The sequence below is a fragment of the Bombyx mandarina genome, chromosome 28 (genome assembly GCF_030267445.1).
Source record: "Bombyx mandarina strain Sakado chromosome 28, ASM3026744v2".
Classification (NCBI taxonomy): Eukaryota; Metazoa; Arthropoda; class Insecta; order Lepidoptera; family Bombycidae; genus Bombyx; species Bombyx mandarina.
Window position 1 is genome coordinate 798,704 of NC_143233.1, and position 263,048 is coordinate 1,061,751.

The following is a 263,048-nucleotide window of genomic DNA, read 5'->3' on the forward strand; positions in this document are numbered from 1 at the left end:
TGGTTCCGGGACACGATGCGTCGCATCTGTGATGCGTCGATGCCCCGGATCGGCCCTCGACTTCCTAATCGCCAGGCGTACTGGTGGTCGCCCGAAATTGCGCAACTCCGCGTGGAGTGCGTTCGGGCGAGGCGCGAGTGCGCCAGGCATCGCCGCCGCCGCCTGCCGCGGCGCAACCGAACCTCTATTCAACAAACAGAGGCCGGCCGCGTTCGCCCACCTCGCATTCCGCGTCGCGCAGAGGGCATTGCAGCTGGCCATCAGAAGAGCCAAGAACCAACACATGGAGGGTCTCTTGGAGACGCTGGATGAGGATCCGTGGGGGCGGCCCTATCATATGGTGCGCAATAAAATGCGCCCATGGGCCCCCCCGATCACGGAGCGTCTCCAGCCTCAGCAGCTGCGGGACATCGTCTCGGTGCTTTTCCCGCAGGAGCGGGAGGGATTTGTCGCTCCCGCTATGGACGCGCCGCCGGACTACGACGGCGAAGTCCCTGCTGAGGTGCCCCATATAACGGGGGCGGAGCTCCGTGTGGCCGTTCGCAAAATGTGCGCGAAGGACACTGCACCCGGCCCGGATGGCGTCCATGGCCGGGTTTGGGCCTTGGCTCTTGGTGCCCTAGGGGACCGACTCTTGAGACTTTACAACTCCTGCCTCGAGTCGGGACGGTTTCCTTCATCGTGGAGGACGGGCAGACTCGTGCTGTTGAGAAAGGAGGGGCGCCCGGCGGATACTGCCGCCGGGTACCGTCCCATCGTGTTGCTGGATGAGGTGGGCAAGCTGCTGGAACGCATTCTGGCAGCCCGCATCATCCAGCATCTGGTCGGGGTGGGACCCGATCTGTCGGCGGAGCAGTATGGCTTCCGAGAGGGCCGCTCAACGGTAGACGCGATCCTTCGCGTGCGGGCCCTCTCGGAGGAGGCCGTCTCCAGGGGTGGGGTGGCTTTGGCGGTGTCGCTCGATATCGCCAATGCGTTTAACACCCTGCCCTGGTCCGTGATAGGGGGGGCGCTGGAATGACATAGAGTGCCCCCCTACCTTCGCCGGCTGGTGGGTTCCTACTTAGAGGACAGATCGGTCACGTGTACCGGACATGGTGGGATCCTGCACCGGTTCCCGGTCGTGCGCGGTGTTCCACAGGGGTCGGTGCTCGGCCCCCTTTTGTGGAATATCGGGTATGACTGGGTGCTGAGAGGTGCCCTCCTCCCGGGCCTGAGCGTAATATGTTACGCGGACGACACGTTGGTCGTGGCCCGGGGGGGGAGTTTTGCTGAGTCTGCCCGTCTTGCTACGGCTGGGGTGGCGCATGTCGTCGGCAAAATTAGGAGATTGGGCCTCGACGTGGCGCTCAGTAAATCCGAGGCCATGTGGTTCCACAGGCCCCGGAGAGTGCCACCTGTCGATGCCCATATCGTGGTTGGAGGCATCCGTATCGGGGTCGGGGTGCAGTTGAAGTACCTCGGCCTCATTCTGGACAGTCGTTGGACCTTCCGTGCTCACTTTCAGAACCTGGTCCCTCGTTTGTTGGGGGTGGCCGGCGCGCTAAGCCGGCATCTGCCCAACGTCGGGGGGCCTGACCAGGTGACGCGCCGTCTCTATACGGGGGTGGTGCGATCAATGGCCCTATACGGGGCGCCCGTGTGGGGCCAGTCCCTGGCCGTGGGGGTGGCGAAGCTGCTGCAACGGCCGCAACGCACCATCGCGGTCAGGGTCATCCGTGGTTATCGCACCATCTCCTTTGAGGCGGCGTGTGTACTGGCTGGGACGCCGCCTTGGGTTCTGGAAGCGGAGGCGCTCGCCGCTGACTATAGGTGGCGGGCTGAACTTCGTGCCCGGGGCGTGGCGCGTCCCAGCCCCAGTGTGGTCAGAGCACGGAGGGCCCAATCTCGGCGGTCCGTGCTGGAGTCGTGGTCCAGACGGCTGGCTGATCCTTCGGCTGGTCGTAGGACCGTCGAGGCGATTCGCCCGGTCCTTGTGGATTGGGTGAATCGTGACAGAGGACGCCTCACTTTCCGGCTTACGCAGGTGCTCACTGGGCATGGTTGTTTCGGTGAGTTCCTGCACCGGATCACAGCCGAGCCGACGGCAGAGTGCCACCATTGTGGTTGCGACTTGGACACGGCAGAGCATACGCTCGTCGCCTGCCCCGCATGGGAGGGGTGGCGCCGTGTCCTCGTCGCAAAAATAGGAACCGACTTGTCGTTGCCGAGTGTTGTGGCATCGATGCTCGGCGACGACGAGTCGTGGAAGGCGATGCTCGACTTCTGCGAGTGCACCATCTCGCAGAAGGAGGCGGCGGGGCGCGTGAGAGACGCACAATCCCGCCGCCGTCGAGCGGGGGCCAGGGAGGCGGATTTCGCCCAAGCCCTGGCCCTCTAAGTGTTTCGGGCCCCCCTCACATGTCGGTCTGGGGACCGGCGAGGGGGGCCTAAGAAGACGACGTGCAAGCTGCTCTGCACGCGTTTTACGCAAGAGCATCCGGGTGATGGAAGGCCGGCTATCCTCGACCCACGCTGGTTCTGGCCCAGCGGGGTATTCCGTAGGGTAACCCACTCTAACCGGCGCCATCTAGGCGGGCTTCGGACAGTCTGCCGACCGAGAGGGCTGGTGGTCGTGGCGCCGACGACCGCCAGTCCGGCGTCCCGAGGGGGAGGGTGATGGGAGAGATGTGCTTCGCACTAAACGCTTCACTTTCCCCCCTTTGCCTTGTCATGAGTTCTGTCTCATGCGAGGTTTGGACGTTGGTTGTTGAGCGACAGGAGGTTTTAGTCAGTTCGACTCTGACATACCCCGCCCAGTATCCCCAGAAAAGGGCGGAAGTCCGGCGATTTCCTCCTGACCAAAAAAAAAAAAAAAAAAAAGCCGCCGATATTGACATGGACCTCGTTCGTGCTGCGATAGACGAGTGTCCGCGCAGATTGAAGGCCTGTATTCAAAATCGCGGAGTTCATTTTGAATAAACTTTAGTGTCATAAGAATCTATGTTTTGTTAAGTTCATTTTGGTATATGAATAGTTACATAATGAATAAACTTGTTTCAATTATTTTACATTAAACATGTGACAGAATTTATGACCTGACTAAGTATATATACCGTGTATGTGTTTGTATATTGTATAATGTAGTTTGGTTGTTTCACATTAAGTTATGCACCTACCACAGGATTCTCTACACCACCCTCGGTTGACTGGTAGAGAATGCCTCAGGCATTAAGTCCGCCATTGTACTTATGTGCATTAAGTTGAATAAATAAATAAATAAATGTCGAGTATTAAGCGAAATTTACCCGATCCTGTAGACCGAATGGTAAACAGTCGACGTCGCCCAAAGCACGTCATTACTTATCCTCCCGATCCATTAACGGTGCTTTTAGGCACCACAAGCACCGGTCACCGTGTTTTTTTTCCCCTGGTGATATCCTCATGGACTACCTCCGCCTGGGGAAAGGCGGAGGAGTGTGTCGGATTCCTACCGGCTAAAACCACCCCGGTGTCTCCCCACACATGCGTGTGCGACGAGTAAATTAACCCGTAGACACAGCCCACTGACTTTCCCGTCGGATCTTCTCAGCTGGTCGCGTTTCCGATCTGGTGATAGATTCTGCGAAGCACTGCTCTTGCTAGGGCCAGTGTTAGCAACACTCCCGGTTTGAGCCCTGCGAGCTCACCTACACGTCAAGGCGAAGTTGATATAGCCTCTCAAGGCTATCAGCATAGGTAGGGGGTAAAAAAAGTGAAATGTCGCTAAAACTAAATAACTTTTCAACCCTCGATATGGTACAGTCGAGAATTGACGCGAGTAGTGGAAATGAAGATATAGGATCGAAATTCTGTGAAGGGTTGTCACTCATCACTAATGGTAGACGCTAAAATTACTGGTGGTAGGACCTCTTGTGAGTCCGCACCGGTGGGTACCACCACCCTGCCTATTTTTGCCGTGAAGCAGTAATGCGTTTCGGTTTGAAGGGTGGGGCAGCCGTTGTAACTATACTTGAGACCTTAGAACTTATGTCTCAAGGTGGGTGGCGCATTTACGTTGAACATGTCTATGGGCTCCAGTAACCACTTAACACCAGGTGGGCTGTGAGCTCGTATATCGTCAACGTTTAAAAAAAAATATTCGTATTACGTAACCACATACGGTTTTAATAATGAAAACTTACTATACGAGAAGTGAATTTCACATAGTCGTATTATTGTTTGGACAAAGCCAAAACGGTTTTAAATTGCTTATACGAGCCGGAATGTTTTCATTTTAAGCTCCAAACAATTTTAGGTATTTGTCGGTGTGATTTTAAAATAAAAATATGGGAATCGTTTTCATTTTTAGCGTGGATAGGCACACGACTAATACTGGTAAGAGCAGTGCTTCGCAGAATCTACCACCGGATCGGAAACGCGACCCACTGAAAAGATCCGGCGAGAAACTCAGTGGGTTCTGTCTGTGGGTTAATTTACTCGCCGAGCCCTTCGTCGCAAGCGACGGGTTCGACGAGAACGATGACCGGTGCTTGAGGTACCCTACTTACCCTACCCTACCTACGTTCGATTTGGAATGCCCTATCCCCATTGAACTGAAATGAAAATCCTGGTACACTTCGAATGTACCTACAACACAAAAAATTCCAAAGGTAATAGCATAATTAATTGAAACCAGTACAGTTTTATGCAATTTTCTGTCTCTTTCGATCGTGTTTGAAACGGAATATTAACGAAAAGGAGATAACGCGTTGTAATATAGTTAAAGGGGATCACAGCGACCCCAGCCGATGTTGTCTTCCACTATAAGCTTACATTAGACTATGTTGTTGTTTGCCATCCCGAATAAGGCCGATAAGGAAGACCTTGATAGCTGATGTCCATGGGCGACACTGACCACTGGGTGGCAGTAGGCCCTAGGGTCTAAAAGTCGGCTTACTGACGATAGTTGAACGTGACATAACGTCATAAGAAAATACTGATGGAATGGTTTCATTTTATCGCAATTATCTTTTTTTTTTTTTTTTTTTTTTTCCTACCTAAGCTGATAGCCTTGAGAGGCTATGTCCGCGTAACCCTAACTTTAGTAGGTGAGCTCACGGGGCTCAACCTGACGATGTTGCTAACACGAACCCTAGCAAGAGCCGTGCTTCGCAGAATCTACCACCGGATCGGAAACGCGACCCACTGAGAAGATCCGGCGAGAAACTCAGTGGGCTGTGTCTGAGAGTTAATTTACTCGTCGAGCCCTTCGTCGCAAGCGACGGGTTCGACGAGAACGGTGACCGGTGCTTGAAGTACCTAAAAGCACCGTTAGTGGATCGGGAGGATCCGAGATGACGTGTTTTGGGCGACGTCGACTGCTTTCCATTCTGTCCGCAGGATCGGGAATGTAGTTACCGGCGGCCACGATGAGAGGGTTCTCGTGTCGTGCCGCTTTATCGAAGTGGCGCATGGACGCCGACTGCAGATACTTACTGATGGACTCTAAGTCCAGGTCGTCATGGAGGTCGACGTTCCTGACGAACCACGGGGCTCCGACGGCTATCCTGCAAAAACGGGATTGAATGATTTGAAATGATTTTAAGTGTATGCGGGCCGCGTGAGCGAACACTACACTTGCATAGGTCATGACGGGGCGTATGCAAGTTTTGTAGAGTGTCACCTTATTTCTAAGGGACATTTTACTTCGCCTACATATCATCGGGTAGAGACGTCCTAGAATGAAGGCGGCACGGTCGCGTACCGTCTTAATGTGGGGGCGGAATGTCATCCTACTGTCGAGGGTGACGCCTAAATATTTGACCTTCGGGGCCCACGGTATGGGCTGGTCGAACATCGTGATCGGGCGAACGGCGGGGGTGGGGGTATTTACGCGCCTAGTCGGGAGGGGGATGCTCAGCGTGGTGTTCGGAGGGCGACCCCTTTTGAAGAGCACCGCTGTGCTTTTCGTGGGGTTGATGTCGATGCGCCACTTCCGGAACCACTGTCCCATGGTGGTAGCTGCGGTCTGAAGTCGTCGATGAAGCAACGCCTTCGTCCTACACGAGTAGTAGATGGCGGTGTCATCGGCGAAGAGCGCCAGATGGGTCTCCGGAGACCGGGGTATATCATTGATATACAAACTAAATAGTAACGGGGAGAGGGCGGAGCCTTGCGGGACTCTGGCTGTGACGTGACGGGGTCGGGAACGCGTTCCCTCGACTCGATATCGGAACGAACGGTTCGACAAGTAGTCTCGTATGATGAGCACGAGTCTGTCTGGCACTCCCATGTTATACAGTTTGTATATCAAACCGTTGTGCCAGACTTTGTCGAACGCCTTCGCTATATCGAAGAAGAGGGCTCCTGTCGGAATGGGTTCGCAATTATCGTTGCTATAAACAATTGACACCACATTAACTTTTCACTGAACTTCATACTTGACGAAAACATGTAAAAATATGTATTATTGTATAGCATCTGTCCACGCGGATGCATCGCTCACTCAAGTAGGAGAGAGACAGATGTCGAACGCTGGCGAACGCGGAGGCCGATTGTGCCTCTTTGTCGCTCGTTGCGCGCTCTCGCTTGCACTTCAAGCCTTAAATGGAACGCCTCATAGCGGGGTAGCGCCGCATGACTCATATTTTTTCGTGCGTGTAGCCGGCTCCATCGAATTATAAGACGTTGGCACGTCAAAATCTTAGGTTCGCTTATTAATACCCCATAGGTAGTTATATTTGTTATCATCATCGCGTGAAGTAGGTCGCTCAGAATATTTTTATCATTTGAGATCGTGTTTCGTTGATAAGTTTTTGATTTGAAGAGTATTTAGTGAATAACGTCTACAAGTAGGTATCAATGCCATATTTTAATTAAGGACAGTACCAAAAAAGAAAGATTGAGCATTCATATTATATTGTGCTTAGTGCAAGTTTTTTAACGTTTTCGATAGCGTAAAAGTTAACTCAATTTTGTACGGAGTTGTAACAGCACTCCTAGCGGCAAACTCAGGTAAACGTTCCAACTATAAACAAATTTGAATTAACTTTTACGCTATCGAGAACGTTAAAAAACTCGCGCTAAGCACACTGGTGTATTGAATACAGTTGTGATAAAGGATATTGAAAAACAGATGTGAAAATATTGTGCAAAGCGTTTATATCATCTTATATCATTGATTAATTGTTCGAGATGATACCAACGTCTCGCTTTTACCATCGCACCGCCCGCCACCGGAGTAGAGTTCATCCATACTACCTGGAGCCACTGCGGTCATCCACAGTGCGTTTCCAGAGATCTTTTTTGCCACGTACCATCCGGCTATGGAATGAGCTCCCCTCCACGGTGTTTCCTGAGCGCTATGACATGTCCTTCTTCAAACGAGGCTTGTGGAGAGTACTAAGCGGTAGGCAGCGGCCTGCCCTTGGCATTGCTGAAGTCCATGGGCAACGGTAACCACTCACCATCAGGTGGGCCGTATGCTCGTCTGCCCACAAAGGCAATAAATATATATATATATATATCATATTGTATAACGTGGGAGTATTTCTTATAAAATTTCTTATAAAAAAAACTTAATTTTGTTTTCTGTGATATAATAAGAAAACAACAATTAAAGCCCTTAATCGCCTTTAAAATTAATATTAAAAATTAAACAGCAAACAATTGGTCAACACACATACACAAGTAAAGATTAACCTGTATTAGTTGAAAGTCTTTACCTGCTTTTTAAAAAAGATTTTTCTCCAGTGTCATGCATTGAAGTCTGTCATTCAGTAAAAAAGATCAGTTTTGTAAAGTTTATTAAGATCAGTTTTGTAAAGTTTATTAATTAACAGTTTACTGTATTGATAAACTTTACAAAACAGTTAACTGTATTCCTCTTTAAAAAAAATTTTTTTTTTTTTTTTTAAGTAAATAGTTTTAACTAGTAAAGGTTTTTCTTTACATATTATGTTCCCGGCGACCGCAACAAAAGGGTTTTCATGTCGTGCCGCCTTTTGAAAGTGGCGCAACGATGTCGACTGTAGATACAAGTATATAGTAAGTTAAGTTAGTAGTAAGTAGTAAGTTTACTGACTGAGTCAAGCTCCAGGTCATCATGGAGATCCACGTTCCTTAGGAACCACGGTGCTCCGACGGCATCCTGCAACAACGGGATCGAATGACTTGTAGGGGCTTCAAGTTGGTGTGTTCAAGGTTATCAGCAAAGGTAGGAAAAAAAATCACTGCCTAATTATTGTCTTAAATATAAGCGTCTAATGATAAAGTGTAATAAAGATACAAATGAAGATTAATCCTATATGGTTTTATCCTAAAATAAATTCAAATGCTCTCCTAGTACGTACTGAATTTGGCCTAAACAATAGCGCAACGAGGTGAACATATAATTTTCAAGGAATTATTTGATTCATGCATCAATAAGGTTAACGACTGAGTTGGCTGAGCGGCTGAGTCAGTTGTTTGGTTGGCTGAAATAACAGATTGGCGTATACCGCCCTCTATTGTTGACTATTAAGTAACAGTACAAATTGAATTCACTGCCATCTAGCGGTGCTTCAGAAAACTAAGTAGTGTTTCTTTAATGTTTTGTGTTGATGCCAAGAAAGCAGCGCTTCTATATAAAATTGTAATTTGTATTTTCATTGCCATTCAATCCATAAAATGGGTAAAAGTAGCGACATCTATTGTTCATTTGTAACACCCGATTATATTCCCCAATTATCGAAGACCTCCGTGAGCTCTTCTTATTGGAAATATAATATATTTTTTTCTTGGATGGGTGGACGACCTCACGGCCCCTCTGGTGTTAAGTGGTTACCGGAGCCCATAGACATACAACGTAAATGCCGCCACCCACCTTGAAACAAGAGTTCCAAGGTCTCACTTTTAACCACTCATCAAACCGAAACGCATTACCGCTTCACAGCAGAAATTAGCAGAGTAGTGGTACCTACCCGTGCGCACTCACAAGACGTCCTACCACCAGTGAGTAGGTAAATACTTAGTTGCAAAACTACAGACAGTTTTATTTGGTGTATTTCTGCTCCTAAAATTCTCACTCATCAGTCTAAGCATGCAACCTTAAGCATGCAACAACCCTAAATTGCCGTAGTAGGATTTCTTGTGAGTCCGCACGTGTAAGTTCCACCACCCTGCCCATTACTGCCGTGAAGCAGTAATGCGTTTCAGTTTGAAGAGCGCGTCAGCCGATGTACTGTAAAAACTGAGAAATAAAACTCATATTATCCACTAGTTGAACCAATAAATGAAATGAGACATTTCTTCAAAACATTATCTATTTATTTACTTCAGGCGTTAATAATCGGCGTTACATGTTTTTTTGTTTTCTCTAGAATTCATTAATTATTATACATAGAATATTACTAAATAAAGAAATCGTTGACACGCATAGTTCATTTAAAAAAAAAAAAAGGTAAAAGTTTTGTGTTCATTAATTACTTGTACTAATAAGGACAAGGTAGAGGAAGAGGTGGACTTAAGAAGAAATGGATGGATTGCGTGAAAGACGATATGTATAAGAGGGGAGTGAGCGAAGAAATGGTATATGATAGAGGATTATGGATGCAGATAACATGTTGCGCCGACCCCAGGTGACTGGGAGAAGGGCAGGAGAATGATGATTTACTTGTGATGATGTACTCTTGGTCGCGGAATTCTATTTACTGACGTCTAAAGATCATTTTATGTAATGGATTTTCTTTTTGACATTTTGCATACATAAAAAAAAAAGTATTCCCAAAAAGAGAATCGAACACGCCAAGTACCTACAGCTCGTCAATATAGCTAATAAACAAAAAAAATCGCTTGATAAACAGATGAAAATTTGATATTTATGAAAAAAACTTAATAACCATTTTATGAAAAAAGCTTTATAAACAAATATTTTTATCGGCAAGAATGTGTGGAGAAGAGTGGTGAAGAAGATGGTGTGTACATGCCTATATTTATTTCAAATTAACAACTCAAATTCCCGACAAGAGATACGTGAAAAATAAATTAATAACATCATAAAATTCGGATAAATAGTTTCGAGAAACATTTCGTTGTAATTCAGTATAGTCAGAATAATGTCGTCTTTTATCATTAAAAGTGTACAATTTACAAAAATATTCGAACTTGAGTTAACATGCGGAATCATTTGGTATCACCAGTATTTTTCTCATTCACTGTCAAGAGAGCGTAGTTTAGTTTTAATTATTGCTTTTAGTTTACCTATGTTTTGACTACTATTAACAAAATTAATAAATAATTTTATCTTACTTTAAAAGACAGATAATGTAACTGGTAAAAAATAAAAAATAAATGTTGCAAAGATGATTGATATTAAAAATATCACATGTTAAACCTTTAAAACACTCTCCTGTAAAGTTTTTGAGATTATACAGTTTTAATGCGAGAAAACGATGTGAGATTTGATATATTAGTTTCTCTATTTCTAGAAATTACACTATATATTTGTACAATCTAGTCTTTTAAGTAGACACTAAGCTAATTAAAGCCTTCCACTATTTTAAATGCTATATATATAGTCAATTTTCTGAGGAACTATAATACAATAAAAAGTGAATATCACTAAATAAAATTCACATTAATTATGTTTAAAATTTTGAAAATATTGTCGTTGTCAAACCAAAATCTGCTATGTGCACTTTTTGAGTTTTATACTTTTTGACCTTTTCGTAAAGATCACAGCCCTATCTATCTACCGTATAAAAAAAAAACTGTTATGTGTCTCTTTAGCTTTAATATTTATCTATAGCTTTCATTTGATATAGTTCTTAAATAATTCACCTTCATATAAATGTTTATACGAATGTTAATTCAAAATCGAGTTTTTGCACATAGCAGATTTTGGTCTGACAGCGACGATATATAAATGGATTTTTTTTATTTATTTATTTATTGCTTAGATGGGTGGACGAGCTCACAGCCCACCTGGTGTTAAGTGGTTACTGGAGCCCATAGATATCTACAACGTAAATGCGCCACCCACCTTGAGATATAAGTTCTAAGGTCTCAGTGTAGTTACAACGGCTACCCCACCCTTCAAACCGAAACGCATTAGTGCTTCACGGCAGAAATAGGCGGGGCGGTGGTACCTACCCGTGCGGACTCACAAGAGGTCCTACCACCAGTGATTACGCAAATTATAATTTTGCGGGTTTGATTTCCTTCTTACGTAGCTATTATTCGTCCATCAAACCAATGATCGGGTTCTAGATGTAATTAAATATCGGTGCATAACAAAATTAATTTAACTTATCTAGTCTAGCATCTTGCGAACAACAACCTTGTAAATACCAAATGGAACATTACTTCTAGAAGCCTAAGAACATTCCATACATCAAAAAAGGGTAGTGAATTTGACGTCCGTGATTATTAGCGCTGGAAATATGATTATATTGAAAATTATCGTATTGAAACACGTAAACAATGTTTGATTTCAGTGCAAACTTAATTAAGATGTTTCAAAATAGCTCTTTACACAGCTCTCATTTAGTGCGTAAAGCATAAATATTTTTAACCCTCTCTTAATTTAATAGTTTCGTTGCCATTTTTTTTTTCTAGAGCTGTTTTAAAAGCGTTTTGAAATTAGCGTATTACCTAGTCAGGTCATAAGTATTGTCACACAGTAAAAACTTTTCTTTTAGAATGCTGGCCACAAAAAAGTTTATTGAATTCGAATTTCGAATTGTTCATGAAAATAAAAAAGGTATACTTTTAGAATTTTACTCATTTTTAAATATGGAGTGGACGCTTAAAGAAGACCGTGTTGCAGTTATTGCGTTGCATCGTTGCGGTTACGCGTCAATTCAAATTTTTAACATACTGAAAAATTTGAATACAACCAAAAGATTCGTTTATCGTACCATCAAACGATACAATGAAGACTCTTAGTGTAGATGAAAGGTCAAGAAGTGGTCGCCCTCGGTCTGTTAGGACTCCAGCAGTGATAAAAGCTGTGAAGGCGCGAATTCAAAGAAATCCCAAACGTAAGCAGAAACTGTTAGCCCTTCAGATGGGGTTAAGCAGAACCACGGTGAAAAGGGTGTTAAATCAAGACTTAGGGCTTCGGGCATATCGAAGAAAAACAGGACATAGTTTGAATGCTCGTCTAATGGACCTGAGATTGAAGAGATGCCGCGCTTTGTTGAAGCGGTACGCGGGAAAAAAATATCGGAAAATTCTTTTTTCGGATGAAATTTTTTTTACCGTAGAAGAGAGCTACAACAAACAAAATGATAAGGTCAACGCACACAGTAGTGAAGAAGCGAGCAACCGTATTTCGCGTATCCAACGAGGTCATTTTCCATCTTCGCTCATGGTATGGTTGGGAGTTTCTTATTGGGGCTTAACAGAGGTACATTTTTGTGAGAAAGGTGTAAAAACGAATGCAGTTGTGTATCAAAATACAGTCCTGACGAACCTTGTGGAACCTGTTTCTCATACCATGTTCAATAACAGGCACTGGGTATTCCAACAAGATTCGGCGCCAGCTCATAGAGCGAAGAGCACACAAGACTGGCTGGCGGCGCGTGAAATCGACTTCATCCGGCACGAAGACTGGCCCTCCTCCAGTCCAGATTTGAATCCGTTAGATTACAAGATATGGCAACACTTGGAGGAAAAGGCGTGCTCAACGCCTCATCCCAATTTGGAGTCACTCAAGACATCCTTGATTAAGGCAGCCGCCGATATTGACACGGACCTCGTTCGTGCTGCGATAGACGACTGGCCGCGCAGATTGAAGGCCTGTATTCAAAATCACGGAGGTCATTTTGAATAAACTTTAGTGTCATAAGAATCTATGTTTTGTTAAGTTCATTTTGGTATATGAATGGTTACATAATGAATAAACTTGTTTCAATTATTTTACATTAAACATGTGACAGAATTTATGACCTGACTAGGTATTTTCCACATACGCATTAATCATAGTGTTGTAACATCTCAAATTAAGAACATTTATAAATAGCCATCAAAGAATTAATCTTTGCTATGTGTCGCTTAGAACGAAATAAAATTAAATAAAACCAGATAAAATTTCGCGTCTATGACAATTTATCTTCTGTGAAATTATGTTTAGATTGTGGTTTCTCAAAACAAACGAAGAACATTCTAGAATGATAATAGATTGTTGGAGTCGTTCCCGAAGCGAAGAGTGGTTAAAATGTTTATATTAAGCTATTGCATAGCTTTTATCGTGGCTTTGAGCGCGGCGACCAAATCAAGAAATTCCATAACGAAAATAAAACCTAACACCTGGGGGTGTTAGGTCCGCCTACCATGTAGCTCGCATTCAATACATTCACACGTTGTGTAGTGCTTGTGAAGAAGCGCGTGGCGTGACGTCGCACTGCATGCGCATCATGAAAAGTCTGCCTATCTCTCTCTCGCGCGGTCTAGCTTATGAATGTGAAGGGGACAGTTAATGTTTTGCTTTTGTTAATGTTTATAAATATAGCGTGGTCTTATTTTGTTATTGTTTTAATATTAAATTATTATTGTCTAATTATAATTGCATAAGTTGATAAAAAATGCTGTGCAATAGCTTTACCGCGGCAGTCCCCGAGTGCCACATGACTTTTGTTTTAATTATCTTTATATTGCGCGTAATTTATTTTAATATGTATGTATATTATGTATAATAAGAACTCTTTGTCATTTTGGGCGTCGGGAACTTTCTTTTACAGCCAAATACGAGTTAACATAGTTGGTAGGTTGAACGTAGGTGCTCAGTATCCTTAGGCCGGTTACAGTGCTCCACCGACCGTCAGTGCGTACGCTCCGTCCTGACGGTACGCATTAACCGATCGTCAGTTTGCTTCATTCAGTGCTCTCCTGACCAACAATCTGACCGGATTGGTATAGTCGGTACGCAAAAGGGAAGCGTTTGCAAATAGTTTAATTGCTGCTTATTATTTTCGAAAACGTTTAAAGAACGTTCAAGTTTTTTTAATTATTTCAGAATGACGATCAAGTTTTGATGAATTATCAGCACATACTTCTTGCCAGGCCTTTAACTTGGCATCACGATCTTTATATAACACGTGGCCTTTGTCCCAGAGCGGTTCACGAAGACGAACTTCGGTAATTAGGCGCTCGGTATCGATATATTTGGCCACGTTCAATACGAAATCGCTTTTTTTGATGATGATACACACATCCGTACGGTCGGTACACCCATCGGTGCAGCACAGAACGCGTTCATTTGTTTCCATAGCGCGTCGGTTGACCGACGGCACGCATGCGGACGCGCTAGACCGACCGTCCTCGTACGCAATGCGTAGCAATATGCGCGTGCGTACGGTCAGTCCAGCACTGTAATGATTTATGAATTTTCATATAAACGACAAGCGCGACTGACGTACGCACAGGCGGTCGGTGGAGCACTGTAACCGGCCTTAGTGCGAGTTATTTAACGTTCTCGATAGCGTAAAAGTGAATTCAATTTTTTTTTGTTTACTTACGTTTCCCGCTAGGGGCGCTTTTCTAACTGCAAACATATTTGAGCTAATAGTAGGAGATCTGGCACTAATTTTTGGGTAGGTATTTGAGGCAAGCTGAAAACTTGTCACATACCTCTCCTATTATATTCCAACACGGAATTGCAGACCTGGCTGGTGAGTAGTGGGGCTAAATCAACCCCTACATTTTGAAAAATATTATTTTTTTTCCCCTAAAATATATTTGAGGCAATACGCAATTTATATGTAATACTTAATAAATACAAAAAAAATAAGCCAGACAATTTTGTTTGTTGAAAAAGAACCTACCTAAAAATTGGTACCAGCTCTCGGACTATAACTTTTACGCTATCGAGAACTTTAAAAAACTGACACTAAGCATACTGAACGCTCTAGAGCTGTCAGCATTAGAATTTACGTTCAAAATTCACGTGGTTTGTCTACAAGATGTAGCTAGACGATTTAGAGAAGAAATAAAATATAATTTAAATTTCAAAACTCCTCTCACGACAATATCTAGGTACTATACGGATAAAGAGGCACACTTCACTACCACAAATTCATCTAAAGCTAAGCTTAATATAAAGTCTGATTTACTCAAGAAGAGCATCGTGGAGTACGCTACAGATAAATACTGTGGCGGGTAGCCATCATACAACGCGTTTGACAGATGCCTGATTCTCGCTTGTGACATTTTCAAGATAAGCTTGCATATATCCAAGTTCCGAACAAGCAATATCACTCGCTTGGTGGAAGATCTTCTATGACGGATTCTTGAGCGCGTCACAAGGGCCCTCCTGCCCGGTCACCGTCCTCGTCGATACGACGAGCGAATTAACCCACAGACACAGCCCACTGAGTTTCTCGCCGGATCTTCTCAGTAGGTCGCGTTTCCGATCCGGTGGTAGATTCTGCGAAGCACTGCTCTTACTAGGGTCAGTGTTAGCATCACTCCGGTTTGAGCCCCGTGAGCTCACCTACTAGCTAAAGTTACGCTGAAATAGCCTCTCAAGGCTATCAGCTTAGGTAGAAAAACTGGGCCCTGAAGTGAAATTAGACTCAAAATCGTGGTAAGAACCCGTTAAACAATAGTGTGGGTAGTTGATAATATCAGTAGCACTCACAAGCTCTTCTCATGTAAACGGCGTTAACATTACCACGCTCAAACAAATTTACTACGTAAAGGCAGTTATTATTGAGTTAATTGACACAGAATAATATGAACAAAACCTACATTTCATATCAATTATAAATCAATGGATGAAAGATTATTTGGTTTAAGGGACATTTCGCTAAATCATTTATCATTGGAATTAAATGTGCGTTTTATTTGGTATTAGCTTTTTTTTTTGGAACGAAGTTCCTTATGGGACGATGCGGAGTGGTACCCTAACCGGGAAAAAACGTCCGTAACGTAAGATTTTTATTAGTAATGCACACGGTGTACGACTTAACTTTGTAATAACGTACAAAAAATAATATATTTTTTTATCATTCATTGACCACGATCTCAGAGCGTTCGTTTGCGCAATACACTAACTCTTATGCAAGCAACCGTGAATGAAGTGTACCACAATAAGTTCGCACGTTACCGAATGACCGTGGGTTGTTGCGAAACCTCTAGTTTTATTTTCTTTATACCTCGAATATAACTTAAAATTAATATTTTTATAATAAGGAACTTCGTTTCTATCCGGTGTCCCACGACACCACACATCTTTTTTTTATCCTACCTATGCTGATAGCCTTGAAAGGCTATTTCAGTTTTGCCTTGACGTGTAGGTGAGCTCAAAGGACTCAAACCGGGAGTGTTGCTAAAATTGGCCCTAGCAAGAGCAGTGCTTCGCCGGATCGCAAACGCGACCCACTGAGAAGACCCGGCCCACTGTTATTAGCATCAACAGTTCGATGTTTTTAATTGAACTTCAATTAAGTTTACCTCATTCAAATAACTGAAGAAGTTTTTTTTTTGTTATATTAATTCTTTCCAAATTTTAAACTTTAAATGGCTCTTCTGTAAAGTTGCAAAAATGTTGCTTAAACCAAATATCCTTTTTCACCCCTCGATATGTTTATCGTTAACTTATTCATAGAAATTGCATAGTGTTTATATATATACCAATTACATAGATAATATAAAGCGCTTTGCAACCATACTCAAAGCCGAAAACAGTTAATGGAATTATCAATCTAATTATCATTTCATGGGTTGTAGTTTTCGAGAACCCGCAATGTATCTCAAACGAATACCAAGCGACGAATCAAGATTAAGTAGCAGCCTCCGAAGCGATTAGTGATTTGCCGCGAAAATAAAAAAGTGAGCTAGTATATTTTAATACACGCTATACTCAGTAAACTAGTATTTTTATTATACAGCGGAAGTTAGATATAGGAAAGGAAGCTTAGCTATGCTGTGCTTTTTATTTTTATTGCTTAGATGGTGGACGAGCTCACAGCCCACCTGATGTTAAGTGGTTACTGAAGCCCATAGACATCTACAACCTACAACCTACAAAAATTTGCGAGTCTCATTACAATGAATCATTTAGGAGCCGATTCAAAATGAGCACGCCTCTAAATCCAATTAAAATCCAGAGAAACGAAGAACACAAACTGTTTTTTTTTTAATATAATTACCGAAGCGAGCGTATAAAATGGAAATCATTTCCCGCGCAGCTGGAATAGCCCCTTACGGTACTAGCGAAGGAAAAAAACTAAGCCATCAAAAGCCTTACTACATTTTTTGTTTAGAACATTACACTAATTTTTTTTTTTATATTTATAAAAAATCTAGAAAAATTTAAAAATTCACAACCTATTATTTTGTCTATTAATTTAATAAGAGTCCAATTCGAACGAATGCTTTTTTTCGTAGGCCTATCGGCAAAGGAATCTATACTAAATGCCGCAATATTCAATGCCTATTAATACAATAAATATTTAGATACCTATACCAACTATTTTCTATTCACACAATAAAATTTTCTTTGAACATGAAGGATGGTTTTGTATAATATATATTTTGGTCTTTCGCCCTTATGGCACGTTCAAAACAATCATAGGACAAAATTGACTATCTTTATCCTAATCCAAAGTTATTTCAATGAGAAATTTCATTTTTTTTCGAAACTCTAACCTTAATACTATTTTAATTATATTTTTGACAATTTTAAAATCCTTAAACGCCAAAAGCCAACAAAGCCAGGGAAGGAAAATATAATTAAAACAATTCAATTACAATATCTAATGTCACTTAAACATTATTAATTATTGTCATATTTTTAACTCTACCAATAGTCTTGAGGCTACTCAAAAAGTTATCTTTACAAAATGCTCTGGTACAGAGAAGACGTATCCGTTTGGTCACACAATGAGATTTGCCTGAGGAATTTTTTCACGAATAATAGAACATTCTCGAAGTGATCGGCAATACGTTGACTTAATATCATCAAACAAGTGCCGATCATTTGGATTCACGTATACTTTTAACATATTGCTTGAGGCCTCATTATTTAGAGACTTCAGACTTTTCGATGCAAGAATGGACTTCTTCAGCTTCCGTATGAGACATGTCGTCTTATCGCATTAAAAGTGTACAATTTCCAAAAATATTCGAAATTGAGTTAATATGCGGAATCATTTGGTATCACCAGTATTTTTCTCGTAAATACTCTCAAAAGAGCGTAGTTTAGTTTCATTTTTTATTTATTTAACTATATTTTGACTATTATTAAAACAAAATTAATACATAATTTTATCTTACTTTAAAATACAGATAATGTAACTGGTAAAAAATAAATGTTGCAAAGATGATTAATATTAAAAATGTCACATGTTAAACTTTTAAAACACTCTCCTGTAAAATTAGTAAGTTTTGAGATTTTACAGTTTTAATGCGAGAAGACGATGTGTGCTTAGTTGGAGCCTATGGAATTGGAACAGCGTCCCTATGTTTGTTGCTAGGGGCGCTTTTCCAAGTCCATACAAATTTGAAATAACTTTTACGCGATTGAGAATTTAAAAAGCTCGCACTAAGCACACTGATAGGTCTTACAAAGGACCATTTTTTTATATACCCATAGGAACGTGGACAACCTGAACAATTTGTAGGCAGCGGCTTGGCTCTGCCCCTGGCATTGCTGAAGTCCTTGGGCGACGGTAACCACTCACCATCAGGTGGGCCGTATCTCGTCTGCCAACAAGGGCAATAAAAAAAACATCTTTTGTAGGAGCGATCGAATAAGAGAAACATAATTCCTTATGCTCATAGCTGCCTCATTAATACTAAACATTCAATAGTACTGAGCAACAATTTACGGTCATCACTAAAACGAAGCATTTCTTTCTCTATCTAATAATAATTAGCTAATACACTCTAAAAATCTATTATAATTTATTAAACTAAATTAATTATCTTAATTTGAAAATTTAAAAACAGTATATAGTGATTTTCGCTTAAAGTATTATTATTGTCTTATTATTGTCGTTCATTAATTAGGAAAGCTCATACTTAATATTTATAATTACATCGAAGGAGAATAATGAATAAAATTTTGGAAAATACATTTTTTGAACTAATTCACTAGATTTAGTACAGGAAGAGGTAAAAAGTGGACCGCTGTATTTATCTATATATATTTATAATGTGATTGCCTGCTAAAATATGGAAAAATGATTTTATTTAAAAAAACATATACTATTTTATATACCTAATTCACATCTAAAATTACATATTTTCATGACAATATCGATGAAATAAAATTTTATGATATGAACTTTGATATGCGGGTAAGGTATGATTTATCTAACGTTTTAACTTATACCTAAATAAATATTTAAAATTAAAAAGTCGTAATAATCAGGAGAACGATACACTAAAACTAAAAGTAAATTCAATTAGAAACAGGTCGCTAATTCTTCATCTACGCCGTTGGTAATATCATTGTCAATAATTACAAAATTACATATACAACGTACATTACATAAAACAATCTGCTTATAACGTAAATTTAACTTTCAAAGAATTAAGTACCAACTTTTAAGGACATTGCAATTATTTTTCATTAGAACTATTAGCATAAACAGTAAAACCAAAACAAGAAATAATTTCATTAAAATCTGTACCACTATATAAGTTCAATTACCTATATAAATATCAATGTCTTCATTACTTATATCTATACATATATATTTCCACAAAACATGTGGCTCGAAATAAATATTTTCATTGGATAATAAAGCACAGCCAAAATTTGCGGTGGATTGGAACAAGGGTATGTCTACCGATTATCGTGTGATCGTGTTTCCTTAAAGATAAAATAGACCCTGCTTTCTTAAACCTTCAAAAAAACAATCTTCGTTATCTAAATCTAATCATATTCTTGTTAATTTTCCAATCAAAACTCCGTCTATTAAACCATCAAGAAAACACGACCGATCACCCCCACTCTACCTTTTAGGGGACAAACTTTGTACATAATTCGGGTCCATTTCATCGAGATCCTTCCCTTTAGTCTCCGGCACGCAACAGACCACAAAACACAATCCCCCCACACTAATTGATGCGTATAACCAGAACGCCCCATGGAGTCCTAGCGCCTGTTGGAAATCCACAAAGGTCTTGACTCCTACGAACGCGCACAGATAGCTAAAAGCTGTTGCCATTGCGCTTCCAAACGCCCGGTATTCGAGGGGAAATAATTCCCCGATTAATAACCATGATATAGGACTCATTCCTAGTGAGAAGGCAATTGTGAATACCAGAACGCATAAAAGCGGGATCCAATCGTTTTGACCATCGGTCTGATGGAACATAACGCTTTGTATTCTCTGGTTACGGTGGACCTCTTCATAGTAAGCGTAACTCCCGAAGCCGGCTAATGCCATTGACATCATCACAGAACTGAGTATTAACAGTGGCAGCCTACCCACAGTATCGATGAGCAACCCAGAGAGACAAGAGGCCAGTAATTGGACAAAGGACACAGCAATGGCCGCTCCGTGTGGGTTCATACCTCCAAATGTCTTCCTGAAAATCGGTACGGCGTAGAACGAAAATGCGTGGGCTCCAGACAGTCTTTGGAACATCATCAGACCGCAGGTCACAATGATGGGCCCAAGCAACCGATTCATGGTCCTAGCGTCAAGAGAACTAAACAATTGACCATTGGATATTTGGTGGCGTTGACTGAAATTCTTGCTAGCTAACACATTAGTTCGAATCGTGGCCAGTTCCTGTGCAACATCTGAATCAGGACCTCGTAGCCATAGAAGACTTTTGTAAGCTTCTTCGTCTTTACCGATCAGAACAAGATAGCTAGGGGTCTCCGGGATATATAGAACTGTACAGAAGAGTAGTAGCGGAGCAGCAGAAATGCACAGAGCTAATTGTTGCCAATCCAAATACGCTCCTATAGTGAAGCTAAAGAGTACTCCAAGATGGCCGACGATCTTCAAAACCGCGCTCAGACATCCTCTTATGTCAGGCACTGAGATTTCACTGATGTACACCTGTAATTAACGCAATACATAAATTTTAACAAAGAAGAAAACCAATTTGCACAAAATTAGTATAACTATCATCTATTTTTTTTTCCTAATTATGCTGATAGCTTTGAGAGACTATTTCAGCTTCGCCCTAACATGTAGGTGAGCTCACGGGGTTCAAGCCGGAGTGTTGCTAACACTGGCAAGAGCAGTATTTCGCAGAATCTACCATCGGATCGGAAACGCGACCCACTGAGAAGGTCCCGCGAGAAACTCAGTGAGCAAATCATCTATGCAGTCGTAGCTATTAAATATGCATACAAAGACTGGTGCGATGTTGATAAAGAAAAATGTGACCATATGAAAAGCACCAGTGTGGTTAGTGCGAGTTTTTTAATATTATTGGTAGCTTAAAAGCTAACTCAAATATATATGGAGTTAGAACGTTTGCCTACGTTTGAACCACACAACATCTCCGCTCCATAAAAACCATCATTATTTAAGTCTGTAATATTTTATTGTACAAATATTTTTTATTTTATTTAATTATTTATTTATGTACACACAAAAAAGAAGACATAGTACAGAGTAATAGGAAAATTATGTACAAAAGCACTGCTTATTTCTTTAAGAAATCTCTTCCAGCAGACTTGCGAGAGGATTATGAGATTAATAATTAAAAGTGATGAGTGTGTGTAGAACAGCTAAAATAACAAATACAACATGAGAATTATAGTAATGCATATACACATAGCAAATATTGTTAAACTTGAATTATTAATATCCATTGCACTATACAGTTTATCAATTTTTTATTATTATATGTATAGTTATGGCGTAATTGCTAAGTACGCTTATTGAAATGTGAAAGTTGGGAAAGTATTTCCCTGTCAAAACTGAATGGTCACCGTACAGATCGCTTCGGAAACATGCGGGCTCCGAAATTAGTTTTCAAAATTATTTGCCAAGGCAATTTCCCTTCTTCCGCCGAACAATAAGAAACAATTTCCGTTGTAGCGACTTCAGCGAAAATCCTGTCATATCAGCTAAGCTAACTTCGTATCTTGTTACAGAATTTAAGGTTTTGATTCGCTTGATTAATTTCTCGTAGAAAATTAGGGTAAGCCTGCTTAAGTTTAAATGAATGATTATCCTCGTGTATTATCTCGTCAGTGAATTGTTAAGTTGGATAAATTGGGACATCAGTGAGAGAATCGTGTGACAAAACTTCTGATGGGCTTTAGCGGCACTTTGTGGCAAGCCTACACGGATTGGTATCACCATCCTGCCTATATATGTCGCGAGACACTTAAGGCCTTCACTTTAAAATAAATATTAAAGATATGAGAAGAAGAAGTCGTCGTGGCCTAAAAGATCAGACGTCCAGTGCATTCGTATTTAGCACAATACACCGCGGTGTTCAAATCCCGCAGGAAAGTACCAATTTTTCACGTTCACTATGGACTTCCACGGTGAAGGAATAGCATCGCGTAGTAAAAATCAAAACCCGCAAAATTATAATTGCGCATTACTGTTGGTAGGACGTCTTGTGAGTCCGCACGGGCAGGTACCAACATGCTGCCTATTTCTGCCGTGAAGCAGTAATGCGTTTCGGTTTGAAGTGGGGGCAGCCGTTGTAACCATACTGATACCTTAGAACTCATATCTCAAGGTAGGTGGCGACGTTTATGTTGTAAATGTCTATGGGCACCGGTAGCTACTTAACACCAGGTGGGCCGTGAGCTCGTCCATCCACCTAAGCAATAAATAAAGAAAATAAGGAGAGTAACTATACTTTTTTTTGTTTGTAAAATATAGCTTGCTCTTGTAAAATATAGCTTACTATTAAAATCATTTTTTTTTATTCCTACCTTAGAGCTAGCCTTGAGAGGCTATTTCAGCGTAACCTTAACTAGTAGGTGAGCTCACGGGGCTCAAACCGGAGTGTTGCTAACACTGACCCTAACAAGAGCAGTGCTTCGCAGAATCTACCACCGGATTGGAAACGCGAACCACTGAGAAGATCCGGCGAGAAACTCAGTGGGCTGTGTCTATGGGTTAATTCGCTCGTCGAGCCCTTCGTCACAAGCGACGGATTCGACGAGGACGGTGACTGGAACTATCCTTAATGAGTTTAGATACCTGATTAAGACCAGACCAGGACGAATAATACTAGCGCACGTACCTGTGATAGCATGGTTAGTATGGAGCAGCAAAACCCTCCGAGGAAGGCAGTAATGCACATCATCCTGACTGACGTGGCCAGTACTGTCAGCAGCCAGGATAGACTGCATGGGGCTGCTGCTAAGGAGAGGACGCGGCGTCTCCCGTGCCTCATAGCTGCGCCACCGGCCATTCCACCGAAGAGCGCACCTTTAACCAGAGTAGATTTCATCCATACTAACCTGGAGCCACTGCGTTCATCCACAATGCGCAGAGATCTTTTTTGCCATGTACTATCCGGCTTTGGCATGAGCTCCCCTCCACGGTGTTTCCCGAGCGCTATGACATGTTCTTCTTCAAACGACGCTTGTGGAGAATACTTAACGGTACGGTACGGCATGGCTCTACCCCTGGCATTGCTGATGTCCATGGGCGACGGTAACCACTCAACATCAGGTGGGCCGTATGCTCGAGTGCCTGCCTACAAGGGCAATAAAAAAAGCGAGAAAATTGTTAAAGCCATTTTTGTTATAATATGTTTACTTATATTGCTCCTCCTGCTCTCTCCGTTTGAGCCTTCTACAATTGTGTATGTAAAAAAGTTTATCTAAGATTCCAAAGAAATTTATTTCAATCATATCGAGACGTGAAAAGCTCTTTGTTTTAAGCGACGTTTTTGCATCTTTACAGGAGGGCTATTTAAAGTTTAAAATTTGGAAAAAATATCTTTTTTTTTATTGCCTAGATGTGTGGACGAGCTCACAGCCCACCTGGTGTTAAGTTGTTACTGGAGCCCATAGACATCTACGACGTAAATGCGCCACACACCTTGAGATATAAGTTCTAAGGTCTCAGTATAGTTACATCATAACAAAAAAACTTTTTCAGCTATTTCAATGAGGTAAACTTAAGTGATGTTCAATTAAAATCATTGAACTGTTGATGCTAATACCAAATAAAACGCACCTTTAATTATAATGATAAATGTCGCGTGTTAAGCAAAATATCACTTAAACCAAATAGCCTCTCACTTTTCGATTATGACAATACATTTTTAATTGTAAGCATTTGTGTAAATGTCGACTTTAATTTTAAATGATTTGTCGATTGTTTGATTCGGTTCACTTGGACTGTGGCTCTTGTAACAGCGTTGGTGGTGTAATGGTCAGCATAGTTGCCTTCCAAGCAGTTGATCCGGGTTCGATTCCCGGCCAACGCATTTTTTTTTTTTTTTTTTTTCACGCTTTTCACATTTGCAATTCCATAGCTTACTATGCACCGCTTATTATGTGATTTAGGAACTATTCCTAACTTTAACGGTGTAGTGGTAAGTGACATGGTCACTACACAAGGGGGTCGCGGATTCGAATCCCGCCAAGGGAAAATATTTGTATGATAAATATAAATATCTTTTCCAGGGTTATGGATGTATATTAAGTATATGTATGTGTATAATAAAAATCTTACATTTATTTCCGTTATCTGGTACCTGTAACACAAGTTCTTTACGAACTTAGCACGGGACCAGTTAATGATTGTTAGTAAATATTTATTTATCTACTAGCTGACCCGGTAGATTTCGTAGTGCCTCAATCGATAAATAAAATACTTAAACTTTTGTATAAAATAAACTTAAAACAAACAAAAGGAATCTGTCCGACGGGGGACACATCAAAGAGAAAACAAAATTGTTATTTTTATTTAATTCCGAGCATTTTCATATTTATCTACCTTTTAAGCCTTCTCTGGACTAACACAAATAATTCAAAACCAAATTTAACCAAATCGGTCCAGCCGTTCTCGAGTTTTAGCGACACTAACGAACAGCAATTCATTTTTATATATAGAGATTTGTTTATTTATTTATTTATTTACTTACCAAGAAAGGACAGTGATGCTAGCCAGCTCGCCTGCTGGTCGGTCAACTGGAAATCCCTTCTGGTGGCATTGGCTCCAGGTCCTTGAAGAGATGCGATGGCCGGAGAACTGTAGCCCTTACCGAGACCAGCTGAGAATGGCGCCAGAGACACAGCCAGGGCTGCCAAGACCTGAAAACAGATAAAGAGGTGCTTGCCTTCATGATTATCATTTTAACATTTTTAACTCGAAGGAAACTGGTTTTTAAAAAACTATCTCTATATATAAAAATGAATTGATGTTCGTTGGTCTCGCTAAAACTCGAGAACGGCTGGACCGATTGGTCTAATTTTGGTCTTGAAGTATTCGTGGAAGTCCAGGGAAGGTTTCAAAGGTTTAAAAGGTAGATAAATATGAAAATGCTCGGAATTAAATAAAAATAACAATTTTGTTTTTCCTTTGATGTGTCCCCCGTCGGATGGATTCCTTTTGTTTTTTTTGAGTTTATTTTATACAAAAGTTAGGTCTTTTATTTATCGATTGAGGCACTACGTACTCTGCCGGGTCAGCTAGTATTACATAAAACTATAACCGTCAGTGAGCATCCGAACAGAGCAGTTTCAGAAAGCGGAGACAAATTCTGCTCCAGTGGTGGGTGGCGCGGTGGTAAAATGAGTCTACCATATCACGACAATTGGAATGGAGCCTCACATATTGTATGGAATCAAAGAGAATCGCAAGAAAATATTTTGCTACTCATGTTTTATTTACTTACAAGGATTTAAGAGTTAATAGGAAACACATCATCGAGATGAGAAGATTCTTTTCCAGGGCTCAAACTATTCTCATACCGATCTTCTTAAAAATCAATTCATTGGTCCTGGCACGATATCGCGACAGACAGACACAGTTACTTTAAAATTATTAATATTACTTGTATTAAGTGTTAGAAATCCCAAATATATTAAAATTTACAATACGATAAATATTGTGATATCCTATTCAATTATGCTTCAAATTAATTCCTGTATAGATAGACACTCGTTCGACACTCTGTAGTAGTCGTGGCCTAAAAGATAAGACGTCCGGTGCATTCGTGTTGAGCGATGCAACGGTGTTCGAATCCCGCCGGCGGGTACCAATTTTTGTAATGAAATACGTACTCAACAAATGTTCACGATTGACTTCCACGGTGAAGGAATAACATCGTGTAATAAAAATCAAACCCGCAAAATTATAATTTGCGTAATCACTGGTGGTAGGACCTCTTGGGAGTCCGCACGGGTAGGTACCACCACCCCGCCTATTTCCGCTGTGAAGCAGTAATGCGTTTCGGTTCGAAGGGTGGGGTAGCCGTTGTAACTATACTGAGACCTTAGAACTTATATCTCGAGGTTAGTGGCGCATTTCCGTTGTAGATTTCTATGGGCTCCAGTAACCAATTAACACCAGGCGGGCTGTGAGCTCGTCCATCCATCTAACCAATAAAAAAAAAAACACTAATAACAGAAGTTGCCAAGTAGTATCGCCAACAAACAAACAGAAAATAATTTTAGAAATCGTTGGCTTATTATCTGGTTTTCTTGAGTTACCCTCTTTTTTTATTACTTTTCATAATTGTACAGACATACCGGATTCTACTATTTTTTTTCTTTATTTAGGACATATTAATGTAGGCGAAAAACTATCTACCGGTCCGCGCGTAGTTGGAATGTCCGCTAAAGCTGCCCATGATTAGGTAGGGAATAGAAAAGAAGATCTATGAAAAGAAATGACGACATAACGAAGCTTAACACAAACAAATTAGATTAGATGATGATCCTCCCAAAATTGCTTTTTTATCCGACTTTCTAATGAATTTCTCTTCCACGGTGTTTCCCGAGCGCTATGACATATTTTCCCCTAAACGAGGTTCGCGGAAACTTGGCTTTACCCCAGGGATTACTAACGTCCAGGAGTTACGCTAACCACATATTACCAGAAGCGCCGTATGCAAAAATCGTGATAGAGATAGTAAATAAATTAATACAAAATAAAAAATATAAGATTTTTATTTCTTATTAAAAAATACCTAGTCAGGTCATAAATTCTGTCACATGTTTAATGTAAAATAATTGAAACAAGTTTATTCATTATGTCACCATTCATATACCAAAATGAACTTAACAAAACATAGATTCTTATGACACTAAAGTTTATTCAAAATGACTCCGTGACTTTGAATACAGGCCTTCAATCTGCGCGGCCAGTCGTCTATCGCAGCACGAACGAGGTCCATGTCAATATCGGCGGCTGCCTTAATCAAGGATGTCTTGAGTGACTCCAAATTGGGATGAGGCTTTGAGCACGCCTTTTCCTCCAAGTGTTGCCATATCTTGTAATCTAACGGATTCAAATCTGGACTGGAGGAGGGCCAGTCTTCATGCCGGATGAAGTCGATTTCACGCGCCGCCAGCCAGTCTTGTGTGCTCTTCGCTCTATGAGCTGGCGCCGAATCTTGTTGGAATACCCAGTGCCTGTTATTGAACATGGTATGAGAAATAGGTTCCACAAGGTTCATCAGGACTGTATTTTGATACACAACTGCATTCGTTTTTACACCTTTCTCACAAAAATGTACCTCTGTTAAGCCCCAATAAGAAACTCCCAACCATACCATGAGCGAGGATGGAAAATGACCTCGTTGGACACGCGGAATACGGTTGCTCGCTTCTTCACTACTGTGTGCGTACACCTTATCATTTTGTTTGTTGTAGCTCTCTTCTACGGTAAAAATTTTTTCATCCGAAAAAAGAATTTCCCGATATTTTTTTCCCGCGTACCGCTTCAACAAAGCGCGGCATCTCTTCAGTCTCAGGTCCATTAGACGAGCATTCAAACGATGTCTTGTTTTTCTTCGATATGCCCGAAGCCCTAAGTCTTCATTTAACACCCTTTTCACCGTGGTTCTGCTTAACCCCATCTGAAGGGCGAACAGTTTCTGCTTACGTTTGGGATTTCTTTGAATTCGCGCCTTCACAGCTTTTATCACTGCTGGAGTCCTAACAGACCGAGAGCGACCACTTCTTGACCTGTCATCTACACTAGAGTCTTCATTGTATCGTTTGATGGTACAATAAACGAATCTTTTGGTTATATTCAAAATTTTCAGTATGTTAAAAATTTGAATTGGCGCGTAACCGCAACGATGCAACGCAATAACTGCAACACGGTCTTCTTTAAGCGTCCACTCCATATTTAAAAATGAGTAAAATTCTAAAAGTATACATTTTTATTTTCATGAACAATTCGAAATTCGAATTCAATAAACTTTTTTGTGGCCAGCATTCTAAAAGAAAAGTTTTTACTGTGTGACAATACTTATGACCTGACTAGGTATATTTTTATTCCTTCTAACTACTGGTGGTAAGATCTCTTGTGAGACCGCACGGGTAGGTACCACCACCCCGCCTATTTCTGCCATGAAGCAGTAATGCGTTTCGGTTTGAAGGGTGGGGCAGCCGTTGTAACTATACTGAGACCTTAGAACTTATATCTCATGGTGGGTGACGCATTTACATTGTAGATGTATATGGGCTCCAGTAACCACTTAACATCAGGTGGGATGTGAGCTCGTCCACCCATCTAAGCAATAAAAAAAAACTAAACGGATTATGTACCGATTTTAAACTATTTATGTAGTTTATTAAAAATCCTCTGTAAATATGTCATGACATAATAAAATTACGAATTAATCGCGAAAATCCAATTACGCTTTTAATGTTATGATTTTGTAAAGGAATTCGGAATTTATTTTCGTTTGAGGTCATTTAGAGTCGCACACACACAGACACACACACTGTTCTCACGAAGCATCTTTAATGTCTAAGAAATGGGATAAACCAGATATCGTATCTCCTCGGCTTTGCAATCCTATCCTGGATGTCGCTTCGCAGATGTCTACAAAGATGAGACAAACGTTGTCACGCCTCATCGCGTTCCGTACGTGACGGCGAATACGTTTACGTGAAATGAAATCTCAAAGGTAAAATTTGGTAAACACTTTCACGTCGAATATACATTTTCGATACTTTGAAAGTTTATTGACATATCGGATAGGCTCGGCTGTTCGGTAAAAGTTTGATATTCGGAATCCAATCGACTTGTCTTTTAAGAATCACTAGACGATGACCGATTTCTTGATAACGCCATCTTGTTGTGTCTTTAAAGCGGTTAGTTGCAAAAATAGTATTCTTATTCGCCAATAGATGTCGGGAAGAGTTGATTATTGAAAACACGAATAAAACAACATTTAGGTACTGAAAATAAATCGTAGCTAGATCGATTTATCGCCCCCGAAATCCCCTGTATACTAAATTTGATGAAAATCGTTGAAGCCGTTTCCGAGATTCAGATTATATACATTATATTAATATACAAGAATTGCTCTTTTAAAGGTATGAGATAAGATAAGATAAGATTTCTGGAATTGGGTAATCGATTTGAAAATTAGCTTTGACCGCTAAGCGAAGTTATAGCTCATAAGGACGTAAAGAAGGTCTTTTAACACGAGACATAGTTCACGTCCCGCCTGCTGTGAAGTGGTTACTGCAGCCTAGAAACACTACAATATGATTAATGTCACTCATCTTTGGACGAAGCATCCATATCAGTCTTGTATAATAGATGGAAGATCAGCGCCGCAGTATCGATTGTTCGTTACTTTTATTGCTTAACCACTTAACACCCGGTGGGCTGTGAGCTCGTTTACGCCTCAAAGCAATAAAAAAAAATTAACTAGTCGGCGCCCTTTTTTTTTTTTGTTTAGATGGGTGGACGAGCTCACAGCCCACCTGGTGTTAAGTGGTTACTGGAGCCCATAGACATCTACAACGTAAATGCGCCACCCACCTTGAGACATGAGTTCTAAGGTCTCAAGTATAGTTACAACGGCTGCCCCGCCCTTCAAACCGAAACGCATTACTGCTTCACGGTAGAAATAGGCTTGTGAGGTTGTGTAGATCTTGTGAGGTTTAATACCTATCGGGTTATAGGCAAATCAAAGATCGCGGCCCGGGCTTGAATAGTAAGTCTATACTTATACTTATACTTATAATGTAATATTATAAAGAGGAAAGATTTGTTTGTTTGTTTGTTTGTTTCGAATAGGCTCCGAAACTACTGGACCGATTTGAAAAATTCTTTTTCCATTAGAAGCCGACATTGGCCCTGATGAACATAGGCTACTTTTAAAAATAAAAAAAATATTTTATTTTTTTGGTTTCATGTGTGTTTTAATGTTTCCGAAGCGAAGCGAGGGCGGGTCGCTAGTAATATTATAAAAGCGAAAGTTTTTGAGGTCGGTTGGAAGTTTGTTAGTCTTTTACACAAAAAATACTATACGAATCTGTATGATGTTCGAACATAGATTATTTATAATCTAGATTATACCACAGATTGGTTTTCATTAAGGTAATTAACTTGAATCGATTACTTTTGCTATAATCTGTCCGACGGTGGTTTCTTGTCCGTGATTCTACGTACCAATGGATTTACTAATCGACTAGTTGGTGTATCAACTGTGCAGCAACTTCACAGAAGGAGATTGCCACAAGCAACTTTGATTTCGGGAGGACGCATTGCTCCAAAATTTTTGAGTAAAAAATTTAACTCGATTCAATCTCAGGTCGCATCAAGTATTAGATGAGTATTTAGAATGTTGTATATTCGACAAAAAATAAGCTCTTAATTTTCTCATAAAAGCTCTGAAACAGAAACGAGGTTACGGCGCAAGGGTTAACTTTCAGGGCTCGCCGGCCAATAAGCTTCACTCGTTAGCTCGCCCTAATGAGATCTCGAACAGTGCCATGGATTAACGAAACATATTTGTGGATGTGTCGAGATAGGCAACGGTTCTGTTTTAATGCCTATGGGTACACCTGGTTAAGTTAAGGAGATATTTTTACTGTTGGTAGGTCCTCTTGTGAGTCCGCATGGGTAGGTACCAGTACCCTGCCTATTTCTGCTGTGAAGTAGTAATGCGTGTCGGTTTGAAGGGTGGGGCAGCCGTTGTAACTATACGGAGACTTTAGAACTCATATCTCTAGATGGGTGGCGGTATTTACGTTGTAGATGTCTATGGGCTCCGGTAACCACTTAAGACCAGGTGGCCTGTGAGCACGCCCACTCATGTATGCAATAAATAAAAAACTGAACAGATCTTTGGTCAGTGCTCAGTGCTTTATTCAATTTTTTTTTTATTGCCCTCGTAGGCAGACGAGTGTACGGCCCACCTGATGGTGAGTGGTTACCGTCGCCCATGGACTTCAGCAATGCCAGGGGCAGAGCCAAGCCGCTGCCTACCGCTAAACACCGCTACCGCCTCATACTCACTTTATATAGTTTGATAAATGTTACGTGCTACCCGTATTGGTAGAGAGGCAAGCCCTTTACCTAGTATTTCTTGCCGATTCTACTGTGAGAAAACTGCATTCCGAATCGTTAAAAAAGTTTTTACGATATTAAAGTGCTTTTAACAAACACTCAGGATTAAAACACTGATTTTTTTACGTTTTTATTCATTAAGCCAGATATATAACTAAGGCGTTATACAAAAACTTAATTATGAGTTCAAATTAAAAGACAGGGAGTATTGTCATGTATTTGAGTTTCCGAGCTCACGTTTTGCTGCGGGTCACAGCGTTCAATAAGCGTTGTCACTCGATATTTTTAAATCCATTGCATTCATTTAAGAAAGTTTTTCAAAAAATCGTTATGCCACATCCAAAACTTTGATGATCCAAGTGCAATGACGTAAGCTTACACGAGGAAGACACATTCCAGCGTATTATGTTTTTATTAGCACACAAGAAATGTTGTATTACTTTTTGTAATGTCCCGTAGTCTGGTACTTGGACATTTGGTTTAGCTTCATACCTCGTTACATTAACGTTAACATGTTCTCATGTTACAGATATAAACGCAACTCTGGTGCTAGCTCTCTTGTATAAGAAATTTTTAATACTATATACAGATTTTTTGGTCTACCTCTTAGATGGGTAGACGAGCTCACAGCCCACCTGGTGTTAACTGGTTTATCTACAACGTAATGCGCCACCCACCTTGAGATATAAGTTCTAAGATCTCAATATAGTTACAACGGCTGCCCCGCCCTTCAAACCAAAATGCTTTATTGCTTCACGGCAGTAATAGGCAGGGCGGTGGTAACTACCCGCGGGGACTCACAAGAGGTCCTACCACCAGTCTGTCTGTAGATATTTTGGCTTCGTCGTGACTGGTATGCGAACTCACGGAGCTTAGCCTGAAAGACTTTGCTAGCATCTGCCCTAGCAAGAGCAATACTTCGCAGAATCTACAACCGGACCGAAATCGCGACCCATTTAGAAGATCCGGCGAGAAACTCAGTGGGCTTATGTTGCAAGTCCAACCATTTGTCACTTTTGACGAGAGCGGTGATCGGTCCTTGGAATAGCTAAAACCATTTTTTTTTCTACTTAAGCTGATGGTCTAGAGAGACCATATCAGCGTGACTTTATCTAGTAGGTGAGCTCAAGGGGCTCAAACCTGACGATGTTGATAACACGAACCCTAGCAAGAGCCGTGCTTCGCAGAATCTACCACTGGATCGGAAACGCGACCCACTGATAAGGTCCGGCGAGAAACTAAGTGGGCTAAAACCTAAAAGGACCGAGAGTAGAGAGCGAGGATCCGAATAGCCATTAAAATTTAGAGCTCACATCTCAAAGGGTTAAAATATAAACTGTGAATTCAAACGTTTTGAAAATCCCTCCTGAGTTGATCACGTCAAGCTCGACCACAGTTCGGTTAATTCATAGCTTCCTTACGGCCCACCAAGTGTTATCTGCTCACCGGACTGAATGTCTTCTTCATCCACGTTGAAACATGATATTGTTACGCCGAAAGAGTATCGAAGGATCTAGGAACATCTAGAACGCTCGCGAAGTCAGATAGCCGAAACACACATCGAAGGTACTCGACTTGTGAGGAACGTTCTCGACGATTTAAGGGATGTCGTATCGACTATAAAAGCGTTGCAGGAATGGCACGCAGCTAGTTCGTAATCGGAACTACTCGAAGGGAAACAGCGAACGGATCACCTGAAGCGAAGCGGAAGAAGTGAATTGAGTATTTTAAAGTGTTTTAATTATTCTAAGTGCAAATACAGTTTTAAGTTTACACTTTGGTAGAATTTTATTCATCCTTAACCCCAGCGCGTAACAACATCATACTCAATTGTGTAGTAACGGCTTTGCCACTCATCAAACCAGGACATTCGACCACTTCGCGGGAGAAATAGGCGGACTAGTGGTTTGTGCGGACTCACACTGGGTCCTACAATCAGTAAAAAGACACAGGGGGTAGATTCCAATAACATAACACAGCGAAACCCCCGACTCCTCTCGTGAAACGATGCAGAATATACGCAATGATTAATAAAGTCCCGTCAATGGCAGATTATTAATGAAGTCGAATACGAACCGTGGTCAAATTTGAGGTGAATCAAACACGGAAGGATTTTCAAAACGTTTGGAACTTGAGGGTATTTTTGATACTTTAATAAAAGACGGGGTAGACTTGAAGTCGTATATAAGTCGTTGTATTGCCGGTGGGATTCGAACACCGATGCATCGCTACATACAAATGCACCGGGAGTTTTATCCTTTAGGCCACGACGACTTCATGAGTTCCGGTTACCATTTTTTTTTCTTTTCTTAAATGGGTGGATGAGCTCACGGCCCACCTGGTGTTAAGTGGTTACTGGAGCCCATAGACATCTACAACGTAAATGCGCCACCCACCTTGAGACATAAGTTTTAAGGCCTCAGTATAGTTACAACGGCTGCCCCATCCTTCAAATCGAAACGCATTACTGCTTCACGGCAGAAATAGGCGGGGTGGTAGTACTTACCCGCGCGGACTCACAAGAGGTCCTACCACCAGTAAAAAACCAAGGGTGAGATAGTTGGCATAGCTTAAATTGAAACTGAAACCTCACGCCTTAAGGTTGAGCATTCGTGTTCTGAGCTCGTTCTCCAGTCAACAGAATAAAAAACAGTTATTAAGGCCAATATTCACGGTACAGTTGTTTAGCATAACGCTAAAATATATTACATTATGTTTCTAGAGAGTGGCGTAGCATGGCTTCAGTTAGTGAATGCTGTTCAATCTTTCGCAATTTATAAGTAACGCGGTACCTTAAAAAGTAAAAAGAAATACTTTGATATGTTATGTTAATATTAATTTAGTGATCGGAATTTGTCAGGATATTACTGTTACGCGCTGGGGTTCGGGATAAATAAATGTTCTATCAAAGTACAACTAAAAACTGTATTCAACACTTAGAACACTTAAAACACTTCACAAACACTTTAAAATTCTCAATTCACTTCTTCCGCTTCGCTTCAGGCGATCCGTTCGCTGTTTCGCTTCGAGTAGTTCCGATTACTGACTGCGTGCCATCTCTGCAACGCTTTTATAGTCGAGACGAAATCCCTAGAATCGTCGAGAATATTCCACAAAAGTATAGTACTGTGTGTTTCCGCTATCTGACAATAGATGGCGTTGTGCTTCTCGAGCGTTCTAGATGCTACTAGATCCTTCGATATTCGTTCGACTATTCGGCGATAGATGACGTTACTCTTACCGGCGTAACATTACCAAAGTAGGTATGGGAAGGTTCTTGAAAGTTTAGACGGATTGAAATTATGCGCTCTCGTCATTTTCTATTTTAATTGGCTCATTGGAGATCAAGGTCGATGACAATGTTATCGGCTATTGATGCCGGAGCATGTGACTGGTTCGCGGCAGAAACGTACAGACGGCATCGAATATTTGGGCCGGTATTTCTAGACATATTATTGTACCAGCGACCCGCCCTCGCTTCTCTTCGGAAGCTGTAATTTATTATTGATTTCTCCACTATTTAATGGATGTTTTATACATATAGACCTTCCTCTTCAATCACTCTATCTATTGAAAAAACCGCATCAAAACCTGTTGCGTAATTTTAAAGATTTAAGCATACATAGGGATATAGGGACAGAGAAAGCGACTTTGTTTTATACTATGTAGTGATTATCAATTAACACGGTGCTATTTCGTCATTGTGGAAGTCGGACGTGATCATACTAGTACTATCATACCGGCCGTCTTACCTATTAGATTATTCGTCTTTCGATATATTAATATGCTTTGATTTTAGTATTTTTTTAGATCTTTATTGCCACGTACCATCCGGCTTTGGAATGAGCTCCCCTCCACGGTGTTTCCCGAGCGCTATGACATATCTTTCTTCAAATGAGGCTAGTGGAGAGTAGTACTTAATGGTAGTCAGCGACTTGGCTCTGCCCCTAGCATTGCTGAAGTCCATGGGCGACGGTAACCACTCACCATCAGGTGGGCCGTATGCCCGACTGCCAACAAAGGCAATAAAGAAAAAATAGTTTGATTCTAGTTAGCCTGCCTATTTCCAAGGCATAGCAGTACTGCGTGCAAGTTTCAAAGCTATATGTATTTACTATACTGATACCTTAGAACTCATATCTCAGGGTGGGTGGCGACATTTACGTTATATATGTCTATGGGCTCCAGTAACTATTTAACACCAGGTGGGCTGTAAACTCTGGGTGGACGAGCTGAAAGCAATTAAAATGAAATAAAAAGTTAAACATTGTGCATATCTTCTCTTCTATATACCTAGTCAGGTCATAAGTATTGTCACACAGTAAAAACTTTTCTTTTAGAATGCTGGCCACAAAAAAGTTTATTGAATTCGAATTTCGAATTGTTCATGTAAATAAAATTAGTATACATTTAGAATTTTACTCATTTTTAAATATGGAGTGGACGTTTAAAGAAGACCGTGTTGCAGTTATTGCGTTGCATCGTTGCGGTTACGCGCCAATTCAAATTTTTAACATACTGAAAATTTTGAATATAACCAAAAGATTCGTTTATCGTACCATCAAACGATACAATGAAGACTCTAGTGTAGATGACAGGTCAAGAAGTGGTCGCCCTCGGTCTGTTAGGACTCCAGCAGTGATAAAAGCTGTGAAGGCGCGAATTCAAAGAAATCCCAAACGTAAGCAGAAACTGTTGGCCCTTCAGATGGGGTTAAGCAGAACTACGGTGAAAAGGGTGTTAAATGAAGACTTAGGGCTTCGGGCATATCGAAAAAAAAACAGGACATCGTTTGAATGCTCGTCTAATGGACCTAAGACTGAAGAGATGCCGCGCTTTGTTGAAGCGGTACGCGGGAAAAAAATATCGGGAAATTCTTTTTTCGGATGAAAAATTTTTTACCGTAGAGGAGAGCTACAACAAACAAAATGATAAGGTGTACGCACACAGTAGTGAAGAAGCGAGCAACCGTATTCCGCGTGTCCAACGAGGTCATTTTCCATCCTCGCTCATGGTATGGTTGGGAGTTTCTTATTGGGGCTTAACTGAGGTACATTTTTGTGAGAAAGGTGTAAAAACGAGTGCAGTTGTGTATCAAAATACAGTTCTGACGAACCTTGTGGTACCTGTTTCTCATACCATGTTCAATAACAGGCACTGGGTATTCCAACAAGATTCGGCGCCAGCTCATAGAGCGAAGAGCACACAAGACTGGCTGGCGGCGCGTGAAATCGACTTCATCCGGCACGAAGACTGGCCCTCCTCCAGTCCAGATTTGAATCCGTTAGATTACAAGATATGGCAATACTTGGACGAAAAGGCGTGCTCAAAGCCTCATCCCAATTTGGAGTCACTCAAGACATCCTTGATTAAGGCAGCCGCCGATATTGACATGGACCTCGTTCGTGCTGCGATAGACGACTGGCCGCGCAGATTGAAGGCCTGTATTCAAAATCACGGAGGTCATTTTGAATAAACTTTAGTGTCATAAGAATCTATGTTTTGTTAAGTTCATTTTGGTATATGAATGATTACATAATGAATAAACTTGTTTCAATTATTTTACATTAAACATGTGACAGAATTTATGACCTGACTATGTATTATATAAAAATGAATTGCTGTTCGTTAGTCTCGCTAAAACTCGAGAACGGCTGGACCGATTTGACTAATTTTGGTCTTAAATTACTTGTGGAAGTCCAGGGAAGGTTTAAAAGGTTAGATAAATATGAAAATGCTCGGAATTAAATAAAAATAACAATTTTGTTTTTTCTTTGATGTGTCTCCCGTCGGACGGATTTGTTTTGTTTGTTTTCAGTTTATTTTATACAAAAGTTTAGGTATTTTATTTATAGATTGAGGCACTACGAAGTCTGCTGGGTCAGCTAGTAATAAATAAATATTTTAGAGCGACGTGAACAGACTTCGTAATAACGTTAATATACCGCGCGTTCATTATATCGATCATTGTCTGCCGAACAATGCCTCGGGATATGAAAGGTAAATATTATGAAGTCGAACGTGTGTGTGCTTTTGTTCAGCGCCTCAAAAATTTATTACCGAACGCATTTTATATCGAGGAAACAACATTTTTTTTTGTAGAATTTTCATTGGAGATTTGAAAACCGCTCTTCGTTTTGTATTGAACTTATCGCACCCTTGCATTAGACGCCTTCAGGTCTAATACTAGAAGCAGGCTTAGGGACCACTCGACAAAGAGTTCGACGTGCAACCTAACCTAAACATCAGCCAGTTGAGTTTCTCGCCGGATCTTCCTAGCGGGTCGCGGTTCGCGGTAGTAGATTAATTCCCGAAGCAGTTACTCTTGAGTTGTTAGGTCTCCTTCGGAGGGGCTCGGGCAGTTGTTAGCAAATCCCGGCCCTCCTGGCTGAGCCCTTGTTCGCCCACTTGTGCTGGTGAAGCTGGAAAGGCCTTTGGGTCCCCAGTAATCCTTCATTCATAAAAAAACTTTTAGAATTGAAGTGTCCTCATCAAGAGTCCCCGGATTCACACACACAGGCAGGTGCTTTTAGGACCCTCAGCACCGGTCACCGTCCTCGTCGAACTCGTCGACTACGACGAAGAGTTCGATGAGCGAACTAACCCATAGACACAGCCCAATCAGTTTCTCAACGGATCTCGGGGGTGACGATTGAGGGATGGCGACCAACCCGCGGGTCTGCGCAGTGTCATCGCTGCCAGGCCTTCGGGCACGCCTCCAATAATTGTCACCGAGCGGTCCGCTGCGTTCGATGTGCCGGGGAGCATGTCGTAGCGGACTGCCCGAGGCCGAGGGACGGCCCATTCTCCTGCGCCAATTGCGGGAAAGATCACGCTGCCGTCGACAGGCGGTGCGCGGTCTACCGCAAGAGGGCCAGGATGATGGGAGTAACCGTGCCTCCTCCTGCGCCGTTGGTGCCTCGATCCGGGAACACAGCTCTTCCTTCTGTAGCTCCCATTCCGAAGGGGAAGGGGAAAGGGAAAGGGAAATCTTCCCAACCCCAACCCCCTCCCCCGTCCTTATCCATCCCCCCTGCCGTGTCAGTGGAGGCCAATCCATCAGCGGCAACGCTGATGGCTGAAGCCAACGCTCCGCGGCGGGGTATGCCCATTCCTACCCCTCGTGGTCTAAACGCTGCAAGCAGACCGCCCCTCTCACAACGCAGCGCTCCAGCCCGTGCTGGAGTACAAACCCTCCAATTACCAGGTCCTAAAACAAAAAAAAACAGGCTTAAAAAACAAAAAAAAAAACTAAAGAAGAGAGCGCAACGGGACGCAGTAGCGAACGCTCGTACTGCATCGGCTCCCCCGTCAACAAATTTAATAATGGAGGTTGATATAAACCCCCCCATCGACCCTTCGCAAGCGGCTTCAATACCGGAAACGACCCCACTGCCTCAGGCCCAACCAGCCATCTCGGGCACATCTCAGCCCCCCCCCCCTCCCCCCCCGCCCTCAGCGCGAGCGCCGCAGCGGTCGACAGGCCTCCCAGCCTGCCGGCTTTGCTGCATGGCTGCTGGCGCTCTGGGAGAACTTGGCCGAGGTGATCTCCGGAGTGATCCGTGAGATCGCCTCGGGCGCCAGCCCTATCGGGGCTATCCTGTCGGGGTTCTACCGAATGATTGCGCAGTTCAATGGCTAGCCAGGAGCTGCGCATCATTTATTGGAACCCCGACGGGATAAAGTCCCGAAAGAACGACCTGCTTGTTCTCGCCCGGGAGTACAACCCAGAGGTTGTGCTCCTGGGCGAGACCAAGCTACGTCCTCAGGATGCGTTCAGGATTCCTAACTACTTCATGTACCGACGTGACGAGCTTACCCCTGCCGGGCGGCCGTTCAGGGGCACTGCGGCCCTCGTCAGGCGGGACGTGGTGCATGATCGGTTGGATTTGCTGTCCTTCACATCGACACGATCGGTCGGTGTGAGGGTACACACCTCGGGGGGGGATATGCGGATTTATGCCGCGTATAGACCCCCGGGGCCTGAATTTCACCCTGAGGACATAAGACGGGCCCTGAATCACGACAGCCGCCCAGCTCTGCTGGTCGGGGACCTCAACGCGAAGCACGTCGCGTGGGGCTCCCGACTTAACTCAGCAGTGGGCAGGCGGCTGTTAGAAGATGCCGATAGGGGCGACTACTCTGTGGTCGGCCCCGACGAACCCACACACATCCCGACCGCCGCGCGCTATCAGCCCGATGTGCTGGATGTGTGTGTGCTCAAGGGGCTACGGTGCCCCGTAACGATCGAGGCACTGTACGACCTGGGTACCCCACATCTCCCTGTCCTGGTGACACTGGGAATGGGGCTCACCCGGGTTGCGAACTCGCCCCTACGACCGAAGGTCGACTGGGAGCTCTTTAAGAGACGACTAGTCGACCTTTCCGTGATTCAGGACCCCAACACCCCTGATGGGGTCGACGATGCGGCAATCCGCCTTGTTGACTCCATCAGGGGAGCGATCGACCAGGCGACGACTCTTGTGCCCAGCGGCGGGCCCAGAGATATACTCCCGGCCCATCTGAAGGCGATTATTCGCCGGAAGAGGGGCTTGAGGAGGCTCTGGGCGACAACTCGTTGTCCCAGGATAAAGCGCGAGCTTAATGAGCTGGAAGCGGAGCTGGCGACAAAGATTAGCACCTTCCGGGGCTATGCCTGGCTATGGAGGATCGAGGAGGCCCGCGAGGACCCCTCCTCAGTATCCCTCTACCGGCTTTGTCGCCAGCTCTCAAATCGGCCTGCCCCGACTTGTCCACTCGTGGACGAGAGGGGCAACCGATGCTTCTCGGCTCAGGCCCGCGCCGATATCCTGGCCGAAATGCTGGAGCGGCAGTTCGCTCCAAATGACTCTGCACCCTCAGAGGCCGCATTCCACCAATCGGTGGAAGAGAGCGTAGCAAGCCTACTCTCCTCCCCGGTGCCACCGTTGGGAGATGGTGATCTCATCACTCCCAGCGAATTGCGCCTCATCATCAAGCGGATGAAGAGGCGCAAGGCGCCGGGCGAGGACGGTATTCCCTCCCTCGCTTTTTTCCACTTCCCTGAGACGGTCGTGTCATATATGACACGGCTGTTCAACTCCATTCTGTCCACAGGACACTTCCCGGGAATTTGGAAATTGGGCAAGGTTATCGCCTTGCCCAAACCCGGCAAGGACAGGAGAAATCCCTCCAGTTACCGTCCGATCACGCTGCTGTCGCACGTGGGCAAGTTGTTCGAGCGGCTGCTGCTGAGGAGGATGTCGCCGCACATCCTTCTCAGACCCGAGCAATTCGGGTTTCGTAGCGGTCACTCGACAACGCTGCAATTGGTCCGCGTCATGCATCACTTGGCGGATCGGTCCAACGCGCGCCAGTACACGGCCGCAGTCTTTCTCGACATCGAGAAGGCCTTCGACCGTGTCTGGCATGCGGGACTGATCCACAAGCTGTTGCAGAACACGGACCTCCAGCACGCCTACGTGCGACTGCTGGGGTCGTACCTGGAGGGAAGATCCTTCCTTGTCGCGGTCGAGGGCGCCAAGTCGTCGGTGCGCCCAGTCACGGCCGGAGTTCCGCAGGGGAGCGTCCTGGCACCATTCCTCTACGCTCTCTACACCAACGACATTCCCACGCTCGAGGGCAACCTCGAAGCGTGGGAAGCCGACGTGAAGTTGGCGCTGTTTGCCGACGACAGCGCCTACTTCGCGTCATCCAACTTCCCCTCTGCGGCCATTTCGAGGATGCAGAGGTTATTGGACTCACTGCCCCAGTGGCTGGACCGATGGAGGGTCGCGGTCAACGTGGGGAAGACCGCGGCTATCCTCTTCGGTCCGGTCCGCACAAGAGTCGTCCCGGGACAGCTCAGTCTCCGTGGCGCTAATGTCGAGTTTAGATCCAGCGTCCGGTACTTGGGGGTCGATATCGACCGGAGTTTGAGGATGACCGCCCACGCCATGTCGGCGTTGGCGGCGGCTCGCTACGCGAGATTCCTCCTCCGGCCGGTGTTGGCCTCCAGGTTGCCGGTCAGGACTAAGCTCGGCATTTATAAGACGTATGTCCGTTCCCGTATCACGTACGCAGCTGCGGCCTGGTATCACCTCATCCCGCAGGTCATGCGGGTGAAGTTACAGGCCCAGCAGAATCTGGCTCTTCGCACGATAGTCGGAGCAGGGCGTTACGTCAGTAATGCCGTAATCGCCCGGGATCTGGATGTGGAGTCGCTCGAGGAGTTCATCCGGAGGCTAGCTCGTAATCTTTACGAGCGGGCTGACGGTGGACCCCACGAGCATCTCCACAATTTAGCTCCCTTGCACGCTAGACCACCTGATGGTCTGGCGCTACCAAGGGAGCTACTGGAACCCCCGGCTATGGTAAGATAGTCGGCTTAATCGGAGTGATATGGGAGTGCTCATAATGAGTGCCCCCATGGGACTGAGCTGTCCACACTCGTCATTTCCCCCCACATGGTTGGGGTGCCCCCTTATGGGGACCCATTTCCCACCCCCGTTGGGTGGACCACTCCCCCTTATGGGGAGTGATTATATCGGTCCCTCCCCGCGACGGTCTTCCCCTTCTGGGGAGCCCTTAGCGGGTGAGCGCCAAACTAGTGTCGCCGCCCCTCCTCTAGTTTGTAGAGGTGGGGCCGCGGCATGGGGCCGGTGGCGGGCCCCACGGTTGCTGACTGTTGTCCTGGCTTATGTATATAGTAGAGTAGTTAGTTTTTAGTTAGTTTAGTTAATTGTGTAGTTAGAGGTAAGGAAGAAAAAAAAAAAAAAAAAATTACAATTAGGAAGCAGAGGACAGCGGCCGGCGCCGGGGTGACTTCGCCACGGCCATCGAGCCGCCATCAGACCAGCCCATCGTATTATGTTTATTTATATATCATTTTGTCGATGCTATGCAGCCGTGCACGCTGCGAACAGCGTACCTTCCCCAAAGTCCTCCCTGCATCTACGTCACCCCTGCCCTATGTGGTAGGGAGTCTCAGCCCGGGTAGTGGGGTTTGCCCCGAGGCCCGTTCCATGCCCCCGTGAGGGGGTATGACGACCCTTCTTGTCTTGTCAACGGATCTTCTCAGAGGATCGTGATTCCTGTTCGGTGGTAGATTCTGCGAAGCACTGCTCTTGCTAGGGCTAGTTAGCAAATTCTCTCAGGTTGAGTCCGTGAGCTCACCTACAGTAGCTGGAATAGCCTTGCTTCTAGATGCTAATCTTGCTGCTAAGTGCTTAGATAGGTGGATGAACTCAGGGCCTACCTGGTGTTAAGTTATTACCGGTGCCCATAGACATAAGCAACGTAAATGCCGTCACCCACCTTGAGACATGAGCTCAAGCCTCAATGTTTATAATCCAACAATGCCTCATACTTCAAACTGAAAAATTTTCTCACTCTCTCTCTCAAAAGGCTCACAGTCGGGATCTATAGATTTGAAAGAAAAAAATATATGGAACGTATTCTTTAATGTTACGCTGAAATATTCCAATTAAACGGTTCTCGTGTGTATTTCCAAAAGGCCATATCGAGGGGACCGACATTTCAAGTAAAAAATTTTGAGAAAATATCGTATACAAAAAAACTTCTTTAGCTATTCGAGTGGAGTAAGCTTCATTGAAGTTCAATTAAAAATATCGAACTATTAATGCTAATGCCAAATAAAACGCATCTTTAATTATAAAGATAAATGTCGCGTGTTCAACGAAATATCACTTAAACCAAATAGCCTCTCACTTTTCGATTATGACAATACATTTTTAATTGTAAACATTTTGTGTAAATGTCGACTTTAATTTAAATGATTTGTCGATTGTTTGATTCGGTTCACTTAAACTGTATATCTTGTAACAGCGTTGGTGGTGTAATGGTCAGCATAGTTGCCTTCCAAGCAGTTGATCCGGGTTCGATTCCCGGCCAACGCACATTTTTTTTTTTTTTTTTATTTAACCGAATTTCCTTTCACCCCTAGATATACTTATATACAACGTACGCTTAGTCTTGACAAGCTGTATTGGATACAGTTACGATTGACAGATTGACAGCACGCATTATTCAAATTCAATATAACGACGGCTAAACTTAATTTTCGCTTAAGCGAATTCCTTGTCAGTCGATATGCGATGGATACGGATGAGCATCGATTGAAAAATACCAGCGCGTGACGTCACTACTTTTGAAAGACTAACAACAGCAATCGATGTCAAAAGATTCCCATTCGTTGGCTGTAAGGGTAAACTCCCAACTCTTAAACGTTTTTTTTTATTGCTTAGATGGGTGGACGAGCTCACAGCCCGCCTGTTGTTAAGTGGTTATTGGAGCCCATAGACATCTACAACGTAGACGCGCCACCCACCTTGAGATACAAGTTCTAAAGTCTCAGTATAGATACAATGGCTGCCCCACCTTTCAAACCGAAACCCATTACTGCTTCACAGCAAAACAATCGTGTAATAAAAATCAAACCTGCAAAATTATAATTTGCGTAAATACTGGTGGTAGGACCACTTGTGAGTCCGCGCGGATAGGTACCACAGCCCTACCTATTTCTGCCGTGAAGCAGTAATGGGTTTCGGTTTGAAGGCTGGGGCAGCCGTTGTAACTATACTGAGACCTTAGAACTTATAGGGTCACTTATATAGGTCTTAGAAATTATATCTCAAGGTGGGTGGCGCGTTTACGTTGTAGATGTCTATGGGCTCCAGTAACCACTTAACATCAGGTGGGCTGTGAATTCGTCCACACATATAAGCAATAAAAAAAATGAATTAAATAATAAACGTATATAGATGAGATTTTGAATCATCTTGAGCTACAGACAGACAGTTGAACAAGTAGCTTATACTAAATGTTGCCGAAAATAATTGGCTACCCACATTAGAGCAATTTCTGTGGATAATAGGCTTTCAGCCGTTCCTAAGGATTCAAGTAGCAACTTGAGTGGCTATACGGAGTGTTACATGTTGTTCCACTAGTCTTTGATTGTTTTAGTTTGAATCTCGGTATAATGATAAAAATATTATTATGTGTAATGCGTATTTAATAATATTATATAGTAATATTATAAAGCTGAAGAGTTTGTTTGTTTGAACGCGCTAATCTCAGGAACCATTGATCCGATTTGAAAAATTATTTCAGTGTTAGATAGCCCATTTATTGAGGAAGGCTATAGGCTATATAACATCACGCTAAGATAAGAGCACCAATAAATAATGTTTCAAAATCAGGTTTTAAGCAGCTCCTTAGCATTCTACAATTCAAAAATATTCTCTTTCTACGTAAATGAAGTGGGGCGTAAAATTTAGCGTTATGCCAAAGTAACTATTCCACGCGGACGAAGTCGCGAGTAAAAGCTAGTAGCTGTATAAAACTCAAACTGGTAGAGTTTATTCATTTTCGTCAATACGTTATTAATTTAGGAGAATTATTGGCGTCTGTCATAGAAGCTGTGCTTTGGCAGAGTCACATGACTTAATTCAAGTAGACCGCTTATCATTGTCAAAAAAAAAACTTATCCAATAGATTCGAAATAATGACACTCATTCAAAGTTTTGCAAAGAACTATTTCTATGATAAGTGTTTTTTATTCTACCTTTATTGACATGAAATAGTATCTATCTGTATATATATATATGCCTGTGGTACTTTTTTTCCGTCTACGAACATTTTATGTCAAGACCATATAGTATTATGAATAACTAGCTGTACGCGTCCGCTTCGCTGGGCATTTAAAATTAACATTATTATTTCTCACCCCCACAAAGATTCTCATCATTAACGCCCCCGCAACTGGTGTAAGGAGTCCAATACTCATATAAATATTAGCCTATCCATTAAGTACATGTATTTTCTACATGGATACCAAGTTTCAAGTCAATCGGATGCACGGTTCAGTAATTATAACGGAACAACCGTAAAAACCACTGTAGATTTTTATATTAGTATAGATTGACCAGCATTTTCAGTTAAGTCGTTTCCTATCAAGCTGTGCTATTTAACTAGAATCAAATACAAACCTGCGGTAAATGCCTAGTCTTCCTGACTGCGACATTTTCGTTCCTGGGCTGGTCCGATAAACACTTCCCGTTTGGCACCACTCTCGTCGGCTCCAACGCGCTTATCTTTTCCTCTGCATCTTTCAACGGCCTAGATATAGGAATGTTATGCTTCTCGAAATATCCACTCTGAATCATTTGATCTAGAGACACTTCGAGTTCGCGTACTGGGACGATTTTCCGGCCGACGATCGGGTCGTCTACGATCATTTTACGATTACAGCCGGAAACTTCGGAGAACTTAACGTTCTTCTTTGGTTCGTCGGGTTTCTTCGGGCGCGCTCGGCCGCGCTCGGGCGGGTCCGTGGTCCAATACCGAGCGTTTTTTTCGAAACGTAACGGCTTGCAGACCGCCACGTTCTTGGGCTTCGAATTTCGTATTTCGCTCACGACCTCTCTCGGCCTTTTCCGGTAATACTCGGCATTCCTCCTCTCGTTCTGGATTCGAAAATCGTAGTTGTCTTTCCTGTTTCTTCTTCTTTCGTCGTAATCGAAGTAGTTTCGGGGTAGGGAATTGTATTTAACGTCGTACGAAGTCGGCAGGTTTAGGTACTCCGGTCTGATTGGCCTGAACAGGGACAGCCGGCCCTGCGCCTCGTCGAAGTCCGAGTATATGTCTTCGTAGACGTACCCGTTGGTACGTTTCGGTCTGTAGTAGCGCGGCGGCTTTTGTTCCTGCCGATTCCTGTTCGATTCCCGATCGTGTAGCTCGAATCTTTGACGATAGTAGTCGGAGTCGTAATCGGGCTTCCTCTCATAAAGGAGACGCTCCCTCGAGCCCGCCATTATCCATTTATTTGATGTTCTTTTTCGTGGTCTGCGAAAGAGGTATTGAGTATTAATGAACGGTGATTTGATCCTGTCAAAGGTCTCGATAGGGTTGAAGTTTTTTAAACAGAGATACGATAAGGTCTATTGTCAAAATGTGGTCAAAAGGTTTATTAATTGATCAATTTAATGTTTTGATAATGGTGTTACTTGTGCGAATATGTGTTTCTAAAGAATTCTTATATGAAGGGGATATTCTTTAGTAACCCTTTGCTTTAGATTTTCAAAATTCCTTCCATATTTTGTACGGGTTCTTCCATAAGCTTCAAATGTATTGCATAAGTACTATTTCCCCCTTCTATTGGAAATGCATGACTTTCGCGACAGAAATAGGCAGGTTCATGGTACCTCATCCGTGGGCTAATTGGTTCTACCGCGAATAAGGAAATTTTGGAAAATTGAAATGGCTTTATAAAGTTTGCATATTATAAACATTTGACAAAAACTATGATGATTCACGAGATCAGTGATCATTAAAATACACTGATTGTAATTATTGTTAGTATTGCCAAGATCACTAACAGTGTCTGTTGATGTTATTATAACAACTTTGCCGAGAGGCATTCATGAGCCCTCGTACTTGTAAACAAAGCGGCAGTAATTTAGAAAATTTCACTAATTATTAAAATATTTGTCCATTACAACAAAATGTAATCCCTTCGGGCTTCTACAATGTGACGTACAGCAGTCAAGACGAGAATAGGGCGGGGAAATGCACAAAAAATATTTATCGATAATTTTCTGGATTTCTTGATTAGTGATTTAAAAACTTTAATTGTGCACTTCAAGTTACGATTCGTATAATATTTTGTAAACAAGTATATTCTATAAAAAAAGTATTTTATACAAAAATTATAATCTGGAGGTCGAGACTGACAAAAGACACAAATAAAACAATATATATATATATAAAAATGAATTGCTGTTCGTTAGTCTCGCTAAAACTCGAGAACGGCTGGACCGATTTGGCTAATTTTGGTCTTAAATTATTCGTGGAAGTCCAGGAAAGGTTTAAAACGTGAGAAAATATAAAAAACCTCGGAATTATATAAAAACAAACAATTTTGTTTTTCCTTTGATGTGTCCCCTTGATGTGTCTTTTATTTATCGATTGAGGCACTACGAAGTCTGCCGGGTCGGCTAGTAAGCAATATGAAATGATTTTTGCGATAAGTTTACAGATTTCTCCGTCCGTGTTTGGTATATCTCAATGGAGCTTTGGTCTCCAAAGGTAGAGTAGCCGTTATTCCAAGGCTATTAAGGATAACACTTTATCTTAGCTGCCCTGTGGTGATCAAAGTACATAGGGTTTTCCGACCATCAGTCTGTTTATGTCAGAGGAAGAGGAAGATGTAGACCTAAGAAAAAATGGATGAACTGCGTGAAAGACGATATGTGTAAGAAAGAGTGAGCGGAGATATGGTATATGATAGAGGAGTATGGAAGGAGAAAACATGTTGCGCCGACCCCAGGTGACTGGGAGAAGGCCCGGAGAATGGTGAGTTTGTTTATGCCAATAGATTATGTTTAAGAGATGCCTATCAATCGGCTAAGGGTGATGTCATTAAAGCAGCAGCCATCAACTTTGATGCTCCGTACTATTAATCCCGAAAAACCTGTCCACTTGCAGAGTTTAAAGATTCCTTGACAGCTGCCATATCTTTTCGGCCTTTGGGATTTCGTTTCACATGGAGGACTTCGCCTTGACTCTTATAAGTATGAAGTACAAAAGAAGTCCGACGGTCGAACTTCTTTGACAAAAGCCTCTTTTTTTTTAAGGGATTTTATGACCTCAAGACATTTCTTATTTTAATTTATATTTTTATTTTCGAAAAATGATAATATGAAGTGAAATGAAATCGAGATGATTAATTTGAGACATTAATCAACTGGAATGAAATTAAATGAGATGAGATGCTATGGTATGAAATCTAATCTCAGTAAAATGGTAGTCATTTACTGAGATTTTTTCAGTGGACTTTTTGGAGGATACCGAGAAGCTACGTCCAGCGGCTTTGTTTCATTTTCCCACATTTGTGCACTTTCACAGATATTAAACAGTTAATAAGCCACCGTTATTACACATTTACACCTGAAGAAACACTAAATAGACAAAATAAAACAAATCACACAACTTGACTCCTCGCGTTCCCGTCAAAAAGTCCACAAAAGCCTCAGGATACTTCAAGAGTCTGTTTCTTATTACGATGTCGACCAGCTATTAACATTCACGTTCGCCTATTTTTATCGATAACTCGTAAAGGGACGTCACTATTGAACCGAGCTGACGCAGTGCGCAACTGAAACTTATACATCGATAAATCCCGAACCCGCTACCTAACTACGAATCATTTCATTACTCAAATCAGTATTAATTAATAAACGACTTCAGTCATTCGACGGCTTGGTACCGTCTAGTACAATTGTCCTAATCCATTCGATAAAAAAATACTGAAAAAGCTCTTTGAATGCTAAGTCAAGGTCTTTGTGGTTAACGACCGACATTATCATGGCCTTACTGATGAGAATTCCCACACCCTTAGGTATGACGGTGGGCCCGTCAGAAGTGGAAATGCTCTGAAGTATTGTTTGAAAGTATCTCGTCACCATTTTATCATTGCAACACTCGCCACCAAAGCAGAGTTTTTTTTAAATTTTATTTTTTATTGCTTATATGGCTGGACGAGCTCACAGCCCACCTGGTGTTAAGTGGTCACTGGAGCTCATAGACATCTACGACGTAAATGCGCCACCCACCTTGAGATATAAGTTCTAGTCTCAGTATAGTTACAACGGCTGCCCCACCCCACTTCGATAAAGCGGCACGACACGAGAACCCTCTCATCGTGACCGCCGGTAACTACATACCCGATCCTGCGGAAAGAATGGAAAGCAGTCGACGTCGCCCAAAACACGTCATTTCGGATCCTCCAGATCCACTAACGGTGCTTTTAGGTACTTCAAGCACCGGTGACCGTTCTCGTCGAACCCGTCGCTTGCGACGAAGGGCTCGACGAGTAAATTAACCCTTAATTTAGGAGCTAATTTAGGAGCTTAGTTAATTAAATTAGGGAGCCTACTGAGTTTCTCGCCGGATCTTCTCAGTGGGTCGCCTTTCCGATCCGGTGGTAGATTCTGCGAAGCACGGCTCTTGATAGGGTTCGTGTTAGCAACGTCCTCAGGTTTGAGCCCCGTGAGCTCACCTACTAGTTAAGGTTCCGCTGACATAGCCTTATCAGCTTGGGTACGAAAAAAAAAAAAAAACGTCTGCCCCACCCTTCAAACCGAAACGCATTACTGCTTCACGGCAGAAATAGACAGGGTGGTTGTACCTATCCGCGCAAACTCCCAGTCTACCACCAGTAAAAAATTAAACTCGATAAAATGGGACATGAGTTTAGTATCGAATAAAACTATTAGCAAAATGAAAACAGCATTCCAACTTAGAAACGATGTGACGCAGTGCGGACCCGCATGGTTTTGTTTGCCAAAACGTTTTCGACGGCCGTAACCAATAGTATTGTATTCTACGCCAATTTATTACTGTTTAAATTCAACGTAATGGAAATAAAGAGATTTTTATAATAAGAAACGACAAGAACGCATCTCTGAACGATTGTAGGACTATCCATATTACTCTATCTTACTCCAGCGTAAGTGAAAGAATATGATGGCTGCGTTAATTTTCTGGTTTTATTTATTTATTTATTGCTTAGATGGGTGGACGAGCTCACAGCCCACCTGGTGTTAAGTGGTTACTGGAGCCCATAAACATTTACAACATAAATGCGCCACCCACCTTGAGATATAAGTTGTAAGATCTCAGTATAGTTACAACGGCTGCCCCACCCTTCAAACCGAAACGCATTACTGCTTCACGGTAGAAATAGGCAGGGCGGTGGTACCTACCCGCGCGGACTCACAAGAGGTCCTACCACCAGTAAAAAATGCTAATTACTATACAAAATGTGCACGTAAAGATATATCATCATAATGATTAGACGTACAAAGAATGAAAGTAATTGATGTTCTAATAAATGTAGATAGAATTATACAAGTCGTCGTGGTCTAATGGATAAGACGCCCGGGGTACTAATACTGAGCGATGCAACTATGTCAGTGTTCGAATCCCGCAGGCGGGTACCAATTTTTCTAATGAAATACGTACTCAACAAATGTTCACGATTGACTTCCACGGTAAAGCAATAACATCGTGTAATAAAAATCAAACTCGCAAAATTATAATATGCGTAATTACTGGTGGTAGGACCTCTTCTGAGTCCGCATGGGTAGGTACCACCACTACCACCACCCCACCTATTTCTGCTCTGAAGCAGTAATGCGTTTCGGTTTGAAGGGTGGGGTAGCCGTTGTAACTATACTGTGACCTTAAAACTTATAACTCAAGGTGGTTGGCGCATTTACGTTGTAGATGTCAATGGGCTCCAGCAACCACTTAACACGAGGAGGGCTGTGAGCTAGTCCACCCATCTAAGCAATAACAAAAAATGCCGGTTGACAATCATAGTGTGCAAATTTCATTAGATTACTCCGTTAGATCCTTCAGTCGCCTTTACGATGCCCACGAAAAAAGACACGGGGCTGCTGTCCTTGGGCTTTTGTGAGATTTAAATAAATAATAGTTTAAAAAAACTAAAAAAATACGCTTTTATAGAAAATCCAACAAAAAAATAGAAAAAAAAATCAATTTGAATTAAAAATAGTGTAAGAAAAAATGATTTGATTGTAAAAAAAATATTAAGAAAAAACAGATGGATGGATTTTTAGATGGATTTTTTATAAAAGCGTATTTTGTTAGTTTTTTTTAAACTATTATTTATTTTTCATTTTTTAGTTGAATTACAATTTTTTCATATTTTTTTCCAAGTTTTTTTTCAATATTGAATTGTCATCGGTCCTTAATAAGTATACCAAATTTCGAGTTATTACGACGTTTTGAAGGGGGTCAAAATCAAGTTCAAAGATTCCGTTACATACGTCTGAAGCTAATAAAAGCGTTTTAATTTTTTGAATTCAAAAGGACTTTTATTTAGTGTTTATGAATATTAAATAGTTTAATTTCGTCACCAGAGATTTGTAACTGATTAAAGATATTGAAAAGATAATTACCTAAAGGTAAATACCTACCTAACAACTAAACAGTGCCAGCCCTGTCGAAAAACTCTATTATCCCCATACGTGACCGGATTCACCCCAAAAGCCAAGGTGAATCAGGTCAAGCTAGTTTTTTAAGTTTTTGTGTATATTTTTCAATGAACTATGTATAATAATGCATTCTATATGAAAATTTAAACTTCCGGAAGCATTTTAATCTCAATTTTATTGGTATTACCCTAAGAAAAACCGCTGAAAATTTGTGTTGGAATTGGACAACGTTCCGATTTCCCCCAATCTACTGCAATGCGTTTATATTTTAATTAAATAGATTAAGAAAGACGTAATAAAAATCATGTTTGTGTGAAGTCATCAACCGTTTCACTGGCCCAACCTGAATAGAAAACCCCACATAACTATTCTCGAAGGGTTTTTTTTTCAAACTCTTATCTTTATTACTACAATGCGAAGGTGTTATCGATTCAACTTGGGTTACACGATATCGATTATTACTCGATTATGTATTCGGTACACGCGTTAAACCTTACGGCGCACCTACAGGATAATACGAAAACAATATGAAAAGGAATTTTCCGATTAAAACGTTTTGCTGATTTTTCTCGGAAAAACATTCTCCTTTAAGATAGCAACAGAAGATCATAGACAGGGTAATTGAAATCCTGTCACACAATCGAATAATGCTGAAGTTCTTTAAACCAAAACGGAAAATTGCCATACAGTAAGCAATGGGCTACCTCCTCCTCCTTGCGTCGGTTTCCTCATAACTGAGGGTCGTGGTCATGGCCTTGAAACAGTTTGTTTTTTATAATGCACCGCCATCTGTTCCTATCTGCAGCTGAGTACAGAGCATCGTGCACTGTGGTATCAAGGGCTGCACGAATCTGGTCCGTCTAACGGGTCGGGTCCCTGCCTCTTGGTCGCTTGCCCTCGACCTTTCCAGTGACCACCAATTTCTCCAATGGGCTCCAGTAACCACTCAACACCAGGTGGGCCGTGAGCTCGTCTACCCATATAAGCAATAAAAAAAGTTACGAATCAGAACATACCAAAATGAGTACCACCTTCTTTCTTAAATTCAGTTAACAAATCTCTAGTACAATCAGGCAACATGCCACTCCACCCTACAGCGATTTCCAATCAAACGCAATCCGTTTCAGTACATTAACACTTTACCGGTTTAATCCGTTTATATCCGGCTCGAGCCGTATAATGAAATGACCGGACCGACGCGCGGCACCAGAAATGATCCGGTTATGTGCAATGCAGATCTTTTAATTAGTTTAAAGGTGCAGTTAAATTGAAATTTATTTGTGGTAGAGAGCTTTTGCCTGTCTAACGGTGTGAAGGCTATTGAGGACGCTTGCTGGCAGAGATCTTGGTAGCCTGAAAAAGCTCGTTGAAGCTGGTAAATTCGACGGGAAAAGATCAGCATATTGATTCCTCACACGCTCGTCAAGTTACATAAACTTTTTCTCAAGCCTGTCTATGATTGAGGCATTAAAGAATGCTGAAGGCGAGCTTTAAAAATTAGTTACATTAATCGTTCTTGGAAAATTCAGTCCGGGTACGGCCTTCGGCAATAAATACAAAGAAGAAGAAGAGAATAGTGAAAGAAGTGGTGAAATCTCGTGGAGCGGTCCTTTTTTTTTTTCCACAGGAGAAAATCGCCGGATCCCCACCCGCGCGGAAGCTGGGGTATGTGGGAGTTGAACCTCACTAAAAACTCCTGCCGCTCACAACCGGCGCCCTACCTCGGACCGGGCCGGAGCCCAGTCGGGGCTATTGAGACGGCGGGACAGGGTTGACGCAGAGCACATTACATTCATCCCACCGTCCCAAGGACGCCGGACCGGCGGCCGCCAGCGACACGACCACCGGTTCCCTCGTTCAGCGGGCCGAGAGCCCGCTTTGATGGTTACACCTTCCCCCAGAGCGGTCGGGGGAACGCGGTCTACCATCACCCGGCTTCCTACTGCGGGTGAGCGTGCAAAGCACGCCACCCCACGTCTGGGTCTCTCCCCAAAACGGGTGGGACCCCTAGCTCTTAGGGGGCCAGGTCACGGATACGACCCCGGTTCCGACCCCCTGCTCGGCGGCGGCGGGTTTCTGCGTAGTGAGGAGAGCTTTGCCTCACTCGCCCCGCCGCCTCCTTCTGCGAGATGGTGCACTCGCAGAAGTCGAGCATAGCTTTCCAGGACTCATCGCCGCCAACGACGCCAGGCAGCGACAAGTCAGGTCCTATCTTTGCGACCAGGACACGGCGCTGCACCTCCCAAGCGGGGCAGACAGCGAGCGTATGCTCCGCCGTGTCCAGGTCGTGTCCACAATGGTGATACCTCGTCGTCGGCTCAGCCCCTATCCGGCGCAGGTACTTCCCGAAGCATCCGTCCCTGCCAACACACACGCCGCCTCGAAGGAGACGGTGCGATATCCGCGGATGACCCTGATGGTAACGGTGCGCTGCGGCCGGCGCAGGAACCGAGCCATAGTGGCCCGGTTGCGCGGCTCAGCCCATACAGGTGCACCGTACAGGGCCATCGATCGCACCACCCCCGCGTAGAGGCGGTGCACAACCTGATCCGGTCCCCCAATATTTGGGAGCAGCCGGCTCAAAGAACCAGCCGTCCTCATCAATCGGGGGACCAGCTGAGCAAAGTGAGCACGAAAAGCCCACCGGCTGTCCAACACGAGGCCGAGGTACTTCAACTGCACCCCGACCACTATCCGGACGCCTCCAACCACGATGTGGGCGTCAACGGGTGGCGCCCTCCGCGGCCCGTGAAACCACAGAGCCTTGGATTTACTGAGCGCCACGTCGAGACCCAGCCTCTTTATCCTTCCGACGACGAGGGCCACTCCCGCTGTGGCGAGACGGGCAGACTCTCTATAATCATCCCCCCGGGCCACGACCAACGTGTCGTCCGCGTAACAAATAACGCGGAGGCCCGGGAGGAGGGTGCCCCTCAGCACCCAGTCGTACCCGATATTCCACAAGAGGGGGCCGAGAACCGACCCCTGCGGAACACCACGCACGACCGGAAAACGATGAAGGGTCCCACCGTACCCGGTACATACGACCGACCTGGCCCCCAAATAGGACCCAACCAGCCGGTGGAGGTAGAAGGGCACTCCATGCCTCTTCAGTGCCCCCCCTATCACGGTGTGGAGCGGTCCTGATGATTTTAGAATAAAGTGTATTCTCTCTCTCTCTCTCTAACACGTAACGGTCTTATAGCTAGACATATTATTATGTCTGAATACATTTATTTTGATCTAATTTTCGCCCGAAAACAAAATTCGTTCAAAATCGAACAAAACAAATTTGTTTTTAAATCTTGTATTCAGAATAAAATTGTTCATAAAAATCAAAATTTTATTATTCTTATAAAGATTTGAATGTAAGCTAGTTATTTAAATTTTTTTAACTCGAAATCTCTTTAATAGTTCTATTAAGTGAAAGAAAATATGTTGAAGAACAGAGATATGACGCTTAGCAATATTATTTAATTGATTTTGCCTTTGTCTATTTAAATATTATATCATTAACATCGCTTACAGATTGGAATATTGAAATGATGGCTGTCATCAATCACCCCACGTAAATGAATAAGTAGGCTTCTATTGGGCACAAAAAGTGTAGACTTCGTTCAGACTACCCATGCGCTTTGAGCCTTTAATATTCCAAACACCCCCGAGAAATTGTGCTTGCAATCTCGCTGTTTCTTTCATATTTGGTTCTTTCAACAAATTCATATTCTAATAATTGGAAAGCCGACTTAACCTAATAGGTGTATGGCTCTAATAAAGAATAAAAAAAAAAAATTAAAAAAAAAAAAAAAAATTGGGAAATAAGGTACAAGCAATTTTTTTTGTTATTGCTTAGATGGGTGGACGAGCTCACAGCCCACCTGGTGTTAAGTGGTTACTGGAGCCCATGGACATCTACAACGTAAATGTGTCACCCACCTTGAGATACAAGTTCTAAGGTATCAGTGTAGTTACAACGGCTGCCGCACCCTTCAAGCCGAAACGCATTACTGCTTCACGGCAGAAATAGACGGGGTGGTGGTATCTACAAGTGCGGACTCACAAGAGGTCCTACCACCAGTAGTTTCACAGAGCTGTCTGAAATAGCAAAATCATATGGTCGTTTTCAACCCAACACACAAGGTTTAGTTTTTGCGTTTGGACTTTAAACTAACAATACCATAGGGATGACACATAACCCGCCCTCACATAGTAACAAAGTTTAGTACAGCTTTTGTTCATCTAGATAAAAGCTTACACTGGAACGTTTTATCGGACTTTTAACCCACTTTGAAAATAAAGGGCCGCAGATATATCCAACTTTCGTGGCCTAGTAGTAGTATTGTTACTCGCTGGGGTTCGGGATAAATAAAAAAACAAACGTGTGGCACTCGGGAACTGCCGCGGTAAAGCTATTGCATAGCATTTTTTATCAACTTATGCAATTATAATTAGACAATGATAATTTAATATTAAAACAATAATAAAACAAGACCACGCTATATTAAACATTAATAAAAGCAAAACCTTAACTGTCCCCTTCACACTCATAAGCTAGACCGCGCGAGAGAGAGATGGGCAGAATTTTCATGATGCGCATGCAGTGTGACGTCACGCCACGCGCTTATTCACAAACACTACACAAGTGCAACGTGTGAATATGTTGAATGCGAGCTAGTATGCTAGCGAATGGTAGGCGGAGTGAGGGGTGTAAGGTTTTTTTCGTTACGGAATTTCATGATTCGGTCGCCGCGCTCAGGGCCCTCGATAAAAGCTATGCAATAGCTTAAAATTACGCCGAACTAAAAGTTAATACTGTATAAGCACTTAGAACACACACAGAACACTTTAAAATTCTCAATTCGCTTCTTCCGCTTCGCTTCAGGTGATCCGTTCGCTGTTTCGCTTCGAGTAGTTCCGATTACTAGCTGATTGCGTGCCATCTCTGCAATGCTTTTATAGCCGAGAAGAAATCCCTAAACCATCGAGAATATTCCACAAAAGTCGAGTACTGTGCTTTCCGCTATCTGACAATAGATGGCGTTGTACTTCTCGCGCGTTCTCGATGCTACTAGATCCTTCGATATTCGTTCGACTATTCGGCGATAGATGGCATTACTCTTACCGGTGCAACAGCATTATACAGCGCCGAGTCCACGCATATCACTAGGTTTTCAATGTTTTACGAAGCCCCTGTGATCACGAGCACTCACTGCTCATGATTGGCAGCCTATTCACGTTGTTAAAGACACAACGGGAGTTGAGCTTACCCTCGTAAACAACAAAAATTTATAGTCCGGATCAGTGATAAAGACGTAAATGATGCAGATGTGGCTATCTTTGATATCGAAGTCTCAAGAGGTGAAAAAAGGAACATAAAATTCTATTACGAAGTAGGAATATATGTATTTTATATTAGCTACATATCGTTATAATCGGCAGCATAAAAATAGACAAACATTCTGCACTAATGATCCTAATTTAACTATGCCTTTTAGATAACCTTTTAGATACGTCGTGGCCTAACGGATAAGACGTCCGGTGCATTCGTGTTGAGCGATGCACCGGTGTTCGAATCCCGCAGGCGGGTACCAATTTTTCTATTGAAATACGTACTCAACAAATGTTCACGATTGATTTCCACGGTGAAGGAATAACATCGTGTAATAAAAATGAAACCCGCAAAATTATAATTTGCGTAATTACTGGTGGTAGGACCTCTTGTGAGCCGGCGCGGGTGGGTACCACTACCTTGCCTATTTCTGCCGTGAAGCAGTAATGCGTTTCGGTTTGAAGGGCGGGGCAGCCGTTGTAACTATACTTGAGACCTTAGAACTTATATCTCAAGGTGGGTGGCGCATTTACGTTGTGGATGTCTATGGGCTCCAGTAACCACTTAACACCAGGTGGGCTGTGAGCTCGTCCACCCATCTAAGCAATAAAAAAAAAAAAAGAAGCTGACATTTCCTTATAATCGGCAGCATAAAAATAGACCTAATGATCGTAATATAACTGTCTTTTAGATAATTCCATTGTTGCCCGTTGTCCGCAGTTATACTCATCTACATAAACTGAAAGATTCTTAACACATTCGAACTACGATTTTCTTACAATGCAAGATATTGTTGTCAATTCTCGTTTCCCTAAATTCCCCAAGCGATTACTTGAGTTGCGTTATTCGTAAATATATTGGAATAGTTTTACGGAAGACGAGCTTTTGGGACCTCAATTTGCGTAAGGGAAATAGCTTTAACTCGCTCAAGAATAAAACGACTTTGTTGGCGGATTTTTTTATTTATTTCCACCATGAAACGAGAGAAGTTTTTGGGTAATGAAAATTAAACCCGTAAAATATGTAGAGCCAGTAGCTGACCTGGCAAACTTTGTTTCGCCACATACATTATTTCAGGGCAATTTGTTTTTTTGGGTAGACCATACTTAATATTTAGGGTTATGAAAAATAGATGTTGACTGATTCTCAGATATGCACACAAAATTTCACGAGAACCGCATATGCCATTTCGGAGGAGTTTGGCAACAAACACCGCGACACGAGAATTTTATATATTAGATTTTACAATATAATTAAGACTTCCTCAGATCTCAAGGGAATCCAACAGTCACGCTGTGATGTATAGGCCCCGATGGGCATCTAATACCAGATGCACACGAGGCTAGATAGCGGTAACCATAGTTGCACCATATCATACTTATTCAGATATTTTTTCACTATCCACACTGGCCATTGAAACTTCTATGAAGCCAGGTACCATAGCAGCGACCAGACGAACAGTCGGTGGACCTTATGTCCAGGAAAACTGGGGGAAAGGTGGTTTATCTTGGATTCAACTAAATCACGAAAATTGTAAATTTTCTCACTATATGTTCTCACTATCTCTACTAATCATACTAACTTCCACGCGCGAATATTACAAAAGTATGTAATAAAAAAATTGGATTGAAAAAAAATGAATTTTCCGCTACCGAAAACCTCAAAAGATACTTATTACATACAAAGTTGGTTACGTAATTACTTCTTTTCTGTAATCTGTCAAATAGCCATTCCAAGCATCCGCAGATATTAGTGTTTGGAGCGTATTAAGTTGAACAAAATACCTGGTATTTAAGAATTGAGCGGCTTAGTGACAAAATACTATGATATGACCTCGCTATGGTACGCGCCACCGGAGCAGTCCTTTACTAATTTGAACAAAATACCTGGTATTTAAGAATTGAGCGGTTTAGTGCTAAAGTACTATGATATGACCTCGGTATGGTATGCGCCACCGGAGCAGTCCTTAACTAATGGTAGGCCTCATAGGTAGGCACATTCTGGCGCGAATACGAAATTCGGAACCTCTGGGTCTGCGGAAGAACTTCAGTTCCCTCTGTATTTTGTACCGTATGTTCCATGGGGGTGCTCAGAGGAATTTCTTAAGATGATAACATCATTAGAGTTCATCCATGCTACCTAGAACCACTGTGTTCATCCACAGTGCGTTATCAGAGATCTTTTTTGACACGTCATCATTCATCATTCTTCCCCATTACCCTCTGCTGGGGTGTAGGGCTCGAATCAAATTTATCCATTTACATTGGTCTTGGGCAGTCTGTTTTAGCTTCTCCCACGTCATGCCCAAGACCCCTAGCTCTTGCTGCACCGAGCGACGCCAAGTTGTTCTGGGGCGGCCTCTCTTCCTTCCTTTTTGCCACGTACCGGCTTTGGAATGAGCTTCCCTCCACGGTGTTTCCCGAGTGCTATGACGTTTCCTTCTCCAAGCGAGGCTTGCGGAGAGTACTAAACGATGGGCAGCGGCTTGGCTCAGTCCCTGGCATTGCTGACGTTCACGGGCGACGGTAACACAACCCATCAGGTATACTCGTCTACGGGCAATAAAAAAATCATTAAAACTTCGGCCTTATATCTCACAGCGGCTGTTAGTATTCGCGTTGTATAATGTCTACGGATCAATTTAATACTAGCGGACATAGACCTTCTGCACATATACAGAATCACTCTGGTAGAAGTTACCAAACTGTCCTTTTCAGTAGGCAAACTATATTATCTTAGATCTTGGTGCTTTCATTTAGAGTCAGTTTAATAAAGTATTTAATCGTATTAACTGATATTGTTATTATCACAAAACCAGAGAACTGACAAGTCAAAGAGAATCATGAGCGATTTATATTCTAATAATTCAGTTATTAGTTAAATATTTCACGAAATCTAATAACGGTCTAATCGAACCCATTATATGTCTGCTATGCTTCTTGTCTACCGCATAAGAAATACTAGTACGATATCACAATAGAACATGGTTTTATCTACCGAATATCATAATACTAGTACGATATCATAATAGAACATGGTTTTATCTGACGAATATCAGATACTCATACTAGTAAGATATCATAATATAACGTAGTCTCTAACTAGTACAATAAAAACGGGTACTTCGTCGAGAGCCGCCGGAATGTAACCAAACTTTAGGACATTTTGTAAATTTCAGTTGAATTCTCGCGGACGGATGAAAGAATGTCGCCCGCAGACAAGGGACTTTCATTTGGTGTTCATTTTTTCCTGTAATTTTCTGTACAAAGGTATCAGATTAAATTTCCTTTAAATATTGTAATTTGAGGAAAGAATAATATAATGATATTTCTTTTTTTGTTGTTGGTTCGACTGTTTTGTAAAGTTCCCTGGTTTTTTTGGTTGAGGGAGTTTTTTTATTTATTAGCAAAAATGGTATTCTTGGCCTGGTGTTGAACAATTTCTATGGGCCACATAGAGGTTTTCTGCAAGCGAACTTCTGGAAAAAGTTAAAGTTCTCAATGAGACAGAGTTCTGCGTACTGGATTTATATATGCGTTCAATGACGCAAGTGGTAGAATACAGGGATATGAATAAAATAATTAAACTATCTATCTATATATATATATAAAAATGAACCGATTTGGCTAATTTTGGTCTTGAATTATTTGTGGAAGTCCAGAGAAGGTTTAAAAGGTAGATAAATATGAAAATGCTCGGAAATAAATAAAAATAACAATTTTGTTTTTCCTTTGATATGTCTCCCGTCGGAAGGATTCCTTTTGTTTGTTTTAAATTTATTTTATACAAAACTTTAGGTCTTTTATTTATCGATTGCGGCACTAAGAAGTATGCCGGGTCAGCTAGTAATAAAAATTTTTGGTTATTGTTTTCTTTTCAAAATTATCATGGGGGCTTTAATATGAAAGATGCTAAAAAGAAGCGATTTCGTTTTTTTCTGTTCTTAGTCATGGGATAATATCAACTTACACAAAAATATTTTAGGATAATAATTAAAAAAGTTCCCCGACCGCTGGTCTAGAGTTATAATAATTGATTTACACACAAAACATATAGACGCGACTCAGACCGTTTTTTTTTTAAATAAACAACACAGACTCAGGTGCGTGCCGTGGCCTTATTAAAACGGCACCCATCTGCTCGGGAATATTACTCGTTGCGTATAAATTGGCTACAAGAACCGTATTAGATTGCAAAGTTTGAGGCCAAGGCGTTGCCGCGTTGCTACAAAAATGGTTTTTAAATGTAACCACATTTACAGCTGTGTCTAAATACGAAAGTCAATATATATGTTTTGGTTTTAGACAATAATTTACGACACCCCATTATTTGTTTTACTGTGTGACAAGGCAATAGAAAGGCTTTAGGCAAGAGGTAGACCTAAGAAAAAATTGGTGGATTGCGTGATGGATATATGTAAGAGGGGAATGAGCGAAGTAATGGTATATGATAGAGGAATATGGAAGGAGAAATGTTGCGCCAACCCCAGGTGAGTGTGTGGATGGAGAAAACATGTTGCGCCGACCCCAGATGACTGGGAGAAGAGCAGGAGAATGATGACGATGATGATGATGACTATCTATAAGTGGTTTTACTGGATTTTTGTATGAAGATGAATGAAAAAAAACGATAATTATAATAAAACAATGATATAGGAAATAGCGAGGTGTTAATTATAAAATTAGTTAAATTAATGTTTTGGGCTCACTTCATTACAAATTAACTCCCAACTGGTGGGGTATTCCACCATTAAAAGCGCTAGCAAAGCTTGACGCGTCGCGGCAGATATATGCACGATGAGTAGTAGAACAAATATATAAAATGATCATAGGTGAATTGGAGCGTAAAAGCTTTCATTCAATATCTATATATTAATACGTGAAGCAAAAACTTTGTATCCCTTTTTACGAAAATTGCGCGTACGGAGGAGTATGAAATTTTCCACACTTATAGAGAATATAGAGAAGAAATGCACAATGCTAATATTTTTTTTAAATAATTCATAAAAGATACATTAAATCAATAAAGAAAACATTACACACACTACATACCATGTATTTGACGCACACACGCATGCATACTATTTATTGTCAAACTTTGTTCTTGACGTCTGTTGTCAAATTGAGAATAGATTAAATATTGTTTGTCTTTGTTAATATTTTTTATAGTGTAGTCTTGGCGAAATTTGTGATTATAGAAGTATAAAATACAATCATAATAGTGTACAAACTTACAATTCCAATTAGTTATAGTCGAATTTCGACTACTGCGGGACCTCTAGTAATGATAATTAAGCTATTTAATGCAAATACCACATCATACGCAAATAAAGCTATCTAATAAAAGGTAGTTTTTAAATCTTTACAAGTTAGTCTATCTTGTTATGTCTATTTTGGCTGGGTGGACGAGCTCACTGCCCACCTGGTGTTAAGTGGTTACTGGAGCCCATAGACATCCACAACGTAAATGCGCCACCCACCTTGAGATATAAGTTCTAAGGTCTCAAGTAAGTTACAACGGCTGAAGTAGAAATAGGAGAAAGAAGAGATAGGCAAGAAACAGGCAGGGTGGTGGTACCCACCCGCGCGGACTCACAAGAGGACGTACCACCAGTAATTACGTAAATTATAATTTTGCGGGTTTGATTTTTATTACACGATGTTTTTCCTTCACCGTGGAAGTCAATCGTAAACATTTAATTTTTTAAGTACGTATTTCATTAGAAAAGTTGGTACCCGCCTGCGGGATTCGAACACCGGTGCATCGCTCGATACGAAAGCACCGGACGTCTTATCCTTTAGGCCACGACGACTTTCAGAAATGAGAATATCATCAAATTAGATGAAGTCAATTAAATGTGGATTATTAAGGATAATCCAAAATCTACGGGTAGGATCTTGTTAAAATTCATACTGGATCGATTAGAAGCATAAGTTCTAAGAATCATGAAAATCATCTCACATAGAAAAATATTCAGATGACAAATTAAAAAAAAAAACTGTCGAATAGAGAACCTCCTCCTTTTCTGAAGCAGATTAAAAATTATCTTCATTAGTAACATCTACTTGGTGTTAAGTAGATACTGAAGCCCATTACTGGTGGTAGGATGTAAGTCTGCACGGGTAGGTACCACCATCCTGTCATTGTTACCGCGACCAGTCATACATATACAGTCTAAACAGCGGACAGCCATCACGCATACAATTGAGATTTCGACCTCAGGCCTCAAGAGGAGTCCACATTGAGACATGAGGTTTACAAAGTTAGAACATACGCTCCTGATAGCGATGGCACGAATACGCCGCGGCCGAAATAGGCACGTGCCACTAAATTATGGGGGAATTAAGAGCGAATGAGGATGTTAGCAATTTTGGAAAAGTTAATTAAGGAATAAGTAATTGGTTCATATATTACATAAATACGTAATTAGTGACATTCTAAAAACGTTTCAGTACATTAAGTTTAAATATTGCTTATTGGAGAAAAGTGCTCATAAAAAAAGTGCTTTTCTCAGTGGGTCGTAATTCCGATCCGGTGGTAGATTCTGCGAAGCACGGCTCTTGCTAGGACTAGTGTTAGAAAAATACTCTCAGTTAGAGCCTGTTAGCTGACCTACTCGTCAGGGCGTAGCTGAGATAGCTTCAAAGGCTACCAGATAATAGCAAGGGTAAAAAAATAACAGAATTTTCACTTTAAAATAAAAGGCTATTTAAAAAAAAAAGGTGAAAATTCTGTAGGTACGGTTTGGGCTGTTATACGTTAATTCTTAAAAGAGCCGCCATCCTGTGTGACCAGGATGAATCCGCAAGGATGAGATTTTAGTATATAGAATTTTTTTTAAATACGACATCCCCGTGTGATGTAAGTTTGTTTACTACATTAGAGGCATTTAAAATCTCTGTATATCTCGAATTAAAGTAATGTCATGTAACATATTTAGTTAGATAACCTTAATTACGTGATGTATTGAATCTATGGGACGTTTATCTGTACAAGAAAAACTTAAGACTTACGTGGAAACATATAGTGTAGTTTTTCGATGATTTTCTATCACATCCTCAGTATGCACATTCGATTACCGATTTAACTTGCAACACTTAAATAAAAACAAAACATTATGCCTTTATTTCGGATTTTGAAATACGTAATGCCATATTTCTTTTTCGATTTTTAGGTTTTTTTTTTTTTTTTTTGCTTAAATTCCAGGGTTAGCGTTTGTCACCCCCGCGACGTCCGTATAGCGGCGCAGTGCCGCCACGACTGAACCCAGCCTACCCAGCCCCCTTGTGGGGTAGGTTACCTATACTTGTGTGTTTACATCTTAAATGGGGTGTGCACAGATTAGTGCTGGCAACAGATACCGCGGCCGAATGCGAATCCGATTGGTAGTACTGCCTGGAATACCACAATACTGTGTGCTTAATGCGAGTTTTTTAACGTTGTCGATCCCGCATAAGTTAACTCAGATTTGTATGCAGATGGAACAGCGCCCCAAGCGGCAAACGTTCCCACTCCGTACAAATTTGAATTAGTTCTTACGTTATCGAGAACGTTAAAAAGCTCGTACTAAGCCCACTGATGTGAAAAGATTGTACTACATGCTTAGGTACAAACATTAATCTTAATTCCGAAACAGGTGGTAGGAAGTCTTCGCAGTCAGTATTCATTCGTGATTCGTGAAGCAGCTACTTTTGAGTTGTTAGGTCTCCTTCGGAGGCGCTTGGGCAGCTGTTAGCAAGTCCCATCCCTCTTGACTGAGCCTTTAGGTTTTTTTTCCCTACCTATGCTCATAGCCTTGAGAGGCTATATCAGCGTTACTCTAGTGTGTAGGTGAGCTCTCGGGGCTCTCAAATCGGGAGTGTTGCTAACGCTGGCCCTAGCAAGAGCAGTGCTTCGCAGAATCTACCACCGGATCGGAAACGCGACCCACTGAGAAGAAGATCTTTACTCTTCTTAGTTTCTCGCCAGGTTAAGTGACTCACCGAAAGTTAAGCTAGAGCTCGATGAGTCGCTATGACAATTTATACACGCGATCCACAGATTTTGGTTTTTTTTTATTGCTTAGATGGGTGGACGAGCTCACAGCCCACCTGGTGTTCAGTGGTTACTGAAGCCCATAGACATGTACAGGGTGGCCCATAAGTCCTTTGATATGAAAAAAAATTATTAAAATAAAACTAATTACATTATGAATTAAATTTTTATTTACATAAAAAGCTTAAAAAACGGGAATTATTTTTTGAAAATAACATCTCCTAAATGTAATCCGTTGCGATCACGGCACTCTTGCAAACGACGTCTAAAATTGTCGATGACTGCGCGGCACGTCACTGCTGAAATGCTTGTCATTTCTCTGCGGATGTTTTCTTTTAGGGCCTCAATTGACCGCGGGTTTGTGTCGTATACTTTAGCCTTAAGGTAGCCCCACAAAAAAAAATCCATCGGGGTCAGATCTGGACTACGTGGAGGCCAGGAAATGTCTCCTCTCTTAGAGATAACTTTGCCAGGAAAAAGTTGACGGATAACGGGCATAGCAGTGTTAGAGGTGTGAGAAGTGGCCCCATCCTGTTGAAACCACGTCCTGGCATTAAAGCCTGAAAAGTTTTGCAATTCTGGTATGAAAAACTCTTCGATCATAGCCACATATCGCTCCGACGTAACAGTAACTGCGCGCCCTCTGCCATCCTCAAAGGAGTAAGGCCCTAGGATACCATGGGCTGACATAGCGGCCCAAACAGTCACTTTCGGACTATGTAAGGGCTTCTGATGCTTAAGTTTTGGATTGATGGGGCTCCAATAGCGGCAATTTTGTTTACTAACATGCCCGTTAAGATGGAAATGAGCCTCGTCAGAGAACATTATGTTATTGAAGGAAGTAAACCGATTCAACATTTCATTCGCATAATTTTGTCTTTGAATACCGTCAGTTTCCTTTAATTCTTGAACCAACTGAATTTTGTAAGGGTGCATATGTAAATCTTTCTTCAAAATCCGTTGTAACGATGTCCTGGATACGTTTAATGCTCTGGCGCGCTTACGAGTTGACTGTGTCGGATTTTCGCGAATAGACTGTGTCTATGTTTTGTTCCGTACGTGACGTCCTTGGGCGACCCAACCGCGGTTTATCTAACGTCGAACCGGTCTCCTCGAACTTAGCAACCCAGTTCTTAATCGTTTGAAGAGTTGGAGTGTCGTCAAAGTTGTGTAAACCTTTGTGTTCTCGAAATTTACGCCGCGCAACGGTTGCCGAATTGTCGTTTTTATAAAACTCGCGCACACAAAACGCACGGTCCGCTCCGGTAAAACGCTCCATCGCGACTAAATTCCCAGAAACCGAAGTTACTCCCCCCGCTTCCCCTGCACCGCTCACGCGCGCCCTGTTCGTTTTATTCAAATTTTACTTTTCAAAGGACTTATGGGCCACCCTTACAACGAAAATGCGCCACCCACCTTGAGATATAAGTTCTAAGACCTTAGTATAGTTACAACGGCTGCCCCCCCCCCCCCAACCGAAACGCATTACTGCTTCACGGCATAAATAGGCGGGGTGGTGGTACCCACCCGTGCGGACTCACAAGAGGTCCTACCACCATAGTAATAAACACCGAACTGGTTTCCGAATACTTTGAGGAAGCGTTGTTTGTTTGTTAAACCTTACACTCGGTTTCAATCGCTGAATGTGTTGCCATCGCTCCGGTACCAGTTTTCATATTTGGCAACTTCATTTGCCGATGCAATCTATGCGATGTTAACGTTAGAATACCGTTTCTCTACACTTTCACATTACATTTCGGTATTCAGCGGCTTGGCTCTGCCCCTGGCATTGCTGAAGTCCATGGGCGACGGTAACCACTCACCATCAGGTGGGCCGTATGCTCGTCTGCCTACAAGGGCAATAAAAAAAAGAAGGAAAGCACTTTACACTAGGACAAATCGTAATCCCTCCCCGGGCTGAGCGTAATTTGTTACGCCGACGACACGTTGGTCGTGGCTCCGGGGAGGGACTACCGGGAGTCTGCCCGTCTGGCGTGCGCAGGCGTGGCACACGTCGTCACTAGGATCCGACGGTTGGGGCTCGAGGTGGCGCTCGACAAAACCCAGGCCCTGTTATTTCACGGGCCGGGACGAGCGCCACCTCTGGGTGCCCACCTCGTGATCGGAGGCGTCCGCGTCGGGGTCGGGGTGACCGGTCTTCGGTACCTCGGCCTCGAACTGGACGGTCGGTGGAACTTCCGCGCTCACTTTGAGAAGTTGGGCCCTCGACTGATGGCGACGGCCGGCTCTTTGAGCCGGCTGCTTCCAAACGTCGGGGGTCCCGATCAGGTGGCGCGCCGCCTCTACATGGGGGTGGTGCGGTCGATGGCACTATACGGCGCGCCCGTATGGTGCCACGCCCTGACCCGCCAGAACGTCGCCGCGCTGCGACGTCCGCAGCGCGCGATCGCGGTCAGGGCGATCCGAGGATACCGCACCGTCTCCTTCGAGGCGGCGTGCTTGCTCGCCGGGGCGCCACCCTGGGACCTGGAGGCGGAGGCGCTCGCTGCCGATTACCGGTGGCGTAGCGACCTCCGCTCTAGGGGGGAAGGGCGCCCCGGCGAAGGAGTAGTTCGAGCGCGGAGGCTCCAATCTCGGCGGTCCGTGCTGGAGGCGTGGTCTCGCCGCTTGGCGGACCCGTCGGCCGGCCTCCGAACCGTCGAGGCGGTCCGCCCGGTTCTCGCGGACTGGGTGGGCCGCGACCGCGGATGCCTCACCTTCCGGCTAACGCAGATGCTTACCGGCCATGGTTGTTTTGGCCGGTACTTGCACAAGATAGCCGGAAGGGAACCGACGGCGCAGTGCCACCACTGCGCGGACCGCGACGAGGAAGATACAGCGGAACACACGCTGGCGCGTTGCTCTGGATTTGACGAGCAGCGCGCCGCCCTCGTCGCGGTCATTGGAGAGGACCTCTCGCTGCCGCGCGTCGTGGCTACGATGCTCGGCAGCGACGCGTCCTGGAAGGCGATGCTCGACTTCTGCGAGTCCACCATCTCGCAGAAGGAGGCGGCGGAGCGAGAGAGGGAGAGCTCTTCCCTTTCCGCACCGATCCGTCGCCGTCGAGCCGGGGGCCGGAGGCGGGAATACGCCCGTACGTCCCGGCCCCTGTAGGTGGCGGCCTCCCCCCGGTGAAGGTCAAGGGGCGACCTGAGGGGGTGAGGCCGCGCGGCGCGCTACCAGCACTCTAGCGCGCTGCCGTGGAGTGAATAGAGCGACCGGTCGACGGTGTATCGCGTCCCGACCCGGCAGGCTGGTTCTGGTCCAGCGGGGTATTCCGGGACACCAGCGGCACCGTCTGGGCGGCCCGACGGGCTGCCGTACCGAGACGGCCGACGTTTCAGAGCCTTCGATTCGCCTCGAAGGCTCCGTCGGCTGGGCGTCCTTGGGGTGAGCCGCGCCGTCTGGTTGTAGTGTTGACCGCGGTAGCCCCCCTACCTCATCCGGGTTCTGACCTCGGAGGGGATCGGACGTCGGGTGTAAGAGTGCAGAGGAGTCGTTTAGTGGGTGGGCTCTAAAATCCTTGGGCCCGCGGTCTGCTCACAACACCATGCAGATCGTTGAGTCTCACATACCCCGCGCGCCCCTTTTGCGCGGGGACCTCGTAGGAGGTTCGGCCCTCTACCCGAAAAAAAAAAAAAAAAAAAAAAAAAAAAGGACAAATCGTAATAGTGCCAGTCAGAGCTAACACTATATGAAGCTACTTGCAGTTAAAAATAAATTTCTGTTCTTTCTGTTCTGTTTCTAGTTCTTTTTCTTTAACAAATATCAGTTACTGAAAAAAAAAGTCAATTATATTTTATTAATCACAAAAGTAAAAAAAGATGTGCGTTGGCCGGGAATCGAACCCGGATCAACTGCTTGGAAGGCAACTATGCTGACCATTACACCACCAACGCCTGTTTGATGTGCACATAAGAAGAACATAGAACAAGAAGAAGCACATAGAAGTGAAAAGCTTGAGATAATGAGAAAAAATTTCGGGAAAAGGATAATTGTAGGTTTTAGTAATGATATAGATAATGATCATAGCGTTACAAAGTGTAATAATTATTTTACATTTTATTCGTATATATTACGTATTATAGATTTACTCCGAATGTATTAAGTATGAATATTAGGTACGGAGCAGAGCACAAAGAGAACCAAGAATAAAATAAAAGGAATAAAAAAAATGAGAAGCTGTATAAACACACACACACACTCACACACACTCACACACACACAAACGTTCACATACACACTTTCAAAGACTTACAAAATAAATTATAAGGCTACTTTCCATTTGTATTTGTTCTATACCTATAAGAGAGAAATAAATAAATTATTATTAATTTATGTGTCTGTCTCTTTTACTGTCGCTTTTTCGTTTCATCGAATTTGGAATCACAACGATGCTACGATGCTACGATATGATATATATGAATACGGTATATATATATATAAATATCGAAAAGATTCGGTAAAAAACGCACATTCGGCCCCGCAAGCCGAAAGACGGAAACCTCTGAATCCAGCCTAATCTGTGCCGCGTTAGTTGCTCCGACTGTATACAAAATATAATCCTGCCCGCGACGGTTGTTATGCTTGTCAATTTAGTTACAATTCATTACCAAGCCTCGTGGTGGTAATGTCGTTGCGACTTGGCCTCAAGCTACGGTCTAGAACTTTAATTTTTTTATTGCTTAGGTGGATGAGGTCTCGTCCCACCTGGTGTTAAGTGGTTACCGGAGCCCATAGAGATCTACAACGTATATGCCGCCACCCATCTTGAGATATGAGTTCAAAGGTATAGCTACAGCGGCTGCCCCGAATCAACCGAACCGCATTACTGCTTCACGGCAGATATACGCAGGGTGGTGGTGGTGGTGGTGGTGATAGCATTCCATATGATTATACATATTTTATATACATTACTCTTATAAACATAATTGTATTTAAATAAAATATCGGGGACAGTCTTAATGCTTATTCACATTTCTCCGGGCTGATACCGGCCGGTAATAAAAATAAAGAGCTCTTAGGTGTCAGTTTTTACAGTACGACTGCACCGCCCTTCAAACCGAAACGCATTACTGCTTCACGGCAGAAATAGGCGGGGTGGTGTTACCTACCCGTTCGGACTCACAAGACGTCCTACCACCAGTATTTACGAAAATTATAATTTTGGGTTTGATTTTGATTACACGATGTTATTCCTTCACCGTGTAAGTCAATCGTGAGCATTTGTTGAGTATGTATTTCATTAGAAAAATTGGTACCCGCCTGAGATTCGAACATCGGCACCGGACGTCTTATCCTTTAGGCCACGATGACTTTAAAACTGCTCTTGCTAGGGCTGATGCTAGTAAATTCTTTCAGGTTTATCGCCGTGAGCTCTCCACCAGTCACGGAGAAGCCAGAATAGCCCCTCGACAGTACCAGTAGATTGGCAAATTTCTAAGTTTTTTTTTATTGCTTAGATAGGTAGACGAGCTCACAGCCCACCTGGTGTTAAGTGGTTACTGGAGCACATAGACATCTACAACGTAAGTGCGCCACTCACCTTGAGATATAAGTTCTAAGATCTCAGTATAGTTACAACGACTGCCCCGCTCTTCAAACCGAAACGCTGCTTCACGGCAGAAATACGCCAGGTGGTGGTACCTACCCGCGCGGACTCACAAGAGGTCCTACCACCAGTAACGAGTCTGCTGCCTCATTAACATGGACTCGTCTAATGTAGCTTTAGCGGCGATTAGAGCATACGTTACTCTTGTCTCGCATACCCTTAGTGTTTTATTCAGGCTAAGACAGGATTAGCTGTGAATGTGTCAAATGAACGTGTGGACTAAGCGAAACGTCCCACTGCCATCTCTATACATACTATACAGGATGTTCAAAACAAACCTTTTAATTTCTGTGGCCGAGCTAGCCCGTAGGACACTTGATAACGCTGGGAGGTCACAAAGTGATTGTCACCGTCCACCTTGAGACGTGAGGCAGGAGTATCTGTATGATATGAGTCCGCGCGGGTAGGTACCACCACCTTGCCTATTTCTGCCGTGAAGCAGTAATGCGTTTCGGTTTGAAGGGCGGGGCAGCCGTTGTGACTATACTGAGATCTTAGAACTTATATCTCAAGGTGGGTGGTGCATTTGCGTTGTGGATGTCTATGGCCTCCAGTAACCACTTAACACCAGGTGGGCTGTAAGCTCGTTCACCCATCTAAGCAATAAAAAATATAAATATATAACAGGTCTCCCGTCCAGACCAGAACGTATGCTTCGCAGCAGAAATTGGTAAGACGGTGTTACCCATCGTTGACTCAATGATGAATTACTGCTACTAGAGTTGAGTTGAAGAAATCTAGATGAATCTGTGGTCCTGGATCTTCTGTAGAGATACTTTTATCACTGCAGGATTCCTTAGAGTTTTATTATTATTGTTAAATAAATAGAAAGTACATTTATTTCGCGTTTTTGACACTTGACTAACGAAACTTTTTTGGTGTAGTACAAACATCGTCCGAGAGATGGCGCTGTTCTCTCTGTTAATAATTTATACACAACCTCTAAAATTATATATAAAATGGGAATCCCATCCCAACAACGGCGATCCCACAGCGTGTTTAAATTCTAAGAAAACAAAGTGATTTTTTGAAAAATATAAAAAAAAATGTCATTACAACGCCCTGTATAAGTAAACCTCAGGCTTAGTGATTTCGGCGGCGACAAGCTGTCCAAACTGTTTATTTCGTTACACGCGGCCCGAGTTTTGTTTCAGACGTTCCATTAAGCTGAATTTCACATCATATGTTCGTAGTTTTGGAGCAAATATTTGCTCAAATGCATGTTACGTGTAGCTTATCCTTTTTAATAGTGTCCTAATGGTTGCAGTCAGCCAGAGATCAAATCCGGCAAGACGTACCGTTTTAGTTTCGATTACCTTATCATAGATAATACTCATAATAGGGGGAAAAACTCTTTACAAATTTTCACCACGGCGGTGCGCTGGTTCAATATTTTTGAAGGAAGCTTTTGCGGGGGCGAGTATCGTACAAAAAGAGGGACATGCCGAGACTAGGTTATGAGGAGTAGACGTACCTGCCAACCCGTCGCTAGCTTCTTCTAGGCTGTAGAATTCAACGTCACTGCTGGACGACCCGTAATGGCGGCGACTTGACACGGCACCCTTCTAAATTATTTGTCCATATAACTGGTATACCACTCGCGCAACGACGAATATGATCGTCAGTAAGAGTTCGTAATTTAATATTATAGAAAATTAATAAGAGTCCATAAAAATAAAACAAGCGGCGTGTGCGTGTACAACGCGTGCGCTGCGGTCGGCGATAGTCTTGTTTTTTTATTTTTTGACTTTTGCTTTTATATTTTTTTTATTTTATAGCTGGCCATGCGATAGGTTTTATCTCTACTCTCATTAAAAAAGAACCACATAAGTTATAGATAAGTAACTCAAGCACTCAACAAAAATGCTTACGGGTGTCGGCCACTAGGTGGCTTCGCTTCGATTAGTTTCTCATTGCTCGTGTAGATGGCAGTAACATATTACCTACCCTAATTTTATTTTTAATGAAGGTTTTTTAAATATTTCAGAAACTACTAATTGATAAAATTTAATCAATTTCTCTATAAGAAATAAAGACTTGAATGATTTATTGATTTTTTATTTTCTGTGTTTAGTTACTCAACAATTAAATGCCTTAACTTTAACAATATATAAGTTTAGGGGCATCCGCTACAAGATGTCGCTAGTTTCCATAACAAAAAAATATTTGTCTTAAACTATCGCAGTTTCAGGGACATGTACCTTACTAATTTCTACCACAAATCAGCAATACTTCTCGGTTTTTAGACAAATGGGACTTCGAAACTCGAACACTACCCCACCTATTTCTGCCGTGAAGCAGTAATGCGTTTCGGTTTGAAGGGCGGGGCAGCCGTTGTAACTATACTGAGGACCTTAAAGCTTATGTCTCAAGGTGGGTGGCACATTTACGTTGTAGATGTCTATGGGCTCCAGTAGCCACTTTTTTTTTCTTTATTTCCCTTGTAGGCAGACGAGCATACGGCCCACCTGATGGTTACCGTCGCCCATGGACTTCAGCAATGCCAGGGGCAGAGCCAAGCCGCTGCCTACCGCTTAATACTCTCCACAAGTCTCTTTTAAAGAAGGACATGTCATAGCGCTCGGGAAACATCGTGGAGGGGAGCTCGTTCCATAGCCGGATGGTACGTGGCAACACCAGGTGGGCTGTGAGCTCGTCCACCCATCTAAGAAAAAGAAAGAAAAAAAAACAAGCATTCCAGTGCCTCTGTACATCTAGAAGCTATTAAAAGCTGAATTAAATGAAGAGCTGCAGATCTGGTGGTTGCCACACCTGTACCACGTCTCGTTCGTGAGTATTCGTCGTCGATAATATTTGAAGTCGTCGTGGCCTAAGGAATAAGACGTCCGGTACATTCGTATCTAGCGATGCACCGGTGTTCGAATCCCGCAGGCGGATACCAATTTTTGTAATGAAATACGTACTCAACAAATGTTCACGATTGACTTCCACGGTGAAGGAATAACATCGTGTAATAAAAATCAAACCCGCAAAATTATAATTTGCGTAATTACTGGTGGTAGGACCTCTTGTGAGTCCACGTGGGTAGGTGCCACCGCCCTGCCTATTTCTGCCGCGAAGCACTAATGTGTTTCGGATTGAAGGGTGAGGCAGATGTTGTAACTATACTTGAGACCTTAGAGCTTATATCTCAAGGTGGGTGGCGCATTTACGTTGTAGATGTCTATGGGCTCCAGTAACCACTTAACACCAGGTGAGATGTGAGCTCGTCCACACATCTAGGCAATAAAAAAAATAATAAATAAAACTTAACAAAGTTGCCCGTCTACTTAATAAAAAAGCCAACATCAAATTGCTCAAAGTGCCCGTATGAATTGAAATTAATCGTAATGCATACGAAAACAGACAGACGATAACTGAATGAAGATTTACGATTAACCATAAATCATTTTATAATTAAGCTTAATATTGAACACGGAAATAGCCCTTGAAGGTAATGGAGGAACACTTCGGAGTGAAGAGTTTCGAGGGTCAATGAACTTTTTAGATCAGACGATCCTAATGGTGAAGTTATATTGTAATTACAAATTTTACATATTATGTTGTGTTTTCTTCGGTATTAGCAAGTTGTAGTCACAATTATAAATAACTAGCTGACCCGGCAGACTTCGTAGTGCCTCAATCGATAAATAAAACACCTAAATTTTTGTATAAAATAAACATAAAACAAACAAAAGGAATCCGTCCCCCACACATCAAAGGAAAAACAAAATTGTTATTTTTATTTAATTCCGAGCATTTTCATATTTATTTACATTTTGAACCTTCTCTGGACTTCCACAGATCATTCAAGACCAAAATTAGCCAAATCGGTCCAGCCGTTCTCGAGTTTTAGCGAGACTAACGAACAGCAATTAATTTTTATATATATAGATTAATAGGCTTTTATTAGCTTCAGACGTTTGTATGTTAGTATGTAACGGAATCTTTGAGCGTGCTTTTGACCCCCTTCAAAATGTCGGCTTAACTCGAAATTCGGTATTTTACAATAAAATGATTTTTTCTTACACTATTTTTACTTCGATTTTCTATAAAAGCGTATTATGCTAGTTTTTTTAAACTATAATTTATTTCATAAGTCATTTTAAAACAAATCTGAAAATCACTTGCAGCTTAGAATAGCAAAACTGCGTATTCATTTTGCTTTGAGATTTAATCAGGCGCTGAATATTTTATGTTCTAGAATCTACGAAAAAATATTTAAAAAGTGAAATTTGTCTCGATAAAGTTTCAAACATTACTTATTTATTCTGTTCGTGAAAAGTAATTGATGTATGTTTTTTAAATAATTATTTAGAAATGTAATTGATCTATTTTTTTGAATAACTATTTAAAAAAAAAAAAAAATTTACAATGAAATGAATCGTGCATCTACGTGTTATTAATATAATTGGTGAGAAGTGCTTGTTGGGATTAATGCTGTTGATGTCCATGGGCTCTGGTAACCATCAGGCGGGCCGTGAACTCGGAGTGTTTACGCAAATTACATTTTTTTGCGGGTTTAATTTTTAGTACACGATAATATGATCCTTTATCGTAGAAGTCGACAGTGCGTTTCCAGCGTGCGTATTTTTTTTCACGTACCATCCGGCTATGGAATGGCTCCCCTCCACGGTGTTACCCGAGCGCTATGGCATGTCCTTCTTCAAACGAGGCTTGTGGAGAGTATTAAGCGGTAGGCAGCGGCTTGGCTCTGCCCCTGGCATTGCTAAAGTCCATGTGCGACGGTAACCACTCACCATCAGGTGGGCCGCATGCTCGTCTGCCTACAAGGGCAATAAAAAAAATTAAAAAAGTCATTTCTGAACACATGTTAAGTACGTGTTTGTCTAGAAAAATTTTTTTTACCTGCCAGCGGGATTCGAACGCCGGCACTCTCACATCGCTCGACACGAGTACCGAACGCCTTAACTTTTGGGGCGCTATTTTTCGACTTTTGTAATCTAGTTGAGTTTGTCCAAATGTCAAAGCAGATAGAGTTTAAATTTTATTGAAATCACTTCAAGCCACAACGCATGATGCGTCACGCAGTCATAGATAGCATCGTGGTACCCACGTGGCCATGTTGTTTTATGAATTGTGTTGATTTTATAAATTTAGTGTTTTTTATTAAACGCCTGTCTACCACCGGTCTGCAACCCATAATGCGCTACTTTGGCCACGTTGCCCGCAGAGGTGTGGATAGCTTGGAACGTCTGATGGTCACTGGAAAAGTAAAAGGAAAACGTCCTAGAGGCCGGTGCCCCAAAAGTTGGTCCAACAAGATCTCCGAGCAAACCAGCGGACCACTTAGCGCTGCACCACACTAGGCAACTGATCGGAGCCAATGGAGGCAGGCAGTCGACAAGCTGAAACGGAGTCACGATCCTCAGCAATGAGGGAGCGATGGAGAAGAAGAAGTGTTTTTCATGTGTGTAATAACGGTGGTTTGTTGCCTAGTTGAGCATCTGTGAATGTGCACGTGGGAAAATAAAACAAATCCATTAGATAAGCTTCTCGGGTTCTTCCAAAAATGTCCACTGAAAAAGTCTCAGCAAAATAATCAACATTATACTGGGACTATATTCCATATTATCTCATCTTGTTTAATTTCTTACTGGTGGTAGGACCTCTTGTGAGTCCGCGCGGGTAGGTAGGTACCACAACCCCGCCTATTTCTGTGGGTGGCGCATTTGCGTTGTAGATGTCTATGGGCTCCAGTAACCACTTAACAACAGGTGGGCTATGAACTCGTTCACGCATCTAAGCAATAAAAAATAAAATAAAAAATATCAGTAATTAAAGCTCAAAGTTTTCGTTTCTGCCGACAATCGAGAGCATTTAATGTACAACGCTTCATTTCTATTTTGTAGTTAAGCCAGTCCAGCCATCTAAGCAATAAAAAAAATATCATCCCAATTAATTAAAGTTTTCAATTAATCAACTTCATTTCGTTATTCATGGCGCTTCAAGTACATACATTTTTCATATTAAACTTGTAAGAAAAAAATACACCGCTTGGCTTAAAGGTATTGTTACCGGGACACAAAAAAAAACATATAGTTTAAACTCGCGCTTTTTTCTTCTCTTTTTTTTTAGATGGTACCTTTTTACATTCTTCAGGGCTACGAGCGACTAAGATAGACAGACGGACGAGCGTCCTGTCATAAAAGTAATTGTAATTACTAGTGGTCCCGCAGTAGTCGAAATTCGACTATAATTAATTGAAATTATAAGTTTCAACATTATTATGGTTCTATTGTTACAGATTTCGCCAAGACTACAGTATACACAAATACTCGTAATATTAAAGATAAACAATTTTAATCTATTCTCAATTTGACTACAGACTTTAAGAAATAACAAAAGTTTGACAATAAACAAAGAGTATATGTGTGTGTGTCAAATACATGGTAGTGTGTGTAATGTTTTCTTTATTGATTTAATGTATTTTTAATCCATAATTTGAAAAAAATATTACCATTGGGCGCTTCTTCTCTAGGTTCTCTATATGTGTGGAAAATTTCATACTCCTCCCTCCGCGCAATTTTCGTGAAAAAGGATACAAAGTTTTTGCTTCACGTATTAATATATAGATATAGATGCCTTCGATTCGATGATGAAAATACCATTCCATGTTATTTAGCCTTAGCTCCTGAAAGCGGTAGGCGGCGGCTTGGCTCTGCCCCTGGCATTGATGACGTCCATGAGCGACGGTAATTACTCACCATCAGGTGGGCCGTATGCTCGTCTGCGTATAGGGCAATAAAAAAAAATGACAGTCAAATAAAATCATTGTACTTTTGTATTCAATCTTTATTGAGACACTTAAATTCGATTTTTTTTTAAGTACAAAAAATTGTATAATTACAATGAAACGCAACACAATAGCATTACACATTGTATATGGCATTCGAAATATAATATTTTAACTAAATAAATAAACTATTAACAACAAAATTTCACGTATTTAATATAATAAATCTATTATTAACACTTTCATTCGCGAAGAAGGCACCGGCTAGCACCAAAGATTCGAAATAATTGTCGTAATAAAATCTATTTATGCATTATTTTTAACTTTATTAATTTATTCATTAATAACAACAATATATTTCACATTTCCTTCATAGACAAAATTAATTTTATTTATTTATTTACGTCCCTCTGACGTGAATACTGTGATTTGGACAATATTAAAGTAGACTTAAATGCATTTATTCAGCTTAGCGACACGAGTAAAGAATTTGAGACGACATGACAATATCATTGACGCACCGCGTAAAAGTTAACTCAAATTTGTATGGAGTTAGAACAGCGCCCCTAGCGGCAAACGCTGGGAAGCTGTTCCAACTCCATTCAAATTTGAGTTAACTTTTACGCTATCAAGAAGTTAAAAAACTCTCACTAAGCACAGAGAATATCGATAGTGTTAAGAAAAATCTCATGTGATTTATAAAAGCCTAGTTTTTTTTTTTCGAACATTTTCACCCGTACCTAATTCGTAACAGTATTCCTACAATATTTTATCTAAAATACGAATTATTAGTATAATATACAATCACAACAACTGATTTGAATCGTAACGTGTCGCATACTCGCATTTAACTAGCACAAGAGCGAGCAGGATAGAAAACTATATTTATAACTATAGCCGTCCCTGTCGAACGCAGTTACAAACGTCAAGCCAGACAGAGACGCCCGATCTTCAACCAAAATTAACACATTAACATGTGTGCTTAGTGCGAGTTTTTAACGTTGTCGATAGCGTAAAAGTTAAGTCAAATTTGTATGGAGTTAGAAAGTTTGCCTACGTTTGCCGCTAGAGGCGCTGTTCTAACTGCATACAAATTTCAGTTAACTTTTACGCTATCGAGAACGTTAAAAAACTCACACTAAACACACTGGACACATTCAACGTACTCTATGTTAGTCAAAACTTACATTTTTAAATTATTATTCAACAATAAAACAGATCTGTGAGTATTCGCAGTTATAGACGCAGACTTCGGGACTAGGGTTTAAGCTGCGACCAGACCAATTCCAGATCGACCTTTCGTCAGTCCGGACAGTAGAAAATAAGCTTTATATAATAATCAGTCAATATTATTTGTGTCGGGCTGGTAGACGAAAGTTATATTTACAAAATTCTTATGAAACTAATTAGTTGCCATATTAAAAACGGGCCTCATGATTTTAATGGGTTGGGACGAGTGAAAAACTGGCGGCGTGGTGCGAAGTGGTTACAAGACCCCATAGGCAGCACCACGTAAAAGCCGTCAACAATTTTAAGACATTGAAGCTTTAAGCGTATTGCAGTGTTGTCCCGCCCTTCAAAGCGAATGCTTTACAGTCGAGATAGGCAGGAATAGGCAGGGTTGTGGTACCAGCCCGTGCGGGCAATAAGACCGCCACCAGTAAATGCCAGCTGGCGATCGCAGTAAGTCGTCATAATACTCAGAGGATGCTTATATATACAGTTAGAGCTATGGTGGGATCTAGGCTGAACCTTTAAGTTTGACTTATGTAGAATAAAATAACCTATAAACTATTTTCAGAAGCTTCAACTCTACTAGGGTCAAGCGACTGAAGAGAAGTGTGACTGGTTGGACTTAATTAGCTACCTTTGATTCTTATAATCGAAAATTTGGACAAAATATCGGATCATACAAGCTACTAGCATTGAAAAAAAGAACAGAATCATCAAAATCTGAGGTGAAATAGATTAAAAAAATGTGATCGAATTGAGAACCACCTCCTTTTTGAGGTCGGTTAAAAGTCGTTCGCCAATCATCAGATTAAAGTATAACGGACTTCTTCGTGCTTCCACCGGAAGCTTGTGTCAAGGAACTTTGAAGGACTATAATACTTACAGTTTTAATACTGCGGGAATAAATCTCAGAAACTTCATCTCGGCTGTCACTATCGATTTATGCACAAAGACTCTACGTATTTCGGGTCCATCTCGTCTATTTCGCGGCCCTTCGTTTCCGGAACAAATAGCACCACGAACAGCAGACAGAGGACCGAGATACCTGCGTACATCCAGAACAGACCGTAGAGCCCTATTTGATCTTGGAAGTCTGCAGCGGTTTTAACATTCACGAATCCGCACAAATGACTGAAACTCGTCGCTAATGCGCTACCAGTACTCCTGTACTCCAGAGGGAACAGCTCCCCAATCAATAGAGACGAAATCGGACTGATGCCTAACGAAAAGGCTATGGTAAACGTCAGGACACAGAGCAAGGGGATCCAGTCGTATGATCCTGGTTCAGCGCTCGTTAAATCGGTCGTATTTCTTATGACTTCTTCGTAGTAAGCGTAAGAACCGAAGCCGGCCAAGGCTATGGACATCATCACCCCGCTTATCATGAGTAGCGGTAGTCTTCCGATGTTGTCGATCAGCATCCCCGACAAACAAGAAGCCAACAGCTGCGCAACGCTAGTGGCTATTGCCCCTCCATGAGGGTTCATAGATCTTAGAGTCTTCTTGAATATTTTGACTGCGTAGAAATTGAATAGGTTTGCTCCAGTGAATCTCTGGAAGAACATTAGGCCGCACGTGATGAGTACTGGTCTGGTCAGCCGCTTCGAGAGCAATACCTTGAATTTGCCCGTGTTCGTCCCATTTGACAGCTTACTGGCTAAGATGTTGGTCCTGATTGTGGCTAGTTCTTGGCGTACGTCCGCGTCTGGTCCACGGAGCCACTGCAGACTATCCTCAGCTTCAGTTTCCCTTCCTCTCAGCAGCAAGGAAGAAGGAGTTTCTGGTATGAAGAAGAGAGCAAAGAATAAGAGTATCGGGGCGGCGGCTACCATCAGAGCGAGTTGGTACCAGTTGAGGTACGCTCCCAAAGTGAATGATATTAGGATGCCGATCTGACTGAGAATCTTCAATACGGAACTGAGGCATCCTCTGATCTCGGGAACTGCTATTTCTGTGACGTATACCTGAAGACAAAGGAGAATAGTTTTAGATTAAACGGTTACTAAAGCAGTTGCCAGTTTACCAGCTAAGTTCCACTTCAGGCTACCACGAAAGATTGCCCTGTGATAAAAATAGGCAGAATGGTAGCATTAATATGTGTGAGCCCTCATTTACATCGGTACTCAAAACGTAAACAACTAACTATACTGAGACCTTAGAACTTATATCTTAAGCTAGGTGGCGCATTTACGTTGTAGATGTCTATGGGCTCCAGTAACCACTTAACACCAGTTGGGCTGTGAGCTCGTCCATCCATGTAAGCAATAAAAAAAAACAGTGGATACAGACAACAAACAAAAAATCTTCGGTTTTTATTTATAGTTACGTTCATAGCTAATTTTGTACTACCCGGATGTCTTAATTGATGATTATCAGTGAAATTAATTTCGCACTTGCGTCCAACAAATCGTACTGAGTTTCCGGCGTAAATCGTGCCAATTAAAATAGGCAATCGTGTATAATAGCCCTACGTTATTAATAACAACGCGTTATTTGAAAGATTTACTGGTGGTAGGACCTCTTGTGAGTCCGCGCGGGTAGGTACCACCACCCCACCTATTTCTGCGGTGAAGCAGTAATGCGTTTCGGTTTGAAGGGCGGGGCAGCCGTTGTAATTATACTGAGACCTTAGAACTTCTATCTCAAGGTGGGTGGCGCATTTACCTTGTAGATGTCTATGGGCTCCAGTAACCATTTAACATCAGGTGGGCTATGAGCTCGTCCACCCATCTAAGTTAAAAAGAAAAAGATTTGATGATTTTCTGGAAGCGTTCATGCTCAAGCAAAATCAAATACGAAGAACCTTATGGGAACGAATAATGCGTGAACTTTCGTCGAATCTCGGCAATGTAGACGTGCTTTTAAGCTTCTCAAGCACCGGTCACCGTCCTCGTCGAATTTTTTATTTTATTTTTAATTTCTTAGATGTGTGGACGTGCTCAAGCCCACCTGGTGTTAAGTGGTTAATGGAGCCCATAGACATCTACAACGTAAATGCGCCACACACCTTGAGATATAAGTTCTAAGGTCTCAGTATAGTTGCAACGGCTGCCCCACCCTTCAAACCGAAACGCATTACTGCTTCACGGCAGAAATAGGCGGGGCGGTGGTACCTACCCGCGCGGGCTCACAAGAGGTCCTATCACCAGTAATTACGCAAATTTTAATTTTGCGGCCTTACATTTTATTACACTATGTTATTCCTTCACCGTGGAAGTCAATCGTGAACAATTGCTAAGTACGTATTTCATTAGAAAAATTGGTACCCGCCTGGTATTCGAACACCGGTGCATCGCTCAACACGAATGCACCGGACGTCTTATCCTTTAGGCCACGACGACTTCAATTTTTTATGGATATTAAAAAAAAAATCAATATACTGCACTTTCTATTCTCTATAAGTGTGGGAAATTTCATACTCCTCCGTCCGCGCAAGTTTCGCAAATAGTGGTACAAACGGTTTTGCTTCACCTATCAATATATAGATCGTACACAGCGGTGTAACGAGCACCTACATTTTGTTGAACTAACAACAATGAAACAATAAGTGTCTACGTTTTTATTAACAATATACAAGACTGAAAATGTATACGAAAAACGCGTTTACGATTTACAAAATAAAAAAGCCTTTTGAAAGCGCTACGTTAAAATTATGGCTTCAACGCGGAAAGCTCTACTGAGAAACTTGTCACAGATTAAAAGGTAGATTGTCCGAAATAGGTACTACCGTCGTGGGTATTACTGCAAAAAGGCCAAAGTTATGTGCACTCTTGACAGAAACAGAAATACTTGAGACTTCGACTATTACTTCGTCGCGTTAGTGCGCTTGGTGAGAGTTCTTTAACGTTCTCGATCGCGTAAAAGTTAACTCAAATTTGTATGGAGTTGGAACAGCGCCCCTAGCGGCAAACGAAGGGAAGCTAGAGAGCAAGGAGTTAAAATACTCGCACTAATGATGTCTCAAGATGGGTTGTGGTCACATTAATGATGTCTGTGAACTTCGACAGCCGCTCATGGTGGAATAGATCTTTCACTTAAATGATAGTCACTTAAATACTACATTTAACAGGTAAGCTTACAAGTAGCCCGGTAACTATGTAAGTATACTTTTCTGTTGATTTGTTGGTAACTTACGAGATCCCCGCACCGGGGGAGGGGGTATGTGTTACTGCCAAGATGGTGACACCTAAACGAATCTCCTTGACTCTCGCACAAGCGTTACGCGTCAGAGACAGAAAATTATATTTGTAATGATGTAGCTTCTTTTAGGACGGGTTTTTTTGGTTATACTTATTATTGGGAATACTTAGTCATGTGAGATGACTTACTAAAACACTCTTATCCGTAAATCAGGGAGGGAATTGGGCTCTCCCATCGAAGATACCAGTACTCTTCTTGTGTACTCTATCAACAGGTTTAAAATCCTACTAAAATTATAATGATACATAAAGGGTGCAACCTAATACAAATAATCTGTCTAATCCTTTTCAAAGTTTTATTTAAAAGTGGGCATTAGAAAACTTTCGCGTCTACTTTGAGTACCTTTATAATCTATGACAGAAATATGCGTTCTCGTACGTGTAAGAAAGTTTTTGTGCAGTTTGTGTAAGGCTTGTAAAACGCAAATTGTTCGTTGTTGTAATTTGCAATGGTCTGTTAAAGGACACAGTGGCATTCCGATCGGCGCGCATGCTAGCGTACAAGTTCTATGGTAGGTACACTCAATTCTAAATAGTTACCGGAACCAATAGATAAAGCAAAACATTAACTGCCCCTTCACACTCATAAGCTAGACCGCGTGAGAGAGAGATGGGCAGACTTTTCAGATGCGCATGCAGTGCGACGTCACGCCGCGCGCTTATTCACAGACACTACACAAGGGAAACGTGTGAATATGTTGAATGCGAGCTACATGGTAGGCGGAGTGGCGGTGTTAGGTTTTATTTTCGTTACGGAATTTCTGGATTCGGTCGCAGCTCTCAAAGCCCACGATAAAAGCTATGCAATAGCTTAAAAATGAACGCCGTCTACCAAGACGTCTTCAGGTGGACCTGGCGTCGAACTGATGTTTAGATTGGATTGCACATCGACAGCTTTGCGACAGATATATAGAAGACGATGGTGCCTACCAGTGAGAAGCTCAGTAAATACGTCATCTACCAGCAGTAAATGATTTGTTTTCCAGTTGAACTTAAGGTGCAGAACAGCCGCCTTCCATACTATACAGCCATTGTCTACCTTACGACATAAGATTAAAGTCCATCGCAATAGTCCAGAGGTTTTACAAGCCCGGAGAGTACTTAGTCTGTGCTCCATAAACTAAGCCATTAACTAACAGGGTATTAGTTAAGAAAATATATTATATGAGGCTGTATTGCTTAAATGAAGCTTTTGTGGGATAAAAAGCTAAAATGCATTCGTATCGAGCGACCATGCTTGTGTTTGAAATCCTGCAAGTACCAATTTGTCAAACTAAATACGTACTTAAGAAATTTTCATGAATGACTGAAACCACGGTATATAGAAATAAAATTCGAACACTCAAAAATTTAAATTTACGTGATTACTGGTGGTAGGGCGTGTTGTGAGCCCGCTCGGGTAGGTACCACCGCCCTGCCTATTTCTGCCGTGAAGCAGTAATGCTTTTCGGTTTTAAAGATGGGCCACTTATGTACTGTAAAACGAAGACTTTGGAACTATCTTATGGTCAGCATTTATGTTGTTACTGTCTATGGACTCCAGTGACCACTCAAAACTAGGTAGGCTGTCAGATCATCTACCTATCTATGCAATATAAAGAAGCAATTGTGTAGCATAGCAAGGTAGGAGGAGTCTTTTCTGACCTTTAATAGTAGAGTTTATTTTTACACATTACGTATCCGCTACAGCAATGAGTGTCGAACACTTGGTTAACTAAGCAGCTTAGCGTTCTTTTGTCCTGAGACGTTATTCATCATAAACTGTTTTTACGAGACTAAAACAAAACAAAATAAAAGCCTAGTTCGAATTGGCATTTTTTTGGCTTAGAAGACTGAACTTGTTACGACTCACTTGGTTTTAATGATATCGCAACGATATCGCCTTGAGAGATCAATCCAAAGTCTCAGCTGTGTTATGGTAATGGTTGTCCCAACCTTCGAACAAGGATGCATGATCTTTCAGCTGAAGAAATAAGCAGAGTAGCGAAAACTTATATGAGGGCTCGTAAATGGAAGAAAACTATTGTATACTATTTATCGTAAGTCGTAATAATCGTCGAAGTCGTCGTGGCCTAAAGGATAAGACGTCCGGTGCATTCGTGTTGAGCGATGTACCGATGTTCGAATCCCGCAGGCGGGTACCAATTTTTCTAATGTAATACGTACGCAACAAATGTTCACGATTGACTTCCACGGTGAAGGAATAACATCGTGTAATAAAAATCAAACCCGCAAAATTATAATTTGCGTAATTACTGGTGGTAGGACCTCTTGTGAGTCCGCACGGGTAGGTACCACCACCCTGCCTATTTCTGCCGTGAAGCAGTAATGCGTTTCGATTTGAAGGGTGGGACAGCCGTTGTAACTATACTGAGACCTTAGAACTTGTATCTCAAGGTAGGTGGCGCGTCTACGTTGTAGATGTCTATGGGCTCCAGTAACCAGGTACCATGTATTTCTACCACGTAGCTAGGGTCTGAAAATTAAGATAATGATAATATTAACGTTCACATATTCGTTCGCGTAGGTATCAGTGACCACTTCAACACCAGGTGGACCACAGCCTATAAGGTCACCCTCATCCGACCATTAAAAAGGATTCTACTAATAATAAATAAATTTATAAATAAATATATACCTACTAACAATCACGCCACGTTAACTGGTCCCGTGCTAAGTTCGTAAAGAACTTGTGTTACAGGTACCAGATAACGGAAATAAATTTATGATTTTTATTATACACATACATATATTTAATATACATCCATAACCCTAGAAAAGAAATTTATATTTATCATACAAATATCTTCCCTTGGCGGGATTCGAACCCGCGACCACCTTGTGCAGTGACCATGTCACTTACCACTATACCAGACGGCCGTTAAATTCTACAATGCTATCCTTACCTGTGTCGTCATATTTATACAGCAGATCAGCATTCCCCCGAAGAACGAGGTGGCTGATACCATGTGCACGCTGCTTGATAGCGCCGTGGCCAGCCACGCCAGCGTGTAGGGTAGGGCGGTGGCCAGGAGCACCGTCCTTCTGCCAAACCGCATCACCATCCCGCCCATAATGCCACCGATAAAGGCTCCTATCAAAGACAAGAAAGAACATATTTGAGAGAGAGTGAGAGAGAGAGAGAGTATTCTTTATTGTACACCAAAAACAGTGCGATACATAAAATACAAAAAAAAGTACAATTGGCGGTACAATTTGGTGGATACTTTCTGTAGACCTCATTGTGCGAATTTTACCGCCCCTCGTCAGTCTTCAGGGAGAATTGGAGTGGTTATTATTGGCCAATGGAAAGTGGTAATTGTCCGGTCATAATTCACGGATACCTTAAAGTCAGTTTTTGTCTTGAAGCCGAAATAGATCGTAGCCTAGCGTCAACCCGTGCATCTAACCACATAAAAAACAAAATATATATTTTATTAATGCTTCAAGATTCTAAGGACCTCAAGAACATCAAATTAGAAGATCGCCCTTTGAGCTATCATTCGGTTTTATAATGACTGTCCGCCCTGACTTAAGATATGCTCTGCAGGAGAAAAGATATAGCTTAATCTACTCTTACAAGCTTACAATGAATAAGGTTTTTTGTGTCAGGTTTGATCATAAAAATATATACGATAAAACCAATGCCAATACCAACACCAAAATAATATAAAAACACATTGATATATCGATATAAATAAAAAAAAAGCGTGCGTTGGCCGGGAATCGAACCCGGATCAACTGCTTGGAAGGCAACTATGCTGACCATTACACCACCAACGCATCTGTGTGCAAGTATAAAAGTTATCACGTAAATTAATTTATGCAATCTTTGTTGATTCAAGTGTACAAATCTCATGACAATAGCTACCATTAAAATCCGATCAACGTTGGGATTATCGCTAGGTGAATGAAAAACTATGTTTGACTATTCGCGTATACATACGGTAATAGAATTACAACCAGACCATTCCCTGTAGTAACTGTACACCAACCCACAGTCGCGGGCGTTTCGACAAAGTGCAGACTTATGCGTCCAGTTACACTTCACATTAATTCTCGACCACGGAAACTACGAGTATTATTAAACCGGTAAGAGTAACGCCATCTATCGCCGATTAGCCGAACGAATATCGAAGGATCTAGTAACATCTAGAACGCTCAAGAACTACAATGCCATTTATTGTCAGATAGCGGAAAAACAATACACGAGTTTTGTGGTTTTTTTATTTTTTTTTATTGCTTAGATGGTTGGACGAGCTCACAGCCCACCTGGTGTTAAGTGGTTACTGGAGCCCATAGACATCTACGACGTAAATGCGCCACCCACCTTGAGATATAAGTTCCAAGGTCTCCAGTATAGTTACAACGGCTGCCCCACCTTTCAAAACGAAACGCATTACTGCTTCACGGCAGAAATAGACAGGGTGGTGGTAACTACCCGTGCGGACTCAAAAGACGTCCTACCGCCAGCACAAAATAGGAACAGAGAATCAATTTTAATATAGAATTTCTAAACAATTCAATTGAATTATCGTGTTGATCAAACAGCAGATAGATAACAAAAGAAAGTGATTTAATTCCAAACACGAGCCGTAAATCAATTAATACATTAAAACAAACAAGTTCAATTCAGCCTAAATACCTAACGTGTCTTGGTTTCAAAATAAAACCACTGAGATTCAGCGCTAAATATATTTAAAAAGACTGGGACGGACGCAGGGAATAGAATATTGCCTCCCGACATTGTTAAAACGGAAAGGATTACCGTAGTTGTAGTTAAAGAATAAAACCCATGCTGTAATAGTATTTTGGGGAGGCTTAACGACAAAGGGAAGATCTTCTACCGAGCGGGTGATATTGCTCGGTAGACCGACGGTCCAAATGTTGTTGTTCGGAACTTGTATATATGCGCTTTATCTTGAAAATGTCGTAAGCGAGATTCAGGCATCTGTCAAATATCTTATGTTATATGATGGCTACCGCCACAGTATCAAGCGATGTACGTATACCAGTCTTGAAATCTCGCAGGCATTCACCGGATCTTCCCAGTGGGTCGCGTTTCCGATCCGGTGGTAGGTTCTGTGAAGCACGGCTCTCGCTAGGGTTCGTGTTAGCAACGTCAGGCTTGAGCCCCGTGAGCTCACCTACTAGTTCGGCGAATCTAGAATAACCCCGCGAGGTTACTAGAATAGGTAGGAAAAAAAAACACATGTGGCACTCGGGGACTGCCGCGATAAAGCTATTGCATAGCATTTTTTATCAACTTATGCAATTATAATTAGATAATAATAATAATTTAATATCAAAACAATAATAAAATAAGCAATAAAAGCTTTGCAATAGCTTAAAAAAAAGCAGGCATAAATTTATTTAAGGAAATTTGAACCAAATACGTTTTCGCGAATGATTTTACCGAAAGAATTACATTTTCTTCTTATCCTGTAACCTTAAATTATGTGTGGTCGGCGCACGTATCCTTTTGTCATGGTACACAGAGAATTGGCATGAATTTTACTTGACGGACTTGCCTTACGTCCACCAACCTCCTTGGAAATCGCTAGCTAGATTGTAGCCAGAAGAAAATCTTTAGTCCCCTATTACGATGCTCACGAGAATCTGTGAGTCGGTCTAATTCTAAAGGAAAGGAAGAATTTCATCATGTTATATATTATAATTAATTATTTGAATTATTATTGTTACGCGCTGGGGCTCGGGATAAATAAAACTTCCACCGAAGTACAAATTAAAACTCTATTTAACACTTAAAACACTTTACGATCCGATTACTAACTGCCTTCGCTTTATCGCTTATGTTTCTGCAACGCTTTTATAGTCGATACGACATCTCTACAATTATCGAGATATTCCTAACAGGTCAAGAAGTTTCGTTATGTGTTTTTGCTATTTGACAATAGATGGCGTTGTATTTCTCGAGCGTTCTCGATTTAACTAATTCTTTTGATATTCGTTTTTGTTATTCGAAGATAGATGGCGTTACTCTTAGCGATGTAACATTATATAAATTGGAATAATAACTGATCATTTATAATGTGAGTCTGAAAGAGTGAATAACCCTAGTCTTTTTAGGTTTAAAATTTCAGCTACATAGTATTATACCAATACAATAGAATGCTCTTTAAAAATAGCACTAGATTATGTTACTCAGCATTTATTTTTGAAAGCATTACAAGCGCTGACATTATTGATGAATTTCCTTGAACTAGTGGTCCCGCAGTAGTCGAAATTCGACTCTAATTAATTAGAATTGTAAGTTTGTACACTATTATTATTGTATTTTATACTTCTATAATCACAAATTTCGCCAAGACTACACTATAAAAAATATTAACAAAGACAAACAATATTTAATCTCAATTTGACAACAGACGTCAAGAACAAAAGTTTGACAATAAATAGTATGTATGCGTGTGTGCGTCAAATACACGGTATGTAGTGTGTGTAATGTTTTCTTTATTGATTTAATGTATCTTTTATGTACAGGGTGGCCCATAAGTCCTTTGAAAAGTAAAATTTGAATAAAACGAACAGGGCGCGCGTGAGCGGTGCAGGGGAAGCGGGGGGAGTAACTTCGGTTTCTGGGAATTTAGTCGCGATGGAGCGTTTTACCGGAGCGGACCGTGCGTTTTGTGTGCGCGAGTTTTATAAAAACGACAATTCGGCAACCGTTGCGCGGCGTAAATTTCGAGAACACAAAGGTTTACACAACTTTGACGACACTCCAACTCTTCAAACGATTAAGAACTGGGTTGCTAAGTTCGAGGAGACCGGTTCGACGTTAGATAAACCACGGTTGGGTCGCCCAAGGACGTCACGTACGGAACAAAACATAGACACAGTGACACAGTCTATTCGCGAAAATCCGACACAGTCAACTCGTAAGCGCGCCAGAGCATTAAACGTATCCAGGACATCGTTACAACGGATTTTGAAGAAAGATTTACATATGCACCCTTACAAAATTCAGTTGGTTCAAGAATTAAAGGAAACTGACGGTATTCAAAGACAAAATTATGCGAATGAAATGTTGAATCGGTTTACTTCCTTCAATAACATAATGTTCTCTGACGAGGCTCATTTCCATCTTAACGGGCATGTTAGTAAACAAAATTGCCGCTATTGGAGCCCCATCAATCCAAAACTTAAGCATCAGAAGCCCTTACATAGTCCGAAAGTGACTGTTTGGGCCGCTATGTCAGCCCATGGTATCCTAGGGCCTTACTTCTTTGAGGATGGCAGAGGGCGCGCAGTTACTGTTACGTCGGAGCGATATGTGGCTATGATCGAAGAGTTTTTCATACCAGAATTGCAAAACTTTTCAGGCTTTAATGCCAGGACGTGGTTTCAACAGGATGGGGCCACTTCTCACACCTCTAACACTGCTATGCCCGTTATCCGTCAACTTTTTCCTGGCAAAGTTATCTCTAAGAGAGGAGACATTTCCTGGCCTCCACGTAGTCCAGATCTGACCCCGATGGATTTTTTTTTGTGGGGCTACCTTAAGGCTAAAGTATACGACACAAACCCGCGGTCAATTGAGGCCCTAAAAGAAAACATCCGCAGAGAAATGACAAGCATTTCAGCAGTGACGTGCCGCGCAGTCATCGACAATTTTAGACGTCGTTTGCAAGAGTGCCGTGATCGCAACGGATTACATTTAGGAGATGTTATTTTCAAAAAATAATTCCCGTTTTTTAAGCTTTTTATGTAAATAAAAATTTAATTCATAATATAATTAGTTTTATTTTAATAATTTTTTTTTCATATCAAAGGACTTATGGGCCACCCTGTATTATTATTGGCATTGTGCACTTCTTCTCTATACTCTCTATACGTGTGGAAAATTTCATACTCCTCAGTCCGCGCAATTTTCGTAAAAAGGGATACAAAGTTTTTGCTTCACGTATTAATATAAAGATTGTTTTCAAGTAACTGACCCCCCATTGAGTGTACCCTGAGTCCTGCCCATCTCTCGACCGCGTACCAACTCCGTTTGTTTTTCGGAACGTTAACGGAAATAATCTCGATTGATTAATGGCATACCGTTGTTTATTTAAACGTGTTAACATTTGAAAAGTGAAATGATTAATAAATCGATGCGTATAGACGTTCGGGAACCCGTGAGGTAATTTATTTTGTGTTTTCCGTTTGACGCTGCGGTCAGATTCGGTTCGTTAGCGGTTAATGAATACGAAATAGAGAGCTTGTTTAATTGTTCGTTTTGGTTTCTCGTTGTTGATTTTTCGCGGTTTTTTTTCTTTTAAATTAGATGGTTGAAACCGAATTAAATCTTAAATCTTTTCATTACAATCGTCCGTGACCACGAAAACTGTATGCATCTGTATGCATGCGGTGGTACCTACCCGCGCGGACTCACAAGAGGTCCTACCACCAGTAAAAAAAATTGTGAACAAAGAAGATGCATTCGAAGCATCGAAAATATAATAATAATAGTAATATTATTGATAAACAAATTACACACGGTCATCTGGGCCCAATTTAGGATTCCCCGTGTTATGGATACCAGAGACTTATGAACATACTTTTTTTTTATTGCATATATGGGTGGACGAGCTCACAGCCCACCTGGTGTTAAGTGGTTACTGAAGCCAATAGACATCGACAACGTAAATGCGCCACCCACCTCTAGATATAAGTTCTAAGGTCTCAGTATAGTTACAACAGCTGCCCCACCCTTCAAACTGAAACGCATTACTGCTTCACGACAGAAATAGGCAGGGTGGTGGTACCTACTTGTGGGGACTCACAAGAGGAGCTACCACCAGTAATTACGCAAACTATAATTATGCGGGTTTGATTTTTATTACACGATGCTATTCCTTCACCGTGGAAGTCAATCGTGAATATTTGTTGAGTACGTATTTCATTAGAAAATTTGGTATACGCTTGAGATTCGAACACCGGTGCATCGCTCAACACGAATGCACCGGACTCCTTATCCTTTACGCCACGACGACTTCAATAGCATTAATGTCATAAGTTTTATGAGTTCGGTGACCACTTAAAGACAGGCGACCGAGAGATACACTAACAACATGCCAATTAAATCTTTGCTATGTGAACGAATACGGTATTTTCTTGTTGCATTCATGGTCGAGGGGAAGATGGAATAAAACAAAAAGTTCTAAAAAAAAGTACTTTCTTTGAGCTTTTGATATAGATCTGCCTGAAAGCTCAGGATTGCGTTTTATATATATCTCGCTTCGTCTGTCCGTGTTTATTTTTGTCTGAAACTGTGCGGTTAAAATTGGCATGAATATTTGTTAGTTTTTTTTTTGGGTTCGCGACAAAAGGCGCTTGCGTTGCCGGAGTTGGACAGCTGAGAGCACGGTACTAATATACTACTGATGTTCAGAAGTGTACTAGCCCACTACTAGTCTTTAATCTTAGTTGAATCAGATAATATTACTGATGTTCAGAAGTGTACTAGCCCACTAATAGTCTTTAATCTTAGTTGAATCAGATTTTGTAGGCAGCGGCTTGGCTCTGCGCCTGGCATTGCTGAAGTCCATGGGCGACGGTAACCACTTACCATTAGGTGAGCCGTACGCTCGTCTGCCTACAAAGGCAATAAAAAAATAATAATATTATTACTCATCGCAACTGTAGCGGTAGCTGTCATAGAACAAAATAAATTTGACAGATATCTGAATCACGCTATCAACATTTTCAAGATTAGCTCAGATGAAAACAAGTTTCGAAAACAGGAATGCACAATTGGTACACGCAATGCAACTAAAAAGCCGGTGACTGTACGAAAAATTGTCTATTTTATTGAGAAAAACAAAACTTAATGAAAGCCCAAATTCTTTGAAAGTCAATGAAATCAAAAATTTTTTTGTAAACAAAGACATCTTTCTTTTTTTTATTGCCCTTGTAGGCAAATGAGCATATGGCCCACCTGATGGTGAGTGGTTACCGTCGCCCATGGACTTCAGCAATGCCAGGGGCAGAGCTAAGCTCAATGAAAATGTTAATTTCCTGACACACACACATCCTTAAACTAGTGTTCTTTGGAATGTCTATTAGTATATTTTAGACACTTGACACTTCTATTCACACTTCTCAGTCTTCTGTAGTCATCATCAATTCTTTCTCAAGTCACTCACCCACTTCTAAGCATTTTCATGAGCCCATTTGTGCTTTCCCTTGATGATTTCCAGACACTTGACAAGTTGTCGAGGCCTTTGCCAGTATCTAAACCTGAAAGCCTCATTTATCTTTTTATACCATTCAAGAAAACCTCTTGTTAATTGAGAAAAGACAGAAAATACTTAAATAATTTTCATGGATAAGAGTTGCATTATGAATTTAAGTTACAGTTTTGAACCACGTAAGTCAATGACCTGAAATTACTACATCCTGAGCGCCTTTGGACATCGACAAAAACCGACAACCTTCTCCTGGAACTATGCCTGATCCAGACCGAAATTTAACATCCCACGACAGATTCGGGAGGCTGCTCCCTCGGAAAATACTTGGAGACGGATCTTCGGAATAATACTCTAAGCTTGACTTTGAATTTAGTTATATGACGTCGGTAGGCGTTCTAGCTGTGAATTCATATACCAATTTTACACCTAAATTAGTACCGCCATTGTAATATTATTTTTTTATGAATGATGAATTACTGGTGGTTCGGAGGCCTTTCCAGTTTCACCAGGACAGGTGGGCGAGCAAAGGCTCAGCCAGAAGGGGTGGGATTTGCTAATAGCTGCCCGAGCGCATTCGAAGGAGACCTAACAACTCAAGGGTAGGTGCTCCGCGAATGAATCTACTACCGGATTGGAATCGCGACCCGCTGAGAAGGTCCGGCGAGATACTCAGCTTGTTGACATTGCCACCGTCGATAAATACACACGCAAGCATTTCAAACTATAACAATGTTTCTAGTTTGCGTGCTGAATTCATAAACCACAGATCTGTCCCTAATACAATCAGTTTTTTTTGCCCTACCTTAGTTGATAGTATTGAGAGGCTATTTCAGCGTAACCTTAACTAGTAGGTGAGCTCACGGGGCTCAAACCGGAGTGATGCCTAACACTGACCCTAGCAAGAGCCGTGCTTCGCGGAATCTACCACCGGATCGGAAACGCGACCCACTGAGAAGATCCGGCGAGAAACTCAGTGGCTAATATTGACTAGCAATATTGACTAGAAACCGCTAACGCTCGTTTGGACTATAACGTCGTACGCCGTAGGAGAAAACGGGCAATCGTTTAGTTGTCTTAGATCATTATAACGCCATCTTTATGTTTTATTTATAGCCCCTAATGATGGGTCATTTAGTAGATTTTCAAATGGCGCCCAGAAGCTAATGTATTTTTATTCAATAGGGGGGTCGATGGCTTAGCTTAGCTTAGCTTAGGTAGATGTTGCCAACTCTAAATTACGCATGCTAAATTAATAGAACATATTTTTTTTGTATATTTTACTATAATTTTATAAATTTTAGCGATCCAACTAATATTAGAATATTATGAATTCTAATTATACAGGATCCCTGGTACACTTTTCATTATTTATTACTAACAAGCTGATTTTTCGTGAGTAGCTTCCTTTTGACTAGACGCCCAACTTTTATCCTTACAGTAAAGTTTGTAAATGATAGCTTACTAGGGGTAGCATGGCGGTAGCAGGTGGCGCATTTACATTGTAGATGTCTATGAGCTCTAGTGACCACTTAACACCAGGTAGGCTGTGAGCTCGTCCACTCATCTAAGCAATAAAAAATATATCATAAACATAAGAAAACCAAAAACCACAGTGTGGGTTCTGTGTCCGACTTTCAACTTTATCACTGGTGATAGGACCTCTTGGGAGTCCGCACGGGTAGGTACCACCAACCCGCCTATTTTCGCCGTGAAGCAGTAATGCGTTTCGGTTCGAAGGGTGGGGTAGCCGTTGCAACTATACTGAGACCTTAGAACTTATATCTCGAGGTGGGTGGCGCATTTACGTTGTAGATGTCTATGGGCTCCAGTAACCACTTAACATCAGGTGGGCTGTGAGCTCGTCCATCCATCTAAGCAATAAAAATAAATAAAAAACTTCGAACATTAAGGCACTCGTGAAACCACAAAACCACCACTGCTATTATTTCACCACGTCCAAATTGAGTCATGTTATATATTAAGATCGTGCCTGTTTGTCCGTCTGAACGGACGATAAGAGATAATTATAGCGCCCGGATTTCTTCGTGTTGAAATATTGAACTTGTAATACCATAGACTAATTAATCACTCAGAAGGCGTATGAAATTATTTACTTATTTTTCCTTTTCATTGAATAGATCATTTTACTGAGAGCGTTAGTAGAATGTTATACGTAATGGCCTTCCCTATACTAGAAGAAGCCTCATGTAATGATATCGCACTGTGTGACTTTGCGAGGTTTCAAATCCCGTAACTAAGTAACAATACTCCGGTCGTCTTTGTCGTCGAACCCGTCGCTTGCGACGAAGGGCTTGGCGAGTAAACTAACCCACAGACACAGCCCACTGAGTTTCTCGCCGGATCTTCTCAGTGGGTCGTGTTTCGAATCAGATGGTAGATTCTGCGAAGCACGGTCTCTCAAGACCGTCATCTTAGGTAGGAAAGAAAAACCATACTTTTAAGGGGATACCTAATCAAGGGAATAAAATATTGCTGAAAAAACGTTAATTAATATATCTGCACCCATTGTATTGCGAAAACTGAGACTTAGAACTCATATCTCACAAGATGTGAGTGGCATTTACGTGGTTGATGCTATCGACTCCGGCGATAACTTAACACCCGAAAAAAGTGCCTTAAGTAATTATCTGGTATGTAAATATCCAATTTCCGGTGATAAGACGCATTATGTTATTTTATAATTTTTATTTATTTCTCTCTTAAAGGTATAGTACAAATACAAATGGAAATTAACCTTATAATTAATTTTGTAAGCCTTTGAAAGAGCTGAAAAGTCTGTACTAGGTTCAAAGACCTGTATTACTGATCTCCAGGCTCCATATATCCAGGTTTCATCGTCCTGCCTATTTTAGTTGTTAGCTTATCATGGGTCCAGAGTGAAGGATGTGACAGTTGTTTTACAATTGAGATTTCAATCTCATCTTTCAACCCAGATAGCGGTAATTGCGTTGTAAAGTCTGTGTATGCCAGTGATCATTTAATACAACCTTGCCCGCGAATCGTGTGTCAACAACTAATTTTTTTTTTGAAAATGCAATTTTCACATCTATTTTTGTGGTAGCTCTATGGACAGTTCCATGATTTAGAGTCCACGATATTCCATTCTCAGTGTTACTCAGTTAAGTTCACGAAAGCTTTGATTTGGCTTTTGATTTATTGGTTTTACTGTTAGATTTATTTTGCGGCCCTGTTTATAAACACTAAGGCGTCCGTATTTGACTTTTGCATAGACGGTCAGTTTCAACGCCAATCAGGCGTGTTGTGAGTCCGCACGGGTAGGCACCACCACTCTGCCTATTCCTGCCACGAAGCACTAATGCGTTTCTGTTTGAAGGGTGGGGGGGGGGGCTGTTGTACTATAAAATGTACGGCATTTTCATTGTTGATATCTACGCTCACTTCGGTAGCCGCATAACATCGAATTGACGGATAGCTTGGTCATTGAAGCAATAAAAAAAATTGTTGTCTGTAAATTAGGCTTACGGACAATAGTTTAATGATGATAAACATAAGTACAGTAGCAGAACTATTCGGACTGCTAGCTCTGACGTCACGCGAGAAGAGAGATAAATGTGTCACAAGTCAACGCTTGGGCCGGTCGTGCTTCTATCGCTTATTGCGCGTTTTCGCTTGGATGCTAAGGCTCACGCGGAACGTGACACTTTTTCGTGCGTGCAGCCGGTGTTCATCGGTTTATAAGATGTTGTCACGTCAAAAATTGATTTTTTTTATTGCTTACATGGGTGGACGAGCTCACAGCCTACCCGGTGTTAAATGGGTGGTACCGGAGCCATAGACATCTACAACTTAAGTGCGCCGCCCATCTTGAGATATGAGTTCTAAGGTCTCCGTATAGTTCCAACGGCTGCCCCACCTTTCAAACCGAAACGCATTTCTGCTTCACGGCTGAAATAGGCGATGTGGTGGTACCTACCCGTGCGGACACACAAAAAGTCCTACCATAAGTAAAAACTGTTTGCCGTTCAAGTCGGAAAGCATGGCAGCCTCGGGACAGAAGCACGTGCAGGCTGCATACACGTCCGTGCTCAGAGCAATTGATATTTGCCGGGTCTGATTTCTTCAGTGGTCGGAAGAAAGAAAAAAAAAACGTATCAAGCGATTACATCATTTATTTAATATAAAAAGTGTAATTTTCTTTTCATCCAGCACCATGTGCTTCGCGTTTAATGTAATCCCGTAAATATTTATGTTCTTTGTAATTATACTCGTATGGGGAGAGGTTGCAGCCTCGTGAATACGAATTCGATCGAATGTTTTAAATCAAATCGGGTGTGTTTTGTTATTGTTATATCGGCCACGTGACTTCCACGGCTACACGCAGACCAAATATTCATTATTGAATAACTATTCTCTACATAACGTTTTAGGGAAATTGTTTATTATTTTGTTCATCATTAGATGCCTCTTCGTCTTTTTCTCCACCTTATCCCACTATGAAGTCGTCGTGACCTAAAGGATAAGACGTCCGGTGCATTCGTGTTGAGCGATGCACCGGTGTTCGAATCTCGCAGGCGGGTAAAAAAATTTCTAATGAATAATGCACTTAGCAAATGTTCACGATTGACTTCCACAGTGAAGGAATAACATCGTGTAATAAAAATCAAACCCGCAAAAATTATAATTTGCGTAATCACTGGTGGTAGGAACTCTTGTGAGTCCGCACGGGTGGGTGCCACCGCCCTGCTTGTTTCTGCCGTGAAGCAGTGATGCGTTTCGGTTTGAAGGGTGGGGCAGCCGTTGTAACTATACTTGAGACCTTGGAACTTGTATCTCGGGGTGGGTGGCGCATTTACGTTGTGGATGTCTATGGGCTCCAGTAACCACTTAACACCAGGTGGGCTGTGAGCTCGTCCAAACATCTAAGCATTAAAAAAAAAAAAAAACTAGGTGGGGTTGGCACAGCTAATTTTTCTCTTCCATTCTCTTCTATCAGCCGTCATCTCAACACTCACTCTTCTCTCTCTCATATCGTCATTCACACACTCCACATGTCTTCTTTGGTCGACCTCTTCCCCCTCTACCTTGCACTACCATTTCCATACATCTACCATTTTCATACATCTTTCATCATTAGATGCCGTTGCGTATAAAGCCCCTACGAAGAGAATACTTCGCGAATTCCCAAAATGAAGTTAGTTATTTGAAACGAATTAAAAAAAAACAGTCGATTTTAAAATTACTTCTTCAGAACATTCTTCTTCTTCTTCCAAGCCTTTTTCGATCTAATGCCAGGATCTGCTACCCTACTTAAACTCCTCCACTTTAAAAAAAAAAATATTGCTTTGATACGTGGACAAGCTCACAGCCCACCTGGTGTTAAGTGGTTACTGGAGCCCATAGACATCTACGACGTAAATGCGCCACCCACCTTGAGATATAAGTTCTAAGATCTCAGTATAGTTACAACGGCTGCCCCACCCTTCAAGCCGAAACGCATTACTGCTTCACGGCAGAAATAGGCGGGGTGGTGGTACCTACCCGTGCGGACTCACAAGAGGTCCTACCACCAAGAGGTCATATCCTAAGCTGCATCTAATCATATATTATAAGTGGTAAGAACGACAATTGGCACAGCGTTAATCTAAAAGTCAGAATCAGTATTACAATATACCTACAGCACGCTTAGAATTAAAGTGGCTTAACTAAAATTATTAAGAAAATGAGTTTTATACTTTGAACTACTTACAAACATATTGTATTCTATCAGTTTATAAAATTATTATATATTTTTTTAAATTTAAAATTAAATTTTAATTTTATCTTAGAAAAGGACAAAGAGCACTTTCCGTCTCTTTTAAATCAAGCGCATATCTTAAACTTTAAAGTATGCATTTTAAAGCTTTAAGCTTTGAAACTTAAGTATTAAAATCGAAACTGAATCATTGCAATAATTCAATTACGTTTAAAAAAAAAACAAGAATTTCGGATTAAGCCACTTCAATTCTAAAGGAGCCATATGTATGTAGTAAAATAACCCAAATCTAAACACACACTTAAGACGAACTAACAATTTGTTTCCTCTTTTTTATTTTGTCAGGAAATTAGGGCGAAGTTGTAGATTGATTGTATTGTAATCAGTTCTTGATGCGTTTGCAAAGTTAATCGGACTTTTGAAGTCAGTGATAATGGTGCTTAAAGATTCAAATACACACATACCGAGTGAGTCCGCACGGGTAGCTTTCTGCCGTGAAGCAGTAATGCCTTTCGGTTTGAAGGGCGGGGCAGCCGTCATAAATATACTTAGACCTTAGAACTCATATCTTAAAGTGGGTGGGCGGCGTTTACGTTGTACATGTCTATGGGCTCCGGTAACCATTTAACACCAGGTGGGCTGTGAGTAGACTGGAGCTCAGCGGTACACTTAATTTAGAAGTAACGGACAACTTTGTTTACCTGGGTACCAACATCAGCAACAATGGCTCTTGTGAACCGGAAATTCGCAGACGGATTGGGATGGCAAAAGGTGCCATGTCTCAGCTGGACAAAATATGGAAGGACAAAAATATCTCTATGAACACAAAGAACAACCTAGTCCGCACACTAATGTTTTCAATATTCATATACGGAGCAGAGACATGGACTATAAAGAAAGCTGACCGCAATCGGATTGATGCCTTCAAAATGTGGTGCTGGAGGAGGATGTTGGGTATTCCCTGGACCGCACGCCGCACCAATTTATCCATCGTAGCTCAGTTGAAGATCCGGACTAGACTCTCCACCATTTGCATGCGAAGGATTCTTGAATACTTTGGCCACATCGCAAGGAAAGACAGTGACAACTTAGAGAAATTGATGGTCACTGGAAAGGTCGAGGGCAAGCGACCAAGAGGCAGGAACCCGACCCGTTGGACGGACCAGATTCGTGCAGCGCTGGTTACCACAGTGCACGATGCTCTGCACTCAGCTGCAGATAGGAACAGATGGCGGTGCACTATAAAAAACAATCTGTTTCAAGGCCATGACCACGACCCTCAGTAATGAGGAAACCGACGCAAGGAGGAGGAGGAGGGCTGTGAGTTCCTCTACCTATCTACGCAATAAAAAATAAATAAAAAAACATTAAAATAAGTCAATGATATCGACAAGCCATTATAAAATTCAATGATATAAGCATGGCGTGTTAATAACACGCCATTAATGAATTTACGGTTATGACATTGAAAACGACTTAATTTTATGAGGTCAAGGTTAATGGCTCGCTCCTATCATATATTTCATTAATGTATTCTTTATACGAAGCCAGAAACGTTGTTTGTAGCACATACAAATATCCATATACGTATTTACGTCAGCGGATACGTGCCTGCGATCACGAAAAGTCCTATTCGTTTCCTAAGTGTTAAAACATTTAACTACAATATAGAAATGAAGCGTTGTACTCAAATCGCACCATTCGTGGAAAAAGGTCGCAAGTGAAAAACTCGAACTTTTCAGGAACGTTAAAAAACTGTTTTGTTAAGAAATGGTAAATCATAGATGAAAATGTTCTTAAGAGACTTCATGGATAAAATTAAGCTGCATATATATTTGTTATTGATTTAAAACAATATTGAGTAGTTTTCAAAATAATTTGAAATTAATCGGTTACGTCTTTAATCCCCGTTATGATATTATGACTTTTAGGAATAAGTAAAGTAACCGCTTTGTTGCTACGGTGTTTTTTTTTTTTTTTTTTTTTTTTTTTTTTTTTTTTTTTTTTTTTTTTTTTTTTTTTTTATGATTGAAAGTTTACTGGTGGCCCGCAGGCCTTTCCAGTTTCACCAGGACAGGTGGGCGAGCAAAGGCTCAGCCAAGAGGGGTGGGATTTGCTAACAACTGCCCGAGCGCCTCCGAAGGAGACCTAACAACTCAAGAGCAATTGTTTCGCGAATGAATCTACTACCGGATCGGAATCGCGACCCGCTGAGAAGATCCGGCGAGAAACTCAGCGGGCTGATGCATGGGTTAGGTTGCACGTCGACCTCTTTGTCGAGTTCGACGAGTACGGTTACCGGGGTCCCTAAGCCTGCCCCTAGTATTAGAGCTGAAGGCATCTAATGCAAAGGTTATTGGATCTGATGGATCCGTAAGGACGTGTCTAGGGCGTCGACGGTGACTGGCTCCTGCATGATCAGGATTCGGAGAGTAGTCAGCGGCGGCAACGATAAGGCGATTATCATGACGCATAGCCTTATCGAAGTATCGTTCCGACGCTGACTTCATGTATTTCCGAATTGATTCGAGGCCCAGGTCGTCGTGTAGGTCAACGTTCCTCACGAACCACGGAGCGCCGACAGCTAACCTGCAAAAGCGGGATTGTAGGGATTGGAGGGTGTCTATGTGTGTGCGGGCTGCGTGAGCGAACACCACACTCGCGTAAGTCATGACGGGCCTTATGCAAGTTTTATAAAGTGTCACCTTGTTCCGAAGGGACATTTTACTCCGCTTACAGATCATGGGGTAGAGTCTACCGAGAATAAACGCGGCACGGTCACGGACTGATTTTATATGCGGGCGGAATGTCATCGATGCATCCAGGGTAACGCCCAGGTACTTGACCTTCCTGGCCCAGGGTATGGGTTGTCTAAAGAGAGTAATCGGGGGTGTGAGATTCCTCCTCCTAATCCGGGAGGAAATCCGTGTGGAGCTTCCCCTCTGAAATAGCACCGCAGTACTTTTCGCTGGGTTGATGTCTATGCGCCATTTTCGGAACCACTGTCCTAGGGCTAGGGCTGCGCTCTGAAGCTTCTTCGCGATTAGGGACTTATTTCTACTAGAATAGTAAACAGTCGTGTCGTCGGCGAATAAAGCTAAATGGGTCGGCGGCGACCGGGGAATATCGTTGACGAATAAGCTAAATAGGAGGGGTGAGAGGACAGAGCCTTGCGGGACTCCAGCTGTGAGAGGTCGTGGGGAGGAGCGGGTTCCCTCGACTCGATATCGAAAAGAGCGGTTCGACAAGAAGTCCCGTATGATGAGCACGAGACTATCCGGCACGCCCATGTTGAATAGTTTGAAAATCAAACCATTGTGCCAGACTTTGTCGAACGCTTTTGCGACGTCGAAGAAGAGAGCTCCCGTGTATAACGGTTTTGGTCGATTAAGCCCCACAAGAATGTGCTCCGTGAGGCGGTGCACCTGTTGAACGCATGAATGATTTGTACGGAATCCGAATTGTTCATCGATGAGAATGCCCTTGGATGAGACGAAATCTCTGAGGCGCTTGTAGAGCAGACGCTCATACAGTTTGCCTAGAGACATGAGGAGGCTAATCGGGCGGTAGCTCGTCGGATGATTTTTTGGTTTACCGGGTTTATGTATGCCGATAACGTCCGCTTCTTTCCACACCGCGGGAAAGATACAGTTCGCCATAGCGGCATTGAAAATAGATGCCAACATCACGATGAGTTGGACGGGTAGAAGTTTAATAACGCGGTTAGATATACCGTCGGAACCGGGAGCCTTGCGAGGACGTAGGTCTTTGATCAAGTCTTTAACTTCCATCGGGGTGACGGGTGGTAACGCATCCGAGGGTGGCAAGGAGGCTCTGCGTTCTACCTCACTGTCTACTAATTCTACATGAACAGGGTCCACGGATTGAGTGCTGGGCGTGCACTGGGTTTGCAATGTATCGGCCAGCAGCTCTGCTTTTTCGTCATCATCAAAGGCCGCGAGTCGGCCTGAGGGGCCTACGAGGGGGGGCATAGTTACTACCGTATCCGATTTGAGAGAACGAGCTAAGCGGTAGTAAGACCTTTGGGAGGGCGCGAGTCCTTCTAAGAAATCAGACCATCTGGCATCTCGGACTTCGGCGATGCGAGACTTTACGTCGCGTTGTAGGGCACGCATTCGAATACGATTTTCCGCGGTAGGATACCTGTCGTAGGCGCGTATCGAGGCGTTCTTAGCTCTAAGGAGTTCCCTAATATCGTCGGACAATTTGAAGCGGTGAAGGAAGTCCTCAGCTACAACTTGTTTCGATGACCTATCTAATGTCGAGGTGATGTGTGATGTTAAGATGTCTATGGCTTCAGCGGTATCCTGAGGAGACGGGGTAGAGTCCGGGTTAAACGGGAGCGATGGTGGATCAGATTCAGCCAGGCTGATGCCCAGCGTGTGCCAATCCACCACAGTCCTCGTGACGGGAACGGAATCGGGAGCGCGACCGAGCTTCATGACGACGGGACGGTGGTCTGAATCTAACTCTGAAACTACTTCGATCGAGTGTAAGCGCAGAGTTACGTTTTTTAATAACGCTATGTCGAGTATATCCGGGCGATGCGCGATATTTAGCGGGTAGTGAGTCGGGGTTAACGGAGCGACGATATCGAAGGCGAGATCATCGACTAACGCGTCAAGCCGCCTGCCATTCGGGGTTGTGGTGTGTGAGTTCCACCTGATGTGTTTACAATTTAGGTCGCCCGCCAGAATGACAGAGCTCCCCATACCGAGCAGCGCCTCAATATCACTGCTTAGAACGATCTTATCCGGTGGAAGATAAACGGACGCGATAACGATCGGCGCGTGTCCCGTCAGTGAGATTCGGCACACTGATGCTTCGATATTAGCGAGCGCGGGAGGATCGAGCGGGACGCAATGCAGGGCTCTTCTATAGTAAATAACGGTACCACCACCACGGGCAGAGAGCCTGTCGTTCCTGACCATGTTATAGTTCGCGATTTTAGGGTCACGGCGCGCGGGCTTAAGTAGGGTCTCCTGCACTAAGAAAATGTCAATTTGATGGTCACGCAAAAAATCACAAACCTGATCACGTTGATTTGCGAGACCGTAAGCGTTAAAAAATCCTATTGTTACGGATAAGGGTTTTATTCTACTAATGTACGCCATTGATTACCGGCGGAGTGAGGGGAGGACGTACGTATTTAACGACGCGTATACGTCAGCGTATTCTTGCACAACGGCGATGAAATGTTGTGCAGTGGAGGCGGCGCGAATGGCGTCACCCAATGCGTTAACACGCTCAAAGTTGATCGACTGAAAAAAGTCAATCGCTAGAGCGAGATTTTCGGACGCGGTCGGAGGGCAGGTCGCGGGGGAGGGACGTATCGCGGGGGTGGGACGAGTCGCGGGGGAGAGAGTTGTAGCCGTGTTCGTGTACGGCAACGGTTTAGCCCAAGCCGAGACGCTGGGCACCGACGCCGGCACGAAAGCAGGCTTAGCCTTCGGCACAGAGGGTACCGTGGCTTTGATGTCTGGGCCGGAAGCTCGGAGGCGGTTTTGACGGGCGACGCGGCGATTTATTTTTGGAGCTCGGGGGCATCCACGGTAGTTCGCGGGGTGACCTTGTGTTCGGCACAGGACACAGCTAGGAGGTTCCGTCGCGGTTTTTTGGTCGCGAGCGCAGAGGGCCGTGGCGTGATCGCCCAAACACTTAACACATCGGGGGCGCGCGTGACAGTTACGGGAAGAGTGCCCGTACAGTTGGCAGTTATGGCACTGACTAGGAGTGCCTTTTTTATGGGGGACTTCGACGGCAATACCGGAGAGCCTACAGACGGTCCGAATGTTAAAAATTTGCTTACCCTCGGGGGTAGGCTGGAGGGCGACTAAAACCATATTGTATGGCTCCCTACCGCGGCCGGTGTGCATGCGGTGCACGGAATTTACTGGTAGGCCTTGTTCTATCAGATCTGCCTTGACGAGATCGGCATCTAGCTCCTTCGGGATTCCACGTATGACAACGCGGAGTTCGCGCTCCTCCTGGAGCGTATAAGTGTGGAAACTTATACGCTCCTTTCGGAGGTAACTTGAGAGGGCCCTATGGTCGTCGGGTGTCGTTACTTTTATTTGAATCCCGTTGGCGAGATTACGGGCGCTGGCAAAATTAATATTTTTGGCCTTAAGGGCCAGGGAAACTCGGTCCCAAGCTGCCTTCTCTTGAAGGATAACCGGGGGAGGGGTCTGAGTTTTAGATTGCGCCACCGGTCGCGGCGACGGAGTGGCACGGGCTGGAGGCGCAACGGGAGTCTGAGGGCGGGGGCGCGACGCGTTCGCGGCTTTGCTAATTTTAGCGGCCGCGAGAGCTCGAGACTCCGCGGCACGCTTCTTACCCTTTTGTACCAGGGTGAATCCATCCGTCGATGAGGCGGGGGCGAGGTCGACCTCCATCTCCGAGTCAGAGTCGGAGGACGAGGAGGCGGGCGCAGGTGACCTACAAGCAGGAGTTTTGGAGGGCGCGACGGAGGCCGCGGATGATCGCGCTGCTGGAACGGTGGCCACGGCGGACGACGCAGTAGTTTTACTCGCCAGTATAGGCGACGCGGGAACGGCAGGCACGACGGAGGCTGCGGTGCTCGATGTAGACGCTTTGCACGCAGGTATAGGCGACGCAGGAGCAGCGAGCACGGCGGAGTCTTCGAGAGAGCTCGCAGTGTGATTGGCCTTGAAAGCCAGAAACTCTGAGGCGAGCTGTGGGTGACGAAGTCGGAGGAATTCCACGAATACAGCGTCCATGATCGCTGAGTACCCAGGTGGGGCGGCCCCGGGTCTTGAAAACACTCGCCTTGCGGCGAGGCCCCAACTTCTCGGACCTGAGCGGTTCTATTGAACACAGGTGGCAATGCGGCGCGATTACTACAGGACAAAGAAAAAGCACAACAAAACAGAAATTACAAAAAGAAGCAAAACAAATAAATACTTGCAGGAAAACACTTTGTCGGCAAATGTTCCACGAACACAAAAATAACTAAAACAAAACAAATAAAAGCTTCCAGGAAACACACTTGGTCGGCAGATGTATCACGAACACAGGCCGCGCGAACAATGGCCGGGCTAACAAAAGCCGGGCGAACAAAGACCGGGCGATCGAGTGGACGATGAGCACGTCCGCACGTGACGGGTGCCTCTATCGGAATGAGCTACGGTGTTCACACGGATCATAGCTTCGTAATTTTACTTACGTATTTCTTGCCGACAAAATTGACCTAGCTTAGGTATGTGTATAAAAAAATACGCCTTTGTTGCGGAAGAATTAAAATAGAAATAATCATAGTAAATAAATTTATGTTTTTATTACAAGTTTAATAATAAAATAAATATGTCTGTAGTACTAATAACTTACTTATTCTACTCTGACAGAAAACGTTAAAATATATTTAATAAATCGTAATTTTTTACTACAACAACATTTGTTTGCTATTATTTATGTGAAAATTGAATGCTTAAGGTAGTAATTAAATTTAAATTGTTAATATGAACATATTGAATGAAATCAACCAGCTTTATTAAACAAAAGGACTTGATAATAATGTTTAAAAGTAAATTAGTCAATAAAATGCTCAAGGCGTAATCTTTTATAAAAACCATGATAATGCGATCGTATATTATTGCCATAACAAGGACTTATCAAGTCTCTGTTGAAATTTCTAGAAATAGATAGATAGATAAACCATTGTATATCTGCGTTAGTGCCAATAATACTTGGTTACTTTCACTCTGAACCTTTCTGTTGTGCCTTCCCTTTCTGTAATTTGCATTGGTATTAACCCATTTAGGTTCTTCTTCATTAATATCATATTTCATATTAATAATTATAGGATTTTGGAGATCAGCAAATAATTGTTTTATTTTAGACCACAAAACTTTGTTGCCAGCGGTATGCTCATACCAGTTTTTAGCAAGTTCAACTAATCGTTTATAGTTAAAGAAATTCTCTTGTATCATGTGTTTCACAATACATACTTCTTCGTATTTACTTTCCCATTGCGAACGATTGAGTGCTTTTCGTCTGGTGCATAATAAACTTGTTTTTTTTGTTTCTACATGCTGCATCGAGTCTCCTTCATTCTGAGAATGAGATTTTTTTTAAAAGCCGTGGATAATTTTTACTTTAACTTAATTAAAACTAAATAGTTTCGGTTTTATCCTGAACAATTCTCCGAATAGAACGATATTTTTCTGATACCCCTCGATGCTTCATTTTGTAAAAAAATCCATAGACATCTATTTCATTGGTTTCCCCTTTCACAATTTCAGCAAGCCGCATATAGCAATAACCACCTTTAGTTAAAATATGATCAACAGTGAAATTTTATACTGGGTATTTTGTTTGCTTGCGAAAAACTCCGACCTCCGATTGAAGTCAAAATTTTTTCTAAATCAAGTTTGCTACTGGTTTTTCTTTTGAATTAGCTTTTTCTTTTTCTGTGCTTTTTATATCCCGTACAATTTTTTTGTCCTTTAAATAATTCTCGTATTCGTATTTCAATTGCTTTTTCTTTTTATCATCCGCTTGTTGTACCTTCATGTAACGCATAAAAAAATGTAGGGTAGAAAAATCAGATATTGAATTTTGTGTTGAAAATAGAGCAGGGGTCTATTGTTATAGTGTTGCTGCCTGTAACATTTTGACAGAGTTGTTGATCTTTTGTCCAATTTAGATATAAACACTTTTAGCATAAGTAAGCTTTTCGTCCAAATTTTCTCTTTGAGTTTCTAGGAAATTGGTTTATATGATCAATAAAGCTTTTTATTTAAATCATCTACTTTTTTAGGCCGGTCAGAATGACATCCTCGTAAATCTTTCACTGACTCCATCTCTTATTCATCAAGCTGTGTAGACAGTTTTATCATTTATATTCAAATTCTGTATAAACATATTTTCGCAAATAGTTACTACTACATTTTCAGTATTTAAATTTTTTGGGAAATTATATTCCAATTAGTCTTTTCCAGTCTACCAGTGTCATACTTTTAGGCTTAGATTTTACAAATCTTATAATAAAATACAATTCTATTGACGCTCAGAATTTCCCAAACATCAATAATAGTTGAAAATAACAATCCTTTCAAATTTATCTATTTATTCGTCACACTTTTTTCTTTTATCTACATGGATCTCCCGTAACCTTTTCTCTTCTCTTTTCCTGTATCCATTAACGGTATGATTTACCAAAATTTTTTAATATTTTACTTCTTCACCTGCCAGGAACTTTCATCTCTCATTCTTTTTTAATTTTTTTCATTGCTATTTGATTATTTTTATGGGTAAACTACGATGCGATGAAATTTATATCATTGGCAGTTTAAATAATGGCTTTTCCACTGACTTTCTCCTCCGCTAATTCTAAAACATTTGCATTATGCGATTGTGTTTCTTTTGATCGAGATTCTTTGGTTGATTCTGTATAAAAGTTTATAGTTTCCGACAAAGTTGCTAATACGGAATCACATTGTCTAGTTCCACTGTTCTGTACTGTATTACTTAAACTAGTTTATGGTCCATCGTCATAAGAAGAAGAACATTCCTTTGAGACTTTATTTAGATTTAATACCATCTTCAGTAAAACTCATTGACATGTCATGCATGCGCATGCGCATCAAGTCATTTACGTTTTCTTTCAATAATATCAATAACTTTACTTCTGCAGTAAAGTTTGCAGGAGTATCGTATTTAACTTCTCGTAACAAATGGTACCAATATACGTATTCAAAATGGTACACATACGTTTAGATCAATGATAGTTAACTAGGTAGCGGCATGCACGTGAGAACTATTCAGCTAGTGCCCATGTACCACTCTCGTGCGTGATAGATTTAAAAACAAACAAGAAATTTCGTGATACAAATTTTTGCATAATCAAATTTCGCAAGAAATAAGTAATTATTAAGTATGTAGTGTGGTTTATCCAACTGATATGCTAATGTTTTTGTTTTTAATTATAATTACGTTACGAAATATTTTCAAAATATACAGTATAAAATTAGGTATTTTCATTTAAAAATTAAAATCCATCGAAATTAATCATAGAAGAAGCGAGCTTATAATATTACGTATGAATGATTCGCAAAAAGTCACGTACAAAAAACACGTAACTGAACTTGCGCACTTCACATCTTCATCAAATATCGTGGCAAAAAAGTGCATGTTCATTTATGCACGTATATTTTAATAAAATTGTGTATAAGTAACAATAAGCTTTTATTGATAGGGAAAATTTCAGAAATGACCAAATATAACAAAAATTACGTAAATAATAAGGCGAATCATTTAAAAAATAAAAATCTTAGCATTTCGCAAATTTTGCGAAATCTCCGTCACTTTTTGGAATATTTTTTTCAAACTTGTTGAGCACATGTGCCATGGTCTCCTTTAACGAATAGTGAAATAAAAAAATTTTGAAGTAATTGTACTTGCGACTTTCTTCTACCAATGGTGCGAAATGCCCTCGATTGTCGGAAGAAAGGAAAACTTGGAGCTTTAATTACTGATAGATTTAGACGAAGAATCTGTGGCCAAGTAAGCCAAAGCTAATACAAATCCTGGGCTAGGTGCCATATTTGATGGGAAAAATAATGACTCGTTTTCAAATAATATATTTTCGCAGCTTTTAGTGATAGGATATTCTAAGCTCCCATAAGTGGTGGAGCTAGACTATCTATACCGCGAATCAGTCACGAATTCTGGTTTGAAATGTGTGACAGCTGTGATATTCAATGGAGACTTTCGTCTTGGGTCTTAATCGCCTGCTGAATCAAAAATGGTGAACGGTCGGTTTGTTCTTTGTCGTCTGGTCGTGTATGTCTCAAATATTCTGGAGTCATGGTCCAGACGGCTGGCTGATCCTTCGGCTGGTCGTAGGACCGTCGAGGCGATTCGCCCGGTCCTTGTGGATTGGGTGAATCGTGACAGAGGACGCCTCACTTTCTTGCACACGCAGGTGCTCACTGGGCATGGTTGTTTCGATGAGTTCCTGCACCGGATCACAGCCGAGCCGACGGTAGAGTGCCACCATCGTGGTTGCGACTTGGACACGGCAGAGCATACGCTCGTCTCCTGCCCTGCATGGGAGGGGTGGCGCCGTGTTCTCGTCGCAAAAATAGGAACCGACTTGTCGTTGCCGAGTGTTGTGGAATCGATGCTCGGCGACAATGAGTCGTGGAAGGCGATGCTCGACTTCTGGGAGTGCACCATCTCGCAGAAGGAGGCGGCGGGGCGCGTGAGAGACGCACAATCCCGCCGCCGTCGAGCGGGGGCCAAGGAGGCGGATCTCGCCCAAGCCCTGGCCTTCTAAGTGTTTCGGGTCCCCCTCACATGTCGGTCTGGGGACCGGCGAGGGGGGCCTAAGAAGACGACGTGCAAGCTGCTCTGCTCGCATTTTACGCAAGAGCATCCGGGTGATGGAAGGCCGGCTATCCTCGACCCACGCTGGTTCTGGCCCAGCGGGTTATTCCGTAGGGTAACCCACTCTAACCGGCGCCATATTTTTTTTTTTTCCACTGGAGAAAATCGCTGGGTCCCCACCCGCGCGGCAGGTGGGGTATGTGGGAGTTGAACCTCACTAAAAACTCCTGCCGCTCACAACCGGCGCCCTACCTCGGACCGGGCCGGAGCCCAGTCGGGGTTATTGAAACGGCGGGGCAGGGTTGACGCAGAGCACATTACATCCATCCCGCCGTCCCACGGACGCCGGACCGGCGGCCGCCAGCGACACGACCACCGGTTCCCTCGTTCAGCGGGCCGAGAGCCCGTTTTGATGGCGCCGCGTTACACCTTCCCCCAGAGCGGTCGGGGGAACGCGGTCTACCATCACCCGGCTTCCTACTTCGGGTGAGCGTGCAAAGCATGCCACCCCACGTCTGGGTCTCTCCCCGCACAAAACGGGTGGGACTCCTAGCTCTTAGGGGGCCAGGTCACGGATACGACCCCGGTCCCGACCCCCTGCTCGGCGGCGGCGGGTTTCTGCGTAGTGAGGAGAGCTTTGCCTCACTCGCCCCGCCGCCTCCTTCTGCGAGATGGTGCACTCGCAGAAGTCGAGCATAGCCTTCCAGGACTCATCGCCGCCAAGCATCGATGCCACGACGCCAGGCAGCGACAAGTCAGGTCCTATCTTTGCGACCAGGACACGGCGCTGCACCTCCCAAGCGGGACAGACTGCAAGCGTATGCTCCGCCGTGTCCAGGTCGTGTCCACAATGGTGACACCTCGCCGTCGGCAACCGGCGCCATCTAGGTGGACTTCGGACAGTCTGCCGACCGAAAGGGCTGGTGGTCGTCGTGCCGACGACTGCCAGTCCGGCGTCCCGAGGAGGAGAGTGATGGGAGAGATGTGCTCCGCACTAAACGCTTCACTTTCCCCCCTTTGCCTTGTCATGGGTTCTGTCTCATGCGAGGTTTGGACGTTAGTTGTTGAGCGACAGGAGGTTTTAGTCAGTTCGACTCTGACATACCCCGCCCAGTATCCCCAGAAAAGGGCGGAAGTCCGGCGATTTCCTCCTGACAAAAAAAAAAAAAAACTCTCAAATATTACGTGTATTATCTATGTTTATGTCTTTTAGGAAGGCATAAACATAGATAATACACTTAGGCAGTCCTGTCAAAGAAGTTGCACACCACGACAAATGTTATCTGATGATTTTGAAGCATTTTTTTCGCATTAGTCCATTTAAATACGTAGAGAGTTGCGCTCATTAGTCCAAGACACTTAAACCAGACTACTAAGACTAACTGCAGACTATAAAGTCAAAAATCATGACCTTTGGAACGAAATCGGTGCACAATTAGCCTAGCCACACTCCACTATATACGCCGACGGCTCTAAAACACGTGTGAAACATAACTTCAATCAACCGCGCACAGCACATACTCATTTATCCATCAACACATTATTTCGCACTGATTTACTGAATAAGCGAACTGTGATATGTATGTATTGGGGCTGCGAATCTGTCTGTTTATTTTCTAACGAAGATTTTCTATAAAACGAAGTGATGATTGATTTGCCTGCACAGAGTAATCATACTATCGTTTCCATAAGATTATTTATGACAGATTTTAATTGGTCTTTTACTGGTGGTAGGTCCTCTTGTGAGTCCGCGCGGGTGGTTACCACCGCCCTGCCTATTTCCGCCGTGAAGCAGTAATGCGTTTCGGTTTGAAGGGTGGGGCAGCCGTTGTAACTATAGTGAGATCTTAGAACTTATATCTGAAGGTGGGTGGCGCATTTACATTGTGGATGTCTATGGGTTCCAGTAACCACTTAGCACCAGGTGGGCTGTGAAAAAAAAGGTCTAAATCGATTTAACAACTATAATTTTTTTGAAATTCTCAGCTCTTTATTAAACACTACTTATAAGTAACCAATAAATAGTAAGAGTTTGTGTGGCCATTCTGAGATATATTCCGATCCGTATCTCAAAGTGAGAGGTTAATTCGCTTCTTAAGCTTTTCTGTCACGACGAAAAAAACATACCAAATTTAAAAACATCCATAATTCACAGATCACGTAACACTAACGTCAAACCAAAATCTAAACACGGGTTATCTGGTGTAGTTTTTTTTTTTTAATTCTCATATTGTTTACGAATGACGTAAACCTCTGTTTTCACGGGCTCTTCCACTGTTTTACGAAACTGGATTATGTTTGGTTTCTTTTAATATTCCGTGGCGCGATTGCAATCTGGATCGTAAAGAAATTGCACGTAGTTGACATGATCGTTATTTTTTTTGCTTTATCGAAACCTAGTACATTTTGTTGTACTGTTTGCTTAGTGCGAGTTTTTTAACGTTCTCGATAGCGTAAAAGTTAACTCAAATCTGTATGGATTTGGAACGTTTGCCTACGTTTGCCGTTCGTCGAGAACGTTACGTTCAAGTCGTCGTGGCCTAACGGATAAGACGTCCGGTGCATTCGTGTTGAGCGATGCACCGGTGTTCGAATCCCGCAGGTGGGTACCTATTTTTCTAATGAAATACGTACTCAACAAATGTTCACGATTTCCACGGTGAAGGAATAACATCGTGTAATAAAAATGAAACCCGCAAATTTATAATTTGTGTAATTACTGGTGGTAGGACCTCTTGTGAGTCCGCTCGGGTAGGTACCACCACCCTGCCTGCCTATTTCTGCCGCGAAGCAGTAATGCGTTTCGGTTTGAAGGGTGGGGCAGCCGTTGTAACTATAATTGAGACCTTAGAACTTATATCTCAAGGTGGGTGGCGCATTTACGTTGTAGATGTCTATGGGCTCCAGTAACCACTTAACACCAGGTGGGCTGTGAGCTCGTCCACTCATCTAAGCAATAAAAAAATAAAAAAATAGTTAAAAAACTCGCACTAAGCACACAGGTAGCTCTTTGTTATAACACGGTATTTTACAATCCGGTTACACTCTAACACGAAAAGAAAAATACGCGAAAGCCCTCTTATAACACGCTACTTCTACAGCACGATAGTGAGATTTTTGTTAAAAATTATTTAGAAATATAAATTATGGACTACGATCACCCAATATATGGAATAACAGAAATTTTCCTGCTTATTTTTCATGTATCATAGCATAATAGCTAAACAAACACGTAAAGCCATAGTTGAGATGTTTGATTCGGGAAAAATACTATCCTTTTTGTACTGGCTTCTTTCTAGTCCCATATAACACGATTTCGCATAACACGGACTTCGTAAAAACGTACCTACCGTGTTATAAGTGGGTTATCTATATTTTATTTGATCATATTTAAAACTGCCTTTTAATCATTTTAGGTTTCATTTCACATATTCTAGAAAGTTCTGGATTAGTCTAGATAAAATGTTCATTTCCTTCGCGTTGTTTCATGAGCGTTGTGATATGTTTTTTCTCCGAATGACGTTTTCGGAAAGTAGTTAACGGTAGTCAGTGACTTCACTGTGGACAACAATTCTGACGTTTATAAGCGATGGTAACCACTCACCCACATGCTCCTACAGTACCAATTAAAATACCATGAATACCAGCCAATTGTAGGCCAACAATCGGATCTTTATTGAGATATGAACTGGTGAAGATGATTGATTAAATAAGACAGTGAAGACCAGATTGTCCAGTTCCATTGCCGGTTTCATATCTTGGATAATTAAGAGAGCTGCCCTAGCAGACCCTAGCAGTATCACAATTATTACTAGTGGTAAGACCTCTTATGAGTCCGCACGGGTAGTACCACCACCCTGCATATTTCTGCCGTGAAGCAGTAATGCGTTTCGGTTTGAAGGGTGGGGCAGCCTTTGTAACTATACTGAGACCTTATAACTCATATCTCAAGGTGGGTGGCGCATTTACGTTGTAGATGTCTATGGTCTCCGGTAACCACTTAACACCAGGTGGGCTGTGAGCGCGTCCACCCATCAACGCAATAAAAAAAATAAAAAATGATTGGAGAACTACAGAAAGCATCGCATGACTTTTCTAAGGACATTCACTGCAACAAAGCTTTTCGGAGCTATCACCATGAAATCAGCGAAACATTAACTTAAAGATCCAACTTTAAAAACACTAAACAAGGAAGAAATTCTGATTAAATTTTATTTTTGAGTTAGATATATCGTCTTTTCGCATTAAAAGTGCACAATTTCCAAAAATATTCGAAATTGAGTTAATATGCGGAATCATTTGATATCTATCACCAGTATTTTTCTCATAAATACTGTCAAAAGAGCGTAGTTTAGTTTTAGTTTTTTTTTTTAATTACCTATATTTTGACTACTATTAAGAAAATTAATAGATAATTTTATCTTACTTTAAAAGACAGATAATGTAACTGGTAAAAGATAAAAAATAAATGTTGCAAAGATGATTAATATTAAAAACTAGCGACCCACCCTCGCTTCGCTTCGGAAACATTAAATTTTATTATTGATAGCTGAGTCCCGCGATGTTATGTCCCGTCGTACCGCGGGTGACGCCGGGGGGCGAAGCTAGTCTAAAAAGTAAAGCCTAAGTTCCAGCCGTTCCAGAGATTAACCGGAACAAACAAACAGACAGACAGACAGACAGACAGACAAGACAGACAAAACTTGTAAAATGTTATTTTGGTGTATATGTACCGTATATATATTCATATGCATGTAGTAAAAAGAGGCTATTTCAATATTACAAACAGACACTCCAATTTTATTTATATGTATAGATATCACATGTTAAACCTATAAAACACTCTCCTGTAAAATTAGTAAGTTTTGAGATTGTGCAGTTTTAATGCGAGAAGACGATATATCGGAGACGCTTAGACGAAATCCGGCATCTTGTTTTAAAAGCGCCAAATTACATAACGCACTTGTCGGTATGCGTGTAATCATTATTTTTTTCAATCGAATGGCCGTTGACTTGCATAGGGTTCAGTGCACGATGATTGTAACCTCGCTCCGGGATGTAGGACGCTGGTATGACAACAAGATCTACATGCTGTAGATTAAAAATATTCGTAATAGGTATATTTTTATATTTTTAAATAAACTTTAAATAAATATTTAAGTTAAAATTTTTAAATAAACTTTAAGTAAAGTTTAGTTTAAAAGTTTAAATAAATTTTAAATAAAGTTTATGATAAATTAACTAAAACTAGAGGTCCAGCAGTAGTCGAAATTCGACTATAAATAATTGGAATTATAAGTTTGTACACTATTATGATTGTGTTTTATACTTCTATAATCACAAATTTCGCCAAGGCTACACTATTAAAAAAATATTAATAAAGACAAACAATATTTAATCTATTCTCAATTTGACCACAGACGTCAAGAACAAAAGTTTGACAATAAATAGTATGCATGCGTGTGTGCGTCAAATACATGGTATGTAGTGTGTGTAATGTTTTCTTTATTGATTTAATGTATCTTTTATGCATTATTTAAAAAAAGTATTAGCATTGTGCACTTCTTCTCTATAATCTCTATAAGTGTGGAAAATTTCATACTCCTCCATCCGCGCAATTTTCGTAAAAAGGGATACAAAGTTTTTGCTTCACGTATTAATATATAGATAAACGAATCCTGAAGACATTGTCGTGATAGACATTTTATTGTATCTATAGTATACTGATTTTGTCAACTTTTGATTTTTTTATTGCCTATGTAGGCAGACGAGCATACGGCCCACCTGATGGTGAATGGTTACCGCCGCCCACGGACATCAGCAATGCCAAGGGCATAGTCAAGCCGTTGCTTACCACGACCGCCGAATTTTACAATTCATCGCATTACATTTTAATTTTACAGTTTAGATTATTACGAACTTTGTTAAAAAATATAGAAATCGTTACGGCACCTTGTCAAATGATTCACTCACGAATATAATTTGATTATAATCATATGATTGATGCAATCGAAATGTTAAAGGTAACTAGTAATTCGCCTGTAATTAATTTTTAAATAACTTTGTGCTTTTATGGAATTTCATCATCAGTAAACAATGGATTAACTAATTCCTTGACATTACTGATGCGATGGTACCTTCGCGTTATAAAAAGTACGACCTTTTTGTTACCATTGATGGCAATAAAAATATGTTAATTTATAAATAAGAAAAAAATAGCAGTGGAGTAGAGGTTGATGCTCAAAACACTAGAAGTATCTATTTTTCCATTATTTTGAGGCACGTTTTGGAAATGGAATAATTTATTTTCACGTTCAATAAAGCATGTAAAATGATTGTTGATTTTAATATGTTGCAGGAAAGATAGATTTAGGTTTCGTTGATATATTTTTTAAAAACCATCCAAATTAATAATTTTAGAGGCGTTCGCACGTTTTTTTTTATTCCATACTAGCTGACCCGGCAGACTTCGTAGTGCCTCAATCGATAAATAAAAGACCTAAACTTTTGTATAAAATAAACTTAATACAAACAAAAGGAATCCGTCCGACGGTGGACACATCAAAGGGAAAATAAAATCGTTATTTTTATTTAATTCCGAGGATTTTCATATTTATCTACCTTTTAAACCTTCTCTGGACTTCTACAAAATAATTCAAGACCAAAATTAGCCAAATCGGTCCTGCCGTTCCAACCAAGCCGAGACTAACGAACAGCAATTCATTTATATATATATATAGATAGATGAATAAACATCCAGGTCCAAAAAATGGTCCTTATTATCTCGATAATATGAATGCGGTTTCGCAACACCCCGTATTCGCGAAGTCGGAAGAAAGTCTTCTTCCTTATTGTGTCAGACAGTATAAAATATGCAAACGCTCAATCATATCATTAATCAAATAAACACGTCATACACTTCGATAAACTGGGTTAAGCTGCACTTGGGGTGGTAGCTGGAATGGTGTAACGTGTAAATGAACATATTCCTGTTGCTCCTGATGGGTAGATTAAATCATGGCCCATTTTTTTTATTTTTATTTTTCCTGTGCCTACCTAAGCTGGTAGCCTAGAAAGGCTATTCCAGCGGAACCTTAACTACTAGGTGAGCTCACTGGGCTCAAACCTGACGACGATGCTAACACGAACCCTAGCAAGTGCTTCGCAGAATCTACCACAGCATCGGAAACGCGACCCACTGAGAAGATCCGGCGAGAAACTTAGTGGGCTGTGTCTGAGAGTTAATTTACTCGTCGAGCCCTTCGTTGCAAGCGACGGGTTCGACGAGAACGGTGACCAGTGCTTGAAGTACCTAGAAGCACCGTTAGTGGGTCGGGAGGATCCGAGATGACGTGTTTTGGGCGATGTCGACTGCTTTCCATTCTTTCCGCAGGATCGGGAATGTAGTTACCGGCGGCCACGATGAGAGGGTTCTCGTGTCGTGCCGTTTTATCGAAGTGGAATTTTTTTTTTGGCTAAGTTGGTTATCTAAGATAATGCTGTGAGATATGTGGTAGAAATGGAACTTTTTTTTTATTGCTTAGATGGGTGGATCACGACCCACCTAGTGTGAAGTGGTTACCGTAGCCCACAGACATCTACAACGTAAATGCAGCCACTCAACTTGAGATATATGTTCTAAGGTCTCAGTATACTTACAACGGCTGCCCCACCCTTCAAAACCGAAACGAATTACTGCTTCACGCCAGAAATAGGCAGGGAGATAGTACCTACCCGTGCGGACTCACAAAACGTCTACCACCAGTATTAAGTTAATCATCGTCTTGAAGTTTGTGAAAATTGCGTTTATAGATTCCGTTAAATACAGTTAGATAAGCTGACAAAAACATCCCATAAGTATCTGTGATAATGTGTCGTCTCCTAGCTAGCCTGTCGCGCAATAAAAATGGTCTTTTGGGAGGGTTATTAGTACATCGTTTCCAGAGATAATTTTGGCTACATTCATTTGGCGGAATAAGTCAACTTTCATCATCTTTTCTAGGCGCTGAACGTGTCCTTCTTTAACCTCTTGCCGTTCTAAGACTAATATGAGACTTAAGTATATGTCCAATACGTGTGGAGTCTGGACCTCAAAGGGATAAACAAAGATTGAGGAGAATCCATGCAGGTAGATAAGAACATGATTAGGTCCCTTTCGATCGCCAAGGCTTAAGTGACCGTAACAACTCCTCGTCAGATACGTTTTTCTCATTCTCCTTTGTAAGGCAATTGGGCTAGTATAAATCTATACATATAAATAAAATTGGAGTGTCGGTTTGTAATATTGAAATAACCGCTTTTGCATACACCAAAATAACATTTTTTACAATTTTTGTCTGTCTGTTTGTTCTGGCTTACCTCTAGAACGGCTGTTCCTGTAATATCATAAGAATGTACAGAATTGATATGTATCACGATCTAACATTATGAGTACCATAAGTTTTTCTGATGTATACTAATATTATAAAGAGGAAAGATTTGTTGTTTGTTTGTATTGAATAGGCTCCGAAACTACTGAACCGATTTGAAAAATTATTTCACTACTTGGAAGCTACACCATCTCCGAGTGACATAAGCTATAATCTTTTTAGAAAAAAATTAGGGATCCTTACTAAAACTCTAATAATTTAACCCAAGGTGTAAAAAAATTACCTAAAATATTCTTTACATCGCGTGCCCTACGACTTTGTAGAAACACATTATTATTTACAAAAAGTGTCGCGGCAGCATATGTCTAACTATTATAGTTATGCCGCAGTAAGTGTTCTTTTATTTAAAAAAAAAAAACAACGTCAGATATCGTTGAATTTTGGGTTAAAGACCCGAGCAGAGCCGGAGTGGGCCGCTAGTCTATACTAATATATAAATTTACAGTGGTTTTTACGGATGTTCCGTTATAACTACTGAACCATGGATCCGATTGACTTGAAACTTGGTATCCATGTAGAAAATACATGTACTTAATAGATAGGTAGTCCAACACTCATATGGACTACCTAATTATAATGACAATAAATAATAATGTTTATTTTAAATGCCCAGCGAAACGGGCGAGTACGGCTAGTATACAATAAAACTAGTCTGGTAACAATAAGATATAGCAGATGATAGATGAAAAAATTAGATAATAATAGAACTTACCTAATAAACTAAGGCTAGCTATCCAACTCGCTTGCTGGTCGCTAACCGAGAAGGCATCATGTATCCTTGTATCCTGCATCGACGCCAATGCTGGGGACATGTAGCCCTTACTGAGGCCCGCCGCGAACGGCCCAAGGGACACAGCAAGAGCCGCCAGGATCTGAGAGAAAACAAATTTGATTTCGTTATGCTGACTTTATGCTGACCTTATGCTGACAGTATGCTGACGTTATGCTGACTAACTAACCCTGTAATGCCGGTTCCGATCCCGGATGAAAAAAGAGAAGGTCTGAGTTGGAGTTCGACCTTTCCTCCGTAAAACAGTTTGAAGGATGGGGCAGCCGGTTGTACTGTAAATACTGTGGCCTTAGAAGTCATGTCCCAGTGGGTGGGCGGTATTTACATATAATGTGTTAAATGTAGGAATCGAACGCACCAGTCCCACAATTGGCCCCAGCAATTGGGCAGGAGTATTAACTACGCAACCGAATCAGTCATTCTGTTATTATTGTCACTTACCAATTAGTCTAATTAAGGTATATATATGTTGGACCTCTTTAAATTAATATTTGATTATTATTTCGATTTGACTACGCGTGCTTTAAGAATTGTTAATTTAGACATGTTTAAATCACACCCTGTAATCAGCTTACTGATGGATATCTGCAAAATTTTGATTTCGTGAAAGTCACTGACAGAAGTCAAAATTTACACTTCATTTGTTATGTTATGAATAGTTTTGATACAAGCTTCATTTATAAGCAATAATAATGGTTATGCTCATAAAAATAATGATTATTTTACATTGAGATTACAGTTCCATGAGTTAGGATTTTAATCCAAGATGCAATTTTAGTCTTTAGGCTTTATATAAATAGAGTCAGTTTCGTTTGAAGATATCGGTCGGTTAGTTAGGGACCTGTATGTATGGCAGTGTGTCGGCCGTCGACCTCCGTTCGGTATAATAACCGGCAAACTTCTTGAGCATTTGTCGACGTAGTGGGGGTAAGTTTGCGCATGGTACACTCACGTGCAAAAACATTACTTACTCTGCGTCATAATGCTATTAAATTATTAAAATCAACATATGTATTTATTTATATATTTATTAGAACATCAACAAAACATATAGGTTAATAATTGTAATAATTTAATCTTGGGGTAAAATAGATATTCCTTCTATTAAGTCAAAACTAGAGCTGTTGCCAGGTCTTGGTTCAGTTGAAGCGAAGCTGGTATTTGTAATTTTTTTTTCGTTATCATTATCTTGACCATCATCATCATCACTGTTTTCATCACCCGAGTCGCTATCATCGTGATGAGTCGACATAGGGCTCATCGGCGTAGTTTACAACTCGGTCGATTCGGTCTTCTTTTTTGTCTATACTTAATTATTTTTTGAAGATATTCGATTCGTAGTAATCGAATGTTACTTTTTTCATTTACCAGCTTCCGATTATTTTCTGTTCTTTTTTTCCATCTGAAGCCTAGCTCTTTCATAATCCGTCGTAAGCTTAATTCCGAGCCATTAAAATTTATATCTTCTTTAAATTTTTCGAAGCCTATCTACGGTACGGAGTTTCGCTGCTTGTTATGTAGTTATTATGATTACATCTTTTTATTACAGATTGAACGAAACTATCCATTCCGGTAACTTTCTTCTTCCCTGATCTTTTCTTACCCGGAGTCCGAAACACGGCGAGCAAGCCAGAGCCTTTAGCTTCGTTAATAATGCACCTAACAGTACTCACTAATGTTTTTGTTGCTTCCGAAGTCTGTTTTAATTTTTCCATATCATTCTTCCCATGTTTTATAAAGAAGCAATATACGTCGTACACAAATTTTCTACCCTTTCTTTTAAGTACTACACCAGTTTGTCACGGCATAGTGTATGTTTTATAAAAAATCAACAAACACTCAACAAATAGCAATGGCAACAAAGTCCACAAGCAATTATAACAAATAACTTAACGATTAATAACGATAGACTTTCCACTGTACGCAAGCGTACTTTTGGGAGCAAGCGGAATGAGGGCGCAGTGCGGGACGCAGGGTTCGACTGATCTACCAATAACGCGCTCGATACGATTTCCCCTGCCGTCGCGCCTCACCCTCACCACCAAAGTGATCTAAAATTCGGTTCTGCGCAGTCAAGGTCATTTGCTCACGAAGTTTGCCGATTACTATACAATCTATCGCAGTGCCTTCGGATTTAACTATTAGGGATGTGACGAATGCAACATCCGTTTATCGATATTGTTATCGATGTTTTTGGGGTGTTGCTTAGTGGTTGCGATAAGATAAGGTGACGGAAATGCATTAATGTTTTGTTGGAGGGGTGAAAGTTTTTTTTCCTTTTGCTAATTTAATTTTCGACTAATATACGAACAGTCTTAAAGGGTAGTTAATGGTTATTTAATGGTGTCTCAAATTAGTATGTCAAAGTATGTCATTAGTATGCCTCAAAGTAGTATGAGAACAATTATTCGATGGGTGGGACAAACGTAAAAAAATAGTAGTTTTAGGGTGAGGATATCCCATAAAAATTCTGTTCATCATCATCTTAGGCCTTACAGCCCAGGGTGGGCCTTAGCCTGGTCAATTGTCTCTCGAGACTGCTCTGTTCAGGGCTTTCTCCTTCCAGTTCCTGACGCCGATAAATTGTGTTCGCCGGCTCCGTTATCTACTTAATACTAGATGGGCCAACTACATGTGCAACATAAAACAAAATAAAGTCATTTTAATGCAATCGTAATATCGACCATTTATTTTAAAGGAATTTGACCGTGTCTCTCTGGTGACCCTAATCACCATTTCCGGGTTCGATTCCCGGTCGGAATCCGGTATCGTTGTAAAAATATACTTGGTATGTAGTTTTGTTTCAATTTTTGTGTCGCATCTGCATTTTTTTTTATTGCTTAGATGGGCTCCAGTTACCATTTAACACCAGGTGGGCTGTGAGCTCATCCACCCATCTATGCAATAAAAAATAAAAATAAAATGTGGTTATTGTCACTCATGGACATCAGCAATGCCCGGGGCAAAGCCAAGCCGCTGCCTACACTGCGTGTCGCTCTTACTGTTTGTTGTAAGGCGTATTGTAAGCTCACACGGATAGGTAACACCATCAGTGTTTTCGCATCGAAGTAGTAACCAGTTTGTGTTGGAACAGCCTTTTTTTTCCTACCTATGCTGATAGCCTTGAGAGACTATTTCAGCTTCGCCCTAATATGTAAGTGAGCTCACATGGCTCAAACCGGAGTGATGCTAACATTGACCCTAGGAAGAGCAGTGCTTCGCAGAATCTACCACCGGATCGGAAACGCGACCCACTGAGAAGAACCGGCGAGAAACTCAGTGGGCTGTGTCTGTGGGTTAATTCGCTCGTTGAGCCCTTCGTCGCAAGGGACGGGTTCGACGAGGACGGTGACCGGTGCTTGTGGTACCTAAAAGCACCGTTAATGGATCGGGAAGATCCGTAATGACATGCTTTGAACGTCGACTATTTACCATTCTGTCTACAGGATCGCGTGTGATTGCCTTTAAGCAGTTACACTTGAGACTTCGAGCTTACATCGTCGGCACTTACGTTGTGAATTCTATAGGCTTCGGATACTACTTAATATCAGATTTTTTAGTTAATTGCTTAACCTTATGTACTATCACTACATATTATAAAACAAAGTCGCTTTCTCTGTCCCTATATCCCTATGTATGCTTAAATCTTTAAAACTAAAGATGGATCCAACGGATTTTGATGCGTATTTTTTTTAATAGATAGAGTGATTGAAGAGGAAGGTTTATATGTATAATAAAATCCATTAAATAGTGGAGAAATCAATAATAAATTACAGTTTCCGAAGCGAAGCGAGGGCGGGTCGCTAGTTAAAAATACGTTAAGTAATGATTGTCGATTAATATAAATGACATAGATCGAGAAGTATGTAGAAAAAAGGGAACACCCACAAACGTTCACATTAAATATAAAATCGATTATCAATCATGATCATTCGTTGCGATTCACAATGGACATATTAATGTCCGACCGTTAATCAAATCATACGAAATCGGATCAAAGTCGTAAATTAATACGTTTATTTCACTAATAACTATCTCCGAATAAATTTCACGAATCAATTTGGAAAATCGATAAATTACGATTGCAACACTACCTGTACTGCTATTGGGTGCTGGGCGTACAAATTTATATATTTTTAGTTCCGTCCGCGTGAACGACGAGTGTTCGTAACGTGATAAATTTATCGATATCGATAAAAACTTTTTTATTCATATTTAATGTTCGAGATGTGTTATTGTTAAAACGAAATAGACTGAGCGGTGATATCTGGGCGGGAGCAGATTAAGTTCGATCATTACGTTGGTTTTATATTTTAAGCTTTTAAGGACTTTACTGCAAGAGGATTTCAATCCTCGTAACCCTACTGAGTTTCTCGCCGAACCTTCTCAGTGGGTCGCGTTTCCGATCCGGTGGTAGATTCTGCGAAGCACTCTCTTGCTAGGGCTAGTGTTAGCAACGTCCTCTGGTCAGAGCCTAGTGAGCTCACCTACCCGCCCGGTTACGCTGACATAACTATCTAGGTTATCAGCATAAGTAGGAAAAAAAACGGTATGGTTTGGCCTCATTTCTTAAGCTGAACGATTCCTGCTACCGTCACTATTAATACTGGACCAGTCTCGCTGGTCAATGTGCAAGCATTTTTCTGGACCTAATTGATGAAAGAGCTCCCGTTTCACCTGGTTTTAAGTGACTTTCGGAGCCTCTGTAACCTCAGTAGTTACGCGACTAATCCACCCTCCATGCTGGAACACATGACGTCAGTAGAAATAGGCAGAGTCGTGGTAGCTTACTGCTCGGGATCTCACAATAGTCACAACCCGTCCTACCACTAGTGACTACCCAAATTTATATTCCTAGTCCCAGCCACCTGGGTTCGATATCTTTTCCTACCATACTACTCTATCATATACTATTTCTTCGCTCCTATTCTTATAGGTTTATTAAATGAAGACATGATACATGAAGGGGACATGATACAATTTTTTAATTTTAAGATAACGGGCAACAAACTTTTGTTACTTCTTTTTGAGATATTATGCGTTGGTGGCTGTTATTTTTGTTATTTATTGAAATTATAGTATTTCCATTTCTTTACCAATATGGAGGATATTATTGTTTGGAATCTTTTAAAATTAGAGAATCCTTAAGTGCCCATGTCACTTTCATTCAACGTGGTAATATTTTTTCTTCATACACAACGCCTTCATCACATGCAATTTCTAAAAATAGGCCTTAAATCCAGAGTTTTAACGTCTAATATGGTTTAAAATGACATAACACCTTCATTCAATGTAAAAACTAAAAATCACCCACTCATATCTTCAAATAATTTGGCTTATTATTAAATTTTAATACTTGTCACATCACTATCACTCCATTCAGACTACAGCGCTCGGAACATTGATCGATCTAATAGCGACAGAACTGTTGTACGTCTTATATCATTAGGCCTATATTTTGATTTCGTGCAGTTACAAAATGCCGTATTTTCAACATGAATTAACGGATACGTAAGCAAGAAACTCCATTGAAGAATCTTTAGTGTTGACTTAGAAGATGGGCATTTGAAGGGTTGCCAGTGAAGATTTGACTACAAAAATCCCTAACAATAGTAACTACGCCAATCTATAAATTTATCGACTTTCATTTTTATCACGCAATGTTGCATCTTCACAGTGAAGCAGTTCATATACACGTCATAGGCGCCTATTTCCTTAAAGAAATTGGTACCTGCTCGTGAGATCTGAACTTAGTCACGACACTCGATACGAGTATAATTTAGATTACGAACTTATCTATTACCTCTTGTGAGTCCGCACGGGTAGGTACCACCGCCCTGCCTATTTCTGCCGTGAAGCAGTAATGCGTTTCAGTTTGACGGGTGGGACAGCCGTTGTAACTATACTGATATTTTAGAACTTATATCTCAAGGTAGGTAGCGCATTTACGTTGTAGATGTCTATGGGCTCCTGTAACCGCTTAACACCAGGTGGGCTGTGAGCTCGTCTACCCATCTAAGCATTTATAAGACATAATTTAGTCCTCCAAACAAGTTAACTAGGTGATTCTAGTTTAATTATACATTTCAGACTCATAAGTAACATCATTCTCTATCTATTTCAGCTAAGCGAAGTTTCAAATTTTTTTTTTTTATTGCTTAGATTGGTCGACGAGATCACAGTCCACCTGGTGTTAAGTGGTTACTGGAGCCCATAGACATCTACAACATACATGCGCTACCTACCTTGAGATATAAGTTCTAAAATATCAGTATAGTTACAACGGCTGTCCCACCCGTCAAACCGAAACGCATTACTGCTTCACGGCAGAAATAGGCAGGTCGGTGGTACCTACCCGTGCGGACTCACAAGAGGTAATAGATAAGTTCGTAATCTAAATTATACTCGTATCGAGTGTCGTGACTAAGTTCAGATCTCACGAGCAGGTACCAATTTCTTTAAGGAAATAGGCGCCTATGACGTGTATATGAACTGCTTCACTGTGAAGGTGCAACATTGCGTGATAAAAATGCCACCCACCTTGAGATATAAGTTCTAAGATCTCAGTATAGTTACAGCGGCTGCCCCACCCTTCAAACCGAAACGCATTACTGCCTCACGGCAAAAATAGGCAGGGTGGTGTTACCTACCCGCGCGGACTCACAAGAAATTCAAATTGAAGCCATTTTTTGTTTCTAAAGCCCCGAGGCTTAGTTCTCTAATGGCAGACTAGTCAAGCCAGGCTCGTTTAGATTTAGATTAGATCTTTGATTAGACATTGACACTTTCGCTACCAAACTTTACGGACTCACGTCTCAAAAAATGCCTTGAGATCGGTTCTGCACTTTCAGAGTCTATAGATAGCACGGAACCATCGACTAATATAAGTCGGAGAAACCGCATTATTGAGACCATCGTCAGACATTATAGGGGCGAATAGTTAAGGTGATCGAGTTAAGAGAAATACTGAGTTTTTCACCGGATCTTCTTTTTTTTTTATTGCCATTTTAGGCAGACGAGCATACGGCCCATCTGATGGTGAGTGGTTACGTCGCCCATGGACTTCAGCAATGCCAGGGGCAGAGCCAAGCCGCTGCCTACCGTTTAATACTCTCCACAAGCCTCGTTTGAAGAAGGATATGTCATAGCGCTCTTCTGAGTGGGTCGCATTTCCGATGCGGTGGTAGATTCTGCGAAACACTGCTCTTGCTAGGGCCAGTGCTAGCAACACTCCGCTTTGAGCCCGGAGAGCTTACCTACACGCTAGGGTGAAGCTGAAATAGCCTTTAAAGGTTATCAGCATAGGTAGGATAAAAAAGATCGTACCAAACTAATGACCGTCTCCGACATATAGTATGGTATAACTGAATTATCTTTTCGTAAAACAATATCAGTTTTATTTTGTGCAATGTTTTCTTCTTCTATCTACCTTATTAGTCTTCTATCTTATTAGTAAATCATTGTATCGTGTTAACGTTATTTATGTTATGATCGAAAAATTATCCAAAGGTTGGTGCCTTAAGCGGTTTTGTTGCGCAGATTTCTTCGGCGAAAGTTCTAGAAGTCATTCGATCTCCAATCAAGTCCCTAAGATTCCTCTATTAGCTTAATGAAGATGCATGTCATGTAAACTGATCCCCAATTGATTCTTAGATCTCGATACTGTTTCCCGAATGAATTGAGCGTTGTAAGGTGTTTCGTCTGTACGACAGTGAGGTCGTGGTACATCTGCAAGTGTTGCGATCTCGCCATTCGTACGGGGCTAATTCGGCCGAAAAACAATATGGTGTTCCGGTTTCAAGGTTGGAACAATTAGAAGATGGAGCACCACTATATACCAGGCCGGTTCTGGGGCTAACTTACGCTGACTAGGTATTTTTAAAACCTATTTATTACTCTTTTGTATGTTTGTTTGCATGTAACGCAATCTTGTGATCTTTGAACGTCATTTTCATCGACTTCAAGAAGTCCGATTATCATGAAAATTTGCATCAAGAACCAGTGACAAAACAATTTGTTTTTTTTAGGGATTTTATGATCTGGTAACTAAGACCTTTGTCTCAAGTCTTATTTTAATTTATATTCTTAGTTTTATTAAAAATGATAATATGGAGTAAAATAAAATGAAGATGATTAATTTGAGAAATTAATTAACTGAGATGAAATTAAATGAAATGAGATGAGATGATATGGGATGAAATATAATCTCAGTAAAATGGTGATTATTAATTGAGACTTTTTCAGTGAGCTTTTTGGAGGATCTCGAGAAGCTACGTCCAGCGGCTATGTTTCGTTTTGTCACATTTGTGCAATTTCACTGATATTAAACAGTTAATAAGCCACCGTTATTACACATTAAAACCTGAAGAAACACTAAATAGACAAAATAAAATAAGCCACACAACTACATTCCTCGCGTTCCCGCCAAAAAGTCTAACAAGACAATAATTTTATAACTCCACCCCTAAGATCGTGACCAGTATCAAAATAATAAAAAATATGTAACTAATTGTTAATGTGGCTTACTGTTTGACTACGTTCTTTAGATTTTATAACTTAAGTTGTCATTTATTTAAAATTAATTCTTTATTTTACCCGACGACCTGGTAAAAGTGGTAGGGACTGGACGCAAAAGGCAAGAGACCGAAAATATTGGGGTGCATTTAAAGATACCTGCACTCGGCTTTGGGTGGACAAGGGTTGAATATTTTCAACCAATAAACATTCTGGTTGACTTAGCTCTCATATTAAAAAAAGGCTCTGTCCTGTCTAGGCCAATAGGGAAATTTTATACCGACCTGACGCATGTACCGGTTCCTTCCATCCGGCGACCTGATCATCATGATCCTCGTCTCCGGAGTGATATTCGTCATCTTCTCGCTGACAGGATTATTCTCGCACATGTGGAAGCTTTAATTGAGAAACTTTCGAATGTGTTTTTTGAAGCGCCGTGCGGTTTTACGATGTTTTGTTTTAATCTGGAACAAAAGATACCGAAATAAATAAAGATGTACATTGTGTTTAGGTCTATCGGATCCGGGCCACGTTTTAGTGTTAATGGGTCCATTTGTTGTGATATGGCTTCTGCTGTACGTTGGCAGTTATTTAATTCTTAGCTCTTCTGATAGCCTTGAGAGGCTATAATAATATAAGCTTCGCCCTAACATGTAGGTGAGCTCACGGGGCTCAAGCCGGAGTGATGCTAACACTGGCCCTAGCAAGAGCAGTGCTTCGCAGAATCTACCACCGGATCAGAAACGCGACTCACTGAGAAGATCCGGCGAGAAACTCAGTGGGGTGTGTCTGTGGGTTAATTCGCTCGTCGAGCCCTTCGTCGCAATCGACGGGTTCGACGAGGACGGTGAAGGTGCTTGTGGTACCTAAAAGCACCGTTAATGAATCGGGAGGATCCGTAATGACCGAGTGTTTTGAAGGTGGTATTAAGAACTATCTTTGTCTTCTAATTATATAACTAACCCAGACGAACCCAACTCAAAGCCACCGTCGCTCTAAGATCATCTTATCAGATCTTCTCAATGGCTCGCAATTCTGATCCTGTCGTAGATAAGGTAAGGATACTGCTTTTGTTTGGGCTGGTGTTAGAAAATTCTCTCAGGTTAAGCTCATCTATTAAGCCGTACGTAGTTGGAGTAGCCCATTAGGTTACTAAAACTCCTTGGGCCCGCTGTCTACTCCCAACATCAGCAGATCCTCAAGTCCCACATACCCCGCGCGTCCCCTTAGACGTGGGGACCTCGTAGGAGGTTCGGCCACTTCTCTATGCCACTCGTCTAGCAGCGTGTACATAGTTATTTTCAGAAACATCTCAGACGTGTTAATATTAGCACTGTATTAACACGCCTATAATAGCTACTTCAAAATATGATCAAAATAAGATCAAAATAGATTATTAGTCCAAAGCGTGCTATTACAGAATAAACTCACTCTCTGTAATCCATTCGATAGGAAATTTTGTACGATTTTTGGTAACAGACTGAAGTGCTTGAAATCACAGAAGCCTAGGATGTTTAAATACCTCAGGCAACTACCAATTCTTTTTCAATTAAGCATATATTCACGAATGACTTCCTAGATGACGATATTAGTGGTGTAACGAAAATCCAATGGGGCATTGCGTAATAGTGGCATCTTGTGAGCCTCGCAAGCACAGCACCGGTCCACGGTGAAGGAATACCACCGCCCTGCTTATTTCTGCCGTGAAGCAGTAATGCGTTTCGGTTTGAAGGGTGGGGCAGCCGTTGTAACTATACTGAGATCTTAGAAATTATATGTCAAGGAGGGTGGCGCATTTACATTGTATGTCTATGGGTTCCGGTAACCACTTAACACCAGGTGGGCCGTGAGCTCGTCTACCGATCTAAGCAATAAATGAATAAAAAGCACAACTGTGTCTCTACGATGAAGCATTCCGATTTGAAGGATCCGGCAGCCGTCATCATTGTCCAATTTATTGTTGTTTTTTTTATGATTGAAATATTCACCAGGACAGCAGGACAGGTGGGCAAGCAAAGGCTTAGCCAGGAGGGGTGGATTCGTTGTGATGTGTATGATAACCATATACCCCAGATTACAAGCCGTTTTTCCCTGTCTATGCAATAGGAAAAAAAACGACCATCTCTCATGTACAATTTATAATAGATTTATCACGGACGCACGGCTAAACTCATAATTCATCAGCCGTCGCTGCTCCGGTTCGCTTATCAACTGAATTATATCAAGTGCTCATTACAGTGACGGGTGACATTAAATTAATATAGAAAAAAAAGTGTGTGTGTGTGCAAGTCACACACTGTAGAAGTGAAACTTATAAATAAGATATACACTGACAATCCCACAGAAGCACACATATGGACAATGTTTAGTAGACGATAGTGGGGATGCTACGAAGAGCCGCAAAAAGAGGAGACCGAGAACATCTAATATGTTCTATCTCATTCTCTCGACGGCTGAATCCTATACATTTATGTGTTTGTGTCTCTATGGACTTATTTTTTCGTTTCATCGACTTTGAAATCACAACGATTCTAAAGAAGTTTCACTTCAAAAAATAACATTGTGCACGAATTATCACTGATGACACTTTGGGCGCACTTTGACAAATGTATCTAGAGTAATACTAACTAATCTGGAGACCAGTTGAGTAGCAGAGAAAATGGATATAAGAATTTAAGCTAAACTTTAAATCACAAATATTGAAACTCTGACACCGGATTCGAGGGCAAACCGCTGCCTACCGTTAAGTACTCTCCACAAGTCTAGTTTGAAGAAGGACATGTCATAGCGCTCGGGAAACACCGTGGAGCTCATTCCAAAGCCGGATGGTACGTGACAAAAAAATCTCTGGAAACGCACTGGATGAACGCAGTGGCTCCAGGTAGTATGGATGAACTCTACTCCGGTGGCGGACGGTGCGGTGGTAAAAACAATAATTATTAACACACAAAATTTACGAAAGGTTTTTTTTTAATTACTTAAATCGGCACGGCCAGAACCTATAATAGGTCTATATTACTGATCTAAGATGTCGGACTTACTATTATACTCATCTGTTTTCGGTCGTTGCTTGTCAGATTCGGGTTTGTGCTTCGTGCGAACAATTAAAGGCGATAATCGCGTATCAATCAGGAATCCCTTTGTTGGCGCAAAACAATTAAAACTGTCTTCACAAAAGATTATCTTGAGAATTTCAGATACGCTGTTCTTTGGCAAAAAAACTTAAGAAAATCACTATGTCAACTTCTAACGTTGTCATTGTTGATACAGACTGCCTTGGGTACTGGAAATAGACTATACAGCTTCAGGTTTTGCTTGCTGAGTTTTTGTAGCCGAAAAATAAAAATATATATAATATATTTTTTGACTTTTTTAAAACATTTTAAGAGTGAATCAAGCTCCAAACACATAAAGAAACATGAAGACGAATGAAATAAAAATTGATCAATTGCGTTCATACACTTCAAAATGGAAAAATATATAATGAGCCCTAACACCATTACATCTAGTTTTCAGCACAAATATGTAAGTAATCCTTAGGACAACTAATGACGTACAAACACACTTCAAAATATGTTCAGTATGTCACGTCCAATTGATATTATTGGCCTCCCACAGTGAACAAGTTATATTGATGAGGTTATGAGAGAAAACTAATGCATTTTATTGTCTGTTGATAATAAAGAAAACTGTTATAGAAGTTTAGTTTCTCAACGTTTGTGAACCAATTATTCAGAAAGCCTTTGTCTATTTCTTTCTTTTATGATTTATGAATTGAAACATAATGCTTATTGTAACTTTTTGCCTATATTTTATAATATATCGTTCTTGATAATATGGCCATTATTATGCGTGCGTGTGGGGTAAAGATGTTTAACAATGAAAATAACCAATGCATTTATTTTATCAAACTACTAATAATAAATACAATTCCTCGTGTGAGGTTATTTTCAAAACAACTCTCACGAGAACACGTCACAGGAAAATGAAATGAAAAACAAAAGATATTTATACTAGTTCTAGGTTTTAACAACTTTGCCTATTTAAAGAGTCGGCCGGTATTGACGTATGATTTAAGGTATGTGTTACATTCAATGTTCGAAAAGATATTTTATCGCGTAGCTTTGCGTTTTATTTTGTTAACATTGTTTTTTAAAGCGGTTTTTGTGTGTCGAGGCTAGGTACCCGGTGTCCGACTTTTTTCTACCGGGTAGTAACAATTCGTTCCACTTTCAAGAATACACTATGAAGGTAGAGGAAGGTGAAAGAATAAAATCTATACTATTATATACTATAATATTTTAAAGCTGAAGAGTTTGTTTGTTTGAACGCGCTAATCTCAGGACTACTGGTCCCATTTGAAAAATTCTTTTAGTGTTAGATAGCCCATTTATCGAGAAAAGCTATAGGTTATATAACATCACGCTAAGACCGATACAAGCGGAGCACCAATAAAGAATGTTTCAAAATCGGAGTTTTTTTCCCTTTTGAGAGCTTCCGCTGCATGTGCTGCAGAAACGATTTCGCTAAAACAATGTATGACAGAATTATTCCCCTTTAAAAGATCTAAAAAAAATCCGCGACAGCATATGCCTATATGTTAAGGTTACCTCACTATAACGTTTTTTATGCTGACCAAATTTGTTCTGAAATAAAGCATTATTTGTGAACTATTTATTCCATGCGGACGAAGTTGCGAGCAAAAGCTAGTGGTGTAATAAAAATCAAACCCGCAAAATTATAATTTTCGCAATTACTAGGTAGAACGTTTTGTGAGTCCGCACGGGTAGGTACCATCACCCTGCCATTTCTGCCGTGAAACAATAATGCGTCTCGGTTTGAAGGGTGGGGTAGCCGTTGTAACTATTCTGAGACCTTAGAACTTATATCTCACGGTGAGTACCGGCATTTACTTTGTAGATGTTATGGGCTTCAGTAATCATTTAACACCAGGTGGGTCGTGAATTCGTCCATCCATTTAAGCAATTATATATATTATTGTGTGGTAAGTAAACTGGTCAGAGAGTTATTCGGTCAATAACTCTGCCCATGTAAGTACAAATCAACTAGTGTAATAAATTAAAAGCCGTTATTTCGAATCTATCAGGTGAGTGGTCTGAGCTATCACTCCATTAAAACAATAGGATGGTCTAATGTATCTATTAGTGTATCGCGTTCAGTAATGTGTGGTTAACCAACTTTAATTGCCGCTATCTGAGAAACAGCATTTGCTCATCCGGAAATAAATCAATTAAAATAAAGATTCAATTAAAACAAAAATACTTTCACAACATATTCAACTTTAAGACATTTTAGCTTTGAAAAAACTTACATCAATTTCATTGTATCCTGGAAAACGTATTGTTTTTTTATTGCTTAGATGAGTGGACGAGCTCATAGCCCACCTGGTGCGGACTCACAACAGGTCCTACCACCAGTAATTAAGCAAATTATAATTTTGCGAGTATGATTTTTATTACACGATGTTATTCCTTCACCGTGGAAGTCAATCGTGAACATTTGTCAAGTACGTATTTCATTAGAAAAATATGTAGTCGCGTGCGGGATTCGAACACTGGTGCATCGCTACATACGAATGCACCGGACGTCTTATCCTTGAGGCCACGACGACTTACGATTTATTATAATCGTATAAGTTAATCACTATAATCTATCAAGACAACCGACTTACGTTAGCTTGCATATTACATCTTTTAGTGGAATGTGATGTTTATGTAATTCCCACGAAAATTTAGGTCAATGATGTTTTTATTTCGAGTTTACAAGGTAGTTATATAAAAATAAATACATTGTTTATTGTTCACTTCCTACATTTGTTTTTAGCGTTAAAATGGTTCAATACTACTTGTTGCGTAAATGGAATTTTGAGGTCGGGTTCACGGAATTTTCTTGTCACTCGAGGCCGTGACAAAAACATGGCAATACGCTCAATGTTTTGAGACACGCTTTGAGATCTAAGCTTATACTGTATTGACAGATGTCAATAACCTTCTGTTGAAAATCGAAACAATCTTCCGCCTCGGTACGAAAATCCACACAACCGTTCGTAACTGGTAGCGGTGGTGGTAAAATTGAATGCAGCTGGGCATAAAAGTTTAATTCAATTTTTTTTTATTGCTTAGATGGTTGGACGAGCTCACAGCCCACCTGGTGTTAAGTGGTTACTGGAGCCCATAGACATCTACAACGTAAATGCGCCACCCACCTTGAGATATAAGTTCTAAGTTCTCAATATAGTTACAACGGCTACCCCACCCTTCAAGCCCAAACGCATTACTGCTTCACGGTAGAAATAGGCAGGGTGGTGGTACCTACCCGTGCGGACTCACAAGAGGTCCTACCACCAGTAATTTAGACTACGACTGCAGATTTCAAGACGGGGTCGACAAACATCTTGCGCTATCTATGGGTATAGACTTAACAGGAAGAGAGACAGAGAAAGAGAGAGAGAGTGAGAGTAAGAGAGAAGAAGCGAGACACAGTTTCTTCTAATCATCTGACGTAATAAGAAAAACATTCTTCAGCGCCAATTGTCACAAGAGTACCGTATACTGTACGCATTGTACGATTTCTCTATTCTTGGCCGTGATCCGGACGACGACACGATTCCTAACTAAAATAGAACTGTAAGTGTAAGTGAAATCCTAAATTGTAAATCGGGTGACAATTTCTACAATGCTTTTAATGTTAATAAAAAATAACGTGTTATTTTAAAACGCTTAAAATAGCATGACTGGCATCTATAATACTTGAGTCGACTATTATCAAAGCCGGCAATGTGATTTTGGACAATTATTGGTAAATCAGAAAAACGAATTATTGACTTTGTATTCCATTGGCAGTCACAAAACTTTTCTGAACGACATCTTAGATAAATAACAGGTTAAGTATTAACATTTATTTAATGCAGGTTTTGAACCGTATTCTTTGAAGGAGACGATTATATTCAAATCAATCTGTATTGACATATCAATAACATTTTTTTGTCCAAATGCACAGATTGCCACCTTTGATAATAGACGACTCACTTATCTCTTTAGGGCCTACTGTACTAACTTTTACACGTGCAGCTTGTGGGCTGGATATACTCAAAGATCGTACAACGCTCTCCGTGTTCAATACAATAACGCGTTTAGGGTGCTGGTGGTGCTGCCCCGCTTTTGTAGCGCATCAGGGATGTTTGCAGACGCGCACATAGATTGTTTTTACGCTACCATGCGTAAGAGGTGTGCATCTCTGGTAAGCAGAGTGAGGGCCAGCTCCAACAGTATCCTGAGCATGATCGCAAGCAGGCTGGACTGTGTATACATGGGTCGCTGTGGTGCCATCTGGGATGTTACGACAGTAATTCATTGTGATGTAAATATAACTGCTAACATAGGTCTAAGTTTTACTAACAATTTGTATGAATCATGGTTCCTCGCAATAAAAACATTATTATTATTATTATTATTATGTGATGGAATCTTTAGAAACAATTTTAACTGACTTGAAGACGGTCGCTTGACATGAAAATTTGAACACGTATCTATGACCTAAGCCCTAAACATATTACTATTTTTGTCTATCTGTCTGTCTGTCTGTTTGTTCCGGCTAATCTCTGGAACGGCTGGACCAATTTTGACGGGACTTTCACTGATAGCTGATGATATAAGGAGTAACTTAGGCTTTACTTTTTTAGACTAGCTTCGCCCCGCGGGTTCAACCGCGGTACGACAATAACCGACGACACTAAGATCGCGGGACTCATTTATTTACCAATTATAAAATTCAATGTTTCCGAAGCGAAGCGAGGGCGGGTCGCTAGTATGGAATATATTCACGATGGACATCCAACATCCGCATTGAGTGTCAATCTAAGCGATCGTAAAACTCAAAATTAATTAAATCAACGTTTAAATTAGTCATTAAAAGCAGCGGCGTGTTTCCGAAACGGCTTTGATGGAGAGATTTAGAGATTCTCTTTGTAAGGCACGCGTCTGGGCTAAGTCGTGAATTCGATACTAATCCTATTTGTAGCGTAAGTTTTTTTTGTAATCTATACTAATATTATAAAGAGGAAAGATTTGTTTGTTTGTTGGTATTGAATAGGCTCCGGAATTACTGAACCGATTTGAAAAATATTTCACTGTTCGGAACCTACACTATTCCAGAGTGACATAGGCTATAATCTTTTTTGAAAAAAATTAGGTTTCCTTATTAAAACTCCATTAATGTAACCCTAGGTGTAAAACAATTACCTAAAATATTCTTTACATCGCGTGCCCTGCGAAATTAATCTATATATATAAAAATGAAACCCGTTTTCCGTTGTCACGACATAACATGAAAACGGCTTGACCGATTTGGCTAATTTTGGTCTTGAATTATTTGTGGAAGTCCAGAGAAGGTTTAAAAGGTATAAAAATTTGAAAATTCTCGGAATTAAATAAAAATAACAATTTTGTTTTCCCTTTGACGTGTCCCCCGTCGGACGGATTCCTTTTGTTTGTTTTAAGTTTATTCTATATAAAAGTTTAGGTCTTTTATTTATCGATTGAGGCACTACGAAGTCTGCCGGGTCAGCTAGTGATAGAATAAAATAATGTACTACGACTTTGTAGAACACATTATTATTTACAAAAAGTGTAGCAACTGCATACTGTCTAACTATTATAGTTATGCCGCAATAAGTGTTATTTTATTTAAAAAAATAAAACAACGTCAAATATCGTTGAAATTTTTGTTAAAGACCCGAGCGGAGCCGGAGCGGGCCGCTAGTTGGCTATAAACTCACAAATCCAACACTACTAAACAAAAAAAACGAAGGAAATGAATTGAAAAAGCAACGCTGAAGTTAATAATTGTGTTCACTTATGAATAATGCAAAACATTAAATGAGTCGTCTATTATCAAAGGTGGCAATCTGTGCATTTGGACAAAAAAATATTATTGATATGTCAATACAGATTGATTTGAATATAATCGTCTCCTTCAAAGAATACGGTTCAAAACCTGCATTAAATAAAGGTTAATAGTTAACCTGTTATTTATCTAAGATGTCGTTCCGAAGAGTTTTGTGACTGCCAATGGAATACAAAGTCAATAATTCGTTTTTCTGATTTACCAATCATTGTCCAAAAGTCAGATTGCCGGCTTTGATAATAGTCGACTCAAATATAGGATATTATTTCTTAAGTGTTTCAGAGCAATTACTTAGTTTTAGAAATACATATTACGATCTGTCTGTCGTAATAATTTTATAAATTAATTGAATTATCTTAACTAGTGGCCGCCCAGTGATCGAAATACGACCATAATTAATTTAAATTAGATATTTGAGCATTATTATGGTTCTATTGTCAAAGACTATACTTTTATAATCATAGATTTCGCCAAGGCTACACTATAGACAAATAATATTCAAACCATATTAATATAAAAAGTAAAAAGCCTTTGCTTCACTTATTAATGTATATATTTAATAACAATTGAGATTTAATTTTCTTTGGGTTCGCAATTGTCAACGCAAGGAGAAAGAAACATGGCTTCTTAAACTAAAGATAAAAACCTATTAAAACTCATCTCGATCTGTATATGAGCGATGTTATATATGTACATAGCCTTTATTATGTATCGTTTTATCGCAAAACGATTTTAAGTACATTCTCTCGATCGAAGCGATACGCGAACACAAATTACTATACATGTATCGATGGTGTTTTTTTTATGCGTCTATTTACACGATACGATATCCCTTTCCGATAATTTTCTGAACGTAAAATAGTATTTTTTATTTATTTATTGCTTTGATGGGTAGGGATATCGGTAGTCCCACCTGGTGTTAAGTGGTTACTGGAGCCCATAGACATCTACAACGTAAATGCGCCACCCACCTTGAGATATAAGTTCTAAGGTCTCAGTATAGTTACAACGGCTGCCTATCTATGGACCATGTGGACCCACAAGACGCAAAATACATTTTTTTATTAAACAATGTTATTCCTTCATCGTGGAAGTCAGTCTTGAACATTTAAATCGTTTGATACGAATGCACCAGGCGTTTTATCCTTTAGGCCACAACGATTTCCGCGCTTTACCGTGGCAAAGCTTCGCTCCAAAAGCTTTCAACCCCAACAAGTTACACGTCCCGCCCCTTTCAGTAATATTTACATTCCGAATTATCAAAAATAGCCGTGTATTGAGAATTGATAACACAAACACTTATTGTTAAAGAAACGGCTACTTAAAACAAACACAAGCGTACAATGGGAAGACTAGTTTTCAAACAATGATAATTGATATATCTATCAAAACAAAACCAATATGTTTTATATTATCTGTTGACGTCATAAGAAATGTTAAGTTTTTAATGATATTGTCTAGACTAAAGTAAACTGCTTCGTAAAATGTTTGCTGTTTTAATATTTAGAAATCGGTAAACTGTAGGAAACAAATATTTTTTTTTGGAATGGGAATTAATAGAAATTGATTATGTTGTTGTGATAATTCAAATTATTGTTGTTAAATATATGAATACTGGAATCGTAAGGCTAAAGTCGATAAAGATCAAACTCAGAACCATCGTACATTACTAAAACTAGCAGTGGACTAATTAGGTTGATGTAATTTGTGATGTACACATATATACATATACATACATAGAAACAGCAAGTCTCTTCCTTACCTATTCTAACCAGTGGCAAACCTAAATCCAGAATCGGTGGTAAAGACGTGAGGATTTAAACACAGTTGTTAAGGCAGATTTAAATATATTTTTTATTGCATATGTGGGCGGACGAGCTCATACTCCACCTGGTGTTAAGTGGTTACCAGAGCCCATAGACATCTACAACACCTTGAGATATGTGTTCTAAGGTCTTAGATAGTTATAGTGGCTACACCACCCTTCAAACCGAAACGCATTACTGCTTCAGGACAGAAATAGGCAGGGCAGTGGTACCTACCCGTGCGGACTCACAACACTTAAATAAATAAAAAACCATAATGATTATACGTTAATAACATAAAAATGAAGAATATTAAAAAAAAGTTTTCTAAAACGATGAGATAATTAGTTATAAGATGAAAATATTTAGGTTCCTATGTAATTCCAAATATTTATAAACACAGGAAAAAGAATTAAAAAAAAATATTGTCGCCTAATGAAATCGTGTCGGAATCTATAAATAGACGTTATTTTAATCGCTCGATCATTACCATAGGCGATCATTACAACGCGAGCGGTAATGAGACGGGACATCTCCTCTGTAATGACGGCACCGGAGAGATCGATCGATGGTACCGATATTTTATGATAAATTTATAAAGAAATATGATCAAGTTCTTCACAAAGTCGAGAATGAACAAAGAATAAATGAACAAATTCATAAAGAATGTCTATTCGGGATTACCTTACCAAGCTTCCTACTATTACTTAATCTACAAACCACATTTTTTATTGGTGGTAGGACGTCTTGTGAGTCCGCATAGGTAGGTATCACCACCCTGTCTATTTTTGGCGTGAAACAGTAATGCGTTTCGGTTTGAAGGGTGGGGCAGCCGTTGTACTGTAAAAACGGAGACGTTAAAACTCATATCTCAAGGTAGGTGGCGGCATTTAAGTTGTAACCACTTAACACCAGGTGGGCCGTTAGCTCCTCCACCGACCTAAGCAAAAAAAACCCTCACTGAGTGTCTCGCCGAATTTTCTTAGGGGGTTATGATACCGATTATAATTATGAATTTAACTAGATCGAAAAGTTTACTAAGCAAAAATATGTGCGTTGACCGGGAATCGAACCCGGATCAACTGCTTGGAAGGCAACTATGCTGACCATTACACCACCAACGCCGCTGCTGTGGAAACACAATTGTGGCACGTAATGACAATAACGGTATGCACTTATTTGTACAACTGTGTAATCATTTTAGTGTTCACAGTTCTAGCGTGCGAAACACGATATTGACGTAATAGTCGAGTTTAACTGATTTATATCGGCGGATATATATCGTGAAATATATCACTTGATGCGGATATATGTCAGCTGACATATTACGGTTTTCCAGAATTACAACTTTATCAATTTCACGTTTGTTGTTAGTTCCTTTCCGTTCCTTTACGTAGCTTCAAAGATAAGAATTGTAATTATTATTCGATAATTTATAATCTGTATATATATAAAAATGAATTGCTGTTCGTTAGTCTCGCTAAAACTCGAGAACGGCTGGACCGATTTGGCTAATTTTGGTCTTGAATTATTCGTGGAAGTCCAGAGAAGGTTTAAAAGGTGAATACATATGAAAATTCTCGTAATTATATAAAAAACAAACAATTTTGTTTTTCCTTTGATGTCCCCCCCGTCGGACGGATTCGTTTTGTTTGTTTTAAGTTTATTTTATACAAAAGTTTAGGTCTCTTATTTATCGATTGACGCACTACGAAGTCTGCCGGGTCAGCCAGTAGGTAATATTAATAATATTATAATTCGACCATAGCCACTTGAAGAATTAGTTAGTTTAATCGTTTTGTCGGGTCAACGTGCTCGTAGCCTGTCTAGTGTTAAGTGGTTACCGGGACCATGTGAATACTACCAGCCACCTTGATACATAAGATCTAAGTCTTGTGATAATATCCGCTATCCCATCACTGTAGTGGTACATCTAACGGTCAAAGAATATGCCTTACTAGCAGATGACGGTAGAAAGAGAGAGAAAGAGAGTATTATTTATTGTACACCAACAAAAAAACAATGCGAAACATTATATACAAAAAAAAGTACAATTGGCGGTCTTATCGCTAAAAGCGGCACCACCTTGAATAAAACAAAGATTTTTAATCTGATGCTGTCTAATGACAAAAATAAAATTTGATATTATGTTAAAAAAAACTCGAGTCTGATTTGAACACTACTACATGCGTAAAATAATAAAAGTTATTGTCTCATTTGTAAACAGATATTTCGGATGGCAATGTACCGTAACGATTCTCAAAAGTTCACCGACCTTGTCGAACTAGAGCATGCTTAAAATAAAATTAAAAGAAATCAAAATACAAAACAGTGTTTTGAGTACATTTCAATGATTTTATGTATGTGGCTTTCAAATAATAGCCAAGCGTGATACGTTGATATAGTTCAAATTCTTACTGGTGATAGGACCTCTTGTGAGTCCGCACGGGTAGGTACCACCACCCTGCTTATTTCTGCCGTGAAGCAGTAATGTGTTTCGGTTTTAAGGGTGGGGCAGCCGTTGTACTGTTAAAACTGAGACCTTAGAACTCATATCTCAAGTTGGGTGGCGCATTTACGTTGTAGATGTCTATGGGCTCCGGTAACCACTTAACATCAGGCCGTGAGCTCGTCCACATACCTAAGCAATAAACAAAATGTAAAACCAGTGGACTCACCAGACCTCCTACTACCAGTAAAATCCATTCCGGCGTCTCCCATAGACGACAGATCTAGATAATCTTTATGAAACACATTTGATAACACCGGTATTTTGGGCTATCCAAAACTGCCTTTAATAATTCTAAGTAATCTTGAAGCACACCTCTCACTAGGCGAGTAATGTAACTTATACACGTTTGGACCACATCAGACGTAGTCACGTGTGACCTCTCAACAGTCATCACTCAATTGTAACTTCTTAGTACTAGACTGTAGTTGATGACTTGCTTATTAAACAAGAATTAGATTGTTTAAATCAATGTAGCCTTTCTTTATTGTTGTTCCGTGATCTTAAATCAGACATGCTGATGGTAGGAGGTCTTGTGAGTCCGAATTTGTAGGTACCACCACCCCGCCTATTTATGCCGTGAAGCAATAATGCGTTTCGGTTTGAAGGGCGGAGCACCCGTCGTACTGTTAACAGTGAGCCCTTAGAACTCACGTCTCAAGGTGGGTGGCGGCATTAACGTTGTAAATGTCTATGGGCTCCGGAAATGACAATGGGCTTGGTAAGAGAGTTTCAACTATGAATGTGGAAGGCTTTAGAGGAAGAGGTAGAGCTAAGAAGAAATTGATGGATTGCGTGAAAGACGATATGAGAGAGGAGTATGGAAGGAGAAAACATGTTGCGCCGACCCCAGGTTTTTTTTTTATTGCTTAGATGCGTGGACGAGCTCACAGCCCACCTGGTGTTAAGTGGTTACTGGAGCCCATAGACATCTACAACGTAAATGCGCCACCCACCTTGAGACATCAGTTCTAAGGTCTCAGTACAGTTACAACGGCTGCCCTGCCCTTCAAACCGAAACGCATTACTGCTTCACGGCAGAAATAGGCAGGGTGGTGGCACCTACCCGCGCGGACTCACAAGAGGTCCTACCACAAGTAAGATACCAGAAGTCTCCCAGTCACCACCAGGTGACTGGAAGAAGGGCAGGAGAATGATGATGATAACAAAGTGGCCACTTTCCATCGAACAAAACACTGCGAGTCGGCTCTTCAAGGCAACAAATGCATCCATAATACATGGTTCACGTCTTACAGTTTATGTCGGTCTTAAATACGAAATAAAAGATCTATTTTTAACTTTATAGTCTGTAACGCGCCTTTTCTGAGATTCATTATGTTACTAATGAAATTGACTTCGACGTACTTACTGTAACATACTAATCTACTATACGTAGAATTAACGATTTTGTTATAGATACGCAACGAGTTCACGTCCTATTTGAGGTTAAGTGGTATCAAAGCCAATGGACGACAGAGCGAGGAGAATGTTAGCATTTTGGCCTTAGTCAAAATCTCAACTGGATAGTCTATCTCAGAGGAGATGAATAAAATCTTAAAATTAAAAAAAAGCGTGCGTTGGCCGGGAATCGAACCCGGATCAACTGCTTGGAAGGCAACTATGCTGACCATTACACCACCAACGCTTATAGAGAAAAGTTTGAAAATTAAATAGAAAAACTATAAAATGTTAAGAATGATAATGTTTAAACAAGTGTAATCTTCTGTAGAGTTGTGAATAAACCAAATACAAACAAACAAAAGTATCCATTTTATGTTTTAAATAGTACGGGCGATTGTGGCATTTTAGGCACCCATCCATTTGCTAACTTAAGCTAATGAAAAAACACAATAACGTAATGATAAAATATACAAGTCCAATGCGTTCTTAGCATTTGTCAATATTTTTTCCGCGCCAATATCCAACCGATTTTTTTGTTATTCTAATCACGAGGCAAAAGCAATTAACACATACAGCCTAATTCATCTATCACGTATTAACAAAATCTCGTACAAACTTGTCAGTTTTTTCAGCATAATACCTAACACCATGTACGATGGTAAACAATCACCAATAAATGAACCGTATTGTTTGCTTACCGTTGCAATATGAAATAAATGCCAACAAGCAATACTTAAAAAAGTATAGTTACATAAAACCCAAAATCCTGCATTCCGTAACTTCGAACAATAACTGTGTCAAATAGAGACCTTTTTTTTCTTTTTTTTATTGCTTGGATGGGTGGACGAGCTCACAGCCCATCTGGTGTTAAATGGTTACTGGAGCCCATAGACATCCACAACGTAAATGCGCCACCCACCTTGAGATATAATTTCTATCTTAGCATCAGGTGGGCCGTATGCTCGTCTGCCTACAAAGGCGGTAAAAAAAAAAAGAACTCGCAAGAGGTCCTACCACCAGTAATTATGCAAATTATAATTTTGCGGATTTCATTTTTATAACACGATGTTATTCTTTTACTGTGGAAGTCAATCGTGAACATTTGTCAAGTACGTATTTCATTAGAAAAATTGGTACCCGCCTGCGGGACTCGAACACCGGTGCATCGCTACATACGAATGCACCGGACGTCTTGTCCTTTAGGCCACGACGATTTCAAAGCTGTTCAAATATTATGAATATTTCAACGCGTACACAATTCGTACCTGTGGACGCAAAACTCATATCGCTTACAGAAGAAAGATAACAGGAAAGTAACTCGATATGTGTGGTTTGGCGAAAATGACGTTCTCGCAGTATTTGCGGTTGCACTCTCTAGACTATAAGCCTGAAATGTGATCTTTGGCAAACCAGAATCGTTTAGCACGGAATTAAGTTTTGAGCTAGTAAATGAAAAATATTTACACACAAAAAAAAGACAAATTAAAAATCATAATATTTTGATTTTGTTTATTGCTTAGGTGGGTGGACGAGCTCACAGCCCACCTGGTGTTAAGTGGTAACTGGAGCCCACAGACATCTACGACGTAAATGCGCCACCCACCTTGAGATATCAGTTCTAAGGTGTCAGTATAGGCATAACGGCTGCCCCACCCTTCAAACCGAAACGCATTACTGCTTTACGGCAGAAATAGGCAGGGTGGTGGTATCTACCCGCGCGGACTCACAAGAGGTCCTACCGCCAGTTATTACGCAAATTATAATTTTGCGGGTTTCATTTTTATTACACGATGTTATTCCTTCACCGTGGAAGTCAATCGTGAACATTTGTTGAGTACGCATTTAATTAGAAAAATTGGTACCCGCCTGGGATTCGAGCACCGGTGCATCGCTCAACACGAATGCACCGGACGTCTTATCCCTTAGGCCACGACGACTTCGACTGTCTCTTTTTTTCTTTACCTATTCGTTGTTAGCCTAAGAGGCTATTCCAGTTACGCCCGGACGGATAGCTGAGCTCACGGGCTCAAGGGGATCAAAATCATGTTCAAAGATTCCGTTACAAACATACATACCTCTGAAGCTAATAAAAGCGTATTAAAATAAAGAGGATTATCAAATATCTTTAATTCGCAGAATCCTGGCACCGAAGCAAGACCCTGCGGTAGTCGTTTGACTGACGAAACGATCAAACTGATAACGCCATTGCAATATATAATGATTGTTTTATGACAATCATTTTGTAAATGTTGTAGATTATCTCGCTGCCAAAAGGAAAACGTTGCCAAATTCGTATTTCAAGGTATTCACTAAAATAGGTCTTACAAGAATCTTGAAATCTATATACGGACTTATTGCACGTAATATGAGTCTTGGAACACCTACGCGAGAGATGTTATTTTGGATATTTAAGGCACTACTTTTGTAGTTATGTGCGCGGAATACCGGATTGAGTTTAGTTCAAACATGAACTTCCCAGTTCTTTTGCTGAATAATTGCAGAGCTGTTGAAGAAGGACTGTGCTGGTTATATCTATGAGCATCGATGAGCTATACAATAAGCGAACTAGTTCACCGCTTATCCGATTCATGTTTTTATCGCCTTTGTAGACAGGAGAGCACACGGCCAGGTGAGTGGTCACCGTTGCTTATGGACTTCAGTAAGGAATACTCTCTGTAAGCCTAGTTTGAAGAAGGATATGTTTATAGCGCCCGGGAAAGGCACTGGAGGGGACTTCATTCCTGAGCTAAATTGGGGTTCTTTTTCCTAATCGAACACTCTTGACAGAGTGGTCGTTGCATCAGTTGAATCCTGCGACACCGATGCTCTCACGATGCGATGCCATGTGGCACGGTGTTTTGCAGAGTGATGGGAGTACGTAAGACATCTCAGTGAGTGAACGCAGCAGTCCCGAATAGTATGAATGAACTTTGCTACGATGGCCCATGGTGTAGTCAGCCTCCAGGCAATAGTTCCTTTTGATAAAGACTATTGATGGTCGCAATAGTCGTAAAAACCACATTCGAGATAACAGGTTTGATTACCATCAACACTACAACCGGTCACCAGACCAATGAGGCCTAATCGGTGAATCCGTCGGTCAGTCAGCCCTTACCACAAAACCCCTTATCAAATTCCTCTTCAAAAATCGGTAAATTAACATTGTATTTTGTCTACATTTGGCTAGTGATATTTTCGGCCTGGGTATATCCTCTCTACAACTGTATACACTTGTAAAATCATCCACCAACCCACCGAATACATCATTTAATCATCTCACACTCATAAATTGAACGAAGAAAGTCCTCGTGTGTTTTACAGTCAGTGTAACGAAATAAAATAGGGACCTGCCCTAAAATTGAATTGTCGTAAACCAGTCGTTTTGCAGCGTGACCTAGTGACGGAGAATTATGGCTTTATAGAGGAATGCTAGGGCTGGAGTCATTACTTTGTTTTATTAGGGAACGGAGTAGCTTTTGCTTTGGTATATTTTAGATATTGGACGCTTTTCTAGCCTACTCTGGCAGGGATGTGTGTCTCAATCATTTTTTTTTCTCCTACCTAAGCTGATAGCCTTGAGAGGCTACTTCTGCGGAACCTTAACTAGTAGGTGAGCTCACGGGGCTCAAACCTGAGGACGTTGCTAACACGAACTCTAGCAAGAGCCGTGCTTCGCAGAATCTACCACAGGATCGGAAACGCGACCCACTGAGAAGATCCGGCGAGAAACTCAGTGGACTGTATCTGAGGGTTAATTTACTAGTCGAGCCCTTCGTCGCAAGCGACGGGTTCGACGAGAACGGTGATCGGTGCTTGAGTTTCCTAAAAGCACCGTTAGTGGATCGGGAGGATTCGAAATGACTGCTTTCTATTCTTTCCGCAGAATCGGGAATGGTCTCAATCAAAAAGAAATTGCCACTTTTATATTTAATAGCGTACCGCCCCGGCTTCGCTTGCGTAGTAGCGCACGCGATTTAAAGAATTTTAGGTATTTTTTTACAGATTGGGTTACATTATTGAAGTTTTAGTAAGGATCCCTATTTTTTTGGAAAATATTATAAATATAGCCTATGTCACTAAGGGTTAGTGTAGCTTGCCAACAGTAAAAGAATTTTGTAAATCGGTTCAGTCGTTTCGGAGCCAATTCAATACAAACAAACAATCAAATCTTTCCTCTTTATAATATTATAATACTTCAATGAATGTAAAATTAAAATTGTGCTTTGCAATGGATCGCAAAAACAAAAAAGCTTTTATCGGAATTCGACTTTTGTAAATATTTTAAGGGTTAAATCTAGTGATGGATCAGTCGTGTCATCATTATAAGATATTGAATTGATTTTAGGTTAAGTAGAACATGAAAACAAAAAGTGATTGAAGATTCGTTAATTTTAAAAAGTACGATTTTGGATATTATCTGAAAACATTTATATATCTGTGGCTCCTCAGAATGTCCTATGACGAAATACTGTCAAAACGTTCAGAAATGTAATTACAGCGAAGTACTCTTGATGCGACATTGTTTAAGGCTAGGGCTACCAGACTACAGAAGTTTTCCTGATCCGTTGGGAATTTTGTAAATATTAATCGTTAATCAGAGATACATGATAAAAATTTAAACACATTGAAATTACAAACTGTGGAAGGAACTGCAAAAATCACAAATAAATATACATAATTAAATAACTATACTGTTTATAAAATATAAAATAAACCTTAACAAAACTAGTGGTGATTTAATAGTATGGCATTAATTACACCACAAAACAAATATTTAGATACTTTAAATATTTGATCTGGTAACCCTCATATTTAATAAATTTACAACACAATACTCTAATTACGCCTCATTAAGATTTCGAAGATTCAATCGAGTGTGGTAAGAAAGGGACCAGATAATAATTTCTTAGAATTATTTCGAAGCAACAATAAGATGTTCCTAGAATATGACGTGTATAAATTAAATACATTTTTTATTTTTTTTATTGCTGAGATGTGTGGACGAGCTCACAGTCCACCTGGTGAGGGAGGGTGGTGGTATCCGTGCGGACTCAGAAGAGGTCCTACCACCAGTAAAGTTGCGTCTCGTCGTCGCTGCTTGCTTCCAAGGCAGCTACACGTCGAGCGATGTTCCTCCATTGGAGGGGTTGTTGGCATTACGAGCACATTGCACTACGGTGGCTTTCGTAGTGCTGGTGATGAGGTCAATCCAGACCGACCTTGAGGTCTTCTGCTTTCTATACGACAGATTAGATACTGTAAGAGACCTCTGGATAAGGCTAAAGGTTATGTAACTATCACGTCATATACAGTTATGGAGTGACGCAGCAAGATGTTCTTATTAGTCGCTGATATCTAAGCTTTCACTTTACGACATATGCACGACGTGTAAGTCACATGTCTATCTATGCGCCCTTCTGTGTAAATATCAATAAAGCTGTTGCAATGTGCTTTTCTATTTTATTACGCAACCCAACTAATTAATGATCTAATTAGTTGTTTGTCTGTTTCTGTTTTTAAATACAAGGTCAAACAATTTTATCTCTTATCAACCGAATGATCATGGTTCTATACTCTTCGCATATACGAGTGTTACTGTGTTACTTATAATATTTGCTATGTGTATGTGCTATAATTCTCATGTTGTATTTGTTATTTTAGTTATGTGTTATTTGTTCTACACACACTCATCACTTTTTATTATTATTCTCATAATCCTCTCGCAGGTCTGCTGGAAGAGATTTCTCAAAGAAATAAGCAGTGCCTTTGTACATAATTTTCCTATTACTCTGTACTGTGTCTTGTTTTCTGTGTGTACATAAATAAATAAATAAATAAAATCTAAATCTATGATAGTATTTTTTTTAAGGGAACGATATAACTCAGAAGATTAAAAGGTAATGGGTATATTATCGGCGAGCTGGTGTTAGAACGATGATCCCTGTGCTTCGTGCGAGTTTTTAACGTTCTCGATAGCGTAAAAGTTAACTCTAATTAGTAGGTATGCAGTTGGTACCAGCGGAAAACATATGCTAACGTTCCAACTTTTTTTTTTATTGCTTAGATGGGTGGACGAGCTCACAGCCCACCTGATGTTAAGTGGTTACTGGAGCTCATAGACATCCACAACGTAAATGCGCCACCCATCTTGAGATATAAGTTCTAAGGTCTCACGTATAGTTACAACGGCTGCCCCACCCTCCAAACCGAAACGCATTACTGCTTCACGGCAGAAATAGGCAGGGTTAAATAGCGTAAAAGTTAACTCAAATTTCTCCATACAAATTTGAGTTAACTTTTACGCTAGCGAGAACGTTAAAAAACTCGCGCTAAGTACCCCGAATGTTGCTATCCGGAACTTGTCAAGCGAGTTTATCGTGTAAATATTGTTAACGCGATTCACGGTTTTTCATCTAATATCTTCTGTTCTATGATATCTACCGCAACGCTTTCATTGATTGTTGATTGTGTAGACCCTGACGTGTGTTACTGTCAAATCCATCCAAGAGCATACTCGTACGCTCTAGAGATCACTCAAACAAAGTTACGAATGTCGCATTACGTAATATCATGGTAACCTTCTTCTTCTGAACGATTAACTCTTACAGTGTTTATCGCATCTTTGAAAAAATATATATTTTTATTGTCCTCGTAGGCAGATGAACGGCCTACCTGATGGTGAGTGATAACCGTCGCCCATGGACGTCGGCAACGATAGGCGCAGAGCTAAGCAGCTGCCAACCGTCAAGGGCTCTCCACAAGCCTCGTTTGAAGAAGGACATGTCATAGTGCTCGCGAAACACCGTGGAGGTGGGCTAATTCCAAAACCGGATTTCATAGCTAGGATTTTATTAAATCACTATGAATTAAATTTAGTTTAAGATTGAAGAGATCAATGTTACTTTTTTTGTTTTTAGTCGGTTGAATTTAGATACTTTTTTTTTCCTACCTAAGCTGGTAACCTTGAGAGGCTATGCCAGCGTAATCGAGCGACTAGGTGAGCTCACGGGGCTCAAAGCGGGAGTGTTGCTAATACTAGCCCTAGCAAGATTACTGCTTCGCAGAATCTACAACTGGATCGGAAACGCGACCCACTGATTAATTTTTTTCTTTTCCTACCTAAGCTGATAGCCTTGAGAGACTATTTCAGCGGAACCTTAACTATTAGGTGAGCTCACGGGGCTCAAACCTGAGGACGTTGCTAACACGAACCCTAGCAAGAGCTGTGCTTCGCAGAATCTACCACCGGATCGGAAACGCGAGCCACTGAGAAGATCCGACGAGAAACTCAGTGGGCTAGAACACTCAACACAATATTGCACAACTGTAATTCAGATAGACAGACGGACTAATAGACGCCAGGCTAAGTAGCTACTGGAAGCCAAGTTAATCTGGCCATCTTGTGTCCGCTTTCCTTACAAACCACAGGTTTACGAGCATAACGTCTAAACCAGTTTACTGCTAGAACCGATAAACAGAAATGTATTTTACACGTCCACAAATACGCATTTAAATTTCATACTGAATATAGAATACTGTGTTTGCATCCGCCATGCAAAACTAGACTTGCAGGAGAGGGAGAAAGTGTCTTAATCTGTAGCAAAAACTTCAAGTTTTTTGTTTAAATCCATAAAATATAAAGATAGATTAAAAATGCGAAAGTAACTCTGTTTGTCTGTCTATTTTTCCCGCCATAACTATTGATGAAAGATTAGATTTTTTGTTTGTTGCATTCTTTCTTTCATGTTTCCGAAGCGAAGCGAAGGCGGGTTTATAGTATTTTTATACATTAGAAGTAATTAAAAGTCAATTTCAATTATTTCCTCGACGCACTTATGAACATTAATTAGACTATTAAACGTAATAGTTTTAATAATCACATGTAAGTCAACAGTCGTCGTAACCTCAACTCGCAAACATTCTTTTCTCATACCACATTATGTGGGGTCGAGGCAGCATGTCCTGTTGCATTTGGCATAACTTTTACGAGCGACCATCAGCCTTTTTTTATTGCTAAGATGGGTGGACGAGCTCACGGCCGAGTTGATCTTAAATGGTTACCGCAGCCCATAGACATCTACAATGTAAATTCCGCCACCCACCTTGAGACATGAGTAAGGTCTCACTTTTAACAGTACAACGGCTGCGCCACCCTTCAAACCGAAACGCATTACTGCTTCACGGCAGAAATAGGCAGGGCGATGGTACCTACCCGTGCGGACTCACAAGACGTCCCAGCACCAGTAAAAAGCTTGACCCTCCTTGGGATAACCCAAGTAGTATCTGCAGTAGTTTAGTCCGTCTCATAAGAAACAATTTTTCTGTTTAATTCTTCGGCCGCGGACGTTGCGCATCGTGAATGCATTTCTTTAAACACATGTCGTTACGATCATGCAGTAAGCGCGTAATGTAAATATTTTTACAAGAACGTAACACGAGTTAATGATTCTAACGTGTTATCTAATCGAAGGTTTATCGTACTTCAACAGGAAATACATGTTTGTATGTAACACGACGGAAACGAGGAAATCATAGAGCTAATAACATATTTAATAGCGTTAAGGGTAGCCGAGCGCCTATTAAAGAGCGAGAAAAATTCCGATACTATTAAGGTTTTCGTCTCGAAGTGATTTGATTTAAAAAAAAAAACTTTAAATTTAAGGCACGACAAACCGTGCTACGCTTGCCCATTAACGGGTTTAAAAAAAAACAGAGAAGCCTTTTTGCCGCGCAAAATAAAAACATCACTCGTACGCTACTTCGCTACATTTGACGTCAATGACAAGAAGTGATGAGCTAAATCATAGACAATACATCAACACTTCTTCTTCTTCTCAGTCGTGTCACTCTTGACAGAGTGGTCGTGATCGTCATGTAGTGTTGGAAGGGGCAGACTTGATGCGTCTCACGATGTCCCGCCATCTCTCCCTGTCGAGGCTATTTTACTGCACTCATTTAGGGGACCTCCCACTGCAGTTTTAATTTGGTCGGTCCACCGCATTGGTAGCCTCCCGCGCGGTCTTGTACCATCAACGCTTCCCTGTACAACGAGGCGTTCTATGGACCGGCCATCTCGTCGCGAAACGTGTCCGAAGAAATTCACCATTCGAGACTGTACTATACCAAATAGATAAATAGACAAATAGAATCGGCATCAAGCAGCGTCTATTTGGTATAGTACATCAACAATCATTAATATTCGACAAAGCTACTAATCGTAATAAATTTAAATAGTTCGTCGCACAATTGTCGAAGTTAAACCCTAGTCCATGAACTTTTATTTAGATATATCTTATTTTTTACGATACTGAAAAAAAAATTTTTTTTAGAGTTAAAGCTTAAATTTATCAGAAGCTACTACACAAAATAAAACAGCTTACAAAAAAAGAAGAAAATGTCACTAATTGTTTTCATTTTTTAGTAAAGAAAACTAACCATTATCAGCATTATAACACCTTTTACTTATTTAAGAGATCGATTGTTTTCCGTGTGATCTTAAGCTCGCATTACTCCACTTGTCAAAATCAATCAATATTTTTTCCTAAACCATATTTGAGAGCCGATTAGAACACAAATCCCGGTCCAACAATATATATAGATGCATACGTATACCATATAAATACATACGTATGAACACAAAACGTTTCTGGTAGACATTACCGAACACTGCATATAGCCGGCCACTTGAAGCGCGTTCGCAATGTCGCACGACAAAAAAAAACTATTAAGTGTGGCGGTAGCCATTACAGAACTAATTTGTAGCCCGCCGCTTGCGACGAAGGGCTCGATGAGCGAATTAACCCATAGACATAGCCCACTGAGTTTCTCACCGGATCTTCTCAGTTGGTCCCGTTTCCGATCCGATGGTAGATTCTGCGAAGCACTGCTCTTGCTAGGGTCAGTGTTAGCATCACTCCGGTTTGAGCCCCGTGACTCCCTACCTAAACTGGAACTAAGCAGGAAAAAAAAAGAGAGAGAGAGGTGATATTACCCGGTAGACCGACGGTCCGAATGTTGTTGTTCGGAACTTGTATATAAGCAAGCTTATCTTGAAAATATCGTAAGCGAGATCCAGGCATCTGTCAAATATCTTGTGTTCTGTAATGGTTACCACCACACATCTTGCGTTGTATGATGGCTACCTGCCACATTTAGTTATTAAAAAATTCATTCAAGCATATAATATTGTATTTCCATTCCATTCCATTCGCATGTCGTAGATATTAAGGTTATTAATGATATTATACTATTTTTACAGTTAAATATATTATACACTGGCCGACATCATTTTCCTTGTTCAAGTTCTGATTATTTTTTTCCACTAATTTGGTAGTGCTGATCACGAAATTATACCTCATTTTATCGTATCACATCAGGTTTTTAAAAAAGTTAAGACATTGGCTATTTTAAATTTTTTGATTAAAATAAATTAAATTTTAGATTTTGGCGCTCTTTTCTCGAATCGTGCGACCTCTCGTGAGGAAATATATTATTTGCAACAACGACACACCCATTCGAAACAAGTTACATGCAAATAAACCTCTACAGTTACTTTGTTTATAAACTTTTTACTGAAATTAGTGTGTTTATTTTTAAAAAATTCTTACGTTTTACTTATATATATTTTTTATATTTTTGTTTACTTATATACAAAATTTCCATGCTTCTTGTACGAGTGGGACAGTAGAGCACGAGACAAGCACTACGTTCAAAAATAATGGAATCCTTGTAAAAATTTCAAAGTAGGAACAAAAAACGTTATACGAAAAAAATTAATTAGTCCTGAAAAAATTTTACTACCTCCGCTTCATATCAAACTCGGTATGATGAAAGAGTTCGTTAAAGCATTGGATAAAAACAATGCTAGTTTTGAATACCTGTGTAAAAGAATTCCAAGATTATCTGATACAAAAATTAAAGAAGGAGTGTTCGATGGATCGCAAATCAGATCTTTGATGGCTGATGAAAAATTTGATGCCACAATGAATAACACTGAATCAGATGCTTGGCTGGCATTCAAAGATGCTGTCAACAATTTTCTAGAAAATAATAAACATCCCGACTGTAAAAATAAGGTTGCAAACTTATTGGATAAGTATCAAAAATTGGGGTGTAATATGAGCATAAAACTCCACTTTCTAGATTCACATGTGGACTTTTTTCCTGATAATCTTGGTGATTACAGTGAAGAGCAGGGAGAAAGGTTTCATCAGGACATAAAAACTATGGAGACCAGGTACCAAGGTCGATGGAATGTGAATGTGATGGCTGATTACTGCTGGTCACTGACACGTGATATTACTGAAGATACTCACAAAAAAACTACACCCAGACGTAACTTTGTCGCGAAACGTAAAAGATGTCACTCTAAATAGTCCTGCAGCATTGTTTAAACTCAGTGTTTTCTTTGTAAATGTTCAAATATATGTTTTTGTAGTATGATTATTGATTTTTTGGTTAAATTTTGAAAAAAAATGCCTTTTCCTTCTTTTAAAAAAATCTGATGTGATAGGGCAAATATGTAGGTGTTTTTGTGTTTAAAATAGTATAAATTGGTGATATTTGTGGCTCAAATACAAACAACTTTCAAAAAATGTTCATTTGTCGGCCGGTGTTATTTTTGCCATCATATTATTTCAACACATAAGCAGAGTGGTGGAAAGTATCACAACCCTACGTATTTAAGACCTGAAGCAGTAACGCATTTGGATTTGAAGGGTACTCAGCCGATGTACTCTAAAACTGAGATCTTAGAATTTGTCTCTCAAAGTGTGTAGCAGGATTGACATTTTTATGTCTATAGGCTTCAGTAGCCACTTAACATTAGATAGGCCGTGAGCTCGTCCATCTATCGAAGCAATAAATAAAAAAAAAGGTGTTTTAATTATATTTACTACTCACAAAAATTTAGTAAACACCTTAAGCACCAGGAGTTCCCTAATAATTGAATACTGAGTGAAAGATTTAAGGTTTTAGTTCTGTATTAATCATCTTCACTACATAGTATAAAACAAAGTCGCTTTCTCTGTCCCTATATCTCTATGTATGCTTAAATCTTTAAAACTACGCAACGTATTTTGATGCAGTTTTTTTTAATATATAGAGTGATTGAAGAGGAAGGTTTATATGTATAATAACATCCATTAAATAGTGGAGAAGTTAATAATAAATTACAGTTTCCGAAGCGAAGCGAGGGTGGGTCGCTAGTAACAAAATAAAATGGTGTATGTTTGTGTCCTATACGCGCATAATAAGCATGTTCCATTACAAGTAAATACGAACCCATAATGAAACACAGCGCCTACAAAAAAAAGTATCGCCTGAAATAACAACACAAAATATCGTTGACCATTGGAGACGCACCCCATATCGAGTATCAGAAACAAGCATTGCTTTCTTCAAAGCACAGAGAACGTTATGCAACGCTATCGCATTGTAATTCCGTCTTTAAATCACAAGATTTAAGGTTCATATTCTCGTACAGACGCCACAAATACCTTTCATTTTAAGACCCTTGAAACATCAGATGATAAATAGCTTTGTTTTGAATTATTTAGTTCGAATTGTTCAATATTGTGTTTATAATATGAATTATAAAGGCATTTTACACACATACTATGTTAAGAGCCGTAATGTTGGGAAAAACGTGAAAGCTGTGATAATAATAACTACTAGAGGTCCCGCAGTAGTCGAAATTCGACTATAATTAATTGGAATTGTAAATTTGTACACTATTATGATTGTATTTTATACTTCTATAAACACAAATTTCGCCAAGACTACACTATAAAAAATATTAACAAAGACAAACAATATTTAATCTATTCTCAATTTGACAACAGACGTCAAGAACAAAAGTTTGGCAATAAATAGTATGCATGCGTGTGTGCGTCAAATACATGGTATGTAGTGTGTGTAATGTTTTCTTTATTGATTTAATGTATCTTTTATGCATTATTTTAAAAATATATTAGCATTGTGCACTTCTTCTCTATATTCTCTTATAAGTGTGGAAAATTTCATACTCCTCCGTCCGCGCAATTTTCGTAAAAAGGGATACAAAGTTTTTGCTTCACGTATTAATATATAGATATTAATAACTGGGAACAAATCACGCACGGTCATCCGGTGTCGATTTAGGATTCCCTGTGTTACCACCCTGGTACCAGACACTGATAAACATACTTACATACTTATAAATATATAGGTAGATTAGATTCACTCATCTTGACAGTACGAAAAATAAATAAAAATCACAAATTTTCCTAATTTAAATTTGGAATTATCTTCTTTAAAATTTAAACTTATAATGATACTATATAATAGGTAATAGTATAGCCAAAGAGATTTCATTACGAGTTCATACATATTATAATGCGAAAAGACTTTTTCCCCAACCTATTATAAATCTGCAGTGGTTTTTACGGATGTTCCGTTATAACTACTGAACCACGCATCCGATTAACTTGAAACTTGGTATCCATGTAGAAAATATATGTACTTAATGGATAGGCTAACATTAATATATGTGTTGGACTCCCTACACCAGTTGCGGGGGCGTTAATGATGAGAATCTTTGTGGGGGTGAGAAATAATAATGTTAATTTTAAACGCCCAGCGAAGCGGACGGGTACAGCTAGTTAGTTTATAGATCTAATCTATAGATATTTTAATACTATAATTCGAAACAATAAATATTTGTTTTGCTCTCAAACTACCATTAGATCCGTGTCTGTCTTCCGCAATGCTCGCTATCAGTAATGTAGATCTGAAATAGTTGAGACAAGAACACGATTGCGGGAACGCCTTTCAATACCAAGTAATTGCATATAATTGCTTCAATAAAAGTTTTATTGTTTTCGATCTATCGGTTTACTGGTTAACTGTTATTTATTGAGCGTAGTCACGATCCAATGTACCGTCGGCAAGAAAAGCACGAAATAAATAAAATTATTTTTTCGTTAATTAATCTGACAGAATCTTTCGGATCTATTGGTTTAATTTAAGGGATCCAGGATTTGCTGGTGGTAGGACCTCTTGTGAGTCCGCACGGGTAGGTACCACCACCCTACCTATTTCTGCCGTAAAGCAATAATGCGTTTCGGTTTGAAGGGTGGTGGGGCAGCCGTCATACTGCCCTATACTGAGGCACTGGAATGAAGTCCATGTTGGCTCAAGACCAGCCATGGGCAATGTAAAATAAATAAAATGAACTGCTTTTTTTAAGAAAGATTTTGTATTACTTATACTTCATATGGAATTTAATTTTAAAATAAAAATTAATTATTATTATTAAATAAATATTTCAGCTTCGATTCTAACACTTTTAAATACCTACTATAGGCTATTTGGTTTCGCCAATCCAAGGCGCACGATTTTCTAAAAGATTTATAAAATTTATAGTTGATATTTTTTTACTAACCGTACGAAATCGGTATTAATGTTAATTCGCTCTCATTAAGAGCCTCTCAGAGTATAATATTCTAGCAACACAACGTTAAATGTTTGATAACAACGTAATTATAGGAAAGACATAGCGTTACGAAGTATGCGTTACAAATAACTACATAACACATGACACAATAAAAAATGCAGGTTTTTTTTTTTTTTATTGCTTAATTGGGTGGACGAGCTTACAGCCCACCTGGTGTTAAGTGGTTACTGGAGCCCATAGATATCCACAACGTAAATGCGCCACCCACCTTGAGATACAAGTTCTAAGGTCTCAAGTATAGTTACGACGGCTGCCCCACCCTTCAAACCGAAACGCATTACTGCTTCACGGCAGAAATAGGCAGGGTGGTGGTACCCACCCGCGCGGACTCACAAGAGGTCCTACCACCAGTAAAGTTTATTGCATCTACCGGTGAATGAGTTGACGGCACATGCGATATTACTGGAGCCGGTTACATATCAATGAGATGACCGCCACATTAACATTTGAGATTTTTGGCGTGTATTATTTTTATTACATTGTTATTATTATTATTTCTCGATCAAGGAAGTCATATTTGAACTAAGAACCTAGTAAATTTTATCAAAAAAATCGATACCTTCCTGCGGGATTCGAACACGGACACATACGCATCGCACGATACGATTACGCCGGACGTCTTATCTATTACGCCACAAGGATTAAAACAAACTAGTTGTCGCCTGGTGGTCGAAATTCGAAGGTCGAACTAATTTAAATTAGAAGATTGCAAATTATTATGGTTCTATTGTCAAAGCCTTTATATACTGCTACAATCAGAGCTTTCGCCAAGGCTACACTATAGACAAATAATTTTAAAGACAAACAATATTAATCTATTCCCAATTTGACAACAGACTTTAATAATAAATAAAACAGTATATATGGGTGTGTTGTGTGTCAAATACATGGTAATGTGTGTAATGTTTTTATTTATTGATTTAATGTGCTTTTAGGCATAATTACAAAAAACTAGAGGTCCCGCAGTAGTCGAAATTCGACTATAATTAATTGGAATTGTAAGTTTGTACACTATTGTATTTTATACTTCTATAATCACAAATTTTGCCAAGGCTACACTATAAAAAAATATTAATAAATACTACAAAGAAACAATATTTAATCTATTCTCAATTTGACAACAGGCGTCAAGAACAAAAGTTTGACAATAAATAGTATGCATACGTGTGTGCGTCAAATACATGGTATGTAGTGTGTGTGTAATGTTTTCTTTATTGATTTAATGTATCTTTTATGCATTATTTGAAAAAAATATTAGCATTGTGCACTTCTTCTCTATATTCTCTATAAGTGTGGAAAATTTCATACTCCTCCGTCCGCGCAATTTTCGTAAAAAGGGATACAAAGTTTTTGCTTCACGTATTAATATATAGATTACAGTATAGAAAGAATGCGGCTTAATATTGTTTTGGAGCAGTTTTTATTTCTGGGACAACCTGAGTACCTTTTTTTTCATAGATGTGTGGACGAGCTCACAGCCCACCTGGTTGTTAAGTGGTTACTGGAGCCCATAGATATCTACAACGTAAATACGCCCCCCACCTTGAGATATAAGTTCTAAGGTCTCAAGTATAGTTACAACGGCTACCCCGCTCTTCAAACCGAAACGCATTACTGGTTCACGGCAGAAATAGGAAGGGTGGTGGTACTTATTTATGACTTATTTATCAATTTAAAAAAAAACTGACTAACTATATAAATACAAACTATGAATATTACCCCGTCTATTTTACGGGTGGTAGGACCTCTTGTGAGTCAGCACGGGTAGATACCACCACCCCGCCTATTTCTGCGGTAAAGCAGCAATGCGTTTCGGTTTGAAGGGTTGTAACTATACTGAGACCTTAGAAGTGACCATTTAACACCAGATGGGCTGTACGCTCGTCCACCCATCTAAGCAATGAAAAAAATTATATTGATCGGAAGACGTTTTGGGTGGTTTCCGTCCAATTTTTTGACCAGCGATCACACATTACGGTTTGAAACTTTCAATCTTTTATGTCTCCTATGTACTTTGCTATGCGTCCGCACTTGCAGTAACAGTAGGTACACCTGTACCTAACTTCCTAATTTAGACAGAATAGACCAAAACCTGGGCGGTCTAAGCAGCCGCCTACTTATTTTAAGAATCCATTCTACACAGAGAGCACAGTCGAACAATAATATTATTTGTTATTATACACTTTCAAGTAAACGAAACGTGTGGGGTTGTCAAGGATTAAATATTACGCGACTATCTCGATAATATAGATAAAGGATTTACGGCAGTTCGGAGCTAAGGCGAAAAGTTTTAACGGATACTTTTAAACTTTGTGATCTTAACATTTAGATTAGGTAATTAATATCAGGTTAATAATAATCCAACGTCCTCGCGATTTTTTTATACGATAAGTTAAAACGTACTATTTTATGGTATTGATACCAGATATTTCGGTACTGTTAGCGTAAATGCTGGTCGTATAGATATCGGCTAAGCTAAGAGTATATATAGACAACGGCCACTTTATTTTTATATTCGAAGGCTCAGGAAATCTGTTCGTTTTGTTATGGTTTGGGGACTGGGGAGGCAGACCCCACATATCGCCATATGAACCGATCTATGTCTGAGTGCGCCAACCAATTGACGCAGCTTCTGGAATAGTTAGGTATCCCAAGAGTACGAGTTGGCGGCGCTAACAATAGCGGACTTCAGATAGTCCGCAGACTTTTTTTTTCTTTTTTCCACAGAAGAAAACCACCGGATGTATGTGGAAGTTGAACCTCACTAAAAACTCCTGCTGCTCATCACAGCCGGTTCCTTACCCCGGACCCAGTCAGGGCTATTGAGACGACGAGACAGGACAGGCGTCTTTTGACGCGTCACTAGGCCTTTCATACTCTCGGTTGAGTTTTATCTCATTTAAGGCACGGACACATCGCCCGTAGAGGCCCCAATAACTTAGAGAAACTGATGGTAGTTGGTCAAGTTGACGGGAGAAGACCAGGCGGACGCTCAACTACCTACGGTCTGATCTGGTAAAGACGCTCACCGGCCTGCCAATGACCGAGGCTATAAAGACCGCCGAGGACAGGAAGACGTGGGAAAGCATAGTGCATCGAGTGATCAACATTTCAAATTAGACACTACCTTCAGCAATGAAGATACCGACTCAGAATAAGAAGGCACGGACACAAGTTGTTGGGCAACAGTGATTTTAATCGATTTTAGATATACCGCGCCTAGGACCCCCAAAGCGAAATCTGAGGGTTTACTAATAATAAGGCGTGTCATGAAACTGTAACAGAAACTTGTTTACGCGAAAGCAACAAAACTATTAATCTAAGGATGTAATAATTAATGTTCTCATTTTAAAAACTCAAAATCGCCTTTTTATTTATTTAAAAATAATATTAGACTAAAATCTTATTTATTTAGCTTCTCTGCACGATCACGGAAGCCGGAGATTGTCGCAAATCAAACACTATTAATGTTTGACGAGAGACAATAGCGTAGGAGATACTTACAATAATTCACTTAGCACATAAACTAGATGATGACCGATAGCATTGCTTGGTTTTTTTTTTGATAACGCCATCTTATTGTGTCTTCAAAGCGGTTAGTTGCCTTAATTAAGAACAATAGTATTATTATTCGCCAATAGATGTCGGGAAGAGTTGATTATTGAAAACACGAATAAAACAAGAAAATAAGTCGTAGCCAGATCGATTTATCGCCCCCGAAATCCCCTGTATACTAAATTTTATGAAAATCGTTGGAGCTGTATCCGAGATTCAGATTATATATATACATATATACAAGAATTGCTCGTTTAAAGGTATAAGATAAGATAAGATGCTTGTGAAAGATTACTTTTCAATACACGGCAACATTACGAATAAATCGCACGGGCATAGCATCAATAGAAGCGGGCGCGGGCGTGGGTGTAAATTTTCAGTTCGCGTATTAATCCGTGCGTGATTTTCGACAAATATTTACGTTATCACCGTTCTAATTGTCTTCGGAGATCGCCGAAGAGCCGCATAATTCCGTTGCGGGTGGCGCTTAAAGAAGATTTATCGAAGCTAAAAGCCACAGACGTCTAGTTTTCATGTTTTAATGTGTTGGCTGTGTTTGTCTTAAATTATTTTTTTTGCGTTTCTTGTTTCCCACAAAACGAACTCTACGCGAAGTGATAGAACGTAGTGTAGTAAAATCGTTCGAGGTAAAAACTTATTTATCTTTAGTGTTGATGTTAGGAAAAGCCAGAACTCTGACGAACTGGTCAGGTGCTTTAGCCTCAGTTAAGAGGTCACGATAAGTCTTCGATATCATCGGGTTAATTTCACTACACACACTTATTTCTCAGTTTTAGTGGTTGCTTTTCACAAGAAATATCCAAGATTAGTGCGGCCTTCTGAGGTACTTATGAGATCATACGTAATACGAAGAACGGGCTTTTTAACAGCGTTGATAAAATAGGAGAATATGAACTTAATAAGCATTACCTTAGGAAATAGAATGTAATATGGGAAAATTATATTACATTACAAATAATATAAAAATGAATCGCTGTTGGTTAGTCTCGCTAAAACTCGAGAACGGCTGGACCGATTTGGTTAATTTTTGTCTTGAATTATTTGTGGAAGTCCAGAGAAGGTTTAAAAAGTAGATAAATATGAAAATGCTCGGAATTAAATAAAAATAACAATTTTGATTTTCCTTTGATGTCCCCCCCGTCGGACGGATTCCTTTTGTTTGTTTTAAGTTGATTTTATACAAAAGTTTAGGTCTTTTATTTATCGATTGAGGCACTACGAAGTCTGCCGGGTCAGCTAGTTACAAATAGAAATACATATTACAACATTATTATTTTTTCGTTGCTTGTAGATAGATGAGCATACAGCGCACGTGATAGTAAATAGTCACTGCTGCTCATGGACAACAGCAAAGCCTGGCGCACAATCAAGCCTCTGCTTGAAGATATTCACCGTATTTTGGGATTACGACTCACGCATCACACATTAGAATTACTAATACACTTTTATATTAGAAAATATGGGCAGACCAGAATACGGACCACTTGATCATAAGTGTTTACCGGAACCCATGGGCATATTAACTTTAGTGTTGTGGAACTACAAGTCCAGTAATATATATTAAATAAATGTATTTAATTTTTATGTTGTTCTTTGTCTCAATAAATATTTATTATGCAGGTCGAAGCAGTTAGCGCTTGCTTATTACGTGTACGGACTTTCAATACTCGTATTTGTTATTAGCGATTTATTTATTAAGTAATTATAATTAGCGCGTTTGTACGTCACTATTTGTGGAATTGAATTATATGAAATTAAAATAAATATATGTTATAAATCTATATATATAAAAGAAAGTCGTGTTAGTTACACTATTTATAACTCAAGAACGGCTGAACTGATTTGGCTGAAAATTGGTGGGAACCAGGAGAAGGACATAGGATACTTTTTATCACGTTCCCATGGGACGTGACATAAAACGTGGTATAACAAAACGCAACTGATATGGAATAACAAAACCCAACTGACAGCTAAACGTAACGTAGTCTGTGGTTAACTGAAAAAAAAATTACCTTGAAAGTCTGCTCATTTACCTATTGCCTCTAAGGCGGAACAAAGTTCGCCGGGTCACCTAGTATGCTATAAAACACAGAGGCAGTGGACACAGACTTTGGCATTGCTGACGTCCATGAGCGACGGTAACCACTTACCATCAAGTGGGCCGTATGTTTCTCTGCCTACAAGGGTAAAAAAATTCTAATTTGATCTCAACAGTTTCTAAAGGCAGACCACGACTCAAATTAAATTGAAACTTATGATACTAATTGTACTGGTTTCAATAATTAATGGTTTCAATAATTCTTTAATGGTACAATTACGTTCTAAGACTGCCTTGCTTAGTTGGGTGGACGAGCTTACAGCCCACCTGGTGTTAAGGGGTTACTGGAGCCCGTAGACATCTACAACTAAATGCGCCACCCACCTCGAGATATAAGTTCTAAGGTCTCAAGTATAGTTACAGCCGCTGCCCCACCCTTCAAATCGAAACGCATTACCGCTTCACGGCAGAAAGATGCGGGGTGGTGGTACCTACCCGCGCGGACTCACAAGAGATCCTACCACCATAAATTACGCAAATTGTACCTTTTCGATTATCGATCATACATACCCATTGAGATATCAATACCCGATTCAATAATCGAAATATCCGTTGTGCCAATCACTAGCTCGATCTGTCAAAAAGGAAATAGCCTGATGGTATATATGTCATCAAGCGCGCAATCACCTAATTTGATCCCATATCAGACCGTTTTCTCATTCACAGCATTTTTCGTTATCAAAATTGTAAACATAGACAAATGTTGTTGACATTATTAATGACAATACTCTGACAATTGTTATCGGACTGCTAAGCGTGAGAATTCTTATTAAGTTAACAAAGTTTTGATTACCGAATAGTACTCTTTTTAAATTACGTATCTATTATTATATATCAGTAGTCGAAATTTTACTATAATTAATTGATATTATAAGTTTGAACATTATTATGGTTATATTGTCAAAGACTTTACATCTATTATATAATCACAGGTTTCGCCAAAACTATACTGTAGACAAATAATATTGAAGACAAACAATATTAATATATTCTCAATTTAACTACAGACTTTAAACAATAACAAAGTTTGACAATAAACAAAAGAGTATATATGCGTGTTTGTGTCAAATACACGGTAGTGTTTGTAATGTTTTTTTATTGATATATAAAATTTTATGCATAATAAAAATATTATTAACAATGTGCACTCTTTCTCTATATTCTCTATAAGTGTGGGAAATTTCATAATCCTCTGTCCGCGCAATTTTCGTAAAAAGGGGCACAAAGTTTTTGCTTCACGTTTTTTTTTTTTTATCGATTAGTTGGGTGGACGAGCTCACAGCCCACCTGGTGTTAAGTGGTTACTGGAGCCCATGGATATCTACAACGTAAATTCGCCACCCACCTTGAGATATAAGTTCTGAGGTCTCACTATAGTTACAACGGCTGCCCCACCCTTCAAACCGAAACGCATTACTGCTTCACGGCAGAAATAGGCAGGGTGGTGCTACCTACCCGCGCGGACTCACAAGAGGTCCTACCACCAGTAAAAAATGTATTTTCATTTGTGTATCTATACTTCTATACTAATATATAGGTATAAATCTACAGTGATTTTTACGGATGTTCCGTTATAACTACTGAACCGTGCATCCGATTGACTTGAAACTTGGTGTCCATGTAGAAAATACATGTACTTAATGGATAATATTTATATGAGTGTTGGACTCCCTACACCAGTTGCACGGGCGTTAATGATGAGAATCTTTGTGAGGGTGAGAAATAATAATGTTAATTTTAAATGTCCAGCGAACCGGACGAGTACAGCTAGTTAATATATAGATTTCGCACTGTGGTTTCGAAGCATTTGAATAGCATTCATTAAAAATATACGTCAAGTACACAATTTACCATAGAATAATAAATAAATGAGATCCGGTAAATGGAGGAAATCAGGTGGAGCGCGAACGCGTCTAGTAATTTCACATTGTCACACAGACCTATTGAGCGCGTGGGAAAACTGGTTATTACCATATTACTAGTGCGCCGTTTTCCATAGTTACGTTCGGTGAACATAAATAGGAACGTGAGCTATAATTCTGTTACATTCAATGATTTTTTATACAACAGATATGTTATCTTCATAGTAGCTTACTCTTCAAATCTGATCGCGCCATATATATGTACATACCTACCGATATAGTGCACACACATGTTGACAAGTAGCATTAATGAAGAGTACAAAAGATGGGATAAGCGCGTGAGTAAAAAAGATAGCTATAATTGGAACGATTGCACTTGTTTTATTATTATTGCATTTGTTTAGACGCGTCTAAAGACGAAACGTCCCAATTGGCCTGTTTTCGAGTCTTCACTTGACGTGCGCGTGAAACATATCTGCTTCTTTTTACATATAAAATATCATTGGTTACATTGGTCTGCCGTAAAAGTACATTAAATCAATAAACAAAAAAAACATTACACACACTACCATATATGTATTTGACAGACACACACACACACACGCATATGTGCTATTTGTTTATTGCTGAAGTATGTGGTCTAATTGAGAATATTTATTATATTATCTGTATATAGTGTAGTCTCGGCGAAATCTGTGATTAAAAAAGTATAATCTTTGACAATAGAACCATAATACTGTTCAAACTTATAATTTCAATTAATTATAGTCGAATTTCGAATACTGGGGGACAACTAATTACTTAAATTTTATGTTTATTAATATTATAATGTAAGGAAAATTGTAACGTAAATTGATAAAAGATATATAAATAGCTAGGAGCTACATACGGTCTCAGTACCGCTGCCGTATGCGTGAGAGAAAGAGAAGGAAGACCGTGAGATAAAGAGAAGGCAGACGAACTGGCGCCGTAACGCGTTACGTTACGAAGCGGTTTACCCTCCCATAAGAACTAAGAAGTTATCACTTCAAAAGGGGTTTTATGCATCGCAACTACGAGCACCTTTTAGAATCTCACCAGTGAATTGAGGACCTTTCAATTCTAGAACTTTCAATTCGAAAGGTAATAATGACAACTAGCCAATTTCAAATGAGCACATCATTGATTGCTAGTTTGCTAGTTTAGATTTGAGTTGGTTACTTAGTAAGACTAATGCTGACTCCTACTATGGCCTACGTTCGACTAAACGTTCGTACGTTCCAATAAAAGCTTTAGAAGTTGACTTTTCGTAGATGTATTCATGAAAACGACCTATTCATGTATGACTGCAAGCTCTCGGTTTTGTTTTAAACAATAAAAGCCAACTGACCATTTCGTTACAATAGTGTGAACTCAATTCAAGCGATATTCAACCTTATTTGTATGGCTGTAAGATTGGCATTCCTGTAAAGTTTACTAAGTGCCTTATCACAGACATGCAGACGCCAATGTCTATGTTGCGCAAACCTGTGGACTTAACGCTAATATTAAATGTTTGTCAAACCCTTGGGTTTCATGTTGGGCCAACTATGACTAATGACAAATGGGCTAGTGCGAAATTGTATTCTTATAAAAAAAATCTTTATAAGAGATTTTGAACAGCCAAGGTGGATGTTTTGTTAATTGTTTTATTATCTTTGTACGCAGACCAGCGTACGCCACCTGTGAATGGTGAGTGGTTACGATCGCTTATAGAAATCAGCATGGAAGGCACAACTAATTCTCTGCTACCCGCTTACCACATTATTGAGCATATCACAATGAGTAACACCACCACTTGCTGCTTCGCTGTATTAACCCATGCCGTTTCGCTGCCCACTCCCAAATAAATACTTTTTTGACCAACCCAAAGTTCCACAGCTGTCCCGAACCTTTTCATATTATCTGGTGTTATTGGCCCCTGGGTATTGCATATCATCATATTGCCTGTATGATGAGCAATCGGGTTCATTGTTCGACGGCACCAGGTTAGCGTTTTCTTGCCTTGTTTGCTGTAAATACACCCAATACTAGGGTACTAAGGTACAACGGCCAGCGTCGAGACTATAATGATGCCGAAGTTTCAAATTTCAGTTTCAGTTTTGGTAGGCAGCGTCTTGACTCTGCCCCTGGCATTCCTGAAGTCCATGGGCGACGGTAACCAGGTGGCTCGTCAGCCTACAAGGGCAATTACAAAAAAAAACCAATGAATGAAATCAAAAAATGCAGCAACGTAGATTTGTTAAATAATACAATAGGTAAGACATATTCACGAACAAATGTTTTAATGAAGAAATCGCGTGATGCAATAACTCGTAAACTTATACGTTTTTGTAATTACCTATGGTACGGGACAGCGTCGCAACTGCCATCGGTTCCAGTTAACCACTCAACATCAAAGACCCGGTCACCGTCCTCGCCGAACCCGTCGCTTGCGACGTAGGGCTCGACGAGTAAATTAACATTAACCCACAGATACAGCCCACTGAGTTTCTCGCCGGATCTTCTCAGTGGGTCGCGTTTTCAATCCGGTAGTAGATTCTGCGAAGCATCACTCTTGCTAGGGCCAGTGTTAGCCACACTCCCGGTTTAAGCCTCGTGAGTTTTCCTACTCACCCGGTTACGCTGATATAGCCCCAAAGGGTATCAGCTTAGGTAGGAAAAAAAACAAAGAGCTACATACTTTACTCCTCACACGAAAACGCATTATTATTCAGCGTCAGATGGCACTAAGCCATCCAGTCTCGCACGGCCCATTAATTGATGATCATTCTTAATTGGTTGTACAAACTTTTGTTACGAACATGTTTGTTTGAAGACAAAGAGGATGACGTATTCATGCGTTAATGTGTGTACATGTGTTTTATTGTGTGTTTAAGGCATCAAAAACCTTTTAAACATCATTCTCGATGTTAGCTGGAAATGTGTTTTATTGTAAATTGGCAATAGATTGGGGTTTTATTTGGAGAAGGGTTTCTTTTTTTTGTACCCATTCGTTGCTGGAATTCTTCGGACATATTGCTCGTAAAGAGGGTCACAATCTAGAACAGCTGATGGTGACAGGAAATGTAGATGGCAAACATCCCAGACGTAGTCTCACGAGATGGTCGGACCAAATACGATCTTCTCTAAGCATCAACTTTTACAATGCCCTTCATGGAGCTAAGGATCGCAGCAGATGGAGGGAAATCGTACGGGAGAAACTGATGCAACGTGGGAGCCACGACCCTCAGTAATGAGGAAAACGAAGCGTGGAGGAGGATTCGTTGGTAGCCTAAGGTACTATTCCAGTTACGCTCGGACGTGTAGGTGAGCTCACGGGCTCAACCTGAGAGAATTTGCTAACACTAGCCTTAGCAAGAGCAGTGCTTCGCAGAATCTACCATTGGGTCGGAATCGCGACCCACTGAGAAGATCCGGCGAGAAACTCAGTGGACTATGAAGGTTTGACAAAACGTGATACTAGACGTGAACTTTTTGTGGTACTTCCTGGTCGCATACATGGCGAATAGACTCGGTTGATAATTGAAGGCCTTCCAAACCGTCGGAATAAATGCGGAAAAAATCGGGAGGAAATCTGGTGCCGAGAAGAAAAGTTAAAATTATCTTGCTTTCTACTCCCTCTAACCGCACGAAAGAGCGTACGAAAGAGATAGTTGCATGGACTGGACCTAGTAAAAATATAGAAACTGATATTTCGTATCCCTCTTTCAAAGCTTGATCTGGAACTGGAACAAGGGTTATGGGCTAATCTTTTTGTTATAATGAAATCTGTGGGGGAAGCAGTGGAATAAGACTGTAGAATCCAATCCCCAATTCCTCTAAAAAATACAGCAAAAACATCAAAGAGATTACAATAATGTTTAAAAGTGGATCTTACTTGATAATTCAATGAAAAAAATGCCAAAAAGCATGCGTTGGCCGGGAATCGAACCCGGATCAACTGCTTGGAAGGCAACTATGCTGACCATTACACCACCAACGCTACAAATATGGCGATTAAAAATAAAAGTCGGTAAAATTAATAAAAAAAAAAATTAATTACACAACTGTAATGTGTGTTTGGAATTATAAAAACATCCGAATAAATCTATTGCTTCAGTTTTGAATCTAAGATCACTGTGATCCCAATTTATATGAGAATTCGACCTCAAGTCTCAAGATGAACATATTTTCAAGGTGATTTTTTTTTATATATTTATTGTTTAGATGGGTGGAGTCCACCTGGTGTTATGTGGTTACTGGAGCCCATACATACAATGTAAATGCCGCCACCCACCTTGAGATATAAGTTCTAAGAGCTCAGTGTAGTTACAACGACTGCCCTACCTTTCAAACCGAAACGCATTACTGCTTCACGGCAGAAATAGGCAGGGCGGTGGTACCTACCCGTACGGACTCACAAGAGGTCCTACCACCAGTAAACTGTTTCTAAGTCAGCCTTCGAAGGCATTAAAAGCAATACTGACTGCGTCTTACATTGCAAAAGCAAACATCGACAAACATGTTTGCTTGTTGGAGTAAATGTTGGCCCAACTTCCTATTTAAAGAAAGTGCGACAGTTGACATTTACGCAACTCAAACAGCTTAGTTGCAGCGCGGTTGGGCAATTAGTCCGAGACTGTATTAAGTAATTAGCAGTGTGGTAATTGTTAGTCAAATAATGTACATTTCTATGATACTGGACTGAAGTGCCTTTGACAGATCGGCGCGTGCAAGCCATGTTGGTTTCGCTGTTTCTCTCTAAGGGCCGTAATATCAATCGTAGTTTAAACTATGGAGTTCGTAATCTACGGAAAAAGTTGATCGATGGCTTAAACCTGTGTCGTAATATCAATTCGAAAATGTGGAGAGATCAACTAAACTTCGATCAGTGCTTTTTTCATGGCAATATTATCAGTTTCGTTCACTATCCATTCATTCTTTTAATCATTTTTATTAATAAGGCAATAATTATACGTGACAGTGACGTTAAAAAGAATTATTCCAATTTTAAACATAGTAGGTACTGATCGGGATTTTTAAAATTGTGTTGATAAAATATATTTATTAATATAAGCAACAAAATGAGTGAAAATAAGAAAAGAGTTGCGAATTTTACGACTGCCGAAACGGAACTTTTAACGACGTTAGTAAAAAGATATTCGAATGTGTTAGAAAACAAAACAACAAACGTTGTAAACAATCAATTAAAAGAAGGAACATGGAAAAAGCTCGCAGAAGATTTCAATAGCTCTTCTGGAATGTGCCTAAGAGACGCGAAAACTCTGCGGGCTAAATACGAAAATTTAAAAAAGACCTTAAAACGAAAATATAGTAACCATAAAAGAAGCCTTTATTGCACTGGAGGTGGCCCTGGACCATCGCAGGCTTTAAATCTAACTCAGGAAGAGGAAATAATAATGGAGCTTGCTGGGCCAAGTGTGGAAGGATTGTCTCCACGATTTGATTGTGATAAGGTACATTTCTACATATTAAAAGTAATAATATTAATACCTACTTCAATATTTTGAGTATTCTAAAGGTTCTTTACATTTTGAATCCTTATCTGGTTTTAGGCAAACTTTGCATAAATTATATACTGGGCTAATATAGATTAATCAACTATAATTATGAAAAACTAAATGTAACTAGGTCAAAATACTACAAAGTATTTTCTCAATCAATGTTTATTATATATCACATGCTTTTTTTTAGATACCAGAATGTAAAGAAACAATTATAAAACTTCCAGTGAGTAGTGAAGTAGAAGATAATCCCGGAAAGGAAAATAGTCTACCGACTGATGACTGCAGTGTGAACATGGTTGGTTTAATAGTTATTTGTTATCTATTTAAACTTCTAATTAAAAAAAAACTGAAATAAATTAAATACTAAAAATAAACTACAAATTAAAATTAATGTAGATAATCTGGTGCCAGGCTACATGCAAGTACATTCCCTATTTGTTATTTTGTATACTAATTATTTTCTATGAATTAATATACTAATATCCCACAAATATCTCACTGCTGGCCTTGAGCTTCCCATTCATGAGAATGGACAGTATACCCATAACCTGTCCCAAGTCAAAATTATAACATTTGCTTTATTTTAGATGGACAAATTTAAGTTGCACAGCCAAGACACAGCTCCAGTTTCTATCAGTTATTCAGAATGTACCCCCAATCGATTTATTCTGAAAAAAAAACAGTCAACACCGTTACGAAGAAATCCAGAGAGTTTGAAGAGCACAATGGAAAATTATGGTGACTTGTCACAAAAAAAAAAGGATCTAGCTATTGCTCAACTAAAACACTTGGAAGAAAAAGGAAAACAAGATAAAATAGAACATGAACTTAGATGTGAACAAATAAGGGACAAAGCCCAACAGGAAAAAAAAGAACATGAATTGAGATGCGACTTGTTAATGTTAGAAATATTGTTGAAGAAAAAGGAATTAAATAAATAAAAAATAAACACTATGTAAAAGTTGTTTTATTTGTAAAATTATTACAATAATTAAACTATTTCAGTTTTTATAATGCAAGATCTGTTTATTTAATGTAACATACTAAAATAACTATTTATTAACAATTGTCTTTTTAAATGATTGTTGTTATCACTATTTCCGTTATCAACATTTATTGGGTGGCTAGACAAATCTATTGAATTTTCTATGTCTATGTCTAAACTTGGAATTCTATCTCCGTTATTTATGCATATATTATGCAAAACTGCACAGGCAACAATAATGTCTTGGACTAACTCTAGATTTACTCTCATACCAATTGATAACACAGGAAAGCGTCTTTTCCATATTCCAAAGCACCTTTCTATACAATTTCTAGTGCGAATATGAGACTCATTATAAAGTTTTTCTGCTGATGTCACTGGATTCTGAAGTGGTGTTAATAAATAGTTTTTCAATGCATACCCAGCATCACCAAGAAGAATATTTTGTCCCATTTGTCCTGATTCGAAAACAGCACACAAACGACTGTTACCAAAAATAGTACTGTCATGACTAGCACCAGGCCACCTAGCAACAACATCCAAAAATTTTAGGTTGGATGTACATACTGCTTGGACATTTAATGAAAAGTATCCCTTCCTATTTCTATAATGCTCTGAATTTTGCCCTCCTGGGGATTGTAAACGAATATGTGTACAGTCTAGAGCACCATATACACAAGGAAATCTAGCAATAGAATAAAAGCCAGTTTGATTTTGTTGCAGTTCAATTGGCGAAAGATGAAGTTTAAGATGGTTAAATCTGTTGGCTGCAATAGCTTTTGTTACTCTTTTAATTGTTTTTCCTGCTGTAGTTTGGTGTACTCCACTGAAATCTCCAGCTGTTATTTGCATACTTCCAGTTGCATAGAATCTTAGTGTAAGCAGGAGTTGGTTCATTGGGGACAATGCATTGTTCCTGAAATAATAAAAATCAATATAATGAGTTAGTTATGACAAGCAATTACAAACATGCAATGAAATACAGAAATATACAACAATTATATAGCATGTGTTTACCTACTGAACTTCTACATGTCCAAAATGTATAAGTACAGTAGGTATACACAGGTTAAATATTTTTTTTTGGTAATTTACGTATTCATTTGGAAAGCAATTTATTAAGTATTCGATTTTTATATAATTAAAATAATATTTACCGTGAAGTAGGATGACGAATTTGGTTTTCAATTTCACATAAAATAGCTTGTGCTGATGTTTTGGAAACACGAAAACGCCGTATGAATTCTATATCGTCCCACTCATACCATTGATTGTTTCTTGTACGAATAACGTACGGTCTACTATAATATATATATAAATAATTTAAATCATCGATATCTGAATCTGAATCACTATTGTAATATTCCATATCACTGGTTAATATCAAAAGCACCCAAATACAAAATCTTTTAACGTTATTTACAATGACATTAAATGACATCTAATCCATGAAGGAAGGTTTAATCGCCCCTCTGGGAAGGTTTAAACTTATTGATAGTTTAAACTGTGTTGGGTCGATGATCTGTCATTGATATTACAAAAGAAACGAAAAGGACAGATTAAACTGTGTTCTCTAGTTTAAACTACGATTGATATTACGGCCCTAAGGCGCACGTTGAAAAAGGACGGAAAACTGTCAATGTTTTCCACTAGTAGTAGTTCTATATTTCTAACTGGAAAGGCAAAGGTATCGTACCATACAGCCTATTTTTTTTTTTATGAAAAGTGATAATATGATGTGAAATTAAATGAAGTTGATTAATTTGGAACGTTGATCAATTGGCATTAAATTAAATGGAATGAGATGAGATGTGATAATGTAGGATGACATATAATCTCAGTAAAATTGTGCACTTTTGTGCACTATCACAGGTACTAAACAGTTAATAAACCACCGTTATTACATATTTAAACCTAAAGAAAAACTACATAGACAAAATAAAACGATTCACACAACTTCGCTCCTCGCGTTCCCGCCAAAAAGTCTCTGTTTCCCACAACAATTAATATTCTAGTATGAGATGTCAATGTGTCATCTTTTACGCGCGAAACATATTTTTTTCCCATCGAATAAAATTCGAACCTCCTTTCTTAAGTTAGGCGGCTATCTGAACCCGTAGTCATCCGGAATGTCGTTTGAATTTTATTTGTTGAGTGCGTAACAATTGAAATCCTTTTCGCAGCGATCCCGACATCTTCCGACCGGAGTGATTTCTTCGGGACAAAGCTGAGCAATACGATGAAATCCATTGAATTGGCTTGCTTGTTGAATGAATAGTTGTCATTTCAAAGAAAAATCTACCTCGCTTTTCAAGTTCCGTTACATCTATATATTAATACGTGAAGCAAAAACTTTGTACCCCTTTTTACGAAAATTCCGCGGACGGAGGAGTATGAAATTTCCCACACATAAAGAGAATATAGAGAAGGAGTGCACAATGCTAATATTTTTTAAAAATAATGCATAAAAGATACATTAAACCAGTAAAGAAAACATTACACACACTGCCATGTATTTGACACACACACACACACATATGTATTATACTCTTTATTTATTGGCAGACTTTAGTTTGTCACAAACTGTGGTCAAATTGAAAATAGGTTAATATTGTTTATCTTTAATATTGTTTGTCTGTATTGTAGTCTTGGCGAAATCTGTGATTATAGAAGTATATCTTTGACAATATAACCATAACAATGTTCAAACTTATAATTTCAATTAATTATAGTCGAATTTCGACTACTGCGGGACCACTAGTAATATCAAAGGCCTTAAGCAGTGACTGTTGCAATATTTATTGCCCTTTAAGTAGACGATCACACGTCCTTGATTATGATGGTTACCAGCTCTGATGCAGGTCACCAATACCAGGGCACGGTCAAGCCACTGCCTACCATTGAATACTCTCGACCAACCTCGTTTGAAGAAAGACGCTTGACAACAGAAATAGACATAGATAACGAGAGACATAAAGAAATAAGTCTAAAACTTTGATTTGCAAAAATTTACCTCAGAGACCTTATAGTTTTTTTTCTTACCTAGACTGATAGCCTTGAGAGGCTATATCAGCGTTACCCTAGCGTGTAGGTGCGTTGCTAAGTAAGGCGTGTTGTTAACACTGGACCTAGCAAGAGCAGTGCTTCGCAGAATCTACCACCGGATCGGAAACAAGACCCACTGAGAAGATCCGACGAGAAACTCAGTGGGCTGTGTCTATGGGTTGATTCGCTCGTCGAGCCCTTCGTCGCAAGCGACGGGTTCGGCGAGGACGGTGGCCGGTGCTTGAGGTACCTAAAAGCACCGTTAGTGGATCGGGAGGATTCGTAATGATGTGTTTCATTTTAGTGGGAACGTTCTGCAACACTAGTATTGTAGTGCATTAGAACAAGACTAATCTATACTTATATGTTTAAAAATTAATTTCTGTTCGTTAGTCTCGCTAAAACTCGAGAACAGCTGGACTGATTTGTCTAATTTTGGTCTTGAATTATTTGTGAAATTCCAGAGAAGGTTTAAAAGTTAGATAAATATGAAAATGCTCGGAATTATATAAAAACAAACAATTTTCTTTTTTCTTTGATGTCTCCCCTTGATGTGTCTTTTGTTTATCGATTGAGGCACTACGAAGTCTGCCGGGTCAGCTAGTGATAAATAAAGCAATTATCAAAAACGTCTCGACACACAAATGTCGGTACAAACAAACGGACCGTGTTGCCAATTCCCACGCGCGTTCCACTAAAGATCATAAGTGGAGTTTCGTATCTTTTGTAATATGATGTTTCTGTGGACGCCGATCGTGATTCGGTATTAGGTTACATCATTGTGACATCTTGGAACTAGAGCGAATAGTTAAAAATAATCTTAAGCGCCTGCCAGATGAGTGATTCGCGTTTATTTTAATACAAAACCAGTTTTTTTTTGTTTGATTATATCGAGGTTTAAAAGGTTTGAAGTCGTCGTGGCCTAAAGGATAAGACGTCCGGTGCATTCGTATGAAGCGATGCACCGGTGTTCGAATCCCGCTAGTGGGTACCAATTTTTCTAATGAAATACGTACTCAACAAATGTTCACGATTGACTTCCACGGTGAAGGAATAACATCGTGTAATAAAAGTGAAACCCGCAAAATTATAATTTGCGTAATTACTGGTGGTATACCTGTTGTGAGTCGGCGCGGGTAGGTACCACCGCCCTGCCTATTTCTGCCGTGAACCAGTATTGCGTTTCGGTTTGAAGGGCGGAGCAGCCGTTGTAACCATACTTGAGACCTTAGAACTTATATCTCAAGACGGGTGGCGCATTTACGTTGTAGATATCTATGGGCTCCAGTAACCACTTAACATCAGGTGGGCTGGAGCTCGTCCACACATCTAAGCAATAAAAAAAAAGGTTATTACTTGAAAATTCTTAAAAGGCAGGTTCGTAACCAGTGTGCTTAGTGCGAGTTTTTCAACGTTATCGATAGCGTAAAAGTTAACTCAAATTTGTATGCATTTAGAACAGCGCCCCTAGCGGCAAACGTAGACAAGCGTTCCAACAAATGTCTCGTATGAAAATCGCTAAATGACCAACGGAGCTTAAAAAGAGCCTTCGAATTTAATAAACTTTTAGTGAATCTATTTTGCGCGGCGCAAGTGTATATATACCCCGTTACAGAAACACAGTCGTGACGGTATCAACTTTCGTTTATCTATTAAATCAAAATAAATTACCGCCTCCCTAATTACCTTTAATAAGGCACATTTAAACTTTCTAGAAGTGTCTTATCGTAATTAAAAACATGAATAACGCATTACAAGGTCGGATGTGCGACTACAGCGCGTAGAAGAAACGGCTCTATTTCCGAGAGATTAAGCTCGTTTTTCGTAAACTTCTCGCACGACAACTTTAGTTCACTATTAAGAGCTTCATGTGAAAAGTTGTATAGATCGTTTACATCTTAATAAGATGTTAAATTGAATAGGGATTACGAAGGAGGTTGTCCATCGGTAGGTGCCTTAGAGCTGACTGCACTTTTCGACTCGCAAAGATCTGGAATATATCCTCAAAACGTACTAATTTAACTGTGCTAATATACATTCGAGGGTTGGAAGCTTTAAGTTGGAAGTAATTTGGTTTAAGCAACACTTCGCAACTTTACAGGAGAGCCATTTAAAGTTTTTAATTTGGAAGAAATTGTCATAAGAAAAAAACTTCTTTAGCTATTTGCATTGAGTAAATTTCCTCCTCCTCGAGTCGTGCTCCTCATGTCTGAGGGTCGTGACCACCATCACCCATGAGCTTCAATCTTAGGATCTCTTTCCACTTTCCCCTGTCCACGGCGTCATGCAGCGCGCTGTACACTGTACTGTCCAAAGCGGTGCGGATCTGATCGGACCAACGAGTATGGCTGCGGCCTCTAGATCTGTTGCCTTCAACTTTCCCTGTGGTCATAAGTTTTTCCAGGTTATCGCCGTCTTTCCTCGCAATGTGACCAAAATATTCGAGGATCCGCTTCAGACATACAGTAGACAGTCTGATTTTGATGCCCAGTAAAAACATCGAACTGTTTATGCTAATAACAAATAAAACGCACCTTTAATTACAAAGATAAATGTCGCTTATTAAGCGAAATGTCGCTTAAACCAAATAGCCTTTTACCTCTCGATTTTTTTTCCTAAAATGGGTGGACGAGCTCACAGCCCACTTGGTGTTAAGTGGTTACTGGAGCCCATAGATATCTATAACGTAAAAATGCGCCACCCATCTTGAGATATAAGTTCTAAGGTCTCAAGTATAGTTACAACGGCTGCCCCACCCTTCAAACCGAAATGCATTACTGCTTCACGGCGGAAATAGGCAGGGTGGTGGTATCTACCCGCGCGGACTCACAAGAGGTCCTACCACCAGTAAAAAGCGGATAGCTACATTGATACGGGAGTCCAAAATCGTCTTAATCGAAGTCTCACCGGACTAAGCAAAACAAATAAAGTAAAATAAAAACACACACAATTTGATTTATCTCTGTAATCCTGAGAAATTTAGGTCACTCCCGAATCAAACAAGCGCGTTAACCTAAAATAATACAAAGAAAAATCCATAAAAAAAACCGAACAAACATAAACCGATTATTATTTACGGTGCTTACAAGCGGTAATGGCATCGGGATTCGTGTTACAACAAAAATTAAAAATAAACATTTTCACGTATGTAAATATGTATAGACATATTTCCATCAAAACACACTTTGCAGATATAGGCAGGGTGGTGGTACCTACCCGTGCGGACTCACAAGACGCCCTACAACTAGTAATTACTTACACTACCGTAATTACTCCTGGTAGGATGTGCGTTTAGTCCTTAGTTGGCTATCATTGTGAGACCTAAATCTGCTCCCGTCATGGGTCCTCACTTAACGAATAAAACAATGAAATTTATAAGCTACTAGCCGTACTCGCCCGCTTCGCTGGGCATTTAAAATTAACATTATTATTTATTGTCATAATTATTGTTAGGGAGTCCAACACTGATATAAATATTAGCCTATCCATTAAGTACATGTATTTTCTACATGGATACCAAGTTTCAAGTCAAACGGGTGCATGGTTCAGTAGTTATAACGGAACATCCGTAAAACCACTGTAGATTTATACATTAGTATAGACACATCGTCTCAAGGTACCATCCTTTGATGGGCTTAGTAAATACTGGGGATTTGCAACTATGTTTGAAACTTATCGAACGGATATGTACCTATTCACTGACAGCCTAAGAGGCTATTCCAGTTACGCCCGGACGGGTGGGTAAGCTCACGGGCTCAGCCTGAGAGAATTTGTTAACACTGGCCCTAGCAAGAACAGTGCTTCGCTGACTCTTCTTTTTATTTTTTTTATTGCCTAGATGTGTGGACGAGCTCACAGCCCACCTGTTGTTAAGTGGTTACTGGAACCCATAGACATCTACAACGTAAATACGCCACACACCTTGAGATATAAGTTCTAAGGTCTCAGTATAGTTACAACGCGGCTGCCCCACCCTTCAAACCGAAACGCATTACTGCTTCACGGCAGAAATAGGCGGGGCGGTGGTACCTACCCGTGCGGACTCGCAAGAGGTCCTACCACCAGTAATTACGCAAATTATAATTTTGCGGGTTTGATTTTTATTACACGATGTTATTCCTTCACCGTGAAAGTCAATCGTGAACAATTGTCAAGTACGTATTTCATTAGAAAAATTAGTACCCGCCTGCGGGATTCGAACACCGTTGCATCGCTATATACGAATGCACCGGACGTCTTATCCTTTAGGCCACGACGACTTACTGTACTCGTACCACCGCATCAGAATCGCGACCAACGGAGAAGGTCCGGCGAGAAACTCAGTGGGCTGATTTCCGCATTAAAACAATCATTCGTCTATCCACTGCTCGCTTAACAACGAGTAGGCCGTTAACTTGTCAAGACGCCCAAGACGAGAACATTAAGAAGAAAATATTAACACATTAAATGTTACATATATAATAAAAACGCATTCGAAAAATGTCATTATTTTTAATCGGCCTTTTAAAATAACGATGTTAAGAAAGACAAGAGAGTCATCATATTTTTTGTGAGACCACCCAGAAAGAGCTTTGATTAATTAATTAATGTTCTACTGCCAGAATACTACATCGGGCAGATCGTAAAGAACACTGTTCATATCTGATACTAGCGACCCGCCCTCGCTTCGCTTCGGAAACATTAAATTTTACTATTGATACCTAGCTGAGTCCCGCGATTTTACCTGCGATTATTGTCGTACTGCCGGTGAAGCCGCGGGGCGCAGCTAGTTAAAAAAGTAGCCTAAGTTACTCTTTATATCATCAGCTACCTATCAGTGAAAGTCCCGTCAAAATCGATCCAGTCGTTCCAGAGATTAGCCGGAACAAACAGACAGACAGACAGAAAATTGTAAAAATGTTATTTTGGTGTATGTATCGTATAAATATTCATATGCATGTACATAGTAAAAAGAGGCTATTTCAATATTACAAACAGACACTCCAATTTTATTTATATGTATAGATTAAAATAGTCTTCGACTTTACCTCGCTTTAGTGAAAGACTTTAAGTTCCTAATCTATGTTTCACCATGTTGTTTATTGTCTATGTTTTCTGTATATTCTGTCACTATATTTATTAAAGTAATCTATATATATAAAAATGAAACCCGTTTTCCGTTGTCACGACATAACATGAAAACGGCTTGACCGATTTGGCTAATTTTGGTCTTGAATTATTTGTGGAAGTCCAGAGAAGGTTTAAAAGGTATAAAAATATGAAAATTCTCGGAATTAAATAAAAATAACAATTTTGTTTTCCCTTTGACGTGTCCCCCGTCGGACGGATTCCTTTTGTTTGTTTTAAGTTTATTCTATATAAAAGTTTAGGTCTTTTATTTATCGATTGAGGCACTACGAAGTCTGCCGGGTCAGCTAGTGTTTCATAATTGACAAGGGACTTTTTGGCGGGAACGCGAGGAGTGAAGTTGTGTGATTTGTTTTATTTTGTCTATTTAGTGTTTCTTCAGGTGTAAATGCGTAATAATAGTGGTTTATTAACTGTTTAGTTTCTGTGAACGTGCACAAATGTGGGAAAATAAAACCAAGCCGCTGGACGTAGCTTCTTCTCGTGATCCTCCAGAAAGTCCACTGAAATAATCTCAGTAAATGAACACCATTTTACTGAGATTATATTTCATACCATATCATCTCATCTCATTTCATTTCGTGCCATGTTCCATATTAATCACCTTCATTTCACTTCATGTTATCATTTTTCATATAAAAGTATATATTTAAATATAAAAGATTAGGCTGTATGGTACGACACCTTTGCCTTTCCAGTTGGAAAAATAAAACTACTAGTACTTAATTTATATGTTGTAATATAATATGGACTGCCCTAAACTTAAATACTAATTATGTTACTGTTGTTTCTATTTGATATAAATAAAGCCTACTCGTCATAGTTTTATCAGTTGATGGGATTTTATTTCGCTGAGTTTCAGGTAAGCAGTTATAGCGAACGTTCCACAGAAACGGTAAAATCACTGACGCGTGTTTTTTGTTGTTGTTGAAAAGGGCAGGTGAGCCAAAAACAACATTCGATAATGTATAATGATGACCCAAAATAGAATTTCCGTTTATTTCATTTGCTTCTGAATTAGAAATAAAAAAACACAAAACAACGTTATGACGTGAACGGCAGAATACATTGATTACCTTTGCCTAATTCTAGCATCATTAAAAAATACTAAATGTCAATCAATATGACTCGTAAAAGATACAAAAAAAGTTTGATTTTGTATTGTTTACACAAACTCATAAGAGTCTTGAAATAAATAAAGATTTCTAACGAAATATACCGGTTGACATAGTTATAAACAAGATTATGACAGAGTGCATATGATTGATACATATTTTTTTAAATTAAAAGAATGCGAAATAATTATTATTACGGCTACTCAACTGTATCAATAACGTCTTAAGGTGCTAAATTTATTTAGAGTGAAACAATATCGGTTATCGCAGTATCAAATTATTTGTATGATAATTAGTTTAAGAGATAATTAGTTTAAGTGACCTTAGAATTCATATTTCAAGGTGGGTGGCGTATTTACATTCTAGATGTCTATGGGCTCGAATAACCACTTAACACCAGGTGAGCTGTGAGCTCGTTCACCCATATAAGCAATATAAAAAATAAAATGAGCTCTAAGAATGCTACGAAGAAAAATAATATTAAGCCTTAGAGCGGGAACCGTCGATAGATCGACTCTCTATCATTGCGTATAAAGTTTGGAGCGTCGGAATACCGACTATTACGCAGTTTGATTGAAGGTATTGGGTATTGACCTGTACGGACGTGTCTTAGCACGCGCACATATAATTTTTAATAACATTTATAAATAACCATTTATAATTCTACGAATTTAACATTGATTTTTTATTACTCTTAACTTTTTTTTTTTTCAAAAGTCCTTTAGCAGTTTCTGCAAAATTATGTGAAAATAAACTCAGCGTTAAAAGGGTTAACGTACCCACATATTACGTCAATGCTAAATAATCACCGTACATTGTATGCATTATACATATTTACGTTCAAAGAAGTCGGCCCAAAAACCCTAAATCATTTGTGTTATGGCTTCATTATTATTGTTTTTTTAATAAAAACTCGGTCAGAACAGACAGAACAGAACAAAAAAAAAAGTGGACCACACAACGACCTCACCGTGCCCACGATACAGCTTCGTCTTCGACTATAAATACAGTTCTTATTTTTATAGAGATAAGGTGTATTTATGCTGCATAAATAAAATTGCGTTTAAACAAATTACATATTGTTGAAATTACCGGATTTATTTCGAACGATGACTCTCCGATTTGACGTATAATTTTTTTTTTAGGTTTGTTACGTTTTTTTTTAACTAGAACATGTTTAGGCATAAACCCTAATATAGACTAATATAATTTTGGCGCGAACAAGACATGCGAGTCTGTGTGATTTGTTTTGGAATTTTGCAAGCTTTGTCAATTTAGTTTTTCTCTTAGCATCTACGGACAATAATGATGGCTTTGATTTGAGTAACTCCATCCGCATACATTATTTTAGAAGTAATTACATAAACTAGTGGTCGCCCGGTAGTCGAAATTCTACTATAATTAATTGAAATTATAAGTTTGTACACTATTATGATTCTATTGTCAAAAACTATTATGCTTCCCTAATAACAGATTTCGCCAATACTACACTTTAGACAAATAATAATAAAGACAAACAATATTTAATCTATTCTCAATTTGACCACAGACTATAAGCAATAAGAAAAGTTTGACAATAAATAAATAGTGGCAAACAATGGTAGTGTGTGTAATGTCTTTTTTTAATAAGATTTAATTTAACATTCTGCACTCCTTCTCTATATTCTCTATAAGTGTGGGAAATGTCATACTCCTCTATCCGCGCAATTTTCATAAAAAGGGATACAAAGTTTTTGCTTCACGTATTAATATAAAGATACCTAACATTTACCGATGAACGACTTCAGAAAAATATTTTTTTTTGTTTCGATTTTCTTTCTAGCATTCCTATTTTAAGCACTTAGAATATACTGCTTTCAAAAGGCGCATTTCTTTGTGAAAATGCCGATGTTGGATCCATTAAATAAACAAATAGAACCCTAAAGCGATCTTCAGAATCTTAGCAACATTAATGGGAGTAACGTGGTTAATGACACGGCAAAAATCTAACATAAACAGTAACCGTGAAACGCCCCATAAAACTCACTACATTTTCATAATTACACGGTGTTTATATTAACTTGCGAGCTATTCAAGAGCACGCCCTCAAGCTTTGAGGTTAAAACTTAATTTCTTAAGTAAATAACCGTGAAGTATCGGCTGAAAACAGTTAGTTAGAAACTGGAGTATATTTTAAAAAGGTTTTTGTTCGGAAGCGTTTTTCCTATACATAAACCTTGAACCATAGATAAAGAAATGCTAGTGGTGTTACCAACCCTCACGGTTAGACGTCACTCTGCCCATTTTTATCGGAAGACTAGCTGATCCGGCAGACTTCGTAGTGCCTCAATCGAGAAATAAAAGACCTAAGCTTTTGTATAAAACAGACTTAAAACAAACAAAAGGAATCCGTCCGCCGGGGGACACATCAAAAGAAAAACAAAATTGTTATTTTTATTTAGTTCCGAGCATTTTCATATTTATCTACCTTTTAAACCTTCTCTTGACTCCCACAAATAATTCAAGACCAAAATTAGCCTAATCGGTTCAGCCGTTCTCGAGTTTTAGCGAGACTAACGAACAGCAATTCATTTTTATATATAGAGAAGATGATCCGTATCATTTACATGTCACTTGCGGCTGTTTAAACTTTAGCTAGTCAAAAGCGTAGTCCATAGTCCGAATCAACGACTGGTCATTCGCCGATGTTGGCACTACCCTACTTGTTTCTGCCACCTCCTTATCCGTTCCACTTTTAAGCATGATTTGTGGTTAGTATAGCCGATCTTACACTTTAAGATATGCGTCTCTAATCTTGATCTAATTATGTATACGCTTAGTAAAAAAAAAAAAGAAAAATTTCAGTCGAGGCTCACCTGATGATTGATCATCGTCATTGGTAGCATCAACAATTAGTGCGTTCCATCAGGCCCTTTTTTTGGTCAGAAGGAACGCCGGGCTTTCTCCGCTCGGGATGGAGGGCGGGGCATGTCGGAGTCGAGCTGACTAAAATCTCCTGTCGCTCAACAGCCCACGTCCGAACCTCGTATGAGACAGAACTGATGTAAAGGCAAAGGGGGAAGTGGAGTGCTTAGTGCGGAGCACATTCTCCCATCACCCCCCCCCCCCTCGTCTCAACAGGCTAACACGTACGAATCTGAGAATTAGGTTTAGTTTCAGAGTCCGCAGAGTCGCTACTCATTCAAAACAACATAAATGCGGCACCCACCAAGAGATATAAGTTCTAAGGTCTCAACTATAGTTACAACGGCTGCCCCACCTTTCAAGCCGAAACGCATTACCGCTTCACGGTGGAAATAGGTGGGGTGGTGGTACCTATCCGTGCGGACTCACAAGAGGTCCTGCCACCAGTAATAAAGTACTCTCTAATAGAACGGTCAAGCTCTTTGACCGTGTCTAAATCTTATTCAATCCGTGACGATGACGTGACGTGACGGATGTTGATTTTAAGGCTACGGTCATTAACCCGACACTTTGACACGGTGAGAACTCATTTCCCCCGTGGAATACGTTGAAGAGCCTAAAAAAATACTCTGATTGCTCCTAACACTAAATTGTATTCAGTATTTAGGAAAAATGTTTTGGAATATCACAATTCAGATATCATCACCCACCACAGATTGGGTACAGACGAAATGGATACAAATCACGCACGGTCATTCAGTCACAAATTAGGCCTCTCTGTTTTATAGGCACCAGAAACCGACGTGCATACTTACATAAGTTTAAATATATCTGTCGGAGAAGCCACAATTATTAACACCATCGTCAGACATCGTAGGGACGAATAGGGCGATCGAGCCAAGAGAAATATTGAGTACACCAATCACGTTTGTTGTCTTAGAACAATTTAGAAATCTTTTTTTGACGTTAGCAAACGAAAACGAATGATAGTTCTTAGGACGGAGGCACCGCTCTTCAAAAAGTCTGGTTGGTAAGTGTGATGGCGTCTATGCGCCTCCATCGGGAAGTTAGCGGAGTTTCGCGATGATACCGCAATCGTGCTGCCACCTCTCGGGAATCATGCTGCGTTTTGTTTAGCTACCAAAATAATTACCTCTCCGTCATATACATATATACAAGATACTAAACGCCCAGAAAATGAGTTTACATACCCGATCCTGTAGACCGAATGGTAAACAGTCGACGTCGCCCAAAGCACGTCATTACGGATCCTCCCGATCCATTAACGGTGCTTTTAGGCACCACAAGCACCAGTCACCGTCCTCGTCTAACCCGTCGCTTGCGACGAAGGGCTCGACGAGCGAATTAACCCATAGACACAGCCCACTGAGTTTCTCGCCGGATCTTCTCAATGGGTCACGTGAAGCACTGCTCTTGCTAGGGTCAGTATTAGCAACACTCCGGTTTGAGCCCCGTGAGCTCGTGAGCTCACCTACACACGTTAGGGTGAAGCTGAAATAGCCTCTCAAGGCTACCAGCATAAGTAGGAAAAAAAATGAACAAACAAACCAGTTAATCACATGCCTGATGTGGGAATCGAACCCACGACCCTCAGCGCAACAGTCGGCCGCTAATTACTACACCACCGAGTCACACAAAACCAATAACACGGTCAAATACCTAAATCTTTGTAAACGATAACAAAGTTACCTTGAAAATTCAAAGCACCGTGTTTACATTACGATTTATTAGTTTACATCTCACTTACTTAATTACGGTGCTTGTAATTATTTTGTTATGATCGTTAATTATAGATAAGACAAATTCGTTGTTACCGGTAAACAATTTACCCTAATAGAAAAAAACTTTAAAGGGATTCTTGAAGGTTAATAATAATTACTGTTTTAAATCGATCAACAGTTGTTATTCCTAACGTTGTATGCTGTTGTCGAAGATCGATGAGTTAGAGAAACTGATTGTTCACTTTATTTGTTTACCAGAACTCGATTTCGATTAATATAAAAATAAATCTACAATTCTGAATTTATTGAGATTTGGAGGTGTCGAAAACGAAGATCTTCCGAATGTTATTTATTGTTCGAAACTTTTATATAAAATTGTAAATTTATATTGAAAATTTCGTTAGCACGATTCAGACATCTTTGTATTTCTCCCTTTTTTTTTTTGGTCAGGAGGAAATCGCCGGACTTCCGCCCTCCACTGGGGATGGAGGGCGGGGCACGTCAGAGTCAAACTGACCAAAACCTCCTGTCGCTCAACAACCAACGTCCAAACCTCGCATGAGACAGAACTCATGAAAAGGCAAAGGGGAGAAAGTGAAGCGCTTAGTGCGGAGCGCATCTCTTCCATCACCCGGATGCTCTTGCGTACAACGCGTGCAGAGCAGCTTGCACGTCGCCTTCTTAGGCCACCCCCGCCACCCCCGCCAGTCCCCAGGCTGATATGTGTATTTCTCCCTACCTATGCGCTGATAGCCTAAAAGACGATTCACACCTTGACGGGTAGGTAAGCTCAGGGGTCAACCTAAGAGAATTTGCTAACATTAGCCCTCACAAGAGCAGTGCTTCGCTGAATCTACTACCGGATAGGAATCGCGACCCACTGAGAAGACCCGGCGAGAAACTCATTAGGGTCGGACCTCTGTCTAATATCTTCTGTTGTGTGATAGCTACAGACATAATGTCAAGACAATTGTTTTAGGGGACATCTTGTTTGGCAAAATATAAATAAAAAGCTTAGGAAACGAAAATAAAACCTAGATTTTACTATTATAAATAAATATTATTTCATAAAAATATATTATGGAATATAATTAGTAAATGTAGATTTTATATTTCTCTGAATTTAGTCGAGGCGCTAGAGCTTAATCTAGAATTTAAACAGCTTGTAAAATCTAAAAGCTGGATATTATTATGAGCTTTTTACTGCAAGATTCTGTTTTACGACAGCTTGTTGCGAGTTTAAATACTCTATATTCTTGGATCCGATATCAAAGCTGTTTTTTTGAAATTTCTTGATATAAATTCTTAATAGACGTTGTCATAGTTATTGACCTTGTTACTCAAGGTGGACAGAGGTTGCGTGCTGGTGTCTGGTCATCTGCAAATTAGCTACACGCTCTACTAAGGTTAACTAATTTCAAAGCTTTATGGTATATAGTTTGCCATTATCATCATCATCAGCCTGTATTTCTAGAGAAATATAATACAGTAGACTGTAGGATGTAGGACTCAGCCATAGTCCGCCACAATGAACGGTTTTCCGCCATTCATCTGCCACATGTTCCGGGTTTACGGGTACTCTATCTGGAAGAACTTGAAGAATAGGGGAGTATGCACCAACCCCGTTATGGTGGAAGACGCTAAAACAATAATTTACGGTTTAGTCTCGTGTCATTGCCGCTATATTATTGCAGACTTTTCGAATACTATACGGCTTTCCTGGTCACGGACGACGAAGCGGTCGCGAGAGATTAAGCCGTAAATAAATAATAGTTTAAAAAAACTAACAAAATAAGCTTTTATAGAAAATTCAACTAAAAAATAGAAAATAAATTTTAATAAATTTTTTTTATTGCTTAGATGGGTGGACGAGTTCACAGCCCACCTGGTGTTAAGTGGTTACTGGAGCCCATAGACATCCACAACGTAAATGCGCCACCCACCTTGAGATACTAGTTCTAAGGTCTCAAGTATAGTTACAACGGCTGCCCCACCCTTCAAACCGAAACGCATTACTGCTTTACGGCAGAAATAGGCAGGGTGGTGGTACCCACCCGCGCGGACTCACAACAGGTCCTACCACCAGTAATTACGCAAATTATATATATTTAATAATATAATAAATTTGAATTAAAAATAGTGTAAGAAAAAAGGATTTTATTGTAAAAAAGTGTGGGGCTCCTTTCAGGATATTATCAAAATAACCCTTCAAACTCATATCTGTTCATAAAATATTTATAACTACTGATACCATGCACCCCGAATTTTATTTACAATAAAATCATTTTTTCTTACACTATTTTTAATTCAAATTTATTAAAATTTATTTTCTATTTTTTAGAAATCATTTTTTCTTACACTATTTTTAATTCAAATTTATTTTCTATAATATTTTTAGTTGGATTTTCTATAAAAGCGTATTTTGATAGTTTTTTTAAACCATTATTTATTTTTCATTTTTTAGTTGAATTTGAAATTTTTCAATTATTTTAAATATTGAATTTTCTATTGGTCTTTAATAAATATACCAAATTTCGAGTTAATCTGACGTTTTGAAGGGAGTCAAAATCATGTTCAAAGATTCCGTTACAAACATACATACGTCTGAAGCTAATAAAAGCGTATTAATAAAATAGTTTTAATTATGTGTCGCGACACGCAAAAACCGAAGAAAACACTTGACGCCGTGATCTTGTCTCGAATTGACGGAATCGTCTTTAAAGGATTTTACAGGGAAATTCTAATGAAATACTTACATGAACTAGAGGTCCCGCAGTAGTCGAAATTCGACTATAATTGGAATTGTAAGTTTGTACACTATTATGATTGTATTTTATATTTCTATGATCACAAATTTCGCCAAGACTACACTATAAAAAATATTAACAAAGACAAACAATATTTAATCTATTTTCAATTTGACAACAGAAGTCAAGAACAAAAGTTTGACAATAAATAGTATGCATGCGTGTGTGCGTCAAAAACATGGTATGTAGTGTGTGTAATGTTTTCTTTATTGATTTAATGTATCTTTTATGCATTATTTTAAAAAAATATTAGCATTGTGCATTTCTTCTCTATATTCTCTATAAGTGTGGAAAATTTCATACTCCTCCGTCCGTGCAATATTCGTAAAAAGGGATACAAAGTTTTTGCTTCACGTATTAATATATAGATAAAAGGAAATTTATCGTAAGCCCTCGTTCCGATATCGAGTCGAGGGAACGCGTTCCCGGCCCCGTCACGTCACAGCCGGAGTCCCGCAAGGCTCCGCCCTCTCCCCGTTACTATTTAGTTTGTATATCAATGATATACCCCGGTCTCCGGAGACCCATCTGGCGCTCTTCGCCGATGACACCGCCATCTACTACTCGTGTAGGAAGAAGGCGTTGCTTCATCGACGACTTCAGACCGCAGCTACCACATATCGACATCAACCCCACGAAAAGCACAGCGGTGCTCTTCAAAAGGGGTCGCCCTCCGAACACCACGCTGAGCATCCCCCTCCCGACTAGGCGCGTCAATACCCCCGCCCCCGCCGTTCGCCCGATCACGATGTTCGACCAGCCCATACCGTGGGCCCCGAAGGTCAAATATTTAGGCGTCACCCTCGACTGTAGGATGACATTCCGCCCTCACATAAAGACGGTACGCGACCGTGCCGCCTTCATTCTAGGACGTCTCTACCCGATGATATGTAGGCGAAGTAAAATGTCCCTTAGAAATAAGGTGACACTCTACAAAACTTGCATACGCCCCGTCATGACCTATGCAAGTGTAGTGTTCGCTCACGCGGCCCGCACTCACTTAAAGTCATTCCAAATTATTCAATCCCGTTTTTGCAGGATAGCCGTCGGAGCCCCGTGGTTCGTCAGGAACGTCGACCTCCATGACGACCTGGACTTAGAGTCCACCAGTAAGTATATGCAGTCGGCGTCGATGCGCCACTTCGATAAAGCGGCACGACACGAGAACCCTCTCATCGTGGCCGCCGGTAACTACATTCCCGATCCTGCGGACAGAATGGAAAGCAGTCGACGTCGCCCAAAACACGTCATCTCGGATCCTCCCGATCCACTAACGGTGCTTCTAGGTACTTCAAGCACCGGTCACCGTTCTCGTCGAACCCGTCGCTTGCGACGAAGGGCTCGACGAGTAAATTAACTCTCAGACACAGCCCACTGAGTTTCTCGCCAGATCTTCTCAGTGGGTCGCGTTTCCGATCCGGTGGTAGATTCTGCGAAGCACGACTCTTGCTAGGGTTCGTGTTAGCAACGTCATCAGGTTTGAGCCCCGTGAGCTCACCTACAAAAGTTAGGGTTACGCTGATATAGCCTCTCAAGGCTCTCAGCTAAGGTAGGAAAAAAAAAAAAAAATCGTAAGCTCATCAACAAGTAACCGCCTCAAAAGGTCACAAAGCATTTAAAACACGTAACCAAATTAAACATCTCATTATATATAGAATCTCGGTTTCCGAGACCTCATTATCGTGATTGATGATAATAACTTGTCACTTGTGATTGTGGTCGCGTGTGATTAATAATCTCTCGTGATACTGACGCGGATGAAAGCTCGCTTGATTGTTTTTTTATCGGTCTTCAAATCATCTTGGACAACTAGGGCATGGCGACTCCAAGGGTCTATGTTTTAGTGGATTCAGCCAATGCTGTTGTATATAGGTGTTGATATATTTTTATTTTAACACATTATAAAGCCGATATCGATTTTTAATCTCATAGTAACGGGTCAATGAACGCACAGAAGCTTCTTATTAGGAAGAAGGATAGTTGAAAACACGTTTTTTATTGTATATATGTGTGGACGAGCTCACAGCCCACCTGGTGTTAAGTGGTTACCGGAGCCCATAGACATCTACAACGTAAATTCCGCTACCCACCTCGAGACATTAGTTGTAAGGTCTCAGTTTGATAGTACAACGGCTGCCCCACCCAGTGTCGCCAACTGTTTGAAAACTTTCCCCCTAAAGCAATTTCAAAAACCACTAAATTCAAAACAAAACTCCCCAAAACAACCACTAAATTCAAAACAAAACTCCCCAACGACGGAAACAATAGCTATTTAGTATTTTTAAGTATTTTTCTTTAATTTCATCACATTATGAAATTGTTATTTTTGTTGATGTAGAATTTTTTTTAAAAATACAAATAACATTTTATCCCTAAAAATATCCCCAAAAAATTTCACCCCCTAAAAAAATCCTTGTATAGATTTTTTTCTCCCTAAATTTGGGGCGAAAACCCCGGAGTTGGCATCACTGACCTCACCCTTCAAACCGAAACGCATTACTGCTTCACGGCAGAAAAAGGCAGGGTGGTGGTACCTACCCGTATGGACTCACAAGAGGACCTACCACCACGATAGGTGGTTTGACGATAGGTATCATGGTATAGAAAGTATTCGACAATTACCTATATCGCGATAACGACATTTCGAACGAAATATAAGTATCGAACAACAATATTCCTACCATCGGTCTACTGAGCAATTCCATCAGCTCAAGCTCAGCCAAGATTTCACCATTGCTGATCCCTCCGAACTGGTGATCTGGACGTGATTTGACAATGCATGCTTTTGATTAATTTCAAAACACTTTCAATTCTGAAGTCAAGTCAAGAATTGCCAATTTACAAGATGTTCTGAAGTACATCTGACGTCACATAACATTGCAGTGATTCAGTGCACCTGCACGCAGACACTGGGAATTCCAAATCACTAAAAAGATCCTTGACTTCTTTCACCGGAACTTAAAGCAGAGTAATTGCATTGCACATCGCGAAACAACATTATTTATTAGGTACGTAAATAAACCAAAAAAATAAAATTGACTTTTTTTATTACCTTTATAGGCAGACGAGCACAAGGCCCACCTGATGGTGAGTTGTTACCGTCGCCCATGGATGTCAGCAATGCCAGGGACAGAGGGAACTGACTGACTTGCTGATTAAGATCGATTTAATATTAAGGTACGGACGTGTCAGGAAAATAAGAAATCAGCTTTTTTTTCCTATCTAAGCTGATAGCCTTGAGAGGCTATGTCAGCGTAACCGGGCGAGTAGGTGAGCTCACGGGGCTCAAACCGGGAGTGTTGCTAACACTGGCCCTAGCAAGAGCAGTGCTTCGCAGAATCTACCACCGGATCTGAAACGCGACTCACTGAGAAGATCCGGCGAGGAACTCAGTGGGCTGTGTCTTTGGCCTAATTTACTCATCGAGCCCTTCGTCGCAAGTGACGGGTTGGGCGAGGACGGTGACCGGTGTTTGTGGCACCTAAAAGCACCGTTAATAGATCGGGAGGATCCGTAATGACGTGTTTAGGGCGACGTCGACTGTTCCAAATCGGCCAATCATTTTTTACCTGGGTGTTTTATTTTAATATACATTTGGGTATATCTGGTTCGCACAGTACAGAGAATTCTGATTTTGGGCCAGATGACCATCCGCGAATTGTTTCTGATTATTATTATTATTTACAAACTTCATAGAGCGTATTGTACAGACGTATTCAAACGGTCCTGCTTCTCCCTGCCACTAAGTAGTCGTGTGTGTTCGCTTTGAAGAATGGGACGGGTCACATGTGACGAAGTGGATGTCGGTATCTTCATTATGAGGCTTTTAGTGTCCATCTTCTACTTAACATCCCTAATCTTAATATCCTGTTTTTTTTACTTGACACTAAGATGAGTGGACTGGTGTTTAGATAGTCACCGGAGCAAGCACATAAACATCAAACACATTAGTTCTAAATCTCGGTTTGATAGTACATCGGCTGCCCTACCCTTCAAAGCGAAACGCATTACTGCTTTACGGCATAAATAGGCAGGGTGGTGGTATATACCCGTGCGGACTCACATGACGTCCTACCAATACCAGGTTATTCCTCTAGTAAATATATAGCCATTAACTATCTTAATGCCACGTGAGACAGCTGCTAGTGCTACATGGACATAGTCAATAACGTGGGCTAACACCAAGGCTGACGGCTTGTCCGCTTGCGAACTGATAAAAACAACTTATAGATTCTAAAATCTAGACTCAATCGATTTGTAAAACTAAAATTGTCGTATCCATTTTATCGCTAATTAGTAACCTAGTTGTCTGTTATTTTCAATGAAACTACCACACAGCTCCGAGTGAATGTCACCGCTTCTGTCCATGGACAACACCAGACACTCACATCATTATTGTCGTCTATATACGTTACTGAGGTATTGTTGACGCTCCAGTTGTTTGGTGGCGGTTAATAATTAAACGTGTTATTAATTGAATAGGAATATTTCAATCGAGTGAGATCGATAAAAGTGTTTGCTTATTCGTCGAGTCTTTAAAAAAGGTTTATTATTTCGCGCCGCTTTCGCTCAATTAAAAAACATAAGGAACTCGGAATAGGAAAGGGTAAATATTAGATTGAAATCGAATCTATACTAATATTATAAAGATGAAAGATTTGTTTGTTTGTATTGAATAGGATCCGAAATTATTGAACCGATTTGAAAAATTATTTCACTGCTTGGAAGGCATTCTATTCCCGAGTGACATAGGCTATAATCTTTTTTGAAAAAAATTAGGGATCCTTACTAAAACTCCAATAATGTAACCCAAGGTGTAAAAAAATTGCCAAAAATATTCTTAACATCGCGTACCCTGCGCAAACCATGTTGATAGAATAAAATAATGTACGGCTTTGTGGAACACATTATTATTTACAAAAAGTGTCGCGACAGAATATGTCTAACTATTATAGTTATGCCGCAATACGTGTTTTTTTATTGAAAAAAATAAAACAACGTCAAATATCGTTGAATTTTTTCTTAAAGACCCGAGCGGAACCGGAGCGGGCCGATAGTTTAATAATAAGTATATTAAGTTGAGAACATTGCGGCAACTTAGTTTGCAGTTCAAGCTGTTAAGATTACAGACAGCCCTATTGGCATTCTAGGTCACAGACTTAACCCAGGTCTTGGGCAACCAGTACTTTGTTATTCAAATTTATTTGCGACATAAGCGTGTCCCGGACCGCAATTAGGAGTTTACTGTCGATCGCTTATCTGTTATTACTACGTACTATTCCGCTGGGTTTTCGATAAAACACTATTATTCTTAGAATATCTTTAGGAATACATCGTCTGATAAAAATCAAACCCGCAAAATTATAATTTGCGTAATTACTGGTGGTGATAGGACCTCTTGTGAATCCGCACGGGTAGGTACCACCACCCTGCCTATTTCTGCCGTGAAGCCGTAATGTCTTTCGGTTTGAAGGGTGGGGCAGCCGTTGTAACTATACTGAGACCTTAGAACTTACATCTCAAGGTGGGTAGCGCATTTACGGTTGTAGGGTTCCAGTAACCACTTAACACCAGGTGGGCTGTGTGATCGTCCACCCATCTAAGCAATAAAAAAAAACAGGATACCGTAAATACTTTCGACGACTTATCTCGTGTCTTGTACCCGTTATTTACTCAAACATGCGTTATCATAAGATCGATAATAAAACGGTGACATTATAATTAATCGGTTTTCGTGGCGTGTGATCTCCACCGAAGAAATTACGGCAAAATTCTATCCACTATCTAAATTCCACCCGTCAATATATCACGGGGATTTCTCTCGGAGACTATTCATCTATATATTAATACGTGAAGCAAAAACTTTGTATCCATTTTTACGAAAATTACACGGACGGAGAACTATTATGAAATTTCCCACACTTATAGAGAATATAGAGAAGGAGTGCAGAATGTTAATATTTTTTTTAATTATGCATAAAAATACATTAAATCAATAAAAAAAACATTACACACTCTACTATGTATTTGACACACACACGCATGCATACTATTTGTTTACTGTCAAAATTTTCTTATTGCTTATACGAATATCTGTGGTCAAATTGAGAATAGATTAAATATTGTTTGTCTTTCTTAATATTTGTCTAAAGTATACATAGTCTTAGCTGAATCTGTGATTAAAGAAATATAATATTGTAGTCTTTGAAAATATAATCATAATAATGTACAAACTTATAATTTCACTTAATTATAGTCGAATTTAGACTACCGGAGGACCACTAGTCTTATACCTATAAGCGAACAATTCTTGTATATATATATGTAATCTGAATCTCGGAAACGTCTCCAATGATTTTCATAAAACTTAGTGTACAGGGGATTTCCTCCTCCTCGAGTCGTGCTCCTCATGTCTGAGGGTCGTGACCACCATCACCCATGAGCTTCAATCTTAGGATCTTTCTCCACTTTCCCCTGTCCACGGCGTCATGCAGCGCGCTGTACACTGTACTGTCCAAAGCGGTGCGGATCTGATCGGACCAACGAGTATGGCTGCGGCCTTTAGATCTGTTGCCTTCAACTTTCCCTGTGATCATAAGTTTTTCCAGGTTATCGCCGTCTTTCCTCGCAATGTGACAGGGGATTTAGTGGGCGATAAATCGATCTATCTACGATTTATTTTCAGTAAACGTTGTTTTATTCGTGTTTTCGATAATCAACTCTTCCCGACATCTATTGGCGAATATTAATAGTATTTTTCTTAATTGTGGGCAACTAACCGCTTTAAAGACACAACAAGATGGCGTTATAAAAAAAAAAACTATCATCTAGTTCTATTAATGAGCTAAACGTTAAAATTACGGTTGTAATTAAATCGGGTGTAACAATATTAATTTTATGAGTCAAGGAAGATGTTTCTTTTTGTGCATTGATACCTATATTTTTTTTTATTAATTTTTCCATCTTTGAAATTTATCAGATTACTTTTTGTATACTATCCTCCGTGCTCATAATAACGCTTCATTCTGTCTTTGAGCTAAACAGTAACCGCTTGTAATCAGGTCGGCTGTGAGCTGATTCGCCTATCTAAAGTATACGTTGCAGAAATTCAAACATATGTTCCACACAGCAAAAGCTCTAAACAAAACTTTAATCCATTCTGAGTGATTAAAAAACAGCTACTTCTAGTTAATCTATTGCCTTCAACTAACAAATTCATATAAAATTGTTCTTATTTACATATTATAGTTCACTAGCGACCCACCCTCGCTTCGCTTCGGAAGCTGTAATTTATTATTGATTTCTCCACTATTTAATGGATGTTATTATACATAAAAACCTTCCTCTTCAATCACTCTATCTATTAAAAAAAGTCGCATCAAAATCCGTTGCGTAGTTTTAAAGATTTAAGCATACATAGGGATATAGGGACAGAGAAAGCGACTTTGTTTTATACTATCTAGTGATATTTCAAAGCATTGATACATTTCTCCATACAGTGGCGAAGTGGCGACTGATTGAAAGCGTCTGCGAAGGCTTATGCGAGTGAAAAACTTATTTTTATTTCACTCAATTAATTCCTCAAACGCCATAATTAAATAAACCCATAAACGACAATTATGGAAAGAATTTCTATAATATATTTTTAATTGAATTTATTGACCAATATAATGTCACGAGGCATCTGTCAAATAAACATTGGTACATATAGTTATGAGGCAATTCAGCCGATACGACCTGAAGACGTGAGAGAAACTTAGAAAATAGAAGGAAAAAAATAACTTTATACACATTGCATCGATTTATTATATTAACTTAACCCGTCCCGCATTAACTTTGATGATTTCGAATCGGCTAACCATAAGTCAGCGTGTTCCTTATTTTTATTTTCAAATATTTATGTGCCTATTTCTGTAATACAAAGTTCAACGAACCCGAAAGCTCACCGTGTAACTTATAGATCTGTTTTATTTCGGGACTAATTTTTTCCCGTGACTTTTGCCGTTTGGAAATACTTGGAGTCGAAACGCGTGATTGCCGTATGGCCGAAACATATACAGGATGGTGGGACCAAGCGAGCTCACGGCGCACCTGGTGTTAAGTGGTTCCCGGAGCCCATAGACATCGACAGCGTAAAAGCCGCAACCCATCTCGAGACATGAGCTCTAAGCCCCCAATTTTTACAGTAAAACGACTGCCCGGCTCTTCAAACCGAAACGCATTACTGCTTCACGGCAGAAAAGGCAGGGTGGTGGTACCTACCCGTGCCGACTCAAAAGACCTTCTACCACCAGTAGTACGTCTTCGACTAGGAGAATCTACATCCAGTGACGGTCACGAGATCTATTAAGAGCTCGAAAAGACAGTGATCATACGCTTTGATAATATAAACTGAACCTTTTTGGTAAAATCAAATCGGAACAATTAACTTAAATAGGCTGACAAGCTTTTAATTCGCTTCATAATTAATTAGTGGTAACCGCATTTATATTTAACAAAATCCCACAGTCAAAGTCTAAATTGAAATATTTATCTATCCTAGCCTAAAAACCCGTCCATGTTCAGACATATCAGGAAAACCCATAATTTACAGACGAGACAAGAGTATTCAAGAGGTATTCAAGAGTATTCGAAATATTCTAGAGTTTTCTTTTCTGCCGCGCACTGTTGACTGTTCGATACAGCAGTGAAGGTCTGGTAGCTGAAGATTCCTTTGAGCCCTAAGTGGGTGCGAAAAGGAGATGGGATTCTGAACTCACTTAGTTAACCCATTGTCGTTCGTCCAGTACCCAACGAGGTACAACTCCGAAACAGCCAAAGTAGCGCTAATGTCTGCTACCCAATCCCACAGAAAATCAGCTGTCTTTGGCATCAAAATCATCAGCCCTCTCACTTAAAGACTTGCATGAAATTTGCCTACGAAAGTAAAAGGTATTAGGTCAAAAGATTAACAATACGTTGACTGATTCAAAATGGAATGTTTTTTATTGCCCTTGTTGGCAGACGAGCATACGGCCCACCTAATAGTGAGTAGATACCGTCGCCCATGGACTTCAGCAATGCCAGGGGCAAAGCCAAGCCGCCGCCTACCTAATAGAAAACAATTCTGTAATGAATAACGTTTGAAGCATTTCAATCTTCTGGGGAGTATTTGTGAGGTGACCAAAACAAACTGATATCCGCTTGTGACGTCACGTCGTAAAGATACATGCGTGCGAGAGAGACGACTGAGATACTCCAAGCTCCCATTACGTTCTATCTCAAAGTTCTGATAACTGTCCTTGAACAAAACTTTCAAAGGGGGTTTTCCAATAAATAAATAAATGATGAATAAAGAATGAGGTCGAGTGTGATGCGGATGCTACCTTGAGACACGAGCTTGAGGTTGTGATAGCGTGTTTTGATAATTTCGAAATAAATATAAAAAGTGTGCACGAATAAGTTCTACGAATTGTTTGGGGAAAACCCGCAAACCGTTCATTGTCAACGGGTAATCTAACCTAATTCTTTGAATTTAGAGTTCAAAACGGCTTGACCGCGGCTATTGTCAGATTCGTTTTCGATAGATTAGTGTATTTAAAAATTTAACAATCAATCGTAATTACAGATGGAATATTTAAAAAAAAAAAATCTCTTTGGGGTTCCGTTGAGAATAAATTATATACTAAATATAAATAGTAATTTTTTACATCTTTCTAGATTACTTATTTAAAATTGCTATGTATATTCATTAATAATAAAACGAATTATATTTAAGTATGTATAAATAATGCAACCAACTCTAACAATGAACATAAAACTAAAAACCATACAAAAAATTAAAACTAAAATATATTATTACTAGCTGACCCGGCAAACATTGTTTTGCCATATATAAGATTTCTAGGGAATTTCTAGTGTAGAAAAAAAAACTAACTTATTGTAAGTGTTTAAGGATGTGGTAAATGAGTGAAAGAGGTATGTAGTGCTGTGAACGATGAGGGAATATATAATAAAAATAACAAAACCTCATTCAACCACATAATAACCTCATTATAACCAAAAAAAAAAGTCCAAATAAAAAAAAATGTTAGGGGTGGACAACCCTAATCACTTAGGGGTATGAAAAATAGATAGTAGCCGATTCTCAAGCTTACTGAATATGCATAAAAAATTTCATGAGAATCGGTCAAGCGGTTTCGGAGGAGTATGGGAACGAACATTGTGACACGAGAATTTTATATATTAGATAAGGAGTCCCTTTAGGCAACATACTGGTATTGAATAGCTAGACGAATTATTTGTCCAAGGTAGCTGCCAGCCCTTCGGTCTAAATCTCTATAAACTAATACTAAAAAGTCTAAATCTCGTCGTCTGTCAGTCCTTCTGCGTGAGGCACATACCGGCGATTTGACCCGGAGACTATTCGCATACCACAATTCACCACACATTGATAACTGTATCGAAATTGCGAATTGTAAATAGCTTGACTCTACAAAATATGTTCACCACATACAAGCATATCACATATGTTTATATATGTGTAAAAGGATTATTCATATGTGTATATTTTTATTAGGTTCTTTTTCAACGATAAATGCCTTCTTTTTTTTTTATTGCTTAGATGAGTGGACGAGCTCACAGCCCACCTGGTGTTAAGTGGATACTGGAGCCCATAGACATCTACAACGTAAATGCGCCACCCACCTTGAGATATAAGTTCGAAAGTCTCAAATATAGTTACAACGGCTGCCCCACCCTTCAAACCGAAACGCATACTGCTTCACGGCAGAAATAAGCAGGGTGGTGATACCTACCCGCGCGGACTCTCAAGAGGTCCTACCACAAGTAAAGATAAGCCTTAATAAGCTAGTGAACATTTTTTTACTATCAGAAATTAATTTCGATCGACTGCTTTCTTTTTCAGTAACAGGCAGCTTTGCTTTGCTAGGCTATGCTTTAGGTATTGCTGATGTCCTTGAGCGATTGTGAACACTCACCATCAGGTCGGCCGTACACGCTGGCAGTGAAAAAAATACTGAGAAACTTACAAAAAATTGTTTTAAATAAAATACGTTAAAAGTTCTTTGAGAAATCGAACATTTTCAATTTTACGCCGCTTCCGATTATTTGATAAATCAGTTTACGTACTTCAATAAGCGGTCCAGTTATCGACCTATCTGCTTGTAAGTGAGTACCAGTCTTACCACGCTAGAGACACAAATAATTTCATTACAATCAGTAACTCCAACATACAAGAATATTTCGTAACGCCAGGGAAATCCCGATGAGATGAACTCAGCCGTTTCTTTTTTGTGACGTGCAGTGGTATCGCCATTTCATGACCCCACCTATCGGAACTGTGGAGTAGTAGAGTGGTATACGAAAGAAAGTTTAAGTTACACCATCCCCAAGTCTCTATTAAAGCCACAACAGTATTGACAATAACCGTATTTCCAACATTCAGCTTTGTTAGAACAACTCTTCAATTACTACTAAAATAATCTTTTCACCTCAGCAACTCAAACATGCCGCTTTTGGGAAACAAAAAACAACTTTGCTCTCTTGTTGCACATACAAGTACTGCCTACCTGTGAAAACTACACATAGAAGTCTTTAGTATTATCGGTCCTAAATTACTGCTGAAATAATCTTTGCTTATCTGTGAAAACTACATTAAAAAGTATTCAGTATTATCGGAGATATGCACAAGCAGACAAACAATTCTAGTGAAATTATAACAGCTTCGTTCTCTTACTCTTCTTTAGCTAGTCTTTTCTATTCTCCAATTTACAGATACACGAGATTTTACTATATTATTATATGTACCGATTATATTATGATACTATTACTTCATCATATAAGTCATTCGTGAACATATGTTAAGTGCGTTTTTTTTTTTAATATACCGGCTCTAGGATTTGAACGCTGGTACAGCCGCATCGCTTGATATAAATACAACGGGCGTCTTATCCTTTAGGCCACTACGACAGGGTAATTCAAACAGCTCTGACATTGAAAATTGAACTCTAGTTAGCCATCATACACGACCGATTCATAGTTACGCTTGTAAAGTACTAAAAAAAACATAATTAATGTGTGTGTTGGTAAGACTACATAATTTATAGCTAGGTCGTTTTACGGTACTGCTTCGCGTGCATTTAAAACATTATTTTTGATATCTGTCGCTTTCGTATAGTTTTCAGTGCTTGAAGAAACAATAACATCATAGAGAAGTCGATTTTAATTACACATAGGCAGGCAACGCAGCGTTGCTTCGTGCTAGAAACCAACGAGATATTTTTATTGCTTAGATGGGTGGACGAGCTGGTGTTAAGTGGTTACTGAAGCAAAGGGAGGAAAGCGGAGTGCTTAGTGCGGAGCACATCTCTCCCATCACCCTCCACCTCGTCCCAACAGGCTAACACGTACGAATCCGAGAATTAGATTTAGTTTCAGAGTCCGCAGAGTTGCTACTCATTCAAAAAGTTAAAATTTACAATTTTTTTTTATAGCTTAGATGGGTGGACGAGCTCACAGCCCACCTGGTGTTTACTGGAGCCCATAGACATCTACAATGTAAATGCGCCACCCACCTTGAGATATAAGTTCTAAGGTCTCAGGTATACTTTCAACGGCTGCCCCACCCTTCAAACCAAAACTCATTACTGCTTCACGGCAGAAATAGGCAGGGCGTTCTTATGAATTGGGATTAACGTGTTGGTAAATATTGCGATTCTAATGCACTCTTATTTGGATTGCTGGAGACACTCACTGCTTAACTAGGAGAGGTAGGCGAACTCCAGGACTCCTTTCCAACGATTTCCCGAGCGTCTTTTAAGAAGGACTGCCCAAGGCCAGGTGCTCCGCGAGAGAATTACGCACCTTTTTTTTCCTTCCTAAGCTGAGAGCCTTGAGAGGCTATTTCAGCGTAACCTTAACTAGTAGGTGAGCTCACGGGGCTCAAACCTGACGACGTTGCTACACGAACCCTAGCAAGGGCCGTACTTCGCAGAATCTACCACCGGATCGGAAACGCGACCCACTGAGAAGATCCGGCGAGAAACTCAGTGGACTGTGTCTATGGGTTAATTCGCTCGTCGAGCCCTTCGTCGCAAGCGACGGGTTCGACGGGGACGGTGACCGGTGGTTCTAACGTACAAGCCACAGAATGCAGCTATCAAACAAAACGCGTATGGAAGTTAGCCGCGTGGTCCTTTAGCTGAAAAGAACGACTTGGTTTTCAAATGCATTAGAAACTTGTAGTTTTTATAAAGGTTTTTTTAAAATATCTTAAAAACCAGACGGTAAAGTCGCTAAATTTGTAACTTCTATGCAAATTATCGCATTTTAGAAGTCGTCGTGGCCTAAAGGATAAGACGCCCGGTGCATCCGTATGTAGCGATGCACCGGTGTTCGAATCCCTCAGGCGGGTACCTATTTTTCTAATGAAATACGTACTTAACAAATGTTCACGATTGACTTCCACGGTGAAGGAATAACATCGTGTAATAAATTAAATACTGGTGGTAGGATCTCTTGTGAGTCCGCACGGGTAGGTAGGTACCACCACCCTACCTATTTCTGCCGTTTTCGCTAGTAGTAATATAATTTGCTACACAATTGTTATATTTAAGAAGATCACTTCAAAATTAAAATTTACGAATAGTCTATTTATTTATCATTCTCCTGCCGTTCTCCGTGGCGTTGGGACCTGGGGTCGGCGCAGCATGTTTTCTCCTTCCATACTCCTCTATCACTTACCATTTCTTCGCTCACTCCCCTCTTACACATATTGTCTTTCACGCAATCCATCGATTTTTTCTTCGATCTACCTCTTCCTCTAAAGCCTTCTACATTCATATTTAAAACTCACCTCCATTCTAGTCTCTCTTCAAAAACCGTATTTATTACAAATATAAATTTAGTTCCTAGGTTAACTCGAGCCGGCTTGCAAGTATTTATTTAGTCGTCGCCACTCGGGGATACAATTCAAACATTTCAAACCGCTTTCGCGGCTTAATCTCGCTTAATTAATAATAATGACAATGAAAAATCCGAAACTACACTAATATAGATAGTTTTTATTATGGTTTACTAATTTAACCCGATTTACTGGTGGTAGGGCGTTTTGTGATCACACGCGGATAGGTATGAGCACCCGTCTATTTCTGCCAATAAGCAATAATGCTTTCCAAAGGACAAGGCAGCCGTTATACCATACAGTTGACAGTTAGAACTGTCACGAGGTGGATTGTAGCTTTTTTTTATCCTACCTATGCTGATAGCCTTGAGAGGCTATTTCAGCTTCTCCTTGACGTGTAGGTAAGCTCACGGGACTTTAACCGGGAGTGCTGCTAACACTGGCCCTAGCAAGAGCAGTACTTCGTAGAATCTACCACCGGGTCGGAAACGCGATCCACTGAGAAGATCCGGCGAGAAGCTCCGTGGGCTTGGATTGTAGCAATTACTCAGTCTATAGACTCTGGTATCCACTCTATACCAGCTAATGAGCCCGTTCAATCCTCTAGTTATTTACCAAAACAAAGCACTCACTTAAACGGCCAGTCTATCTTTAATAAAGCCTACATATTTTTGTTATTGACAAAATAATATTAATACAAACATTATGTATTTGGGTTCACTCGTAACGAAGTGTTAATTTAATAGTTGTTAATAAAGACGCGCCTTCACGAGGCCACTTGGAGCTAACGCAAATAGAACCTTGGATTTTTATTGTTGACTGTAACAGGGCGAGTTGAATGAGCAATTGAGATTGCAGATTTATTTATAAATATATTATAATGTATATGGAACATATGAGTGCCGCTTGATTGATCTAGAATCAAAAGCTCTATTGTATTTTATTATAATCACCACTTTACTGTATCACTGTAGTGCATGAATTGCGGTAGAGACCAATAGGACGAAGAGGAACACCTGTCGCTTAACCCCTACAAAACATGTAGAGCTGGCTCTACAAAAGTAAAGTTTACCGTAATAATGATATTATTTAACGATTTTTTTCTAGAATCAAAAGCTCAATAGTATCAGCGCTTTACTATTTCACTGTAGTGCATGAATTGCGGTAGAGACAGATAGGATGAAGAGGAACACCTGTCGCGTAAGCTCTACCAAACATGTAGAGCTGGCTCTATAAATGTAAAGTTTACCGTAATAATGATATTATTTAACGATTTTTTTCTAGAATCAAAAGCTCAATAGTATCAGCGCTTTACTGTTTCACTGTAGTGCATGAATTGCGGTAGAGACAAATAGGATGAAGAGGAACACCTGTCGCGTAAGCTCTACCAAACATGTAGAGCTGGCTCTATAAATGTAAAGTTTACCGTAATAATGATATTATTTAACGATTTTTTTCTAGAATCAAAAGCTCAATAGTATCAGCGCTTTACTGTTTCACTGTAGTGCATGAATTGCGGTAGAGACAAATAGGATGAAGAGGAACACCTGTCGCGTAAGCTCTACAAAACATGTAGAGCTGGCTCTACAAATGTAAAGTTTACCGTAATAATGATATTATTTAACGATTTTTTCTAGAGTCAATAGCTCAATAGTATCAGCGCTTTACTGTTTCACTGTAGTGCATGAATTGCGGTAGAGACAGATAGGATGACGAGGAACACCTGTCGCGTAAGCTCTACAAAACATGTAGAGCTGGCTCTACAAATGTAAAGTTTACCGTAATAATGATATTATTTAACGATTTTTTTTTAATGTCTCATTCCGATTGATCGTAAAGTTTGATAGCAAAAGTGTGGCTTCCGATATTTTGGAAATAACAGAGCTATGGCTCGGTTAATAGACAACATAAAATTGTAATGTTTCTCTTGAAATACATATTAGGAAATATTGTACTTATGTTTATTTTATTAACTTTAAAAAAGAAGAGATTTAAAAATTAATAAACACAAATTATTACATATTTTTGATTATTATTTGATTTATTTGATTATATTGAGCTTACGCATATACATATTGTGTGCATTTTGAAGTTATGTAAGTGAGTCAGTATTTTGAAAAGACCTCATATCTCAAGTCTATTTCCAAAATCACTTAACACTCAGTTAATCCCAAATTCACCAAAATATCTAAATACCCATATAAATACAACATACAATCATTAATGAATTGAGTTTCGATGTTATTATTCTACTTGATAATTATTATTATTACTATTCTATTTTAAATTTTAGTCACTATTTGAGATTATCAGTAGTGCAACTTAATCTTAAAATATTATCAGAATATTTCTACGGTAAATTCCAATAATAATGAGAAAAAAAACATAGGATATTATACCAGTAATACATATTTACGGAATGATCATTAACCAAATCACTCCAAAGATCGGCTTTTTAATTATTTCATTAATTTAAACCTATTTCACGATTGACTTCCACGGTGAAGGAATAACACCGTGTAATAAAAAACCAAACCCGTAAAATTATAATTTGCGTAATCACTGGTGGTAAGACCTCTTGGGAGTCCGCACGGGTAGGTACCACCACCCCGCCTATTTCCGCCGTGAAGCAGTAATGCGTTTCGGTTCGAAGGGTGGGGTAGCCGTTGTAACTATACTGAGACTTTAGAACTTATATCTCGAGGTGGGTGGCGCATTTACGTTGTAGATGTCTATGGGCTCCAGTAACCACTTAACACCAGGTGGGCTGTGAGCTCGTCCATCCATCTAAACAATAAAAAAATAAAAATAAAAAAATTCTAGAGCTATTTATCATATCATGAATGTGAAAAATAAGCTTTCCAAGCCATAATAAATAATATGGTTTTAATATCAAACTCACGATCCATTTAAATGAGATAATAAAAAAATCACTATTTAATGTCACTTTTATGAGTAACTTTAACTAATAAGTTTTTTAATGGATTGTAAAAATCTCACATTTATCCGTTATATAGGTTTGTAAAAAATTTGAGAGTTTTAAAGAAAATTTGATATCAGAGAGAGTTCTTTAAGGAAATTTCACATAGGCCTTATCTAGTACAAACACTATTTATGTATACAAGACATACTAGTATTGTTTTCCTCATATTTATATAGGCTCTATATTTATCACTGGTGGTAGGACCTCTTGTGAGTCCGCACGGGTAGGTACCACCACCCCGCCTATTTCTGCCGTGAAGCAGTAATGCGTTTCGGTTCGAAGGGTGGGGTAGCCGTTGTAACTATACTGAGACTTTAGAACTTATATCTCGAGGTGGGTGGCGCATTTACGTTGTAGATGTCTATGGGCTCCAGTAACCACTTAACACCAGGTGGGCTGTGAGCTCGTCCATCCATCTAAGCAATAAAAAAATAAAAATAAAAAAATTCTAGAGCTATTTATCATATCATGAATGTGAAAAATACGCTTTCCATGCCATAATAAATAATATGGTTTTAATATCAAACTCACGATCCATTTAAATGAGATAATAAAAAAATCACTATTTAATGTCACCTTTATGAGTAACTTTAGCTAATAAGCTTTTTAATAGATTGTAAAAATCTCACATTAAAATTAATCCGTTATATAGGTTTGTAAAAAATTTGAGAGTTAAATAGAAAATTTGATATCGAAAAATTCCGTAAGGAAATTTCATCTAAGTCTTATCTAGTAAAAACACTTCATAATTATGCGTATAAAATGTATACTAGTATTGTTTAGCTATCTACCATCATCCAAACGTATCAATAAAAGCCTTAAAATCGAATTGAATCTTCAGATAATTCCCGATGCAGCATTGATTTAATTTTACGATAGGCACACCGTACCTTCCAGCTGTAAATTCAAGTACCAGGAACTTTTACTATCAGCTATAAAATTTAAATTCAAAACTGAACTACGATAAAGGCGAACGAATATGAAACTGCTCGTTTCGTTTTGATTCTAACCGCGACCTTGCAGATGAAAGTGCTGATAACAGATTGAAAAAAAAAATACATCGGCACACACATTGTTAATATTATAATCGTATGTAGAGATTTACAAAAAAAAAAATACTCACCACTGAACAAAGCATTTGTACACATTAACACAAGCACTTCTCACACAATATGTTTGATAACAACGAGTAATAATGGAACACAAATTGTTTTTTTATTCATAAATCGATTGCGTACGCGCGTCGCGACCAACTAGATCAATTTGATTCCCGCCCGTTCTTCACAGAGATCAACCGAAGACTGCGGACGATCTGCGCTCGCGCCGCCGTGCTATTCACTAACCCCACAATACAAACGTTCGACAAAACTAGCATTTATTTTCAAAAGCATAAAGCTGTGTTTCCATTAAAGCCACGCAGAATAGCCTATCCGTGTACGTGAATTGGACACATGTATCTGTCGTGCGTATGAATGAATAAAAAATAAATACGCGCACAGAGCACAGAGGTTTAGACGCCAGTCGTTTATAATTCATAACCTTAATTAATGTTTTTGTGTGCTTCGTTCCGTTTTATCTGTCTTCAAAACACAGATTACTGGTTTTATATGAATTCCACGAACGATTTCATGGAGCATGTAAAATAACTACTAACGTATAGGATCGTAATGTGTTTTTTTTTTATCGCTTAGAAGGGTAGATGAGCTCACAGCCCACCTGGTGTTAAATGGTTACCGGAGCCCAGAGACATCTACAACGTAAATGCGCCACCCACCTTGAGATATTCTAAGGTCTCAGTATAGTTACAACGGCTGCCCCACCCTTCAAGTCGAAACGCATTACTGCTTCACGGCAGAAATAGGCAGGGTGGTGGTACATACCCGTGCAGACTCACAAGAGGTCCTACCACCAGTAAAAACTTTAAGCGCGAAGCTTGCTACAGTGAGCCTATTTTTCCCGCAAAGTCATTATACAGTTGAAATATTCGACTTCACATTAAAATTGGTGATGGCATTCGCTTGTTATATCAGTTGGCTTTAATAGCAACAGCAGGCGGTATCTTGTCTTCTAATCTATACTAATATAAAAATCTACAGTTGTTTTTACGGATGTTCCGTTATAACTACTGAACCATGCATCTGATTGACTTGAAACTTGGTATCCATGTAGAAAATACATGTACTTAATGGATAGGCTAATCATTATATGAGTGTTGGACTCCCTACACCAGTTGCGGGGGCGTTAATGAAGAGAATCTTTGTGTGGGTGAGAAATAATAATGTTAATTTTAAATGCCCAGCGAAGCGGACGGGTACAGCTAGTCTGAAATAAAAACAATATCTTTCACGATCTTCCCGCGATGGAAACAAGCAATGATGTCTGAAGAGTACCATCCCGCTTATCCAAGGAACAGTAGAAAACCCACAAAAAGACAGACAACAGGAGTATTGCGAATTAATACCGTTTGGAATGGTGCCATCACAGCCGAGTTTCAGATCGTATAATTCTGTATATGTCTCATCTGTTTCTCAGTAATTTTAAATACATATTATATTATTGTTAACACGAAGCGGATTCATCTTAACGGAATTACGTAAAGTGACTGTCGAATCTGATGGATAATTGAAAAATTCAATTACAGTGACCGTTAAGCACCTGATTCTTGTGTATTTCTGTCGGTAGCTTTGTTTTTTCATTTTCCTACCTATGCTGATAGCCTTAAGAGGCTATATCAGCTTCGCCCTACCGTGTAGGTGAGGCCATGGGACTCAAGCCGGAGTGTTGCTAACATTGGCCCTAACAAGAGCCGTGCTTCGCAGAATCTACAACCGGAACGGAAACGCGACCCACTGAGAAGATCCGGCGAGAAACTCAGTGGGCTGTGTCTGTGGGTTAACTTACGCGCCGAGCCCTTCGTCACAAGCGACGGGTTCGACGAGAACGATGACCGGGGAAGCGGGTGAGCGCGTATTGTAAGCCCGCTTGGGGAGGTACCACCGTCCTACCTATCTTATACAATCAAGACTTTGAGTCAAGGTTAAGCCGATAATCTAGGTTTAAATATGGCCACGTTGCTCGAATGATTAGTGAGTGACTGCTGCGGGTTCGTGTTTGCATCCCAGCTGGTTTTATTTGTATCGTTCCAGCTACACGCGGGCGGGCAAGTGAGCTCACGATCTTAACCTGAGAGGATTTGCTAACATCAGCAAGAGCTGGGCTTCGCGCAATCTACCACCGGTTCGGAAACGCAACCCACTGAGAAGATCCGGCGAGAAATGTGGGTGGCGCATTTACGTTGTAGATGTCTATGGGCTCCAATAACCATTTAACACCAGGTGGGCTATGAGCTCGTCCACCCATCTAAAAAAAGAACTCAGAGGGCTGTGTCTATGTGTTAGTTCGCTGACTCCCGGCTATAACGAGCATCTTTATGGTTTTTAGGAGCGATCGTGTTCTTCTCAGCGCGACGTTTCGGCACAAGACAAGAGAAATCCTTGACTCTGACCCGCGAACACTGTAGTACAATCACAAACTGTTTACATTAAGAACTTCGGACCAGAGTTCGCTCGGCGCGTTCTATTTACGTCGATTGAGCCTGTCATATTAACAATAAACCTTTTTATAGAATAACGCACCACACGCCGACGGCGATTTTGTTTGATCGACCGTTTTCCTGTTTCCGAAAAGTGAAGTCATTGTTATATACAGGTATATATCTATATATATATATATATATATATAAATGAATTGCTGTTCGTTAGTCTCGCTAAAACTCGAGAACGGCTGGACCGATTTGGCTAATTTTGGTCTTGAATTATTCGTGAAAGTCCAGAGAAGGTTTAAAAGGTAGATAAATATGAAAATACTCGGAATTAAATAAAAATAACAATTTTGTTCTTCCTTTCATGTGTCCCCCGTCGAACGGATTCCTTTTGTTTGTTTTAAGTTTATTTTATACAAAAGTTTAGGTCTTTTATTTATCGATTGAGGCACCACGAAGTCTGCCGAGTTAGCTAGTATGTTAATAAAGTTCAATGAGAGCGTAGATGATTAATCGAAATATTATATTTAGGAAACCGCGACGGGTTTTTGTTATTTATAGTTGAGACGGCGCTTGACATACCTACCTGGTGTTAAGTTGTCATTAAAAACATACTTACCACGTGAATGGCCTACAATACAGGCTCAATACAGGAGAGCAAAATCTGCACCATGTAATAATTTAACTTTTTATTTATTTTTTATTGCATAGATGGGTTGGCGAGCTCACCTGGTTAAGTAGTTACCGGAGCCCATAGACATCTACAACGTAAGTGCCGCCACCCACCTTGAGACATGAGTTCTAAGGTTTCAGTATAGTTACAACGGCTGGCTACCTTACCCTTTAAACCCAGAAATAGGCAGGATTGTGGTACCTACTCAGATATCTGGAGATTAGCATTGTAGGAAGGAGTCAACTTCATTTCTGTACAATGGTTTTTAAAATAGTTATATTTACAATTAATTACAATATAGCTTTGTAATGCAAAGTAGGTAGCTATGAATTCGTAACTATTTGACATCAAGTTAGCGATCAGCTCGCTATCGCCTCCCCCCTATGAGATACACACTTATTGTCAATGCCGTGTGCTCGTCTGCCTACAAGGGCAATAAAAAAACTATAAGCTAAAAAGCTACACGTAATTTGGATATACATATTTGTCACATAATAATTTAAATTCCGTGTTTTAGTTTAATTTTTTAAATTCATTTTTCCAAAATTTCCTGAACAAATTCTTGGGCAATAAAATTTTGGATCGACGAACAGTCAACGACCGCGTGCGGTTTTAATCTTTGACTACAAAGAAATAGAGTTTAAACTCCACGCCTGTTGACCTTTGAACATCAAAGAATGCATGAATGAGAACGCTAGGGTTGGCGATCTAGGTACATTTTCTTAGCTGCGAAAAGACGTTTGAAAAAGCGATTTTATGTGTCAGACGTTGCCCTCACGCGAGACGACATTCAATATTGATATCCTAATACGCAACCTCTGAATTGCGCTAAGCGTTTGAATCCCTTTGTTAATGTATAATATCTCACTAAACTAATTTGCACTACGAACCACGTTCGTTATCTGTAATTCAATTATATTAATTAAAACACCGTATAATAGCAAAAAAGGCGAAAATAATTTGCGTAATTACTATTCAATTGAGACATAGATCAGATCTCAGTTTCAAGCGAAGTGGTTGCATGCACGTTGTAATGTCTATGGGCTCTGGTGACCACTTATCCTCAAGTTGACCGTTAGCTCGTTCACCTGTCTACACAATATACATATAGGAAGGTGGTGGGCTATGTGGAAAATTCGTATGAAATTTGAAATGTTATGATGGTGCATATGTCCAAGGGCGCACACTCGAATGCTTCTTAAACTACATAAAAATGTTGTTTTACATAAATAATAATAATTAACAAACGAACCCCATTATTTGACATCCCTAGTCCATTAACAACATCCTGTTGCCCAGCAAATATATACTCTAAACCTTTGGAATACGATTGTTTTGTTGAGATTCAGCTTAGGGCGTGTAATCGTATTGTTAAACGTTGAACGGGAAATCATTCGGAAATAATACGAATCAATCTAAATTTATATTAAATGAAAAATATATATATACTACATATTCAAGAAAGCCGTTTTTTTGTGTCACGTGTTTTTTAAATAGTGTCTGTTTGTCCATATGCATAAATTTCGGTTTTAATGAAAGTCTGTTTGTCGCACTGTAATTTTGTGCTGGAAAATTAACATGGAGGACTATTTGCACATTTTTCTTTTAATAGGCAGAAGCGTTAAGTAATTGAAGCTAATCTTTACCACAGCTTGAAAACTGCAACTAAGGATTTTTTATTTTATTTCTTTTATATGGGTGGACGAGCTCACAGCCCGCCTGGTGTTAAGTGGTTACTGGAGCCAATTGACATCTACAACATAAATGCGCCACCCACCTTGAGATATAAGTTCTAAGTTCTCAGTATATGTAGTTACAACAGCTGCCCGACCCTTCAAACCGAAACGCATTACTGCTTCACGGCAGAAATAGGCACGATGGTGGTACCTACCCGTGCGGACTCACAAGAGGTTCTACCGCCAGTAAGAATCCTACTACCATATCTTTTTTTTTGAACAGCCAAACCCACACTCTAAGCTTAATTGAAACATAAATCATATAAAACGTTCAAAGCTTACATCTCATTGATATGTAGAGGCACGCTTTCACCAAAACAAATTAAAGTAAAAGTTCGTAGTTTCCTTTTTTAATAGGCTTACCGACGACCGGCCTGGTCGCAAGTTGTGATGACGTTCAAATATCTATAAGGTGTCTTTGTATATATTGTGATTTGTGTAATATTCTTTTTGGTTTAAATGAAAAATAATGGCATTTCACGTATTGATTGAAGTATGATTGTTCGAGAGTTTCCCGTTTCCAAGGGTATTTTGGGGCCATATTAACGTGTCTCCAATGGTTACATGCAGCAGAGATGCGAATGTTGCGTTGGATGTGTGGAGTAACGAGAATGGATAGAATACGGAATTAATATGTTAGAGGAAGTCTGAAAGTGGCACCTGTGACAGAGAAGCTGAGGAGTGCGCGTTTGGGATGGTATGGACATGTGATGGGACGAAATGACAATGAGGTTGGTAAGAGAATGTTAATTATGAATCTGGAAGGATATAGAGGAGAGGTAGACCTAAGAAGAAATATATGGATTGCGTGAAAGACAATATGTGTAAGAGGGGAGTGAGCGAACAAATGGTATATGATAGAGGAGTATGGAAGGAGAAAACATGTTGCGCAGACCCCAGGTGACTGGGAGAAAGGCAGGAGAATGATATGATAAACGTGTCCAATTTTTTATTGCCCTTTTAGGCAGACGAGCGTACGGCCCTACCTACCTAAGTAAGGTAAGTGGTTGCCACCGGAAAGGCTAATAAGCAGAAGTCAGCCTATGAGTAGACCCTACCAACCTCGTTTGATAAAAAACATGACAGTGCTCAAGATACACCATAGAGGGGAGTTCATTCCAAAGCCGGGTGATAGGTGACAGAGGAGAAATCTGGAAACGCACCGTGGATGAACGCAGTGGTTCTAGGTAGTATGGACGAACCCTGCTCCAGTGGCGGGCGGCGCATTGACCGGATCACCTCAAACAATTCCTCAGAGCATCGTATGTCACTCTATGATCTTTGCCAAGCATCGATACAGCGAAAGCTTAAAAGACTTAGTACTCAGATCCGGCACGTGTAATGCATCGTTTACTTTATTTTTTATATTATTAATGATTTACAAATTACACTTTCATTTTAAAAAGCGCTTCTCTCGCCATTCAGAAGATTAATAATCGGATAATTAAAAATAAATTAAAACAGCTCATATGACGCGCCATCTTTTTTAAACTAGGTGAACAATTTATCAGAAGATTTCATTCGAACAGAAACCTAATAGAAGCTGTTACTAAAAATTTAAAACTGCTTTATTTCGTGTTTACGATACATTATAAATTGAACGTAAGAGACTAAAGAATTAAGTATATATTCTCTCGAATGTGTCTTATTAACCGAGATTTAAAAGCGCATCTGATGTGCGGCTTTAATTCGACTTACGTTTTTATTTCTTAACTATCTGAACCGGCAGACTTCGTATTGCCTGAATCGATAAATAAAAGACCTAAACTTTTGTATAAAATAAACTTAAAACAAACAAAAGGAATCGGTCCGACGGGGGGGACATCAAAAGAAAAACAAAATTGTTATTTTTATTTAATTCCAAGCATTTTCATTAATTTATCTACCTTTTGAACCTTCTCTGGACTTCCACAAATAATTCAAGATCAAAATTAGCAAAATCGGTTCAGCCGTTCTCGAGTTTTAGCGCGACTAACGAACAGCAATTCATTTTTATATACATATAGAGATTAGAAAGTTTTATGCGTAGTAGTTAGTATTATATCACACAGATATGCGATAATAAACTCTGAACAACAGTTGTCAATCTGACGATCTCTCGAGCCGACCCCACAGGTACAGACCTTTGAGTTTCTTGCCGGAACTTCTCAGTGGATCGCGATTGCGCTCCGGTGGTAGATTCAGCGAAACTCTGCTCTTGATAGGGCTAGTGTAAGCCCGTGAGCTCACCTACCGATCCGCTGAAATAGCACTTTAGCCTTTAAGCATTTAGGTAGGCGTTTTACCTGACAGAGCAGACACGACCTCGCTAGAAGATTGCCCATTGCATTAGACAACGACCACGCCCTCATGACGCAGTATGAGTATTAATAAAATAGTGCTTGGTATTTCTAACTACCCTCTCTTACTCGTTATTTATGTAGCTTTTGCAGTGTTGTGGGCCGGCACAGGTAGGTACCATAATCTTACCTAAGCCAAAGTATTCATGCAGTCCTCGCCCTATTATTGGTTAAAACTTATCATCATTATTCATGTTCTGTCGCTGCAACAGTCTACCTTCACCTTAACCGTTCTCTGCCCAGCATAGTTATTAAGCTGTTGCATAGATCTTATCACGAGCTTTGAGCCCAGCGACTGAATTAAGAAATTCCGTAACGAAAACAAAATATAACACCCCCACTCCGCCTACCGTGTTGCTCGCGTTCAACACATTCACACGTTGCGCTTGTGTAGTGTTTGTGAATAAGCCCACGGCGTAACTCGCACTGCATGCACATCATGAAAAGTCTGCCTATCTCTATCTCATACGGTCTAGCTTATGAGTGTGAAAGAGACAGTTAATGTCTTGCTTTTGTTAATGTTTATAAATACAGCGTGATCTTATTTTATTATTGTTTTAGTATTAAATTATTATTGTCTAATCATAATTGCATATTTTGATAAAAAATGCTATGCAATAGCTTTACCGCGGCAGTCCTCGAGTGCCACACGTGTTTTTATAAATATTTTAGTGTCACATCTCTAATAAAACGTAGGGCATTAAGGCACATACTTATGGCCACGTCGGAGAAACTCGTCCAAGTCGGATTTTTGTAAGAAAAGCGCGTCCTGTTTAACTTGTGGGACGAGTTAGAAAATATTACTGTGTGTGGAAGATGGTAAGATTCAATTTACCAAAATTATTTGAAGGGTAGAGCAGTGAGAGTATCTACACTAGAGAGGATTCTACCTCAAGCCAGGTAGAGATAGCATCAACATTAGATGAGTCAATAGCATTTTTTCTTTAACAAAGCCTAACTTCCTAAGTCCTAAGTCAAATTCTGGTTCGTATAATGTTGCTCTACATAAAACACTCCTACTGTCACTAAATAATAAAAGATTTAACTGACTGATGACGTCACCAACATCATTATCATTACATTGGAAAAGAGTGCTTTTACTGCCTCGAATGTACAGCCCTATTAGTTTGTTGCAAGACGGGCACTGTCCATATTTGCGTCAACAGTTAAGGTGCCACATATTCACGTCTTTTTAGCTACGTAACCAAGTCCATTATCCGTGTTACCGAATGAAAGGTAAATTATCTCTGTCAGATGCACTAATTAGTTGGCGGGATCTCGCAGTCCAGCGGGCTCGCGTGTGTGCTAGTGAACAAATTAGTACACGGTGTAAGATAAATTGAAAAATATGAAGCATAGGTATACGAGTAGCTTAATCGAATGAACATGAGCTTAATTTGCAGTAGCAGGGCCCATTGGTATCGAATAATTGATAAAAGTCCATAATGGGTTGGTCCCTGCCAATATAAACTGGTAAATGTGGTGGAATCGGCTATTTTTTTTTTTTTTTATGGGTAATATGGGATGGGTAGAACAGCTCACGGCCCACCTGGTGCTATGTGGTTACCGGAGCCCATAGACACCTACAGCGTAAATGTCGCCACCTACCTTGAGGCATGAGTTCTAAGGTCTCACTTTTATCGGTACATCCGAGTAATGCAAGACTTTTCCGGTTCCAAACCTTTAAGAGACTTATATATGTATGTGTATCATAGAAACTACACACTTAGTATGAGGCCAAAATAATTTACCCCCTTACGTAAAGATACAAAATTAGGTGCGCAATTTCTCTCCAGAATCATCTACTGAAATGTGGACTCGGTTCAAATTCAACGATATTGCGTTTGCAGAGCCCGTTTGTCTATCAGACGGGAAACAGCTATCACCGCTTAAGGATAATGTACTTATAAATATCTGTTGCTATAAGGAAACGCGCTGACAAACACATCATAAATTATAGGAAATGTTGACTTCTATGTGCTCCATTGGTCGCGCTACTTACAAACAAATTAGGAGAGAAAATTGGCGCTCTTGACACTGTACAAGAGAAAGGCCCGGACAAATTGTCGTGACAACAGTCATAGAGTAGAATAATAGACGGATTTTTGCGACTGCCTATTATCCAAAGTCAACAAAACCATCTTTAATACAAATGTCATAACACTGTTGTTTTATTTTTTTATTGCATAGATAGGTGGACGGGCTCACAGCCCACCTGTTGTTAAGTGATTACTGGAGCCCATGGACATCTACAACGAAAATGCGCCACACACCTTGAGATATAAGTTCTAAGGTCTCAGTATATGTAGTTACAACGGCTGCCCGACCCTTTAAACCGAAACGCATTACTGCTTCACGGCAGAAATAGACAGGGCGGTGGTACCTACCCGTGCGGACTCACCTGAGGTCCTACCACCAGTAAGACATGTAATTGACATGCCATAGAAGCAAAATCCTTAATCCTAATATATATCGAGAGTTGAAGGCTTAAGCGACATTTGGTTTTACAAGCGACATTTTTGTTTGTTCTTAAAATTCGTTTTGTTTGACGTTAGTGTCAACAATTCGATGTTATTAATTGAAATTCAATTAAATTTACTCCATTCCATCCAGCTGAAGATGTTTTTTTGTTTCGCTTGAATAAAGCTATGCATACATAGGATACGAATATTAATAATGACTAGAGGTCCCGCAGTAGTCGAAATTCGACTATAATTAATTGGAGTTGTAAGTTTGTACACTATTATGATTGTGTTTTATACTTCTGTAATCATAAATTTCGCCATGACTATACTATAAAAAATATTAACACAGACAAACAATATTTAATCTATTCTCAATTTGACAACAGACGTCAAGAACAAAAGTTTGACAATAAATAGTATGCATGCGTGTGTGCGTCAAATACATGGTATGTAGTGTGTATAATGTTTTATTTATTGCTTTAAATGTATCTTTTATGCATTATTTAAAAAAAATATTAGCATTGTGCACTTCTTCTCTATATTCTCTATAAGTGTGGAAAATTTCATACTCCTCCGTCCGCGCAATTTTCGTAAAAAGGGATACAGAGTTTTTGCTACACGTAATAATATATAGATTAAACTCTGAATTCCTAGAATGCCCGAGTTGATTGTAACGCCTAAGTCCCTTCTACATTTAATACTCTACGATATTTCACTCTACGGTAGGTTTCTTGAACCTCAAATCGTATATGGAGTGTTCCTGTCATCATCTTGCTTGTTGACACTGTTTTCTTGTTTTTCAAAGTGAGATACAATCATTTGTTTAAAAGATAATGGGTTCATAACGATACGTGAGCCTAATCTTTAAGTGTGTGTGACCACGAAAATTACTTGCGTAATGAACCCTTGAACCATTTTGATTGTATCCACATCACAAGACCGGTGCATTTGGCAAGATCGAACGCTCAGCTTTTCCGGAAATATCATGTGGCCTCCAAGGCATAGTTCTTTTTATTTATTTTTTGTTTGGTTTGGTGGATGAGCTCACAGCCCACCTGGTGTTAAGTGATTACTGGAGCCCGTAGAAATCTACGAAATATAAGTTCTAAGGTCTCAAGTATAGTTACAACGGCTGCCTCACCCTTCAAACCGATACGCATTACTGCTTTACGGTAGAACTAGGCGGGATGGTGGTACCTACCCGCGCGGACTCACAAGAGGTCCTACCACCAGTAATTACGCAAATTAAATTTGCGGGTTCGATTTTTATTACACGATGTTATTCCTTCACCGTGGAAGTCAATTAAAAACATTTGTTGAGTACGTATTTCATTAGAAAAATTGGTACCCGCCCGAGATTCGAACACCGGTGCATCGCTTAACACGGATGCACCGGACGTCTTATCCTCTAGGCCACGACGACTTCAAGCGGTTTCCGAGGCACAATGGCTGCAATTATGTTGTAGATCTAGGCTTCGGTAATCCCTTAACACCAGGTGGGTCGCGAGCTCGTCCACCGATCTAAGCAATAAAGAAAAAATATATAACGTAGTTTGAATTGTCCGTGAATACGGTCCAATTTTAACCAATAGAACTAACACCCAATGATCATTACAGCGCTATGCTAATTTTAATATTTTATTTTTGTTTATGACACAAAATGCTCTATCGCATCACACAGCAACCAGTTTTAAGACGTCGTTTTCAACTCACGGATAGGTACCAGGAGCGTGGGGCGTCCTCCAACCAGGTGGACTGACGGCTTAGTGCGCACGGCAGGAAGTCGTTGGATGCGGAAGGCGGAGGACCACATTATGTGGTAGGCATTGGGGAAGGCCTATGTCCAATAGTGGGCAGATAGTGGGACTTCGGTTCCCTCTGTATTTTGTACCGTATGTTCCATGGGGAGTGCTCTGAGAAATTGTTCGAGATGATATCGGCATCTCGTTTTTACCATCGCACCGCCCGCCACCGGAGTAGAGTTCATCCATACTACCTGGAGCCACTGCGGTCATCCACAGTGCGTTTCCAGAGGTCTTTTTTGCCACATACCAACCGGCTCTATGGAATGAGCTCCCCTCCGCGGTGTTTCCCGAGCGCTATGACATGTCCTTCTTCAAACGAGGCTTGTGGAGAGTATTAAGCAGTAGGCAGCGGCTTGGCTTTGCCCCTGGCATTGCTGAAGTCCATGGGCGACGGTAACCACTCACTATCAGGTGGGCCGTATGCTCGTCTGCCTACAAAGGCAATAAAAAAAAATAAAGGCTGATGATGATAATGATGATTTCAACTCATCGTTTGCCTATTTTAGGTAATTATTGAATTAATTAAGTTTATTTCTTCGATTACTTCTACATAATAATTCAATATTTTATAATTAAACGATATCAAGACTAGTTAATAAGCTTTTTCAATGCGTATGATCCGAATAGATAGTAATCAATATATGGTAATACGTACATATGCACGCATCATCTCAACCCTGGATTTTAGTCAGTCATTAGCATATTTTTTTATTGATTAGATGGGTGGACGAGCTCACAGCCCACTTGGTGCTAAGTGGTTACTGGAGCCCATAGACATCTACAGCGTTAATGCGCCACCCACCTTGAGATATAAGTTCTAAGGTCTCAAGTTTTTTTTTTTTTTATTGCCGTATAGGCACTCGAGCATACGGCCCACCTGATGGTGAGTGGTTACCGTCGCTCATGGACGTCAGCAATGCCAGGGGCAGAGCCAAGCTGCTGCCTACCGTTTAATACTCTCCACAAGCCTCGTTTGAAGAAGGACATGTCATAGCGCTCGGGAAACACCGTGGAGGGGAGCTCATTCCATAGCCGGATGGTACATGGCAAAAAAGATATCTGGAAACGCACTGTGGACAAGTATAGTTACAACGGCTGCCCCGCCCTTCAAACCGAAACGCATTACTGCTTCACGGCAGAAATAGGCAGGGTGGTGGTACCCACCCGCGCGGACTCACAAGAGGTCCTACCACCAGTAATTACGCAAATTATAATTTCACAGCTTCCATTGTGATAAGTAAAAAGTCGTCTAGTAATGGACATAGGACCCCCCGAAAGATTTTCCCCTGCTTGATGCCCGCACCTAGGGGGTCCGTGCTTAGGGGGCCCACAGCTCCCGCAAAGTGAGCCGGATCGATTTTGTTTTTGTAATTCGAACTTCACCAGGTTGTCAGATATCTGTTATTAATAAGTTGAATTACTCAGAGCTTAACCGAACCTATGAACATCAGTTTAATGTGCGTGGTAGCATGAGATCTTAATTTGAATACTCACTATACTACCGTTCAAACCAATACTAGTGTTTTGTGCTGGAAATTAGAATAATAAAATAGAACCAAACCATCTCTTGTCCTAGACGTCGGAAAAGGAGCTTGTCGTATTCTGGACAATATTCAGCAGTTTGTCTTAAAACAATTAACGGGTAATATCATTCTGCCTATTTCTGTCGGATAATAGTACTATACTATACTATACTATACTATACTATACTATACTATACTATACTATACTATACTATACTATACTATACTATACTATACTATACTATACTATACTATACTATACTATACTATACTATACTATACTATACTATACTATACTATACTATACTATACTATACTATACTATACTATACTATACTATACTATACTATACTATACTATACTATACTATACTATACTATACTATACTATACTATATACTATACTATACTATACTATACTATACTATACTATACTATACTATACTATACTATACTATACTATACTATACTATACTATACTATACTATACTATACTATACTATACTATACTATACTATACTATACTATACTATACTATACTATACTATACTATACTATACTATACTATACTATACTATACTATACTATACTATACTATACTATACTATACTATACTATACTATACTATACTATACTATACTATACTATACTATACTATACTATACTATACTATACTATACTATACTATACTATACTATACTATACTATACTATACTATACTATACTATACTATACTATACTATACTATACTATACTATACTATACTATACTATACTATACTATACTATACTATACTATACTATACTATACTATACTATGCTATACTATGCTATACTATGCTATACTATGCTATACTAACAACGTATGAAGGCAAAACAATTTACCGCCAATAATCGAGTGGAGACCACGTACTGGCCAGCGCAGTGTGGGACGGCCACCTACGAGATGGATCGACGACCTGGTAAGAACCGCTGGGTCACGTTGGATGCAGGTGGCAACGGACCGGCTGCACTGGAGATCACTTGGAGAGGCCTATGTTCAGCAGTGGACAATGGACAGGCTGAGATGATGATGATGATGATGATGAATCGCATATTATGTATAAGCATAAAAAAATTGTAATATTAAATTTAATGAGCACTAACTATTAAAACGCGATCTTCGGAACGTAACCTTAAAACTTATAGTACAATTTAATACCTATAATAAATGTCGTGGGCAATCTTGTAGTAAAAGCTTTGAGTTTAGAAGCTCATATGCAGTAAACTAGAATACAAAAGTTGTAAATGTTGCGAAACTTTTTTTATATTATTTTACGCTGCAAGATGAGCTGTCGTAAAGTGGCTCCACATTTTGTCATTAACTATGTCAACGACAACTTTCCGACTACGAGCAGGATTAAGCACCAAATGTCCTAAAGTATCTTGATGATCCTTTTTATCAAACAACTAGCTGCCCGCTCCGGCTCCGCTCGGGTCTTTAACAAAAATTTCAACGATATTTGACGTTGTTTTATTTTTTTAAATAAAAGAACACTTATTGCGGCATTATATTGGTGAGGACCTTTAATTGGCTTTTTGTTTCTATTATTTGTTATATTATTATACTTTGTTAGTTGGCTGTTGGTTCTTCTTGTATTAAATAAATAAATAAATAAATAACTATAATAGTTAGACATATGCTGTCCCGGCACTTTTTGTAAATAATAATGTGTTCTACAAAGTCGTAGTACATTATTTTATTCTATCGTCAATACATTTCGCAGGACGCGCGATGTAAATAATATTTTAGGTAATTTCTTACACCTTGGGTTACATTATTGGAGTTTTAGTAAGGATCCCTATTATTTTTCAAAAAAGATTATAGGCTATGTCACTCGGGAATAGTGTAGCTTCCAAACAGTGAAAGAATTTTTCAAATCGGTTCAGTAGTTTCGGAGCTTATTCAATACAAACAATCAAACAAATCTTTCCTCTTTATAATTATAATATAATATTAGTATAGATGTTTCTTACAGGTATTAATCTATAAATATAAATAAAATTGGAGTGTCTGTTTGTAATATTGAAATAACCGCTTTTTACTACATGCATATGAATATATTATATACGGGACATACACCGAAATAACATTTTTTACAATTTTTGTCTGTCTGTTTGTCTGTTTTTTCCGGCTAATCTCTGGAACGGCTGGATCGATTTTGATGAGACTTTCACTGATAGCTGGTAACTGATGGTATAAGGAGTAACTTAGGCTACTTTTTTTAGACTAGCTTCGCCCCGCGGCTTCAATCTCAGTACAACAATAACCGCGGTAACTTCGCGGGACTCAGTATCTATACAAATAAATAAAATTGTGTCTGTTTGTAATAATAAAATAACGACTTTTTACTAAATGCGTAAATATGTATACCGCAGTATATATACCAATTTTTTTTTTTTACAATTTTTATCTGTCTGTTTGTCTGTCTGTCTGTTTGTACTAGCTAATCTCTGGAACGGCTGGACCGATTTTGATGAAACTTTCACTGATAGGTAGCTGATGATGTAATGAGTAACTTAGGCTATACTAGACTCTTAGACTAGCTTCGCCCCGCGGCGTCACCCGCGCTACGACAATAACCGCGGGTAACATCGCGGGACTCAACTATCAATCTATCAATAATAAAATTTAATGTTTCCGAAGCGAAGCGAGGACGGGTCGCTAGTATATAAATATAATATGTATATTAAGAGATAAGACGCCCGGTGTATTCTTATCGATGTATGCTTTTAAGCCGGTGTTCAAATCCCTCCCTCCTCGTCGAACTCGTCGTTACAATAAAGAGTTGGACGAGCGAACTAGCCCATAGACACAGTCCATTAAGTTTCTCGCCGGATCTTCTCAGTGGGTCGCGATTCCGATCCGGTGGTAGATTCTGCGAAGCACTGCTCTTGCTAGGGCTGGTGTTAGCAAATTCTCTCAGGTTGAGCCCGTGAGCTCACCTACCCGCGGGAAGCTAAAATAGCCCCTTAGTCTACCAGCGAGTAGGTGTGGTAGACAAGTAGGCAGCGGCTTGGCTCTACCCCTGGCATTGCTGAAGACCATGGGCGACGGTAACCACTTACCGTCAGGTGGGCCGTCCGCTAATCTGCCAATAAAAAAAGTAGTAGCTTCCACCGTCATAATTAAAACAACTTTTACGGTTTAATCTCGCGTGAGATATTTTCAATTTACCAATTACCATTAGTATTAACTTAAGCTTTAATTAATTAAAACTTTAACATAATGTGTCGTAGTTAACAGATCCAGTGGTGGAATGATTTGCGAATGTGTGGTGAGTGATGGAGATTTCAAGTTCGGCACCCGTCCAGACGAAGCTGGAAAGGTTACATCCGGGAAAAAAGTAAGTTATAAATCCAAAAAAAAATAATTCTAATAATATTATTTTACACTATAATATGTAACTATACTTGAGACCTTAGAACTTGTATCTCGGGGTGGGTGGCGCATTTGCGTTGTGGATGTCTATGGGCTCCGGTAACCACTTAACACCGGGTGGGCTGTGGGCTCGTCCACCCATCTAAGCAATAAAAAAAATAAAAAAAAACACTAATTTAGGGGAAGTTTTTAGTAACAAATAAAAAACGTTAAGATACTACATCTGAGTTTTTTTCCCTACCTATGCTGATAGGCTTGAGAGGCTATTTCAGCTTCGCCCTACATGTAGGTGAGCTCATGGGGCTCAAAGCTCGGAGTGTTGCTAACACTGGCCCTAGCAAGAACCGTTCTTCGCAGAATCTACCACCGGATCGAAAACGCGATCCACTGAGAAGATCCGGCGAGAAACTCTGTGGGCTGTGTCTGTGGGTTAATTCACTGGTCGAGCCCTTCATCGCAAACGACGGGTTTGACGAGGACGGTGACCAGCTGAGTTTATAATGGCCAAACAGGTCGCTAAGCATTGAGCGAATGGTGGTCAAATATCCCTGTTCTCACCAATACAAGATCGAACCGGGATTCCCAAGAAAAACAGAAGTTTCTTTTGAAATCGGCCTACTGCAAAAAGGGACTTTTATTTTAATGATTTTATTATCAATCCGCCTCGCCAGGTGTTCAGTCATTCCGCTGTAAAATAAATACACTTAAATAAATAGTCACTCATCAAAAAAAAGCGCAAAGCTCATAAAATATTACGATTATCACTCCGAACAGATGTTGGAAAAGTAATTAGAAAAATTGACAATAAATTTTTTTTTTTTTTTATTGCCCTTGTAGGCGGACGAGCATACGGCCCACCTGATGGTGAGTGGTTACCGTCGCCCATGGACTTCAGCAATGCCAGGGGCAGAGCCAAGCCGCTGCCTACAAATGCCTATAAATGCACGAATAGCCTTAGCTGTACACAATGCAATTAAAACTTCAACTATACACTACTCATTTTACAATATTTGAACCGTAATTCCGTTCTCCCATATTTACAATAATAAATTTTAATAAATATGAATTAAAAATAGTGTAAGAAAGAATGATTTTATTGTAAAAAAGCGTGAGGTGCTTTTCAGGATATTATCAAAATAACCCATCTACTCATATCTGTTCCACGCCTTTTTTTATAATAAAATCATTTTTTCTTACACTATTTTTAAATCAAATTTATTAAAATTTATTTTCTATTTTTTAGTTGGATTTTCTATAAAAGCGTATTTTGTTAGTTGTTTTTTAAACTATTACTTATTTTTCATTTTTTAGTTGAATATAATTTTTTTAAATATTTTTTAATTTTGTATTGTCACCGGTCTTTAATAAGTATACCAAATTTCGAGTTAATCCGACGTTTCGAAGGGGGTCAAAATCATGTTCAAAGATTCCGTTACAAACATACATACGTCTGAAGCTAATAAAAGCGTATTAAAAAGAATAGCAGGGCCTAATACACAGACCGTAATTAATTCATCTTCTTCTTATCAGCCTACAGACGTCCACTGCTAGTCATAGACCTCCCAAGCCTCGCCACAAAGACCGGTCCTGCGCTGCCTTCATCCAGCTGATCCCCATGAAATTCAATAGATCGATTAGCGATTTTTACAGCTGAAGTAGCTTTATGTCTACATCTCGCTAAAACCGAGACAACGCTACAATTAATTCAGTTTTGACGGTAGGCTACAGCTGGGCTCTGTATTGCTGATGTCCATGGGTGACGGTAACCACTCACTATCAGATGAACCGTATGCTCGTCTGCCTACAAGGCAGTAAAACGCAATTTTCCATCGGGACTGGGTGGAGCTAATCACTACCCATCAAATAGCATGTTCACCTTGAACATTTACCACTACGAATAATGGGACTATGCAAGGTAGACCTTACAATGCCTAATCTGTTTTCAATATTATTTTTGATCATTTATATGTAAATTATATTAAAACAAAATGGAAATCTTTGAGGAGGCCTTCACCTGAGAAGGATCCATGCATATAACATTACTATACAAAAAAACATAATTAAAAACATGTAATTGCATGGAATAAAGGGCTTTTTTGTATTTTTTTTTATTCATGTTTTTTTTTATTGCTTAGATGTGTGGACGAGCGCACAGCCCACCTGGTGTTAAGTGGTGACTAGATCCCATAGACATCTACAACGTAAATGCGACACCCACCTTGAGATATAAGTTCTAAGGTCTCAAGTATAGTTACAACGGCTAAAATGTATTATTATTGTCATATTATTTGTAAAAGTGCGATTCAGAACTGAAATACTAATACGAAGCTTTTATTGTTTCGTGTTTGTTCACATCCCTATCTCATGTGCTCAAGCAAGGGTTTACTTAAAACAAAATATCATTATCAAGCTGTCGTCGAGGCGCCTTTTAACATTCTCAGCTTATCACGGATTTACTCACGGGATGACGTTCGAGCTGATAAAGGAGCTTTTGATGACCCGACTACAGGCCACACTTGAATTAAGGTTAGAGGGGCCAAATAAGTCCCTTCTTTTGTTACTATTATTAAGTGTGCCAATTAACTTCTTTCAATACACCGACACATAAACGAAAAATCATTAATTATTGAATTCATATACATGAAAAATAAAACGAAGCAAAGATGAGATGAGATGATGTTGAATTATTTCTGGCTGTATGAAATTTAATGAAACCAGATGGAATGATATGAAGGCTCAGTATGGGTATTTACTTAACTTCATTGGACTTTTTAAGAAAACCCGAGAAGCCACGTCCAGCCCCTTTGCTTTATTTTTCACCACCGATGGTAAGCATTTAATAAGAAACACCAAAATTACAAAATAATTCACAATTCAACCCCGCTCCTCGCGATTACGACAAGAGATACCCAGTGAACCTCAATACCTTTTCGATTGATTCGAAATACCATAGATATTACCGTAATAGTCTTTTTTTTTTATTGCTTAGATGGGTGGACGAGCTCACAGCCCACCTGGTGTTAAGTGGTTACTGGAGCCCATAGACATCTACAATGTACATGCGCCACCCACCTCGAGATATAAGTTCTAAGGTCTCAGTATAGTTACAACGGCTACCCCACCCTTCAAACTGGTGGCAGGACCTCTTGTGAGTCCGCACGGGTAGGTATCACCACCCCGCCTGTTTCCGCCGTGAAGCAGTAATGCGTTTCGGTTCGAAGGGTGGGGTAGCCGTTGTAACTATACTGAGACCATATAGGTGGGCTGTGAGCTCGTCCATCCAAGCAATAAAAAAAAAAAGCACTATTCGTATTTCTAGAGCGCTATAATTTATTTCTTCAACCAATGCATAAGATTTATTTATTGCCTTTGTAGGCAGACGGGCATACGGCCCACCTGATGGTGAGTGGTTACCGTCACCCATGGACTTCAGCAATGCCAAGGGCAGAGCCAAGCCGCTGCCTACCGCTTAATACTCTCCACAAGCCTCGTTTGAAGAAGGATATGTCATAGCGCTCGGGAAACACCGTGAAGGGGAGCTCATTCCATAGCCGGATGGTACGTGGCAAAAAAGATCTCTGGAAACGCACTGTGGATGACCGCAGCGGCTCCAGGTAGTATGGACGAACTCTACTCCGGTGGCGGGCGGTGCGATGGTAAAAACGAGATGCTGGTATCATCTCGAACAATTCCTCAGAGCACTCCCCATGGAACATACGGTATTAAATACAGAGGGAACCGAAGTCCCTCCGTAGACCCAGAGGCTCCAAAAGAGAAGATTGTTGTAACGCCATCTATGGGTCAATAGGACAACAACAATGAACAAATACAATACAACAGTGAACAAATACATTCAAAAAGTCTGAAACCCGTTTATTATTTGAGTTCTTCTAAGTAATTCAACACAAACATAAAAGCTTAGGATTCACAAAGCCTTCAATAAGCACTACGTCAAGCCAAGATCGTCTATTGAATCAAATAATTAGGATATAGTGAAGTGCGTCTTAAAATTCTAAATACGTCCCTGTAGGTCATAGATAAAATTCGGTGTCTAGCCCTTTGACAAACCCGTGTCAATCGTAAAATACCTGGGATTAACTGTAGTGATGTTGTGAGCTTAACACACAAGGCAGACTTTTATTTTTATTGCCCTGTACAGGCAGACGAGCACGCGGCCCATCTGATAGTGAGTGTTTACCGTCACTCATAGATGCAATGATGCCTGCCATTGCCATGTCAGCAATGGCAGGGGCAGAGCCAAGCCTCAGTACTCACCACAAGCCTCGTTTGAAGAAGGACAAGTCATAGCGCTCAGCGAAAACCGTGGAGGAGAGCTCATTCCAAAGCCGGATGGTACGTCGCAAAAAAGATCACTGGAAACGCACTGTGGATGAACGCAGTGGCTCCGGTAGTATGGATGAACTCTACTCCGGTGGCGGGCGGTGCGATGGTAAAAACGAGATGATGGTTTCATCTCAAACAATTCCTAAGACCACTCCAGCCAAAACCTCATCGGACATATTCAGTGGAGTTAGGGATGTCATTGTTCTGTCTGTTTCTGCCGCGTTGCAATATACCCTAGTTTAAAAACAATTTAAATTTTCAAACGAGTTTTGTGTAGAGTACTTAACGGTAGACAGCGGCTTGGCTTTGCCCTTGGCATTGACGCCCATGGGCCTACAAGGGCAATAAACAAAATAAATAAAAACTTCGACTTCCATGAGTCGTATGATTTTAATTTTAATTATACAATTTTACGAGTCTACGACACAATTCAAACTATTTTTACGGTTTGTAATAAAATTAAATTACGATCTGAAACCGTAAAAGTAGTTTTAATGACCTGCAATTATATATTTCATTTAATCATGGAATTTGAGACTAGTTTTCACCGGCTTATGTTACTTATATTGCTATTTATTACATTGGGAATATAAGCTAATATTTTATTAGGTTTCCGGTCCCTAGTTACAACAAAGTTGAGACTACTGCCTCAAATCTCAAGGTTTGCAGCGATGTTTTGTCTAGACTCAATAGATGGTTAGTTAAATCTGCTTATTTTAAATTAAAGATGGTCTTATATCGTATATTGAAGTGATCGTGGCCTAAAGGATAAGACGTCCGGTGCATTCGTATCGAGCGATGCATCATTCGAATCCCGCAGGCGGGTACCGATTTTTTTAATTATGAAATACGTACTTAATCTTAATGGTACGTTCACGATTGACTTTCACGGTGAAGGAATAACATCGTGCAACAAAAACCAAACCCGCATTTATTATAATTTGCGTAATTGCTGGTGATAGGACGTTTTATGAGTCGTGGTGGACAGTCGATGGCGCTTCGACCACCATTTCGGTGAGTTGATTCCGAGGCTACTGGGCATGGCAGGTGCATTAGTCCGTCTTCTGCCCAACGTTGGTGGTTGCAGCGTCGGTGTCCGACGCCTGTACCTAGGGGTCGTGCGCAGTATGGCCTTGTATGGCGCTCCCGTGTGGTCGCCCACACTCTCCGCACGCAATGCGGCGCTGCTGCTCCGAGCTCAGCGGGCGCTCGAGGTGAGGGTCATCAGGGGGTACCGTACGATCTCCCGAGAGGTCGCCTGCGCCCTCGCTGGTTCCCTTCCTTGGGATCTCGAGGCCGAGGTATTGGCTACGGTATACCGGGGCAGGACACAGTCCCTGAGTCGGGGACGGACACCCTGCCTGTCGGCTGTCAGTCGGTGGAGGCGTGCTGCGCGTCATCTGGCGTACGCTAAATGGAGGGAGCGGTTGCTGGAAGAACTTCACCAAACCTCAGCCACCCGCCGGCGCACTCTCGAGGCCCTGGTGCCCGTGCTGAAGACATGGTCAGATCGGCGACACGGCGTGCTCTCCTTCCGCCTTACGCAGGTCCTCTCGGGGCATGGCTGCTTCGGGAGATACCTGTGGAGGGTTTGCAGGAGAGAGCCACATCCGGATTGTCACCAGTGCGGGCATCCGGATGATGACGCTCAGCACGCACTCGAAGCGTGCCCGCGTTGGGAGCACCCGCGGCAAGATCTCATCGCGGTTCTGAGGAGGGACCTCTCCTTGCGGGCTGTCATTGCCCGCATGCTAGAGGACGAGAGTTCGTGGGAGGCCATGGCCAGATTTTGCGACCTGGTCATGGCGTTCCGCGAGGCTGAGGAACGCGAAAGGGAGTGGAATCCCTCTTCGACTCCTCAGCGAAGAAGGCGGGGTGGACGACGCGGGCACGATGCTCCCGTTAATCTCCCGTAGGGACTGTTGGGTACTGGGTGCGGGGGCGCCCGGTGCTCTGCTGTCGGTTCCGTGGTGAGGCGGCGCAAGGTGGCTCCTATGCGCCACTCACAGTGTCTCCCGAGACGACGTCCTGCGGGATCTTCCCGGGGATTGGATCCCGTCCTATTGTCAGGACGGGTACCGGCGACGGCGAGGTACCACCACCCTGTCTATGCTGCCGTGAAAAATTATTCGCTTCGGAAGAATTAATAAAACTAAGCGTTTCGATTTGAAGGGCGGGGCAGCCGATGTACTTTAAAAAACTGAGACCTTAGAACTCACGTCTCAAGTTGGGAAGCGGCATTTATATTGTAGACTAACTGACCCGGCAGACTTCATAGTGCCTCAAACGATAAATAAAAGACACATCAAGGGGACACATCAAAGAAAAAACAAAATTGTTTGTTTTTACATATATAATTCCGAGCTTTTTTATATTTTCTCACCTTTTAAACCTTCCCTGGACTTCCACGAATAATTCAAGACCAAATTTAGACAAATCGGTCCAGCCGTTCTCGAGTTTTAGCGAGACTAACAAACGTTCATTTTTATATATACAGATGTCTATGGGCTCCAGTGACAACTTAATACCAGCTGGGCCGAGAACTCGTCCCCCATTTGAGCAATAAATAAAAAACCTCAAATACAATACCTCATTTCCACTATTTGTATAATTTACGAGCCGATTCTAAACTCAACGGCTGATAGATTAGATTAGAGGTCACTTACTGTTTTACGGTCTCTTTAATCGGTCATTAGGTCTGCTATCTCAAGTGCTTGTTCGATTTATAGTTCAAGGACGAATGTAGATTAAGCTTTATGAGTCAGTGAGTGGGTTTTGAGCGAAAACCGTATTTTGTGAATTTAGAGAAAATGATTTATTTATCAGAATATGAAGCTCATTGCTTTTAGTAGTTTTCATATTATTATCTTAAGTTATAAATAATAGGCAATTTCAAGGATTTATTTTTTCATAAACCAGCCTTAGAGTAGCTAGAATTTTTTTATAAAAAAATTTAAAATCCGATTTTAAAAAAAAGGGAGCATTCTATTTTTCGAGTACACAAATTATTACTGGTGGTAGGACCTCTTGTGAGTCCGCACGGGTAGGTACCACCGCCCTGCCTATTTCTGCCGTGAAGCAGTAATGCGTTTCAGTTTGAAGGGTGGGGCAGCCGTTGTAACTATACTTGAGACCTTAGAACTTATATCTCAAGGTGGGTGGCGCATTTACGTTGTAGATGTCTATGGACTCCAGTAACCACTTAACACCAGGTGGGCTGTGAGCTCGTCCACCCATCGAAGCAAAAAAAAAAACCGAAACGCATTACTGCTTCACGGCGGAAATAGGCGGAGTGGTGGTACCTACCCGTGCGGACTCCCAAGAGGTCCTACCACCAGTGATTACGCAAATTATAATTTTTGCGGGTTTGATTTTTATTACACGATGTTATTCCTTCACCGTGGAAGTCAATCGTGAACATTTGTTAAGTACGTATTTCATTAGAAAAATTGGTACCCGCCTGCGGAATTCGAACACCGGTGCATTGCAACATACGAATGCACCGGACGTCTTATCCTTTAGGCCACGACGACTTCATTAGGCCACAATGTCTTCATTAGGCCACGACGACTTCAGACAGAAATACATCAAAAAACCAATTAACCATTAATACTACATTTCGTTTCGAGCTTTGCGTTATGCCCGGCGAGCGGATGCAATACCCTATCAATCCTGCAGTGTTACGCTGAAATCGATCCTAATTGTTGATCTCATAAAGTCAAGGATTGACTATGCGGCCGTACCACAGTTCAAAGGTTTTTAGACACCAGCGAAGACGTCGCCCTAAACACGTCATTACGAATCCTCCCGACCTATTAACGGTGCTTCTGGTAACTCAAGCACCAGTCACCGTCTTCGCCGAACCCGTCGCTTGCGACGAAGGGCTCGACGAGTAAATTAACCCATAGACACAGCCCACTGAGTTTCTCGCCGGATCCTTCCACAGATACAGCCCACTGATTTTCTCGCCGGATCTTCTCAGTGGGTCGCGTTTCCGATCCGGTGGTAGATTCTGCGAAGCACCGCTCTTGCTAGGGCAAGCGTTAGCAACACTCCGGTTTGAGCCCCGTGAGTTCACCTACACGTTAGGGCGAAGCAGATAAAGCCTCTCAAGGCTATCAGCATGTTAGGGAAAAAAAACCGGTTCTTCTCAGTGGGTCGCGTTTCCGATCCGGTGGTAGATTCTGCGAAGCACTGCTCTTGCAAAGGCCAATGTTAGCAACACTCTGGTTTGAGCCCCGTGAGTTCACCTACACGTTAGGGCGTAGCTGATATAGCCTCTCAAGGCTATCAGCATAGGTAGGAAAAAAAGCCGGATCTTCTCAGTGGGTCGCGTTTCCGATCCGGTGGTAGATTCTGCGAAGCACTGCTCTTGCTGAGACAACTAAAACAAATAAAATCCACTTTCTCTTAATGTTCTCTGTGTTTTACAAGAATATTGTTATTGTTTTTGACGCAACCCATCTGCGGTGCAACGGGCTTTTTGTATGTATGACCCTTTCAATAACGCCTTTGCAACTATATAGTGAAATTTCAAAGCGTTGACAACAATTATTTCATACAGAAAACGTAATGGCATTTTCGAAAGGATTATAAATGACGGCACTAAACATAATTGTTGCGTGAAACTAATGTTTTAGTCGAGCCACGTTTGAAATTTGAAACAACAGGGCGGAAACTGAAAGACCAAAAATGATCTTATTTTGTATTTTTTATCGCTTTACCGGGTAAACGGCCTGTGACTGGTAAGTTACCGGCTCTCGTGGAGTCTGGCACGTATGAGTCGCTACCCATAATTAGTGTAGAGGCACGATAAGAGATAATTACGGTAGTGGTCATTTTGAGTCACAATCAAATTAATTATTGATTTTTTTTTTATTGCTTGATGCTTAGATGGGTGGACGAGCTCACAGCCCACCTGGTGTTAAGTGGTTACTGGAGCCTAGAGACATATGCTACGTAAATGCGCCACCCACCTTGAGATATAAGTTCTAAGATCTCAGTATAGTTACAACGGCTGCCCTACCCTTCAGACCGAAACGCATTACTGCTTCACGGCAGAAATAGGCAGGGCAGTGGCACCTACCCGTGCGGACTCACAAGAGGTCCTACCACCAGTAATGGGCTAGTTCGCTCGTCGAACTCTTCGTCGTAATCGACGAGGACCGTGACCGGTGCTTGAGGGGCTTAAAAGCAGCGAGAGTGAATCCGAGGGATCTGACAAGACATCTGTTGGGCGACGGCGATTTTGCATTGCCCCGTCACTGTCGCATAGTATCCAATAATACATCATACCTAAAACAAAATTACATTATTTCCCACAGAAAAAAATAATTAAACTAATTCCAGACTTCCGTTTCGTGACCCTAAGTTCACACAAGAATCAGTCAGACAGAACCGAGGCTTCTCAAGAATTTAACAACACCCTTAAGCTAAGCATTCACGGAAGAATAGCTTCTATGTTCGCTTAGAATAAATACAAAATCACCTTGCAGTTTTTTGTTACACAGACCGTGCACACGAATGTCGGTTTTATGTCTTTCAACGCTAAAAATTAAAATGCAATTTGTCTTGTATAATTTCGAGCACCTGTCTTGTGACTTTTATTTGTCACTAAAGACAGAACGGACGAGGGTCGAAACCGTCTTAAGAAAATTGAAATATCATCTTGTAACACTAGCTAATAACACGGGTCAACACCAAATTTGACTTTGATTGCAAAGAATAAAATTTCGATATTTTAGATCGAAAAAAAATGGAATGAAACAGCTTGCTTTTGAACTTTAATAAATTGACCACATATGAAAAAAATGCATCAGCATCAGGTACGTCTTAAATTAGGCTGGGGCCCTTGGACACACAAGAATTTGAGGCCCTTTTGGAAAGTAAAAAAAGTTTTTTTACTGAGTATGACCATTTCTTATAGGTAATAAAATACAGTATGATATAATATGTCATTAATGATATTAGAATGCTGCTGGTTTTTTGGTTACGATTACAATAACGGTAACCGTTATAGTGATCGCTGGATGGTGTACTTAGTAAATTAGGTAGGATGCGTTCGGTAATATTATTAATTAGTAGAGTAGGAATAGTCGTCGATATAATGGCGTAGTATATGCCTTGAAAATACCTTCTGATAAGCTTATTGATTTGTGAAAGTGTAATGTGCCCGTCCACCCACATAAGCAATAAAAAAAAATTGAGTTACAAATAACACAACCCACTGAGTTTCTCGCCGGATCTTTTCAGTGGGTCGCGTTTCCGATCCGGTGGTAGATTCTGCGAAGCACTGGTCTTGCTATGACTAGTGTTAGCAATTCTCTCAGGTTGAGCCCGTGAGCTCACCTACCAGTCCGCGTGAATTTGGAATAACTCCTTAGGTTACCAACGTTTGGGTAGGGAACACAAAATGCGAGTAAAAGGATAAAAGATTACGAAAGATATTTTATTATTATATATTATTTGTAATTTTGTTAATTAGAAACATGCTGATAGCTATGTTGAGTTCAGACTGCGTGAATCGAAGTATGTAGTACATTGAAATAAATAGATGACTTTACTTTAACATAGTATAAGAGAGTAATTCTTAAATTTAACAAGTGATCTTATAGCGTTGGTGGTGTAATGGTCAGCATAGTTGCCTTCCAAGCAGTTGATCCGGGTTCGATTCTCGGCCTACGCACACTTTTTGTTTTTTGTGTGCCACTGTTAAGTTAAAACAATTGTAATTTTAGTTTCAAAAAAAAAATTACGCCAAGCTTCTTTTTTTTAAGGGATGTTATGACCTGGTAACTGAGACCTTTAAGTCATATCTTATTTTAATTTATATTTTTATTTTTATGAAAAATGATAATATGCAGTGAAATGAAACGAAATTATGATGATTTATTTGAGATCAACTGGGATGAAATTAAATAAAATGAGATGAGATGATATGGGATGAAATATAATCTCAGTAAAATGGTGGTCATTTATTGAGATTATTTTAGTGGACTTTTTGGAGGATCCTTAGAAGTTACGTCCAACGACTTTGTTTCATTTTCCCACATTTGTGCACTTTCACAGATATTAAACAGTTAATAGACCACCGTTATTACACATTTAAACCTTCTGGTGAAACTGGAAAGGCCTCCGGGCCACCAGTAATCTACCAATCATAAAAAAAAAACCTGAAGAAACACTATACAGACAAAATAAAAACAAATCACACAGCTTCACTCCTCGCGTTCTCGCCAAAAAGTGAATACACGAATCAAAGATATATTAAGATACTAGCGACCCGCCCTCGCTTCGCTTCGGAAACATTAAAACACACATAAAACCAAAAAAAAAAAAATTAAAAAAGTAGCCTATGTTCATCAGGGACAATGTCGGCTTCTAATGGAAAAAGAATTTTTCAAATCGGTCCAGTAGTTTCGGAGCCTATTCGAAACAAACAAACAAACAAATCTTTCCTCTTTATAATATTAGTATAGATATTATATAGATTTATTATTCTGACCTCGCCTCTTTGCCTGTAAAAAATATATATATATATTTTTAGTAATGTTTAGTATAGTAGTTTAGTTGGGAATTAGCGTTATAGGAAACGGGTTGTAGGAGTATTATCGCATAACGCGCTTGTATGACCCCATATAACGCATTATATACAAATATAATATAACTATATGTATAGATATGGAGAGCCGCAGACCGGGCTCAGTGGTGTAGATTGGCATAGAGGCCTATGTCCAGCAGTGGACGACTGTGGGCTGTTGATGATGATGATGATATGTATATACAAATTTATTACAATTTTTACAATTCATAAACTAGAAACACTAATTTAATTTAATTTCATAAAAAATAATGGACACTGTTTTTTTTTTTTTTTTTTAAGAGATTTTATGACCTGGTAACTAAGACCTTTAAGTCATGTCTTATTTTACTTTATATTCTTAATTTTATGAAAAATGATAATATGGAGTGAAATGAAATGAAGATGATTAATTTGAGACATTAATGAACTAGGATGGACACTGTTTAAACTAACTGTCAACTATACAAATCATTATAAATTTCACAGTAGGTACAGAAGAATAACGTGTGAAATCCCCGCGTTATATATGAAGGAATACCCGTGTTATTACGAGGGGCTGAAATCGCGTAATATAAAAATGCGTTAAAAGAGTACCGCGCGTTATAAGGGCGATTACTGTACTGTAATAATTTATATATATATATATATATATAAATGAATTGCTGTTCGTTAGTCTCGCTAAAATTCGAGAGCGGCTGGACCGATTTGGCTAATTTTGGTCTTGAATTATTTGTGGAAGTCCAGAGAAGGTTTAAAAGTTAGATAAATATGAAAATGGTCGGAATTAAATAAAAATAACAATTTTGTTTTCCCTTTGATGTCCCCCCGTCAGACGGATTTCTTTTGTTTATATCTTTTATTTATCGATTAAGGCACTACGAAGTCTGCCGGGTCAGCTAGTAACAAATAATTATTTTTATAAAAAAGTTTATTTGTTGTCAACTACTAAACTATACGTTTAAGAAGCAAGATGTAACTTAATTAATAATTTAGGAACGATATTCAGCTATGAACATCTTTGTGGGGGTGAATAACACGTGTATGAATGTAAAAAAAAAAACTCACATGTGCCCGACTATACGGTTTCATTATTCATTATTTTATAACTTTTGTCATTTTTTAAGATTACCTTTAATGTAATCTTAGTACTACATCATAACATAAATAAATAGAAGACCAATTTCGGCAAAATCAAATAAGAATATAATCAATGGAGTCGACATTAATTAAACATGCATTATTAAGGATAACTCTAAAACCACTGGTCAGATCTTGACAAAGTTGTTTCCAATGAAAAATCCACTCTACCAATAATAAAATATATAAAGCACATTAAAAAAATTGTCTAAATTTCTTTAATACAACAGAACCTACCCACTGAGTCTCTCGCCGGATCTTCTCAGTGTATTTTTAGCGAAGCACTGCTCTTGCTAGGGTTAGTTTTAGTAAATTAATATAGATATTCGATGAAGCCAGGATAGGTTACTACAGGATTTTACTGATGGTAGTCCACACGGGTAGGTATCGCCACCCCACCTATTTCTGCCGTGAAGCAGTAATGCGTTTTGGTTTGAAGAGTGGGGTAGCCGTTGTAACTATACTGAGACCTTAGAACTTAGGTGGATGGCAGCATTTACGTTGTAGATGTCTATGGGATCCTGTAACTACTTAACACCAGGTAGGCTATGAGCTCGTCCAACCAACTAAGCAATAAAAAAAAATACTAGCATGGGGTAACAAAAGACCAAAACATCGTTCCATTATGATGCAACTGTTCGCCTTGTCAATGAGATCAAAATGACACCAAAATATCTGCGTTAGATAAACAGGATAATAGTACCAACTAGTGCTTGCTGGCTTACGACATGTTCTACCAAAGATAAAATTAACACCTAACCGATAACATAATTCTTTAGAATGTTAGCATTAAATCAACAAAAGAGGTCGCACTCTCCAGCCTCGACTACTATAAATATGCGTCATTTTTATCTATATATTAATACGTGAAGGAAAAACTGTAAAAAAGGATACAATTTTTTACGAAAAATGCGCGGACTGAAAAGTATGAAATTTTAGACACTTATAGAGAATAATATAGAGAAGGAGTGCAGAATATTAATATTTTTTTAAACTATGCATAAAAAATACATTAAATCAATAAAAAAAACATTACACACACTACCATGTATTTGACGCACACGCATGCATACTATTTGTTTATTGTCAAACTTTTCTTATTGCTTATAGTCTGTGGTGAAATTGAGAATAGACTAAATATTGTTTGTCTTTATTAATATTTGTCTAAAATGTAGTCTTGGTGAGCTCTGTGATTATAGAAGTAATAAGTCTTTGACAATGAGTCTGAATAATAATGTTCAAACTTATAATATCAATTAATTATAGTCGAATTTCGACTACCGGGGAACCACAAGTTTTTTTTAATACGAATGACTGAAACATAAAAATTATATCGTTAAAACGCTCACGTAAAAAAACCACTTGTGCTCTAACTCACTAAGCAATTACCAGAAGCTATGAACCAAGATATATGAATTGTTTTAGGACTGAATCGACGGGTTTTCCCGAAACAAATTCACGCAACATGGGCATCAATGTCTTCAATTGGTTTAAATGAACGATGGTAATAGGAAGCACTTGAGAGAGGTGACTCAGAACATCAAATAGATTTGTATCAGATCAGATGATGAGCTTAGCTTAGCTTACCTTAGCCGCTTCGGCTTTCGCGAGACGTGAGCACAAGTAAAACTATTTTTACGGTTGTGGTCAGGAAAACTGAAAACTATTCCAAACGTTGTATATCTATACAAATAAATAAAATTGAAGTATCCGTTTGTAATATTAAAATGATCGCTTTTTACTGCATACATATGAATGTATGTATATACGGTGTATATATCAAAATAACATTTTTACAATTCTCGTCTGGCTGTCTGTACTCTGTTTCTGACGGGACTTCCACTTCTTTTAAAAAAAATCTAACATGATTGTACAATAATGTTTTGATAAATTTCACGCGGACGAAGAAGTGAATTAATAATAAATATGCGATTGAACCTTAAAATTAGTTTTAATTACGGACTTAGCAGAGGCTTACGGAATACGCAGAGAACCAAATCTAGAATACGTTGGAACTGTATCTTTGATTGATTATCTTTGACTTGCGGCGATATGCTAGAGAAGATTGGATGCGGAGGCGGAGGACCATTCATTGTGGCGGACTTTTTTTTTCCTACCTAAGCTGGTAGCCTTGAGAGGCTATGCCAGCGTAACCTAACGAGTATGTGAGCTCACGGGGCTCCAACCTGATGTGGTTGCTAACATTAACCGTAGCAAGAGCAGTGTTTCGCAGAATCTACCACCGGATCAGAATCGCGACCCGCTAAGAAGATCCAGCGAGAAACTCAGTGGGCTGTGTCTCTGGGTTAAATGGCGGACTATGGGAGAGGCCTACATCCAGCAGTGGCAGATACAGGCTGATGATGAGTATATCTCTTGTTCTATTATTTCCGTTTTAATCTTTCAGTATTTCTTATGCTTCATAATATGTTTACAATATGATGACCCGAAATCCCCTGTATACTAAATTTTATGAAAATCGTTGGAGCCGTAGGCAGCGGCTTGGCTCTGCCCCTGACGTTGCTGAAGTCCATGGGCGACGGTAACCACTCACCATAAGGTGGGCCGTATGCTCGTATGCCTACAAGGGCAATAAAAAAAAAGCCGTCTCTGAGATTTAGATTATATATATTAATATACAAGAATTGCTCGTTTAAAGGTATAAGATAGGTACCTACTGTAGCTACTTGATAACCGGTAGACCATAGGCTCATTCATGAATTTACAACGATAACGATTACTTATAAATATGTAATCCGAAAAGTACTAAAGACCTTAATCCACATTAATTGTAATGTGTCACACGGTTCGACCTAGTTTCAACTTACCCGAAGCTTATATTATATATATATTTAGTATTCACTCTACACTGCCATTGTATACGACTTTGTAACACCATAATGTCCAACAATGAATTATTTCTTTGAAGCAATGACTAAAAGCCAACACTTCCTATAGCATATCGGTGAATTTCTCAAAAACAATGTTGTCATTAAAATTTTCAAGTAATCTCTCGATTTGAATCGCGATATAGCAAGGATCGTGCGCTGAATTAATTAATTAGTCATGACTTGTTCGAAAATATAATATTAAACTTGTATACCATATAACAACCTACACGTTACAATTGCAGATACAAAACAGATCAGTTCTAAATCTAGACGAGAGTTTTATATATCACACTGCTATACATATACACAGCCCTTGATCCACAGAGTTTCTCGCCGAATCTACTCAGTGGTTCGCGATTCCGGTCCGATAGTAGATTTAGCTGAGCACTGCTCTTGATAGGGCTAGTATTAGCAATTCTCTCAAGTTGAACCCATGGGTCTGCGCGAAATAGGACTAGACCCACACGTCCTTACGGATCCATCAGAGCCAATAACCTTTACATTAGACGCCTTCAGCTCTAACACTAGGAGCAGGCTTAGGGACCCCGTAACTGTACTCGTCGAACTCGACAAAGAGTTCGCCGTGCAACCTAACCCATGAATCAGCTCGCTGAGTTTGTCGCCGGATCTTCTCAGCGGGTCGCGATTCCGATCCGGTAGTAGATTCATTCGCGAAGCAGCTGTGCTACTCTTGAGCTGTTAGGTCTCCTTCAGAGGCGCTCGGGTAGCTGTTAGCAAATCCCACCTCTCCTGGCTGAGCCTTTGCTCGCCCACCTGTCCTGGAGAAACTGGAAAGGCCACCGGGCCACCAGTAATCCTTTAATAATAAAAAAAAAAACTAGGCCCTTTGGGTACCAACGATTAGGTAAGGGAAAAAAACAGCCCGCAGCCGTGCTGAATCAGAGCTCTTGTTACACAGACAAAGAGACTATATTGCTAGGAGCTACATCAAGCCGATAATTTTGTATTACACTACTATAGACACAGTCCTGTACACCTGAATATTATTCTCGAGATAATCTGATACTGATTCCGAGAGTCTTACATAACAGCACTAATAGTACTGACACTAGACTAGACACAGACGTACATAGCAGGGGTGAGCAACCTTTTTAATCAATTGGGCCAATTTAGATTTTGGCTTTTGGCGGGCCACACATAGATTAAAACTTATTAATAATTTACGAAACTTTAATTCTTTATTAAAAACGAACAAGAAAATAACAGAAAAACGAAATTATGGGAGAAATTCAATAAAATAAAGTCAATTGTAGAGATGATTGGCAGGCCGTGTGTTGCTCATCCTTCGTCTATAGGATTGTACCTTTTTTACTGCTTCGGTTGGTGGACGAGCTCACGGCCCATGCGGTCTCAAGTGGTTACCGGAGTCCATAGACATCTACAATGTAAATGCCGCCAGCCACCTTGAGATACGACCTCTCTGGTCTCAGTATAGTTACAACGGCTACCCAACCCTTCAAACCGAAACGCATTACTGCTTCACGGCAGAAACAAGTAGGGCGGTGGTACCTATCCGTGCGGACTCACAAGAGGTCCTACCACCAGTAATTACGCAAATTATAATAATGGGGGCTTGGTTTTTATTACACGGTGTTATTCCTTCACCGTTGAAGTCAATCGTGAACGTATTTCATTAGAAAAATAGGTACCCGCCTGCGGGATTCGAACACCGCTGAATCGCTAGATACGAATGCACCGGACGTCTTATCCTTTAGGCCACGACGACTTCAGACCATAGACATCTACAACGCAATGCAACCCACCTTGAAACATGAGTTCTAAGGTCTCAGTTCTTACAGTGCACGGCTACCCAGCCCTTCAAACCGAAACAAGCAGGGCGGTGCCAGTGGTACCTACCCGTGCGAACACGCAAGCGGTTCTCCTACCAGTAAACTTAATCTAAGTGTCCCGCATTATGCTCGCAAAAAAATTTTAAGACTCTTTATTTTCGTAACCACACACGGCGAACTCAATTAACTTTAATCGCCCTGAAATCGCCACTTTACACGGAAAATAATTTAAAATGTTGCCATTAAAGTGATCGCTTGCCGTCGGCGATTTCGCTCTGCCCGTCACTTGCCGATGTGTGGTCTTCATTTTCGGTTGTTAGGGCGTGTGCACAAGCGAATCTTGAGCAAATGGCCTCGTCATTATTATATTTTTGTGAATGAGTGATTACTGGTGGTCCGAAAGCCTTTCCAGTTTCACCAGGACAGCAAAGGCACGGCCAAAGGTTGGGATTTGCTGACAGCCACCCGAGCGCCTCCAAAGGAGACATAGCAACAGAAGAGCAGCTGCTCCGCGAATTAATCTACTACCGGATCGGAATCGGGACTAGCTGACCAGGACCAGTCAAGAAACTCACCGGGCTGATGCATTGGTTAGGTTGCACGTCCAACTTTTTTACCACCTTTATTACAATCAAAATGAATCTGTGATATGTTCTGTATATTCTTAGAACCGCTGCATTCCATACTCTGTTCCTCAAAAATTATTTTTAGGCACCAGAACAAATAACATAAAACATAACATCAAACATGGGAAACATGGCATCAAACATGGGAGATGCATGATATAATATTGCGTCTTTTTAAATCAAGATTTGAAATCTGATTGGTGCGCGGCGACTGAACTGTGTGTCTGGTGTTGTCTATGAGCACAATCAATCAATAAAACTCTAATAAAAATTAACGTTTACATCGCAAGATAACTAGATAAACTTCCTTTAAGCGTTTGTAATTTTTTTTTTAACACATTTTCACTACACGGTATTGACACGGTGCGGTAGTTCAAATAATGCGGTTCCGCCAGCACAAAAAACACAACAAAAACCTTCCATGCAAAATTGGTCCAACAAACGATTTTTTTCCCTTAATCGTAGGCTGACGAGCATACGGCCCACTTGATGGTGAGTGGTTAGTCTCGCCCATGGACGTCAAAAATGCCAGGGGCAGAGTTAAGCTGCTGCCTACCATTACCGTATTGCTTTTGTATGGAAAATCATCTTGTATTTTCTCTTTCAATTCTCTGACCGTAATTAGAAATTTATTATGTCTTAGTTACCTGGTAGGTACCGCCATCCTACCTATTTCTACTTCGAACAGTGGAATGGCCATTACAAAACAGAACGGAAAGTAATTACTGGTGGTCGAACGTATTGTGAGTCCGCACGGGTAGGTACCACCACCCTGCCTATTTCTACCGTGAAGTAGTAATGCGTTTCGGCTTGAAGGGTGGGGCAGCCGTTGTAATTATACTGAGACCTTAGAACTTATATCTCAAGGTGGGTAGCGCATTTACGTTGTAGATGTCTATGGGCTCCGGTAACCACTTAACACCAGGGTCGTGTATTCCTCGTCGGGACTTCGCTTCCCCTCACGGGGGCGTGGATCAGGCCTCAGGGCCCCTTCTGCTAGGACTTGGGTTCCCTGCTTAACGAGATTGGGGTGATTTGGCCGGTGGATGGCCATGAAATGGATGAGGCGATGATACTGTAATGATTTGATGATGATTTATTGTAAGGTAATGAAGAAATGACGTAATGGCTTGGTGAATTGGATGGAGGTGATTCTCAAAGGTTGAAGTAACCATACTATGTAGGTGGATGGAAAAATTGTGGCTATTACCCATTCATCCCCACCCATACATCATATCTATGAGCCCTTGTGTGTTTGCATCTGCATTGAGCTTACTGACGCGCAAATAAAAGTTAATGAAACAGTATGAACCAAACCTAAAAGACTTTCTCGTACGCAAATGTGTGTAGTTTAGTTACGCCACATAAAAACCATGTAAAATTATTATTATTGTTTTAAAATTGTTTCGAATTGGTCGTAAACGTAATCTTTATTGCTCGCTCAGTGTCAGAAGTGATTTAAACATTTTAATTTTGCGAATATATTAATATATTACTTTGCCGCCTTTTGATGATTCTTATGCCGGCCACTGACATGCGCGCAAATATTCGTACATTGTACGAATGTTTGCGCGCATGTGAAGGGCCGTCAAACATTCATTCGCAAACCTAGCGGCTGTGCAAATGGGTTCGCATACTCAATTTGCGAACCCGTTTGCGCTTCCTCCTACACTTGTTTACGAATGTCTCACGAATTTCTCCTCCTTTTTAATTCGGCAATAGAACATTGAGAAGAAAAAGAGTTTTGAATTATTTCCCAGACATCATTAACAGCCATGCTGTTTTTATGGGATTTCTTTTGATGAAGATACGCTACACAGTAGACGTCACGAACTATGAAAATGGCGATACGTCCGTTACCTTCGCAATCGTCGGCGCAACTGGGCAAGCGAATGTATGGGAGACTACGCGAAGGTTCGAGGTTCGCGCGCTTTGATGTCTGTTAAAAAACCGACACAGCTTGGAAAACCATGAATGCAGCAAAAACTTTGCATAATCATTCCCAAATGTCGTCCTACACTTGCGGGTTTGCGTATTCGTGCGCATGTGAGTGACCGGTGTTAGCTTTAGGGCCGCAGGCTGTGTGGTGTGGTGTGGTGTGTAGTGTGAAGTTGTTTAGTAATACTTACTCGAGTTTATAGACACCATAACTTCCCCTTCGTTGAGACATGCGGTGGAATTGTCAGTTATTGCATGACGCTGTCCCACCTTACTAACCGGAAAGGTTGGCAACCTCACTGTGTAAATAAGCAAAATGGTGGTACCTACCCATACGATACCTCCTACTGTCTACTTCTACTGAGTTTCTCGCCGGATCTTCTCAGTGGGTCGTGTTTCCGATCCGGTGGTAGATTCTGCGAAGCACTGCTCTTGCTATGACTAGTGTTAGCAATTCTCTCAAGTTGAGCCCGTGAGCTCACCTACCGGTCCGCGCGAAGTTGCCATAGCCCCTTAGGCTACCAACGATTAGGTAGGGGAAAAAATACCTTTTTTTATATCTTAGATGGGTGGACGAGATCACAGCCCACCTGGTGTTAAGTGGTTACTGGAGACCATAGACATCTACAACGTAAATGCGTCACCCACTAGCTAGCGTACCCGGAATACCCCTATAGATCGACAGATGTAAATTCAGTATCACGTATTCTATGAAAATTCCTTAAACACATAATACATAAGACTTGAATTTTCATAATTCGTCATGCCTCCGAACAAACAATCATTAGTTTCACGCGCGGAAATCCCCAGTCGCAGATCTTATACTTCATCACAGCGCAAATGATTACACATCATTTCGCCAGAACCGGTTTATTTGAAGACTGACTAATTACGTACCATGGTCGCACTATATTGATTAACATTTCTGTCTTTAATTATTCCAGAAATTAGTTTAGCTTTATCTACTTTCTATCGAACCACCAGCTACCGAAGCGCCGTTCTAAATGTAACTATTCTGGTCCATTCACAAATCAGCTTCGGTGAACATTCTCGTCACGCAACATCCAACATCCAACATCTCAAATCTCTTCCAGTAGGCCCGCAGAAGGAAAGAAGAATTAGGAACCCAAACCTAGTTCACACAGTAAACATTACAACATATATTATTTGTCTTTAATATTATTATTTGTATAGTGTAGTCTTTGCGAAATCTGTGATCATCTATACTTATTAATTTACTAGCTGACCCGGCAGACTTCGTAGTGCCTCAATCAATAAATAAAAGACCTAAAGTTTTGTATAAAATAAACTTAAAACAAACAAAAGGAACCGTTCGACGCGGTGACGGGGGACACATCAAAGCAAAAACAAAATTGTTATTTTCAATTAATTCCGAGCATTTTCATATTTATCTACCTTTTAAACCTTCTCTGGACTTCCACAAATAATTGAAGACCTAAATTAGCCAAATCGGTCTAGCCATTCTCGAGTTTTAGCGAGACTAACGAACAGCTATTTATTTTTATGTATATACCTATAGATTGTAGATTATATAATATTATAAAGCTGAAGAGTTTGTTTGTTTGAACGCGCAAATCTCAGGAACAACTGGTCCGATTTGAAAAATTCTTTCAGTGTTAGATAGCCTATTTATTGAGGAAGGCTATAGGCTATATAACATCACGCTAAAACCAATACAAGCGGAGCACCAATAAAGAATTTTTCAAATTCGGGGTTTTAAATCCCCTTTGAGAACTTCCACTGCGTGCGCTGCGGAAACGGTTAAAGTTTCGCTAAAGTAATGTATGAAAGAATTGTTTCCCTTTAAAAGATCTAAGAAAATAGTGCGCGACAGCATATGTCTATATGTTAAGGTGGGCTCACTATAACGTTTTTTATGCTGACCAAATTTGTTCTGAAATAAAGCATTGTTTGTGAACTATTTATTCCATGCGGACGAAGTAGCGTATAGCATAATTATGTCTATACAATATATTAAGGTTGGCTCACTATAACGTTTTTTATGTTAAACATATGTTTGTATGTTTTTTACTGGTGGTAGGACCTCTTGTGAATCCGCGCGGGTAGGTACTACCGTCCTGCCTATTTCTGCCGTCAATCAGTAACGCATTTCGGTTTGAAGGGTGGAGCAGCCGTTGTAACTATACTGAGATCTTAGAACTTATATCTCAAGGCGCATTTACGTTGTAGTTGTCCATGGGCTCCAATAACCACTTAACACCAGGTGGGCTGTGAGCTCGTCCAACCACATAAGCAAAAAATAAAAATTGTTCTAAAATAAAGCATTATTTGTGAAGGTGTTTTTATAAAGATGATATTAATCCCTATCCAAATAAATACGTTATTCATTACAACATTGAAACACCCAAATCACTTCAAGATAGGCTTTGACAATTATAGATTTTTCTGGATTTCTCCAAAATCATCAAATCTTGATGAAAACCCATTCCCATTCGCATTCGGGAAGTCTACCCATTCGAACAAAAAAAAAAAGAATTATCAGAATCGGTTCAAGCATTCTCGAGAAATCGATGAACATACATAGATAAAAAATTATGGTCGAATTGATAACTTCCTCTTTTGAAGTCGGTTAAAATGGGTGATTTTGGTACCTTAAATAACTCCTTAACATTCTATTATTCAAAAATATTTTCACTTTCTACGTAAATGAAGAGGCGGGTAAAATTTAGCGTTATGCCAGAGTAACTATTCCACGCGGACGGAGTCGCGGGCAAAAGCTAGTAGAAGTATAATCTTCTATGATAATAGAAGCATAACAATGTTCAAATTTATAATCTATATATTAATACGTGAAGCAAAAACTTTGTATCTATTTTTACGAAAATTGCGCGGACGGAGGAGTATGAAATTTTCCACACTTATAGAGAATATAGAGAAGAAGTGCACAATGCTAATATATTTTTTAAAATAATGCATAAGAGATACATTAAATCAATAAAGAAAACATTACACACACTACATACCATGTATTTGACGCACACACGCATGCATACTATTTATTGTCAAACTTTTGTTCTTGACGTCTGTTGTCAAATTGAGAATAGATTAAATATTGTTTGTCTTTATTAATATTTTTTATAGCGTAGCCTTGGCGAAATTTGTGATTATAGAAGTATAAAATACAATCATAATAGTTTACAAACTTACAATTCCAATTAATTATAGTTGAATTTCGACTACTGAGGGGCCACTAGTTTAAACTAATGTGTCACCGTCCAAAGTTTTTTTTGTCTTAAAACTCAAACGCCATGTGTCTTCTAATGACGTCATGGCAGATTTTTCGGTCTAGCTTCTCAGAATCACGCGGAGCCCGCCTGTCTGCCGTACATGTGTTGCACGCAAATATTATTGTTAGGTTAACTAACTATGATCGAACGGGCAATGGACGTGAGCATTATTGTTTTGAGATTCACTGTTTGAACAGGTACCATACGATATGTTTTTTTTGGAACGAAGTTATAACCTAAATAAAGACTCTAACCGGGGAACCCTAACGTGAGATTTTTATTAGTAATGCACACAGTGTACGACTTAACTTTGTAATAACGTACAAAAAAATAACATTTTTTTATCATTCATTGACCACGATCTCAGAGCGTTCGTTTGCGCAATACACCAACTCTTATGCAAACAACCGTGAATTAAGTGTACCACAATAAGTTCGCACGCTACCGAATGACCGTGGGTTGTTGCGAAAACTCCAGTTTTATTTTCTTTATACCTCGAATAGAACTTAATATTAATACTTTTATAATAAGGAACTTCGTTCCTAGCCGGTGTCCCACGACACCACACATATTTTTTATTTTGGCGTGCCGACCTGACTAGTGTTAAGCGGTTACCAGTGTGACGGGTAGCCATCATACAACACTTTTTTTTCCTACCTATGCTGATAGCCTTGAGAGGCTATTTCAGCTTTTCCTTGACTTGAAAAAAAATTCTCAGCTATTTAAATAGAAAAAACTTAATTGAAACTCAATGAAAAACATCGAATTTATGATACTTATACAAAACAAAACCTGCCTTTAATTTTAAAGATAAATGTCACGTATTAAAGCGAAATGTCACTTAAACCAAACAGCCTTTCACCCCTCGATATAGTTATTAAAAACTAGCTGACCCGGCAGACCTCGTAGTGCCTCAATCGATAAATAAAAGACCTAAACTTTTGTATAAAATAAACTTAAAACAAACAAAAGGAATCCGTCTGACGGGGGACACATCAAAGGGAAAACAAAATTGTTAGTTTTATTTAATTCCGAGCATTTTCATATTTATATACCTTTTAAACCTTCTCTGGACTTCCACAAATAATTCAAGACCAAAATTAGCCAAATCGGTCCAGCCGTTCTCGAGTTTTAGCGAGACTAACGAAGAGCAATTCATTTTTATATATAGAGATAGAAGATAGATATTCGCAGCAGAGCATGTATCGCTAGATAGAAAAATACAGATATAAACATATATAACACGCACGTATCAATAAAGAAAGCAGTGAAATTCCCAACACAGCTCCGTATATTGTTTGTCGATTCGTGCCCTACATTACAATTGAATGTTTAGTTATACAATGTTAAGTAACATCGCCACATATGGACTATGAAAGCTTTTAGTGAAACAAATTGATAGAAACGAAGAACGAGGCCCAAGTCACGAGCGATAGATTCAAATCGCCGTGGTAAAATAAAAAATAAACTTTTGTTCATTTAATTAGCAATTAAGGTTACCAATATATATGTTATTTCTTTACCAACATAGCACACGATTTATAAAAACCATTTTATGTAAATGGAATTTTATTTATTTATTTATATAGCTTTCATCATGCGAAATAAATTATTTTCGTGTTCTTTATTATTCACAATATAGAGTACAATTACCTGAAATAACGTACAATACTTTATTATAAAGTAAAAGGTGGCAACCCTACTCCTGAGAGTAGCAACTCTCATGTCGTCGCTATTTCTCCTATCAGTATAGACGTAGTGAGAAATTATTTTCCTTCGGGAAAACTCGGATCTTTATCGGAATACGATGACACCCGAACTGTCAATGAATGATCGTATTAATTGAGTGACATTTGCATATCCATTAACATGGAACTTTATTGTTTAGTGTCAAATGTCAAAATGAATAATGCCATTTTACTGAAGCTATTTGAGAGAGCACGATAAATACGAGCTTTTCCGAAAAATTTCGAAGGAAAATCTTTTCTCACTATTATACAGATTCTGCAAGCCCACAATCGCAGCACCGAAATTCAGCAGATATTTCGCGAGAATTTGCGGTATCCCGACTCACTTGATGCACCGTACATAACCGAATACCTTTCACCCTCGTGCGAATGCAATCAAAAGGAGGTCATCCGAATTAGGATGCGCCAAGGATTTGTGACCGCGATAATATTTGTATAAGGTTGTCTGCTCGGCATTCGGTGATCGACGAAATGTTGAGTCATCATTTAAATCACAATTGACAAAGATTGATTCTGACATCAATTTGCGACCCCAATCGTCACTTTAACACTTTTAGTGCTTGCTGAGCTTATTTTCAAATACTTTGCAGATAAAGCTAAAGGATTTTTGAAACAAAGTACCTTATGATAAACTTTAACTTAAAAGAAATTAATGAATCAACGCTAGATTCACAGTAAAATAATTTACAGATTCTGTTATTAAAAAAAGTTGCACATGCGCGCGCTAAGACACGTCTGCACAGGTCGATACATACCTAATACAACACCTATCAATTCACACAATAGTCGATATTCCGACGTTCAGCGTTTTATATGCATTAATAGAGGGTCGATTTATCGACGGTTCGCGCTCAAAGGGTTAAACGAATGCAAAACTGACATCTGCTGACACCTATTATTTTCACTGACTTCTCCATGCTTTCACTCACGCCTATTATTGGTGTGTATTAGTTAATGTTCTGGAGAAAAATCTAACTGTTAAGGGCGTTGTATCTAAGCACTAACAATATAACTCAACAGCTACAAACACTAATAAAATAAAGGAAAACGATTTACAAAAAGACAAAATGGTAGTCAACTACTTTATGATTGCCTGTACGATTTTATAAATCATTTAAAACGTTCACGTTCTGTGTGTGTTAGATAAACTTTAGCGAATCGTCAGATTGTCCCAGTGGGTGAAGCTTAGCAGCGACCAAATCAAAGATCGTAAGAAAGTAATCAAAGATCGAAAGATGCATGGTTGCGAAACGTGAACCCTGAAAGAGGACACTACAAGACGCCTACAGGCATTCGAGATGTGGTGCTACCGTCGCATGCTACGCTTAGTTGGACACAGAGGGTCAGGAACGAAATCGTGCTTCAGCGCGTTCATATGTCCCGGAAAATGTTGCCTTCTATCAAAAAGCGCAAGAATATCTCGGCCACGTGCTCAGTAGTGATAGATACGTGCTGCTGCAGTTGATAATGATGAGCAAAGTGAACAGAAAGAGACGTGCTGGGCAAAAAAAGAAGTCATGGCTCCGGAATATCCAGGAGTAGACCGGTATTGACTCCGTCGAACAGCTGTTCCGGCTGGCTGCTGATAGAGATGAATACAGGAAGCCAACGGCCAACCTTCAGGATTGAAGAGGCACTGGAAGAAGAAGAAGAAATCAAAGACCGGCCAAAGAAGCTAGCGGGTTTGTCTAGTCACCACCTGGTATAAAACAAAATCGCTTTCTCTGTCCCTATATCTGTCTGTCCCTATGTATGCTTAAATCTTTAAAACTACGCAACGGATTTTGATGCGTTTTTTTTAATAGATAGAGTAATTGAAGAGGAAGGTTTATATGTATAATAACATCCATTAAATGGTGGAAAAATCAATAATAAATTACAGTTTCCGAAGCGAAGCGAGGGCGGGTCGCTAGTATCTAATAAATTAGACCATACGTCATAGTGTTTGTTTAGGTCCATTTTATAACATGACAAATAGTACCCCGCGGCGTGAACGAAAATCGATCCAAACATATATATATTTTTATGTTGCAATGTGTGCGTGTGTAAAAACTGAACGAAATTAGGGGAATTTTTTTTGGTTTTTTTTTCCATCTATTTTACTGAGAAAGATAGATACCCTTGTTGACTTATTGGTTTTTAGATTATTCGTCTAAGATATCGGCACGTTTCTGACTTTGGCGTCAACTTATCAAACAAAGTTTATTTTTTCTAGTTTTATCTTCACAAAAGGAATAATAACGGAGAGATCAAACAAGACTAGATAATCTTATTTTTCTTAAATTTCTAATATTTTAGTAACATGCGTTATCGAGTAACATTTCCGGCCTCACATAATAAAATTTACTGTTAAATGTTAAGGTACATCCTAATGATTAGGCAATATATAGAACTTATTATTGTCTTATAATATAATATAATTAGTAATTCCATAATCAAGTAAATAGTTGATTCACACTTTATACTTATAGTGTTAACGATTTGCAGTAAAAAATACTAACTAATCACCGCTACGGACTATGAGGGTGCCTCAGAATACAGAAAAAACTTTTTTTATGTATTATGAGGAGGGTGCTATGAGAGTTGCACGGAGATACATCCCTTTTGCATGTAACTTTCGGTGTTTTGAGGGTTCCAGTAACCGCTAACTACAAGACGAACAGTGAAATCGTTTGTCAAATTGCAGTCAAATATGACTCTTTGGAGACATTATTATAGACGGACCATCTCACAAAAAAAAATCTTCTACGAAACACCCACAATCAAAAATAGTTGTAACGGCAAAAACGAATATAAAAAAAAAGATACTTTGAAGCTTACGCAATAGACAATAATTTAGGTTAGCATCACAGAACTAAACCCCTGTCTGTACCCACGTTAGCGAATCTGACCTTAACTCTTGATGGATTTGGTCTGAATTCAGTTGCAAGGGTCATGATTCACTATCGGCCTATTTTCGCGGAATATCCGTTTGTAACGAGAGCGAGCGTTCGTTAATTCGCTTAATACGATTTTCGGGGAGAGAGTAATCGCTACAGACGTTATCGCCGGCTCTGGGTTCTATCCTGAGATTTCGTTTTAAATAATTATTACATTTTGATGGCTAGTGGTTTTAGTTGTTAAATAATGTTTGTTTGAGTTTGATTTTAAATACTTCTTGTATAAAACTAGAAAACCATTCCAAAAAATAAAGAAAATGTATCTAAGTATAGGACAACAAATCAATCAATAAAATTACATTTAATTGAATGAAAAATTAAAAATAAAATTATATTATAAAAGTCCATGAAGTATCTAGAATATATAGAAGCTCTCACGTACACTAGTCGACGTAATTACTATATATGTACTTTACGCATGTGTGTGTTTTTTGGGTTTTACAACCTACGCTATAAAACACACCCACGGCACTTTTTTTTAACGTTTTGTCTAAGGAAATAGTTTTTGAATTGAGATTCGATGAGTCAAAAAAACATAGTCAAGTGTGAGAAGTGCCTCTAAAGCTTAGTATGTTCTTAAAAAGAGTTCAAAATAATTTTATTTTACAATTTTGGTAGCCGTTAAGTGAATATTTACAGATACGGCTCGACCTACCGAAATATAGCCACGAAATATATTATTGGTGGTAGGACCACTTGTGAGTCCGCGCGGGTAGGTACCACCGCCCTGCCTATTTCTGCCGTGAAGTAGTAATGCGTTTCGGTTTGAAGGGTGGGGCAGCCGTTGTAACTACACTTGAGACCTTAGAACTTATATCTCAAGGTGGGTGGCACATTTACGTTGTGGATGTCTATAGGCTCCAGTAACCACTTAACACCTAAGGAATAAAATAAAAACTATTATAACGCCGAAAAATATTTCGAAAACTCTGAAATTCTAATTTATCTTGAGATAAATCCCGACACGCGTCGCTACACGTACACGATAGAAAACGCGAGGTCGCCACATGTGTGTCAGTGCGGACGGAAGACTAGCCCGGATTGTAAACGAAATATTGGATCAGCACGACGGATGTATGATCAAGCTATCTCTCTGCTCTCACCGGGAAGGCAAGGTCATTTCCAATCATATAGCATTTGACGAATAGAAAAACAAAATTAAAAAGTTTTGATACGTTACTACTACGTTCAAGACCTCCGGTTAAATTGGTAATTGCAAATAAGGCTGTTGACAACAATATTTGATTTACTTTAGTCTAAGCAGTGCACTTCGCGACAAAATAAATAATCTTAATGTTTGGTTTGGTACCCTATAAAAACCCAATTTTTATTTATTTATCTATACATATAAATAAAATTGGAGTGTCTGTTTGTAATATTGAAATAACCGTTTTTCACTACATGCATCTTTTTTTCCCTACCTATGCTAATAGCCTTGAGACTGAGAAGCTATTTCAGCTTCGCCCTAACGTGTGTAGGTGAGCTCTCGGTGCGCAAACCGGAGTGTTGCTAGCACTGGCCCTAGCAAGAGCAGCTTCTTCGCAGAATCTACCACCGGATCGGAAACGCGACCCACTGAGAATATCCGGCGGGGAAACTCAGTGGGCTGTGTCTGTGGGTGTTATACGACTATTAAATCTAACGACGAGGTTCGACGAGGACGGTGACCGGTTACATGCATATATATATATATACGGTGGTGGTATATGTTGTATGACCAAAATAACATTTTTTTACAATTTTTGTCTGTCTGTCTGTTTGTTTCGGCTAATCTCTAGAACGGCTGGACCGATTTTGACGAGACTTTCACTGATAGGTACCTATAGCTGATGATATAAGGAGTAACTTCCGCTACTTTTTTTTTTAGACTAGCTTCGCCCCGCGGCATCACCCGCGGTACGACAACCGCGGGTAACATCGCGGGACTCAGCTATCAATAATAAAATTTAATGCTTCCGAAGCGAAGCGAGGGCGATTCGCTAGTTTAAAATAAAAATATATTTTAATGTAACTACGGTATTCCTTCATCGAATTTTGTCAACGTCGATGAGGTAATTACAAAGTAACTATAATTTGTTCTGAGGCCATTTTGCGAACGTTAGGGCCGTGAACCGTATAAGAGGATTTATTGCGAGCGGTGAAATAAAAAAAAAAACAAAACATTTGAATGCATCTCACCGAAGAGCTTTAAGCGAGTGAATAATAACATAATTTGTAGGGTGCCCACACCGCACGAATGTATCCGGATATACATTTATAATAGATTGTTCATTTTATCAGGCGCACCCTTGTTAGAATTAGGGTGTCTATGACTGAGAAGAAGAAAAAGGATATAATCTAGTGGAGACATTTTTTACAGTTTTCAAAAGCAGTTTTTTTTATTGCTTAGGTCGGTGGACGAGCTCACAGCCCACTCGGTGTTAAGTGGTTACCGGAGCCCATAGACATCTACAACGAAAATTTGCCACCCACCTTGAGATAAGTTCTAAGGTGTCTCAGTATAGTGACAACGGCTGCCCCACCCTTCAAACCGCAACGCTTTACTGCTTCGCGGCAGAAATAGGCAGGGTGGTGGTACCTACACGTACAGGCTCACAAGAGATCCTACCACCAGTAATCAACGTCCTCTAGCAGCCGTCGTTAGTAGATATTACCAACAGCAAGCTGAGGCCAGGACAAGCCACTGCTCTCTAAGTACCCACTGCTGAAGATTTGAAGTGAAGATTTGAGTTGAAAGCCCTTTTGAAGAAAGATCGCCCATAAAACATAAGAAACATTATAAGTGTTGGTTAATTGAAGGTCTGTTGGAAAATTGCAGACCTAAACTGCGGAAAGTAGCTGTGGATCAGCGCTGTAGTACCAAGTAGCAGAGACGAACTCTGCACAGACGACAGGTGATACAGCAGTAAAAAAGACATTATTGTAATACTGATACAGAGGCCTTAGAACTTATATATCAAGGTAGGTGGTGGTATTTACGTTGTAGAAGTCTATGGACTCGGGTAGCTTAAAACCTGCTGGACCGTGAGCTCGTCCACCCAAATCTATATATATAAAAATGAATTGCTGTTCGTTAGTCTCGCTAAAACTCGAGATCGGCTGGACAGATTTGGCTAATTTTGGTCTTGAATTATTTGTGGAAGTCCAGAGAAGGTTTAAAAGGTAGATAAATTTGAAAATGCTCGGAATTAAATAAAAATAACAATTTGGTTTTTCCTTTGATATGTCCCCCGTCGAACGGATTCCTTTTGTTTGTTTTATGTTTATTTTATACAAAAGTTTAGGTATTTTATTATCGAATGAGGCACTATGAAGTATGCCGGGTCAGCTAGTAATCAATAAAAAAAGACCTTAAAGCGTTTCCTATACTGGACCATTTTTATATCGATTATTTTTATTTTTGGATAGTGTCGTTCATGTCCTCTGAGAATGACAGCCGCAATTTAAGTCGCAACTACTCGCATAGTTTAGCTCGTGTAGATATCGGCATGATGTTCCCCAAAACATTTACAATATTCCAATCAACACTCGACAATAGTCTCAATTGCATCGTAAAACAACTGTCCCACTGAAATAGATAGGTAATGGTATCCACCTATGCGATATCATAAGTCTAATACCAACAGTAATAAGAATAGCACATTGAGCGCAGGATATATTAAAAAAAATTGTGTTATAATTTTAGTGCTAATCTGCAGTGTTATTTTTAGTTCTAATTCCATATATCCTTTAGCTCCTGTTCTGACACCTGACCTCTTATTACAGTCAAAAGAAAGTAACAAAACACTTTTAGGCATCAACAGGCTTCGAGATAAACGATTGTGTGATCCCTTTTCATTGTTACCCTACTATAAACCAAAACAAATTCAGACCCTTTTCAAAATTAGCGTAGGGATTAGCCTTGCACCGGGCGGGCGCGTGCCCTTTGCGATCATTCACGGAGCCCCCCTACGAAATTTAATACAAGTGTTTTCGTTACGATCTCGATTGGATGTTTAATTTTAGTTTTACTTGAAGCTCAGCGATTTGAAGTTTGACGAATAATTGATTCAAACAGTAGACAATTGGCTGACTGATTATACGACTTTTTTTTCCTACCTATGCTGATATCCTTGAGAGGCTTTTTTTATTGCCCTTGTAGGCAGACGAGCATACGGCCCACCCGGTAAGTGGTTACCGTCGCCTATGAACTTCAGCAATGCCAGGGGCAGAGCCAAGCCGCTGCCTACTGCTTAATACTCTCCACAAGCCTCATTTGAAGAAGGACATGTCTTAGCGCTCGGGAAACACCGTGGAGGGGAGCTCATTCCATAGCCGGATAGTACGTGGCAAAAAAGACCTCTGAAAACGCACTGTGGATGACCGCATTGGCTCCATGAACTCTACTCCGGTGGCGGGCGGTGCGATGGCAAAAACGAGATGCCGGTGTCATCTCTAACAATTCTATTTCGGCTTCACCCTAACGTGTAGGTGAGCTCACGGGGCTCAAACTGAAGTGTTGCTAACACTGGCCCTAGCAAGAGCAGTGCTTCGCAGAATCTACCAACGGATCGGAAACGCGACCCACTGAGAAGATCCGGCGAGAAACTCAGTGGGCTGTGTTTGTGGGTGTTACACGACTATTAAGTCTTATGTCTATGATATCTCTAAGCTGTTTTATAATCAAATTTAGGCAAAAAAATACAAGATTATGTAGGCGAAAATTATTAATTGATAGTGATAGTCCACACGTCATTACGGATCCTCCCAATCCATTAACGGTGCTTTTGGGTACCTCAAGCACCGGTCACCGTTCTCGTCGAACCCGTCGCTTGCGATGAAAGGCTCGACGAGTAAATTAACCCATAGACACAGCCCACTGAGTTTCTCGCCGGATCTTCTCAGTAGGTCGCGTTTCCGATCCGGTGGTAGATTCTGCGAAGCACTACTCTTGCTAGGGCCAGTGTTAGCCACACTCCGGTTTGAACCCCGTGAGCTCACCTACACGCTAGGGTAAAGCTGAAATAGCCCCTGAAGGCTATAAGTATAGGTAAAAATAATAATAATGATAGTTGTTCAGTCCACATGGTTAAAAATAGCATCATCTCGTATCTGCCACGTAGTAGTAATGAGCTCTGGTTTGAAGGGCGGAGTAACCATTAAACTAATTAATTGAGACATAGAATTCGTGCATCTCGTAGATTAAAAACCGGAGAACTTGTTTAGAGTAATCCTTAAAAGCACAGGGGTTGAACAAATAAAGAACGCACTCGGCAGCTTTTTAATAACAATCCAAAAATATCTCCCCCCGGTCGGTGAAAATAACATGGAATATTAAATGTCATAGGGAATTGTGTGCGGTTTTGCTCTTCGAAATTTTCGTTTTAAAACTACAGTTACTATGATTTTTAAGATTGTACAATGGCAATATACAAATTTGAAAAGTACTCAATAATGTAAACTTGTTTTTTTTTGTGGCCTAAATATTTTTAATTTATTACTTACATGGGTGGACGAGCTCACAGCCCACCTGCTGTTAAGTGGTTACTGGAGCCCACAGACATCTAACACGTAAATGCGCCACCCACCTTGAGATATAAGCTCTAAGGTCTCAGTATAGTTACAACGGCTGCCCCGCCCTTAGAACCGAAACGCATTACTGCTTCACGGTAGAAATAGGCAGGGCGGTGGTACTTACCCGTGCGGACTCACAAGAGGTCCACCAGTAAAGATGGTATGGTTTGACGAGCTCACAGTCCCGTCCGTGAGCTCACTTACCCGTCCGCGCGAAGTTTGAATAGCCCCTTAGGCTACCAAGGATTCGGTAAGGAAAAAATGGTGCGCGTGCAACTTGGTGCACGTGAAAGAAGTGAAACTTCTTTTGCGGTGTGTAACATTGTAGTTTTCTTCATTTTTCATCCTTAAATCAAAATTCTCTTGTAATAGGGAATGCTGTGTATAAGAGAAACGACCTAGCTCGCTTTGTCCTTTCCCTCTCCACGGTCGAGTGGTTCGCGAGACGCTCTATCTATTTTCTCACTCTCGCTCTTCCTAAATTGTATCTTTTCTCTCTAGCCGTAACGAATCTGTCGCGAGTTAAATTTTACTCTCAACGCGCCTAAAGAAGTTTCACTTCAAAAAAAATCTCACCCCAATTCATGGAGGATAAAAAAAACGCTGAATGATATACCCTGACACTACATATCTAATCCATCAAGTCGTGTTACACCCACCATTCGTACATCCAACTCTAATTATCTTTAACACGTTCGCTGCGGCAAGTAAAATCTTAAACCTTTGTCTGGTGCGGCGGCGGGCCAAATTGTGCCCCCAATGATTTTTCCGCCAGTGCGTGGTAGGTCTTTTTCGACACGTCAGAACAAGGTTAGATTAAATTGCTATAACTTTGCGAAAACATAATGTAGGTGAACAGTTTTTGGACTGTTGGAAAAACCTTGAACCCAACTTCTTTAGATTTGATTCGCCCCGGGATCTGCCGAACAGAAAATGAGAAATAAACCAGGGAAAGTCGCGGGTCGATATCGACCAGAACCGCAGTAGAAAGTATTTTTAGTAGTGATGGGAAAGACAAAAATAAGGGGATATCGAAAATAAAACAGAATTAAAGTAAAGAAATAAAAATTGTTTATTTAATTATTTATTAATGGCTGTCTTTAAAACATTTCGCACAAAGATTTTGCTTGCACATTCTGCAGTATGTTTTAATTTTTTTTACTTTCCTTTTCACCTCGAAACTCTTCATGGTTTCCCGCAGTTTTTCATAGCACCCTACACAATTTCGCCGTTTACCGCTCATCTCAAGGATATGATCGGCCGTAGGTGTTACTTGATTTCCTGAAATTATTTTTTAAATTCTGTGATTCATTTACCTTATGAATTTGACTACAGGGCTCTCTGTGTATTAAATAGATTCTCAAATAAAATGAAAAAGTTAACATAGGTCTTGAAATAGTCAAATCTCATCACCATGCGTTGTCAAAGTGCACACTTTGATTGGTAAAATTAAACACAACATGCTACAAGTTTTTTTTTTTTTTTTGTCAGGAGGAAATCGCCGGACTTCCGCCCTCCACTGGGGATGGAGGGCGGGGCATGTCAGAGTCGAACTGACTAAAACCTCCTGTCGCTCAACAACCAACGTCCAAACCTCGCATGAGACAGAACTCATGAAGAGGCAGAGGGGGGAAAGTGAAGCGTTTAGTGCGGAGCACATCTCTCCCATCACCCTCCCCCTCGGGACGCCGGACCGGCGGTCGTCGGCGCCACGACCACCAGCCCTCTCGGTCGGCAGGCTATCCGAAGCCCGCCTAGATGGCGCCGGTTAGAGTGAGCTATCCTACGGAATACCCCGCTGGACCAGAACCAGCGTGAGTCGAGGATAACCGGCCTTCCATCACCCGGATGCTCTTGCGTAAAACGCGTGCAGAGCAGCTTGCACGTCGTCTTCTTAGGCCCCCCTCGCCGGTCCCCAGACCGACATGTGAGGGGGACCCGAAACACTTAGAGGGCCAGGGCTTGGGCGAGATCCGCCTCCCTGGCCCTCGCTCGACGGCGGCGGGATTGTGCGTCTCTCACGCGCCCCGCCGCCTCCTTCTGCGAGATGGTGCACTCGCAGAAGTCGAGCATCGCCTTCCACGACTCGTCGTCGCCGAGCATCGATGCCACGACACTCGGCAACGACAAGTCGTTTCCTGTTTTTGCGACGAGGACACGGCGCCACCCCTCCCATGCGGGGCAGGCAACGAGCGTGTGCTCCGCCGTGTCCAAGTCGCAACCACAATGGTGGCACTCTGCCGTCGGCTCGGCTCCGATCCGGTGCAGGAACTAACCGAAGCAACCATGCCCAGTGAGCACCTGCGTGAGCCGGAAAGTGAGGCGTCCTCTGTCACGATTCACCCAATCCACAAGGACCGGGCGAATCGCCTCGACGGTCCTACGACCGGCCGAAGGATCAGCCAGCCGTCTGGACCATGACTCCAGCAATGCTACAAGATAAGGTGATACAACTTTGTTTTCTGCAATTTTCAGACCACTCTATTTGTTAAGCTTGTGAAAACAAAATATGTATATATAATACAGGGCCTTATATAGTAGACTTGAAGCGTTATTTTCATGTTAAATGCAGCCTTCTGACCCGAAACAACAACTCATGTATTATTGAGTAAGTAAACAGAGTGTCATAACATACCTTAATACAAGGAGTAGTGCAATAAACGCCATACATTGCTCGCAGAAAAATAAACAGAGTCAAACCAAAGCTACCTACCAAGACCTACCGGTATTAGTTTCATTTAAAGACGAGACTAGTTTGAGAATATGAAATTTTCTTCCAGTGGGGCTACTGTAAATATGCTCTGTTGACAAAAAAAAAGTTTATTGTAATTTACTGCCATATTTATTGTGACTTACTCAGCGAGAGTACCTAAACTTACACATGATTCGATGCCAGCGCACGGCAACCCACTGAATTCCTCCGCTTCTATTTTGATAATTGTTTTTTATTGAATAGGGTAGGTATACTTTGAGTAGATTAAAGTCACAAAAAAGAAGTTTTTATTATGTAAGTATACCTAAACAATTTTGAGTCGGCCCCAAACAATCTATTTTATTAATTTCGTAAAGCGTGATGCGTGCCGGGTTAGGTATACCTACGTGTAGGTATGGTTAGGTTTACTTGTATTAGTTTAAGAACTTAGTTATGAAGGTTAAATAAAAATGGTTCATTATTTTTGGCTTTTCAATATTCTTAAAAGCCATTTTATTGGCTAAAAATAACAAAAATAACTTGAGGTGATTATGCATGCAAATACGCGATATCTAGTGATAACGTGAAAGTATTCTTTAAAAACTTAATTTATAAATAATCGACCGTACATTTTCTAATATAATTGTAATAATATATTATACTGTAATAGTATGTTTAAATAGCAAACAAAACTCACCACTTGTGCTTGTTTTTTTTTTCTTGAAGGAAAATATCTCCTGACTGCTGTCACTATCACTATCTGCACTGCAAATTAATTTATTTTCCAAAATATTTATCTTTCTTTTGTTGCCTGACATCGTGCCTTTAATTTTAAGGAATAAAAAAAACGTGACGTATGTCAGTTCCGATAACTTGCCCAACACTAACTGGCGAGGCGGGCGCTCTGTGCGGTATCGGGCCGCCAACAGCCTGTTGGGACGGCGGGCCACAATAGGCCTCCTCCCGCACCGAGTTGATATTTTTTACCGTCAGTGCGTGATAGGCCGATAAAGGCCTGCCGGGATGTTTTTATAGGGAACACCTATACTTTTGACCACAATCTCAAATATATATTTGTCTTTGTCGTACCTTTACAAACACCTGAGATAATCGTTCCGCACCAGCGAGAGGGACATAGTTTTCTTCGTCCGCACCAGGTGAAATTCCGCGGCAGGCTGATTTGGGCCTGTTCCGCAGTGAACGTGTTAACACGGTATTGTAACAGATAAAATATTTATTATGCACTTGCTATGCTACCGGTCAACGCTGGTCGAACGCTTTTTTTTTATTATTGCTTAGATGAGTGGAAGAGCTCACAGCCCACCTGGTGTGAAGGGGTTACTGGAGCCCATAGACATCTACAACGTAAATGCGCCACCCACCTTGAGATATAAGTCCTATCAAGTATAGTTACAACGGCTGCCCCACCCTTGAAACCGAAACGCATTACTGCTTCACGGCAGAAATACACTCTGACAACAAATCCAATTTCATTCATACGAATCGAAACGCAACGCCTTGAAATCATCTGTCAGATCTACAAGTCGCGGATATAATTGTCCTCGCACTTGCCATTTAACAAGTTCATACGAATTGAAAGCTACTCCTCACGGTGCAGTAAAAATAAACACAGTCGGTTCAGCTTACGAAAGAAATGTTCCATGAAGCATTCTTTTTTATTCCTACCTATGCTGATAGCCTTGCGAGAGTATATCAGCGTTACCCTAGGTAGGTTTTGTAGGCAGCGGCTTGGCTCTGCTCCTGGCATTGCTGAAGTTCATGGGCGACGGTAACCACTTACCATCAGTGGGCCGTATGCTCGTCTGTCTACAAGGCAATAAAAAAAAGGTGAGCTCTCGCGGCTCAGAATAGGAGGTGTTTCTAACACTGGTTCTAGCTAGAGCAGTGCTTAGCAGAATCTACCACCGTCAGTAGTTTTGGCTATTCGTCAGGTCATCACCACTGCCTTATGCCAATCTCACCACCTTTTGCCATTATACCGACTGAAATGAAATATCGGTAGCTAATAACAATGAGAACGCTACACAAAAAAATTTACCTTAGATTTTTTAATATAGCTATAGAACTGTCCGATTCCCTTTTTCCACAAGCACATTAGTTAGTACCACCTTATTCCGGTGTCATTATTAGTACTGTATGTTTATTGTACTGTGTACAAAAGCAGACGTCGTTTTTCATATAACCGCTAAGCGTAAACGACATGAACTTGCATGGGTATCCGACATCTCCAGAACCGACACCAAAAAAAAACACAAATGAATAATATTAAATATTAATATAATATTAATATTAATCTTAATATATATGAATTGCGTGTCACGCTTGTCCGCGATGGACACCTAAACTACTGAACCGATTTTAACTTTTCTGGAACGAAGTTCGTTATGGGACGATGCAGAGGGGTACACTAACCGGGAAAAAACGTCCGTAACGTAAGATTTTTATTAGTAATGCACACAGTGTACTTAACTCTGTAATATCATCATCATCATTATCCTGCCCTTCTCCCAGTCACCTGGGGTCGGCGCAACATGTTTTCTCCTTCCATACTCTTCTATCATATACCATTTCTTCGCTCACTCCCCTCCTACCCATATCGTCTTTCACACAATCCATCCATTTCTTCTTAGGTCTACCTCTTCCTCTAAATCCTTCCACATTCATAGTTAACACTCTCTTAACAACCTCATTTTCATTCCATCTCATCACATGTCCATACCATCCCAAACGTGCACTCCTCAGCTTCTCTGTCACAGGTGCCACTTTCAGACTTCCTCTAACATATTCATTCCGTATTCTATCCATTCTCGTTACTCCACACATCCATCGCAACATTCGCATCTCTGCTGCATGCAATCGCCTTTCATCCGCCACTTTCGTTGTCCAACAAGCTGATCCATACAAGACGGCAGGCCTTATTAAGGTCTTATATATCTTCCCTTTTAGGGGAAGAGGGATGTGCGAGTCACATATGGTGCCCGTGACCTGCCGCCATTTCATCCATCCTGCGTCAATTCTGTGCCTCACAGTACGATCCAGTTCACCGTCGCTTTGGATAACAGACCCTAGGTATCGGAAGTCTTGACATACTGGCAAAGGTGTTCCGTCGAGGGAAATGGGTGTAAAATTGGAGAGACCACCAAAATCACAGAACAGATGTTCGGTTTTCGATCTGCTGATTTTTAGGCCAACACTCTCCAACTTGCATCGCCATTTCTCCAGTATGTTTTGGACCTCGAGCCCGTTTTCTCCGACGAGCACTATGTCATCGGCAAACAGCATACACCAAGGGGCTCTTCCTGTATCTCCGATGTCAAGGCATCCATCACAAGCAGGAAGAGATAGGGACTTAGTGCAGACCCTTGGTGTAAGCCCACTGCCACATTGAACTCGTCGGAATTCCCCGCGGCGGTTCGTACATACGTCCTGGCTCGACTGTACATGGCACAGATTAACCTCACATACTTACCAGGTATACCTTTCTCATTCAATGCCCACCACAAAACTGCTCTAGGTACTCGGTCGTACGCTTTTTCTAGATCAACGAACACCATATGCAGATTCCTGTGCACGTCGCGATGTTTTTCGCACACTTGGCGTAGTGCAAATATGGCGTCCGTTGTCCCGCGACCAGGCATGAACCCGAACTGGTTTTGGGTGATCTCACTTTCATCTCGCAATCGCTTTTCTATCACTTTCTCCCAAACTTTCATACTATGAGACATAAGCTTTATTCCCCGATAGCTGCCACAGTCTTGCACATCCCCTTTATTTTTGTATATGGACACCAGCGTACTGATGCTCCATTCCGTAGGGATCACTTCTTCTTGCAGCAGCTTATTGAAGAATAAAGTCAGCCACTTATATCCGTCTTCTCCCAGTATCTTCCATACTTCCACTGGTATACCGTCTGGTCCTTCCGATTTTCCGCTTTTCATACTTCTCACTGCTTCTCTAACTTCATACATACTAATCTCATTCACAAGTCCGACGTTCTCTGGCTTCCTATTAATCACTCTATTCCAGTCGTTCTCCTCATTCATTAATTTTTCAAAATATATCTTCCAGCGCTCTTTTATTTCGTCATCTCTCATTAAAACTTTACCTGTCTCATTTTTCATACATCTGACATGCTTAATATCTTTCGCTCTTTCTTCTCTAGCTCTTGTAATACGGTAAAGTTCCTTTTGTCCACGAGGTCCATCTAAAGCGGCATACAACCGTTTCTGAGCGTCAGACCTAGCTATAGCAACCGCTTTAGTGGCCTTTTTCTTACATTCTCTATACTCATTCTTCCTAGCTTGCCTCTCACTTTCATTACCTCTTTCTAGTTGCCACTTTTTGAATGCATTCTTCTTTTCTTTCAATTCTCTCTGTACATTCTCATTCCACCACCATGTATCCTTGTCAATTATACCTTTCCCTTTTGATTCGCCGAGCACAGCCTTAGCTGTCTTCCTGACACTATTTGCCATTTCATCCCAACAATCATTCGCAGATTTCTCTTTCATATCCTTCATTTCCAAGATGTTTTCTATCATTATTTCCCTAAATCGACCAGCATACTCATCTGTCTCTAGCATAC

General features: G+C 40.2%; 4 protein-coding genes, 1 long non-coding RNA gene and 8 other non-coding genes across 13 annotated transcripts; 5 read left to right on the plus strand and 8 right to left on the minus strand.

The window, feature by feature from the left end:
• Nucleotides 1-17,614: 17,614 nt before the first annotated feature.
• LOC114249828 (facilitated trehalose transporter Tret1) lies at nucleotides 17,615-46,352 on the minus strand. Its single transcript, XM_028183533.2, has 4 exons — nucleotides 45,374-46,352; nucleotides 24,985-25,153; nucleotides 23,128-23,315; nucleotides 17,615-20,966 (listed from the first exon to the last, which is right to left on the minus strand). Exons 1-4 carry the CDS (start codon nucleotides 46,196-46,198, stop codon nucleotides 19,905-19,907), a joined length of 2,244 nt encoding a protein of 747 aa, XP_028039334.2. The 5' UTR covers nucleotides 46,199-46,352; the 3' UTR covers nucleotides 17,615-19,904.
• Nucleotides 24,253-24,324, plus strand: TRNAG-UCC (transfer RNA glycine (anticodon UCC)). The gene has a single exon. It is a non-coding gene; the product is annotated as a tRNA-Gly (tRNA).
• TRNAG-UCC (transfer RNA glycine (anticodon UCC)) lies at nucleotides 43,211-43,282 on the plus strand. Its single transcript has one exon. It is a non-coding gene; the product is annotated as a tRNA-Gly (tRNA).
• A 22,244-nt stretch (nucleotides 46,353-68,596) lies between the features above and the next one.
• Nucleotides 68,597-68,668, minus strand: TRNAG-UCC (transfer RNA glycine (anticodon UCC)). The gene has a single exon. It is a non-coding gene; the product is annotated as a tRNA-Gly (tRNA).
• A 9,357-nt stretch (nucleotides 68,669-78,025) lies between these two features.
• LOC114249836 (facilitated trehalose transporter Tret1) lies at nucleotides 78,026-205,720 on the minus strand. The gene is made up of 5 exons (XM_089739047.1): nucleotides 205,535-205,720; nucleotides 127,887-128,066; nucleotides 119,011-119,170; nucleotides 85,476-85,663; nucleotides 78,026-80,334 (listed from the first exon to the last, which is right to left on the minus strand). Exons 2-5 carry the CDS (start codon nucleotides 127,989-127,991, stop codon nucleotides 79,303-79,305), a joined length of 1,485 nt encoding a protein of 494 aa, XP_089595173.1. The 5' UTR covers nucleotides 127,992-128,066; nucleotides 205,535-205,720; the 3' UTR covers nucleotides 78,026-79,302.
• TRNAG-UCC (transfer RNA glycine (anticodon UCC)) lies at nucleotides 86,281-86,352 on the minus strand. The gene has a single exon. It is a non-coding gene; the product is annotated as a tRNA-Gly (tRNA).
• Nucleotides 139,385-139,456, minus strand: TRNAG-UCC (transfer RNA glycine (anticodon UCC)). The gene has a single exon. It is a non-coding gene; the product is annotated as a tRNA-Gly (tRNA).
• TRNAG-UCC (transfer RNA glycine (anticodon UCC)) lies at nucleotides 142,415-142,486 on the minus strand. Its single transcript has one exon. It is a non-coding gene; the product is annotated as a tRNA-Gly (tRNA).
• Nucleotides 168,204-168,275, minus strand: TRNAG-UCC (transfer RNA glycine (anticodon UCC)). Its single transcript has one exon. It is a non-coding gene; the product is annotated as a tRNA-Gly (tRNA).
• Nucleotides 168,353-170,741, plus strand: LOC114249236 (uncharacterized). The gene is made up of 3 exons (XM_028182730.2): nucleotides 168,353-169,749; nucleotides 169,988-170,095; nucleotides 170,388-170,741. Exons 1-3 carry the CDS (start codon nucleotides 169,357-169,359, stop codon nucleotides 170,739-170,741), a joined length of 855 nt encoding a protein of 284 aa, XP_028038531.2. The 5' UTR covers nucleotides 168,353-169,356.
• A 21,576-nt stretch (nucleotides 205,721-227,296) lies between the features above and the next one.
• LOC149499669 (uncharacterized) lies at nucleotides 227,297-248,800 on the plus strand. The gene is made up of 2 exons (XM_089738938.1): nucleotides 227,297-227,760; nucleotides 248,695-248,800. Exons 1-2 carry the CDS (start codon nucleotides 227,297-227,299, stop codon nucleotides 248,798-248,800), a joined length of 570 nt encoding a protein of 189 aa, XP_089595064.1.
• Nucleotides 232,870-232,941, plus strand: TRNAG-UCC (transfer RNA glycine (anticodon UCC)). Its single transcript has one exon. It is a non-coding gene; the product is annotated as a tRNA-Gly (tRNA).
• A 7,998-nt stretch (nucleotides 248,801-256,798) lies between the features above and the next one.
• Nucleotides 256,799-259,651, minus strand: LOC114251918 (uncharacterized). The gene is made up of 2 exons (XR_016325561.1): nucleotides 259,532-259,651; nucleotides 256,799-257,031 (listed from the first exon to the last, which is right to left on the minus strand). It is a non-coding gene; the product is annotated as an uncharacterized LOC114251918 (long non-coding RNA).
• Nucleotides 259,652-263,048: the final 3,397 nt, after the last annotated feature.

Excerpts from the sequence above, each read along its gene's own strand:
- LOC114249828 (XM_028183533.2), bottom strand. The coding sequence starts at position 46,198 with ATGGCGGGCTCGAGGGAGCGTCTCCTTTATGAGAGGAAGCCCGATTAC. Across the intron at positions 25,154-45,373 it reads AGACTAGGCATTTACCGCAG|GTCTTGGCAGCCCTGGCTGT; the intron begins GTTTGTATTTGA and ends ATCTGTTTTCAG. Across the intron at positions 23,316-24,984 it reads AGCATCACTGTCCTTTCTTG|GTGCGCTCTTCGGTGGAATG; the intron begins GTAAGTAAATAA and ends CTCTGGTTAAAG.
- LOC114249836 (XM_089739047.1), bottom strand. The coding sequence starts at position 127,991 with ATGTGCGAGAATAATCCTGTCAGCGAGAAGATGACGAATATCACTCCG. Across the intron at positions 119,171-127,886 it reads GGAACCGGTACATGCGTCAG|ATCCTGGCGGCTCTTGCTGT; the intron begins GTCGGTATAAAA and ends GTTTTCTCTCAG. Across the intron at positions 85,664-119,010 it reads AGCTAGCCTTAGTTTATTAG|GAGCCTTTATCGGTGGCATT; the intron begins GTAAGTTCTATT and ends TGTCTTTGATAG.
- LOC114249236 (XM_028182730.2), top strand. The coding sequence starts at position 169,357 with ATGAGTGAAAATAAGAAAAGAGTTGCGAATTTTACGACTGCCGAAACG. Across the intron at positions 169,750-169,987 it reads CACGATTTGATTGTGATAAG|ATACCAGAATGTAAAGAAAC; the intron begins GTACATTTCTAC and ends GCTTTTTTTTAG. Across the intron at positions 170,096-170,387 it reads ATGACTGCAGTGTGAACATG|ATGGACAAATTTAAGTTGCA; the intron begins GTTGGTTTAATA and ends GCTTTATTTTAG.
- LOC149499669 (XM_089738938.1), top strand. The coding sequence starts at position 227,297 with ATGGCAGGTGCATTAGTCCGTCTTCTGCCCAACGTTGGTGGTTGCAGC. Across the intron at positions 227,761-248,694 it reads GTGCCCGTGCTGAAGACATG|TAGTGATAGATACGTGCTGC; the intron begins GTCAGATCGGCG and ends CCACGTGCTCAG.